At 49.9% G+C, this 227,589-nt stretch overlaps 1 protein-coding gene and 1 long non-coding RNA gene across 2 annotated transcripts; both read left to right on the plus strand.

The window, feature by feature from the left end:
• The first annotated feature begins 4,748 nt into the window (after window positions 1–4,748).
• LOC147095678 (uncharacterized) lies at window positions 4,749–7,452 on the plus strand. Its single transcript, XR_015074814.1, has 4 exons — window positions 4,749–4,881; window positions 5,294–5,326; window positions 5,954–5,998; window positions 7,253–7,452. It is a non-coding gene; the product is annotated as an uncharacterized LOC147095678 (long non-coding RNA).
• Window positions 7,453–58,235: 50,783 nt separating this feature from the next.
• On the plus strand, window positions 58,236–216,371 carry LOC147095679 (major histocompatibility complex class I-related protein 1-like). The gene is made up of 3 exons (XM_085974721.1): window positions 58,236–58,556; window positions 80,809–81,069; window positions 216,070–216,371. The coding sequence occupies exons 1-3, from the start codon at window positions 58,508–58,510 to the stop codon at window positions 216,348–216,350; spliced, it is 591 nt and encodes a 196-aa protein (XP_085830847.1). The 5' UTR covers window positions 58,236–58,507; the 3' UTR covers window positions 216,351–216,371.
• The last annotated feature ends 11,218 nt before the right edge of the window (window positions 216,372–227,589 follow it).

The raw sequence follows: 227,589 nt of genomic DNA on the forward strand, positions 1-227,589 counted from the left end.
GACTCTCCCTGTTCCCCGCTCGGCTCGGGCGGGGGGGGGCGGGGCTCTCAGGAGTGCGGATCTCAGGCGGGGCTTGGAGAGCGGGAAGGGTTACCCCGGCAACCGGGCCCGCCGGCCGTCTCTCACAGCCGCAATCGACGGTCTTGAAGCCAGCTCGGGAGGGTGGGGCGCGGCGTCTCTCTCTGTTCCCCGCTCGGCTCGGGCGGGGGGGGGCGGGGCTCTCGGGAGTGCGGATCTCGGGCGGGGCTTGGTGAGCGGGAAGGGTTACCCCGGCAACCGGGCCCGCCGGCCGTCTCTCACAGCCGCAATCGGCGGTCTTGAAGCCAGCTCGGGAGGGCGGGCCTCCGGAGTTCGGTGCTTGGTTGGGGGGGCGGGGATCAGGGGGCTCGGGGGCTCTCCCCCCTCCCCTCCTCTCCCTCCCTCCCCCTTCCCCCTCCCCTTTTCCCCCTCCCCTTTTCCCCCTCCCCTTCCCCCCCTCCCCTTCCCCTCTTCCCCTTCCCCTTTTCCCCTTCCCCCCTCCCCTTCCCCTTCCCCTCCCCCTTCCCTTCCCCCCCTTCCCCTCCCCTCCCCCCTTCCCCCCAGTCGCTCTCTCTATTCCCCCAGTCGCTCTCTCTTTCTCTTCCCCCCAGTCGCTCTCTCTCTCTCTTCCCCCGTCGCTCTCTCTCTCTCTTCCCCCCCAGTCGCTCTCTCTCTCTCTTCGCCCCCCAGTCGCTCTCTCTCTTCCCCCTGAGTTGCTCTCTCTCTCTCTCTTCCCCCGTCGCTCTCTCTCTCTTCCCCCCCAGTCGCTCTCTCTCTCTCTTCCCCCAGTCGCTCTCTCTCTCTCTTCCCCCCAGTCGCTCTCTCTCTTCCCCACCAGTCGCTCTCTATCTTCCCCCCAGTCGCTCTCTCTCTTCCCCCCCGTCGCTCTCTCTCTTCCCCCCCAGTCGCTCTCTCTCTTCCCCCGTCGCTCTCTCTCTTCCCCCCCAGTCGCTCTCTCTCTTCCCCCCCAGTCGCTCTCTCTCTTCCCCCCCAGTCGCTCTCTCTCTTCCCCCCCAGTCGCTCTCTCTCTTCCCCCCAGTCGCTCTCTCTTCCCCCCAGTCGCTCTCTCTCTTCCCCCCAGTCGCTCTCTCTCTTCCCCCCCCAGTCACTCTCTCTCTTCCCCCCCAGTCGCTCTCTCTCTCTCTTCCCCCCAGTCGCTCTCTCTCTCTCTTCCCCCCAGTCGCTCTCTCTCTCTCTTCCCCCCCAGTCGCTCTCTCTCTCTCTTCCCCCCAGTCGCTCTCTCTCTCTCTTCCCCCCCAGTCGCTCTCTCTCTCTCTTCCCCCCAGTCGCTCTCTCTCTTCCCCCCCAGTCGCTCTCTCTCTCTCTTCCCCCCAGTCGCTCTCTCTCTCTCTTCCCCCAGTCGCTCTCTCTCTCTCTTCCCCCCAGTCGCTCTCTCTCTCTTGCCCCCCATCGCTCTCTCTCTCTTCCCCCCAGTCGCTCTCTCTCTTCCCCCCGTCGCTCTCTCTCTCTCCCCCCCAGTCGCTCTCTCTCTTCCCCCCAGTCGCTCTCTCTCTTCCCCCCATCGCTCTCTTTATTCCCCCCCAGTCGCTCTCTCTATTCCCCCCCAGTCGCTCTCTCTATTCCCCCCAGTCGCTCTCTCTCTTCCACCCCAGTCGCTCTCTCTCTCTTCCCCCCAGTCGCTCTCTCTTCCCCCCCAGTCGCTCTCTCTTCCCCCCCAGTCGCTCTCTCTTCCCCCCCAGTCGCTCTCTCTCTTCCCCCCAGTCGCTCTCTCTCTTCCCCCCCAGTCGCTCTCTCTCTTCCCCCCCAGTCACTCTCTCTCTTCCCCCCAGTCGCTCTCTTTCTTCCCCCCAGTCGCTCTCTCTCTTCCCCCCAGTCGCTCTCTCTTCCCCCCCAGTCGCTATCTCTCTTCCCCCCCAGTCGCTCTCTCTCTTCCCCCCCAGTCGCTCTCTCTCTTCCCCCCCAGTCGCTCTCGCTCTTCCCCCCATCGCTCTCTCTATTCCCCCCCAGTCGCTCTCTCTCTTCCCCCCAGTCACTCTCTCTCTTCCCCCCGTCGCTCTCTCTCTTCCCCCCCAGTCGCTCTCTCTCTCTTCCCCCCAGTCGCTCTCTCTCTCTCTTCCCCCCCAGTTGCTCTCTCTCTCTCTTCCCCCCCGTCGCTCTCTCTCTCTCTTCCCCCCCAGTCGCTCTCTCTCTCTCTTCCCCCCCAGTCGCTCTCTCTCTCTCTCTTCCTCCCCAGTCGCTCTCTCTCTCTTGCCCCCCATCGCTCTCTCTCTCTTCCCCCCCAGTCGCTCTCTCTCTCTTCCCCCCAGTCGCTCGCTCTCTCTCTCTCTCTTCCAACAACAACATGCCCTCGAAAAAGCCTCAGCACCGCCGGGCACTCAGCTAGTATGTCATATGTCTATGCGAAAAAAATGGGCCAAAGCTCCTGCTGGGTGTGCGCCCATGTGCCCACCCATACGGGGGGAGGAATCCCATTAAGGCCTATCCCCTTTAAGGTAGAGGAGATGGTAGGGTGGTTATTATACTCTAATACCACCTGGAATAAGGAGGATACCATACAAACCCAAAATAGCTTGAATCCAGGTCAGCTGGAACATGAGTGGAAACAGGCAGGGTATAACCCCACGAACTTTAAAGGATGGTTTCATCCCCAGTACAATAATCGAAGGTATCCAAGAAGAAATAAAGAAGCTCCTTCGACCCACAAGCACAGGGGGATGGCTTGATTGGTTGCTAGGGAAGACCGGGTGGGGAGCGTGGATGATGCAAGGGATAATAATAATAGTTGTAATTTGTATGTTGATGTGTTGTGCGCTGAGCCTTATAAAGTTGTGTTGCCAAACTGCTATGAAAAGTGTGATGCCGATCGCCTCTATCGAGGAGGAACACACCAACCTGCTACCAAGGGGCGAAGAACACCAATACGACACTGTCGAAGGAACAACCGAACCCCCGGACATAAGCCAGTGGCTGTAAGCACCGACGAAAGGGGGGCCGAGGATGGTCATCTGGGAGCAAATGAATCGTGCTCCAGGACCAAGAGGAGGGACTGTTAGAATAAAATTTTGCTGGACAAGATTGCTGGACAAGATTTTGCTGGAAAAGACACAAACAACAAATTCGCTGACTGGGACTAATTGAATCACTGCACAGTGAGACATGCCACGCTTACGCATGGCTGGAACAAAGTTCATCTCGTGTCCTGACTGGGACTAATTGAACCACTGAGGACTAACAAGGTTCACTGGTATCCTATTATCAAACTAATCACTTGTATCCTATTATCAAACTAATCACATTCCGCCGGTGACGCGGACAGAACAAGACGGAACGAAGACCTGAAGAGGCAGAATTGGCAACACAAGTGTGTAAACTCCTGACTGGAGGAAAATAACGATATGCGCTAATAAACGAATTGATTGGATGAATGTAAATGATCTAAAACCAACTTCTTGGAATTGTATATAAGCTCGGCACGTACTACAATCGGGGAGAAGGTGCTCTCGCAGACCGCGTGGTTGCAGATGCTTCTCCCAGAGCTCTGTCATTTAATAGTTGTCTCTCTTACTCAAAGTCTAGTTTCCGAGGAATCATTTTTCCTACAACAAAGAGCCCGGTGTATCCTGGGATATTACTGTACGACAGGGCCCGGTGTATCCTGGGATATTACAGTACGACAGCCCCCGTTTTTCCTGGGATATTACAGTATGAGGGCCCGGTGTATCCTGGGATATTACAGTAGGACAGGGCCAGGTGTATCCTGGGATATTACAGTATGACAGGGCCCGGTGTATCCTGGGATATTACAGTACGACAGGGCCCGGTGTATCCTGGGATATTACAGTACGACGGCCCGGTGTATCCTGGGATATTACTGTATGACAGGGCCCAGTGTATCCTGGGATATTACAGTACGAGGGCCCGGTGTATCCTGGGATATTACAGTACGAGGGCCCGGTGTATCCTGGGATATTACAGTATGACAGGGCCCGGTGTATCCTGGGATATTACAGTACGAGGGCCCGGTGTATCCTGGGATATTACAGTACGACAGGGCCCGGAGTATCCTGGGATATTACAGTACACAGTGTATCCTGAGATATTACAGTACGACACGGCCCGGTGCATCCTGGGACATTACAGTACGACAGGGCCCGGTGTATCCTGGGATATTACAGTATGAGGGCCCGGTGTATCCTGGGATATTACAGTTTGAGGGCCCGGTGTATCCTGGGATATTACAGTATGAGGGCCCAGTGTATTCTGGGATATTACAGTACGAGGGCCCGGTGTATCCTGGGATATTACAGTACGACAGGGCCCGGTGTATCCTGAGCTATTACAGTACGAGGGCACGGTGTATCCTGGGATATTACAGTACAACATGGCCTGGTGTATCCTGGGATATTACAGTACGACAGGGCCCGGTGTATCCTGGGATATTACAGTACGACAGGCCCGGTGTATCCTGGGACATTACAGTACGACAGGGCCCGGTGTATCCTGGGATATTACAGTACGAGGGCCCGGTGTATCCTAGGATATTACAGTACGAGGGCCCGGTGTACCCTGGGTATTACAGTACGAGGGCCAGGTGTATCCTGGGATATTACAGTACGACAGGGCCCGGTGTATCTTGCGCTATTACAGTACAACAGGGCTCGGTGTATCCTGGGATATTACAGTACACAGTGTATCCTGGGATATTACAGTACGAGGGCCCGGTGTATCCTGGGATATTACAGTACACGGTGTATCCCTGTCCGTCGCTCTGATTTTCTCTCTGATTCTCTCTCATAGTACCGAAGTTTGATTCCCTTGTCCCTGCCCTTGTTGGTGTGATTGGGGCCTTCGGTCTGCTCATCGCTCTTACCATTGTGGCTGTTGTCATCTACAAAAAGAAAGGTAGGAAGTGGGGAGAAAATGGGCAGGTCCTTGCTGGTGGAGGGAGGGGCCTGGATTGGGAGGAGGGGCCAGGTTGGAGGTGGAGGGGTCCTGTAAGGGGGGGCACGGGACAGGGTTGGGGGGATGGCCTGATGGTGAGTGGAAGTGTACTGGGCTGGAGGGGGCAGGGCTCTGGCTGAGGTGCTTTGGGTGAGGGGGCGGGGCGCTGGGTGAGGGGGCAGGGTGCTGGGTGAAGGTCTCTGGGTGAGGGGGCAGGGCTCTGGGTGATGGAGCCAGGTTGGGGGCGGGTCTCTGGGAGGCGGAGCCAGGCTGGGGGAGGTGCTCAGGGTGGGGAGTGCCAGGTTGGGGGTGAGCCTCCTCTCTGACTGTCTGTCGGGGTCTCGTCACTCACTGAGCGTTCCTTGCTTTACAGGGGGAGGGAAGAGCAGCTACAATCCGACAACCAGTAAGCTGACCATCAAACATCCTCAGCATCTCCGTAACTGAATCGTCGCTCATTCTGTGTCTGATACACTGAACAGTTTATTGCTCTGTGTCTCCCTCTGTTTGTCTCTGTCTCTGTGTCTGGCTCTTTCTCTCTTTCTGTTGTCTGTCTCTGTGCCTGTCTCTCTCTCTGGCTCTGTCTCTTTCTGTCTCTCTCTCTATTTCTGGCTCTGTCTCTTTCTGTCTCTCTGTTTCTGGCTCTGTCTCTTTCTGTCTCTCTCTCTATTTCTGGCTCTGTCTCTTTCTGTCTCTCCGTTTCTGTCTCTGTCTCTTTCTGTCTCTGGCTCTGTCTCTCTCTCTCTGTTTCTGTCTGTCTCTTTCTGTTTCTGGCTCTGTCTCTTTCTGTCTCTCTTTCTGTCTCTGTCTCTCTCCTTTCTGTCTCTCTCTCTCTTTCTGTCTCTCTCTTTCTGTCTCTGTATCTTTCTGGCTCTCTGTTTCTGGCTCTGTCTCTTTCTGTCTATCTGTTTCTGGCTCTGTGTCTCTCTCCCTCTTTCTGTTTCTCTCTGTCTGTCTCTCTCTCTCTCTCTGTATCTGGCTCTGTCTCTGTGACAATGAACAGTTTTTTTAATGCCTGTCCTTCCATTAACAGCTTCTGATAAAGGGGAATCCTCCTGCTCCTCCGTCACTGCCTGAGGTATGAATAGTGTTGATCAATAGTGTGAGCAGATCTTTCCCTGGCCTTCTAACTGGGCTATTACAGCAGGTGTTTATTGTACAATCTCACGGGTGGAATCTGAGCACAGTGCATGTCTCTCCCTGTGTAGTCCCTAAAGACTGGGCCGAACAATCCAACACTGAGATTGGCCTTCTGGAGATGACTGGCCCTGTACGGTCTGAGGCTGGAGATATCTTGTGGGGGAGGGGATTGGGGTAAAGGTGTCCAGAAACCTCTCACCCTGGATGTGGCTTCCTGTCAGATAATCGATTTCCTCAGGTGAGTCGAATTTCCCAGTGGTGTTGCTCCCCCAGGATTCAGTATTGCTGGTGTTTGTGGGGTGGGTCTGATGGGTTTTGATGGTGTTTGGGTGTGGGTCTGATGGGTTTTGCTGGTGTTTGGGTGTGGGTCTGATGGGTTTTGCTGGTGTTTGGGTGTGGGTCTGATGGGTTTTGATGGTGTTTCGGGGTGGGTCTGATGGGTTTTGCTGGTGTTTGGATGTGGGTCTGATGGGTTTTGATGGTGTTTGTGGGTGGGTCTGATGGGTTTTTCTGGTGGTTGTGGGGTGGGACTGATGGGTTTTGATGGTGTTGGAGTGGGGGGTCTGCTGTTTTTGTTATTTTTTTATGGGGTGTGAGCATCGCTGGCAAGGCCAGCATTTACTGCCCATCTCTAATTGCCCTTGAGAAGGTGGTGGTGAGCCACCATCTTGAACCGCTGCAGTCTGTGTGGTGAAGGTACTCCCACAGTGCTATTAGGTAGGGAGTTCCAGGATTTTGACCCAGCGACAATGAAGGATCGGCGATATACTTCTAAGTCAGGATGGTGTGTGACTTGGAGGGGAACTTGGAGGTGGTGGTGTTCCCATGCGCCTGCTGCCCTTGTCCTTCTAGGTGGAAGAGGTCGCAGGTTTGGAAGGTGCTGCCGAAGAAGCCTTGGCGAGTTGCTGCAGTGCATCTTGTAGATGGTACACACTGCAGCCACGGTGGTGGAGGAAGTGAATGTTTAAGGTGGTGGATGGGGTGCCAATAAAGCGGGCTGCTTTGTCCTGGATGGTGTCGAGCTTTTTGAGTGTTGTTGGAGCTGCACTCATCCAGGCAAGAGCTGCTGGTGTTTGAGGGGTGGAGGGATCTGCTGGGTTTTGCTGCTGGAGTTTTGCTGCTGGTGTTTGCAGGGGTTTGCTGGGTCTGATGGGTTTTCCTTTCTCTGTAACAATCTATTTCTCTTCCCCAGTGGCCTCCCGTGTCCCAGCTGGTTCCCCGAGATCAGCAGCAGGAGTTGATGAGAGGATCGGGAAGGGTGTGATTTCATCGAGGTGACGGCGAGTGACTGATGGCAGCTCCACATCTGTGACTCTGTAATTTAAATTGTGCCAGTTGCAGATTATTAAATGTCTGGGATTTCTCTCTTTGGAGCCGGATGATTTGAGCTTTGCTCTGCTCTGTTTGCTCTGCTCTGTTTACTCTGCACATACTCCAGGATTACGATTTACTCACTGCCGATTCATTCACTGCGAGGTGGGCTGTGTAGAGCAGGGGTCTGCTCCCTCGGACAGTCCCCGGGTGTGGGTGTTGGGAAATGTTGCCCTGTCCCACGGGCTGAAATTGGAGGGCGTGGGGGAGGTTAGGGAACTTGTACATGAGTTTTTTTTGGGTGTGGGGGGCGGGGTGCTTGTGCTTTGCAAAAGGAGATCTGGTCCTGCTGATTGTCTTTCTTGCAATTTCTTCAATAAAGGAGGTCCATACTCCACTTACTGTCTCTGTCTGCACACTCCTCAGTTCAAAACTAATGAAGCTGTATTGGGGAAAATTGAGTGTTTTAAGGATGAAGTTACCAGGTATCTAGGGGAAGAGGAAATAATAACAGTCGATAAGTTGCAAGCACAGATTTCAAAAGGGAAGATCGTGCTTGCCAAAGCTCATAGCATTCTTTGGGGGAGGTGACAGACATGGTGATGGGGAAATGCAGTGAATGTGATGCACATGGACTTTAGGAAAGCCTTTGACAAGGTGTCACGCGGGGGATTATTGGAGAAGATTCAATGAGTACTTTGCATCTGTCGTCACAAAAGGCGGCTTTAGCCGGACCGCAATGTCCTTGCACCATGCCAGCCCGGAATTCCAGATTAGGACCTAGAATGCAGGAAGCTGACGACAATTAACCTTCAAGTCCCAGTCCAGCTCCACCTCCCCAAGCAGTAGCTCCTGCCTTTGATGGCCCACCACAGATCTGGGTGGGTGTGTCATTTCCAGTACTTCCATGTGGAAGTGACTCCGTCTGGATACTTGGTTGAGGGGAGGCATATATAAACTAAATGGTACCATTTTAAAGGAGGCGCAGGAACAGAGAGACCTGGGGGTGTATGTGCACAAATCTTTGAAGGTGGCAGGTCAATTTGAGAAGGCTGTTAAAAAAGCACATGGGCTCCTGGTTTTACAGCGTCAGCCACAGCTCAGTGGGCACCCTTGCCACTCAGTCAGAAGGCAGTGGGTTCAAGTCCCACTCTAGCACAAAAATCTAGGCTGACACTCCAGTGAGAAGGTGAGCCAGAGTTCAAAGAGTGTTCCATCTTTCTTGTATTTAATAACTGAGAAGCGAGAAAACTGATTGTTCCCACTGTGAAATCTGTATAGAATTAGAGTCTATATCACAGGAACAGGCCTTTCAGCCCAACTGGTCTATGTCGGCATTTGTACTCCACGCAAGCCTCCTCCCAGCACTCTTCATCTCACCCTATCAGCATATCCTTCTATTCCTTTCTCCCTCATGTGCTTATTGAGCCAACCCTTAACTGTCAGCTGTGGCTCAGTGGGTAGCACCCTCGCCGCTGAGTCAGAAGGTTGTGGGTTTAAGTCCTGCTCCAGAGACTTGAGCACAAAAATCAAGACTGACACTCCAGTGCAGTGCTGAGGGAGTGCTGCACTGTCGGAGGAGCCGTCCTTCGGATGAGACGTTAAATCAAGACTGACACTCCAGTGCAGTGCTGAGGGAGTGCTGCACTGTCGGAGGAGCCGTCCTTCGGATGAGACGTTAAATCGAGACTGACACTCCACTGCAGTGCTGAGGGAGTGCTGCACTGTTGTAGGAGCCGTCCTTCGGATGAGACGTTAAATCGAGACTGACACTCCACTGCAGTGCTGAGGGAGTGCTGCACTGTCGGAGGAGCTGTCCTTCGGATGAGACGTTAAATCGAGACTGACACTCCAATGCAGTGCTGAGGGAGTGCTGCACTGTCGGAGGAGCTGTCCTTCGGATGAGACGTTAAATCGAGACTGACACTCCACTGCAGTGCTGAGGGAGTGCTGCACTGTCGGAGGAGCTGTCCTTCGGGGGAGAGAAGGTCAGGAACCTGGGGGGGAGCGAAGGTCAGGAACTGGGGGGAGAGAAGGTCAGGAACTGGGGGGAGAGAAGGTCAGGAACTGGGGGGAGAGAAGGTCAGGAACTGGAAGGAGAGAAGGTCAGGAACTGGGGGGAGAGAAGGTCAGGAACTGGGGGGAGAGAAGGTCAGGAACTGGGGGGAGAGAAGGTCAGGAACTGGGGGGAGAGAAGGTCAGGGACTGGGGGGGAGAAGGTCAGGAACTGGGGGGAGAGAAGGTCAGGAACTGGGGGGAGCGAAGGTCAGGAACTGGGGGGAGAGAAGGTCAGGAACTGGGGGGGAGAGAAGGTCAGGAACTGGGGGGAGAGAAGGTCAGGAACTGGGGGAGAGAAGGTCAGGAACTGGGGGGGAGCGAAGGTCAGGGACTGGGGGGAGAGAAGGTCAGGAACTGGGGGGAGAGAAGGTCAGGAACTGGGGGGAGAGAAGGTCAGGAACTGGGGGGGGAGAATGTCAGGAACTGGGGGGAGAGAAGGTCAGGAACTGGGGGGAGCGAAGGTCAGGAACTGGGGGAGAGAAGGTCAGGAACTGGGGGGGAGAGAAGGTCAGGAACTGGGGGGAGAGAAGGTCAGGAACTGGGGGAGAGAAGGTCAGGAACCTGGGGGGGAGCGAAGGTCAGGGACTGGGGGGAGAGAAGGTCAGGAACTGGAGGGAGAGAAGGTCAGGAACTGGGGGTGAGAAGGTCAGGAACTGGGGTAGAGAAGGTCAGGAACTGGGGGTGAGAAGGTCAGGAACTGGGGGTGAGAAGGTCAGGAACTGGGGGTGAGAAGGTCAGGAACTGGGGGGGAGAAGGTCAGGAACTGGGGTAGAGAAGGTCAGGAACTGGGGGTGAGAAGGTCAGGAACTGAGGGTGAGAAGGTCAGGAACTGGGGGGGAGAGAAGGTCAGGAACTGGGGGGGAGAAGGTCAGGAACTGGGGGGAGAGAAGGTCAGGAACTGGGGGGGAGAGAAGGTCAGGAACTGAGGGGGAGAAGGTCAGGAACTGGGGGGAGAGAAGGTCAGGAACTGGGGGTGAGAAGGTCAGGAACTTGGGGGGGAGAAGGTCAGGAACTGGGGGGAAGAGAAGGTCAGGAACTGGGGGGGAGAGAAGGTCAGGGACTGGGGGGAAGAGAAGGTCAGGAACTGGGGGGAGAGAAGGTCAGGGACTGGGGGAGAGAAGGTCAGGGACTGGGGGGGAGAGAAGGTCAGGAACTGGGGGGAAGAGAGAAGGTCAGGAACTGGGGGTGAGAAGGTCAGGAACTGGGGGTAGAGAAGGTCAGGAACTGGGGGGGAGAGAAGGTCAGGAACTGGGGGGAAGAGAGAAGGTCAGGAACTGCGGAAGAGAAGGTCAGGGACTGGGGGAGAGAAGGTCAGGAACTGGGGGGGAGAGAAGGTCAGGAACTGGGGGAGAGAAGGTCAGGAACTGGGGGAGAGAAGGTCAGGAACTGGGGGAGAGAAGGTCAGGAACTGTGGGGAGAGAAGGTCAGGAACTGGGGGAGAGAAGATCAGGAACTGGGGGGAGTGAATGTCAGGAACTGGGGGGAGAGAAGGTCAGGAACTGGGGGGAGAGAAGGTCAGGAACTGGGGGAGAGAGAAGGTCAGGAACTGGGGGTGAGAAGGTCAGGAACTGGGGGGAGAGAAGGTCAGGAACTGGGGGTGAGAATGTCAGGAACTGGGGGGAGAGAAGGTCAGGAACTGGGGGGAGAGAAGGTCAGGAACTGGCGGGAGAGAAGGTCAGGAACTGGGGGGAGAGAAGGTCAGGAACTGGGGAGAGAAGGTCAGGAACTGGGGGGAGAGAAGGTCAGGAACTGGGGGGAGAGAAGGTCAGGAACTGGGGGAGAGAAGGTCAGGAACTGGGGGGGGGAGAAGGTCAGGAACTGGGGAGAGAGAAGGTCAGGAACTGGGGGGAGAGAAGGTCAGGAACTGGGGGGGGGAGAAGGTCAGGAACTGGGGAGAGAGAAGGTCAGGAACTGGGGGGAGAGAAGGTCAGGAACTGGGGGGGAGAGAAGGTCAGGAACTGGGGAGAGAGAAGGTCAGGAACTGGGGGGAGAGAAGGTCAGGAACTGGGGGGGGAGAAGGTCAGGAACTGGGGAGAGAGAAGGTCAGGAACTGGGGGGAGAGAAGGTCAGGAACTGGGGGGGAGAGAAGGTCAGGAACTGGGGGGAGAGAAGGTCAGGAACTGGGGGGAGAGAAGGTCAGGAACTGGGGGGAGAGAAGGTCAGGAACTGGGGGGAGAGAAGGTCAGGAACTGGGGGGAGAGAAGGTCAGGAACTGGGGGGAGAAGGTCAGGAACTGGGGGGAGAGAAGGTCAGGAACTGGGGGGGGAGAAGGTCAGGAACTGGGGAGAGAGAAGGTCAGGAACTGGGGGGAGAGAAGGTCAGCAACTGGGGAGAGAAGGTCAGGAACTGGGGGGAGAGAAGGTCAGGAACTGGGGAGAGAAGGTCAGGAACTGGGGGGAGAGAAGGTCAGCAACTGGGGAGAGAAGGTCAGGAACTGGGGGGAGAGAAGGTCAGGAACTGGGGGGAGAAGGTCAGGAACTGGGGGGAGAGAAGGTCAGGAACTGGGGGGGGAGAAGGTCAGGAACTGGGGAGAGAGAAGGTCAGGAACTGGGGGGAGAGAAGGTCAGGAACTGGGGGGGAGAGAAGGTCAGGAACTGGGGAGAGAGAAGGTCAGGAACTGGGGGGAGAGAAGGTCAGGAACTGGGGGGGAGAGAAGGTCAGGAACTGGGGGGGAGAAGGTCAGGAACTGGGGGGAGCGAAGGTCAGGAACTGGGGGGGAGAGAAGGTCAGGAACAGGGGGGAGAGAAGGTCAGGAACTGGGGGAGAGAAGGTCAGGAACTGGGGGGGAGAGAAGGTCAGGAACTGGGGGAGAGAAGGTCAGGAACTGTGGCGGGGAGATAAAGTCAGGAACTGGGGGGGAGAGAAGGTCAGGAACTGGGGGGGAGAGAAGGTCAGGAACTGGGGGGGAGAGAAGGTCAGGAACTGGGGGGAGAGAAGGTCAGGAACTGGGGGGAGAGAAGGTTAGGAACTGGGGGAGAGAAGGTCAGGAACTGGGGGGAGAGAAGGTCAGGATCTGGGGGGAGCGAAGGTCAGGAACTGGGGGGAGAGAAGGTCAGGAACTTGGGGGGAGAGAAGGTCAGGAACTGGGGGGGAGAGAAGGTCAGGAACTGGGGGGAGAGAAGGTCAGGAACTGGCGGGAGAGAAGGTCAGGAACTGGGGGGAGAGAAGGTCAGGGACTGGGGGGGAGAAGGTCAGGAACTGGGGGGAGAGAAGGTCAGGAACTGGGGGGAGCGAAGGTCAGGAACTGGGGGGAGAGAAGGTCAGGAACTGGGGGGGAGAGAAGGTCAGGAACTGGGGGGAGAGAAGGTCAGGAACTGGGGGAGAGAAGGTCAGGAACTGGGGGGGAGCGAAGGTCAGGGACTGGGGGGAGAGAAGGTCAGGAACTGGGGGGAGAGAAGGTCAGGAACTGGGGGGAGAGAAGGTCAGGAACTGGGGGGAGAAGGTCAGGAACTGGGGGGAGAGAAGGTCAGGAACTGGGGGGAGCGAAGGTCAGGAACTGGGGGGAGAGAAGGTCAGGAACTGGGGGGGAGAGAAGGTCAGGAACTGGGGGGAGAGAAGGTCAGGAACTGGGGGAGAGAAGGTCAGGAACCTGGGGGGGAGCGAAGGTCAGGGACTGGGGGGAGAGAAGGTCAGGAACTGGAGGGAGAGAAGGTCAGGAACTGGGGGTGAGAAGGTCAGGAACTGGGGTAGAGAAGGTCAGGAACTGGGGGTGAGAAGGTCAGGAACTGGGGGTGAGAAGGTCAGGAACTGGGGGGGAGAAGGTCAGGAACTGGGGGGAGAGAAGGTCAGGAACTGGGGTAGAGAAGGTCAGGAACTGGGGGTGAGAAGGTCAGGAACTGGGGGTGAGAAGGTCAGGAACTGGGGGGGAGAAGGTCAGGAACTGGGGTAGAGAAGGTCAGGAACTGGGGGTGAGAAGGTCAGGAACTGAGGGTGAGAAGGTCAGGAACTGGGGGGGAGAGAAGGTCAGGAACTGGGGGGGAGAAGGTCAGGAACTGGGGGGAGAGAAGGTCAGGAACTGGGGGGGAGAAGGTCAGGAACTGAGGGGGAGAAGGTCAGGAACTGGGGGGAGAGAAGGTCAGGAACTGGGGGGAAGAAAAGGTCAGGAACTGGGGGGGAGAGAAGGTCAGGGACTGGGGGGAAGAGAAGGTCAGGAACTGGGGGGAGAGAAGGTCAGGAACTTGGGGGGGGAGAAGGTCAGGAACTGGGGGGAAGAAAAGGTCAGGAACTGGGGGGGAGAGAAGGTCAGGGACTGGGGGGAAGAGAAGGTCAGGAACTGGGGGGAGAGAAGGTCAGGGACTGGGGGAGAGAAGGTCAGGGACTGGGGGGGAGAGAAGGTCAGCAACTGGGGGCAAGAGAGAAGGTCAGGAACTGGGGGTGAGAAGGTCAGGAACTGGGGGGAGAGAAGGTCAGGAACTGGGGGGGAGAGAAGGTCAGGAACTGGGGGGAAGAGAGAAGGTCAGGAACTGGGGAAGAGAAGGTCAGGAACTGGGGGGAGAGAAGGTCAGGAACTGGGGGGGAGAGAAGGTCAGGAACTGGGGGAGAGAAGGTCAGGAACTGGGGGAGAGAAGGTCAGGAACTGGGGGAGAGAAGGTCAGGAACTGTGGGGAGAGAAGGTCAGGAACTGGGGGAGAGAAGATCAGGAACTGGGGGGGAGTGAAGGTCAGGAACTGGGGGGAGAGAAGGTCAGGAACTGGGGGAGAGAAGGTCAGGAACCTGGGGGGGAGCGAAGGTCAGGGACTGGGGGGAGAGAAGGTCAGGAACTGGAGGGAGAGAAGGTCAGGAACTGGGGGTGAGAAGGTCAGGAACTGGGGTAGAGAAGGTCAGGAACTGGGGGTGAGAAGGTCAGGAACTGGGGGTGAGAAGGTCAGGAACTGGGGGGGAGAAGGTCAGGAACTTGGGTAGAGAAGGTCAGGAACTGGGGGTGAGAAGGTCAGGAACTGGGGGTGAGAAGGTCAGGAACGGGGGGGGAGAAGGTCAGGAACTGGGGTAGAGAAGGTCAGGAACTGGGGGTGAGAAGGTCAGGAACTGAGGGTGAGAAGGTCAGGAACTGGGGGGGAGAGAAGGTCAGGAACTGGGGGGGAGAAGGTCAGGAACTGGGGGGAGAGAAGGTCAGGAACTGGGGGGGAGAGAAGGTCAGGAACTGGGGGGAGAGAAGGTCAGGAACTGGGGGAGAGAAGGTCAGGAACCTGGGGGGGAGCGAAGGTCAGGAACTGGGGGGGAGAGAAGGTCAGGAACTGGGGGGAGAGAAGGTCAGGAACTGGGGGAGAGAAGGTCAGGAACTGGGGGGGAGCGAAGGTCAGGGACTGGGGGGAGAGAAGGTCAGGAACTGGGGGGAGAGAAGGTCAGGAACTGGGGGAGAGAAGGTCAGGAACTGGGGGGGGAGAAGGTCAGGAACTGGGGGGAGAGAAGGTCAGGAACTGGGGGGAGCGAAGGTCAGGAACTGGGGGGAGAGAAGGTCAGGAACTGGGGGTGAGAGAAGGTCAGGAACTGGGGGGAGAGAAGGTCAGGAACTGGGGGAGAGAAGGTCAGGAACCTGGGGGGGAGCGAAGGTCAGGGACTGGGGGGAGAGAAGGTCAGGAACTGGGGGGAGAGAAGGTCAGCAACTGGGGGGAGAGAAGGTCAGGAACTGGGGGGGGAGAAGGTCTGGAACTGGGGGAGAGAAGGTCAGGAACTGGGGGGGAGCGAAGGTCAGGAACTGGGGGGAGAGAAGGTCAGGAACTGGGGGGGAGAGAAGGTCAGGAACTGGGGGAGAGAAGGTCAGGATCTGGGGGGAGAGAAGGTCAGGAACTGGGGGGAGAGAAGGTCAGGAACTGGGGGAGAGCGAAGGTCAGGAACTGGGGGGAGAAGGTCAGGAACTGGGGGGGAGAAGGTCAGGAACTGGGGGATAGAAGGTCAGGAACTGGGGGGAGAGAAGGTCAGGAACTGAGGGGGAGAGAAGGTCAGGAACTGGGGGAGAGCGAAGGTCAGGAACTGGGGGGAGAGAAGGTCAGGAACTGCGGGGAGAGAAGGTCAGGAACTGGGGGGAGAGAAGGTCAGGAACTGGGGGAGAGCGAAGGTCAGGAACTGGGGGGAGAGAAGGTCAGGACCTGGGGGGAGAGAAGGTCAGGAACTGGGGGGAGAGAAGGTCAGGAACTGAGGGGGAGAGAAGGTCAGGAACTGGGGGGGAGAGAAGGTCAGGAACTGCGGGGGAGAAGGTCAGGAACTGAGGGGGAGAGAAGGTCAGGAACTGGGGGGAGAGAAGGTCAGGAACTGGGGGAGAGAGAAGGTCAGGAACTGGGGGTGAGAAGGTCAGGAACTGGGGGGAGAGAAGGTCAGGAACTGGGGGAGAGAGAAGGTCAGGAACTGGGGGTGAGAATGTCAGGAACTGGGGGGAGAGAAGGTCAGGAACTGGGGGGAGAGAAGGTCAGGAACTGGCGGGAGAGAAGGTCAGGAACTGGGGGGAGAGAAGGTCAGGAACTGGGGAGAGAAGGTCAGGAACTGGGGGGAGAGAAGGTCAGGAACTGGGGGGAGAAGGTCAGGAACTGGGGGGAGAGAAGGTCAGGAACTGGGGGGGGGAGAAGGTCAGGAACTGGGGAGAGAGAAGGTCAGGAACTGGGGGGAGAGAAGGTCAGGAACTGGGGGGGAGAGAAGGTCAGGAACTGGGGGGGAGAAGGTCAGGAACTGGGGGGAGCGAAGGTCAGGAACTGGGGGGGAGAGAAGGTCAGGAACAGGGGGGAGAGAAGGTCAGGAACTGGGGGAGAGAAGGTCAGGAACTGGGGGGGAGAGAAGGTCAGGAACTGGGGGAGAGAAGGTCAGGAACTGTGGCGGGGAGATAAAGTCAGGAACTGGGGGGGAGAGAAGGTCAGGAACTGGGGGGGAGAGAAGGTCAGGAACTGGGGGGGAGAGAAGGTCAGGAACTGGGGGGGAGAGAAGGTCAGGAACTGGGGGGAGAGAAGGTCAGGAACTGGGGGGAGAGAAGGTTAGGAACTGGGGGAGAGAAGGTCAGGAACTGGGGGGAGAGAAGGTCAGGATCTGGGGGGAGCGAAGGTCAGGAACTGGGGGGAGAGAAGGTCAGGAACTTGGGGGGAGAGAAGGTCAGGAACTGGGGGGGAGAGAAGGTCAGGAACTGGGGGGAGAGAAGGTCAGGAACTGGGGGGAGAGAAGGTCAGGAACTGGGGGGAGAGAAGGTCAGGGACTGGGGGGGAGAAGGTCAGGAACTGGGGGGAGAGAAGGTCAGGAACTGGGGGGAGCGAAGGTCAGGAACTGGGGGGAGAGAAGGTCAGGAACTGGGGGGGAGAGAAGGTCAGGAACTGGGGGGAGAGAAGGTCAGGAACTGGGGGAGAGAAGGTCAGGAACTGGGGGGGAGCGAAGGTCAGGGACTGGGGGGAGAGAAGGTCAGGAACTGGGGGGAGAGAATGTCAGGAACTGGGGGGAGAGAAGGTCAGGAACTGGGGGGGAGAAGGTCAGGAACTGGGGGGAGAGAAGGTCAGGAACTGGGGGGAGCGAAGGTCAGGAACTGGGGGGAGAGAAGGTCAGGAACTGGGGGGGAGAGAAGGTCAGGAACTGGGGGGAGAGAAGGTCAGGAACTGGGGGAGAGAAGGTCAGGAACCTGGGGGGGAGCGAAGGTCAGGGACTGGGGGGAGAGAAGGTCAGGAACTGGAGGGAGAGAAGGTCAGGAACTGGGGGTGAGAAGGTCAGGAACTGGGGTAGAGAAGGTCAGGAACTGGGGGTGAGAAGGTCAGGAACTGGGGGTGAGAAGGTCAGGAACTGGGGGGGAGAAGGTCAGGAACTGGGGGGAGAGAAGGTCAGGAACTGGGGTAGAGAAGGTCAGGAACTGGGGGTGAGAAGGTCAGGAACTGGGGGTGAGAAGGTCAGGAACTGGGGGGGAGAAGGTCAGGAACTGGGGTAGAGAAGGTCAGGAACTGGGGGTGAGAAGGTCAGGAACTGAGGGTGAGAAGGTCAGGAACTGGGGGGGAGAGAAGGTCAGGAACTGGGGGGGAGAAGGTCAGGAACTGGGGGGAGAGAAGGTCAGGAACTGGGGGGGGAGAAGGTCAGGAACTGAGGGGGAGAAGGTCAGGAACTGGGGGGAGAGAAGGTCAGGAACTGGGGGTGAGAAGGTCAGGAACTTGGGGGGGGAGAAGGTCAGGAACTGGGGGGAAGAAAAGGTCAGGAACTGGGGGGGAGAGAAGGTCAGGGACTGGGGGGAAGAGAAGGTCAGGAACTGGGGGGAGAGAAGGTCAGGGACTGGGGGAGAGAAGGTCAGGGACTGGGGGGGAGAGAAGGTCAGCAACTGGGGGCAAGAGAGAAGGTCAGGAACTGGGGGTGAGAAGGTCAGGAACTGGGGGGAGAGAAGGTCAGGAACTGGGGGGGAGAGAAGGTCAGGAACTGGGGGGAAGAGAGAAGGTCAGGAACTGGGGAAGAGAAGGTCAGGAACTGGGGGGAGAGAAGGTCAGGAACTGGGGGGGAGAGAAGGTCAGGAACTGGGGGAGAGAAGGTCAGGAACTGGGGGAGAGAAGGTCAGGAACTGGGGGAGAGAAGGTCAGGAACTGTGGGGAGAGAAGGTCAGGAACTGGGGGAGAGAAGATCAGGAACTGGGGGGGAGTGAAGGTCAGGAACTGGGGGGAGAGAAGGTCAGGAACTGGGGGAGAGAAGGTCAGGAACCTGGGGGGGAGCGAAGGTCAGGGACTGGGGGGAGAGAAGGTCAGGAACTGGAGGGAGAGAAGGTCAGGAACTGGGGGTGAGAAGGTCAGGAACTGGGGTAGAGAAGGTCAGGAACTGGGGGTGAGAAGGTCAGGAACTGGGGGTGAGAAGGTCAGGAACTGGGGGGGAGAAGGTCAGGAACTGGGGTAGAGAAGGTCAGGAACTGGGGGTGAGAAGGTCAGGAACTGGGGGTGAGAAGGTCAGGAACGGGGGGGGAAAAGGTCAGGAACTGGGGTAGAGAAGGTCAGGAACTGGGGGTGAGAAGGTCAGGAACTGAGGGTGAGAAGGTCAGGAACTGGGGGGGAGAAGGTCAGGAACTGGGGGGAGAGAAGGTCAGGAACTGGGGGGAGAGAAGGTCAGGAACTGGGGGGGAGAAGGTCAGGAACTGGGGGGAGAGAAGGTCAGGAACTGGGGGGAGAGAAGGTCAGGAACTGGGGGGAGAGAAGGTCAGGAACTGGGGGGAGAGAAGGTCAGGAACTGGGGGGGAGAGAAGGTCAGGAACTGGGGGGAGAGAAGGTCAGGAACTGGGGGGAGAGAAGGTCAGGAACTGGGGGAGAGAAGGTCAGGAACCTGGGGGGGGAGCGAAGGTCAGGGACTGGGGGGAGAGAAGGTCAGGAACTGGGGGGAGAGAAGGTCAGGAACTGGGGGGAGAGAAGGTCAGGAACTGGGGGGGAGAGAAGGTCAGGAACTGGGGGGAGAGAAGGTCAGGAACTGGGGGAGAGAAGGTCAGGAACCTGGGGGGGAGCGAAGGTCAGGAACTGGGGGGGAGAGAAGGTCAGGAACTGGGGGGAGAGAAGGTCAGGAACTGGGGGAGAGAAGGTCAGGAACTGGGGGGGAGCGAAGGTCCGGGACTGGGGGGAGAGAAGGTCAGGAACTGGGGGGAGAGAAGGTCAGGAACTGGGGGAGAGAAGGTCAGGAACTGGGGGGGGAGAAGGTCAGGAACTGGGGGGAGAGAAGGTCAGGAACTGGGGGGAGCGAAGGTCAGGAACTGGGGGGACAGAAGGTCAGGAACTGGGGGTGAGAGAAGGTCAGGAACTGGGGGGAGAGAAGGTCAGGAACTGGGGGAGAGAAGGTCAGGAACCTGGGGGGGAGCGAAGGTCAGGGACTGGGGGGAGAGAAGGTCAGGAACTGGGGGGAGAGAAGGTCAGCAACTGGGGGGAGAGAAGGTCAGGAACTGGGGGGGGAGAAGGTCTGGAACTGGGGGAGAGAAGGTCAGGAACTGGGGGGGAGCGAAGGTCAGGAACTGGGGGGAGAGAAGGTCAGGAACTGGGGGGGAGAGAAGGTCAGGAACTGGGGGAGAGAAGGTCAGGATCTGGGGGGAGAGAAGGTCAGGAACTGGGGGGAGAGAAGGTCAGGAACTGGGGGAGAGCGAAGGTCAGGAACTGGGGGGAGAAGGTCAGGAACTGGGGGGGAGAAGGTCAGGAACTGGGGGAGAGAAGGTCAGGAACTGGGGGGAGAGAAGGTCAGGAACTGAGGGGGAGAGAAGGTCAGGAACTGGGGGAGAGCGAAGGTCAGGAACTGGGGGGAGAGAAGGTCAGGAACTGCGGGGAGAGAAGGTCAGGAACTGGGGGGAGAGAAGGTCAGGAACTGGGGGGAGAGCGAAGGTCAGGAACTGGGGGGAGAGAAGGTCAGGACCTGGGGGGAGTGAAGGTCAGGAACTGGGGGGAGAGAAGGTCAGGAACTGAGGGGGAGAGAAGGTCAGGAACTGGGGGGGAGAGAAGGTCAGGAACTGCGGGGGAGAAGGTCAGGAACTGAGGGGGAGAGAAGGTCAGGAACTGGGGGGGAGAGGAGGTCAGGAACTGGGGGGGGAGAAGGTCAGGAACTGGAGGGAGAGAAGGTCAGGAACTGTGGGGGGGAGAAGGTCAGGAACTGGAGGGAGAGAAGGTCAGGAACTGGGGGTGAGAAGGTCAGGAACTGGGGGTGAGGAGGTCAGGAACTGGGGGTGAGAAGGTCAGGAACTGGGGGGGAGAAGGTCAGGAACTGGGGGGGAGAAGGTCAGGAACTGGGGGTGAGAAGGTCAGGAACTTGGGGGGAGAAGGTCAGGAACTGGGGGGGAGAAGGTCAGGAACTGGGGGGGAGAAGGTCAGGAACTGGGGGTGAGGAGGTCGGGAACTGGGGGTGAGAAGGTCAGGAACTGGGGGTGAGAAGGTCAGGAACTGGGGGAGAGAAGGTCAGGAACTGTGGGTGAGAAGGTCAGGAACTGGGGGTGAGAAGGTCAGGAACTGGGGGGGAGAAGGTCAGGAACTGGGGGGGAGAAGGTCAGGAACTGGGGGTGAGGAGGTCAGGAACTGGGGGTGAGAAGGTCAGGAACTGGGGGGGAGAAGGTCAGGAACTGGGGGTGAGAAGGTCAGGAACTGGGGGGGAGAAGGTCAGGAACTGGGGGGGAGAAGGTCAGGAACTGGGGGGAGAAGGTCAGGAACTGGGGGGAGAAGGTCAGGAACTGGGGGAGAGAAGGTCAGGAACTGGGGGGGAGAAGGTCAGGAACTGGGGGGGAGAAGGTCAGGAACTGGGGGTGAGGAGGTCAGGAACTGGGGGAGAGAAGGTCAGGAACTGGGGGGAGAGAAGGTCAGGAACTGGGGGAGAGAAGGTCAGGAACTGGGGGGGAGAAGGTCAGGAACTGGGGGGGAGAAGGTCAGGAACTGGGGGTGAGGAGGGTCAGGAACTGGGGGAGAGAAGGTCAGGAACTGGGGGGAGAAGGTCAGGAACTGGGGGGAGAGAAGGTCAGGAACTGGGGGGAGAGAAGGTCAGGATCTGAGGGGGAGAAGGTCAGGAACTGGGGGGAGAGAAGGTCAGGAACTGGGGGAGAGAAGGTCAGGAACTGGGGGGAGAGAAGGTCAGGAACTGGGGGGAGAGAAGGTCAGGATCTGAGGGGGAGAAGGTCAGGAACTGGGGGGAAGAGAGAAGATCAGGAACTGGGGGGTGAGAAGGTCAGGAACTTGGGGGGGAGAAGGTCAGGAACTGGGGGGAGAAGGTCAGGAACTGAGGGGGAGAAGGTCAGGAACTGGGGGGAGAGAAGGTCAGGAACTGGGGGTGAGAAGGTCAGGAACTGGGGGGAGAGAAGGTCAGGATCTGAGGGGAGAGAAGGTCAGGAACTGGGGGGAAGAGAGAAGGTCAGGAACTGGGGGTGAGAAGGTCAGGAACTGGGGGGGAGAAGGTCAGGAACTGGGGGGAGAGAAGGTCAGGAACTGGGGGAGAGAAGGTCAGGAACTGGGGGTGAGAAGGTCAGGAACTGGGGGGAGAGAAGGTCAGGATCTGAGGGGGAGAAGGTCAGGAACTGGGGGGAAGAGAGAAGGTCAGGAACTGGGGGTGAGAAGGTCAGGAACTGGGGGGGAGAAGGTCAGGAACTGGGGGGAGAGAAGGTCAGGAACTGGGGGAGAGAAGGTCAGGAACTGGGGGGAGAGAAGGTCAGGAACTGGGGGGGAGAAGGTCAGGAACTGGGGGGAGAGAAGGTCAGGAACTGGGGGGAGAAGGTCAGGAACTGGGGGAGAGAAGGTCAGGAACTGGGGGGGAGAAGGTCAGGAACTGGGGGGGAGAAGGTCAGGAACTGGGGGGAGAAGGTCAGGAACTGGGGGTGAGGAGGTCAGGAACTGGGGGGAGAGAAGGTCAGGAACTGGGGGAGAGAAGGTCAGGATCTGAGGGGGAGAGAAGGTCAGGAACTGGGGGAGAGAAGGTCAGGAACTGGGGGGAGAGAAGGTCAGGAACTGGGGGGTGAAGGTCAGGAACTGAGGGGGAGAAGGTCAGGAACTGGGGGGAGGAGAGAAGGTCAGGAACTGGGGGTGAGAAGGTCAGGAACTGGGGGGAAGAGAGAAGGTCAGGAACTGGGGGAGAGAAGGTCAGGAACTGGGGGGAGAGAAGGTCAGGAACTGGGGGGGAGAAGGTCAGGAACTGGGGGGAGAGAAGGTCAGGAACTGCGGGGAGAGAAGGTCAGGAACTGGGGGAGAGAAGGTCAGGAACTGGGGGTGAGAAGGTCAGGAACTTGGGGGGAGAAGGTCAGGAACTGGGAGGGAGAAGGTCAGGAACTGGGGGAGAGAAGGTCAGGAACTGGCGGAGAGAAGGTCAGGAACTGGGGGGGAGAGAAGGTCAGGAACTGGGGGAGAGAAGGTCAGGAACTGGGGGAGAGAAGGTCAGGAACTGGGGGGGAGAAGGTCAGGAACTGGGGGGAAGAGAGAAGGTCAGGAACTGGGGGAGAGAAGGTCAGGAACTGGGGGGAGAGAAGGTCAGGAACTGGGGGGGAGAGAAGGCCAGGAACTGGGGGGAGAGAAGGTCAGGAACTGGGGGGGAGAAGGTCAGGAACTAGGGGAGAGAAGGTCAGGAACTGGGAGGGAGAAGGTCAGGAACTGGGGGAGAGAAGGTCAGGAACTGGGGGGAGAGAAGGTCAGGAACTGAGGGGGAGAAGGTCAGGAACTGGCGGAGAGAAGGTCAGGAACTGGGGGGGAGAAGGTCAGGAACTGGGGGGGAGAAGGTCAGGAACTGGGGGGAAGAGAGAAGGTCAGGAACTGGGGGAGAGAAGGTCAGGAACTTGTGGGTGGGGGGAGTGAAGGTCAGCAACTGTGCGGGGGAGAGAAGTTCAGGAAGTGGGGGAGAGAAGGTCAGGAACTGGCGCGGGGGGAGGAGAGAAGGTCAGGAACTGGGGGAGAGAGAAGGTCATTGATCTGCCTTCAATAACCACAAAACTAGAAGTTATAAACTTTAACAAGTTGGCTTTTAATCACTAAGATCAGAGCTAACATCTCAACACACTGACTGGCTCGCAGGAATGAGTCATAAAGATCCTGGGATCTTTATGTAAGAGAAGTCAGGGGCGGAGCCAACAGCCAAGACCTGGAACATTCCAGGTTACTCAGGAAAGAGGAAGTGAAACTATACACCGTGTGGGGGAGGGTAATATACATGAGTGCAAAACGAATACAGGCAAGCCAAACACATTTCATCACATTCACCCCTTCTTTAGATTTATTCCATCAGGGTGATGTTTCTTAAAAGTTGGTATAAGTGAGTCTGTCAGGAGGTTTTGCGGTTCTCAGTGATCGGCGCAAAGCCGGTTGGGGTGCCTCTAGGGGAGTGGATTCTGGTTCCTCCGCTGTCCGGGCCTCCGCAGTGTCTTCCAGGTTATCTGCAGTGTCCTCCAGGTTAAAGTTGGGTATTGATACCTCTGGGCGTCCTGTCTCTTTTTGGTGTAGGTCTTCCTCGGGTAGTCTCTCATCGTTCTCTCCGCTCCCCAAGGGAGCGAGGTCTTTTATGGAAACAGTGTCCTCTCGCCCGTCAGAGTATTCGATATAGGCGTACTGAGGGTTTGCATGGAGGAGCTGTACCTTTTCCACAAGGGGGTCCGTTTTATGGCCTCTCACGTGCTTCCGCAATAGTACTGTCCCCGGAGACGTCAGCCACGCGGGTAGAGATATGCCCGAGGTAGATTTCCGGGGGAAAACGAACATCTTTTCGTGAGGGGTAGCGTTAGTGGCTGTACATAACAGAGACCTTATGGAGTGGAGCACATCTGGGAGGACTTCCTGCCAGCGGGAGGTCGGAAGGCCTTTTGACTTTAAGGCTAACGTGACAGCCTTCCAAACAGTAGCATTCTCCCTTTCCACTTGCCCATTACCCCGGGGGTTGTAGCTAGTGGTTCTGCTAGCGGCTATCCCCTTTGAGAGCAAGAACTGGCGCAGTTCGTCACTCATAAATGACGTCCCCCTATCGCTGTGTATGTAGTTCGGCATGCCAAACATGCAGAATAGATTACAGAGACACTTGATGACCGTGGCACTGGTCATGTCTGGGCAGGGAATGGCGAAGGGGAAGCGGGAATATTCATCGATGATATTGAGGAAGTATACGTTACGGTCGGCAGAGGGAAGGGGTCCCTTGAAGTCCAGACTTAGGCGCTCGAATGGCCGTGTGGCTTTGATAAGGTGTGCACGGTCAGGCCTGTAGAAACGAGGCTTGCATTCCGCACAGATGCGGCAGGCTCTGGTCATTGCCCTGACCTCCTCGATGGAGTGGGGCAGATTGCGGGACTTTATAAAATGGTCTAGTTGGGTGACCCCTGGGTGACAGAGGTCGTTGTGGAGACCCTGTAATTTGTCCGTATGAATGCTGGCACACATTCCCCGCGATAGGGCGTCTGGGGGTTCATTAAGGGCTCCCGGCCTGTACATAATATCATAGTCGAACGTGGATAGTTCGATCCTCCACCTGAGTATTTTGTCATTCTTGATTTTCCCCCTTTGTTTTTTATTAAACATGAAAGCCGCCGACCGCTGGTCGGTGAGCAGGGTGAAACGTTTGCCGGCTAAGTAGTGTCTCCAGTGCCGCACTGCCTCCACTATAGCCTGTGCCTCCTTCTCGACAGAAGAGTGCCTGATTTCAGGTCCCTGAAGGGTTCGGGAGAAGAAGGCCACAGGTCTCCTAGCCTGATTGAGGGTCGCAGCTAAAGCAAAGTCTGACGCATCGCTTTCGACTTGAAAGGGAATGCTTTCGTCCACTGCACACAGTGCAGCCCTTTCAATGTCCTGTTTGATACTGGTGAAAGCCTCCCGAGCTTCAGCTGATAGTGGGAAGGACATCGATTTAATGAGGGGTCGGGCCTCATCAGAGTAATTGGGCACCCATTGGGCATAATACGAAAAAAATCCCAGGCACCTTTTTAAAGCTTTGGGATTGTGTGGCAGGGGCAGTTCCTTTAGGGGGCGTAATCGGTCAGGGTCCGGTCCAATTACCCCATCTTCCACCACACAGCCGAGGATACAGAGACGGGTTGTGTTGAAGACACATTTGTCTTCGTTGTAGGTTAGATTCAGCTTTAGGGCAGTTTTTAAAAATCTCGCAAGATTTAGATCGTGGTCTTGCTGGTTGTGCCCGCAGATAGTGACATTGCCCAGATAGGGGTAGGTAGCTTGTGTGGAAGTACAGTTTCTCACTTAGACACAAAATGGCTTCCTAGGCATAGAATAAAAACTCAAATGGCTGACAGCATGATTCACTAAAGGCAAGGGGATGAGACATACATACTCCTTATCTGTGACAAGCTTAACAAGGAGCCTCAGTTACCAAACAGCCAAGGACATGATAAGGTAAATATCGGCCCACGGGTCCAGTTGGTACAGTGAGAGAACAGAGGGAACAGAGAGATCCCATAATAAAGGATTAGTTAATCTTATCCCAAGGTATTTCCGTTCGTTATTCTAACGTATTATTCTAATACGTTGTTTCAATAATTCGCAAGGTCTGTGCCTTTGTAATCAGTTATGATTCAATACTATGTCATGTGGCATAGAAAGCCTGTTTTGCTTTTTACTGTATAAATATGTTACAATTTCTGTATTACTTTGAAGAGGTCTGATGTAGCCCTTGTCTACACAACTCTTCCCTTGCAAGCAAATAAAGCCTGTCTTTAACGATACTTTGTGTTTAAGAGTCTTACTAGGGAGTCGAGACTTCGACAGTTACTTGGAGGTTCCACCGAGATCGCTTGCTGCCTTTCGGTAAGTCACGGACAAGGGCATCGTGAATCTCTAATGACAGATCCTGAATGGCCACAGTGATGCTTTATACATAAAAGGATTTCTCATTAGATATTAAGTTGGTGTGGTCTGTTTCTTCCGACGGGAGTACTGCGATCTAGTTAAGACTCATGTTTTAGACTTGAGTTGAATCCTGTAACTTTTACTTCTTTTATTGTTGACCACTGAAAGGAGGAGAATACTGACAACTCAAGTCTTTATAGAAAAAGTATCGGGCAAAGAAGGCAAGAGGAAAGTTGACAGGGCTGAGTCCCAGACAGATAAGGTACCAAGTTAAAACTGCAGTATCAAGGGTGGGTCCCTTGATCAAGGGTGGGTCCCTTGAGCCGGGGCTGAGTCCCGCGGCAGAAAGTATCGTTTGAGAATTGTCACTGTAATTTTTTAAGATCTGTATTATCAGGTTCAGGATTTTTCTCCGTTGAGATACCTTCTACGAGGGTTCAAGCCCCTCGCATTAAAGCATAAGGATTCTATTGTTTTCCATTTTTTTTGTTGACTATTGACAGCATTAAGACAGAAAACTCTCACATAAAGTATAAGTTAAACGTTAAGGACTCAGTTTGTAGTGGCGTATAACGCAAACTGAGAATTGACTATTTGTTTAGTTTAAAGTATAAGATAAATGTCTGTATATTTGGTCTGTTTGCCTGTTTGGGCAGCTGCATTGCTTATCATTTCTTTGACTGTTGTTATTACTTGTTATTTTTCATCACTTGTGGTCCTTTGGACAGTCAGTAATAATCGTAAGGGGGCAAGGGGTGAAACTTGCGATCTAGAAGAAGAGAGCCTAGTTTAAAAAAAAAACAACACCAAACAGACTAAGATGGGAGCTGCACAGAGCAAGATCCCAGAAAAGGGAACTCCCGCTTCTTATGTCTTTACCTACTATGGTCAGATATCTACAAATGATTTACCTAAGTGGGCTAAATGGACAAAGAAAGACAGACACCCTTTCCCCTTGGATGGTACATTCAATCTAGATAGAATCACGTGTCTAGAAAACTGCCTACATAGAAGGGGTGCAAAATCAGTAAATTGGTCCTTCTCAGACTGGAAAAGGGAAGCAGAAAAACGTAAGGAACACAGCATATTAACTAGCAAAATTGAGAACAAAAATAAGAAAAAAAGATCTAATGAATAAATTGATTAAACAAGAAAAGGTTACACTAATGCCTTTAAGACAAAACCCGAAGCCTACAGCCCCTCCTTGTGAATATCCTCCCATTCCCACGACTCATTCCAGTAATGACGAGGATGAGGGATGGTTCAGAAGACCAGCCCCGCCTCCTGACTACGAAGCACAACAACCAGCCGCAGCAGCTGGTGAATCACCCGACCCCAGTGCTGTAAGTCAGGAGATATAATCAACACTAGATAAGATAATTGAGACAACTCAGAAAAGGGATGAAGACGTTGAGGATTATATAGAAAGAATAGAAGCAGTTATGGGACAAGCATTCGGGTATGACAAAATTATTAAAATTACCAAATCCCTTTAATTAACGCCCTTGTAAACAGCCTCAGAACAGAACTTAAGGAACCGTTGACTTTAGTTTGCCTTGACTGGAGACATAAAACCATTCCTGAATTGACACAAATCTTGAAAGGAATACAGGAAAGGAATAAAGATCAGAGTAAAATTTCTTTGTTAATGGAGCAGGCAGCTTCTCCAGCCCCGACCGCCCAGACTACTATTTACTACCAGGGTCAGAACAGGGGACGAGGTAGAGGATATAACAGAGGCAGATTTAGAGGAAATAGTAGAGGAGGGACTGGCAGAGGCCAGTGGAACGGAAGAGACACAAACTCTCCGTGTTTTAACTGTGGTCAGATCGGACACTGGAAGTCCAATTGCCCGTTCCCCAAACAGCAAAATCAAGGCTGGGGAGGTGCCCCAGTAAATACAAATACCCAAGCCCAGGTTCACACTCGTCCACAAGCAGGCTTTACAACAGGGGATCCTTGGGGAGGTCAGATTACGGAAGAACAATCCGGAATGCCAGTGCAAAATTATTCAGCATGACGCAGAGACGCAGCCTCAGACGTTACCCACCTCCTGCAGTTACCCTTCGTATCACTAAATTCTAGAGATGAGCCATATCTATCCATAAATATGCAAGGCAAGAAAGTCCCTTTTCTCGTCGACACAGGAGCCACAACCTCACTATTGACAAAACAATACGCTACAGGAATTCCATGCACTGACAAGGATGTTACCTGCATAGGACTTTCTGGTGTCTCACAGACTCTGACATGGTCACAACCGTTACAAATACGAGCAGATAATTTTTCTGGCCAACATGCTTTTTTGTTATCAGACGACGCCCCCATGAACCTTTTAGGGAGAGACTTGTTGTGCAAAATGCAGGCAACAATAATTTGTTCAGAAAAGGGACTGCAGATACACGTTCCGACCGATAGATGTACTATGTGCCTTTTACAAGAACAGCTGGCACATGAATCTGCATTGCACTGCTTTTTTATGAAGGCACGGGAAAAGACACGACTATAAAAGACAGTTACTCAATTGGATCCCGTTGCATGCGGCCTGCCTGGATGCCTGCCAATTCTAACTGCTGCCTATTACGCTGTACAACAGGCTCAAGGCATCACGCTTAATCACCGAACTGTTTTGTTTGTACCACATTCAGTGGAAGTTCTGTTATCAAAATACGCCACTCAGCATCTAACGTCAGCCCATAGCAGTAAATATGAGGTTGAGTTATTATCCAACTCTAATCTCCTAATTCAAAGATGTTCGGCCTTGAATCCAGCCACGCTGCTACCCACAGAAGAAGACGGAACTCCACATTGCTGCGAAACGATCACCCAATTGGTGACTAAGCCCCGAACAAATTTATCAGAAACTCCTATCTCCAATAGTGACTTAGCATACTACGTAGACGGGTCAGCCCTTAGGGATGACAAGGGATCACCTAGGGCTGGATATGCCATATCAGATGATCACTCGATTGTGGAGGCACTCTCACTACCTCAATCCTTTTCAGCGCAACAAGCAGAACTCTTTGCTCTTACCAGAGCTTGTATATTGGCTACTGATCAAACTGTTAACATTTATACCGACTCCAGGTATGCTTTTGGAGTTGCTCACGATTATGGACAGATCTGGAAATTAAGGGGGTTTCTAACTTCCTCAGGATCAACTATTGAGAATGCTGAACAAATCAATAATCTTTTAAAGGCTCTAGTGTGTCCCACTAAGATTTCAGTTATTAAATGTCAGGCTCATACAGACAGTCAGGATCAGATATCCCTGGGTAACGAGCGGTCAGATAGAGCTGCTAAATCAGCCGCTCTGTCAGATACAGGGCCAATGGTCTCAGCCTTTGTTTTGCGTCAACAAAAATCAGACAATGACCCACCTTCTATTAATGATGTTTTAGCCTTTCAGTCACAGGCTAACTCGGACAAAGTGTTAAGTTGGGCAAGGGATTCTTGCTTTAAAACGCCTGAAGGGGTATGGGTTCACCATGACGGCCGCACGGTGGCGCCTAAATCTTTACTCCCATGGATTGCCCGATGTGTTCATGTGTTCACGCATGCGGGCAAAGGGGGGATGGCAGACTATATTAATCAAACATGGTATGCACCAGGTATTTCGGCAATTGCAAAACAAATTAGTGAAAGGTGCACCACATGCCAGGAAATGAATCCAGGCAAGACAGAAAAAGTACAGGCTGCCTCCCACCCAAATCCATCAGGCCCTTTCGTACATTTACAAATGGGTTTTATTGAATTACCTCCATGTTTAGGATTTAAGTATGTGTTAGTAATTATAGATATGTTTTCAAGATGGGTCGAAGCCTTTCCATGTAAAAAGAACGATGCGGTAACAGTAGCAAAGTGCTTGTTAAAAGAAGTCATACCAAGGTTTGGAATACCTATGCAGCTTTCAAGCGATAGGTGATCGCACTTCACTGGAACAATTATAAAAGAACTATGTAAAGCTTTGTAGATTAACCAGCATTTTCACTGCAGTCATCATCCGCAATCCTCAGGACTGGTAGAAAGACATAATGGAGTGCTGAAGAATAAACTTTCTAAACTTTGCAATGAAACTGGACTTAAATGGGTCAAACTATTACCCTTAGCATTGATGATAATGCGAGCAGCAACTAACAGGACAAATGGACTGTCGCCACATGAGGTTGTCGTGGGACGACCCCTAAGAGTGCCATTCTCAGCACCATTTACGGTGAAACAAATGGACATTCATAAAATGGATGAGAATATGCTAAACTATTGCATCGCATTAACTAAATGTATTTCCAGCTTTCACCAACAGGTAAAGGAAGCTCAAACGGAACCAGCAGAAGGAAAGTGCCACAACTTGGAACCTGGAGATAACGTCTATGTAAAAGTTTTCAAAAGAAAGAACGGCCTGCAGCCACGCTTCGAAGGACCGTATCAAGTGCTCTTAACAACAAACACAGCCATAAAAGTCAAGGAAAGATCTTCCTGGATACACGCAGCCCACTGCAAGAAGGCACCGAATAGAGACAATTGAATTTTGAAAGACTCTAATAATGAAGACGTTACTTATATTTTGTATACTAATCGGACTACTGAGTCTAATATGCCAGGGAGATGGGGAAAGATCCCGAAAGAAACGAGAATTACACGTGAATACTTTTTGTACATGTCTTACGAATGTGCTAGACGCAGTAAGTCAGTATGAAAACCCAAAGAACCAAGGCTGGGCTGACTGGATATTGGGAGGATGGCTGGGATCAGTAGGACAAATATTATTGCATGGACTGGTAGTAGTAATAGCCCTGATTGTATGCATTGCTCTGTTTGTCACAACGATTAAGTGTTGTTGCAATAGGTTGGGCAAGGCAGTCTTGCCTACGATGAATATGATGATACAGAGAGAAGTAAGGTCAGTAGAGGAAAAGAATGGTCCCCTGGATGAGGAACTGAAACGATTGAATAAAATACAATTATAGGGATTAGAAAACTTAGACAAATATATACATATTCCACATGCTCTCCTCTTTCTGCAAAACACATTTTCCATTTCAAATGGGAACTGCAGGCTAGGAAAAAGAGAGAGGACTCCCTTCAACAACAAGCCAGTGTCGTCGACTTTGTATATCACTTGGTCCGCACTTTGGGGGCTTACATAGAAGCACTTGTGCTTAGGAGAACCCCACAGGTTAGTTATAAACTGTGTGGGCCATGAATTAGTCCTCCTCTATAAGCTGCTGTTCCCTGTCTTTTAGAAAGTGCATAGTGGCACCCGCACTGCAGGCTAATATAAGCTGCAGGGAAATTAGAACACTGCAGGCTAATATAAGCTGCAGAAATACAAAGACATAAACCTGAAATCAAATCAAACATAATTAAACCCTACAAAAACACACGCCCAAACACTAAGAATAGACAGAGAAGAAAGACGATCTTAAACAAGGTCAACCATCAATACAGGTAAATCCCAGGGATGGTTCCAAACGGAAAAGAAGTCGGTATCCTTGGCAAAAATCTAAATTTAGTACGAGGACCGATAAGAAGAGGTTAATTTCAGTTACGTTGTCCTAGTAAGGACAAAAGGGAACAATGTGGAAGTACAGTTTCTCACTTAGACACAAAATGGCTTCCTAGGCATAGAATAAAAACTCAAATGGCCGACAGCATGATTCACTAAAGGCAAGGGGATGAGACATACATACTCCTTATCTGTGACAAGCTTAACAAGGAGCCTCAGTTACCAAACAAACAGCCAAGGACATGATAAGGTAAACATTGGCCCACAGGTCCAGTTGGTACAGTGAGAGAACAGAGGGAACAGAGAGATCCCATAATAAAGGATTAGTTAATCTTATCCCAAGGTATTTCCGTTCGTTATTCTAACGCAGCCCGGAATACGTTGTTTCAATAATTCGCAAGGTCTGTGCCTTTGTAATCAGTTATGATTCAATACTATGTCATGTGGCATAGAAAGCCTGTTTTGCTTTTTACTGTATAAATATGTTACAATTTCTGTATTACTTTGAAGAGGTCTGATGTAGCCCTTGTCTACACAACTCTTCCCTTGCAAGCAAATAAAGCCTGTCTTTAACGATACTTTGTGTTTAAGAGTCTTACTAGGGAGTCGAGACTTCGACACTTGTAGTTTATTCTCGTCAACCATGTGGTCCATCTCACGTTGGAAGACCGAGACCCCATTTGTTACCCCGAAGGGCACTCTGAGAAAATGGTAGAGGCGTCCGTTCGCCTCAAAGGCGGTGTATGGGCGGTCCTCCGTTCTAATGGGGAGCTGGTGATACGCGGATTTGAGGTCGATAGTCGAGAAGACTCGGTATTGCGCGATCTGGTTGACCATTTCTGATATGCGGGGTAAAGGGTAGGCGTCCAGCTGGGTATAAATATTAACAGTCTGGCTGTAGTCAATTACCATCCGTTTCTTTTCGCTATTTTTAACTATGACTACTTGGGCACGCCACGGACTGGTACTGCATTCAATAATGCCTTCCCGCAGGAGTCTGTCCACTTCCGCCTTGATAAAGTGTCTGTCTTCCAGACTGTACCGTCTACTTTTGGTCGCTATGGGCCTACAGTTCGGAGCGAGATTAGCGAATAAAGAGGGCAGGCTGATTTTTAAGGTTGATAGGCCACAGACTGAGAGTGGCGGCTGGGACCTGCCATATGCTAGCGTGACACTTTCGTGGTGGCACTGGAAGTCCAGGCCCAAGATTACATTAACACAGAGTTCTGGCATCACGAGGAGTTTAAAATCCTTGTACTCCGTGCCTTTTACAGTCAGTGTTACCACACAGTAGCCCAAAATGTCCAAAGTGTGGGGCTTAGCAGCCATAGCAATTCTGCTCCGTGTAGGGGTTACCGTTAATGAGTGCTGCAGTACCAGGCTAGGGTGGATAAAACTCTCGGTACTCCCACAGTCAATTAAACATTTCGTTAAATTCCCGTTTACCTGTATGTCCATCATGGATTTTGTCAGCGGGTGTGGCCTGGATTGATCCACCGTGATCGAAGCCACTGTTGGGCCCTGGGTGGCCGTTGAGTCGGGAAAAGATGGCGGATCCCAAGATGGCGGCCTGCACGGCACGCATGAGGCGGTGACAGAGTTGGAAATCAGATTCCTCCTGCAGACTTTGCTAAAATGCCCCTTTTTCTTACATTTGAAGCATGTAGCGTCCTTCGCTGGGCATCGTTGTCTGGGGTGCTTGGCCTGGCCGCAGAAGTAGCATTTCAGGCCTCGAGACATTGCCGCTGTAGTAGGACTCCTGGGTGAACGTCTGTGTGGGGACTCCGGCGGTGTAGAGCTGGTCTGAGACCTGGATGGGGAAGATGGCTGATACCAAGATGGCGGCCCGCTCGGCGCGCACGAGGCGGTGAGGGCCGCATGGCCAGAAGAATAAGAGTCAGAGTTTTTCTGGGCCACGTCCAGTGATCGCGCAGTGGCCACTGCCTTTTTTAAGTCCAGGGCCTCCTTCTCCAGCAGTCTCTGCCGGATATAATTCAATTTGAGGCCCGTGATGAAGGAATCGCGGACCAATTCGTCAGAGTACGCGTTGGCCGTCACAGCCTTGCAGTTACAGTCCCGGACCAAGTCCTTTAGGCCCTGTAAGAAATCGTCCATTGATTCCTCAGGTCGCTGCCTGCGTGTAGCCAGCAGATGTCTGGCGTACACTTCGTTTACTGGCCTCTGGTATTGGGCCTTCAGGATAGTGATGGCCTCCGTGTAAGAGGTGGTGTCCTGGATGAACGAATAAATCCGATGATTAACGCGAGTAGTTAGTAGACTCAGTTTATCTACCTCGCTGGCGGATGAGGCCCTCGCGAAGAGTTCGAAGCATTTGAGCCAGTGTCCAAATTGATTTGATGCTTCAGCAGAATGTGGATCCAAGTCCAGACGCTGTGGTTTTAGGAGTCGATCCATCCTAATATTCTTTAGTGATTAAAATTGATGTGCCTTCAATAACCACAAAACTAGAAGTTATAAACTTTAACAAGTTGGCTTTTAATCACTAAGATCAGAGCTAACATCTCAACACACTGACTGGCTCGCAGGAATGAGTCATAAAGATCCTGGGATCTTTATGTAAGAGAAGTCAGGGGTGGAGCCAAGAGCCAAGACCTGGAACATTCCAGGTTAGTCAGGAAAGAGGAAGTGAAACTATACACAGTGTGGGGGACGGTAATATACATGAGTGCAAAACGAATACAGTCAAGCCAAACACATTTCATTACAGTCATGAACTGGGGGAGAGAGAAGGTCATGAACTGGGGGGGAGAGAGAAGGTCATGAACTGGGGGAGAGAGAAGGTCATGAACTGGGGGAGAGAGAAGGTCATGAACTGGGGAGAGAGAAGGTCATGAACTGGGGGGGAGAGAGAAGGTCATGAACTGGGGGAGAGAGAAGGTCAGGAACCGGGGGGGGAAGGAGAAGGTCATGAACTGGGGGGGAAGGAGAAGGTCAGGAACTGGGGGGGAAGGAGAAGGTCAGGAACTGGGGGGGGAAGGAGAAGGTCAGGAACTGGGGGGGAGTGAAGGTCATGAACTGGGGGGGAGAGAGAAGGTCATGAACTGGGGGGGAAGGAGAAGGTCAGGAACTGGGGGGAAGGAGAAGGTCAGGAACTGGGGGGGAAGGAGAAGGTCAGGAACTGGGGGGGGAAGGAGAAGGTCAGGAACTGGGGGGGAAGGAGAAGGTCAGGAACTGCGGGGAAGGAGAAGGTCAGGAACTGGGGGGGAAGGAGAAGGTCAGGAACTGGGGGGGAGAGAAGGCCAGGAACTTGTGGGTGGGGGTAGAGAAGGTCAGGAACTGCGGGGGAGAGAAGGTCAGGAAGTGGCGCGGGGGGGGGAGAGAAGGTCAGGAACTGGGGGGAGAGAAGGTCATGAACTGGGGGGGAGAGAGAAGGTCATGAACTGGGGGGGCGAGAGAAGGTCATGAACTGGGGGGGAGAGAGAAGGTCATGAACTGGGGAGAGAGAAGGTCATGAACTGGGGAGAGAGGTCATGAACTGGGGGAGAGAGAAGGTCATGAACTGGGGGGGAGTGAGAGGTCATGAACTGGGGGGGAGAGAAGGTCATGAACTGGGGGGGAGAGAGAAGGTCATGAACTGGGGAGAGAGAAGGTCATGAACTGGGGGGAGAGAAGGTCAGGAACTGGGGGAGAGAGAAGGTCATGAACTGGGGGAGAGAGAAGGTCATGAACTGGGGGAGAGAGAAGGTCATGAACTGGGGGGGAGAGAGAGGTCATGAACTGGAGGGGAGAGAAGGTCATGAACTGGGGGAGAGAGAAGGTCATGAACTGGGGGAGAGAGAAGGTCATGAACTGGGGGAGAGAGAAGGTCATGAACTGGGGGGGAGAGAGAGGTCATGAACTGGAGGGGAGAGAAGGTCATGAACTGGGGGAGAGAGAAGGTCATGAACTGGGGGAGAGAGAAGGTCATGAACTCGGGGAGAGAGAAGGTCATGAACTGGGGGAGAGAGAATGTCAGGAACCGGGGGGGAAGGAGAAGGTCAGGAACTGCGGGGGAAGGAGAAGGTCAGGAACTGGGGGGGGAAGGAGAAGGTCAGGAACTGGGGGGGAAGGAGAAGGTCAGGAACTGGGGGGGAAGGAGAAGGTCAGGAACTGGGGGGAGAGGTGGTCAGGAACTGGGGGAGAGAGAAGGTCATGAACTGGGGGAGAGAGAAGGTCAGGAACCGGGGGGGGAAGGAGAAGGTCAGGAACTGGGGGGGAAGGAGAAGGTCAGAAACTGAGGGGGGCGAAGGAGAAGGTCAGGAACTGGGGGGGAGAGAAGGTCAGGAACTGTGGGGGGGGAAGGAGAAGGTCAGGAACTGGGGGGGAAGGAGAAGGTCAGGAACTGGGGGGGAAGGAGAAGGTCAGAAACTGAGGGGGGGAAGGAGAAGGTCAGGAACTGGGGGGGATGGAGAAGGTCAGGAACTGGGGGGGAAGGAGAAGGTCAGGAACTGGGGGGAAGGAGAAGGTCAGGAACTGGGGGGAAGGAGAAGGTCATGAACTGGGGGGGAAGGAGAAGGTCAGGAACCGGGGGGAAGGAGAAGGTCAGGAACTTGGGCAGTGGGTGGGAGAATGCCTTTACCCGCAAAGGTGAGCCCTGTCTGTTCTCAGTGAGCTTTGTTCTGACTGGAGTCGGCAGTCAGAATGGCCCAAGTTACACTTTGCAAAGTAACTGATTTCCGTGGGCAGGGAGGATCTAATTACACATTCCAGAGAAACTGCTGGGTGTGTCTTGTCCTCCAAGAGGACCAATCAGAGCGTTGGTGCTGTGAATAGACACATCATTATTTGCAATCTGTTGTTCTTCTCTGTAAAGTGCCTTGAACTTGTAACACTTTAACAGTGAAACCTGTTAGCTACTGTTAATATCTCGGCCAATTTCAGTGGCTGTTAATGTAATACCTTGACCGGTGTCACCGATCTCCTCACCTTTTTATCTTCTTTTTCCACCGTACTCCATTCACGTCCCCACTTTCTTGGTTTCCTTCAACACCTGCCTCAGTTTCACAGCCTCACTGTCCTTGGCTATCCCATCCTCCAGCTCTGAACCCTGATGATTGGCTCTCGGGGTTTAAGAACATAAGAAATAAGAGGAGTAAGCCAAACGGCCCCTCTAAGATCGTGGCTGATCATCGACCTTAGCTCCACTTTCCCGCATCATCTCCGTATCCCTTGATACCCCCATAGTGCCAGCCCGGCCACTTCACTGACCTCTGATGTCTCACTGACCGCGCCCCATCCTCACTGACCCCGCACTGACCCCGAGCCCTGCCCTCACTGACCCCCGAGCCCCGCCCTCACTGACCGTACCTCGCCCTCAATAACCCCTCACCCCGCCCTCACTGACCTCTCACCCTGACCTCACTGACCCGAGCCCCGCCCTCACTGACCCGAGCCCCGCACTCACTGACCCCTCACCCCGCCCTCACTGACCCCGAGCCCCGACCTCACTGACCCCTCACCCTGCCCTCACTGACCTCTCACCCCGCCCTCACTGACCTCTCACTCCGCCCTCACTGACCCCTCACCCCGCCCTCACTGACCTCACTCCACCCTCACTGACCCCTCACCCCGCCCTCACTGACCCCTCACCCCGACCTCACTGATCCCGAGCCCCGACCTCACTGACCTCTCACCCTGCCCTCACTGACCTCTCACTGACCCCGAGCCTCGCCCTCACTGACCCCAGACCCGCCCTCACTGACCCCAGCCCCGCCCTCACTGACCTCTCACTGACCCCGAGCCCCGCCCTCACTGACCCTGAGCCCCGCCCTCACTGACCCCTCGCCCCGACCTCAGTGACCACCCACTTCCCTTGTGACCAGACAATTTCCCCGTTCTCTCACACCGGGCTCTGGGGGTGGAATCCTCGCCCCTCCCCCAGTCCCGCCTCAGCAGCGCCTGCGCGCTCTGCCCCTTTAAACCCGCGCCTGCGGCTCCCACTCTCACCCCGCGCCGCCCTTTGAAGGGAGTAGAGGCCCCGCCCCGAAGCCGCTCAGCGTCCCCCGCCGCCATCTGCCCCGGCTCCTTCACCAAGATGGCGGCGGGCACGTGGCAGCCGTTGATTGGTAGGAGGGGCATGGCCCGGGTTTGAGGCATCATCAGAGCCTGGAGTGGGCGGGGCCTGTAGCGTCACAGGGCCTGTGTAGGCGGGGCCTGCAGCATCACAGAGCCTGGAGTAGGCGGGGCCTGAAGCGTCACAACATAGAAACATAGAAACGTAGAAGATAGGAGCAGGAGTAGGCCATTCGGCCCCTCGAGCCTGCTCCGCCATTCAATGAGATCATGGCTGATCATCCAAATTCAGTACCCTGTCCCTGCTTTCTCCCCATATCCCTTGATCCCTTTAGCCTTAAGAAATATATCCAACTCGTTCTTGAATATATTTAATGAATTGGCCTCAACTGCCTTCTGTGGTAGAGAATTCCACAGGTTCACCACTCTCTGGGTGAAGAAAGTCTTCCTCATCTCTGTCCTAAATGGCTAACCCCTTATCCTTAGACTGTGACCCCTGGTTCTGTATTTATGCAGCACCTTTAATGTAGTAAAATGTCCCAAGGTGTTCCACAGAAACGATTATCAAACAAAATTTGACACTGAGCCACAGAAAGAGTTATTAAGACAGGTGACCAAAGGCTTGGTGAAAGAGGTAGGTTTTAAGGAGCATCTTAAAGGAGGAGAGAGGCAGAGAGGGTTAGGAGAGAATTCCAGAGCTCAGGGCCTCGGCAGCTGAAGGCACGGCCGCCAATGTTGGAGCGATTAAAGTCGGGGAATCTCCAGAGGCCGCAATTGGCGAAGCACAGATATATTGGCAATGTTCCCTTTCATTTTGTTTTGGCTGCGGGGCCCATTGAAAATACCACACAAGCACAGTTTTCCTATTTAACAGCCGGTGAGCCGGCTGTGCAGGAACATTGGTTGTGGGGCTGGAGGACATTACAGAGTTAGGGAGGGCTGAGGCCATGGAGGGATTTGAAAACAAGAAAGAGAATTTTAAAATCGAGGGATTGCTGGACCGGGAGCCAATGTAGGTCAGCGAACACAAGGGTGATGGGTGAACGGGACTTGGTGTGAGTTAGGACACTAGGAGCAGTGTTTTGGATGACCTCAAGTTTACGGAGGGTAGAATGTGAGAGGCCGGCCAGGAGAGCAATGGAATAGTCAAGTCTAGAGGTAACAAAGGCATGGATGAGGGTTTCAGCAGCAGATTAGCTGAGGCAGGGGCGGAGTCGGACGATGTTACAAAGGTGGAAATAGGTGGTCTTGGCACAGATATGTGGTCGGTAGCTCATGTCAGGGTCAAATATAACACCAAGGTTGTGAACAGTCTGGTTCAGCCACAGACAGTTGCCAGGGAGAGGGATAGAGTCGGTGGTTAGGGAAAGGAGTTTGTGGCAGGGACTGAAGACAGTGGCTTCGGTCTTCCCAATATTTAGTTGAAGGACTGGAGGTCGGACAGGCAGTCTGACATTTTAGAGCCAGTGGAGGGGTCGAGAGAGGTGGTGGTGAGGTAGAGCTGGGTGTCGTCAGCGTACATGTGGAAACTGACGCTGTGTTTCCGGATGATGTTGCCGAGGGGAAGCATGTAGATGAAAAATGGGAGGATGCCAAGCATAGATCCTTCAGGGACACCAGAGGTAACGGAGAGGGAGCGGGAACATTGCAGGTGATTCTCAGTCTATGGTTGGATAGATAAGAATGGAACCAGGATGGAGGAACTGGAAAAAGTTAGAGATAAAACAGGTTTTAAGCAAATACAGAAGCAGCGAAAGTCAGGGGAGGAAAGAACAAAAGGGAAGGTCTGTGTTGGCAGGAGAGATGAAATGACAAGGGGATGATGGTGCAAGGCAAAAACAGGTGGTAATGGGATAGTAAAAGAAACAAAAGATGGGTCTAGAGGAGCTGAAAATGACAAACAGAATCATTACCAACAGCTGCTATCCAAAAAATGCGAGCAGTGGTTATGACCTGAAATTGTTGAACTCGAGGTTGAGTCCGGAAGGCTGTAAAGTGCCTAATGGAAAGATGAGGTGCTGTTCCTCGTGCTTACGTTGAGCTTCATTAGAACAGAGTAGGAGGTCAAGGTCAGAGTTGGAGTAGGGCGGAGAATTAAAGTGACAAGCAACTAGAAGCTCAGTGTCACGCTTGCAGACTGAACAGAGGTGTTCTGCAAAGCTATCATCCAATCTGCATTTGGTCTCGCAAAAGTAGAGGAGACCACATCATGAACAGCAAATACAGTATACTAAATAGAAAGAAGTACAAATGAATTGCTGCTTCACCTGGAAGGAGTGTTTGGGGCCCGGGACAATGGGAAGGGAGGGAGTAAAAGTGCAGGTGTTGCATCTCCTGCACTTGCATGGGAAGGTGCCGTGGGATGGGAAGCGGGTGTTGGGGGTGATTGAGGAGTGGACCAGGATGTCATGGAGGGAACGGTCCCCGGAATGCTGAAAGGGGCGGAAAGGGGAACATGTGTTTAGTGGTGGCATCAAGTTGGAGGTGGCGGAATTGGTGGAGGGTGATCCGTTGAATGTGGAGGCTGGTGGGGTGGTAGGTGTGGACAGGGGGAATGCTATTGTGGTTCTGGGAGGGACGGGAAGGGGTGAGAGCAGAAGTGCGGGAAATGGGATGGACACGGTCGAGGGACCTGTCAACCAGGGTGAATGGGAATCCTCGATTGAGGAAAACGGAAGAAATATCGGAAGCACTAGTTTGGAAGGTGGCATCGTCTCAACAGATGCGACGGAGAAACTGGAAGAATCGAATAGAGACCTTACAGGAAGCGGGGTGGGAGGAATGTAACACTGTAGCTGTGGGAATCAGTGGGTTTATAGTAGAATATTGGTCAACAGCCTGTCCCCAGAAACTGAGATAGAGAAGTCGAGGAAGGGAAGGGAAGAGTCGGCGATGGACCATGTGAAGGCGATGGAGGGGTGGAAATTGGAAGCAGACTTGATGACGTTTTCCAGTTCTGGGCGAGAGCAGGAAGATACACTGATACAGCCATCAATTTCCAGTTCTGGGCGAGAGCAGGAAGATACACTGATACAGCCATCAATGTAGGAAAAGAAGGTGAGGGAGGGGACGTGAGTAGGCACATATGGGTTCCCATAGCAACACCTTTTAAGAGAATAAGAACATAAGAATTAGGAGCAGGAGCAGGCCATATGGCCCTTCGAGCCTGCTCTGCCATTCAGTATGAACATGGCTGATCATTGACCTTAACTCCACTTTCCCACCCGATCCCCATATCCCTCAATTCCCCAGGAGTCCAGAAATCTACCTACCTCAGCATTGAATATACCCATTGACTCAGCATCCACCACAGCCCTTTGGGGTAGAGAATTCCAAAGATTCACACCCCTCTGAGTGAAGAAATTCCTCCTCCTCTCAGTCTTAACCCCCTTGCAATAAATACCAACATGCCATTTCCCTTATCCTGAGACGATGCCCCCGTGTCCTTGACTCTCCAGCCAGGGGAAACAGCCTCTCCGCATCTACCCTGTCAATCCCCCTCAGAATCTGAGATATTTCAATGAGATCACCTCTCATTCTTCTAAACTCCAGAGAGCATAGGCCCAATCTACGTAATCTCTGCTCATAGGACAACCCTCTCATCCCAGGGATCAATCTAGTGAACCTTCATTGCACTGCCTCCAAGGCAAGTATATCCTTCCTTAGATAAGGAGACCAGAACTGTGCACAGCACTCCAGGTGTGATCTCACCAAAGCCCTGCACAATTGTAGCAAGACTTCCCTACTCTTGTATTCCATCCCCCTTACAATAAAGGCCAACATGCCATTTGCCTTCCTATTTGCTTGCTGTTCCTGCATGTTAACGTTGTGTTTCCTGTACGAGGATACCTAAATCTCTCTGAATACCAACATTAAATAGTTCCTCGCCATTTAAAAAATATTCTGTTTTTCTATTCTTCCTACCAAAGTGAACAACCTCACATTTCCCCACATTATACTCCATCTGCCACCTTATTGCCCACTCACTTAACCTGTTTAGATCCCTTTGCAGACCCCTTGTGTCCTCCTCACAGCTTACTGTCCCAACTAGCTTTGTATCATCAGCAAACTTGGATACATTCCACTCGGTCCCTTCATCTAAGTCATTAATATAGATTGTAAATAGCTGGGGCCCCAGCACTGATCCTAGCGACACCCCACTAGTTGCAGCCTGCCAACTGGAAAATGACCCGTTTATCCCTGCTCTCCATTTTCTGCCCATTAACCAATCCTCTATCCATGCTAATATATTACTCCCAACCCCATGAGCCCTTATCTTGTGCAGCAACCTTTTATGTGGCACCTTATCGAATGCCTTTTGGAAATCCAAATATACGACATCCCCTGATTCTCCTTTATCTACCCTGCTAGTTATATCCTCAAAAAGTCTCTAATCAATTTGTTAATCAGGATTTCCCTTTCATAAAACCACGTGGACTCTGTCTAATCATATGATGATTTTCCAAGTGCCCTGTTCCAACTTCCTCAGTAATGGATTCCAGCATTTCCCCGATGACTGATGTCAGGCTAACTGGCCTGCAGTTCCCCGTTTCCTCTCTCCCTTCATTCTTGAATAGCGGGGTTACATTTGCTACCTTCCAATCCGCTGGGATCTAGAATATAGGGAATTTTGAAAGATAATTTGTTTGGAGGAAGTGAGTGGAATTTTGAAAGATCTTTTATTTGGAGGAAGTGAGTGGAATTTTGAAAGATAATTTGTTTGGAGGAAGTGAGTGGAGTCAAAGGAGAGGCTGTTCAATGTTAGAACAAGTTCAGCCAGGTGGAGGAGGGTGCTGTTGGATGTGAACTGATTGGGCCACCGTTCAAGGAATAAGCAGAGGACCCTCAAGCCATCCTGGTGGGGGCTGGAGGTGCAGAGGGACTGGGTGTTCATGGTGAAAAGGAGAGAGTTAGGGCGGGAAACTGAAAACTGTTAAAGTGGCGGAGGGTGTCAGAAGAGTCGCAGATGTAGGTGGGAAGAAAGTGGACAAGGGGAGAAAAAATAGAGTTGAGATAGGAAGAAATCAGTTCCGTGGGGCAAGAACAGGCTGAACCGATGGATCTACCAGGGCAGCCCTGTTTGTGAATCTTGGGAAGGAGGTAAAAGCGGGCTGTGCGGGGTTGGGGACTATGAGGTTGGAGGCCATGGAGGGAAGATCTCCAGAGGAGATGAGGTCAGTGACGGACTGGGAAACAATGACATTCAGCCTCCACAAGGTAAGGCCAGTTCGCCAAACAACATCAACGCCACCCTTGTCAGCAGGTTTAATGACAATGTTAGGGTTGGACCTGAGGGAACGGAGTGCTGCAAGTTCAGAGGGAGGTAGGTTCGAGTAGATTTGTGAGCGGCGTATTAAAATTGAGACAACTGATGTCACGCCGGCAGTTCCCAATTAAATATCTAGAGAGGGTAAGCGGCCAGTGGGAGGGGTCCAGGTGGAACGAAAATTTTGAAGCTGAGAGAGAGCTTCCGCTGTGGGGGAAGTCTCCTGGCCAAAGAAGTAGGGGCGGAGGTGAAGTCGATGGAAAAAGAACTCAGCATCGTGTTGACCTCGAAATTCATTGAGGTGGGAGCGTAAGTGGATGAAGCTGAGGCCTTTGCTGCAAACTGATTGTTCGGGATCAGAGAGGTGAAGGTCAGAGGCGACATAGTGTTGGACATCCTGGAGAGATGTATGTTGGACATCTTGGGGAGTTAAGGGTTAACAGTCAAACTTCTTTGTATCTTGGATTAACAGGCTTCCAGACTTTCCAAGATATAAGCAGGGTGACTTTGAAGTCAAAGAATGCATTGCTTGTTTTCTGAGATGTAAAGTTCTTGTGTAAGGGAAAAGGTGCAGGTTATAAAATGTAAACTTTAGTTTTAGGGTAATAAAACAGGGATAGCAATCCGTTAGATACAGAGAGCAGTTGGTACAGCTTTTAGTTCAAAGATGCTAACAGATGTTAAGTCAGGAAGTCTCGTGTAGGGGAAGTGGTTCTGAGGTTAACAATTGCAAACTGTTAACATAGGTATACTGTTTTCAAAGGATTTGGGAAATAGATACATCATACAGCCTTCTCCACGACATTATCCTTTGATGTAGTCAAAATATGGTGTATAAAGGAACATGGTTTTCAACAGTTTGTTACAGTGTGAGTGAAAGATAGAGAAACCGGGGAAAAAACGCTCTCTGTATACAGTTAAAGGCCAAGCACCTTTCTGTGTATCAATTTTCAATGACACTTTCAATTACCGCTCCATCAGTCCACTCTCAATCATCAGCAAAGTGATGGAAGGTGTTGTCGACAGTGCTATCAAGCAGCAATAACCTGCTCACTGATGGCCAATTTGGGTTCCGCCAGGACAAAGCAGCCCGTTTGATTGGCACCGCATCCACCACCTTAAACATTCACTCCCTCCACCACTGTGGCTGCAGTGTGTACCATCTACAAGATGCACTGCAGCAACTCGCCAAGGCTTCTTCGGCAGCACCTCCCAAACCCGCGACCTCTTCCACTTAGAAGGACAAGGGCAGCAGGCGCATGGGAACATCACCACCTCCAAGTTTCCCTCCAAGTCACACACCATCCTGACTTAGAAGTATATCGCCGTTCCTTCATCGTCACTGGGTCAAAATCCTGGAACTCCCTACCCAACAGTACTGTGGGAGCACGTTCACCACACGGACTGCAGCGCTTCAAGAAGGCGGCTCATCACCACCTTCTCGAGGGCAATTCGGGATGGGCAATAAATGCTGGCCTTGCCAGTGATGCCCAAATCCCATAAACTAATTAAAAAAAACTTGGCTCCAGACCTTATTACAGCCTTAGTCCAAACATGGACAAAAGAGCTGAATTCCAGATGTGAGGTGAGAGTGACTGCCCTTGACATCAAGACAGCATTTGACTGAGTGTGGCATCAAGGAGCCCAAGTAAAACTGAAGTCAATGGGAATCGGGGTGAAAACTCTCCACTGGCTGGACTCATACCTAGCACAAAGGAAGATGGTTGTGGTGGATGGAGGTCAGTCATCACAGCCCAAGGACATCGCTGCAGGAGTTCCGCAGGGCAGTGTCCTAGGCCCAACCATCTTCGGCTGCTTCACCAATGACCTTCCCTCCAACATAAGGTCAGACGTAGGGTTTTTCGCTGATGACTGCACAGTGTTCAGTGCTATTTGCAACTCCTCAGATAATGAAGCCATCCATGCCCGCATGCAGAAAGACCTGGACGACGTTCAGGCTTGGGCTGATAAGTGGCAGGTAACATTGGCACCACACAAGTGCCAGGCAATGATTACCTCCATCAAGCGAGAGTCTAACCACCGCCCCTTGACACTCAATGGCATTACCATCACCAAATCCCCCACCATAAACATCCTGGTGGTCACCATTGACCAGAAACTTAACTGGACCAGCCACATAAATACTGTGGCAACATGAGCAGGTCAGAGGCTGGGTATTCTGCGGCGAGTGTCTCAACTCCTGTCTCCCCAAAGCCTTTCCACCATCTACAAGGCACGTCAGGAGTTTGATGGAATACTCTCCACTTGCCTGGATGAGTGCAGCTCCAACAACACTCAAGAAGCTCGACACCATCCAAGTCAAAGCAGCCCGCTTGATTGGCTCCCCATCCACCACCTTAAACATTCACTCCCTCCACCACCGGCGTACCGTGGCTGCAGTGTGTACCATCTACAAGATGCACTGCAACAACTCACCAAGGCTTCTTCAGCAGCACCTCCCAAACCCGCAACCTCTTCCACCTAGAAGGACAAGGGCAGCAGGTGCATGGGAACACCACCACCTCCAAGTTCCCCTCCAAGTCACACAACATCCCGACTTGGAAACATATCGCCGTTCCTTCATCGTCGCTGGGTCAAAATCCAGGAACTCCTTCCAGGAGACAGGTTGTTCATTTAAATATTTTAACCTGCTTTATAGGTTTAACAACGGCCGCCCAGGTTTCCCAGGCTTGGGGAAACCCGGCAGCTGAAGGGGGGCGAGGTCAGCTTCGGGGAGGAGGTAAGTGCCTTTCCAGCACTGCTTGTGGGCCTGGAGGAGCAGGAGTGCATCCACCCCGAACCCCCCGGTCCCCCCAAGCTCACCCTGTTGCTTTGGATCGCACCCTCCCCACATCAGACCCTGCCCTATACAAAGACCCCTGGGATCAAACCCCCCCTGGGTCAGGGACTGGATCTACCTACTCCTGCTGCCTGCTCTGGAGTGCTCCACCCCGACTGGGAGCCAAGCCTGTCAAACAGGCCGACATCCGGGCGAGGACATTGGCAAAGAAAAAGTCGCACGGTATGAAGTCCAAACTTCACAGCATGAAGTTCCGGGTTTCCCGACCGAATCTCCGCTCCCCGCCTACGCAACCCGCCCCTGTCAAGATTGGGGCCATTACATCGATATTAGGTTCGAGAGGGAGAAGGGTGAGTCACGAACCAAGGTCTTAAAATGAGGTAAGGCTGACTTTGGAGGGATGAGTCAAGAATTGACCACAATATACTGGGCAGAACTGTTAACGGGTAAAACTACAGATGAACAATGAGTGGTGTTCAAAATAGTATTTGGTAGATTACAGAACCAGTAGGTAGCCTAAAGGACAAGAGCTCTACGTGTGTAAGTAAACAACCTTGGTCAACAAGGGAAGTGAGAGATAGTGTAAAATGAAAAGACAGGGCTTATACAAAAGCAAAGAACAGCAGAGATCCCGTGGACTGGGGTAGATATAAAGAACAGCAAAGAGATGCACAGAAAGTAGTAAGAGCCGCAATAAAGGAATATGAGAAAAAGCTTGCGAGGAACATCAAGAACGACACTAAAGGTTTTTACAAGGATATTATGAGAAAGAGGGTATGTAAGAGTAATATGGGTCGCATAAAGACAGATACTGGTGATATTGTAATTGGAAATAAGTAACTAGCAGAGTTACTAGCTGCCGACTTTGTATTGGTCTTCACAGCAGAGATTGAGGATAACGTACCTGAGATACAAGGACAACTAAAAATAAATCAAGGATAGGAACTAACTAGAAATCGCTCAATTCAGAGATTGTCCCCTTGGATTGGAAAATTGCCAATGTCACTGCATTATTTAAGAACAGTGGGAGAGAGAAACCAGGAAATGATGGGCCTATTAGTTTAACGTCAGTTGTGGGGAAGTTATTAGAATCGGTTATTAGGGACAGAGTGACTGAGCATTTGGGCTAATATAAGCTGATCAGAGAGTCAGCATTGATTTGTAAAGGGTAAGACATGTCTGACGAACCTAGTTGAATGTTTTGAGCAGGTAACTAAGGTGATAGATAAGGGTGTGTCTATTGGTGTGTACAGTTTATTACTGGGTGTATGGTTTATTTCTGGGTGTACGGTATATTTCTGGGTGTACGGTTTATGTCTGGGTGTACGGTTTATATCTGGGTGTACGGTATATTTCTGGGTGTACGGTTTATGTCTGGGTGTACGGTTTATTACTGGGTGTACGGTTTATTACTGGGTTTACGGTTTATTACTAGGTGGGGGCACAGGGCGATGGGTGAATGGGAAAGGGCTGGGAATGGGACTGAGCAGAGAGCTCTTTCAGAGATTTCATTGCCTACAGTCTACATGTTCTAACCCTCCTCCATTTCACTATGACTCTGCACACACTCTCCTCACTCTCCTTGGTTGCTGTGTCTAGTTGTGTCTGGACCCACCCATGTACTTGTCTGCTCGCTGCCCCATTCCTTGTGTTTATCTCTGTTGGAAAGTCACTGAAATAAGTTTTAGAAAGTTGTTGATCAAACCCGCATCTATACGGCACAGTTCATGTCCCCAGGACGCCCCACAGCCTGTGAATTATTTGAAGCGTAGTCACTGTTGTTATAACAGGTCGCTGAATATCAGGGCCTGAATCCTGCCCGCTGAGGTCAGCTCAATACTATTACACATTCCTGGCAATCCCCTGTCACAGTCCACAGTCCCTGCACTGGCTGCAGTCCAGCTTCTTCCGAGAATCTAATTTTTACTCATTCTGTAACCCTCGCATCGAGCACGGGACTCCCACTCAGTGTGTGAGTCACAACTGCATCGGACTCGGCCCAGAATCATCTCCCGATCCCAGCTTCTATATTCAGCCTCAATGTCACTCAAGGTATCACACCACAGAAAGTAACTCCTCAGAGTGTCACACCTCAGAGATGTGGGCGTCGCTGGCAAGGCCAGCATTTATTGCCCATCTCTGATTGCCCTTGAGAAGGTGGTGGTGAGCCACTTCTTGAATACAACTGAGTAGCTTGCTAGGCCATTTCAGAGGGCAGTTAAGAGTCAACCACATTGCTGTGGGGCTGGAGTCAATATAGGGCAGATCAAGTAAGGACGGCAGATTTCCTTCCCTAAAGGACATTAGTGAACCAAATGGGTTTTTATGACATGGTCACCATTATTGTCACAAACTTTTAATTCCAGATTTACTCAATTGAATGTAATTTGATTTGAATTAAAATTCCCCAACTGCCATGGTGGGATTAGAACTCATGTCTCCAGCTCATTAGTCCAGGCCTCTGGATTTCTAGTCCAGTAATATAAGCACTATGCTACCATACCCGGTGACGCGCTGGGAGCGGAGGTTTCCGATAGTGCGCGGCTAACCTGGAAGTAGCTGCATCATGTCTGTCAGTGGCTTTCCTACCCAGCCACTACATTTACATCTGACTTCTGAGTTTCCCAACCAGTTAGCACGAGCAGCCATAATGATGACACACATGGGTAGTTTATGACAATCCGATAGTTACATGGTTACTATTACTAGCTTTTTTTTTAAATTCCAGATTTATTACAAAAATTTTGAATCGAAATTCCCCAGCTGCCAACGTGGGATGTGAACTCCTATTTCCAGAACATTCATCCAGGCCACTGGAAGATTCATCCAGTGACATAACCACTATGCTACTCAAATATCTTGGCCCACAGTGGCGTAGGACCTTGGGTGCTTGGGCCGTAGGTAACCTTGACTGCGCTAAAGAATCCACGCACGTCATGGTTCTCGGCTAACATAGAAACATAGAAGATAGGAGCAGGAGTAGGCCATTCGGCCCTTTGAGCCTGCTCCACCATTCAATGAGATCATGGCTGATCATCCAAATTCAGTACCCTGTCCCTGCCTTCTCCCCATATCCCTTGATCCCTTTAGCCTCAAGAAATATATCCAACTCTTTCTTGAATATATTTAATGAACTGGCCTCCACCGCCCTCTGTGGCAGAGAATTCCACAGGTTCACCACTCTCTGGGTGAAGAAATTCCTCCTCATTTCAGTCCTAAATGGCTTACCCCTTATCCTTAGACTGTGACCCCTGGTTCTGGACTCCCCGGCCATCATAAACATCCTTCCTGCATCTAGTCTGTCCAGGCCTGACAGAATTTTATAGGTTTCGATGAGATCCCCTCTCAATCTTCTAAACTCCAGTGAGTATAAGCCCAATCGACACAATCTCTCCTCATACGTCATTCCTGCCATCCCAGGTATCAGCCTGGTGAATCTTCGCTGCACTCCTTCCATGGCAAGGCTAGCTGCTGGATCTCCTGCGCTTTCTCCACACACCATCTGTTCTTTAAGTCGCGAGTTTTTTGTTGGACTTCGGCCTTCAGGCATCTGTAGAGCTGCTTTCTTGCTCTCGAGTTCTGTTGCTGCTTCCAGATCAGGAATGCCTTTTCAACTTGCGACTTATTAGCTCCTGGATCTCCTGGTGGTTCTCGTCGAACCAGTCTTGGTGTTTCCTGGTCGAGTGACCGAACGTCTCTTCACAGGTGCTAATTATGGAGGCCTTGAGTGCAGACCAGGTGCTGTGGGCACTCTGTGTCTCTGAATCACTGGGAGTCACCAGGTTGGTTGTGAGGTGCAGGCTGAATAGGGCTTTCTTAGCGGGGTCTTTGAGTGCTCCAGCGCGTTAATTTTTCTGCAGCATTGTTTCTGTTGCCGCCGCTGATTTGGGGCTACATTGATGGAGATGACAGAATGGATTAGGCGGTGGTCTGTCCAGCAGTCATCAGCTCCTGTCATGGCGTGGGTGATGCGGACGTCCTTGCGGTCCTTCACTCAGATGGTGATGTAGTCCAGCAGAAGCCAGTGCTTGGAGCGAGGGTATTGCCATGAAGCCTTGTACTTGTCTCTCTGATGGAACAAGGTGTTGGTTATAACAAGGCCATGTTCTAAGCATTTCATCAGGAGGAGAGTACCATTGGAGTTGGCTTTCCCTACCCCCTCTCTGCCAATCACACCTCCCCACAGAGGTCTGTGTCCTTTCCAACTCTGGCGTTAAAATCGCCAAGGAGGGTCAGCTTGTCACCTGTTGGGACTTGGGACAGGGATTGTTCGAGGCTGGAGTAGAATTCCTCTTTGGTCTTGTCTGTGGGGTCGGCGTTCTTCTTCAGGCTTGCCTTTCCAGAAGAAGGTGTACCCACCGCCTTGTTCCTTGAGCTGGCCTTCCCCTGCCCGCTGGGTCTGGCTTAGGTCGACGATGTCTATGTCGAAATGTCTGAACTCCCAGGCAATGATATCAGTACGGCATTCCAGTCTGTCGCTGTTGGGGTTGTCCATGAGGGTCCTGATGTTCCAGGTCCCGAACTTAATTTTAAAGGGTGGAAGATGCCTGTGCATGAATTCTTTTAATGTGGGGTGGCTGTTGCACACCAGCTACCAGACGGGCTTGACAGAGCAAGGTCTTGGTCCAATGGCAAGGGGATCCAAGGTGATTGGAGACCAGGCTCTGCTACATCGGCCTAGCACACACACACAAACATACTCCTACAGTCCTCCTCCCTCCCTCCCATGGGCCAAGAATGGAGAGGTACTCATCAAGACAGTGAGTGAACAAGATGGCTCCTGGGCTGGCAGCTCCCTAGGGAATTCCTTTGCCATCCTTGGCCATCCTTTGCTGTTCCCCCCCCCGCCCCCCCCAGTCTTCGTAGCGAGAGGATTCGAGTACAGGAACAAGGATGTCTTGCTGCAGTTGTACAGGGCCTTGGTGAGACCACATCTTGAGTATTGTGTGCAGTTTTGTTCGCCTTATCTGAGGAAGGATGTTCTTGCCATGGAAGGAGTTCAGCGAAGATTCACCAGGCTGACACCTGGGATGGCAGGAATGACGTATGAAGAGAGATTGGGTCGATTGGGCTTGTACTCGCTGGAGTTTAGAAGAATGAGAGGGGATCTCATTGAAACTTATAAAATTCTGTCAGGACTGGACAGACTAGATGCAGGAAGGATGTTCCCGATGGTCAGGGAGTCCAGAACCAGGGGTCAAAGTCTAAGGATAAAGGGTATGCCATTTAGGACAGAAATGAGGAGGAATTTCTTCACCCAGAGAGTGGTGAACTTGTGGAATTCTCTACCACAGAAGGCAGTAGAGGCCAATTCATTAAATATATTCAAGAAGGAGTTGGATATATTTCTTAAGGCTGAAGGGATCAAGGGGTATGGGGAGAAAACAGGGACCGGGTACTGAATTTGGATGATCAGCCATGATCGCATTGAATGGCGGAGCAGGCTCGAGGGGCTGAATGGCCTACTCCTGCTCCTATCTTCTATGTTTCTGCTCTCTTCTGCTGTTTAAGTTCCCCTGGCTCTAATAGCGGGGGCATTTTATCCCTAACTGCAAGTTCAAGCTGCAAGGTTAAAGTTACCCGAGCCCACTGCCCATCCCCCGACCATGCCTGTTCTTTGTTCTCAGTGAGCACTGGCTCTTCACTTAAACTTAGCTCCCAAATTCCCAGACCTCTCTGCCATCAAGACTATCCACTGGACTAGTTGTAGGATTCTTAAAATTTGGATTTTGTATTAATAAGGGTCAATAGGCAGAAGAGGCCATGATTTTAAAGACTGTTTTAAAAGAAGCCCAGAAAAAGGGGCATACAAAATGGCCGCCATACCATGTGACCAGCTTATTGGGACACTTTAAAATGGTTCCTGCGCAACCTCAGACAGCTATGTGGCTTCAGCAGAACATAGTAAGTTCTGGAAGCCGTTTCTGAGAGAACGAAACCAGACCTACACATATGCATATAGATTGGATGCAGATCCAGTGGAGATCGGCCTGGAGACAGAGGCCATCTAAATGTTGACCCAGACAAAAGGGGACAATCTCGTATTCATGAGAACAACACTAAGGACTCGATAACAAGATCAGCAGGACATTAAAAACAATGAGGGCTATTTCAAACCAGAGATGAGCCTTTACCGGTCATTGAAAATGATTAAAAAATATAATAACTGCCCCGTTGTGCTCCTAGCCCGCCAAAATTAAAACAAAGACTAACCTGATTTTGGGCGGGAAGTGGAAGCTGCTGGAAGAAAGTATATCTGGAAGACTTTTTCGGCAGTTGGGGCAGGCTGAAGCTTAAGCTTGAACTCGGAAGAAGCTTGAATCGGAACACCCAGAAGAAGACACGGGCTCCCAGAGACACAGCTTGGCGGTTGGTAGTGAACTTCACCAGCAGCTTCGGGGAGAGAACTTCTGGGCGGCGGCAGTTGGAGGCGGTTGGTAGTGAACTTCACCCACAGCTTTGGAGAAAGAGCTGCTCACAGGTTGCAGTTGGACAGTCGTTGCAGCCTCAGCAGCCGGTCCAGCTTTTGAGCTGGGCAAAGAGGAGCTGGTTTGGGGAAAGATCAGCGGACTCCTCTCCACCGTCGGAGGAGGAAGAAGAATTAAGCCAACATCAAGAAAGTCGTTCGAAGCCAGCGTCCCACCCCGGGGAAAACCATCGGGAGATCATCGACCATCCCCGGGCCGTAGCCGAAAGCAAGGGGCCATCGAACCAACTTGGGAGAAGAGACCAAAAAAATAAAACCCCAAGGGAAGAGACCTTCCAGCCGTTCCGGCTCGGGTAAAGACATAAAACACTACAGAAACCTATATGAAGACCAGCCCAAGGCTCCTCTGACCAGGGTCGAGCCGACGATCCTCGACCCCGCCGACATCCAGGCCCGCCGGTGTCCAGCCGCCCCCGACCCCCACCTCAGGAGAGAGGTGTGGCGCAGCACACAGGGGTTCCACGATCCACGAGGAGACGGAGTGCCTGAAGGGATCAAAAGACAGACTTGACTTCAAAACCTTGCACTTCCTAGTGGGATTGGTGAGCATGTTTCTGGCCCTTCACAATCAGATCTAGATAGGTTTAATAAGGGGGTGGATTTAAGGGTACAATTAACATGAGTTGTTGTCCCTCGATGTTCCGTGTGTTTCCTTATTTCATGATGATCTTTGTAGAGTGTAGGATGCCTGTATTTGCCTTAGTTAGTAGAATGTCGTTATGATTTGTTTGTATTAGTTTTTCCCTCCCATGTACCGTACTCTTATCTGGTTTGCATTTGATTTGATATTTTTCCTTAGGCAATAATATTTCATTTTGATTCATCAAACTTGGTCTACAAGAGTCTTCTCTACATTGTAGCTCCTGCCCCAATGTCCAGAGTATAGAATCTAAGGGGCGAGTGGGTCGAACCACTCAAGGTTTTACTGTGCAAAGAGAGAGAGGCCTCTAGAGAGAGAAACCTCAGGGACACCTCTCACCGGACGAGATAGCAAAAACCCCTTACAAGTGATCTAGTGACTAGTGGATTGCGAATGGAGCTCGGGGCCAGGGATCGCGAGAATATCAGTGCTAATTTAATCCTGTGAGAGACAACATCATTCATGTCTGAGGCCGGGACCCAGGAGCGAGGTAACGGCCCAGGAGTGGCACAGTGTGGACCAGCAGCAGGGTCGGGGCCCAGGGAAGGTGCGGCATGGGCCAACAGCGAGGTCGGGAGGACCGCACTGCAGCCTACAAAACCCAGGCAGAGAGGACCTGCGGGAAGGAGGAAGGAGGACAGTAGGAGTATGTTTATGTGTGTGTGCTAGGCCGATGTAGCAGAGCCTGGACTCCAATCGTCTTGGATCCCCTTGCCATTGGACCAAGACCTTACTCTGTCAAGCCCGTCTGGTAGCTGGTGTGCATTGGCCACCCCACATTAAAAGAATTCACGCACAGGCATCTTCCACCCTTTTAAAATTAAGTTCGGGACCTGGAACATCAGGACCCTCATGGACAACCCCAACAGTGACAGACCGGAATGCCGTACTGCTTTCGTTGCCCGGGAGCTCAGACGTTTCGACATAGACATCGTCGCCCTAAGTGAGACCCGGCGGGCAGGGGAAGGCCAGAACAAGGAGCAAATCGGTGGCTACACCTTCTATTGGAAAGGCAAACCTGAAGAAGAACACCGCCTCCATGGGGTAGGCTGCGCCATAAAAAATGAACTAGTTGGGCATCTCAGAGACTCTCCTAGCAGTATAAGCGAGCGCCTCATGTCTCTTCGGCTCATCCTAGCCCAGAACCAGTGCGCTACGGTCATCAGTGCGTATGCCCCAACACTGGAAGCCACAGACGAGATCAAAGAGGAATTCTACTCCAGCCTCGAACAATCCCTGTCCCGAGTCCCAACGGGGACAAGCTGATCCTCCTTGGCGACTTTAACGCCAGAGTTGGAAAGGACACAGACCTGTGGGGAGGTGTGATCGGCAGAGAGGGGGTAGGGAAAGCCAACTCCAACGGTACTCTCCTCCTGATGAAATGCTTAGAACATGGCCTTGTCATAACCAACACCTTGTTCCATCAGAGAGACAAGTACAAGGCTTCATGGCAGCACCCTCGCTCCAAGCACTGGCATCTGCTGGACTACATCATCATCCGAGCGAGGGACCGCAAATATGTCCGCATCACCCTCGCCATAACAGGAGCTGACGACTGCTGGACCGACCACCGCCCAATCCATTCTGTCATCTCCATCAATGTAGCCCCAAAACAGCGGCGACAACAGGAACAATGCTGCAGGAAAATCCACGCTGGAGCACTCAAAGACCCCGCTAAGAAGGCCCTATTCAGCCTGCGACTCACAAACAACCTGACGACTCCCAGTGATGCAGAATCACAGAGTGCCCACAGCACCTGGTCTGCACTCAAGGCCTCCATAGTCAGCACCTGTGAAGGCACGCTCAGTCACTCAACCAGGAAACACCAAGACTGGTTCGACGAGAATGACCAGGTGATCCAGGAGCTAATAAGTCGCAAGCGCAAGGAATTCCTGATCTGGAAACAGCAACAGAACTCTAGAGCAAGAAAGCCGCTCTATAGATGCCTGAAGGCCGAGGTCCAACAACAAGCTCACGACCTAAAGAAAAGATGGTGGGTGGAGAAAGTGCAGGAGATCCAGCAACTAGCCGACAACCACGACGTGCGTGGATTCTTTAGCGCAGTCAAGACCATCTACGGCCCAAGCACCCAAGCTCCTACACCACTGCGGGCCAAGAACAGAGAGGTACTCATCAAGGACAGAGAGGCAGTCAGTGCCCGCTGGAAGGAGCACTTCGAAGATCTCCTTAACCGAGACACTGTCTTCGACGCGAGTGTCCTCAACTCCATCCCGCAGCATGTTACCCGCCACCATCTCAGCACAACACCAGCCCGGCATGAGGTTAAAAAGGCCATCCGACAACTGAAGAACAACAAGGCCTCAGGTGCAGATGGAATCCCTGCTGAGGCATGAAAGCATGGCGGAGAAGCACTACTGGTGCGAATTCATGAACTCATTTCTCTTATCTGGAAGCAGGAGAGCATGCCAGGGGATCTCAGAGACGCCGTAATTGTGACCATCTTCAAGAAAGGTGACAAGTCCGATTGTGGTAATTACAGAGGAGTTTCCCTGCTGTCTGCCACAGGGAAAGTCATCGCAAGAATCCTCCTCAATCGCCTTCTCCCAGTGGCCAAAGAGCTCCTCCCAGAGTCGCAATGCGGATTCCGCCCACTAAGGGGCACAATGGACATGATCTTCACCGCACGTCAATTACAAGAGAAATGCAGGGAACAGCACCAACCGCTGTACATGGCCTTCTTTGATCTCACGAAGGCCTTCGACACTGTCAACCATGAGGGATTATGGAGTGTCCTCCTCAAATTTGGCTGCCCTCAAAAGTTTGTCACTATCCTTCACCTGCTTCACGACGACATGCAAGCCATGATCCTGACCAACGGATTCACCACAGACCGAATTCATGTACGAACTGGGGTCAACAAGGCTGTGTCATCGCACCAACGTTCTTCTCAATCTTCCTGGCTGCAATGCTCCATCTGACCCTCAGTAAGTTCCCCGCTTGAGTGGAGCTAATCTACAGAACAAACGGGAAACTGTTCAACCTCTGTCGCCTCCAGTCCAAATCCAAGGTCGTCCCATCCTCTGTCATCGAATTATAGTACGCAGATGACTCTTGCATCTGCGTACACTCTGAGGTCGAACTCCAACCATCGTCAACACCTTCACTGAAGCATACAAGAACATGGGCCTTAGACTAAACATCCGTAAGGCAAAGGTCCTCTACCAACCTGCCCTCGCCACACAGTACTGCCCCCCCGATTATCAAAATCCACGACAAGGCCTTGGACAACGTGGACCACATTCCATACCTCGGGAGCCTACTGTCAACAAGGGCAGACGTCGATGACTAAGTCCAACACTGCCTTCAGTTTGCCAGTGCAGCCTTTGGTTGCCTGAGGAAGAGTGTTGGAAGACCAGGACCTCAAACCCAGACCAAGCTCATGGTCTACAGAGCAGTAGATACCCGCCCTCCTGTATGCTTCAGAGTCATGGACCATGTACAGCAGGCACCTCAAAGCACTGGAGAGGTACCACCAATGCTGCCTCCGCAAGATCCTGCAAATCCATTGGCAGGACGGGCGTACCAACGTCAATGTTCTTGCTCAGGCCAACATCCCCAGCATCGAAGCTTTGAACACACTCGATCAGCTCCGATGGATGGGTCACATCGTCCGCATGCCCGATACGAGACTCCCAAAAGAAGCGCTCTACTCAGAGCTCTGACATGGCAAGAGAGCCCCAGGTGGGCAGAGGAAACGCTTCAAGGACACCCTCAAAGCCTCCTTGAAAAGGTGCAACATCTCCACCGACACCTGGGAATCCCTGGCCCAAGACCGCACAAAGTGGAGGAGAAGCATCCGGGAAGGCGTCGAATACCTCGAGTCTCTTCACCAGGAGCAAGCGGAAGCCAAGCGCAAGGAGCGCACGTCAACCCAAGCACCCCACCCACCCGCCCCTTCAACCACCATCTGCTCCACCTGTGACAGAGACTGTAGGTCCCGCATTGGACTCATCAGTCACCTGAGAACTCATTCTTAATGTGGAAGCAAGTCATCCTCGGTTCTGAGGGACTGCCTAAGAAGAAGAAAAGAAATAAATCACACACATCTGAAAAAAGCACCCACACAACTTGGCCACTGGATAATCTCTTCACGTAACTGAAATCCCTCATCCCTGGTACCATTCGAGTAAATCTCCTGTGCTCCCTCTCCAAGGCCTTGACATCCTTCCTAAAGTGTGGCCCAGAATTGGACACAATGCTCCAGCTGGGGCCTAATCAGTGATTTATAAACGTTTAGCATAACTTCCTTGCTTTGTCTCTATTTATAAAGCTAAGGATCCCAAATGTCTTTTTTAACAGCCTTACCAACTTGTCCTGCCATCTTCAAAGATCGGTGTACGTTGTTAGATTCGAATTTTGGAGAAACTCTCGATGGAGACGGAATTGAGGACAAATACAGAATTTATTAAACAACTAAGAGAATACGTGTGCACACGGGAGAGTCATCCTGCTTCCTCAAACAAGAGATGCACTCACAGGAATAAACAGTGATTCATTCAAGTTATACAGTTCTATAAGCAACGCCCACTTACTATAGAATGGGGCGTATACGTACAGTGTCATAACAGTTGCTCTTTATTGGTTTATGTGGTTAGTCACTCAACTGTTGGGGTCCACCCTTCAACTGTTGGACCCACCCCCCTTGAACTCAGGTACCCCCTGACCATGCTAGCCACAGATGTGGATCGTAATTCTACTCCCGCTTTCCTGTTGTTATCTTTCCCTCGCTACAGGCCTTGTTTATAGTTTGCGAAACATGTCTTATTCTTCTCTGTCGAACAGGCCGGGTAATTGCAAGGCCACATTGATTCATGTGTTCTGAAACTTGGTACAATGTTGGTTTTTAATTTGTACCCTTATCTCCTGGGAAACAGGGCAGTGTTCAGACACTGCTCTACTGAAGTGCTGTGAATCACACACATTCCCATTGCCCTTATCACTTCTATGTGTCATTGATGTTTAATATTTGACCTTGCTGCATCCCTGCTATCTGTTCCCAGCTGTATTTTGTCAGTCTCTGGTCTGAGAATTAAAAAAAAAATCTTTGTCTTAAACAGCTAACATAGTCAAGTATCCCAGAGTTCATTGGGAACAAGCTGGATCCTTCAACGTTCACTCCCAGGTGTCTCTGTTCCTGCACCACCTTTACAATTGTACCATTTAGTTTATATTGACTCTCCTCATTCTTCCTTCCAAAATGCAGCAATTAAACACTTCGCTGCATTGCATTTCATCTACCGTGTGTCCGCCCATTTCACCAGTCTGTCTAATGGGATAATGGCCTTTATCTCCAGGGGGCTGGAATACCAAGTGGAGGAAGCGATGCTTCAGGTGTACAGAGCCTTGGTCAGACCCCATCTGGAGTAACTGTGTTCAGTTCTGGGCACCAAACCTCAGGAAGGATAAATTGACCTTGGAGGGGGAGCAGCGCAGATTGACCGGAATTATACCAGGGCTTAAAGAGCGGTTGTGTAAACTTGTCTTGTATTCCCTTGAGTATCGAAGGTTGAGGGGCGATCTAATCTATTTCCTGTGATGGGGGAATCAAGAACAAGGGGACTTAATTTTAAAATTAGAGCTGGGCTGTTTCGGAGGGAAATCAGGAAGCACATTTTCACAAAGGATAGTAAACATTTGGAACTCTCTCCCCAAAGGCTGTGGGTGTTGGTCCCACTGAACCGTTTAAGACTAATGACGTATCTAGCAGTATTTCTCTGATTGGATAGTTCACGATGTTTGGGAAGTTTGTTTCTGACTATAACTCAAACTCACTGGGACTCTTCTACCCGGAGCCTGCTGACTCACAGCCTGTGTTTATTCTGGTTGGACACAAACATATGTCGAACCAATCAGTATGGGGGTGTGCGAACACCCAGGAACATCTGCTGGTTTAATACAGTCAGTCCAGGGCCCTGCTCACAGGTTCAGAGCGCAGGGCTCAGGAATCACAGACCCAGGATACAGGCTAGACCCAGGATACAGGCTGAGGCACAGCCTCAGTCCAGGGCATTGCTCAGACTCTGAGCGCAGGGCTCAGGAATCACACGGTCTGCACTGGACACAGTTCACGGTCTGAGAAGAGCTGCTCGCTTGGAAAAGGATTGTCCGCAAACTGCTCCTCCCAGCCTGTCGAGGGAAACAACAATGATTGGACTGATAGTGCTGGCCCTTCTGTGTGGAGGGGTCTCTGCAGGTGAGTAATGGGGTGTGAGAGTGTCTCAGTGCCAGGCTGGGTACTGGGCATTAATCCTCGGTCAGTGAGTAATGGGGTGTAAGAGGGGCAGTGCCAGGCTGGGTACTGGGCATTAATTTCAATTTCAATTCAATTTCAATCGCTTTATTGGCATGATGACAAGGTACATCTTATGTTGCCAAAGCATCGAAAAACATTTATGGTTGAACGCATAAACACAGATCTATCCATACAGTGTATAAACAGATATATCCCTGAGTGTATAAATATACATTCATATAATTTGTATATACTCTTTTCTTAGATTTACTGGTTATCCCTCTGTTTATGGCAAGCTGTAACATAGTGTGCCGCTAAGGTTACACAATTTCTCTCTTCCCCTAGTAGGTATGGGAGTTTTTGGTCGTCATTCAAATTTCTGAATTCTGGGCATATTTTTGTGAATTTTGGGTAGAAATTCTCCCTTATGCCCTGATATTTTCTACAAGCTGTGAGGAAGTGCATCTCTGTCTCCACCATTCCCTGGCTGCAGTGAGAGCATATCCTGTCCTCTCTTGGAAGCCGGGTCTGCCTGTGTCTACCTTTTTCGATGGCCAGGCTATGTTCACTAAGTCTGTACATTGTCAAGGTTTTTCTCAGTTTGCTATCCTTTACCATGGTCAGTGAGTAATGGGGTGTGAGAGGGGCAGTGCCAGACTGTGTACTGGGCATTAACCCTCGGTCAGTGGGCAATGGGGTTTGAGAGGGGCAGTGCCAGACTGTACTGGGCATTAACCCTCAGTCAGTGGGTAATGGGGTGTGAGAGGGGCAGTGCCAGGCTGGGTACTGGGCATTAACCCTCGGTCAGTGGGTAATGGGGTCTGGGAGAGTTTCAGTGCTAGACTGTGTACTGGGCCTGGAGAGAGAGAGACCATGGCGGGGAGTGAGGGACAGGGGCAGTGAGTTGGAGAGTGGAGAGAGTGGACCACAGGAACAGCAGTAGGGCATTCAGCCCCTCGAGCCTGTTCCACCATTCAATTAGATCCTGGTTGATTTGTATCTTATCTACATTTCCCTGCCTTTGCTCCATATTCCTGATATCCTTACCTAACATAAATCCGTTGAGCCCCAGCATGCACAGCCTTTTGGGGCAGACAGTTCCAGATTTCCACTACCCTTTGTGTGTAACTGATTCCTGATTTCGCTCCTGAGCGGTCTGGCTCTAATTTTAAGATTCCGTCCCCTCGTTCTTGATTCACCCACCACAGACACTAGTTTCCCCGTATTGATTCTATCAGATCTTTGTAACACTTTAAACACCTCGATTAGATCCCCCCTCAATCTTCTATACTCAAGGAAATACAAGCCTAGCCTATTCAACCTGTCCTCATAATTGAACCCTCTAAGCCCCGGTATCATTCTGGTGAATCTGCGCTGGGTGCCTCCAAGGCCAGTTTCTCTTTCCTGAGCTGCGATGCCCAGAACTGAACACAGTACTCCAGATGGGGTTTAACCAGGGCTCAGTCCAGCTGTAACAGAACGTCCACCCCTTGTACTCCAGCCCTCGAGATAAAGTCCAACATTCCATGAGCTTTTCCCGATCCTTCTTGTACTCGTCCACTGGCTTTTAATGATTTCTCCATGTGCTCCGAGTTTCCCACCATGTGGAATATATTCAGATTGATCTTTCTTAGCTCCAAAGTGGATGAGCTCTCACTGCCCACATTGAAGTCCATCTACCACAGTTTTGCCCGCTCACTTACTCTGTCAATGACCCTTTGCAACTTGCTGCCCCTGTCTACACAATTTACTGGGCCGCCTGACTTAGATATACACGTGTCTGGGGGTTAACTTCGGGAGCCCCCGCCCCAACACTGTGTTAACAACCCGCGATCAAATGCTGAGGTCTGAGAAGCCCGCGGATTCTTGGTCTCAGACCCCTGTGTGTTAGGTCCGTGAATGATTGAGACACGGACTAGCAGGAGTGAAAACAAACAGATCTTTACTGGTGGAAGGCAATAACGAAACTAAACAACAGAGGCTCTCTAGCACCTTTTATACAGGGGTGGTCACTGCCGGTACTGCAGTCTGAGACCAGTTATTCTCTTAAAGGTACATACACAACAATTCCTCCCCTTTTAGATAAACAATACATAACATTCATTTAACAAATAATGATAACGAATTACAATCACAATTACTGTTGCTAGATACATTGGTTAAGTTTAAGCAATTATAAGTTCAGTCTTTGAGGAGGCTTCCTGATTCTGTCTGGATAACGCCTCTTTGGGGTATCAGGTTCTTCTGGCAATGTTGAGTCGGAATCAATGTCGTTGTTTGGTTCATCTGCTTCCAATATTACCGGGTCTGCGGTAGCTGCAATTGGAACGTCGATTTCATTACCAGGTGTATCAGATCGTGGTGTGGAGTTGACGTTTTCCAGTGACTCTAGAATCTGGTCAGCATGGCGTCTTCCAATGCTCTCTCCAACGTCCACGGTATACATGAGAGGTCCTTGTTGTGTACAAATCGTTCCTGGCTGCCATTTCTCAGTGCGGTAGTCCCGGGCCAAAACTGGTTGACCTATCTTAAAACTCCTGGTCGGCCTTTCATTCAAATTCTGAAACTGCCTGTTCTCCACATCTCTTCGGACGTTTGGCGTAACCAAATCCAAGCGGCATCGTAGTCTTCGATTGAAGAACATCATGGCTGGAGTTTGGTTGGTAACCGCATGTGTCGCATTCCGGTAGGCAAACAAGAAGTTGTCCACCTTGTGTTGTAGGGGTATATCTTCATTACACATTGCCTTGATAGCCTTCTTGAATGTTTGGACAAACCTCTCGGCCAATCCATTAGTGGCTGGATGATATGGGGCAGATGTGTAATGCTTAACACCATTGTTCTTTAAGAACCTCCGGAACTCTTCAGACACAAATTGTGGTCCATTGTCAGAGCAAATCTGTTCAGGCAGCCCATTCCTGGCGAATATGGTTCGTAAAACTGTGATAGTTTTTTCCGTGGTGGTTGAGGACATTTTTATTACCTCTGGCCACTTTGAATGTGCATCCACCGCAATTAAAAACATCGAGTCCATGAAGGGACCAGCAAAATCAATGTGCACCCATTGCCATGGAGATGAGGGCCACTCCCATGGATGCAGAGTAGCTTGTGGTGGGGCGTTTTGGACCTTCTGGCATCCTGCACAGCTCTTGGTCATCTCTTCGATTTCTCTATCGATTCCCGGCCACCACACAAACGCTCTGGCTAAGCTCTTCATTTTTACCCCACCCAGATGACTTTCATGAAGCTCATTGAGCACTCTATCCGTCAACTTAGGTGGAATTACTACTCTGGATCCACACATCAAGGTTCCTCTGCACACTGACAGCTGTTCTCTTCTCGGCGAGAATGCTGGCAGCAGTGGTTCGCCATGTGCTGGCCATCCCTTCACCGTTAAATCATAGACCCGTGATAGTGTCGGGTCATTCCGTGTTTCCTTTTCTATGTTTGCATTCGTCACAGGGAGACATTCGACTATGGTCGAGTGGAATAACTCCATTGGATCCACTGCAAGGTCTTCTTCTTCCACCGTCGGCAACGGTAGACGTGACAATCCATCAGCATTTCCATGCTGTTTAGTTCCTTTGTACTCGATGTCATATTGGTGTGCCCCTAGGAAGAGGGACCATCTCTGCAGCCGTTGTGCTGTCATTATCGGTACGCCCTTCTGAGGGTTGAAAATGGAGACAAGAGGTTGATGATCGGTTAGTAGAGTAAATTTTTGACCGTGCAGATAGTGATTGAACTTCTTCACCCCCCACACTAGGCTGAGGGCCTCTCTGTCAATCTGGGCGTAGTTACGCTCGGCAGAAGTTAACGAGCGTGACGCAAAAGCTATCGGCCTCTCCAAACCATCAAGGAATTTATGTGACAGTACCGCCCCAATGCCGTAGGGAGACGCATCACACGCCAGCCTGATTGGCAGTGCTGGGTTGTAGTGAGCCAATACTTCCTTTGAAGTGATTAAGTCCTTACTCTTCTGAAAAGCACGCTTACAATCATCGCTCCATTTCCATGCTACCCCCGTTCGTAGCAGGGCGTTCAGTGGGTGCAGAATTGTCGACAAATTCGGCAAAAACTTATAGTAATTCACCAATCCGAGGAATGACCTCAGTTGCGACACATTTTCAGGCGCTGGGGCCTTAACAACCGCTTCAATTTTGTCAGGGGACTTATGTAACCCCTCTTCATCAATCACGTGGCCACAATACGATATCTGTTTCTTAAAAAATTCGCACTTGGGGCGGTTGGCTCGCAGCCCATGTTCCCGTAGTCTAGTGAGCACCTGTTCTAGGTTGTTAAGGTGTTCACTGTCATCTTCACCTGTTACAAGGATGTTGTCCAAGTAACACTGAGTCCCCGGAATCCCTTGCAGGACTTGTTCCATCGCCCTTTGCCATATCGCCGGAGCTGATGCTACTCCGAATACCAATCGATGATACTGGTAAAGACCTTTGTGAGTGTTTATCGTGAGATACTTCCTAGAGGACTCTTCAACCTCCATCTGCAAATATGCTTGTGCTAGGTCAATTTTTGTAAAACGCTTCCCTCCAGACAGCGAGGCGAAGATGTCTTCTATCCTTGGAAGAGGATATTGTACTGTGCGAAGGACAGGGTTCACCGTCACCTTGAAATCCCCACAGATGCGAATCTTCCTTGGCTCTCCGGACTTATTGCTTAACGTTTTCTTCATGACAGGAACGATGGGTGTCGCCCACTCGCTCCAGTCGACCTTAGACAACACGCCTGCCTTCTCCAGATTCTCCAGCTCTGCCTCGACGGCTGGGCGAATTGCATATGGTACCGGTCTCGCTTTGAAAAACTTGGGAACTGCATTCTCTTCTATTTTTATCGAGGCGGTTACGCCTTTAAGCGTGCCCAGTTCTTGTTGAAATACCTCTTTGGCGTTAGCTAAGATTGTTGACAATCGTCCAGGAGTGACGTCTTCATCTTTTTTACCGTCCACCGTCATTGCATGAATGGAATGCCAATCTAAGTTTATCTTCCTGATCCATTCCCGTCCCAATAACAGTGGTCCACCATTTGGCAGTATGTAGAGATACAATTTCCGTATTTTCTTGCCATTGTATTCGACAGGCACCCTTATTTTTCCTCTGGGGTATACTTTTTGCCCCGTATACGTCGTCAAGACGATGGATGTCTCTCTCAAGGGTATGTGTGGAAAATAGCCGCTCGTAGTCTCGTCGATTCATGACGGTTAGCGCTGATCCTGTATCCAATTCCATTTTAACTTGGGACCCTGCTATCGTGAGAGTGACCCAAATGGCTCGGTGATCCTCTTTTGCGATTACATTGTGAAGTTTGAGACAGCTTAGTCTCCTGTTTTCGGATTCACTATCGCTCATCTGGTCTTTGGAACTACTGTCCGTCATCTTTTGTACTTTCTTGTACGGTTCCTTAGTAGCCTTTTTGTTGTCGCTGGTCTTCTTCCCAGACCTACAAACTCGTGCAATGTGTCCAATCTTCCCGCATTGTCTGCATATTTTGTCTTTGGACCAGCAGTCCTTCTGGTCATGGTTAGTTCTGCCGCAGCGATAACATTTTGCAAATCCCCGTGTCATTCCGTGGGTGCCGTATTCCTGTGGTTTTTGTTGAATTTCTGCAGCTCCCCTGGCTGCTGCTTCATACGATACTGCCACGCTGAAAGCCTTATCTAGCGTCAGCTCTTTTTCTGAGAGTAACTTCTTCTGTGTTCCTTCACTCAGGAGTCCACAGACAAATTTGTCCTGTAGGGTATCTGCCAGTCCTGCTCCGAACTGGCAGTGCTTTGATAGCTTGCGTAGTTCCGTAAGATACTCAGCATTGCTCTCATCTTTGTGCTGAGTACTCCTGTGGAATTTAAATCTTTCTGCTATCAACAGCGGTGCAGGGTTTAAGTGTTCCTGTAGAACAGCAACAATTTCGTTAAAACTCTTCGCCTTCGGTTTGGCTGGAGTAATCAGATCCCGCAATAGGCCGTACGTTCTAGCGCCGATTAAGTTTAGCAATATCGATGCCTTTTTCCCCTCCGCTATTTCGTTTGCCTCGAAATATACCTCGACTCTTTCCACATTCGTGGTCCAGTCCTCTAATGTATTATCAAAAGCAGTGATACAGCCAGTCTTCGGCATCTTGCAAATCTAAAATGGCGCCTCCCGCGCTTTGCCTTCTTCCCTGATTTAACAAAATGGCGCCTCCCGCGCTTTGTCTTCTTCCCCGCTGTTGTTAGCGCTGCTTTCCACGGTTTCCTGCGCGTTAAATATTGATTCGTTTTCTTTTATTATATTCCCGTCGTGGAGCGGACCCTCTGGGACACTTCCCTCCCTCTTCTTAGGTCCGAACGCTGCCCGGCTTCGAAGCACTGGCCGCGCCCTGTGTGCTCCACCTTCTGTCTCTCTCTTTGCTTCCCGACTCGCTGCCCGGCCCTGTTGAAAAGCCACCCGATCGAGCTTCAACCCGCCGCAGCCCAGGAAGGATCAGAGCACTACCTGCCACCAGCCCGATTAGCTGGGAAACCACGGACCGAGGAACCCAGCCTGGCTCTGGAAAGTCGCTCCTGCAAGTTTTTAACCCAATGATTGACGGTCGACGCCCGTTTCTCGAGTTTCAATGGACTCTTTTTTTTTCTGGCTCCGACCTTCAACAACGTCGTCTGAGCTGCTGCCGAGTTGCAGGTAAGTACGTTTCTTACTCGTCGCCAGTGTTAGGTCCGTGAATGATTGAGACACGGACTAGCAGGAGTGAAAACAAACAGATCTTTACTGGTGGAAGGCAATAACGAAACTAAACAACAGAGGCTCTCTAGCGCCTTTTATACAGGGGTGGTCACTGCCGGTACTGCAGTCTGAGACCAGTTATTCTCTTAAAGGTACATACACACTGTGCACTGTAGATGGCACCTCAGGAGGAGGCCGCGCAGGTCTGTGCTCCAAGTTACACGGAATGGATGGGGCTGGATCGCAGGGGTCTGGAGGAGGAACAGCTGGACCTCGGAGTCCCTGATCAGGGATCGGGGAAGGAGATTGCAGGACACGGGACGCGTCAGGAGTACTGTTGGGGGGCTGGGACTGCTGTCGGGGGAGGGAAGAAAGATCAGGGGCCCTGGATGTCTCTCCCTCTCTGTCTGTTGGGTTGGGTGTGTGTGGCTGCTGTTTTGGGGTTCATGCCCTGATATCTGTGTGTGTCTATGGGGGGTTGGTGTTTTCGGTTCATGCCCTGATGTCTCGGGGTGTGTGTGTGTGGGGTTGGTGTTTTGGGGTTCATGCTCTGATGGCTGTGAGGTGTTGGTGTTTTGGGGTTCATGCCCTGATGTCTGTGTGTGTGTGTTTGTGTGGGTGGGGTTGGTGTTTTGGGGGTTCATGCCCTGATGTCTGTGTGTGTGTGTGTTTGTGTGGGTGGGGTTGGTGTTTTGGGGGTTCATGTCCTGATGTGTGTGTTTGTGGGGTTGGTGTATTGGGGTTCATGCCATGATGTCTGTGTGTGTACGGGGCTGGTGTTTTGGGGTTGGTGCCCTGATGTCTGTGTGTGTGTGTGTTGGGGGGTTGGTGTTTTGGGGGTCATGCCCTGATGTATCTGTGTTTGTGTGTGTTGGGGGGTTGGTGTTTTGGGTTCATGTCCTGATGCCTCTGTGTGTGTGTGTGTGTGTGTGTGTGTGTGGTTGGTGTTTTGGAGGTCATGTCCTGATGTGTGTGTGGGGTTGCTGTTTTGGGGTTCATGCCCTGATGTCTGTGTGTTTGTGGGATTGATGTTCTGGGGTTTCATGCCCTGATGTGTGTGTGTGTTGGAGAGTTGGTGTTTTGGGGTTCATGCACTGATGTCTGTGTGTGTGGGGGGGATTGGTGTTTTGGAGTTCATGTCCTGATGTCTGTGTGTTTCTGGGATTGATGTTTTGGGGTTCATGCCTTGATGTGTGTGGGTGGGGATGGTGTTTTGGGGGTTCATGCCCTGATGTGTGTGTGTGTGGTTGGTGTTTTGGGGGTCATGCACTGATGTCTGTGTGTGTGTGTGTCGGGGGGTTGTGTTTTGGGGTTCATGTCCTGATGTCTGTCTGTGTGTGTGGGATTGGTGTTTTGGGGGTTCATGTCCTGATGTCTGTGTATGTGTGTGTCGGGGGTTCATGTTTTGAGTTTCATGCCCTGATATCTGTGTGTGTGAGGTTGGTGTTTTGGGGTTCATGCCCTGATGCCTCGGTGTGTGTGTGGGTTTGATGTTTTGGGGTTCATGCTCCGATGGCTGTGTGGTGTTGGTGTTTGGGGTTCATGCCCTGATGTCAGTGTGTGTGTGTGTGTGGTTGGTGTTTTGGGGTTCATTCTCTGATGTCTGTGTGTGTTGGGGGGGTTGGTGTTTTGGGGGTCACGTCTTGATGTGTGTGTGGGGTTTGTGTTTTGGGGTTCACGCCCTGATGTCTGTGTGTGTGGTGTTGGTGTTGGTGTTTTGGGATTCATGCCCTGATGTCTCGGTGTGTGTGTGGGGTTGGTGTTTTGGGTTCATGTCCTGATGTCTGTGTGTGTGTGTGGTTGGTGTTTTGGGGTTCATGCCCTGATGTCTGTGTGTGTGTGTGGTTGGTGTTTTGGGGTTCATGCCCGGATGCCTCGGTGTGTGTGCGGGGTTGGCATTTTGGGGTCCATGCCCTGATGTCAGTGTGTGTGTGTGTGTGGTTGGTGTTTCGGGGTTCATGTCCTGATGTGTGGGGGGTTGGTCTTTTGGGGTTCATGCCCTGATGGCTGTGGGTTGGTGGTTTTGGGGTTCATGTCCTGATATCTGTTTGTGTGTGGGGTTGGTGTTTTGAGTGTCATGCCTTGATGTCTGTGTGTGTGTGTCAGGTATTCCTGTTTTGAGTTTCATGTCCTGATGTCTGTGTGTGTGGGGTTGGTGTTTTGGGGTTCATGCCCTGATGTCTCGGTGTGTGTGTGGGGTTGGTGTTTTGGGGTTCATGTCCTGATGTATGTGTGGTTGTGTGCGGGGTTGGTGTTTTGGGGCTCATGCCCTGATGTATCGGTGTGTGTGGGGGTTGGTGTTTTGGGTTTGATGCCCTGATGTCTGTGTGGGGGGTTGGTGTTTTGGGGGTCATTTCCTGATGTTGATGTGTGTGTGGGGGTTTGTGTTTTGGGGTTCATGTCCTGATGTGTGTGGGGGTTGGTGTTTTGGGGTTTCATGTCCTGATGTGTATGTGTGTGGGGTTGGTGTTTTGGGGTTCATGTCCTGATGTGTGTGGGGGTTGGTGTTTTGGGGTTTGATGCACTATCAATAACTCAAAAGACTGAGATTAAGCGAGTAACTAACAGGCTTTTATTAACAAGAGAATGAAGGTGTGCCTCGAGTGGTCGACCGGTCCAGAATACAGAGGGACTGTGGAGCAGTCACCTTTATACCTGGACTCGTGGGAGGAGTCAGCCGAGACATGTACAGGCATGTACACAGTGGAATACAAACAGTGGTTTACCACATTCACCCCTTGTTTAAAAATGAGTCCGGCGGGGTGAAGTGTATTAAAAGTTAGTGTATTGGAGTCTCTCCGGAGGTCTTGTCTGCCGCTGTGATCGACGTGGCGATGGCAGGGGTAGTGAAGCTTCCGGCGTCGAGTCCCGCGTAGGCTGGGGCACTGGTGTGTAGTCCTCGTAGGTGTCGAGCGGGTCGCGGGACCCAGGCCTGCCGTCTGCTGGGGCTGGATATTGGGTCGTGGGGGGGGGTGGTAGTGGGTAGTGGGTTACTGCGGCCCCCGAGGGTGCGAGGTCTCGTATGGAGACTGTGTCCTCCCGCCCGTCCGGGTACGCAATGTAAGCATACTGGGGGTTGGCGTGGAGGAGGTCGACCCTCTCGACCAGGGGGTCCATTTTATGGGTCCTCACGTGTCTTCTCAGTAGGACCGGCCCTGGGGACGTCAGCCATGGCGGTAGCGATGTCCCCGATGTGGACTTCCTTGGGAAGACAAACATTTTCTCATGAGGGGTGGCGTTAGTGGCAGTGCAGAGCAGTGACCGAATAGAGTGGAGCGCATCGGGGAGCACATCCTGCCAGCGGGAGGCCGGAAGGCCCCTAGCCTTTAAGGCTAGCAGGGCGGCCTTCCAAACTGTCACATTCTCTCTTTCCACCTGTCCGTTCCCCCGGGGGTTGTAACTGGTGGTCCTGCTTGTGGCAATACCCCTAGCGAGCAGGTACTGACGGAGTTCGTCGCTCATAAACGATGAGCCCCGGTCGCTATGGATATAGCTGGGGAAACCGAACAGGGTGAAGAGGTCGTTCAGACATTTAATGACCGTGGCACTGGTCATGTCTGGGCAGGGGATGGCGAACGGGAAACGGGAGTACTCATCAATAATGTTGAGGAAGTACACATTGTGGTCGGAGGAGGGGAGAGGCCCTTTAAAATCAACGCTCAGGCGCTCGAAGGGGCGAGTGGCTTTTATCAGGTGAGCCCTGTCTGGTCTATAAAAGTGCGGTATGCACTCAGCGCAGACTTGGCAGTTCCTGGTCATGGTCCTGACCTCCTCAATGGAGTAAGGCAGGTTGCGGGCCTTGATGAAGTGGAAGAACCTGGTGACCCCCGGGTGGCAGAGGTCGTTGTGGAGGGCCCGCAGTCTATCGATCTGCGCGCTGGCGCATGTGCCACGCGATAGAGCATCCGGGGGTTCATTGAGCTTCCCGGGCCGGTACAAGATCTCGTAATTGTAGGTGGAAAGTTTGATTCTCCACCTGAAGATCTTGTCGTTTTTGATTTTGCCCCTCTGCTTGTTGTTAAACATAAAAGCAACTGAACGCTGGTCAGTGAGCAGGGTAAATCGTTTTCCGGCCAGGTAGTGCCCCCAATGATGCACAGCCTCCACAATAGCCTGGGCCTCCTTCTCAACAGCGGAGTGTCTGGTCTCCGGGCCCCGGAGGGTTCGTGAAAAGAAGGCCACGGGTCTCCCCGCCTGATTAAGGGTAGCGGCCAGGGCAAAGTCGGGCACGTCGCTTTCCACCTGGAAGGGGATGGATTCGTCCACTGCGTGCATGGTGGCTTTGGCAATGTCTTCCTTGATACGGTGGAAGGCTAAGCAGGCCTCTGCCATCACGGGAAAAGAGGTGGACTTGATCAGCGGACGGGCCTTGTCTGCATAGTAGGGGACCCACTGGGCGTAATAGGAGAAAAACCCTAGGCACCTCTTCAGGGCCTTGAGGCAGTGGGGCAGTGGGAGTTCCATAAGGGGACGCATCCGGTTGGGGTCAGGACCGATGACTCCGTGTTCCACAACACAGCTGAGGATGGCGAGGCGGGTTGTGCGGAATATGCATTTCTCCTTGTTATACGTCAGGTTCAGGAGTTGGGCGGTGCAGAGGAATTTTTCGAGGTTTGCGTCATGGTCCTGCAAGTCATGGCCGCAGATGGTCACATTGTCCAGATATGGGAAAGTGGCCTGCAACGCATTTTGATCGACCATCCGGTCCATCTCCCTTTGGAAGACGGAGACCCCGTTGGTGACGCCAAAGGGAACCCTAAGGAAGTGATAGAGGCGGCCGTTTGCCTCAAAGGCAGTATACTGGCGGTCCTCAGGGCGGATAGGGAGCTGGTGGTACGCTGATTTCAGGTCAATGGTCGAGAAGACGCGGTACTGCGCGATCTGGTTGACCATATCAGCTATGCGGGGGAGTGGGTAAGCGTCCAGCAGGGTGTAGCGATTTATTGTCTGGCTGTAGTCGATGACCAGGCGCTGCTTCTCGCCGGTCTTAACGACCACAACCTGGGCTCGCCAGGGGCTGGTGCTCCCCTCAATAATCCCCTCCTTCAGGAGCCGCTCCACTTCGGTTTTAATGAAAACCCTGTCCCCGGCACTGTATCGCCTGCTCTTTGTGGCGATGGGCTTACAGTCGGGGGTGAGGTTAGCAAACAGTTGGGGGGGGTGACTCTGAGTGTGGAGAGGTTGCACCTGGTGCGCGGCGGGCAATTTTGAAGCTGCTGGCTGCGGACTGTGAGTGGGGGGAGGGGTCCACCGTACGCCATCGTAACACTTTTAAGGTGGCACTGAAAATCTAACCCCAGTAGAACGGCAGCGCAGAGGCCGGGCAGGACCAGAAGTTTAAAATTATCGTACACAGTCCCGTCTACTAAGAGTGTCACCACGCAGTAGCCGCCAATGTCTGCCGACTGGGACTCGGAGGCCATAGAAATCCGCTGGTGCACAGGCAGGACTGGGAGAGAGCAACGCCGCACCGTGTTGGGGTGGATGAAGCTCTCCGTGCTCCCAGAGTCAAAAAGGCAGATTGTTTCGTGACCATTTACCTTAATGTCCATTGTGGACCGGGCCAGTTGGTGCGGTCTCGCTTGGTCCAGCGTAACGGAGGCCAGCGTAGGGGTCGGTGTGTCGCTGCGGGTATCAGATGAGGCGGTGTTGGGGGCCTGTTGTGTCCCGGCTGTCGTCCAAGATGGTGGCGTCCATGATCCCCATGTGGCTGGAGGCGTCCAAAATGGCTGCTGTTCCGGTGGTTCGCACATGGCTGGGGAGGCCCAAGATGGCGGCCCGCACGGTCCACACACGGTGCTGCTGGGGTTCGGGGTGGCTTTAGCTCTGCAGACGCTGGCGTAGTGTCCCTTCTTCCCGCAGCCCGAGCAGGTCGCATTTTTCGCCGGACAGCGCGCTCTGGGGTGTTTGGCCTGGCCACAGAAGTAGCATTTCTGGCCTTGGGGCACTGCTGTCTGGCCTTGGGGCACTGCTGCGGTAGTTGGGCCATTGCTGGGATGTGGCTGGGGTGGCACGGCACTATGAGACGGTCCTACCGTGTCCCAGGCTGTCGTTCCCCGCGGCGTCCACGGTGCAGAGGAGTAGGCATCCATGCCCCGGTAGGCTGCGTCCAATGATAGTGCGAGTTCAGAGGCCTTGTTGAGATCGAGGTCACTCTGCTCCAGCAGTCGCTGTCGGGTGTAATTGGACCTGTGGCCCGCTACAAAAGCGTCCCGGATAAGTTCCTCTGTGTACACGGCGGCCTTTACATTCTTACAACCACAGGCCCGGTCAAGCACAGACAGTGCCTGAAGGTATTCCTCGGTCGATTCCCCAGGTTGTTGTTTACAACTCCCCAGGAGGTGCCTAGCGTACACCTCGTTCACTGGGCGCGTGTACTGGTCCTTGAGGAGCTTGATAGCATCCGCATACGAGGTCGCGTCCTGGATGACCGAGTACACTCGGTGGTTCACTATGGAGGTCAGGACATCCAGTTTGTCCTCGTCCGATTTGACCGTTGCAGCGGAGGCGATCAGGAATTTTTCAAAACACCTAAGCCAGTGAGTAAACTTGGTGGATGAGTCCGCCTCCCGATGATCTAAGTCCAGGCATGCTGGTGTGAGGATCTTCTGCATTATAAAAAATCTTGTTAATAAAATTGATGCGCTATCAATAACTCAAAAGACTGAGATTAAGCGAGTAACTAACAGGCTTTTATTAACAAGAGAATGAAGGTGTGCCTCGAGTGGTCGACCGGTCCAGAATACAGAGGGACTGTGGAGCAGTCACCTTTATACCTGGACTCGTGGGAGGAGTCAGCCGAGACATGTACAGGCATGTACACAGTGGAATACAAACAGAGGTTTACCACAGGGTTTCATGCCCTGATCTGTGTGTGTGTGGGGTTGGTGTTTTGGGGGTGCATGCCCTGATGTCGATGTGTGTGTTGGGTTGGTGTTTTGGGTTCATGCCCTGATGTCTGTGTGTGTGGGGTTTGTGTTTTGTGGTTCATGCCCTGATATCTGTGTGTGTGTGTGTGTCAGTGGTTCCTGTTTTGAGTTTCATGCCCTGATGTCTCTGTGGGCGGGGTTGGTGTTTTGGGGTTCATGCCCTGATGTCTGGGTGTGTGTGGGGTTGGTGTTTTGATGTTTCATGCCCTGATGTGTATGTGTGTGTGGTGTTTGTGTTTTGGGGTTCATGCCCTGATGTCTGTGTGTGTGTGGTTAGTGTTTTGTGGTTCAGGCCCTGATGTCTGTGTGTGTGTGGGGTTCGTGTTTTGGTGTTCATGCCCTGATATCTGTGTGTGTGTGTGTGTGTGTGTGTGTGGTTGGTGTTTTGGGGTACATGCCCTGAAGTCTGTGTGTGTGTGGAGTTGGTGTTTTGGGGTTCATGCTCTGATGGCTGTCAGGTGTTGGTGTTTTGGGGTTCATGCCCTGATGTCTGTGTGTGTGTGTGGTTGGTGTTTCAGGGTTCATGTCCTGATGTGTGGGGTTTTGTCTTTTGGGGTTCATGCCCTGATGGCTGTGGGTTTGGTGGTTTTGTGGATCATGTCCTGATATCTGTTTGTGTGGGGGGTTGGTGTTTTGAGCGTCATGCCTTGATGTCTATGTGTGTGTGTCAGTGGTTCCTGTTTTGAGTTTCATGCCCTGATGTCTCGGTGTGTGTGTGGGGTTGGTGTTTCATGCCCTGATGTGTATGTGTGTGTGAGTTGGTGTTTTGGGGTTCAGGCCCTGATGTCTGTGCTTGTGTAGGGTTGGTGTTTTGGGGTTCAGGCCCTGATGTGTGTGTGTGTGGGGGGGGGTGTTGGTGTTTTGAGGTTGATGCCCTGATGTCTGTGTGGGTGATTGGTGTTTTGGGGTTCATGTCCTGTTGTCGATGTGTGTGAGGTGTTGGTGTTTTGGGGTTCATGCCCTGATGCCTGTGTGAGTGTGTGTGGGGTTGGTGTTTTGGGGTTCATGCCCTGATTTCTTGGTGTGTGTGTGGGGTTGGTGTTTTGGGGTTCATGTCCTGATGTCTCTGTGTGTGGTGTTGGTGTTTTGGGGTTCATGCCCTGATGTCTGTGTGTGTGGCAGGTTAGTGTTTTGGGGTTCATGCCCTGATGTCTGTGTGTGTGTGGAGGGTTCGTGTTTTGGGGTACGTGCCCTGATGTCTGTGCGTATGGGTGTGTGGGGTTGGTGTTTTGGAGTTCATGTCCTGGTGTCTGTGTGTGTGTGTGTCGGGGATTGGTGTTTTGATTTCATGTCCTGCTGTCTCTGTGTGTGGTGTTGATGTTTTGGGGTTTGTAAAGTCTGTGGGTTGTTTAGTTAATTAATACACAGACTACCAGAGTAACTTAAAACAGGACTTTACTATTCGAAGGTCAGGGCGAATCTGCCAAATAAATCCTGACACAGCACTTATATACCGGTGTGGTCACCGTCGGTATTACAGTATACAGAAGCCAACAAAGTAGTGCCACACCTAAAATAGTTCTCTTAAAGGTGAACGGTCACATACAATGGTTTTCTTAAAGGTAGACGGATACATACACTACAATCCTCCCTTTTTAGCTTACAACATACTTAGTCCCCCATTAAACATAACATATATTCAACTTCATGTAAAACTATTCACAGGTATAATCTACGCGGGAAACAGTTTACAGATTCAGTCTCTGCGGGAACAGTTCACAGATTCAGTCTCTGGCCTTAACTCGGTCCGAACAATATCTCTGTGGTGTAGCCGGTTCACATTGCTAGCGTGACTCATCCAATAGTCTTTCCCTTGACTTAACAGCTTGAACTTCCGTCCTGCTGAACCAGCAGTGTTGACTTTTACAAACAGCTGGACTGCCTTGGTAATTTTTCCTACTTGCCAACTGATTTGGCTCCATTCGTAGGGCCCACGTACATGATCTGGTAGAAGTGATAATGATTTAGATGGTTATCACCTTCTGCTTCGTCTTTTTCTTTTCTGCTTCTTGGAGACTCTCGGGGCTCCCTTATCAGCTGCCAGCTGTAGTGCCACCATCTCCCTATGTTCCTTAGACTTTAAGTGCTTCATCCCGATTTCTGCACTTTGGGAGTTTTCATCACAAGCTGGGCAGACCAAGCCCTCGTAATATTCCGTGTCACTCAACAGGTCATGGTAATATTCGGTGTCGTCCTGAACTAGTCTAGTGAGAGGGCCTGCTACTTCTTCCTTACCCAACTGGACGTTAGCCGACTGTTGTTCCCTCCCTAGACGTCTTTCCTGAAGGGACTTCTTCATGCGTTCATATTCATCCCGCTCTTCCTGGGTTTCCTGCAAATCCTTCACTAATGACCTCATTTGTGATTTCAATACTTCCCCTTCCATCGGGGATTGATTGATCGGGCTATTCCATCCTTCTACTGGAGCAGCTGTTTCAACATTCTGTTGTTCACATAGACGTGATTCAGCGTACTTTTGGCGTCCCAGTAAAATCTGTGTTGCAACCTCAGCTATTTCCATAACTTTTGAGAGCTCCGAACTCCTTCCCTTTGAAGATTGAAGCTCATGTTCAGATTGTTCCCATTGCAGAGTCTTGTCCCTCATCATATGAAGGAGTTGGCTGACCGTTAACTCTTCCACGGGAACACTGTGGATCAGAGTCTTCTCCATTTCATCCACCTTTTCCTCCAATGCTTTCACCTTCTTTTCCTCTTGTACATTGGCTTTCAGCGCTCGGAGAAGTTGCGCCTTGATGCTCTCTAGCTCATGTTCAGGGGCCATTCTTACAGTCTCTGTGTTTCTTACAGTTTCCTTTTCTTCCACTGAAAGGATTCCCAGTTGAATCTGTTCTTCAAGTTGTTGAACCTCGGTCATTGCCGCCTCATATTTGTCTTGGGTTTCCTTCAATATTTTTATGAGTTCTTGGACATCTTGTCTTTCATGTTCTGCCATGTCTTTCACCTCTAATTTCTCATCTATGGATGGAACTTCTACCGATGAGTCTGTCTTGGCCTTGAGCTCATCAAGAATTTCCTGCAGCCTTTGGACTTCTTGCTCATGTTCAACCTTTAGTTGCTCATATGCTTCTACTGAAACTAGCTTTTCGGAGGTTGCCGAGTTAATCCCCTCCAGGATTGTAGCCTGGGCCTGTTCATACTGTTCCTTCAACTTCTCAAACTCTGCTTGTAAGGAGTCGTAGAGAAGAACGGGAATAAAATCCTGGCTTCCTGAAGATTCCTCTTCATTTGCTCCTTCCTGCAAATATTCTAACTCCTGAACAGCATAAGGGAGATGTGATCGGTAATTGGTCACAATGGCTCTATGGTCGCTCTCTGCTTGAGCTAGCTGCTTCTGTTGTCTTTCCAGATTCTCCCATTCGGTGTCATAGAACTTTTTCATTGTTTTCATCTCTTGTTCGAGACGGTAACTCACTTGTTCTACTTGCTGTCGTAATTTGAAATAAAGTTGAGTCCGAGCTCGGTGTTCGTCAGTCATGGATATGTCCGTAAACTGAACAGACTCAGAATTCTCTGTCAAACTATGTTGTCGTTGTTCGGTGGAGTTCTGTTCTGAAACTTTGTTCTTCTCTGGAGCATAAGCCTTTATGCATGCCTTCGTTCTTCCAACCTTAGTCGGCAAGTCCATTTTAGCCTTGTCTTTCATATTTGGGTTGGTCTTATCGTCATCCGTTTCAGAATCTGAGCTGATTGTCTGCACCGAGTCCTCACTCGTTATGGCTTTTAGATAGTGCCATTCCATGTCTATTTTCTTGATCCACTCCTGTCCCAGAAGTGGTGGTCCTCCCTCAGGTAGTACGTATAAGTTCATTCTTGGGTGTTCTTTACCCCCATCTCTCACCTTGACTCTTATCTTCCCCATGGGGTATACTTTATGCCCCGTGTATGTCTGCAATATGAACTTGGTATCTCTTAAGGGTATATGTGAGAATAGCCGGTGGTAATCCCTTCGATTTATGACTGATAGAGCTGATCCAGTGTCCAACTCCATTTTCACTTGGACTCCAGCTATTTTTAGCATGACCCAGATAGTTTGTAGGTCAGCTTCCTTACTCACATTGTGAATTCTCAGACTGCCCAGCTCCTGGCCGTTTGGGTCTGAGTCCAAATTCTGTTCGTCTGAACTCTTCTCAGCCACCTTGTGTACCTTGTTGTACTTTTCCTGTGATGGCTTCCTTTGGTTGTTGGTCTTCTTCCCTGACCGGCATACCTTAGCTATGTGACCCAGTTTGCCACATTTCCTACATTCCTGGTTCTTAAACCAGCATTGGTTCTGGTCGTGTGTTGTCTTCCCACAACGATAGCATTTTGTTGTACTCGAGGTAATTTGATCCACACTGAGTGCCGCTGCCTTTAGCTGCATTTCCGCAGTTCCCTTCGCTGCGGCTTCGTGCGATGCTGCAATAAGGACAGCCCTGTCAAGTGTAAGGTCGTTCTCTTCGAGTAGTCGCTTTTGCGTTCCTTCCTTTGACAACCCGCACACGAACTTGTCTCGCAATGCCTCTGTCAGATTCCCTCCAAACTGGCAGTGTTTCGCTAGTCTACGCAGTTCGACCAAGTATTCTGCGTTGCTTTCGTCTTTCCTTTGCGTTCTCGCATAGAATTTGAATCGTTCCGCCAACATCAACGGTATGGGGTTCAAGTGATCCTTCAGAACAGTCATAATATCATCGAAAGTCTGATCCGCTGGTTTAGCTGGTGCTAGTAGATGCTTCAAGAGCCCGTATGTCTTCGCGCCCATCGAGTTTAGCAAGGTTATAGCTTTGTCATCTTCTTCTATTTTATTGGCCTCACAATAGATCTCAATGCGTTCCACATACGTGGCCCAGTCTTCTACCTCGGAATTAAAATCGTTGATGTTACCACGCTTAGGCATCTTCCTCTCTTCCTGATAACACCACAGATTATTTCTTTAAATTTTCTTTTCTTTTTTTTTTCCAAGATGGCGGTTCCCGCGAAAATGGCTGTTTCCCGCGCTTATCTTCTCTCCCCGCCCACTTCAATGGCGGTTTCCCGCTTCTGTCTTCTTCCCCGCCTAATGGCGGCTTCCCGCGTTTCTTCCCTAGCGGGGGGGGGTACACTTTCCCCACGGGCGACGGCCGCTGGCTTTCAGGTTCACAGCCTGCGCGTCGGCTTCAGTGCTTTCCCTTTTCTCGGCAGGGCAACCGGCGCTGGGTAGACCCCGTTGACGGCGAACAGTTTCAGCCGCTGGGCTGGCTCTCGCTCAGTTCCCCTTGCTCGGGCTCTGTCTCTCTCCCGCTCGCTCGGCTCTACCGGCGCTGGGTACACCCCGTTGACGGCGAACAGTTTCAGCCGCTGGACTGGCTCTCGCTCAGTCTCCCTTGGTCGGCTCTGCCTCTCCCGCTCGCTCGGCTCCCAATCGCGCCTCCCAGCCCTCTCGCAGTCCGGTGCTTCCTTCCCTGGCTGCGGCTGAGTTTTTATATCTTCCCGCGCCTACGCTCCCGGTCGCAGCACTTCGTGGCTTCGGTCGCTGCCCGGCCTTTTCCGCCGGTCGCGGTCTAGCTGTCTCACGACGCCGTTGCGTCCCTAGCCTGTCTGTACCGCGGCTTCCTTGCTCCACGCTGCCCCAGTCTCAGCGCCTCTGGGCCCGACTTCTGTCCGGCTCCTTTCCCCCTCGACCGTGGTCGAGTGCACCGCCCTTATCCTTCGGTTATTCTTTTTACTTTTCCCTTACTCACAGTCACCGTGGCCGGCTTGCTTCTCGTGCTGATCGGCTCACTCCTCACCGTGGCAGAAGGGACAGTCAGTGCCTGTTGCTGATGGAAGTCTTTGGCCTAGAAATTCACTGGCCTTAGCGCCGCTTTTGAGGCGCTAGAGGGCCTAGCGCCGAAGTTATGGCCAGTTTAGAAATTGACAGGGGCCCTAAATCGGCGTTAGGCCGGTAGCGCTGCGCCGGCACCGATGACGTCATCGGTGTGCGCAGCATCCCGGTTGCCATGGTAACCCGCCCGAACTCGGAAATTGAGTTGCGGCCGCCTCGCCCGTGGCAGCCGCAAGCAACGTTCTGGCAGAGGTGCCTTACAGAACTTTGCGCCGGCGCATTAAAGGCCCCGCGGCGGCCGGCCGCTTTCCCGCCGGCCGCCTGGCCGCAGCTCCCTCCCCGGACTTCCCCCCGCCCCCCCCCGGAACAGAAGCAAGCCCGGCACTTGTCCGAGGTGCCGGGCTCATTTTTAAAAAGATTATCGCGGGCCGCGGCCGGGTGCAGGCAGCTCCTCCTTAACGGAAGGAGGAGGCCTGCACTTCCCGAGCCTGCCGCACCGCAGCGGGCACCGCAGCGCCGGAATAGCGCCGCAATGCGACGCGTGGCGCCAGTTTTGAGGCGATGAGACCCCTCAGTAGCGCCGGCAGCCGTTTGGGCGCGGCGCTACTGAATTTTTGGCGTGCGCAGGGGGACTTAGCGCCGGCACTAACTTCCGGCGCTAAAGCCCTCGCTGCGCCAAAACCAAATTTCTAGGCCTTTGTCTCTGAATTCTTCCTCCTTTCCAGCTCTGCAGACTCGAGTTTTCTCCCAGCAGAATGACAAGGGCGGTTGCCTCTTCTCGACGCTCGTTAACTGCTTCGGAAGTATTGTTGCCGCAGGGTACGATCGGACTCGTCGCCACTGTAAAGTCTGTGGGTTGTTTAGTTAATTAATACACAGACTACCAGAGTAACTTAAAACAGGACTTTACTATTCGAAGGTCAGGGCGAATCTGCCAAATAAATCCTGACACAGCACTTATATACCGGTGTGGTCACCGTCGGTATTACAGTATACAGAAGCCAACAAAGTAGTGCCACACCTAAAATAGTTCTCTTAAAGGTGAACGGTCACATACAATGGTTTTCTTAAAGGTAGACAGATACATACACTACAGGGTTCATGCCCTGATGTCTGTGTGTGTGTGGGTTTGATGTTTTGGGGTTCATGTTCTGATGTCTGTGTGTGTGTGTGGGTTTTATGTTTTGGGGTTCATGCCCTGATATCTCTGTGTGTAGGGTTGATGTTTTGGGGTTCCCGTCCTGATGTGTGTGTGTGTGTGGGGTTGGTGTTTTGGGGTTCATGCCCTGATGTCTGTCTGTGTGTGGGGTTGATGTTTTGGGGTTCATGCTCTGATGTCTGGGTGTGTAGGGTTGTTGTTTTGGGGTTCATGCCCTGATATCTGTGTGTGTGGGGTTCATGCCATGATGTCTGTGTGTGTGTAGGGTTGGTGTTTTGGGGTTCATGCCCTGATTCTGTGTGTCTGTGTACGGTGTGGCTGGTGTTTTGGGGTTCATGCCCTGATGTCTGTGTGTGTGTGGGGTTTGTGTTTTGGTGTTCATGTCCTGATGTCTGTGTGTGTGTGTGGGGTTGATGTTTTGGGGTTCATGCCCTGATGTCTGGGTGTGGGGGGTTGGTGTTTTGGGGTTCATGCCTTGATGTCACTGTGTGTGCGGTTGATGTTTTGGGGTTCCCGTCCTGATGTGTGTGTGTGTAGAGTTGGTGTTTTAGGGGTTCATGCCCTGATGTCTCTGTGTCTGTCTGTGGGGTTTGTGTTTTGTGTTTCATGCCCTAAAGTGTGTGTGTTTGTGGGGTTGGTGTTTTGGGGTTCATGCCCTGATGTCTGTGTGTGTGGGGTTGTTGTTTTGGGGTTCATGCCCTAAAGTGTGTGTGTGTGTGGGGTTGATGTTTTGGGGTTCATGCCCTGATGTCTGGGTGTGTGGGGTTGTTGTTTTGGGGTTCATGCCCTGATGTCTGGGTGTGGGGGGTTGATGTTTTGGGGTTCATGCCCTGATGTCTGGGTGTGGGGGGTTGATGTTTTGGGGTTCATGCCTTGATGTCACTGTGTGTGGGGTTGGTGCTATGGGGTTCATGCCCTCATGTCTGTGTGTGGCATTTTGTCGTTCATGCCCTGATTCTGTGTGTGTGGGGTTGGTGTTTTGGGATTTATGCCCTGATTCTGTGGGTGTTGTTTTGTGGTTGATGCCCTGATGTCTGTGTGTGTGTGTGTGGGGGGGGGGTGGTTGGTGTTTTGGGGTTCATGCCCTGATTCTGTGTGTGTGTGTGTGTGTAGGGTTGGTGTTTTGGGGTTCATGTCCTGGTGTCTGTGTGTGTCGGGTTTCGGTGTTTTGGGGTTCATGCCCTGATGTCTGTGTATGTGGGGTTGTTGTTTTGGGGTTCATGCCCTAAAGTGTGTGTGTGTGTGGGGTTGATGTTTTGGGGTTCATGCCCTGATGTCTGGGTGTGTGGGGTTGTTGTTTTGGGGTTCATGCCCTAAAGTGTGTGTGTGTGTGGGGTTGTTGTTTTGGGGTTCATGCCCTAAAGTGTGTGTGTGTGTGGGGTTGTTGTTTTGGGGTTCATGCCCTAAAGTGTGTGTGTGTGTGGGGTTGTTGTTTTGGGGTTCATGCCCTGATGTCTGTGTGAGGTTGGTGTTTTGAGGTTGATGCTCTGATGTCTGTGTGTGTGAGTGTGTGTGTGTGGGGTTGGTGGTTTGGGGCTCATGCCCTGATGTCTGTGTGAGGTTGGTGTTTTGAGGTTCATGCCCTGATGTGTCTCTCTCTCTGTTCCAGGCTCTCATTCTCTCCGTAGTTTCTTTACCACCACAACTCCAATTCTCGGTCTGCCGCAGTTTGTGTTCGTCAGTTTCGTGGATGATGTCCAGTTTTTTATGTACGACAGCGATCGGAAGGGGTTGATCCCTCGGGAGCAGTGGATGGTGGAGAGCGAGGGGCCCGAGTCCTGGGAGCAGAAATTTCAGCTCATGCGGGTGTTGGAGGTGCATCAGAAGACTATTATTCAGATGTTCTTATCCCGGACCAACCAGTCGGGTGGTGAGTCCTTGGGCTCTTTCCCTGGGTTGAGGGTGACCGGGTGGGAATGGGGAGCGAGCTGTGGAGTGGAGTGAGCTTTGGGAGCCTGGGAGCCAGGGACCCCGGGAAAAGTGGCACTCCATCTCCCAGACCAGGGGCAGCGACCAATGGGGAGCGGCCTCACATCAGTCCTTTAAATACACAGATCGGATTCCGATGGATCCTTTAAGACACAGATCGGGATCCAGGGATCCTTTCAATACACAGATTGGGTTCCGGGCTCCTTTCAATACACAGATCGGGTTCCGGGGTCCTTTGAATGCACAGATCGGGTTCCGGGCTCCTTTCAACATACAGATCGGGTTCCGGGGTCCTTTCAATACACAGGTCGGGTTCTGGGGTCCTTTCAATACACAGATCGGGTTCCGGGCTCCTTTCAACACACAGATCGGGTTCCGGGCTCCTTTCAATACACAGATCGGGTTCTGGGGTCCTTCCAATACACAGATCGGGTTCCGGGGTCCTTTCAATACACAGATTGGGTTCTGGGGTCCTTTCAATACACGGGTCCGGTTCCGGGGTCCTTTCAATACACAGTGTTAAGTCTGTGGGTTGTATTGCAAATAATACACAGACTCCAAGATTAACAAATAAAACAGGTCTTTACTATTCAGAGGTTCGGGCGAATCTGCCCTAGTTAACGTATCACAACCCTTATATACTGGTGTGGTCACTATCGGTATTACAGTATACATGAGCCAACAAATAGTGCCACACCTAAAGTAGTGCTCTTAAAGGCGAACGGTTACATTCTATAATTCCCTTAAAGGTAAACGGGTACATACACTACAATCCTCCCTTTTTAGCTTTTTACTTACAGAATCCCGTTAAACATACAATCTTCAACTTTATATAAACAGTTTGCAGATATACTCTCGATGGAGTCAACGTCATATAACAATTTACAGATATACTCTCGATGGAGTCAACGTCATATAACAGTTTACAAACATACTCTCAGTGGAAACAGTTTACAGGTTCAGTCTCTGTGGGAACAGTTCATAAATTCAGTCTCTGATCTTAATTCGTTCCAGACAGCATCTTTTTGGTGTAGCCGGTTCACATGGTAAACGTGACTCCTCCATAACCTTTTTAACAGCTTGTACTTTCGTCCTGTTACACCAGCAGTGCGGACTTATACAACCCACTGGCTGTCTTGATAATGTCCCCGGATTTTTATTTTACTAATTTAGCCCCTTTCGTAGTGTTCGGCCTGAGGTAGTAGAAGTAATAATATTTTAAACAGTTATTATTTTCTGCTTCTTCTTTTTCTTTTCTGCCTTTTTGAAACTCTCCGAGCTCTTTTCCCAGCTGCCATCTGTAGCGCCACTAACTCTCTATGTTCCTTAGACCTTAAGTGCTTCCTCAGGATTTCAGCACTTTGGGAGTTCCCATCACAATTTGGGCAGACCAGATCCTCATAATATTCGGTGTCACTCAACAGGTCAAAAACCTTCTTCAAGCAATCATATTCATCCTGCTCTTCCTCGAATGTCTGCCCTTCCTTCCCTCCTGGCCTCATTTGTGTGTTCAATCCTTTCTCTTCCTTCAGGGATTTCGTTATCAGGCTATTTAATCCTTCTACTGAAGTAGCTGTTTCCCCATTCTCCTGTTCCCCTGGACGTAATTCAGCGTACTCCTCCATTTCATCCATCATTTTCTCCAATGCTTTCATCTTCTCTTCCTCTTGTACTTTGGCTTCCAGTGCTTGGAGAAGTTGCGCCTCGATGCTCTCTAGCTCATGTTCAGGGCCCATTCCCAGTTGAAGCTGTTCTTCAAGTCGGTCAACCTCGGTAAATGCCACCTCATATTTGTCTTGGGCTTCCTTCCATATTTTTATGAGTTCTGCCATGTCTTTCACCTCTACATCCTCATCTATGTATGGAACTTCTACCGATGAGTCTGTCTTGGCCCTGAGCTCCTTGTGGTAAACCACGTTCACTATCGTATCACTGTTAGTAGTTAGCACTGTTCACCACTGTTCGTTATAACTGTATCACTGACCACTATTGTATCACGGTACGAGGTCGCCTCTTGCCACACTGCTATACCTGGGATGACCACTGCCGACTCCGCCTTGGCTCCACCCACCAGGCCAGGTATAAAGGTGAGCGACTGGCTGGTATTCCTCCTGCTTGGATCGGATCACCCACGAGAGTGGGCTCTGTTATTTAGTCAATAAAAACCTTTAGTCACCTTCGTAACTCTTCGCCTTTTATTGGAGGAATTGATAGGTATATCAATTTTATTGACTAAATTTAATGATGTCCGACAACGAGTCACAACCGGCGGAGGAGCCACCAGCGCAGCTCCCAGGAGCACAGCCACACCAGCCAGCTTGGCTGCGAGCCCTCAGACCGCCGTACCTGGACCTGAACCCACGAGCAGCAAACTCAGCCGCAGACTTTAAACACTGGCTGGTCTGCTTCGAATCATACCTGAGAGAATCCAGCGTCCCTCAGGCATCCAAACTAAGTGTCCTGCAGGCACAACTGAGCCCGAGAGTATACACTCTCATCGAGGACATGACTACCTACAAGACCGCCATCAACCTGCTGAAACAGAAGTACCGGACCCCGGTAAACTACATGTACGCTAGGCACCTCCTAAGATCACGGCCGCAACAGCCAGGAGAATCAGTAGCCGAATTCTCACAGGCGCTATATGCACTCGCCAGGAACTGTGACTTTAAATCGGTGTCGGCAGCCGAAAATACTGAAGATAATATCCGCGACGCATTCCTGAAAGGCCTACGGTCCGAGTACTCACGGCAAAGACTGCTGGAAGCTAAAGACCTCAGCATGGAAAAAGCTGAAGCCCTCGCTATCTCCCTGGAAGTGGCCCACCAAGATCAGGAAGCATTCACCAGGTACTGCTCGCGACCCTGGGACTCGGGCCCGACCCCTACCACAGCACCCTTCCCAGCGCCGCCCCCGGGACCTACCTCTGCGTCGGCGTCCCGGACCCGACCGGCCCCGCCACCCCCGGCACCGGCCCCGACATCGGGCATCCGCGATCGGGCCGCCGGCTGTTTTTTTTGTGGCCAGGAGAAGCACCCGAGGTCGCGCTGCCCAGCCAAGAACTCCATATGCAAAACCTGCCTGAAGAAAGGCCACTTCTCCAAGGCCTGCAGGAGCGGACCCTCAGAGGCCAGCAGTGCCGCATGCGAACTATGGGGGCGGCCATCTTCGTTTAGGGCAACTGAGGCCAGCATCCCCACACATGAGTCATGGGGGTGGCCATCTTTGTTTAGGGCAACTGAGGCCAGCATCCCCACACATGAGTCATGGGGGCGGCCATCTTTGATTAAGGCAACCGACCCCAATAGTGCCTCATGTGAGCTACGGGGGCAGCCATCTTCTCCGTCATTTTGCCCTACCTCGTGGGAGACGCCATTTTACTCACCACGCCCGACCGCCTCGCCCGCAGATGACAACGACTCGCTCAGCTACACACTAGCTTCCGTCACCCTGGACCAAGCCCGCCCGCACCATCTGTCCAAGTCAATGATGGACATCAAAGTGAACGGCCACGCCACGACCTGCCTGTTCGACAGCGGAAGCACGGAGAGCTTCATCCACCCAGACACGGTGAGCCACTACTCCCTCTCTGTCCTACCAACGCGCAGCCGAATCTCGATGGCATCGAGGTCCCACGCCACGGACATCAGCGGCTACTGTGTCGTGACCCTGTCGGTTAAGGGCATGGAGTATAAAAACTTTAAACTCCTCGTCCTCCCCCATCTCTGTGCTGCCGTCCTACTAGGGCTGGACTTCCAATCCCACCTCCAAAGCGTAACCCTAGCATACGGTGGACCCCTCCCCCCACTCACAGTCAACAACCAGCAAACGTTAAACCGCCCACCGCGTAACACCTGCAGCCTCTCCACCCTCAAGGTCCCGCCACCCTCTCTGTTTGCTAACCTTACCCCTGACTGCAAACCCGTCGCTACCAAGAGCAGGCGGTATAGCGCCGGGGACAGAGCCCTCATTAGCTCTGAGGTGCGGCGCCTCCTGAAAGAGGGCATTATCGAGGGGAGCAGCAGCCCCTGGCGTGCCCAGGTCGTAGTCGTAAAGACCGGCGATAAAAACCGCCTGGTCATCGACTACAGCCAGACCATAAACAGATATACCCAGCTGGACGCATACCCCCTCCCCCGCATATCTGACATGGTCAATCAGATTGCACAGTATAAAGTATTCTCGACCATCGACCTGAAGTCGGCCTACCACCAACTCCCTATCCACCCTGAGGACCGCCAGTATACCGCCTTCGAGGCGAATGGGCGCCTATACCACTTCCTTAGGGTCCCCTTCGGTGTCACTAATGGGGTCTCGGTCTTCCAAAGGGAGATGGACCAGATGGTTGACCAGAACGAACTGCAGGCTACATTCCCCTACCTAGATAACGTCACTATCTGCGGCCGCGACCGGCAGGAACATGACGCGAATCTGGAGAAATTCCTCCGTACGGCCCAACGGCTGAACCTCACCTACAATAAGGAGAAATGCGTGTTTAACACCACGCGCCTTGCCATCCTCGGCTGCGTAGTGGAGAACGGAATCATCGGCCCCGACCCAGAAAGAATGCGCCCCCTCATGGAGCTACCCCTCCCCCACTGCCCGAAAGCACTTAGGAGAACCCTGGGGCTTTTCGCCTACTGTGCCCAATGGGTACCCAATTACGCGGACAAAGCCAGACCCCTCCTGAAAGCCACTTCCTTCCCCCTCACGGAGGAGGCGTGCGCGGCCTTCTCCCTCATTAAGGGAGACATAGCCAAGGCCACGATGCACGCAGTGGACGAGTCCATCCCCTTCCAGGTGGAGAGCGACGCATCCGACTTCGCCTTAGCCGCCACCCTAAACCAGGAGGGGAGGCCAGTGGCCTTCTTCTCAAGGACCCTACAGGGCCCCGAGATCCGACATTCATCGGTCGAGAAAGAGGCCCAGGCGATCGTGGAGGCAGTACGGCGCTGGAGGCACTACCTGGCAGGCAAACAATTTACCATCCTCACCGACCAGCGTTCGGTGGCTTTCATGTTTAATAACAAGCTGAAGGGCAAAATCAAGAATGACAAGATTTTGAGATGGAGAATCGAGCTCTCCACCTACGATTATGAGATCTTGTACCGGCCAGGCAAGCTGAACGAATCCCCTGATGCCCTTTCACGAATGACATGCGCCAGCGCGCATATCGATAGGCTTCAGACCCTCCACGACCAGCTCTGCCACCCCGGAGTCACCAGACTCTACCATTTCATTAAGGCCCGCAACCTGACCTACTCCATCGAGGAGGTCAGGACCATGACCAGGAACTGCCAGACCTGTGCGGAGTGCAAACCGCACTTCTATAGGCCGGACCGAGCAAGCCTGATCAAGGCCACCCGCCCCTTCGAGCGCCTGAGCATCGACTTTAAGGGGCCCCTCCCGTCCTCTGACCGTAATGTGTACTTCCTCAACATCGTTGATGAGTACTCCCGTTTCCCCTTTGCCTTCCCCTGCCCCGACATGACCAGTAGCACGGTCATTAAGTGCCTGAATGCCCTCTTCGCCTTATTCGGGTTCCCGAACTATATACACAGCGACCGGGGCTCCTCCTTCATGAGCGAGGAACTCCGGCAATTCCTCCTAGAGAGAGGTATTGCAGCAAGCAGGACCACCAGCTACAACCCCAGAGGTAACGGTCAGGTGGAAAGAGAGAACGCGACGGTATGGAAGGCCGTCCTCTTAGCCTTAAAGTCTAAGGGCCTCCCAACCTCCCGCTGGCAAGAAGTCCTCCCGACAGCGCTGCACTCCATCCGGTCATTACTTTGCACGGCCACTAACACCACCCCCCATGAACGAATGTTCGTTTTCCCCAGGAAGTCGACTACGGGAACCACTCTACCAACCTGGCTGACCGCCCCGGGGCCGGTCTGGCTGCGGAAACACGTGAGGGCCCATAAAACGGACCCCCTGGTCGAGAGGGTGAACCTCCTGCACGCCAACCCCCAGTACGCCTACGTGGCGTACCCAGACGGGCGGGAGGACACTGTCTCCCTACGAGACCTCGCACCCTCAGCCGATCCGGAAACACCGCCACCACCCCCCCCAACCTCAGCCCAGGTAGACGACATGCCGGAACCCCATGAGCCCTCGCCGACCACGCAAACACCAGCATCAACACCGGATAAGGCACCAGCACCGGATAAGGCAACACCACCGCTGCGGCGATCGGAGAGGCTTACGAAGCCTCCGGACAGACTGACCTACCAGAATTGGTAGTACACTTCACCCCGCCGGACTTAATTCTAAACAAGGGGTGAATGTGGTAAACCACGTTCACTATCGTATCACTGTTAGTAGTTAGCACTGTTCACCACTGTTCGTTATAACTGTATCACTGACCACTATTGTATCACGGTACGAGGTCGCCTCTTGCCACACTGCTATACCTGGGATGACCACTGCCGACTCCGCCTTGGCTCCACCCACCAGGCCAGGTATAAAGGTGAGCGACTGGCTGGTATTCCTCCTGCTTGGATCGGATCACCCACGAGAGTGGGCTCTGTTATTTAGTCAATAAAAACCTTTAGTCACCTTCGTAACTCTTCGCCTTTTATTGGAGGAATTGATAGGTATATCACTCCTCAAGAATTTCCTGCAGCCTTTGGACTTCTTGCTCATGTTCAACCTTTAGTTGCTCATATACTTCGAACGAAAGTAGCTTTTCGGAGGTTGCCGAGTTAACCCCCTCCAGAATTGTAGTCTGGGCCTGTTCATACTGTTTTTTCAACTTCTCGCACTTTGCTTGTAAGGAGTCGTAGAGAAGAACTGGAATAAAATCCTGGCTTCCTGAAGATTCCTCTTCATTTGCTTCTTTCGCAATTTCCTGTTGGAGTTCAGCCAAGGCTGCTATGCTATCTGCCTCTCGAAGTCTCACTGCCATCAACTCTTCTTTATTCTTGCAGTCCATCTCAGCCATTTCCCGTTTACTTTCATTTAACTGAGTGAGTAGTCCCTTATTTTGGGCTGAGAGATATTGCACCTACTCATGTAGACCCTTGCACTCCTTCTCTGCTCGACATAGCTGATTACCGCTGATTTGGTTCTGCGTTTCAAGTTCCAACATCCTTTGCTTAGCTTCTTTCAGTTTCGCCCCTATAAGCTCCTCTTGCAACATGGCCACATTATTCTCATCAGGTAAAGAAGCGTTTCTCTTTTCTATGTCCAAGATTTTTTTCTGCATCTCCTTAAGTGCACACTGCGATTCAGCTTCTCTTAACCTTGCCTGCACTAGCTCCGTCTCCAATTGCAGAACAAGATCCTCAGTGTAGCGTGGTTTGCCTTTATGCGGTATCTCTAGACCATGCAAATATTCTAACTCCTGAACAGCATAAGGGAGATGTGATCGGTAATTGGTCACGATGGCTCTATGGTCGCTCTCTGCTTGAGCCAGCTGCCTCTGTTGTCTTTCCAGGTTCTCCCATTCGGTGTCCCAGAACTTTTCCATAATTTTCATCTCTTGTACGAGACGGGCACTCAACTGTTCTAATTGTCGTTGTACTTTGACATAAGTTTGGAACCGAGCTTGGTGTTCTTCCGTCGTGGATGAATCCTTAGCTTGAGCAGGCTCAGAATTCTCTGTCAACCTGGGGTTCTGCTCTACAGCTTGATTTTGCTTGGTAACATGGGCCTTCCTGCCTGTCTTCGTTTCCTTTCCCCTCATCAGCAATTCCCTTTTTGCCTTGTCTTCCATGTTTACATTGGTCGTCACGTCATCCATTTCAGAGTCTGAGCTGATAGCTTGCCCCGAGTCCTCCTTCCCTATGGCTTTTAGGTAGTGCCATTCTATGTTTATTTTCTGCATCCACTCCCGCCCTAGGAGTGGTGGTCCTCCCTCAGGTAATACGTACAGATTCATTCGTGGGTGTTCTTTGCCCCTATTTCTCACTTTGACTCGTATTTTTCCCATGGGGTATACATTATGCCCCGTGTATGTCTGTAATACGAATTTAGTATTTCTTAAGGGTATGTGAGAGAATAGCCGGTGGTAGTCCTTTTGGTTGATGACTGATACAGCTGATCCCGTGTCCAGCTCCATTCGTACTTGGACTCCAGCTATTTTTAGTGTGACCCAGATCGTCTGTAGATCAGTTACTTTACCCACATTGTGGATTCTCAGACTATCCAGCTCCTGGCTGTTTGGGTCTGAGTCTGAATTTTGTTCGTCTGAACTCTTTTCAGCCACCTGATGCACCTTGTTGTACTTTTCTTGTGGTGGTGGCTTCCTTTGCTTGTTGGTCTTCTTTCCGGACCTGCATACCTTCGCGATGTGACCCAGTTTGCCACATTTCCTGCACTCTTGGTTCTTAAACCAGCACTGATTCTGGTCGTGCGTTGTCTTTCCACAACGGTAGCATTTGGAAGTGCTTGCAGTAATTTGGTCCACCCCGAGTGCCGCCGCCTTTAGCTGCATTTCCGCCGTTCCTTTCACTGCAGCTTCGTGCGATGAAGCTATGAGGACAGCACTGTCCAGTGTGAGGTCGTTTTCTTCCAGAAGTCGCTTCTGCGTTCCTTCTTTGGCCAAGCCGCATACGAACTTGTCCCGCAGCGCCTCTGTCAAATTCCCTCCAAACTGGCAGTATTTCGCTAGCTTACGCAGTTCGACTAAGTATTCCGCATTGCTTTCATCTTTCCTCTGGGTTCTTGCGTAAAATTTAAATCGTTCAGCCAGCATCAACGGTGTGGGGTTCAAGTGATCCTTCAGCACTGCTACGATCTCTTCGAAGGTCTGGTCCACTGGTTTAACTGGTGCTATTAGATGTTTCAAAAGCCCGTATGTTTTTGCTCCCATCGAATTTAACAAAGTTATTGCCTTGTCGTCATCCTCAATTTCGTTGGCTACGCAATATATTTCTATGCGTTCCACATATGTGGCCCAGTCTTCTATTTCAGCATTAAAATCATTAATATTTCCTCGCTTAGGCATCTTCTCTTTTCGAGACCAGCACAAATGTTTCTTTACTTATTATTAATTTTCTTCTCTTCTTGAGAACAACACAAGTATTGCTTTACTTATTCTTATTTTTCCTCTCTTCTTGAGAGCACAACAGCATTTCTGAAAATTCTTATTAATTTTCTAAGATGGCGGTTTCGAGCTTCTGTCTTCTTCCCCAGCGGTTTCCCCGCGAAAAATGGCGGCTTTCCCGCGCTTCTCGCTCTCCCCGCCCACTTCAATGGCGGTTTTCCCGCACTAGGCAGTCTTCACCCGACCCCTGACGCTGTCTTTCAGCCCGAGTGCGGCCCTTATCTCCGCCACGATCGATGGCCCGCGCTGTTCACCGCGGCTCTCGCGCCTTCAGTGTCTGCCGACTCTGCCCTACCAGCCCGAGTGCGGCCCTTATCTCCCGATCGCGATCGATGGCCCGCGCTTTTCCCCGCGGCTCTCGCGCCTTCAGTGTCTGCCGACTCTGCCCTACCAGCCCGAGTGCGGCCCTTATCAAGGATTGCGATCGATGGCCCGGCTGCGCCTCGCACTCCAAAGCGGCCCTTATCTGCCGATCGCGATCGCCCTGTACCTCTGTTTTCCCCAGCCCTGTTTCTTCTGCACTCCAGTTTTCAGTCGCTGATGGAGGCTGCAGGGTCCTAATGCCTGTCGCTTCCAGTGGGGTGGTGAGGATTGAAACCTCTCTTCAACGTCCTGTCTTTGGACGAAGCCGCCGTGGAATAACTGCTGCAGGGTTCGAATCCGACTCGTCGCCAGTGTTAAGTCTGTGGGTTGTATTGCAAATAATACACAGACTCCAAGATTAACAAATAAAACAGGTCTTTACTATTCAGAGGTTCGGGCGAATCTGCCCTAGTTAACGTATCATAACCCTTATATACTGGTGTGGTCACTATCGGTATTACAGTATACATGAGCCAACAAATAGTGCCACACCTAAAGTAGTGCTCTTAAAGGCGAACGGTTACATTCTATAATTCCCTTAAAGGTAAACGGGTACATACACTACACACAGGTCCAGTTCCGGGCTCCTTTCAAAACACAGATCGGGTTCTGGGCTCCTTCCAATACACAGATTGTGTTCCGAGATCCCTTCAACGCACAGATCGGGTTCCGGGCTCCTTCCAATACACAGATCGGGTTCCGGGCTCCTTTCAATACACAGATCGGGTTCCGGGCTCCTTTCATTAAACAGATCGGGTTCCGGGCTTCTTTCAAATATACAGATCGGGTTCCGGGCTCTTTTCAATATACAGATCGGGTTCCGGGCTCCTTTCAATACACAGATCGGGTTCCGGGCTCCTTTCAATACACAGATTGGGTTCCGGGCTCCTTTCAATACACAGATTGGGTTCCGGGCTCCTTTCAATACACAGATCGGGTTCCAGCTACTTTCAATACACAGATCGGGTTCCGGGGTCCTTTCGATACACCTATTGGGTTCTGCGGCTGCTTTCATAGAAACATAGAAGAAAGAAGCAGGAGTAGGCCATTCGGCCCCTCGAGCCTGCTCCGCCATTCAATACGATCATGGCTGATCATCCAAACTCAGTACCCTGTCCCTGCTTTCTCCCCATACCCGTTGATCCCTTTAGCCTTAAGAAATATATCTAACTCCTTCTTGAATACATTTAATGAATTGGCCTCAACTGCCTTCTGTGGTAGAGAATTCCACAGGTTCACCACTCTCTGGGTGAAGAAATTCCTCCTCATCTCAGTCCTAAATGGCTTACCCCTTATCCTTAGACTGTGACCCCTGGTTCTGGACTCCCCGGCCATCGGGAACATCCTTCCTGCATCTAGTCTGTCCAGACCTGACAGAATTTTATAAGTTTCAATGAGATCCCCTCTCATTCTTCTAAACTCAAGCGAGTACAAGGCCAATCGATCCAATCTCTCCTCATACGTCATTCCTGCCATCCCAGGTATCAGCCTGGTGAATCTTCACTGCACTCCCTCCATGGCAAGAACATCCGTCCTCAGATAAGGCGACCAAATCTGCACACAATACTCAAGGTGTGCTTTCAATACACAGATCGGGTTCCGGGCTCCTTTCAATACACAGATCGGGTTCCGGGCTCCTTTCAATACACAGATCGGGTTCCGGGCTCCTTTCAATACACAGATCGGGTTCCGGGCTCCTTTCAATACACAGATCGGGTTCCGGGCTCCTTTCAATACACAGATCGGGTTCCAGGGTCCTTTCAATACACAGATCGGGTTCCGGGCTCCTTTCAATACACAGATCGGGTTCCGGGCTCCTTTCAATACACAGATCGGGTTCCGGGCTCCTTTCAATACACAGATCGGGTTCCGGGGCCCTTTCAATACACAGATCGGGTTCCGGGCTCCTTTCAATACACAGATCGGGTTCCGGGCTCCTTTCAATACACAGATCGGGTTCCGGGGTCCTTTCAATACACAGATCGGGTTCCGGGCTCCTTTCAATACACAGATCGGGTTCCGGGCTCCTTTCAATACACAGATCGGGTTCCGGGCTCCTTTCAATACACAGATCGGGTTCCGGGCTCCTTTCAATACACAGATCGGGTTCCGGGCTCCTTTCAATACACAGATCGGGTTCCGGGGTCCTTTCAATACACAGATCAGGTTCCGGGCTCCTTTCAATACACAGATCGGGTTCCGGGGTCCTTTCAATACACAGATCGGGTTCCGGGCTCCTTTCAATACACAGATCGGGTTCCGGGCTCCTTTCAATACACAGATCGGGTTCCGGGCTCCTTTCAATACACAGATCGGGTTCCGGGCTCCTTTCAATACACAGATCGGGTTCCGGGCTCCTTTCAATACACAGATCGGGTTCCGGGCTCCTTTCAACACACAGATCGGGTTCCGGGCTCCCTTCAACGCACAAATCGGGTTCCAGGGTCCTTTCAATACACAGATCGGGTTCCGGGGTCCTTTCTGTTGTGTCCGTGTATAATAAGACACAGACTGCAGGAGAACAGCACAACAGGTGTTTACTCAATGTGGCTCACTCTGGAACTGAACTATACAGATTACTTCTCAGTGCTATATACAGGTGTGGTCACTGCCGGTACTGCAGTATACATGAGCTGTAAAAGATAGTTCCCCCCTTAAAGTTATATACATTACAATTCCTCCCCTTTTAGATTAGAACATAAGAACATAAGAAATAGGAGCAGGAGTAGGCCAATCGGCCCCTCGAGCATGCTCCACCATTCAATAAGATCATGGCTGATCTGATCCTAACCTCAAATCACTCTCCATCCACCCGAACCCATGTGATCTCCTGGGAGAGGCGAAAAACCAGATAAAAAACCCAATGGCCAATTCGGGAGGAAAAATCTGGAAAATTCCTCTCCGACCCATCTAGGCGATCGAAACTCGTCCAGGAGATCACTCTGTCCCTATATTTTCTACAGTACTTACCTTCTGTAAAGGCGATTTCCACCCCAGCCAGGAACAGGAATAAAACCATCTCCTGAGATCTAACACAGAATTAGAACACAAGAAGAAGGAGCAGAACCAGGCTACACGGCCCCTGGGCCCGCTCCACTACCCACAGGGCCATGACCATTCCGAACCTAGACTCATGTCCAATTTCCTGCCCTCGCCCCGTAACCCTTAATTCCCTTTACTTCTAGGAAACTATCTATTTTTGTTTTAAATTTATTTAATGATGTAGCTTCCACAGCTTTCTGGGGCAGCAAATTCCACAAACCTACCACCCTCTGAGTGAAGAAGTTTCTCCTCATCTCAGTTTTGAAAGAGCAGCCCCTTATTCTAAGATTATGCCCCCTAGTTCTAGTTTCACCCATCATTGGGAACATCCTCACCGCATCCACCTGATCAAGCCCCTTCACAATCTTATATGTTTCAATAAGATCGCCTCTCATTCTTCTGAACTCCAATGAGTAGAGTCCCAATCTACTCAACCTCTCCTCATATGACCACCCCCTCATCCCCGGGATTAACCGAGTGAACCTTCTTTGTACTGACTCGAGAGCAAGTATGTCTTTTAAGTATGGACACCAAAACTGTATGCAATATTCCAGGTGCGGTCTCACCAATACCTTGTACAACTGCAGCAATACCTCCCTGTTTTTATATTCTATCCCCCTAGCAATAAAAGCCAACATTCCATTGGCCTTCTTGATCACTTGCTGCACCTGCATACTAACTTTTTGAGTTTCGTGCACCAGGACCCCCAGATCCCTTTGTACTACAGTACTTTCCAGTTTCTTGCCATTAAGATAATAACTTGCTCTATGATTTTTCCTGCCAAAGTGCATAACCTCACACTTTCCAGTATTGTATTCCATCTGCCAAATCTCTGCCCACTTACTTAGCCTGTCTATGTCCCTTTGCAGGTTTTTTATGTCCTCCTCACTCACTACTTTCCGTCCCATCTTTGTATCACCTGCAAACTTTGATATGTTACACTCGGTCCCCTCCTCCAAATCGTTAATATAGATTGTAAAGAGTTGGGGACCCAGCACTGACCCCTGCGGAACACCACTAGTTACTGATTGCCAGTCTGAGAACGAACCATTTATCCCAACTCTCTGCTTTCTGTTAGAGAGCCAATCCTCCACCCACGCCAGAATATTACCCCCAATCCCATGATTTTTTATCTTGAGCAATAATCTTTTGTGTGGCACCTTATCAAATGCCTTTTGGAAGTCTAAATACACTACGTCCACTGGTTCCCCTTTGTCTACCCTGTATGTTACTTCCTCAAAGAACTCAAGCAAATTTGTCAAACATGACTTCCCCTTCATGAAACCATGCTGAGTTTGTCCTATTAAATTATGTTTATCCAAATGTCCCGTTACTGTCTCCTTAATAATGGACTCTAACATTTTACCAACCACAGATGTTAGGCTAACAGGTCTATAGTTTCCAGCCTTCTGCCTACTACCCTTTTTAAATAAGGGTGTTACATTAGCAGTTTTCCAATCTGCCGGGACCTTTGCTGAGTCCAGGGAGTTTTGGAAAATTATTACCAATGCATCCACAATCCCTAACGCCACTTCCCTCAAGACCCTAGGATGTAAGCCATCAGGTCCAGGGGATTTATCCGCCTTGAGTCCCATTATTTTACCAAGTACCACTTCCTTAGTGATTTTAATCGTATTTAGCTCCTCCCCATCTAGAGCCCCCTGTTTGTCCAGTGTTGGGATATTCTTAGTGTCCTAACAGTACCATAACACTCATTTAACAATTAAATATCAAACTAATTACAATTAACACTTTTAACATGCAACGTTAGCTGAAAATAGTCCATTTATATATTCAGTCTTTTGGGAGGCTTTCTGATCCTTTCTGGATAGCGCCTTTCCCGAGTGTCTTGCTCTTGGTGCGGAGGCGATTCTGGCACCCTGTCATCGGTTGATTCATCAGCTTCCGATGCTCCTGTTTCTGGGGTAGATGCGACCTGTACGTCGGGTTCCTCACCAGGTACGTATGGGCGAGGCATGGGGTTGACTTGTTCCTGTGACTGTAGGATCTGGTCAGCATGGCGTCTCACAATGCTCTCCCCAACGTCCACTGTGTACATTAGTGGGCCCTGCCGTGTGAATATCGTTCCTGGCTGCCATTTTTCTGTTCGGTAGTCGCGGGCCAAGACTGGTTGCCCTACATTGAAGCTCCTTGTTGGCTTCTCATGGATGTGCTGGAATTGCTTACTCTCAACATCTCTTCGTACGTTTGGTCTGAGCAAATCCAGGCAAGATCTTAACCTTCAGTTAAAGAACATCATGGCCGGGGCCTGGTTGGTGACTGCATGTGTCGCATTCCAGTAGGCGAACAGGAAATTGGCCACCTTGTGCTGCAGCAGAATGTTGTCATTGTACATAGCCTTTATTGCCTTCTTAAAGGTTTGTACGAACCTCTCAGCCAATCCATTTGTGGCTGGATGATACGGGGCGGATGTGTAATGCCTTACCCCATTCTTTTTCAAAAACCTCCGGAACTCTTCGGACACAAACTGTGGTCCGTTGTCAGAGCAAATCTGTTCTGGCAAGCCGTTCCTGGCAAAAATGGTCCGTAGGACTGCAATAGTTTTCTCCGTGGTGGTGGAGGACATTTGGATAACCTCAGGCCATTTCGAGTGCGCATCCACGGCTATTAAAAACATTGAGTCCATGAATGGACCAGCAAAATCAATATGCACCCGTTGCCATGGAGATGAGGGCCACTCCCATGGGTGTAGAGGGGCCTGTGGTGGTGCATTTTGGACTGTCTGGCATCCTGAGCAGCTCTTGGTCAGGTCCTCGATTTGTTTATCGATTCCCGGCCACCACACATAAGCCCTGGCTAGGCTTTTCATTTTTACCCCTCCCAGATGACCCTCATGAAGCTCATTGAGCACTCTATCCCTTAACTTGGGTGGAATTACCACTCGGGATCCACACATCAAGGTCCCCCGGCACACTGACAGCTGTTCTCTCCTTGTCGAGAATGCTGGCAACAGTGAGTCGCCATGTGCTGGTCATCCCTTCACCATCAAATCATATACCCGAGACAGTGTCTGGTCATTTCGGGTCTCCTTTTCTATACAAGCGTTAGTTACCGGTAGGTATTCAACTATAGTCAAATGGAATAATTCGATAGGATCCACTGCTGGTGCTTCCTCCGCAGTAGGCAGTGGCAGGCGTGATAGCCCATCAGCATTTCCATGCTGTTTCGTGCCCTTATATTCAATCTCATAGTGGTGCGCCCCTAGAAAAAGTGACCATCTTTGTAGTCGTTGCGCAGTCATCACCGGAACGCCCTTCTTTGGATTAAAAATGGAGACAAGAGGCTGGTGGTCAGTCAGCATGGTGAATTTCTGCCCGTGCAGATAGTGATTGAACTTTTTCACTCCCCACACTAGGCTGAAGGCCCCCCTGTCAGTCTGGGCGTAGTTACGCTCGGCTGAGGTTAGTGACCGTGACGCAAAGGCTATTGGCCGCTCTGAGCCGTCCGAGAATTTGTGCGACAGCACCGCCCCAATGCCGTAGGGTGACGCATCACACGCCAACCGAATTGGTAATGTTGGGTTGTAATGGGCCAATACCTCTTTCGATGTGATTAGTGTTTTGCTCTTCTGGAAAGCTCATCTACATTCGTCACTCCACTTCCATGGCACCCCAGTTTGCAGTAGGGTGTTCAGTGGGTGTAGTATTGTAGACAAATTTCGCAAGAATTTATGGTAGTAGTTTACCAGCCTGAGGAACGACCTCAGTTGTGACACGTTTTCCGGTGCTGGAGCCTTGACTACTGCCTCAATCTTTTCTGGGGACTTATGTAACCCCTCTTTATCGATAACGTGGCCACAATACGAGATCTGTTTTCTAAAAAACTCGCATTTGGGGCGGTTAGCTCGGAGCCCATATTCCTGCAATCTAGTGAGCACCTGCTCCAGGTTGGCAAGGTGATCACTGTCATTTTCACCCGTGACCAGGATGTTGTCCAAATAACACTGGGTCCCTGGGATCCCTTGCAGGACTTGTTCCATTGCCCTCTGCCAAATAGCCGGGGCTGATGCTATCCCAAATACCAGCTGGTTGTATTGGTAGAGACCTTTATGGGTGTTGATTGTGAGGTATTTTTTTGATGCTTCTTCTACCTCCATTTGCAGATACGCCTGGGCCAGATCAATCTTAGTGAAGTGTTTCCCTCCAGATAGCGAGGCGAAAATATCTTCAATCCGCGGAAGTGGATATTGTACGGTGTGAAGGACCGGGTTCACTGTTACCTTAAAGTCCCCACAGATGTGAACCTTCCTTGGTTCCCCAGGCGTGCTGCTCAACGACTTTTTCATCACAGGGATGATGGGTGTAGCCCACTCGTTCCAGTCTACCTTGGACAGTACACCTGAACGTTCCAAACTCTCCAGCTCTGCTTCGACGGCTGGGCGGATCGCATAAGGTACCGGTCTGGCCTTAAAAAATTTTGGGCTTGTGTTTTCTTCAATTTTAATTGTTGCTGTCATGCCTTTTAGTGTTCCAAGTCCTTGCTGGAACACTTCTTTCGCGTCGGTTAGGATCTTTGACAGTCGCCCAGGTGTGACGTCATCACCCTTTTTGGCAGCCACAGTCAGTGCTTGTATGGAATGCCAATCCAGCTGTATTTTCCGGATCCATTCATGTCCCAGTAATGGTGGTCCTCCATCTTGCAATACATACAGGTCTAGTTTTGGTGTTTCCTTACTGTTATATATAACGGTCACCCTTATTTTTCCTTTGGGGAAGACTTTTTGCCCCGTGTACATCTTCAAAATAATTTTTGTGTCTCTCAAGGGTATGTGTGAGAATAGCCGCTCATAGTCCCGTCGGTTTATGACTGTTAGGGCTGATCCTGTGTCCAACTCCATTTTTACCTGGACTTCTGCTATCTTGAGAGTGACCCAAATGGTTCAGTGATCCTCCGTTGTGAACACATTATGTAGTTTCAGACAATTCAGTTCCCTGCTTTCGGAGTCGTTATCACTCTTTTGTTCGTCTGAACTATTCTCCGTCATCTTATGTACCTTCTTGTACTTTTCTTTTGGAGATTTCTTATTGCTGGTTTTCTTTCCCGGCCTGCAGACTCGTGCTATGTGTCCTACTTTTCCACACTGTCTGCACACTTTGTCTTTGAACCAGCAATCATTGTGGTCGTGTGTTGTTCTGCCGCAGCAATAGCACTTCTCTGTTCCATATGACATTTCGTTTGTGCCATATTCTTGCAGTCTCTGTTGTATCTCTGCAGCGCCCCGTGCTGCTGCTTCATATGATACCGCAATGCTGAAAGCCTTGTCCAGCGTAAGGTCCTTTTCAGATAAAAGCCGTTTCTGGGTTCCTTCACTTTGAAGCCCACACGCAAACTTGTCCCTTAAGGTATCTGCCAGTCCCGTTCCAAACTGTCAGTGTTTCGATAGTTTGCGCAGTTCTGTTAAATAATCAGCATTGCTTTCATCCTTATGCTGGTTCCGTTTGTGAAACTTGAATCTTTCTGCTATCAGCAGCGGTGTGGGGTTTAAATGTTCCTGTAGTATCATCACTATGTCTCCAAAACTCTCTTCCATTGGCTTCGTTGGGGTTACTAGGTTTCGTAATAACCCATACGTCTTTGCACCCATTAAATTTAACAATACCGACGCTTTCTTGTCATCTGACACCTCATTTGCCTTGCAGTATACCTCTATTCGTTCGACATATGTAGTCCAATCTTCGACTTCATTGTCAAATGCGGTGATACTGCCACTCTTCGGCATTTTTGGGTGTGGTTTAAAATGGCGTCTCCCAATGGCTTAAAATGGCGTCTCCCGCGCTTTCCTTCCTCCCCCGCTGCTGCCAACGCCGCTCCCGGCAGTTCTCGTGGCAATGGCGGCGCCCTGTAGGTTTCGCGCGCTTCTCCTGCGCTGCTGCCAACACCGCTCTCGGCGGTCCTCGTGGCAATGGCGGCGCCTCGCGGGTTTCTGCGGGTCTCTCTCTCCCTCTCCTCGACGCTGCTCGGCCCCTGAACACCGGCTGCGCCCTGTGCGCTCTGCCCTCTCTCTCTCCCCCGTCGATGCTGCTCGGCCCTTTGCTGTGCCGCTCAGTCGGGCTCTAGCCCGCCGCTGTCCGGGAAGGGTCTGCGCACTACCTGCTGCCAGCCCGTTTCGCTGGACCACCGCGACTGGAAAGCCAAGCCTGGCCCTTGACAGCCTCCCCCGCAATCCTCCTGGATGACTGGGCGGTTGCCCGTGGTCGACGCCCGTGTCTCTGGCCTTGACCTCCAATCCACTGATCTCCAGGAACGATCCCCGGGAGGTGATGCAGAGTTGCAGGTAGGTTCAAACTTGCCTTGTCGACAATGTTGTGTCCGTGTATAATAAGACACAGACTGCAGGAGAATGGTACAACAGGTGTTTACTCAATGTGGCTCACTCTGGAACTGAACTATACAGATTACTACTCAGTACTATATACAGGTGTGGTCACTGCCGGTACTGCAGTATACATGAGCTGTAAAAGATAGTTCCCCCCTTAAAGGTATATACATTACACTTTCAATACACAGTTCGGGTTCTGGGGTCCTTTCAATACACAGATAGGGTTCCGGGGTCCTTTCAATACACATTTTGGGTTCTGGGCTCCTTTCAATACACAGATCGGGTTCCGGGGTCCTTCCAATACACAGGTCCGGTTCCGGGGTCCTTCCAATACACAGATCGTGTTCCGAGCTCCCTTCTACGCACAAATCGGGTTCCAGTGTCCTTTCAATACACAGTTCGGGTTCCGCGGTCCTTTCAATACACAGTTCGGGTTCTGGGGTCCTTTCAATACACAGATAGGGTTCCGGGGTCCTTTCAATACACATTTTGGATTCTGGGCTCCTTTCAATACACAGATCGGGTTCCGGGGTCCTTCCAATACACAGGTCTGGTTTCGGGGACCTTCCAATACACAGATCGGGTTCCGGGGTCCTTTCAATACACAGATCGGGTTCCGGGGTCCTTCCAATACACAGATCGGGTTCCGGGGTCCTTTCAATACACAGATTGGGTTTCGGGGTCCTTTCAATACACAGGTCCGGATCCGGGGTCCTTTCAATACAGAGATCGTGTTCCGGGGTCCTTTCAAAACACAGATTGGGTTCCGGGCTCCTTTCAAAACACAGATCGGGTTCCGGGGTCCTTTCAATACACAGATTGGGTTCCAGGGTCCTTTCAATACACAGATTGGGTTTCGGGCTCCGTTCAATACACAGGTCCGGTTCCGTGGTCCTTTCAATACACAGGTCCGGTTCCGGGCTCCTTTCAAAACACAGATCGGGTTCCGGGCTTCTTTCACAACACAGATCGGGTTCCGGGGTCCTTCCAATACACAGATCGGGTTCCGGGGTCCTTTCAATACGCAGATCGGGTTCCGGGGTCCTTTCAATACACAGATCGGGTTCCGGGCTCCTTTCAACACACAGATCGGGTTCCGGGGTCCTTCCAATACAGAGATCGGGTTCCGGGGTCCTTTCAATACACAGATTGGGTTTCGGGGTCCTTTCAATACACAGGTCTGGTTCCGGGGTCCTTTCAATACACAGATCGGGTTCCGGGGTCCTTTCAATACACAGATCGGGTTCCGGGGTCCTTTCAATACACAGATCGGGTTCCGGGGTCCTTCCAATACACAGATTGGGTTCCGGGGTCCTTTCAATACACAGATTGGGTTTTGGGCTCCTTTCAATACACAGGTCCAGTTCCGGGGTCCTTTCAATACACAGGTCCGGCTCCGGGCTCCTTTCAAAACACAGATCGGGTTCCAGGGTCCTTTCAATACACAGATCGGGTTCCGGGCTCCTTTCAGTACACAGATCGGGTTCCGGGCTCCTTCCAATACACAGGTCCGGTTCCGGGGTCCTTCCAATACACAGACCGTGTTCCGAGCTCCCTTCTACGCACAAATCGGGTTCCAGGGTCCTTTCAATACACAGTTCGGGTTCTGGGGTCCTTTCAATACACAGATAGGGTTCCGGGGTCCTTTCAATACACATTTTGGATTCTGGGCTCCTTTCAATACACAGATCGGGTTCCGGGGTCCTTCCAATACACAGGTCTGGTTTCGGGGTCCTTCCAATACACAGATCGGGTTCCGGGGTCCTTTCAATACACAGATCGGGTTCCGGGGTCCTTTCAATACACAGATTGGGTTTCGGGGTCCTTTCAATACACAGGTCCGGATCCGGGGTCCTTTCAATACAGAGATCGTGTTCCGGGGTCCTTTCAAAACACAGATCGGGTTCCAGGGTCCTTTCAATACACAGATTGGGTTCCAGGGTCCTTTCAATACACAGATTGGGTTTCGGGCTCCTTTCAATACACAGGTCCGGTTCCGTGGTCCTTTCAATACACAGGTCCGGTTCCGGGCTCCTTTCAAAACACAGATCGGGTTCCGGGCTCCTTTCACAACACAGATCGGGTTCCGGGGTCCTTCCAATACACAGATCGGGTTCCGGGGTCCTTTCAATACGCAGATCGGGTTCCGGGGTCCTTTCAATACACAGATCGGGTTCCGGGCTCCTTTCAACACACAGATCGGGTTCCGGGGTCCTTCCAATACAGAGATCGGGTTCCGGGGTCCTTTCAATACACAGATTGGGTTTCGGGGTCCTTTCAATACACAGGTCTGGTTCCGGGGTCCTTTCAATACACAGATCGGGTTCCGTGGTCCTTTCAATACACAGATCGGATTCCGGGGTCCTTTCAATACACAGATCGGGTTCCGGGGTCCTTCCAATACACAGATCGGGTTCTGGGATCCTTTCAATACACAGATTGGGTTTCGGGGTCCTTTCAATACACAGATCGGGTTCCAGGGTCCTTCCAATACACAGATCGGGTTCGGGGGTCCTTTCAATACACAGATCGGGTTCCGGGGTCCTTTCAAAACACAGATCGGGTTCCGGGCTCCTTTCAAAACACAGATCGGGTTCCGGGGTCCTTTCAATACACAGATCGGGTTCCGGGGTCCTTCCAATACACAGATTGGGTTCCGGGGTCCTTTCAATACACAGATTGGGTTTTGGGCTCCTTTCAATACACAGGTCCAGTTCCGGGGTCCTTTCAATACACAGGTCCGGCTCCGGGCTCCTTTCAAAACACAGATCGGGTTCCAGGGTCCTTTCAATACACAGATCGGGTTCCGGGCTCCTTTCAGTACACAGATCGGGTTCTGGGCTCCTTCCAATACACAGGTCCGGTTCCGGGGTCCTTCCAATACACAGACCGTGTTCCGAGCTCCCTTCTACGCACAAATCGGGTTCCAGGGTCCTTTCAATACACAGTTCGGGTTCTGGGGTCCTTTCAATACACAGATAGGGTTCCGGGGTCCTTTCAATACACATTTTGGATTCTGGGCTCCTTTCAATACACAGATCGGGTTCCGGGGTCCTTCCAATACACAGGTCTGGTTTCGGGGTCCTTCCAATACACAGATCGGGTTCCGGGGTCCTTTCAATACACAGATCGGGTTCCGGGGTCCTTTCAATACACAGATCGGGTTCCGGGGTCCTTCCAATACACAGATTGGGTTCCGGGGTCCTTTCAATACACAGATTGGATTTTGGGCTCCTTTCAATACACAGGTCCAGTTCCGGGGTCCTTTCAATACACAGGTCCGGCTCCGGGCTCCTTTCAAAACACAGATCGGGTTCCAGGGTCCTTTCAATACACAGATCGGGTTCCGGGCTCCTTTCAGTACACAGATCGGGTTCCGGGCTCCTTTCAATACACAGATCGGGTTCCGGGCTCCTTTCAATACACAGATCGGGTTCCGGGCTCCTTTCAATACACAGATCGGGTTCCGGGCTCCTTTCATTAAACAGATCGGGTTCCGGGCTCCTTCCAATACACAGATCAGGTTCCGGGCTCCTTTCAATACACAGGTCCGGTTCCGGGCTCCTTTCAATCCACAGATCGGGTTCCGGTCTCCTTCCAATACACAGATCAAGTTCCGGGCTCCTTTCAAAACACAGATCATGTTCCGAGCTCCCTTCAACGCACAAATCGGGTTCCAGGGTCCTTTCAATACACAGATCGGGTTCCAGGGTCCTTTCAATGCACAGATTGGGTCTCAGGGTCCTTTCAATACACAGATCGGGTTCCAGGGTCCTTTCAATACACTGATCGGGTTCCTGGGTCCTTTCAATACACAGTTCGGGTTCTGGGGTCCTTTCAATACACAGATTGGGTTCCAGGCTCTTTTCAGTACACAGATCGGGTTCTGGGCTCCTTTCAATGCACAGATCGGGTTGCAGGCTCCTTCCAATACACAGGTCCGGTTCCGGGGTCCTTCCAATACAAAGATCGGGTTCCGGGGTCCTTTCAATACACAGATTGGGTTCTGGGCTCCTTTCAATACACAGATCGGGTTCCGGGGTCCTTTCAATGCACAGATGGGTTCTGGGGTCCTTTCAATGCACAGATCGGGTTCCGGGCTCCTTTCAATACACACATCGGGTTCCGGGGTCCTTTCAATACACAGATCGGGTTCTGGGGTCCTTTCAGTACACACATCGGGTTCCGGGTTCCTTTCAATACACAGGTCAGGTTCCGGGCTCCTTTCAATACACAGATCGGGTTCCGGGATCCGTTCAATACACCGATCGGGTTCCGGGTTCCTTTCAATCCGCAGATCGGGTTCCGTCTCCTTTCAAAACACAGATTGGTTTCCGGGCTCCTTTCGATACACCCATCGGATTCTTGGCTCCTTCCAATACACAGATCGTGTTCCGAGCTCCCTTCTACGCACAAATCGGGTTCCGGGGTCCTTTCAATACACAGTTCGGGTTCTGGGGTCCTTTCAATACACAGATTGGGTTCCGGGGTCATTTCAATGCACAGATCGGGTTCTGGGCTCCTTCCAATACACAGATCGGGTTCCGGGGTCCTTTCAATACACATTTCGGGTTCCGGGGTCCTTTCAATATGCAGATCGGGCTCTGGGCACCCTTCAAAACATAATTCCGGTTCCAGGTTCCTTTCAATACACAGATCGGATTCCGGTGCTGCTTTCGATACACAGTTTGGGTTCTGGGCTCCTTTCAATACGCAGATCGGGCTCTGGGCACCCTTCAAAACATAATTCCGGTTCCAGGTTCCTTTCAATACACAGATCGGGTTCCGGCGCTGCTTTCGATACACAGTTTGGGTTCCGGGATCCTTTCAATAAATAGATTGGGTTCCGCACTCCTTTCAATACACAGATCGGGTTCCCGGCTCTTTTCAATACACAGATCGGGTTCCGGGGTCCTTTCATTACACAGATCGGGTTCTGGGCTCCTTTCAATACACAGATTGGGTTCTGGGCTCCTTTCAATACACAGATCGGGTTCCAGGATCCTTTCAATACACAGATCGGTTTCCAGGGTCCTTTCAATACACAGATCGGTTTGCAGACTCCTTTCAATACACAGATCGGGTTCCGGGGTCCTTTCAATACACAGATCGAGTTCCGGGGCTACTTTTGACACAGATCGGGTTCCGAGCTCCTTTCAATACACAGATCATGTTCCTTGGTCCTTTCAATGCACAGACCGGGTTCCAGGTCCTTTCGATACACCCATTGGGTTCCGGGCTCCTTTCAATACACAGATCGGGTTCCGGGCTCCTTTCAAGTCACAGATCTTGTTCCAGCTACTTTCAGTACACAGATCTGGTTCCGGGCTCCTTTCAATACACAGATCAGGTTGCCGGCTCCTGTTATTACACAGATAGGGTTCCGGGCTCCTTTCAATACACAGATCGGGTTCCGGGGTCCTTCCAATACACAGATCAGGTTCCGGGGTCCTTTCAATACACAGATTGGGTTTTGGGCTCCTTTCAATACACAGGTCCGGTTCCGGTGTCCTTTCAATACACAGGTCCGGTTCCGGGCTCCTTTCAATACACAGATTGGGTTCCGGGGTCCTTTCAATCCACAGATCGGGTTCCGGTCTCCTTCCAATACACAGATCGAGTTCCGGGCTCCTTTCAAAACACAGATCGGGTTCTGGGGTCCTTTCAATACACAGATCGGGTTCCGGGGTCCTTTCAATACACAGATTGGGTTTCAGGCTCCTTTCAATACACAGATCGGGCTCTGGGCTCCTTCCAGTATACCGGTCCGGTTCCGGCGTCCTTCCAATACACAGATCGGGTTCTGGGGTCCTTTCAATACACAGATAGGGTTCCGGGCTCCTTTCAATACACACATCGGGTTCCGGGGTCCTTTCAATACACAGATCGGGTTCTGGGGTCCTTTCAATACACCCATCGGGTTCCGGGCTCCTTTCAATACACAGATCAGGTTGCCGGCTCCTGTTATTACACAGATAGGGTTCCGGGCTCCTTTCAATACACAGATCGGGTTCCGGGGTCCTTCCAATACACAGATCAGGTTCCGGGGTCCTTTCAATACACAGATTGGGTTTTGGGCTCCTTTCAATACACAGGTCCGGTTCCGGTGTCCTTTCAATACACAGGTCCGGTTCCGGGCTCCTTTCAATACACAGATTGGGTTCCGGGGTCCTTTCAATCCACAGATCGGGTTCCGGTCTCCTTCCAATACACAGATCGAGTTCCGGGCTCCTTTCAAAACACAGATCGGGTTCTGGGGTCCTTTCAATACACAGATCGGGTTCCGGGGTCCTTTCAATACACAGATTGGGTTTCAGGCTCCTTTCAATACACAGATCGGGCTCTGGGCTCCTTCCAGTATACCGGTCCGGTTCCGGCGTCCTTCCAATACACAGATCGGGTTCTGGGGTCCTTTCAATACACAGATAGGGTTCCGGGCTCCTTTCAATACACACATCGGGTTCCGGGGTCCTTTCAATACACAGATCGGGTTCTGGGGTCCTTTCAATACACCCATCGGGTTCCGGGCTCCTTTCAATACACAGGTCGGGTTCCAGGCTACTTTCAATACACAGATCGGGTTCCGGGATCCTTTCAATACACCGATCGGGTTCCGGGTTCCTTTAAATACACAGATCGGATTTCGGGCTCCTTTCAATCCACAGATCGGGTTCCGGGCTCCTTTAAAAACACTGATCGGGTTTCGGGCTCCTTTAAATCCACAGATCGGGTTCTGTCTCCTTTCAAAACACAGATCGGGTTCTGGGCACCTTTCGATACACCCATCGGGTTCTGGGCTCCTTCTAATACACAGATCGGGTTCCGGGTTCCTTTAAGTACACAGATCGTGTTCCGAGCTCCCTTCAACGCACAAACTGGGTTCCAGGGTCCTTTCAATACACAGATCGGGTTCCGGGGTCCTATCAATACACAGTTCGGGTTCCGCGGTCCTTTCAATACACAGTTCGTGTTCTGGGGTCCTTTCAATACACAGATCAGGTTCCGGGGTCCTTTTAATGCACAGATTGGGTTCCAGGGTCCTTTCAATACACAGATCGGGTTCCGGGGTCCTTTCAATACACAGATCGGGTTCCAGGGTCCTTTCGATACACAGACTGGGCTCTGGGCTCCTTTCAATACACAGTTCGGGTTCTGGGGTCCTTTCAATACGTAGATCGGGTTCCGGGGTCCTTTCAATACACATTTCGGGTTCCGGGGTCCTTTCAATACACAGATTGGGTTCCAGGCTCCTTTCAATACACAGATCGGGTTCCGGGGACCTTCCAATACACAGATCGGGTTCCGGGGACCTTCCAATACACAGATCGGGTTCCGGGGTCCTTTCAATACACAGATCGGATTCCAGGCTCCTTTCAATACACAGATCGGGTTCCGGCTCCTTTCAATACACATATCCATTTCCGAACTCCTTTCAATACACAGATCGGGCTCTGGGCACCCTTCAAAACATAATTCCGGTTCCAGGTTCCTTTCAATACACAGATCGGGTTCCGGTGCTGCATTCGATACACAGATTGAGTTCCGGGCTCCTTTCAATAAATAGATTGGGTTCCGCTCTCCTTTCAATACACAGATCGGGTTCTGGGCTCCTTTCAATACACAGATCGGGTTCTGGGCTCCTTTCAATACACAGATCGGGTTCTGGGCTCCTTTCAATACACAGATCGGGTTCTGGGCTCCTTTCAATACACAGATCATGTTGCAGGGTCCTTTCAATGCAGAGATTGGGTTCTGGGCCCCTTTCAATACACAGATTGGGTTCTGGGCTCCTTTCAGGACACAGATCGGGTTCCGGGCTCCTTTCAATGCACTCATTGGGTTCCGGGATCCTTTCAATACACAGATCATGTTCCTTGGTCCTTTCAATGCACAGATCGGGTTCCAGGTCCTTTCGATACACCCATTGGGTTCCGGGCTCCTTTCAATACACAGATCGGGTTCCGGGCTCCTTTCAATACACAGACAGGGTTCGGGGCTGCTTCCAAGTCACAGATCTTGTTCCAGCTACTTTCAATACACAGATAGGGTTCCGGGCTCCTTTCAATACACAGATCGGGTTCCGGGCTCCTTTAATTACACAGATAGGGTTCCGGGCTCCTTTCGATACACCCATTGGGTTCCGGGCTCCTTTTATTTCACAGATCTGGTTCCGGGCTCCTTTGATTACACAGATAGGGTTCCGGGCTCCTTTCAATACACAGATCGGGTTCTGGGCTCCTCTCAATACCCAGATTGTGTTCCAGGTCCTTTCGATACACACACTGGGTTTGGGGGCTCCTTCAATACGCAGATCGGGTTCCAGGTTCTGTTTAATACATAGATCCAGTTCCGGGGGTTCTTTCAATACATTGATCCAGTTCCGGGGCTCCTTTCAATACATTGATCCAGTTCCGGGGCTCCTTTCCATACATTGATCCAGTTTTGGGGGTCATTTCAATACATTGATCCAGTTCCGGGGGTTCTTTCAATACATTGATCCAGTTCCGGGGCTCCTTTCCATACATTGATCCAGTTCCGGGGGTTCTTTCAATACATTGATCCAGTTCCGGGGCTCCTTTCAATACATTGATCCAGTTCCGGGGGTCCTTTCAATACATCAATCCAGTTCCGGGGCTCCTTTCAATACATTGATCCAGTTCCGGGGGTTCTTTCAATACATTGATCCAGTTCCGGGGCTCATTTCAATACATTGATCCAGTTCTGGGGCTCCTTTCCATACATTGATCCAGTTCCGGGGTTCTTTCAATACATTGATCCAGTTCCGGGGCTCCTTTCAATACATTGATCCAGTTCCGGGGCTCCTTTCAATACATTGATCCAGTTCCGGGGGTTCTTTCAATACATTGATCCAGTTCCGGGGCTCCTTTCAATACATTGATCCAGTTCCGGGGCTCCTTTGAATACATTGATCCATTTCCGGGGGTTCTTTCAATACATTGATCCAGTTCCGGGGCTCCTTTCAATACGTTGATCCAGTTCCGGGGCTCTTTTCAATACATTGATCCAGTTCCGGGGGTCCTTTCAATACATTGATCCAGTTCCGGGGCTCCTTTCAATACATTGATCCAGTTCCGGGGGTCCTTTCAATACATTGATCCAGTTCCGGGGGTCCTTTCAATACATTGATCCAGTTCCGGGGGTTCTTTCAATACATTGATCCAGTTCAGGGGCTCCTTTCAATACGTTGATACAGTTCCGGGGGTCCTTTCAATACATTGATCCACTTCCGGGGTTCTTTCAATACGTTGATCCAGTTCCGGGGGTTGTTTCAATACATAGATCCAGTTCCGGGGCTCCTTTCAATACATTGATCCAGTTCCGGGGCTCCTTTCAATACATTGATCCAGTTCCGGGGCTCCTTTCAATACATTGATCCAGTTCCGGGGGTTCTTTCAATACATTGATCCAGTTCCGGGGATTCTTTCAATACATTGATCCAGTTCCGGGGCTCCTTTCAATACATTGATCCAGTTCCGGGGGTTCTTTCAATACATTGATCCAGTTCCGGGGCTCCTTTCAATACATTGATCCAGTTCCGGGGCTCCTTTCAATACATAGATCCGGTTCCGGGGCTCCTTTCAATACATTGATCCAGTTCCGGGGCTCCTTTCAATACATTGATCCAGTTCCGGGGCTCCTTTCAATACATTGATCCAGTTCCGGGGTTCTTTCAATACATTGATCCAGTTCCGGGGGTTCTTTCAATACATTGATCCAGTTCCGGGGGTTCTTTAAATACATTGATCCAGTTCCGGGGCTCCTTTCAATACATTGATCCAGTTCCGGGGGCCCTTCAATACATTGATCCAGTTCCAGGGCTGCTTTCAATACATTGATCCAGTTCCGGGGGTCCTTTCAATACATTGATCCAGTTCCGGGGCTTCTTTCAATACATTGATTCGGTTCCGGGGCTCCTTTCAATACATTGATCCACTTCCGGGGCTCCTTTCAATACATTGATCCAGTTCCGGGGGTTCTTTCAATATATTGATCCAGTTCCGGGGCTCATTTCAATACATTGATCCAGTTCCGGGGCTCCTTTCAATACATTGATCCAGTTCCGGGGCTTCTTTCAATACATTGATCCAGTTCCGGGGCTCCTATCAATACATTGATCCACTTCCGGGGCTCCTTTCAATACATTGATCCAGTTCCGGGGGTTCTTTCAATACATTGATCCAGTTCCGGGGCTCCTTTCAATACAGTGATCCAGTTCCGGGGCTCCTTTCAATACATTGATCCAGTTCCGGGGGTTCTTTCAATACATTGATCCAGTTCCGGGGGTTCTTTCAATACGTTGATCCAGTTCTGGGGGTTCTTTCAATACATTGATCCAGTTCCGGGGGTTCTTTCAATTCATTGATCCAGTTCCGGGGCTCCTTTCAATACATTGATCCAGTTCCGGGGCTCCTTTTGAGACATTGATCCAGTTCCGGGGGTTCTTTCAATACGTTGATCCAGTTCCGGGGGTTCTTTCAATACATTGATCCAGTTCTGGGGGTTCTTTCAATACATTGATCCAGTTCCGGGGGTTCTTTCAATTCATTGATCCAGTTCCGGGGCTCCTTACAATACATTGATCCAGTTCCGGGGGTTCTTTCAATACATTGATCCAGTTCCGGGGCTCCTTTCAATACATTGATCCAGTTCCGGAGGTTCTTTCAAAACATTGATCCAGTTCCGGGGCTCCTTTCAATACATTGATCCAGTTCCGGGGCTCCTTTCAATACATTGATCCAGTTCCGGGGGTCCTTTCAATACATTGACCAAGTTCCGGGGGGTCTTTCAATACATTGATCCAGTTCCGCGGGTTCTTTCAATACATTGATCCAGTTCCGGGGCTCCTTTCAATACATTGATCCAGTTCCGGGGGTTCTTTAAATACGTTGATCCAATTCCGGGGGTCCTTTCAATACATTGATCCAGTTCCGCGGGTCCTTTCAATACATTGATCCAGTTCCGGGGCTCCTTTCAATACATTGATCCAGTTCCGGGGGTTCTTTCAATACGTTGATCCAGTTCCGGGGGTTCTTTCAATTCATTGATCCAGTTCCGGGGCTCCTTTCAATACATTGATCCAGTTCCGGGGCTCCTTTCAATACATTGATCCAGTTCCGGGGGTTCTTTCAATACGTTGATCCAGTTCCGGGGGTTCTTTCAATTCATTGATCCAGTTCTGGGGGTTCTTTCAATACATTGATCCAGTTCCGGGGCTCCTTTCAATACATTGATCCAGTTCCGGGGGTTCTTTCAATACATTGATCCAGTTCCGGGGGTTCTTTCAATACGTTGATCCAGTTCCGGGGCTCCTTTCAATACATTGATCCAGTTCCGGGGCTCCTTTCAATACATTGATCCAGTTCCGGGGGTTCTTTCAATACATTGATCCAGTTCCGGGGCTCCTTTCAATACATTGATCCAGTTCCGGGGGTCCTTTCAATACATTGACCAAGTTCCGGGGGGTCTTTCAATACATTGATCCAGTTCCGCGGGTTCTTTCAATACATTGATCCAGTTCCGGGGCTCCTTTCAATACATTGATCCAGTTCCGGGGGTTCTTTAAATAAGTTGATCCAATTCCGGGGGTCCTTTCAATACATTGATCCAGTTCCGCGGGTCCTTTCAATACATTGATCCAGTTCCGGGGCTCCTTTCAATACATTGATCCAGTTCCGGGGGTTCTTTCAATATGTTGATCCAGTTCCGGGGGTTCTTTCAATACATTGATCCAGTTCCGGGGCTCCTTTCAATACATTGATCCAGTTCCGGGGCTCCTTTCAATACATTGATCCAGTTCCGGGGCTCCTTTCAATACATTGATCCAGTTCCGGAGGTTCTTTCAATACATTGATCCAGTTCCGGGGGTTCTTTCAATACATTGATCCAGTTCCGGGGCTCCTTTCAATATATTGATCCAGTTCCGGGGGTCCTTTCAAAACCTTGATCCAGTTCCGGGGGTTCTTTCAATACATTGATCCAGTGTCGGGGGTTCTTTCAATACATTGATCCAGTTCCGGGGGTTCTTTCAATACATTGATCCAGTTCCAGGGCTCTTTTCAATACATTGATCCAGTTCCGGGGCTCCTTTCAATACATTGATCCAGTTCTGGGGCTCCTTTCAATACATTGATCCAGTTCCGGGGCTCCTTTCAATACATTGATCCAGTTCCGGGGGTTCTTTCAATATATTGATCCAGTTCCGGGGGTTCTTCCAATACATTGATCCAGTTCCGGGGCTCCTTTCAATACATTGATCCAGTTCCGGGGGTTCTTTCAATACATTGATCCAGCTCCGGGGCTCCTTTCAATACATTGATCCAGTTCCGGGGGTTCTTCCAATACATTGATCCAGTTCCGGGGCTCCTTTCAATACATTGATCCAGTTCCGGGGGTTCTTTCAATACATTGATCCAGTTCCGGGGCTCCTTTCAATACATTGATCCAGTTCCGGGGCTCCTTTCAATACATTGATCCAGTTCCGGGGGTTCTTTCAATACATTGATCCAGTTCCGGGGGTTCTTTCAATACATTGATCCAGTTCCGGGGCTCCTTTCAATACATTGATCCAGTTCCGGGGCTCCTTTCAATACATTGATCCAGGTCCGGGGCTCCTTTCAATACATTGATCCAGTTCCAGGGGTTCTTTCAATACATTGATCCAGTTCCGGGGGTTCTTTCAATACATTGATCCAGTTCCGGGGCTCCTTTCAATACATTGATCCAGTTCCGGGGGTTCTTTCAATACATTGATCCAGTTCCGGGGGTTCTTTCAATACATTGATCCAGTTCCGGGGGTTCTTTCAATACATTGATCCAGTTCCGGGGCTCCTTTCAATACATTGATCCAGTTCCGGGGGTTCTTTCAATACATTGATCCAGTTCCGGGGCTCCTTTCAATACATTGATCCAGTTCCGGGGCTCCTTTCAATACATTGATCCAGTTCCGGGGCTCCTTTCAATACATTGATCCAGTTCCGGGGCTCCTTTCAATACGTTGATCCAGTTCCGGGGGTTCTTTCAATACATTGATCCAGTTCCGGGGGTCCTTTCAATACATTGATCCAGTTCCGGGGATTCTTTCAATACATTGATCCAGTTCCGGGGCTCCTTTCAATACATTGATCCAGTTCCGGGGCTCCTTTCAATACATTGATCCAGTTCCGGGGCTCCTTTCAATACATTGATCCAGTTCTGGGGGCTCTTTAAATACATTGATCCAGTTCCGGGGCTCCTTTCAATACATTGATCCAGTTCTGGGGGTTCTTTAAATACATTGATCCAATTCCGGGGCTCCTTTCAATACATTGATCCAGTTCTGGGGGTTCTTTAAATACATTGTTCCAGTTCCGGGGCTCCTTTCAATACATTGATCCAGTTCCGGGGCTCCTTTCAATACATTGATCCAGTTCCGGGGGTTCTTTCAATACGTTGATCCAGTTCCGGGGCTCCTTTCAATACATTGATCCAGTTCCGGGGGTCCTTTCAATACATTGATCCAGTTCCGGGGGTTCTTTCAATACATTGATCCAGTTCCGGGGCTCCTTTCAATACATTGATCCAGTTCCAGGGGTCCTTTCAATACATTGATCCAGTTCCGGGGGTTCTTTCAATATGTTGACCCAGTTCCGGGGCTCCTTTCAATACATTGATCCAGTTCCGGGGCTCCTTTCAATACGTTGGTCCAGTTCCGGGGGTTCTTTCAATACATTAATCCAGTTCCGGGGCTCCTTTCAATACGTTGATCCAGTTCCGGGGGTTCTTTCAATACATTGATCCAGTTCTGGGGGTTCTTTCAATACATTGATCCAGTTCCGGGGGTTCTTTCAATACATTGATCCAGTTCCGGGGCTCATTTCAATACATTGATCCAGTTCCGGGGCTCCTTTCAATACATTGATCCAGTTCCGGGGCTCCTTTCAATACATTGATCCAGTTCCGGGAGTTCATTCAATACATTGATCCAGTTCCGGGGCTCCTTTCAATACATTGATCCAGTTCCGGGGGTTCTTCCAATACATTGATCCAGTTCCGGGGCTCCTTTCAATACATTGATCCAGTTCCGGGGGTTCTTTCAATACATTGATCCAGTTGCGGGCCTCCTTTCAATACATTGATCCAGTTCCGGGGGTTCTTCCAATACATTGATCCAGTTCCGGGGCTCCTTTCAATACATTGATCCAGTTCCGGGGGTTCTTTCATTACATTGATCCAGTTCCGGGGCTCTTTTCAATACATTGATCCAGTTCCGGGGCTCCTTTCAATACATTGATCCAGTTCCGGGGGTTCTTTCAATACATTGATCCAGTTCCGGGGGTTCTTTCAATACATTGATCCAGTTCCGGGGCTCCTTTCAATACATTGATCCAGTTCCGGGGCTCCTTTCAATACATTGATCCAGTTCCGGGGGTTCTTTCCATACATTGATCCAGTTCCGGGGGTTCTTTCAATACATTGATCCAGTTCCGGGGGTTCTTTCAATACATTGATCCAGTTCCGGGGCTCCTTTCAATACATTGATCCAGTTCCGGAGGTTCTTTCAATACATTGATCCAGTTCCGGGGGTTCTTTCAATACATTGATCCAGTTCCGGGGCTCCTTTCAATACATTGATCCAGTTCCGGGGCTCCTTTCAATACATTGATCCAGTTCCGGGGCTCCTTTCAATACATTGATCCAGTTCCGGGGGTTCTTTCAATACGTTGATCCAGTTCCGGGGCTCCTTTCAGTACATTGATCCAGTTCCGGGGGTCCTTTCAATACATTGATCCAGTTCCGGGGGTTCTTTCAATACATTGATCCAGTTCCGGGGCTCCTTTCAATACATTGATCCAGTTCCGGGGGTTCTTTCAATACATTGATCCAGTTCCGGGGGTTCTTTCAATACATTGATCCAGTTCCGGGGCTCCTTTCAATACATTGATCCAGTTCCGGGGCTCCTTTCAATACATTGATCCAGTTCCGGGGGTTCTTTCCATACATTGATCCAGTTCCGGGGGTTCTTTCAATACATTGATCCAGTTCCGGGGGTTCTTTCAATACATTGATCCAGTTCCGGGGCTCCTTTCAATACATTGATCCAGTTCCGGAGGTTCTTTCAATACATTGATCCAGTTCCGGGGGTTCTTTCAATACATTGATCCAGTTCCGGGGCTCCTTTCAATACATTGATCCAGTTCCGGGGCTCCTTTCAATACATTGATCCAGTTCCGGGGCTCCTTTCAATACATTGATCCAGTTCCGGGGGTTCTTTCAATACGTTGATCCAGTTCCGGGGCTCCTTTCAATACATTGATCCAGTTCCGGGGGTCCTTTCAATACATTGATCCAGTTCCGGGGGTTCTTTCAATACATTGATCCAGTTCCGGGGCTCCTTTCAATACATTGATCCAGTTCCGGGGCTCCTTTCAATACATTGATCTAGTTCCGGGGCCCCTTTAAATACATTGATCCAGTTCCGGGGCTCCTTTCAATACATTGATCCAGTTCCGGGGGTTCTTTCAATACATTGATCCAGTTCCGGGGGTTCTTTCAATACATTGATCCAGTTCCGGGGCTCCTTTCAATACATTGATCCAGTTCCGGGGGTTCTTTCAATATATTGATCCAGTTCCGGGGGTTCTTCCAATACATTGATCCAGTTCCGGGGCTCCTTTCAATACATTGATCCAGTTCCGGGGGTTCTTTCAATACATTGATCCAGCTCCGGGGCTCCTTTCAATACATTGATCCAGTTCCGGGGGTTCTTCCAATACATTGATCCAGTTCCGGGGCTCCTTTCAATACATTGATCCAGTTCCGGGGGTTCTTTCAATACATTGATCCAGTTCCGGGGCTCCTTTCAATACATTGATCCAGTTCCGGGGCTCCTTTCAATACATTGATCCAGTTCCGGGGGTTCATTCAATACATTGATCCAGTTCCGGGGGTTCTTTCAATACATTGATCCAGTTCCGGGGCTCCTTTCAATACATTGATCCAGTTCCGGGGCTCCTTTCAATACATTGATCCAGGTCCGGGGCTCCTTTCAATACATTGATCCAGTTCCAGGGGTTCTTTCAATACATTGATCCAGTTCCGGGGGTTCTTTCAATACATTGATCCAGTTCCGGGGCTCCTTTCAATACATTGATCCAGTTCCGGGGGTTCTTTCAATACATTGATCCAGTTCCGGGGGTTCTTTCAATACATTGATCCAGTTCCGGGGGTTCTTTCAATACATTGATCCAGTTCCGGGGCTCCTTTCAATACATTGATCCAGTTCCGGGGGTTCTTTCAATACATTGATCCAGTTCCGGGGCTCCTTTCAATACATTGATCCAGTTCCGGGGCTCCTTTCAATACATTGATCCAGTTCCGGGGCTCCTTTCAATACATTGATCCAGTTCCGGGGCTCCTTTCAATACGTTGATCCAGTTCCGGGGGTTCTTTCAATACATTGATCCAGTTCCGGGGGTCCTTTCAATACATTGATCCAGTTCCGGGGATTCTTTCAATACATTGATCCAGTTCCGGGGCTCCTTTCAATACATTGATCCAGTTCCGGGGCTCCTTTCAATACATTGATCCAGTTCCGGGGCTCCTTTCAATACATTGATCCAGTTCTGGGGGCTCTTTAAATACATTGATCCAGTTCCGGGGCTCCTTTCAATACATTGATCCAGTTCTGGGGGTTCTTTAAATACATTGATCCAATTCCGGGGCTCCTTTCAATACATTGATCCAGTTCTGGGGGTTCTTTAAATACATTGATCCAGTTCCGGGGCTCCTTTCAATACATTGATCCAGTTCCGGGGCTCCTTTCAATACATTGATCCAGTTCCGGGGGTTCTTTCAATACGTTGATCCAGTTCCGGGGCTCCTTTCAATACATTGATCCAGTTCCGGGGGTCCTTTCAATACATTGATCCAGTTCCGGGGGTTCTTTCAATACATTGATCCAGTTCCGGGGCTCCTTTCAATACATTGATCCAGTTCCAGGGGTCCTTTCAATACATTGATCCAGTTCCGGGGGTTCTTTCAATATGTTGACCCAGTTCCGGGGCTCCTTTCAATACATTGATCCAGTTCCGGGGCTCCTTTCAATACGTTGGTCCAGTTCCGGGGGTTCTTTCAATACATTAATCCAGTTCCGGGGCTCCTTTCAATACGTTGATCCAGTTCCGGGGGTTCTTTCAATACATTGATCCAGTTCTGGGGGTTCTTTCAATACATTGATCCAGTTCCGGGGGTTCTTTCAATACATTGATCCAGTTCCGGGGCTCATTTCAATACATTGATCCAGTTCCGGGGCTCCTTTCAATACATTGATCCAGTTCCGGGGCTCCTTTCAATACATTGATCCAGTTCTGGGAGTTCATTCAATACATTGATCCAGTTCCGGGGCTCCTTTCAATACATTGATCCAGTTCCGGGGGTTCTTCCAATACATTGATCCAGTTCCGGGGCTCCTTTCAATACATTGATCCAGTTCCGGGGGTTCTTTCAATACATTGATCCAGTTGCGGGCCTCCTTTCAATACATTGATCCAGTTCCGGGGGTTCTTCCAATACATTGATCCAGTTCCGGGGCTCCTTTCAATACATTGATCCAGTTCCGGGGGTTCTTTCATTACATTGATCCAGTTCCGGGGCTCTTTTCAATACATTGATCCAGTTCCGGGGCTCCTTTCAATACATTGATCCAGTTCCGGGGGTTCTTTCAATACATTGATCCAGTTCCGGGGGTTCTTTCAATACATTGATCCAGTTCCGGGGCTCCTTTCAATACATTGATCCAGTTCCGGGGCTCCTTTCAATACATTGATCCAGTTCCGGGGGTTCTTTCCATACATTGATCCAGTTCCGGGGGTTCTTTCAATACATTGATCCAGTTCCGGGGGTTCTTTCAATACATTGATCCAGTTCCGGGGCTCCTTTCAATACATTGATCCAGTTCCGGAGGTTCTTTCAATACATTGATCCAGTTCCGGGGCTCCTTTCAATACATTGATCCAGTTCCGGGGCTCCTTTCAATACATTGATCCAGTTCCGGGGCTCCTTTCAATACATTGATCCAGTTCCGGGGGTTCTTTCAATACGTTGATCCAGTTCCGGGGCTCCTTTCAGTACATTGATCCAGTTCCGGGGGTCCTTTCAATACATTGATCCAGTTCCGGGGGTTCTTTCAATACATTGATCCAGTTCCGGGGCTCCTTTCAATACATTGATCCAGTTCCGGGGGTTCTTTCAATACATTGATCCAGTTCCGGGGGTTCTTTCAATACATTGATCCAGTTCCGGGGCTCCTTTCAATACATTGATCCAGTTCCGGGGCTCCTTTCAATACATTGATCCAGTTCCGGGGGTTCTTTCCATACATTGATCCAGTTCCGGGGGTTCTTTCAATACATTGATCCAGTTCCGGGGGTTCTTTCAATACATTGATCCAGTTCCGGGGCTCCTTTCAATACATTGATCCAGTTCCGGAGGTTCTTTCAATACATTGATCCAGTTCCGGGGGTTCTTTCAATACATTGATCCAGTTCCGGGGCTCCTTTCAATACATTGATCCAGTTCCGGGGCTCCTTTCAATACATTGATCCAGTTCCGGGGCTCCTTTCAATACATTGATCCAGTTCCGGGGGTTCTTTCAATACGTTGATCCAGTTCCGGGGCTCCTTTCAATACATTGATCCAGTTCCGGGGGTCCTTTCAATACATTGATCCAGTTCCGGGGGTTCTTTCAATACATTGATCCAGTTCCGGGGCTCCTTTCAATACATTGATCCAGTTCCGGGGCTCCTTTCAATACATTGATCTAGTTCCGGGGCCCCTTTAAATACATTGATCCAGTTCCGGGGCTCCTTTCAATACATTGATCCAGTTCCGGGGGTTCTTTCAATACATTGATCCAGTTCCGGGGGTTCTTTCAATACATTGATCCAGTTCCGGGGCTCCTTTCAATACATTGATCCAGTTCCGGGGGTTCTTTCAATATATTGATCCAGTTCCGGGGGTTCTTCCAATACATTGATCCAGTTCCGGGGCTCCTTTCAATACATTGATCCAGTTCCGGGGGTTCTTTCAATACATTGATCCAGCTCCGGGGCTCCTTTCAATACATTGATCCAGTTCCGGGGGTTCTTCCAATACATTGATCCAGTTCCGGGGCTCCTTTCAATACATTGATCCAGTTCCGGGGGTTCTTTCAATACATTGATCCAGTTCCGGGGCTCCTTTCAATACATTGATCCAGTTCCGGGGCTCCTTTCAATACATTGATCCAGTTCCGGGGGTTCTTTCAATACATTGATCCAGTTCCGGGGGTTCTTTCAATACATTGATCCAGTTCCGGGGCTCCTTTCAATACATTGATCCAGTTCCGGGGCTCCTTTCAATACATTGATCCAGGTCCGGGGCTCCTTTCAATACATTGATCCAGTTCCAGGGGTTCTTTCAATACATTGATCCAGTTCCGGGGGTTCTTTCAATACATTGATCCAGTTCCGGGGCTCCTTTCAATACATTGATCCAGTTCCGGGGGTTCTTTCAATACATTGATCCAGTTCCGGGGGTTCTTTCAATACATTGATCCAGTTCCGGGGGTTCTTTCAATACATTGATCCAGTTCCGGGGCTCCTTTCAATACATTGATCCAGTTCCGGGGGTTCTTTCAATACATTGATCCAGTTCCGGGGCTCCTTTCAATACATTGATCCAGTTCCGGGGCTCCTTTCAATACATTGATCCAGTTCCGGGGCTCCTTTCAATACATTGATCCAGTTCCGGGGCTCCTTTCAATACGTTGATCCAGTTCCGGGGGTTCTTTCAATACATTGATCCAGTTCCGGGGGTCCTTTAAATACATTGATCCTGTTCCGGGGATTCTTTCAATACATTGATCCAGTTCCGGGGCTCCTTTCAATACATTGATCCAGTTCCGGGGCTCCTTTCAATACATTGATCCAGTTCCGGGGCTCCTTTCAATACATTGATCCAGTTCTGGGGGCTCTTTAAATACATTGATCCAGTTCCGGGGCTCCTTTCAATACATTGATCCAGTTCTGGGGGTTCTTTAAATACATTGATCCAATTCCGGGGCTCCTTTCAATACATTGATCCAGTTCTGGGGGTTCTTTAAATACATTGATCCAGTTCCGGGGCTCCTTTCAATACATTGATCCAGTTCCGGGGCTCCTTTCAATACATTGATCCAGTTCCGGGGGTTCTTTCAATACGTTGATCCAGTTCCGGGGCTCCTTTCAATACATTGATCCAGTTCCGGGGGTCCTTTCAATACATTGATCCAGTTCCGGGGGTTCTTTCAATACATTGATCCAGTTCCGGGGCTCCTTTCAATACATTGATCCAGTTCCAGGGGTCCTTTCAATACATTGATCCAGTTCCGGGGGTTCTTTCAATATGTTGACCCAGTTCCGGGGCTCCTTTCAATACATTGATCCAGTTCCGGGGCTCCTTTCAATACGTTGGTCCAGTTCCGGGGGTTCTTTCAATACATTAATCCAGTTCCGGGGCTCCTTTCAATACGTTGATCCAGTTCCGGGGGTTCTTTCAATACATTGATCCAGTTCTGGGGGTTCTTTCAATACATTGATCCAGTTCCGGGGGTTCTTTCAATATATTGATCCAGTTCCGGGGCTCATTTCAATACATTGATCCAGTTCCGGGGCTCCTTTCAATACATTGATCCAGTTCCGGGGCTCCTTTCAATACATTGATCCAGTTCCGGGAGTTCATTCAATACATTGATCCAGTTCCGGGGCTCCTTTCAATACATTGATCCAGTTCCGGGGGTTCTTCCAATACATTGATCCAGTTCCGGGGCTCCTTTCAATACATTGATCCAGTTCCGGGGGTTCTTTCAATACATTGATCCAGTTGCGGGCCTCCTTTCAATACATTGATCCAGTTCCGGGGGTTCTTCCAATACATTGATCCAGTTCCGGGGCTCCTTTCAATACATTGATCCAGTTCCGGGGGTTCTTTCATTACATTGATCCAGTTCCGGGGCTCTTTTCAATACATTGATCCAGTTCCGGGGCTCCTTTCAATACATTGATCCAGTTCCGGGGGTTCTTTCAATACATTGATCCAGTTCCGGGGGTTCTTTCAATACATTGATCCAGTTCCGGGGCTCCTTTCAATACATTGATCCAGTTCCGGGGCTCCTTTCAATACATTGATCCAGTTCCGGGGGTTCTTTCCATACATTGATCCAGTTCCGGGGGTTCTTTCAATACATTGATCCAGTTCCGGGGGTTCTTTCAATACATTGATCCAGTTCCGGGGCTCCTTTCAATACATTGATCCAGTTCCGGAGGTTCTTTCAATACATTGATCCAGTTCCGGGGGTTCTTTCAATACATTGATCCAGTTCCGGGGCTCCTTTCAATACATTGATCCAGTTCCGGGGCTCCTTTCAATACATTGATCCAGTTCCGGGGCTCCTTTCAATACATTGATCCAGTTCCGGGGGTTCTTTCAATACGTTGATCCAGTTCCGGGGCTCCTTTCAGTACATTGATCCAGTTCCGGGGGTCCTTTCAATACATTGATCCAGTTCCGGGGGTTCTTTCAATACATTGATCCAGTTCCGGGGCTCCTTTCAATACATTGATCCAGTTCCGGGGGTTCTTTCAATACATTGATCCAGTTCCGGGGGTTCTTTCAATACATTGATCCAGTTCCGGGGCTCCTTTCAATACATTGATCCAGTTCCGGGGGTTCTTTCCATACATTGATCCAGTTCCGGGGGTTCTTTCAATACATTGATCCAGTTCCGGGGGTTCTTTCAATACATTGATCCAGTTCCGGGGCTCCTTTCAATACATTGATCCAGTTCCGGAGGTTCTTTCAATACATTGATCCAGTTCCGGGGGTTCTTTCAATACATTGATCCAGTTCCGGGGCTCCTTTCAATACATTGATCCAGTTCCGGGGCTCCTTTCAATACATTGATCCAGTTCCGGGGCTCCTTTCAATACATTGATCCAGTTCCGGGGGTTCTTTCAATACGTTGATCCAGTTCCGGGGCTCCTTTCAGTACATTGATCCAGTTCCGGGGGTCCTTTCAATACATTGATCCAGTTCCGGGGGTTCTTTCAATACATTGATCCAGTTCCGGGGCTCCTTTCAATACATTGATCCAGTTCCGGGGGTTCTTTCAATACATTGATCCAGTTCCGGGGGTTCTTTCAATACATTGATCCAGTTCCGGGGCTCCTTTCAATACATTGATCCAGTTCCGGGGCTCCTTTCAATACATTGATCCAGTTCCGGGGGTTCTTTCCATACATTGATCCAGTTCCGGGGGTTCTTTCAATACATTGATCCAGTTCCGGGGGTTCTTTCAATACATTGATCCAGTTCCGGAGGTTCTTTCAATACATTGATCCAGTTCCGGGGGTTCTTTCAATACATTGATCCAGTTCCGGGGCACCTTTCAATACATTGATCCAGTTCCGGGGCTCCTTTCAATACATTGATCCAGTTCCGGGGCTCCTTTCAATACATTGATCCAGTTCCGGGGGTTCTTTCAATACGTTGATCCAGTTCCGGGGCTCCTTTCAATACATTGATCCAGTTCCGGGGGTCCTTTCAATACATTGATCCAGTTCCGGGGGTTCTTTCAATACATTGATCCAGTTCCGGGGCTCCTTTCAATACATTGATCCAGTTCCGGGGCTCCTTTCAATACATTGATCTAGTTCCGGGGCCCCTTTAAATACATTGATCCAGTTCCGGGGCTCCTTTCAATACATTGATCCAGTTCCGGGGGTTCTTTCAATACATTGATCCAGTTCCGGGGGTTCTTTCAATACATTGATCCAGTTCCGGGGCTCCTTTCAATACATTGATCCAGTTCCGGGGGTTCTTTCAATATATTGATCCAGTTCCGGGGGTTCTTCCAATACATTGATCCAGTTCCGGGGCTCCTTTCAATACATTGATCCAGTTCCGGGGGTTCTTTCAATACATTGATCCAGCTCCGGGGCTCCTTTCAATACATTGATCCAGTTCCGGGGGTTCTTCCAATACATTGATCCAGTTCCGGGGCTCCTTTCAATACATTGATCCAGTTCCGGGGGTTCTTTCAATACATTGATCCAGTTCCGGGGCTCCTTTCAATACATTGATCCAGTTCCGGGGCTCCTTTCAATACATTGATCCAGTTCCGGGGGTTCTTTCAATACATTGATCCAGTTCCGGGGGTTCTTTCAATACATTGATCCAGTTCCGGGGCTCCTTTCAATACATTGATCCAGTTCCGGGGCTCCTTTCAATACATTGATCCAGGTCCGGGGCTCCTTTCAATACATTGATCCAGTTCCAGGGGTTCTTTCAATACATTGATCCAGTTCCGGGGGTTCTTTCAATACATTGATCCAGTTCCGGGGCTCCTTTCAATACATTGATCCAGTTCCGGGGGTTCTTTCAATACATTGATCCAGTTCCGGGGGTTCTTTCAATACATTGATCCAGTTCCGGGGGTTCTTTCAATACATTGATCCAGTTCCGGGGCTCCTTTCAATACATTGATCCAGTTCCGGGGGTTCTTTCAATACATTGATCCAGTTCCGGGGCTCCTTTCAATACATTGATCAAGTTCCGGGGCTCCTTTCAATACATTGATCCAGTTCCGGGGCTCCTTTCAATACATTGATCCAGTTCCGGGGCTCCTTTCAATACGTTGATCCAGTTCCGGGGGTTCTTTCAATACATTGATCCAGTTCCGGGGGTCCTTTAAATACATTGATCCTGTTCCGGGGATTCTTTCAATACATTGATCCAGTTCCGGGGCTCCTTTCAATACATTGATCCAGTTCCGGGGCTCCTTTCAATACATTGATCCAGTTCTGGGGGCTCTTTAAATACATTGATCCAGTTCCGGGGCTCCTTTCAATACATTGATCCAGTTCTGGGGGTTCTTTAAATACATTGATCCAATTCCGGGGCTCCTTTCAATACATTGATCCAGTTCTGGGGGTTCTTTAAATACATTGATCCAGTTCCGGGGCTCCTTTCAATACATTGATCCAGTTCCGGGGCTCCTTTCAATACATTGATCCAGTTCCGGGGGTTCTTTCAATACGTTGATCCAGTTCCGGGGCTCCTTTCAATACATTGATCCAGTTCCGGGGGTCCTTTCAATACATTGATCCAGTTCCGGGGGTTCTTTCAATACATTGATCCAGTTCCGGGGCTCCTTTCAATACATTGATCCAGTTCCAGGGGTCCTTTCAATACATTGATCCAGTTCCGGGGGTTCTTTCAATATGTTGACCCAGTTCCGGGGCTCCTTTCAATACATTGATCCAGTTCCGGGGCTCCTTTCAATACGTTGGTCCAGTTCCGGGGGTTCTTTCAATACATTAATCCAGTTCCGGGGCTCCTTTCAATACGTTGATCCAGTTCCGGGGGTTCTTTCAATACATTGATCCAGTTCTGGGGGTTCTTTCAATACATTGATCCAGTTCCGGGGGTTCTTTCAATATATTGATCCAGTTCCGGGGCTCATTTCAATACATTGATCCAGTTCCGGGGCTCCTTTCAATACATTGATCCAGTTCCGGGGCTCCTTTCAATACATTGATCCAGTTCCGGGAGTTCATTCAATACATTGATCCAGTTCCGGGGCTCCTTTCAATACATTGATCCAGTTCCGGGGGTTCTTCCAATACATTGATCCAGTTCCGGGGCTCCTTTCAATACATTGATCCAGTTCCGGGGGTTCTTTCAATACATTGATCCAGTTGCGGGCCTCCTTTCAATACATTGATCCAGTTCCGGGGGTTCTTCCAATACATTGATCCAGTTCCGGGGCTCCTTTCAATACATTGATCCAGTTCCGGGGGTTCTTTCATTACATTGATCCAGTTCCGGGGCTCTTTTCAATACATTGATCCAGTTCCGGGGCTCCTTTCAATACATTGATCCAGTTCCGGGGGTTCTTTCAATACATTGATCCAGTTCCGGGGGTTCTTTCAATACATTGATCCAGTTCCGGGGCTCCTTTCAATACATTGATCCAGTTCCGGAGGTTCTTTCAATACATTGATCCAGTTCCGGGGGTTCTTTCAATACATTGATCCAGTTCCGGGGCTCCTTTCAATACATTGATCCAGTTCCGGGGCTCCTTTCAATACATTGATCCAGTTCCGGGGCTCCTTTCAATACATTGATCCAGTTCCGGGTGTTCTTTCAATACATTGATCCAGTTCCGGGGGTTCTTTCAATACATTGATCCAGTTCCGGGGGTTCTTTCAATACATTGATCCAGTTCCGGGGCTCCTTTCAATACATTGATCCAGTTCCGGGGGTTCTTTCAATACATTGATCCAGTTCCGGGGCTCCTTTCAATACATTGATCAAGTTCCGGGGCTCCTTTCAATACATTGATCCAGTTCCGGGGCTCCTTTCAATACATTGATCCAGTTCCGGGGCTCCTTTCAATACGTTGATCCAGTTCCGGGGGTTCTTTCAATACATTGATCCAGTTCCGGGGGTCCTTTAAATACATTGATCCTGTTCCGGGGATTCTTTCAATACATTGATCCAGTTCCGGGGCTCCTTTCAATACATTGATCCAGTTCCGGGGCTCCTTTCAATACATTGATCCAGTTCTGGGGGCTCTTTAAATACATTGATCCAGTTCCGGGGCTCCTTTCAATACATTGATCCAGTTCTGGGGGTTCTTTAAATACATTGATCCAATTCCGGGGCTCCTTTCAATACATTGATCCAGTTCTGGGGGTTCTTTAAATACATTGATCCAGTTCCGGGGCTCCTTTCAATACATTGATCCAGTTCCGGGGCTCCTTTCAATACATTGATCCAGTTCCGGGGGTTCTTTCAATACGTTGATCCAGTTCCGGGGCTCCTTTCAATACATTGATCCAGTTCCGGGGGTCCTTTCAATACATTGATCCAGTTCCGGGGGTTCTTTCAATACATTGATCCAGTTCCGGGGCTCCTTTCAATACATTGATCCAGTTCCAGGGGTCCTTTCAATACATTGATCCAGTTCCGGGGGTTCTTTCAATATGTTGACCCAGTTCCGGGGCTCCTTTCAATACATTGATCCAGTTCCGGGGCTCCTTTCAATACGTTGGTCCAGTTCCGGGGGTTCTTTCAATACATTAATCCAGTTCCGGGGCTCCTTTCAATACGTTGATCCAGTTCCGGGGGTTCTTTCAATACATTGATCCAGTTCTGGGGGTTCTTTCAATACATTGATCCAGTTCCGGGGGTTCTTTCAATATATTGATCCAGTTCCGGGGCTCATTTCAATACATTGATCCAGTTCCGGGGCTCCTTTCAATACATTGATCCAGTTCCGGGGCTCCTTTCAATACATTGATCCAGTTCCGGGAGTTCATTCAATACATTGATCCAGTTCCGGGGCTCCTTTCAATACATTGATCCAGTTCCGGGGGTTCTTCCAATACATTGATCCAGTTCCGGGGCTCCTTTCAATACATTGATCCAGTTCCGGGGGTTCTTTCAATACATTGATCCAGTTGCGGGCCTCCTTTCAATACATTGATCCAGTTCCGGGGGTTCTTCCAATACATTGATCCAGTTCCGGGGCTCCTTTCAATACATTGATCCAGTTCCGGGGGTTCTTTCATTACATTGATCCAGTTCCGGGGCTCTTTTCAATACATTGATCCAGTTCCGGGGCTCCTTTCAATACATTGATCCAGTTCCGGGGGTTCTTTCAATACATTGATCCAGTTCCGGGGGTTCTTTCAATACATTGATCCAGTTCCGGGGCTCCTTTCAATACATTGATCCAGTTCCGGAGGTTCTTTCAATACATTGATCCAGTTCCGGGGGTTCTTTCAATACATTGATCCAGTTCCGGGGCTCCTTTCAATACATTGATCCAGTTCCGGGGCTCCTTTCAATACATTGATCCAGTTCCGGGGCTCCTTTCAATACATTGATCCAGTTCCGGGGGTTCTTTCAATACGTTGATCCAGTTCCGGGGCTCCTTTCAATACGTTGATCCAGTTCCGGGGGTCCTTTCAATACATTGATCCAGTTCCGGGGCTCCTTTCAATACATTGATCCAGTTCCGGGGGTTCTTTCAATACATTGATCCAGTTCCGGGGGTTCTTTCAATACATTGATCCAGTTCCGGGGCTCCTTTCAATACATTGATCCAGTTCCGGGGCTCCTTTCAATACATTGATCCAGTTCCGGGGGTTCTTTCCATACATTGATCCAGTTCCGGGGGTTCTTTCAATACATTGGTCCAGTTCCGGGGGTTCTTTCAATACATTGATCCAGTTCCGGGGCTCCTTTCAATACATTGATCCAGTTCCGGAGGTTCTTTCAATACATTGATCCAGTACCGGGGGTTCTTTCAATATGTTGACCCAGTTCCGGGGCTCCTTTCAATACATTGATCCAGTTCTGGGGGTTCTTTCAATACATTGATCCAGTTCTGAGGCTCCTTTCAATACATTGATCCAGTTCCGGGGCTCCTTTCAATACATTGATCCAGTTCCGGGGGTTCTTTCAATACGTTGATCCAGTTCCGGGGCTCCTTTCAGTACATTGATCCAGTTCCGGGGGTCCTTTCAATACATTGATCCAGTTCCGGGGGTTCTTTCAATACATTGATCCAGTTCCGGGGCTCCTTTCAATACATTGATCCAGTTCCGGGGGTTCTTTCAATACATTGATCCAGTTCCGGGGGTTCTTTCAATACATTGATCCAGTTCCGGGGCTCCTTTCAATACATTGATCCAGTTCCGGGGGTTCTTTCCATACATTGATCCAGTTCCGGGGGTTCTTTCAATACATTGATCCAGTTCCGGGGGTTCTTTCAATACATTGATCCAGTTCCGGGGCTCCTTTCAATACATTGATCCAGTTCCGGAGGTTCTTTCAATACATTGATCCAGTTCCGGGGGTTCTTTCAATACATTGATCCAGTTCCGGGGCTCCTTTCAATACATTGATCCAGTTCCGGGGCTCCTTTCAATACATTGATCCAGTTCCGGGGCTCCTTTCAATACATTGATCCAGTTCCGGGGGTTCTTTCAATACGTTGATCCAGTTCCGGGGCTCCTTTCAGTACATTGATCCAGTTCCGGGGGTCCTTTCAATACATTGATCCAGTTCCGGGGGTTCTTTCAATACATTGATCCAGTTCCGGGGCTCCTTTCAATACATTGATCCAGTTCCGGGGGTTCTTTCAATACATTGATCCAGTTCCGGGGGTTCTTTCAATACATTGATCCAGTTCCGGGGCTCCTTTCAATACATTGATCCAGTTCCGGGGCTCCTTTCAATACATTGATCCAGTTCCGGGGGTTCTTTCCATACATTGATCCAGTTCCGGGGGTTCTTTCAATACATTGATCCAGTTCCGGGGGTTCTTTCAATACATTGATCCAGTTCCGGAGGTTCTTTCAATACATTGATCCAGTTCCGGGGGTTCTTTCAATACATTGATCCAGTTCCGGGGCACCTTTCAATACATTGATCCAGTTCCGGGGCTCCTTTCAATACATTGATCCAGTTCCGGGGCTCCTTTCAATACATTGATCCAGTTCCGGGGGTTCTTTCAATACGTTGATCCAGTTCCGGGGCTCCTTTCAATACATTGATCCAGTTCCGGGGGTCCTTTCAATACATTGATCCAGTTCCGGGGGTTCTTTCAATACATTGATCCAGTTCCGGGGCTCCTTTCAATACATTGATCCAGTTCCGGGGCTCCTTTCAATACATTGATCTAGTTCCGGGGCCCCTTTAAATACATTGATCCAGTTCCGGGGCTCCTTTCAATACATTGATCCAGTTCCGGGGGTTCTTTCAATACATTGATCCAGTTCCGGGGGTTCTTTCAATACATTGATCCAGTTCCGGGGCTCCTTTCAATACATTGATCCAGTTCCGGGGGTTCTTTCAATATATTGATCCAGTTCCGGGGGTTCTTCCAATACATTGATCCAGTTCCGGGGCTCCTTTCAATACATTGATCCAGTTCCGGGGGTTCTTTCAATACATTGATCCAGCTCCGGGGCTCCTTTCAATACATTGATCCAGTTCCGGGGGTTCTTCCAATACATTGATCCAGTTCCGGGGCTCCTTTCAATACATTGATCCAGTTCCGGGGGTTCTTTCAATACATTGATCCAGTTCCGGGGCTCCTTTCAATACATTGATCCAGTTCCGGGGCTCCTTTCAATACATTGATCCAGTTCCGGGGGTTCTTTCAATACATTGATCCAGTTCCGGGGGTTCTTTCAATACATTGATCCAGTTCCGGGGCTCCTTTCAATACATTGATCCAGTTCCGGGGCTCCTTTCAATACATTGATCCAGGTCCGGGGCTCCTTTCAATACATTGATCCAGTTCCAGGGGTTCTTTCAATACATTGATCCAGTTCCGGGGGTTCTTTCAATACATTGATCCAGTTCCGGGGCTCCTTTCAATACATTGATCCAGTTCCGGGGGTTCTTTCAATACATTGATCCAGTTCCGGGGGTTCTTTCAATACATTGATCCAGTTCCGGGGGTTCTTTCAATACATTGATCCAGTTCCGGGGCTCCTTTCAATACATTGATCCAGTTCCGGGGGTTCTTTCAATACATTGATCCAGTTCCGGGGCTCCTTTCAATACATTGATCAAGTTCCGGGGCTCCTTTCAATACATTGATCCAGTTCCGGGGCTCCTTTCAATACATTGATCCAGTTCCGGGGCTCCTTTCAATACGTTGATCCAGTTCCGGGGGTTCTTTCAATACATTGATCCAGTTCCGGGGGTCCTTTAAATACATTGATCCTGTTCCGGGGATTCTTTCAATACATTGATCCAGTTCCGGGGCTCCTTTCAATACATTGATCCAGTTCCGGGGCTCCTTTCAATACATTGATCCAGTTCTGGGGGCTCTTTAAATACATTGATCCAGTTCCGGGGCTCCTTTCAATACATTGATCCAGTTCTGGGGGTTCTTTAAATACATTGATCCAATTCCGGGGCTCCTTTCAATACATTGATCCAGTTCTGGGGGTTCTTTAAATACATTGATCCAGTTCCGGGGCTCCTTTCAATACATTGATCCAGTTCCGGGGCTCCTTTCAATACATTGATCCAGTTCCGGGGGTTCTTTCAATACGTTGATCCAGTTCCGGGGCTCCTTTCAATACATTGATCCAGTTCCGGGGGTCCTTTCAATACATTGATCCAGTTCCGGGGGTTCTTTCAATACATTGATCCAGTTCCGGGGCTCCTTTCAATACATTGATCCAGTTCCAGGGGTCCTTTCAATACATTGATCCAGTTCCGGGGGTTCTTTCAATATGTTGACCCAGTTCCGGGGCTCCTTTCAATACATTGATCCAGTTCCGGGGCTCCTTTCAATACGTTGGTCCAGTTCCGGGGGTTCTTTCAATACATTAATCCAGTTCCGGGGCTCCTTTCAATACGTTGATCCAGTTCCGGGGGTTCTTTCAATACATTGATCCAGTTCTGGGGGTTCTTTCAATACATTGATCCAGTTCCGGGGGTTCTTTCAATATATTGATCCAGTTCCGGGGCTCATTTCAATACATTGATCCAGTTCCGGGGCTCCTTTCAATACATTGATCCAGTTCCGGGGCTCCTTTCAATACATTGATCCAGTTCCGGGAGTTCATTCAATACATTGATCCAGTTCCGGGGCTCCTTTCAATACATTGATCCAGTTCCGGGGGTTCTTCCAATACATTGATCCAGTTCCGGGGCTCCTTTCAATACATTGATCCAGTTCCGGGGGTTCTTTCAATACATTGATCCAGTTGCGGGCCTCCTTTCAATACATTGATCCAGTTCCGGGGGTTCTTCCAATACATTGATCCAGTTCCGGGGCTCCTTTCAATACATTGATCCAGTTCCGGGGGTTCTTTCATTACATTGATCCAGTTCCGGGGCTCTTTTCAATACATTGATCCAGTTCCGGGGCTCCTTTCAATACATTGATCCAGTTCCGGGGGTTCTTTCAATACATTGATCCAGTTCCGGGGGTTCTTTCAATACATTGATCCAGTTCCGGGGCTCCTTTCAATACATTGATCCAGTTCCGGAGGTTCTTTCAATACATTGATCCAGTTCCGGGGGTTCTTTCAATACATTGATCCAGTTCCGGGGCTCCTTTCAATACATTGATCCAGTTCCGGGGCTCCTTTCAATACATTGATCCAGTTCCGGGGCTCCTTTCAATACATTGATCCAGTTCCGGGTGTTCTTTCAATACATTGATCCAGTTCCGGGGGTTCTTTCAATACATTGATCCAGTTCCGGGGGTTCTTTCAATACATTGATCCAGTTCCGGGGCTCCTTTCAATACATTGATCCAGTTCCGGGGGTTCTTTCAATACATTGATCCAGTTCCGGGGCTCCTTTCAATACATTGATCAAGTTCCGGGGCTCCTTTCAATACATTGATCCAGTTCCGGGGCTCCTTTCAATACATTGATCCAGTTCCGGGGCTCCTTTCAATACGTTGATCCAGTTCCGGGGGTTCTTTCAATACATTGATCCAGTTCCGGGGGTCCTTTAAATACATTGATCCTGTTCCGGGGATTCTTTCAATACATTGATCCAGTTCCGGGGCTCCTTTCAATACATTGATCCAGTTCCGGGGCTCCTTTCAATACATTGATCCAGTTCTGGGGGCTCTTTAAATACATTGATCCAGTTCCGGGGCTCCTTTCAATACATTGATCCAGTTCTGGGGGTTCTTTAAATACATTGATCCAATTCCGGGGCTCCTTTCAATACATTGATCCAGTTCTGGGGGTTCTTTAAATACATTGATCCAGTTCCGGGGCTCCTTTCAATACATTGATCCAGTTCCGGGGCTCCTTTCAATACATTGATCCAGTTCCGGGGGTTCTTTCAATACGTTGATCCAGTTCCGGGGCTCCTTTCAATACATTGATCCAGTTCCGGGGGTCCTTTCAATACATTGATCCAGTTCCGGGGGTTCTTTCAATACATTGATCCAGTTCCGGGGCTCCTTTCAATACATTGATCCAGTTCCAGGGGTCCTTTCAATACATTGATCCAGTTCCGGGGGTTCTTTCAATATGTTGACCCAGTTCCGGGGCTCCTTTCAATACATTGATCCAGTTCCGGGGCTCCTTTCAATACGTTGGTCCAGTTCCGGGGGTTCTTTCAATACATTAATCCAGTTCCGGGGCTCCTTTCAATACGTTGATCCAGTTCCGGGGGTTCTTTCAATACATTGATCCAGTTCTGGGGGTTCTTTCAATACATTGATCCAGTTCCGGGGGTTCTTTCAATATATTGATCCAGTTCCGGGGCTCATTTCAATACATTGATCCAGTTCCGGGGCTCCTTTCAATACATTGATCCAGTTCCGGGGCTCCTTTCAATACATTGATCCAGTTCCGGGAGTTCATTCAATACATTGATCCAGTTCCGGGGCTCCTTTCAATACATTGATCCAGTTCCGGGGGTTCTTCCAATACATTGATCCAGTTCCGGGGCTCCTTTCAATACATTGATCCAGTTCCGGGGGTTCTTTCAATACATTGATCCAGTTGCGGGCCTCCTTTCAATACATTGATCCAGTTCCGGGGGTTCTTCCAATACATTGATCCAGTTCCGGGGCTCCTTTCAATACATTGATCCAGTTCCGGGGGTTCTTTCATTACATTGATCCAGTTCCGGGGCTCTTTTCAATACATTGATCCAGTTCCGGGGCTCCTTTCAATACATTGATCCAGTTCCGGGGGTTCTTTCAATACATTGATCCAGTTCCGGGGGTTCTTTCAATACATTGATCCAGTTCCGGGGCTCCTTTCAATACATTGATCCAGTTCCGGAGGTTCTTTCAATACATTGATCCAGTTCCGGGGGTTCTTTCAATACATTGATCCAGTTCCGGGGCTCCTTTCAATACATTGATCCAGTTCCGGGGCTCCTTTCAATACATTGATCCAGTTCCGGGGCTCCTTTCAATACATTGATCCAGTTCCGGGGGTTCTTTCAATACGTTGATCCAGTTCCGGGGCTCCTTTCAATACGTTGATCCAGTTCCGGGGGTCCTTTCAATACATTGATCCAGTTCCGGGGCTCCTTTCAATACATTGATCCAGTTCCGGGGGTTCTTTCAATACATTGATCCAGTTCCGGGGGTTCTTTCAATACATTGATCCAGTTCCGGGGCTCCTTTCAATACATTGATCCAGTTCCGGGGCTCCTTTCAATACATTGATCCAGTTCCGGGGGTTCTTTCCATACATTGATCCAGTTCCGGGGGTTCTTTCAATACATTGGTCCAGTTCCGGGGGTTCTTTCAATACATTGATCCAGTTCCGGGGCTCCTTTCAATACATTGATCCAGTTCCGGAGGTTCTTTCAATACATTGATCCAGTACCGGGGGTTCTTTCAATATGTTGACCCAGTTCCGGGGCTCCTTTCAATACATTGATCCAGTTCCGGGGGTCCTTTCAATACATTGATCCAGTTCCGGGGGTTCTTTCAATACATTGATCCAGTTCCGGGGCTCCTTTCAATACATTGATCCAGTTCCAGGGGTCCTTTCAATACATTGATCCAGTTCCGGGGGTTCTTTCAATATGTTGACCCAGTTCCGGGGCTCCTTTCAATACATTGATCCAGTTCCGGGGCTCCTTTCAATACGTTGGTCCAGTTCCGGGGGTTCTTTCAATACATTAATCCAGTTCCGGGGCTCCTTTCAATACGTTGATCCAGTTCCGGGGGTTCTTTCAATACATTGATCCAGTTCTGGGGGTTCTTTCAATACATTGATCCAGTTCCGGGGGTTCTTTCAATATATTGATCCAGTTCCGGGGCTCATTTCAATACATTGATCCAGTTCCGGGGCTCCTTTCAATACATTGATCCAGTTCCGGGGCTCCTTTCAATACGTTGATCCAGTTCCGGGGGTCCTTTCAATACATTGATCCAGTTCCGGGGCTCCTTTCAATACATTGATCCAGTTCCGGGGGTTCTTTCAATACATTGATCCAGTTCCGGGGGTTCTTTCAATACATTGATCCAGTTCCGGGGCTCCTTTCAATACATTGATCCAGTTCCGGGGCTCCTTTCAATACATTGATCCAGTTCCGGGGGTTCTTTCCATACATTGATCCAGTTCCGGGGGTTCTTTCAATACATTGGTCCAGTTCCGGGGGTTCTTTCAATACATTGATCCAGTTCCGGGGCTCCTTTCAATACATTGATCCAGTTCCGGAGGTTCTTTCAATACATTGATCCAGTTCCGGGGGTTCTTTCAATACATTGATCCAGTTCCGGGGCTCCTTTCAATACATTGATCCAGTTCCGGGGCTCCTTTCAATACATTGATCCAGTTCCGGGGCTCCTTTCAATACATTGATCCAGTTCCGGGGGTTCTTTCAATACATTGATCCAGTTCCGGGGCTCCTTTCAATACATTGATCCAGTTCCGGGGGTTCTTTCAATACATTGATCCAGTTCCGGGGGTTCTTTCAATACATTGATCCAGTTCCGGGGCTCCTTTCAATACATTGATCCAGTTCCGGGGCTCCTTTCAATACATTGATCCAGTTCCGGGGGTTCTTTCCATACATTGATCCAGTTCCGGGGGTTCTTTCAATACATTGATCCAGTTCCGGGGGTTCTTTCAATACATTGATCCAGTTCCGGAGGTTCTTTCAATACATTGATCCAGTTCCGGGGGTTCTTTCAATACATTGATCCAGTTCCGGGGCACCTTTCAATACATTGATCCAGTTCCGGGGCTCCTTTCAATACATTGATCCAGTTCCGGGGCTCCTTTCAATACATTGATCCAGTTCCGGGGGTTCTTTCAATACGTTGATCCAGTTCCGGGGCTCCTTTCAATACATTGATCCAGTTCCGGGGGTCCTTTCAATACATTGATCCAGTTCCGGGGGTTCTTTCAATACATTGATCCAGTTCCGGGGCTCCTTTCAATACATTGATCCAGTTCCGGGGCTCCTTTCAATACATTGATCTAGTTCCGGGGCCCCTTTAAATACATTGATCCAGTTCCGGGGCTCCTTTCAATACATTGATCCAGTTCCGGGGGTTCTTTCAATACATTGATCCAGTTCCGGGGGTTCTTTCAATACATTGATCCAGTTCCGGGGCTCCTTTCAATACATTGATCCAGTTCCGGGGGTTCTTTCAATATATTGATCCAGTTCCGGGGGTTCTTCCAATACATTGATCCAGTTCCGGGGCTCCTTTCAATACATTGATCCAGTTCCGGGGGTTCTTTCAATACATTGATCCAGCTCCGGGGCTCCTTTCAATACATTGATCCAGTTCCGGGGGTTCTTCCAATACATTGATCCAGTTCCGGGGCTCCTTTCAATACATTGATCCAGTTCCGGGGGTTCTTTCAATACATTGATCCAGTTCCGGGGCTCCTTTCAATACATTGATCCAGTTCCGGGGCTCCTTTCAATACATTGATCCAGTTCCGGGGGTTCTTTCAATACATTGATCCAGTTCCGGGGGTTCTTTCAATACATTGATCCAGTTCCGGGGCTCCTTTCAATACATTGATCCAGTTCCGGGGCTCCTTTCAATACATTGATCCAGGTCCGGGGCTCCTTTCAATACATTGATCCAGTTCCAGGGGTTCTTTCAATACATTGATCCAGTTCCGGGGGTTCTTTCAATACATTGATCCAGTTCCGGGGCTCCTTTCAATACATTGATCCAGTTCCGGGGGTTCTTTCAATACATTGATCCAGTTCCGGGGGTTCTTTCAATACATTGATCCAGTTCCGGGGGTTCTTTCAATACATTGATCCAGTTCCGGGGCTCCTTTCAATACATTGATCCAGTTCCGGGGGTTCTTTCAATACATTGATCCAGTTCCGGGGCTCCTTTCAATACATTGATCAAGTTCCGGGGCTCCTTTCAATACATTGATCCAGTTCCGGGGCTCCTTTCAATACATTGATCCAGTTCCGGGGCTCCTTTCAATACGTTGATCCAGTTCCGGGGGTTCTTTCAATACATTGATCCAGTTCCGGGGGTCCTTTAAATACATTGATCCTGTTCCGGGGATTCTTTCAATACATTGATCCAGTTCCGGGGCTCCTTTCAATACATTGATCCAGTTCCGGGGCTCCTTTCAATACATTGATCCAGTTCCGGGGCTCCTTTCAATACATTGATCCAGTTCTGGGGGCTCTTTAAATACATTGATCCAGTTCCGGGGCTCCTTTCAATACATTGATCCAGTTCTGGGGGTTCTTTAAATACATTGATCCAATTCCGGGGCTCCTTTCAATACATTGATCCAGTTCTGGGGGTTCTTTAAATACATTGATCCAGTTCCGGGGCTCCTTTCAATACATTGATCCAGTTCCGGGGCTCCTTTCAATACATTGATCCAGTTCCGGGGGTTCTTTCAATACGTTGATCCAGTTCCGGGGCTCCTTTCAATACATTGATCCAGTTCCGGGGGTCCTTTCAATACATTGATCCAGTTCCGGGGGTTCTTTCAATACATTGATCCAGTTCCGGGGCTCCTTTCAATACATTGATCCAGTTCCAGGGGTCCTTTCAATACATTGATCCAGTTCCGGGGGTTCTTTCAATATGTTGACCCAGTTCCGGGGCTCCTTTCAATACATTGATCCAGTTCCGGGGCTCCTTTCAATACGTTGGTCCAGTTCCGGGGGTTCTTTCAATACATTAATCCAGTTCCGGGGCTCCTTTCAATACGTTGATCCAGTTCCGGGGGTTCTTTCAATACATTGATCCAGTTCTGGGGGTTCTTTCAATACATTGATCCAGTTCCGGGGGTTCTTTCAATATATTGATCCAGTTCCGGGGCTCATTTCAATACATTGATCCAGTTCCGGGGCTCCTTTCAATACATTGATCCAGTTCCGGGGCTCCTTTCAATACATTGATCCAGTTCCGGGAGTTCATTCAATACATTGATCCAGTTCCGGGGCTCCTTTCAATACATTGATCCAGTTCCGGGGGTTCTTCCAATACATTGATCCAGTTCCGGGGCTCCTTTCAATACATTGATCCAGTTCCGGGGGTTCTTTCAATACATTGATCCAGTTGCGGGCCTCCTTTCAATACATTGATCCAGTTCCGGGGGTTCTTCCAATACATTGATCCAGTTCCGGGGCTCCTTTCAATACATTGATCCAGTTCCGGGGGTTCTTTCATTACATTGATCCAGTTCCGGGGCTCTTTTCAATACATTGATCCAGTTCCGGGGCTCCTTTCAATACATTGATCCAGTTCCGGGGGTTCTTTCAATACATTGATCCAGTTCCGGGGGTTCTTTCAATACATTGATCCAGTTCCGGGGCTCCTTTCAATACATTGATCCAGTTCCGGGGCTCCTTTCAATACATTGATCCAGTTCCGGGGGTTCTTTCCATACATTGATCCAGTTCCGGGGGTTCTTTCAATACATTGATCCAGTTCCGGGGGTTCTTTCAATACATTGATCCAGTTCCGGGGCTCCTTTCAATACATTGATCCAGTTCCGGAGGTTCTTTCAATACATTGATCCAGTTCCGGGGGTTCTTTCAATACATTGATCCAGTTCCGGGGCTCCTTTCAATACATTGATCCAGTTCCGGGGCTCCTTTCAATACATTGATCCAGTTCCGGGGCTCCTTTCAATACATTGATCCAGTTCCGGGGGTTCTTTCAATACGTTGATCCAGTTCCGGGGCTCCTTTCAGTACATTGATCCAGTTCCGGGGGTCCTTTCAATACATTGATCCAGTTCCGGGGGTTCTTTCAATACATTGATCCAGTTCCGGGGCTCCTTTCAATACATTGATCCAGTTCCGGGGGTTCTTTCAATACATTGATCCAGTTCCGGGGGTTCTTTCAATACATTGATCCAGTTCCGGGGCTCCTTTCAATACATTGATCCAGTTCCGGGGCTCCTTTCAATACATTGATCCAGTTCCGGGGGTTCTTTCCATACATTGATCCAGTTCCGGGGGTTCTTTCAATACATTGATCCAGTTCCGGGGGTTCTTTCAATACATTGATCCAGTTCCGGGGCTCCTTTCAATACATTGATCCAGTTCCGGAGGTTCTTTCAATACATTGATCCAGTTCCGGGGGTTCTTTCAATACATTGATCCAGTTCCGGGGCTCCTTTCAATACATTGATCCAGTTCCGGGGCTCCTTTCAATACATTGATCCAGTTCCGGGGCTCCTTTCAATACATTGATCCAGTTCCGGGGGTTCTTTCAATACGTTGATCCAGTTCCGGGGCTCCTTTCAATACGTTGATCCAGTTCCGGGGGTCCTTTCAATACATTGATCCAGTTCCGGGGCTCCTTTCAATACATTGATCCAGTTCCGGGGGTTCTTTCAATACATTGATCCAGTTCCGGGGGTTCTTTCAATACATTGATCCAGTTCCGGGGCTCCTTTCAATACATTGATCCAGTTCCGGGGCTCCTTTCAATACATTGATCCAGTTCCGGGGGTTCTTTCCATACATTGATCCAGTTCCGGGGGTTCTTTCAATACATTGGTCCAGTTCCGGGGGTTCTTTCAATACATTGATCCAGTTCCGGGGCTCCTTTCAATACATTGATCCAGTTCCGGAGGTTCTTTCAATACATTGATCCAGTTCCGGGGGTTCTTTCAATACATTGATCCAGTTCCGGGGCTCCTTTCAATACATTGATCCAGTTCCGGGGCTCCTTTCAATACATTGATCCAGTTCCGGGGCTCCTTTCAATACATTGATCCAGTTCCGGGGGTTCTTTCAATACATTGATCCAGTTCCGGGGCTCCTTTCAATACATTGATCCAGTTCCGGGGGTTCTTTCAATACATTGATCCAGTTCCGGGGGTTCTTTCAATACATTGATCCAGTTCCGGGGCTCCTTTCAATACATTGATCCAGTTCCGGGGCTCCTTTCAATACATTGATCCAGTTCCGGGGGTTCTTTCCATACATTGATCCAGTTCCGGGGGTTCTTTCAATACATTGATCCAGTTCCGGGGGTTCTTTCAATACATTGATCCAGTTCCGGAGGTTCTTTCAATACATTGATCCAGTTCCGGGGGTTCTTTCAATACATTGATCCAGTTCCGGGGCACCTTTCAATACATTGATCCAGTTCCGGGGCTCCTTTCAATACATTGATCCAGTTCCGGGGCTCCTTTCAATACATTGATCCAGTTCCGGGGGTTCTTTCAATACGTTGATCCAGTTCCGGGGCTCCTTTCAATACATTGATCCAGTTCCGGGGGTCCTTTCAATACATTGATCCAGTTCCGGGGGTTCTTTCAATACATTGATCCAGTTCCGGGGCTCCTTTCAATACATTGATCCAGTTCCGGGGCTCCTTTCAATACATTGATCTAGTTCCGGGGCCCCTTTAAATACATTGATCCAGTTCCGGGGCTCCTTTCAATACATTGATCCAGTTCCGGGGGTTCTTTCAATACATTGATCCAGTTCCGGGGGTTCTTTCAATACATTGATCCAGTTCCGGGGCTCCTTTCAATACATTGATCCAGTTCCGGGGGTTCTTTCAATACATTGATCCAGTTCTGGGGGTTCTTTAAATACATTGATCCAGTTCCGGGGCTCCTTTCAATACATTGATCCAGTTCCGGGGCTCCTTTCAATACATTGATCCAGTTCCGGGGGTTCTTTCAATACGTTGATCCAGTTCCGGGGCTCCTTTCAATACATTGATCCAGTTCCGGGGGTCCTTTCAATACATTGATCCAGTTCCGGGGGTTCTTTCAATACATTGATCCAGTTCCGGGGCTCCTTTCAATACATTGATCCAGTTCCAGGGGTCCTTTCAATACATTGATCCAGTTCCGGGGGTTCTTTCAATATGTTGACCCAGTTCCGGGGCTCCTTTCAATACATTGATCCAGTTCCGGGGCTCCTTTCAATACGTTGGTCCAGTTCCGGGGGTTCTTTCAATACATTAATCCAGTTCCGGGGCTCCTTTCAATACGTTGATCCAGTTCCGGGGGTTCTTTCAATACATTGATCCAGTTCTGGGGGTTCTTTCAATACATTGATCCAGTTCCGGGGGTTCTTTCAATATATTGATCCAGTTCCGGGGCTCATTTCAATACATTGATCCAGTTCCGGGGCTCCTTTCAATACATTGATCCAGTTCCGGGGCTCCTTTCAATACATTGATCCAGTTCCGGGAGTTCATTCAATACATTGATCCAGTTCCGGGGCTCCTTTCAATACATTGATCCAGTTCCGGGGGTTCTTCCAATACATTGATCCAGTTCCGGGGCTCCTTTCAATACATTGATCCAGTTCCGGGGGTTCTTTCAATACATTGATCCAGTTGCGGGCCTCCTTTCAATACATTGATCCAGTTCCGGGGGTTCTTCCAATACATTGATCCAGTTCCGGGGCTCCTTTCAATACATTGATCCAGTTCCGGGGGTTCTTTCATTACATTGATCCAGTTCCGGGGCTCTTTTCAATACATTGATCCAGTTCCGGGGCTCCTTTCAATACATTGATCCAGTTCCGGGGGTTCTTTCAATACATTGATCCAGTTCCGGGGGTTCTTTCAATACATTGATCCAGTTCCGGGGCTCCTTTCAATACATTGATCCAGTTCCGGGGCTCCTTTCAATACATTGATCCAGTTCCGGGGGTTCTTTCCATACATTGATCCAGTTCCGGGGGTTCTTTCAATACATTGATCCAGTTCCGGGGGTTCTTTCAATACATTGATCCAGTTCCGGGGCTCCTTTCAATACATTGATCCAGTTCCGGAGGTTCTTTCAATACATTGATCCAGTTCCGGGGGTTCTTTCAATACATTGATCCAGTTCCGGGGCTCCTTTCAATACATTGATCCAGTTCCGGGGCTCCTTTCAATACATTGATCCAGTTCCGGGGCTCCTTTCAATACATTGATCCAGTTCCGGGGGTTCTTTCAATACGTTGATCCAGTTCCGGGGCTCCTTTCAGTACATTGATCCAGTTCCGGGGGTCCTTTCAATACATTGATCCAGTTCCGGGGGTTCTTTCAATACATTGATCCAGTTCCGGGGCTCCTTTCAATACATTGATCCAGTTCCGGGGGTTCTTTCAATACATTGATCCAGTTCCGGGGGTTCTTTCAATACATTGATCCAGTTCCGGGGCTCCTTTCAATACATTGATCCAGTTCCGGGGCTCCTTTCAATACATTGATCCAGTTCCGGGGGTTCTTTCCATACATTGATCCAGTTCCGGGGGTTCTTTCAATACATTGATCCAGTTCCGGGGGTTCTTTCAATACATTGATCCAGTTCCGGGGCTCCTTTCAATACATTGATCCAGTTCCGGAGGTTCTTTCAATACATTGATCCAGTTCCGGGGGTTCTTTCAATACATTGATCCAGTTCCGGGGCTCCTTTCAATACATTGATCCAGTTCCGGGGCTCCTTTCAATACATTGATCCAGTTCCGGGGCTCCTTTCAATACATTGATCCAGTTCCGGGGGTTCTTTCAATACGTTGATCCAGTTCCGGGGCTCCTTTCAATACGTTGATCCAGTTCCGGGGGTCCTTTCAATACATTGATCCAGTTCCGGGGCTCCTTTCAATACATTGATCCAGTTCCGGGGGTTCTTTCAATACATTGATCCAGTTCCGGGGGTTCTTTCAATACATTGATCCAGTTCCGGGGCTCCTTTCAATACATTGATCCAGTTCCGGGGCTCCTTTCAATACATTGATCCAGTTCCGGGGGTTCTTTCCATACATTGATCCAGTTCCGGGGGTTCTTTCAATACATTGGTCCAGTTCCGGGGGTTCTTTCAATACATTGATCCAGTTCCGGGGCTCCTTTCAATACATTGATCCAGTTCCGGAGGTTCTTTCAATACATTGATCCAGTTCCGGGGGTTCTTTCAATACATTGATCCAGTTCCGGGGCTCCTTTCAATACATTGATCCAGTTCCGGGGCTCCTTTCAATACATTGATCCAGTTCCGGGGCTCCTTTCAATACATTGATCCAGTTCCGGGGGTTCTTTCAATACGTTGATCCAGTTCCGGGGCTCCTTTCAATACATTGATCCAGTTCCGGGGGTCCTTTCAATACATTGATCCAGTTCCGGGGGTTCTTTCAATACATTGATCCAGTTCCGGGGCTCCTTTCAATACATTGATCCAGTTCCGGGGCTCCTTTCAATACATTGATCTAGTTCCGGGGCCCCTTTAAATACATTGATCCAGTTCCGGGGCTCCTTTCAATACATTGATCCAGTTCCGGGGGTTCTTTCAATACATTGATCCAGTTCCGGGGGTTCTTTCAATACATTGATCCAGTTCCGGGGGTCCTTTCAATACCTTGATCCTGTTCCGGGGGTTCTTTCAATACATTGATCCAGTTCCGGGGGTTCTTTCAATACATTGATCCAGTTCCGGGGCTCCTTTCAATACATTGATCCAGTTCCGGGGCTCCTTTCAATACATTGATCCAGTTCCGGGGGTTCTTTCAATACATTGATCCAGTTCCAGGGGTCCTTTCAATACATTGATCCAGTTCTGGGGGTTCTTTAAATACATTGATCCAGTTCTGGGGCTCCTTTCAATACATTGATCCAGTCCCGGGGGTTCTTTCAATACATTGATCCAGTTCCGGGGGTCCTTTAAATACATTGATCCAGTTCCGGGGCTCCTTTCAATACATTGATCCAGTTCTGGGGGTTCTTTCAATACGTTGATCCAGTTCTGGCGGTTCTTTCAATACATTGATCCAGTTCCGGGGGTTCTTTCAATACATTGATCCAGTTCCGGGGGTTCTTTCAATACATTGATCCAGTTCCGGGGGTTCTTTCAATACATTGATCCAGTTCCGGGGGTTCTTTCAATACGTTGATCCAGTTCCGGGGGTTCTTTCAATACATTGATCCAGTTCCGGGGGTCCTTTCAATACATTGATCCAGTTCCGGGGCTCCTTTCAATACATTGATCCAGTTCTGGGGGTTCTTTCAATACATTGATCCAGTTCTGAGGCTCCTTTCAATACATTGATCCAGTTCTGGGGCTCCTTTCAATACATTGATCCAGTTCCGGGGTTCTTTCAATACATTGATCCAGTTCCGGGGGTTCTTTCAATACATTGATCCAGTTCCGGGGCGCCTTTCAATACGTTGATCCAGTTCTGGGGCTCCTTTCAATACATTGATCCAGTTCCGGGGCTCCTTTTAAGACATTGATCCAGTTCCGGGGGTCCTTTCAATACATTGATCCAGTTCCGGGGCTCCTTTCAATACATTGATCCAGTTCCGGGGGTCCTTTCAATACATTGATCCAGTTCCGGGGCTCCTTTCAATACATTGATCCAGTTCCGGAGGTTCTTTCAATACATTGATCCAGTTCCGGGGGTTCTTTCAATACATTGATCCAGTTCCGGGGCTCCTTTCAATACATTGATCCAGTTCCGGGGCTCCTTTCAATACATTGATCCAGTTCCGGGGCTGCTTTCAATACATTGATCCAGTTCCGGGGGTTCTATCAATACATTGATCCAGTTCCGGGGCTCCTTTCAATACATTGATCCAGTTCCGGGGCTCCTTTCAATACATTGATCCAGTTCCGGGGGTTCTTTCAATACATTGATCCAGTTCCGGGGCTCCTTTCAATACATTGATCCAGTTCCGGGGCTCCTTTCAATACATTGATCCAGTTCCGGGTGTTCTTTCAATACATTGATCCAGTTCCGGGGCTCCTTTCAATACATTGATCCAGTTCTGGGGGTCCTTTCCATATATTGATCTAGTTCCGGGGGTTCTTTAAATACATTGATCCAGTTCCGGGGGTTCTTTCAATACATTGATCCAGTTCCGCGGGTTCTTTCAATACCTTGATCCAGTTCCGGGGGTCCTTTCAATACATTGATCCAGTTCCGGGGGTTCTTTCAATACATTGATCCAGTTCCGGGGGTTCTTTCAATACATTGATCCAGTTCCGGGGGTTCTTTCAATACATTGATCCAGTTCCGGGGGTTCTTTCAATACATTGATCCAGTTCCGGGGCTCCTTTCAATACATTGATTCAGTTCCGGGGCTCCTTTCAATACATTGATCCAGTTCCGGGGGTTCTTTCAATACATTGATCCAGTTCCGGGGGTCCTTTCAATACATTGATCCAGTTCCGGGGGTCTTTTCAATACATTGATCCAGTTCCGGGGGTTCTTTCAATACATTGATCCAGTTCCGGGGCTCCTTTCAATACATTGATCCAGTTCCGGGGCTCCTTTCAATACATTGATCCAGTTCCGGGGCTACTTTACATACATTGATCCAGTTCCGGGGGTTCTTTCAATACATTGATCCAGTTCCGGGGGTAGTTTCAATACATTGATCCAGTTCTGGGGGTTCTTTCAATACATTGATCCAGTTCCGGGGCTCCTTTCAATACATTGATCCAGTTCCGGGGGATCTTTCAATACATTGATCCAGTTCCGTGGCTCCTTTCAATACATTGATCCAGTTCCGGGGGTCCTTTCAACACATTGATCCAGTTCTGGGGGTCCTTTCAATACATTGATCCAGTTCCGGGGCTCCTTTCAATACATTGATCCAGTTCCGGGGGTTCTTTCAATACGTTGATCCAGTTCTGGGGGTTCTTTCAATACATTGATCCAGTTCCGGGGGTTCTTTCAATGCGTTGATAGAGTTCCGGGGCACCTTTCAATACATTGATCCAGTTCCGGGGCTCCTTTCAATACATTGATCCAGTTCTGGGGGCCCTTTCAATACATTGATCCAGTTCCGGGGGTTCTTTCAATACATTGATCCAGTTCTGGAGCTCCTTTCAATACTTTGATCCAGTTCCGGGGATCCTTTCAATATGTTGATCCAGTTCCGGGGGTTCTTTCAATACATTGATCCAGTTCCGGGGGTTCTTTCAATACGTTGATCCAGTTCCGGGGGTTCTTTCCATACATTGATCCAGTTCCGGGGCTCCTTTCAATACGTTGATCCAGTTCCGGGAGTTCTTTCCATACATTGATCCAGTTCCGGGGCTCCTTTCAATACATTGATCCAGTTCCGGGGCTCCTTTCAATACATTGATCCAGTTCCGGGGCTCCTTTCAATACATTGATCCAGTTCCGTGGGTTCTTTCAATACATTGATCCAGTTCCGGGGATCCTTTCAATACATTGATCCAGTTCCGGGGCTCCTTTCAATACATTGATCCAGTTCCGGGGGTTCTTTCAATACATTGATCCAGTTCCGGGGGTCTTTTCAATACGTTGATCCAGTTCCGGGGGTTCTTTCAATACATTGATCCAGTTCCGGGCTCCTTTCAATACATTGGTCCAGTTCCGGGGGTTCTTTCAATACATTGATCCAGTTCCGGGGCTCCTTCCAACACATTGATCCAGTTCCGGGGGTTCTTTCAATACATTGATCCTGTTCCGGGGGTCCTTTCAATACATTGATCCAGTTCTGGGGGTTCTTTAAATACATTGATCCAGTTCCGGGGCTCCTTTCAATACATTGATCCAGTTCCGGGGGTTCTTTCAATACATTGATCCAGTTCCGTGGGTCCTTTAAATACATTGATCCAATTCCGGGGCTCCTTTCAATACATTGATCGAGTTCTGGGGGTTCTTTAAATACGTTGATCCAGTTCTGGGGGTTCTTTCAATACATTGATCCAGTTCCGGGGGTTCTTTCAATACATTGATCCAGTTCCGGGGGTTCTTTCAATACATTGATCCAGTTCCGGGGCTCCTTTCAATACATTGATCCAGTTCCGGGGCTCCTTTCAATACATTGATCCAGTTCCGGGGGTTCTTTCAATACATTGATCCAGTTCCGGGGCTCCTTTCAATACATTGATCCAGTTCCGGGGGTCCTTTCAATACATTGATCCAGTTCCGGGGCTCCTTTCAAAACATTGATCCAGTTCTGGGGGTTCTTTCAATACTTTGATCCAGTTCTGAGGCTCCTTTCAATACATTGATCCAGTTCCGGGGCTCCTTTCAATACATTGATCCAGTTCCGGGGTTCTTTCAATACATTGATCCAGTTCCGGGGGTTCTTTCAATACATTGATCCAGTTCCGGGGCTCCTTTCAATATGTTGATCCAGTTCCGGGGCTCCGTTCAATACATTGATCCAGTTCCGGGGCTCCTTTCAATACATTGATCCAGTTCCGGGGCTTCTTTCAATACATTGATCCAGTTCCGGGGGTTCTTTCAATACATTGATCCAGTTCCGGGGCTCCTTTCAATACATTGATCCAGTTCTGGGGGTCCTTTCCATACATTGATCCAGTTCCGGGGGTTCTTTAAATACATTGATCCAGTTCCGGGGGTTCTTTCAATACATTGATCCAGTTCCGGGGGTTCTTTCAATACATTGATCCAATTCCGGGGGTCCTTTCAATACATTGATCCAGTTCCGGGGGTTCTTTCAATACATTGATCCAGTTCCGGGGGTTCTTTCAATACATTGATCCAGTTCCGGGGGTTCTTTCAATACATTGATCCAGTTCCGGGGGTTCTTTCAATACATTGATCCAGTTCCGGGGCTCCTTTCAATACATTGATCCAGTTCCGGGGCTCCTTTCAATACATTGATCCAGTTCCGGGGGTTCTTCCAATACATTGATCCAGTTCCGGGGGTCCTTTCAATACATTGATCCAGTTCCGGGGGTCCTTTCAATACATTGATCCAGTTCCGGGGCTCCTTTCAATGCATTGATCCAGTTCCGGGGGTCCTTTCAATACATTGTTCCAGTTCCGGGGCTCCTTTCAATACATTGATCCAGTTCCGGGGGTTCTTTCAATACATTGATCCAGTTCCGGGGCTCCTTTCAATACATTGATCTAGTTCCGGGGCTCCTTTCAATACATTGATCCAGTTCCGGGGGTTCCTTCAATACATTGATCCAGTTCCGGGGCTACTTTCCATACATTGATCCAGTTCCGGGGGTTCTTTCAATACATTGATCCAGCTCCGGGGGTCCTTTCAATACATTGATCCAGTTCTGGGGGTTCTTTCAATACATTGATCCAGTTCCGGGGCTCCTTTCAAGACATTGATCCAGTTCCGGGGGATCTTTCAATACATTGATCCAGTTCCGTGGCTCCTTTCAATACATTGATCCAGTTCCAGGGGTCCTTTCAATACATTGATCCAGTTCTGGGGGTCCTTTCAGTACATTGATCCAGTTCCGGGGCTCCTTTCAATACATTGATCCAGTTCTGGGGGTTCTTTCAATACGTTGATCCAGTTCTGGGGGTTCTTTCAATACATTGATCCAGTTCTGGGGGTTCTTTCAATACATTGATCCAGTTCCGGGGATTCTTTCAATACATTGATCCAGTTCCGGGGCTCCTTTCAATACATTGATCCAGTTCCGGGGCTCCTTTCAATACATTGATCCAGTTCCGGGGCTCCCTTCAATACGTTGATGCAGTTCCGGGGGTTCTTTCAATACATTGATCCAGTTCCGGGGCTGCTTTCAATACATTGATCCAGTTCCGGGGGTTCTTTCAATACATTGATCCAGTTCCGGGGCTCCTTTCAATACATTGATCCAGTTCCGGGGCTCCTTTCAATACATTGATCCAGTTCCGGGGCTCCTTTCAATACATTGATCCAGTTCCGGGGGTTCTTTCAATACATTGATCCAGTTCCGGGGCTCCTTTCAATACATTGATCCAGTTCCGGGGGTTCTTTCAATACATTGATCCAGTTCCGGGGCTCCTTTCAATACATTGATCCAGTTCCGGGGGTTCTTTCCATACATTGATCCAGTTCCGGGGCTCCTTTCAATACATTGATCCAGTTCCGGGGCTCCTTTCAATACATTGATCCAGTTCCGGGGGTTCGTTCAATACATTGATCCAGTTCCGGGGCTCCTTTCAATACATTGATCCAGTTCTGGGGGTTCTTTCAATACGTTGATCCAGTTCTGGGGATTCTTTCAATACGTTGATCCAGTTCTGGGGGTTCTTTCAATACATTGATCCAGTTCCGGGGGTTCTTTAAATACGTTGATCCAATTCCGGGGGTCCTTTCAATACATTGATCCAGTTCCGCGGGTCCTTTCAATACATTGATCCAGTTCCGGGGCTCCTTTCAATACATTGATCCAGTTCCGGAGGTTCTTTCAATACATTGATCCAGTTCCGGGGGTCCTTTCAATACATTGATCCAGTTCCGGGGCTCCTTTCAATACATTGATCCAGTTCCGGGTGTCCGTTCAATACCTTGATCCAGTTCCGGGGGTTCTTTCAATACATTGATCCAGTTCCGGGGGTTCTTTCAATACATTGATTCAGTTCCGGGGGTTCTTTCAATACATTGATCCAGTTCCGGGGCTCTTTTCAATACATTGATCCAGTTCCGGGGCTCCTTTCAATACATTGATCCAGTTCCGGGGCTCCTTTCAATACATTGATCCAGTTCCGGGGCTCCTTTCAATACATTGATCCAGTTCCGGGGGTTCTTTCAATACATTGATCCAGTTCCGGGGCTCCTTTCAATACATTGATCCAGTTCCGGGGCTCCTTTGAATACATTGATCCAGTTCCGGGGGTTCTTTCAATACATTGATCCAGTTCCGGGGCTCCTTTCAATACATTGATCCAGTTCCGGGGCTCCTTTCAATACATTGATCCAGTTCCGGGGCTCCTTTCAATACATTGATCCAGTTCCGGGGCTTCTTTCAATACATTGATCCAGTTCCGGGGGTTCTTTCAATACATTGATCCAGTTCCGGGGCTCCTTTCAATACATTGATCCAGTTCTGGGGGTCCTTTCCATACATTGATCCAGTTCCGGGGGTTCTTTAAATACATTGATCCAGTTCCGGGGGTTCTTTCAATACATTGATCCAGTTCCGGGGGTTCTTTCAATACATTGATCCAATTCCGGGGGTCCTTTCAATACATTGATCCAGTTCCGGGGGTTCTTTCAATACATTGATCCAGTTCCGGGGGTTCTTTCAATACATTGATCCAGTTCCGGGGGTTATTTCAATACATTGATCCAGTTCCGGGGGTTCTTTCAATACATTGATCCAGTTCCGGGGCTCCTTTCAATACATTGATCCAGTTCCGGGGCTCCTTTCAATACATTGATCCAGTTCCGGGGTTTCTTCCAATGCATTGATCCAGTTCCGGGGGTCCTTTCAATACATTGATCCAGTTCCGGGGGTCCTTTCAATACATTGATCCAGTTCCGGGGCTCCTTTCAATGCATTGATCCAGTTCCGGGGGTCCTTTCAATACATTGTTCCAGTTCCGGGGCTCCTTTCAATACATTGATCCAGTTCCGGGGGTTCTTTCAATACATTGATCCAGTTCCGGGGCTCCTTTCAATACATTGATCCAGTTCCGGGGCTCCTTTCAATACATTGATCCAGTTCCGGGGGTTCCTTCAATACATTGATCCAGTTCCGGGGCTACTTTCCATACATTGATCCAGTTCCGGGGGTTCTTTCAATACATTGATCCAGTTCCGGGGGTCCTTTCAATACATTGATCCAGTTCCGGGGGTTCTTTCAATACATTGATCCAGTTCCGGCGCTCCTTTCAAGACATTGATCCAGTTCCGGGGGATCTTTCAATACATTGATCCAGTTCCGTGGCTCCTTTCAATACATTGATCCAGTTCCAGGGGTCCTTTCAATACATTGATCCAGTTCTGGGGGTCCTTTCAGTACATTGATCCAGTTCTGGGGCTCCTTTCAATACATTGATCCAGTTCCGGGGGTTCTTTCAATACATTGATCCAGTTCCGGGGGTTATTTCAATACATTGATCCAGTTCCGGGGGTTCTTTCAATACATTGATCCAGTTCCGGGGTTTCTTCCAATGCATTGATCCAGTTCCGGGGGTCCTTTCAATACATTGATCCAGTTCCGGGGGTCCTTTCAATACATTGATCCAGTTCCGGGGCTCCTTTCAATGCATTGATCCAGTTCCGGGGGTCCTTTCAATACATTGTTCCAGTTCCGGGGCTCCTTTCAATACATTGATCCAGTTCCGGGGGTTCTTTCAATACATTGATCCAGTTCCGGGGCTCCTTTCAATACATTGATCCAGTTCCGGGGCTCCTTTCAATACATTGATCCAGTTCCGGGGGTTCCTTCAATACATTGATCCAGTTCCGGGGCTACTTTCCATACATTGATCCAGTTCCGGGGGTTCTTTCAATACATTGATCCAGTTCCGGGGGTCCTTTCAATACATTGATCCAGTTCCGGGGGTTCTTTCAATACATTGATCCAGTTCCGGCGCTCCTTTCAAGACATTGATCCAGTTCCGGGGGATCTTTCAATACATTGATCCAGTTCCGTGGCTCCTTTCAATACATTGATCCAGTTCCAGGGGTCCTTTCAATACATTGATCCAGTTCTGGGGGTCCTTTCAGTACATTGATCCAGTTCTGGGGCTCCTTTCAATACATTGATCCAGTTCTGGGGGTTCTTTCAATACGTTGATCCAGTTCTGGGGGTTCTTTCAATACATTGATCCAGTTCTGGGGGTTCTTTCAATACATTGATCCAGTTCCGGGGATTCTTTCAATACATTGATCCAGTTCCGGGGCTCCTTTCAATACATTGATCCAGTTCCGGGGCTCCTTTCAATACATTGATCCAGTTCCGGGGCTCCCTTCAATACGTTGATGCAGTTCCGGGGGTTCTTTCAATACATTGATCCAGTTCCGGGGCTGCTTTCAATACATTGATCCAGTTCCGGGGGTTCTTTCAATACATTGATCCAGTTCCGGGGCTCCTTTCAATACATTGATCCAGTTCCGGGGCTCCTTTCAATACATTGATCCAGTTCCGTGGCTCCTTTCAATACATTGATCCAGTTCCGGGGGTTCTTTCAATACATTGATCCAGTTCCGGGGCTCCTTTCAATACATTGATCCAGTTCCGGGGGTTCTTTCAATACATTGATCCAGTTCCGGGGCTCCTTTCAATACATTGATCCAGTTCCGGGGGTTCTTTCCATACATTGATCCAGTTCCGGGGCTCCTTTCAATACATTGATCCAGTTCCGGGGCTCCTTTCAATACATTGATCCAGTTCCGGGGGTTCGTTCAATACATTGATCCAGTTCCGGGGCTCCTTTCAATACATTGATCCAGTTCTGGGGGTTCTTTCAATACGTTGATCCAGTTCTGGGGGTTCTTTCAATACGTTGATCCAGTTCTGGGGGTTCTTTCAATACATTGATCCAGTTCCGGGGGTTCTTTAAATACGTTGATCCAATTCCGGGGGTCCTTTCAATACATTGATCCAGTTCCGCGGGTCCTTTCAATACATTGATCCAGTTCCGGGGCTCCTTTCAATACATTGATCCAGTTCCGGGGGTTCTTTCAATACGTTGATCCAGTTCCGGGGGTTCTTTCAATACATTGATCCAGTTCCGGGGCTCCTTTCAATACATTGATCCAGTTCCGGGGCTCCTTTCAATACATTGATCCAGTTCCGGGGCTCCTTTCAATACATTGATCCAGTTCCGGAGGTTCTTTCAATACATTGATCCAGTTCCGGGGGTTCTTTCAATACATTGATCCAGTTCCGGGGCTCCTTTCAATACATTGATCCAGTTCCGGGGGTCCGTTCAATACCTTGATCCAGTTCCGGGGGTTCTTTCAATACATTGATCCAGTTCCGGGGGTTCTTTCAATACATTGATCCAGTTCCGGGGGTTCTTTCAATACATTGATCCAGTTCCGGGGCTCTTTTCAATACATTGATCCAGTTCCGGGGCTCCTTTCAATACATTGATCCAGTTCCGGGGCTCCTTTCAATACATTGATCCAGTTCCGGGGCTCCTTTCAATACATTGATCCAGTTCCGGGGGTTCTTTCAATACATTGATCCAGTTCCGGGGCTCCTTTCAATATATTGATCCAGTTCCGGGGGTTCGTCCAATACATTGATCCAGTTCCGGGGCTCCTTTCAATACATTGATCCAGTTCCGGGGGTTCTTTCAATACATTGATGCAGTTCCGGGGCTCCTTTCAATACATTGATCCAGTTCCGGGGGTTCTTCCAATACATTGATCCAGTTCCGGGGCTCCTTTCAATACATTGATCCAGTTCCGGGGGTTCTTTCAATACATTGATCCAGTTCCGGGGCTCCTTTCAATACATTGATCCTGTTCCGGGGCTCCTTTCAATACATTGATCCAGTTCCGGGGGTTCTTTGAATACATTGATCCAGTTCCGGGGGTTCTTTCAATACATTGATCCAGTTCCGGGGCTCCTTTCAATACATTGATCCAGTTCCGGGGCTCCTTTCAATACATTGATCCAGGTCCGGGGCTCCTTTCAATACATTGATCCAGTTCCAGGGGTTCTTTCAATACATTGATCCAGTTCCGGGGGTTCTTTCAATACATTGATCCAGTTCCGGGGCTCCTTTCAATACATTGATCCAGTTCCGGGGGTTCTTTCAATACATTGATCCAGTTCCGGGGGTTCTTTCAATACATTGATCCAGTTCCGGGGGTTCTTTCAATACATTGATCCAGTTCCGGGGCTCCTTTCAATACATTGATCCTGTTCCGGGGGTTCTTTCAATACATTGATCCAGTTCCGGGGCTCCTTTCAATACATTGATCCAGTTCCGGGGCTCCATTCAATACATTGATCCAGTTCCGGGGCTCCTTTCAATACATTGATCCAGTTCCGGGGCTCCTTTCAATACGTTGATCCAGTTCCGGGGGTTCTTTCAATACATTGATCCAGTTCCGGGGGTCCTTTCAATACATTGATCCAGTTCCGGGGGTTCTTTCAATACTTTGATCCAGTTCCGGGGCTCCTTTCAATACATTGATCCAGTTCCGGGGCTCCTTTCAATGCATTGATCCAGTTCCGGGGCTGCTCTCAATACATTGATCCAGTTCTGGGGGTTCTTTAAATACATTGATCCAGTTCCGGGGCTCCTTTCAATACATTGATCCAGTTCTGGGGCTCCTTTCAATACATTGATCCAGTTCCGGGGGTTCTTTCAATACGTTGATCCAGTTCCGGGGCTCCTTTCAATACATTGATCCAGTTCCGGGGGTCCTTTCAATACATTGATCCAGTTCCGGGGGTTCTTTCAATACGTTGATCCAGTTCCGGGGCTCCTTTCAATACATTGATCCAGTTCCAGGGGTCCTTTCAATACATTGATCCAGTTCCGGGGGTTCTTTCAATATGTTGATCCAGTTCCGGGGGTCCTTTCAATACGTTGACCCAGTTCCGGGGCTGCTTTCAATACATTGATCCAGTTCCGGGGCTCCTTTCAATACGTTGATCCAGTTCCGGGGGTTCTTTCAATACATTAATCCAGTTCCGGGGCTCCTTTCAATACGTTGATCCAGTTCCGGGGGTTCTTTCAATACATTGATCCAGTTCTGGGGGTTCTTTCAATACATTGATCCAGTTCCGGGGGTTCTTTCAATACATTGATCCAGTTCCGGGGCTCATTTCAATACATTGATCCAGTTCCGGTGCTCCTTTCAATACATTGATCCAGTTCCGGGGCTCCTTTCAATACATTGATCCAGTTCCGGGGGTTCTTCCAATACATTGATCCAGTTCCGGGGCTCCTTTCAATACATTGATCCAGTTCCGGGGGTTCTTTCAATACATTGATCCAGTTGCTGGCCTCCTTTCAATACATTGATCCAGTTCCGGGGGTTCTTCCAATACATTGATCCAGTTCTGGGGCTCCTTTCAATACATTGATCCAGTTCCGGGACTCTTTTCAATACATTGATCCAGTTCCGGGGCTCCTTTCAATACATTGATCCAGTTCCGGGGGTTCTTTCAATACATTGATCCAGTTCCGGGGGTTCTTTCAATACATTGATCCAGTTCCGGGGCTCCTTTCAATACATTGATCCAGTTCCGGGGCTCCTTTCAATGCATTGATCCAGTTCCGGGGCTGCTCTCAATACATTGATCCAGTTCTGGGGGTTCTTTAAATACATTGATCCAGTTCCGGGGCTCCTTTCAATACATTGATCCAGTTCTGGGGGTTCTTTAAATACATTGATCCAGTTCCGGGGCTCCTTTCAATACATTGATCCAGTTCTGGGGGTTCTTTAAATACATTGATCCAGTTCCGGGGCTCCTTTCAATACATTGATCCAGTTCCGGGGCTCCTTTCAATACATTGATCCAGTTCCGGGGGTTCTTTCAATACGTTGATCCAGTTCCGGGGCTCCTTTCAATACATTGATCCAGTTCCGGGGGTCCTTTCAATACATTGATCCAGTTCCGGGGGTTCTTTCAATACGTTGATCCAGTTCCGGGGCTCCTTTCAATACATTGATCCAGTTCCAGGGGTCCTTTCAATACATTGATCCAGTTCCGGGGGTTCTTTCAATATGTTGATCCAGTTCCGGGGGTCCTTTCAATACGTTGACCCAGTTCCGGGGCTGCTTTCAATACATTGATCCAGTTCCGGGGCTCCTTTCAATACGTTGATCCAGTTCCGGGGGTTCTTTCAATACATTAATCCAGTTCCGGGGCTCCTTTCAATACGTTGATCCAGTTCCGGGGGTTCTTTCAATACATTGATCCAGTTCTGGGGGTTCTTTCAATACATTGATCCAGTTCCGGGGGTTCTTTCAATACATTGATCCAGTTCCGGGGCTCATTTCAATACATTGATCCAGTTCCGGTGCTCCTTTCAATACATTGATCCAGTTCCGGGGCTCCTTTCAATACATTGATCCAGTTCCGGGAGTTCATTCAATACATTGATCCAGTTCCGGGGCTCCTTTCAATACATTGATCCAGTTCCGGGGGTTCTTCCAATACATTGATCCAGTTCCGGGGCTCCTTTCAATACATTGATCCAGTTCCGGGGGTTCTTTCTATACATTGATCCAGTTGCTGGCCTCCTTTCAATACATTGATCCAGTTCCGGGGGTTCTTCCAATACATTGATCCAGTTCTGGGGCTCCTTTCAATACATTGATCCAGTTCCGGGACTCTTTTCAATACATTGATCCAGTTCCGGGGGTTCTTTCAATACATTGATCCAGTTCCGGGGCTCATTTCAATACATTGATCCAGTTCCGGTGCTCCTTTCAATACATTGATCCAGTTCCGGGGCTCCTTTCAATACATTGATCCAGTTCCGGGGGTTCTTCCAATACATTGATCCAGTTCCGGGGCTCCTTTCAATACATTGATCCAGTTCCGGGGGTTCTTTCAATACATTGATCCAGTTGCTGGCCTCCTTTCAATACATTGATCCAGTTCCGGGGGTTCTTCCAATACATTGATCCAGTTCTGGGGCTCCTTTCAATACATTGATCCAGTTCCGGGACTCTTTTCAATACATTGATCCAGTTCCGGGGCTCCTTTCAATACATTGATCCAGTTCCGGGGGTTCTTTCAATACATTGATCCAGTTCCGGGGGTTCTTTCAATACATTGATCCAGTTCCGGGGCTCCTTTCAATACATTGATCCAGTTCCGGGGCTCCTTTCAATGCATTGATCCAGTTCCGGGGCTGCTCTCAATACATTGATCCAGTTCTGGGGGTTCTTTAAATACATTGATCCAGTTCCGGGGCTCCTTTCAATACATTGATCCAGTTCTGGGGGTTCTTTAAATACATTGATCCAGTTCCGGGGCTCCTTTCAATACATTGATCCAGTTCTGGGGGTTCTTTAAATACATTGATCCAGTTCCGGGGCTCCTTTCAATACATTGATCCAGTTCCGGGGCTCCTTTCAATACATTGATCCAGTTCCGGGGGTTCTTTCAATACGTTGATCCAGTTCCGGGGCTCCTTTCAATACATTGATCCAGTTCCGGGGGTCCTTTCAATACATTGATCCAGTTCCGGGGGTTCTTTCAATACGTTGATCCAGTTCCGGGGCTCCTTTCAATACATTGATCCAGTTCCAGGGGTCCTTTCAATACATTGATCCAGTTCCGGGGGTTCTTTCAATATGTTGATCCAGTTCCGGGGGTCCTTTCAATACGTTGACCCAGTTCCGGGGCTGCTTTCAATACATTGATCCAGTTCCGGGGCTCCTTTCAATACGTTGATCCAGTTCCGGGGGTTCTTTCAATACATTAATCCAGTTCCGGGGCTCCTTTCAATACGTTGATCCAGTTCCGGGGGTTCTTTCAATACATTGATCCAGTTCTGGGGGTTCTTTCAATACATTGATCCAGTTCCGGGGGTTCTTTCAATACATTGATCCAGTTCCGGGGCTCATTTCAATACATTGATCCAGTTCCGGTGCTCCTTTCAATACATTGATCCAGTTCCGGGGCTCCTTTCAATACATTGATCCAGTTCCGGGAGTTCATTCAATACATTGATCCAGTTCCGGGGCTCCTTTCAATACATTGATCCAGTTCCGGGGGTTCTTCCAATACATTGATCCAGTTCCGGGGCTCCTTTCAATACATTGATCCAGTTCCGGGGGTTCTTTCTATACATTGATCCAGTTGCTGGCCTCCTTTCAATACATTGATCCAGTTCCGGGGGTTCTTCCAATACATTGATCCAGTTCTGGGGCTCCTTTCAATACATTGATCCAGTTCCGGGACTCTTTTCAATACATTGATCCAGTTCCGGGGCTCCTTTCAATACATTGATCCAGTTCCGGGGGTTCTTTCAATACATTGATCCAGTTCCGGGGGTTCTTTCAATACATTGATCCAGTTCCGGGGCTCCTTTCAATACATTGATCCAGTTCCGGGGCTCCTTTCAATACATTGATCCAGTTCCGGGGGTTCTTTCCATACATTGATCCAGTTCCGGGGGTTCTTTCAATACATTCATCCAGTTCCGGGGGTTCTTTCAATACATTGATCCAGTTCCGGGGCTCCTTTCAATACATTGATCCAGCTCCGGAGGTTCTTTCAATACATTGATCCAGTTCCGGGGGTTCTTTCAATACATTGATCCAGTTCCGGGGCTCCTTTCAATACATTGATCCAGTTCCGGGGCTCGTTTCAATACATTGATCCAGTTCCGGGGCTCCTTTCAATACATTGATCCAGTTCCGGGGGTTCTTTCAATTCGTTGATCCAGTTCCGGGGCTCCTTTCAATACATTGATCCAGTTCCGGGGCTCCTTTTAATACATTGATCCAGTTCCGGGGCTCCTTTCAATACATTGATCCAGTTCCGGGGCTCCTTTAAATACATTGATCCAGTTCCGGGGCTCCTTTCAATACATGGATCCAGTTCCGGGGGTTCTTTCAATACATTGATCCAGTTCCGGGGGTTCTTTCAATACATTGATCCAGTTCCGGGGGTCCTTTCAATACGTTGATCCTGTTCCGGGGGTTCTTTCAATACATTGATCCAGTTCCGGGGGTTCTTTCAATACATTGATCCAGTTCCGGGGCTCCTTTCAATACATTGATCCAGTTCCGGGGCTCCTTTCAATACATTGATCCAGTTCCGGGGGTTCTTTCAATACATTGATCCAGTTCCAGGGGTCCTTTCAATACATTGATCCAGTTCTGGGGGTTCTTTAAATACATTGATCCAGTTCTGGGGCTCCTTTCAATACATTGATCCAGTCCCGGGGGTTCTTTCAATACATTGATCCAGTTCCGGGGGTCCTTTAAATACATTGATCCAGTTCCGGGGCTCCTTTCAATACATTGATCCAGTTCTGGGGGTTCTTTCAATACGTTGATCCAGTTCTGGCGGTTCTTTCAATACATTGATCCAGTTCCGGGGGTTCTTTCAGTACATTGATCCAGTTCCGGGGGTTCTTTCAATACATTGATCCAGTTCCGGGGGTTCTTTCAATACATTGATCCAGTTCCGGGGGTTCTTTCAATACGTTGATCCAGTTCCAGGGGTTCTTTCAATACATTGATCCAGTTCCGGGGGTCCTTTCAATACATTGATCCAGTTCCGGGGCTCCTTTCAATACATTGATCCAGTTCTGGGGGTTCTTTCAATACATTGATCCAGTTCTGAGGCTCCTTTCAATACATTGATCCAGTTCCGGGTCTCCTTTCAATACATTGATCCAGTTCTGAGGCTCCTTTCAATACATTGATCCAGTTCCGGGGGTCCTTTCAATACATTGATCCAGTTCCGGGGCTCCTTTCAATACATTGATCCAGTTCCGGGGCTCCTTTCAATACATTGATCCAGTTCCGGGGCTCCTTTCAATACATTGATCCAGTTCCGGGGCTCCTTTCAATACATTGATCCAGTTCCGGGGCTCCTTTCAATACATTGATCCAGTTCCGGGGGTTCTATCAATATATTGATCCAGTTCCGGTGCTCCTTTCAATACATTGATCCAGTTCCGGGGCTCCTTTCAATACATTGATCCAGTTCCGGGGGTTCTTTCAATACATTGATCCAGTTCCGGGGCTCCTTTCAATACATTGATCCAGTTCCGGGGCTCCTTTCAATACATTGATCCAGTTCCGGGTGTTCTTTCAATACATTGATCCAGTTCCGGGGCTCCTTTCAATACATTGATCCAGTTCTGGGGGTCCTTTCCATACATTGATCTAGTTCCGGGGGTTCTTTAAATACATTGATCCAGTTCCGGGGGCTCTTTCAATACATTGATCCAGTTCCGCGGGTTCTTTCAATACCTTGATCCAGTTCCGGGGGTCCTTTCAATACATTGATCCAGTTCCGGGGGTTCTTTCAATACATTGATCCAGTTCCGGGGGTTCTTTCAATACATTGATCCAGTTCCGGGGGTTCTTTCAATACATTGATCCAGTTCCGGGGGTTCTTTCAATACATTGATCCAGTTCCGGGGCTCCTTTCAATACATTGATCCAGTTCCGGGGCTCCTTTCAATACATTGATCCAGTTCCGGGGGTTCTTTCAATACATTGATCCAGCTCCGGGGGTCCTTTCAATACATTGATCCAGTTCCGGGGGTCCTTTCAATACATTGATCCAGTTCCGGGGGTTCTTTCAATACATTGATCCAGTTCCGGGGCTCCTTTCAATACATTGATCCAGTTCCGGGGCTCCTTTCAATACATTGATCCAGTTCCGGGGGTTCTTTCAATACATTGATCCAGTTCCGGGGCTACTTTCCATACATTGATCCAGTTCCGGGGGTTCTTTCAATACATTGATCCAGTTCCGGGGGTTCTTTCAATACATTGATCCAGTTCCGGGGGTTCTTTCAATACATTGATCCAGTTCCGGGGGTTCTTTCAATACATTGATCCAGTTCCGGGGCTCCTTTCAATACATTGATCCAGTTCCGGGGGTTCTTTCAATACGTTGATCCAGTTCTGGGGGTTCTTTCAATACATTGAACCAGTTCCGGGGGTTCTTTCAATACGTTGATACAGTTCCGGGGCTCCTTTCAATACATTGATCCAGTTCCGGGGCTCCTTTCAATACATTGATCCAGTTCTTGGGGCCCTTTCAATACATTGATCCAGTTCCGGGGGTTCTTTCAATACATTGATCCAGTTCTGGAGCTCCTTTCAATACTTTGATCCAGTTCCGGGGGTCCTTTCAATATGTTGATCCAGTTCCGGGGGTTCTTTCAATACATTGATCCAGTTCCGGGGGTTCTTTCAATACGTTGATCCAGTTCCGGTGGTTCTTTCCATACATTGATCCAGTTCCGGGGCTCCTTTCAATACGTTGATCCAGTTCCGGGGGTTCTTTCCATACATTGATCCAGTTCCGGGGCTCCTTTCAATACATTGATCCAGTTCCGGGGCTCCTTTCAATACATTGATCCAGTTCCGGGGCTCCTTTCAATACATTGATCCAGTTCCGTGGGTTCTTTCAATACATTGATCCAGTTCCGGGGCTCCTTTCAATACATTGATCCAGTTCCGGGGCTCCTTTCAATACATTGATCCAGTTCCGGGGGTTCTTTCAATACATTGATCCAGTTCCGGGGGTCTTTTCAATACGTTGATCCAGTTCCGGGGGTTCTTTCAATACATTGATCCAGTTCCGGGGCTCCTTTCAATACATTGATCCAGTTCCGGGGGTTCTTTCAATACATTGATCCAGTTCCGGGGCTCCTTCCAACACATTGATCCAGTTCCGGGGGTTCTTTCAATACATTGATCCAGTTCCGGGGGTCCTTTCAATACATTGATCCAGTTCTGGGGGTTCTTTAAATACATTGATCCAGTTCCGGGGCTCCTTTCAATACATTGATCCAGTTCCGGGGGTTCTTTCAATACATTGATCCAGTTCCGTGGTCCTTTAAATACATTGATCCAGTTCCGGGGCTCCTTTCAATACATTGATCCAGTTCTGGGGGTTCTTTAAATACGTTGATCCAGTCCTGGGGGTTCTTTCAATACATTGATCCAGTTCCGGGGGTTCTTTCAATACATTGATCCAGTTCCGGGGGTTCTTTCAATACATTGATCCAGTTCCGGGGGTTCTTTCAATACATTGATCCAGTTCCGGGGGTTCTTTCAATACGTTGATCCAGTTCCGGGGTTTCTTTCAATACATTGATCCAGTTCCGGGGGTCCTTTCAATACATTGATCCAGTTCCGGGGCTCCTTTCAATACATTGATCCAGTTCTGGGGGTTCTTTCAATACATTGATCCAGTTCTGAGGCTCCTTTCAATACATTGATCCAGTTCCGGGGCTCCTTTCAATACATTGATCCAGTTCCGGGGTTCTTTCAATACATTGATCCAGTTCCGGGGGTTCTTTCAATACATTGATCCAGTTCCGGGGCTCCTTTCAATACGTTGATCCAGTTCCGGGGCTCCGTTCAATACATTGATCCAGTTCCGGGGCTCCTTTCAATACATTGATCCAGTTCCGGGGCTCCTTTCAATACATTGATCCAGTTCCGGGGCTCCTTTGAATACATTGATCCAGTTCCGGGGGTTCTTTCAATACATTGATCCAGTTCCGGGGCTCCTTTCAATACATTGATCCAGTTCCGGGGCTCCTTTGAATACATTGATCCAGTTCCGGGGGTTCTTTCAATACATTGATCCAGTTCCGGGGCTCCTTTCAATACATTGATCCAGTTCCGGGGCTCCTTTCAATACATTGATCCAGTTCCGGGGCTCCTTTCAATACATTGATCCAGTTCCGGGGCTTCTTTCAATACATTGATCCAGTTCCGGGGGTTCTTTCAATACATTGATCCAGTTCCGGGGCTCCTTTCAATACATTGATCCAGTTCTGGGGGTCCTTTCCATATATTGATCCAGTTCCGGGGGTTCTTTAAATACATTGATCCAGTTCCGGGGGTTCTTTCAATACATTGATCGAGTTCCGGGGGTTCTTTCAATACATTGATCCAGTTCCGGGGGTCCTTTCAATACATTGATCCAGTTCCGGGGGTTCTTTCAATACATTGATCCAGTTCCGGGGGTTCTTTCAATACATTGATCCAGTTCCGGGGGTTCTTTCAATACATTGATCCAGTTCCGGGGGTTCTTTCAATACATTGATCCAGTTCCGGGGCTCCTTTCAATACATTGATCCAGTTCCGGGGCTCCTTTCAATACATTGATCCAGTTCCGGGGGTTCTTCCAATACATTGATCCAGTTCCGGGGGTCCTTTCAATACATTGATCCAGTTCCGGGGGTCCTTTCAATACATTGATCCAGTTCCGGGGCTCCTTTCAATACATTGATCCAGTTCCGGGGGTCCTTTCAATACATTGTTCCAGTTCCGGGGCTCCTTTCAATACATTGATCCAGTTCCGGGGGTTCTTTCAATACATTGATCCAGTTCCGGGGCTCCTTTCAATACATTGATCCAGTTCCGGGGCTCCTTTCAATACATTGATCCAGTTCCGGGGGTTCTTCCAATACATTGATCCAGTTCCGGGGGTCCTTTCAATACATTGATCCAGTTCCGGGGGTCCTTTCAATACATTGATCCAGTTCCGGGGCTCCTTTCAATACATTGATCCAGTTCCGCGGGTCCTTTCAATACATTGATCCAGTTCCGGGGCTCCTTTCAATACATTGATCCAGTTCCGGGGGTTCTTTCAATACGTTGATCCAGTTCCGGGGGTTCTTTCAATACATTGATCCAGTTCCGGGGCTCCTTTCAATACATTGATCCAGTTCCGGGGCTCCTTTCAATACATTGATCCAGTTCCGGGGCTCCTTTCAATACATTGATCCAGTTCCGGAGGTTCTTTCAATACATTGATCCAGTTCCGGGGGTTCTTTCAATACATTGATCCAGTTCCGGGGCTCCTTTCAATACATTGATCCAGTTCCGGGGGTCCGTTCAATACCTTGATCCAGTTCCGGGGGTTCTTTCAATACATTGATCCAGTTCCGGGGGTTCTTTCAATACATTGATCCAGTTCCGGGGGTTCTTTCAATACATTGATCCAGTTCCGGGGCTCTTTTCAATACATTGATCCAGTTCCGGGGCTCCTTTCAATACATTGATCCAGTTCCGGGGCTCCTTTCAATACATTGATCCAGTTCCGGGGCTCCTTTCAATACATTGATCCAGTTCCGGGGGTTCTTTCAATACATTGATCCAGTTCCGGGGCTCCTTTCAATATATTGATCCAGTTCCGGGGGTTCGTCCAATACATTGATCCAGTTCCGGGGCTCCTTTCAATACATTGATCCAGTTCCGGGGGTTCTTTCAATACATTGATCCAGTTCCGGGGCTCCTTTCAATACATTGATCCAGTTCCGGGGGTTCTTCCAATACATTGATCCAGTTCCGGGGCTCCTTTCAATACATTGATCCAGTTCCGGGGGTTCTTTCAATACATTGATCCAGTTCCGGGGCTCCTTTCAATACATTGATCCTGTTCCGGGGCTCCTTTCAATACATTGATCCAGTTCCGGGGGTTCTTTGAATACATTGATCCAGTTCCGGGGGTTCTTTCAATACATTGATCCAGTTCCGGGGCTCCTTTCAATACATTGATCCAGTTCCGGGGCTCCTTTCAATACATTGATCCAGGTCCGGTGCTCCTTTCAATACATTGATCCAGTTCCAGGGGTTCTTTCAATACATTGATCCAGTTCCGGGGGTTTTTTCAATACATTGATCCAGTTCCGGGGCTCCTTTCAATACATTGATCCAGTTCCGGGGGTTCTTTCAATACATTGATCCAGTTCCGGGGGTTCTTTCAATACATTGATCCAGTTCCGGGGGTTCTTTCAATACATTGATCCAGTTCCGGGGCTCCTTTCAATACATTGATCCTGTTCCGGGGGTTCTTTCAATACATTGATCCAGTTCCGGGGCTCCTTTCAATACATTGATCCAGTTCCGGGGCTCCATTCAATACATTGATCCAGTTCCGGGGCTCCTTTCAATACATTGATCCAGTTCCGGGGCACCTTTCAATACGTTGATCCAGTTCCGGGGGTTCTTTCAATACATTGATCCAGTTCCGGGGGTCCTTTCAATACATTGATCCAGTTCCGGGGGTTCTTTCAATACTTTGATCCAGTTCCGGGGCTCCTTTCAATACATTGATCCAGTTCCGGGGCTCCTTTCAATGCATTGATCCAGTTCCGGGGCTGCTCTCAATACATTGATCCAGTTCTGGGGGTTCTTTAAATACATTGATCCAGTTCCGGGGCTCCTTTCAATACATTGATCCAGTTCTGGGGCTCCTTTCAATACATTGATCCTGTTCCGGGGGTTCTTTCAATACGTTGATCCAGTTCCGGGGCTCCTTTCAATACATTGATCCAGTTCCGGGGGTCCTTTCAATACATTGATCCAGTTCCGGGGGTTCTTTCAATACGTTGATCCAGTTCCGGGGCTCCTTTCAATACATTGATCCAGTTCCAGGGGTCCTTTCAATACATTGATCCAGTTCCGGGGGTTCTTTCAATATGTTGATCCAGTTCCGGGGGTCCTTTCAATACGTTGACCCAGTTCCGGGGCTGCTTTCAATACATTGATCCAGTTCCGGGGCTCCTTTCAATACGTTGATCCAGTTCCGGGGGTTCTTTCAATACATTAATCCAGTTCCGGGGCTCCTTTCAATACGTTGATCCAGTTCCGGGGGTTCTTTCAATACATTGATCCAGTTCTGGGGGTTCTTTCAATACATTGATCCAGTTCCGGGGGTTCTTTCAATACATTGATCCAGTTCCGGGGCTCATTTCAATACATTGATCCAGTTCCGGTGCTCCTTTCAATACATTGATCCAGTTCCGGGGCTCCTTTCAATACATTGATCCAGTTCCGGGGGTTCTTCCAATACATTGATCCAGTTCCGGGGCTCCTTTCAATACATTGATCCAGTTCCGGGGGTTCTTTCAATACATTGATCCAGTTGCTGGCCTCCTTTCAATACATTGATCCAGTTCCGGGGGTTCTTCCAATACATTGATCCAGTTCTGGGGCTCCTTTCAATACATTGATCCAGTTCCGGGACTCTTTTCAATACATTGATCCAGTTCCGGGGCTCCTTTCAATACATTGATCCAGTTCCGGGGGTTCTTTCAATACATTGATCCAGTTCCGGGGGTTCTTTCAATACATTGATCCAGTTCCGGGGCTCCTTTCAATACATTGATCCAGTTCCGGGGCTCCTTTCAATGCATTGATCCAGTTCCGGGGCTGCTCTCAATACATTGATCCAGTTCTGGGGGTTCTTTAAATACATTGATCCAGTTCCGGGGCTCCTTTCAATACATTGATCCAGTTCTGGGGGTTCTTTAAATACATTGATCCAGTTCCGGGGCTCCTTTCAATACATTGATCCAGTTCTGGGGGTTCTTTAAATACATTGATCCAGTTCCGGGGCTCCTTTCAATACATTGATCCAGTTCCGGGGCTCCTTTCAATACATTGATCCAGTTCCGGGGGTTCTTTCAATACGTTGATCCAGTTCCGGGGCTCCTTTCAATACATTGATCCAGTTCCGGGGGTCCTTTCAATACATTGATCCAGTTCCGGGGGTTCTTTCAATACGTTGATCCAGTTCCGGGGCTCCTTTCAATACATTGATCCAGTTCCAGGGGTCCTTTCAATACATTGATCCAGTTCCGGGGGTTCTTTCAATATGTTGATCCAGTTCCGGGGGTCCTTTCAATACGTTGACCCAGTTCCGGGGCTGCTTTCAATACATTGATCCAGTTCCGGGGCTCCTTTCAATACGTTGATCCAGTTCCGGGGGTTCTTTCAATACATTAATCCAGTTCCGGGGCTCCTTTCAATACGTTGATCCAGTTCCGGGGGTTCTTTCAATACATTGATCCAGTTCTGGGGGTTCTTTCAATACATTGATCCAGTTCCGGGGGTTCTTTCAATACATTGATCCAGTTCCGGGGCTCATTTCAATACATTGATCCAGTTCCGGTGCTCCTTTCAATACATTGATCCAGTTCCGGGGCTCCTTTCAATACATTGATCCAGTTCCGGGAGTTCATTCAATACATTGATCCAGTTCCGGGGCTCCTTTCAATACATTGATCCAGTTCCGGGGGTTCTTCCAATACATTGATCCAGTTCCGGGGCTCCTTTCAATACATTGATCCAGTTCCGGGGGTTCTTTCTATACATTGATCCAGTTGCTGGCCTCCTTTCAATACATTGATCCAGTTCCGGGGGTTCTTCCAATACATTGATCCAGTTCTGGGGCTCCTTTCAATACATTGATCCAGTTCCGGGACTCTTTTCAATACATTGATCCAGTTCCGGGGCTCCTTTCAATACATTGATCCAGTTCCGGGGGTTCTTTCAATACATTGATCCAGTTCCGGGGGTTCTTTCAATACATTGATCCAGTTCCGGGGCTCCTTTCAATACATTGATCCAGTTCCGGGGCTCCTTTCAATACATTGATCCAGTTCCGGGGGTTCTTTCCATACATTGATCCAGTTCCGGGGGTTCTTTCAATACATTGATCCAGTTCCGGGGGTTCTTTCAATACATTGATCCAGTTCCGGGGCTCCTTTCAATACATTGATCCAGCTCCGGAGGTTCTTTCAATACATTGATCCAGTTCCGGGGGTTCTTTCAATACATTGATCCAGTTCCGGGGCTCCTTTCAATACATTGATCCAGTTCCGGGGCTCGTTTCAATACATTGATCCAGTTCCGGGGCTCCTTTCAATACATTGATCCAGTTCCGGGGGTTCTTTCAATTCGTTGATCCAGTTCCGGGGCTCCTTTCAATATCTTGATCCAGTTCCGGGGCTCCTTTCAATACATTGATCCAGTTCCGGGGGTTCTTTCAATACATTGATCCAGTTCCGGGGCTCCTTTTAATACATTGATCCAGTTCCGGGGCTCCTTTCAATACATTGATCCAGTTCCGGGGCTCCTTTAAATACATTGATCCAGTTCCGGGGCTCCTTTCAATACATGGATCCAGTTCCGGGGGTTCTTTCAATACATTGATCCAGTTCCGGGGGTTCTTTCAATACATTGATCCAGTTCCGGGGGTCCTTTCAATACGTTGATCCTGTTCCGGGGGTTCTTTCAATACATTGATCCAGTTCCGGGGGTTCTTTCAATACATTGATCCAGTTCCGGGGCTCCTTTCAATACATTGATCCAGTTCCGGGGCTCCTTTCAATACATTGATCCAGTTCCGGGGGTTCTTTCAATACATTGATCCAGTTCCAGGGGTCCTTTCAATACATTGATCCAGTTCTGGGGGTTCTTTAAATACATTGATCCAGTTCTGGGGCTCCTTTCAATACATTGATCCAGTCCCGGGGGTTCTTTCAATACATTGATCCAGTTCCGGGGGTCCTTTAAATACATTGATCCAGTTCCGGGGCTCCTTTCAATACATTGATCCAGTTCTGGGGGTTCTTTCAATACGTTGATCCAGTTCTGGCGGTTCTTTCAATACATTGATCCAGTTCCGGGGGTTCTTTCAGTACATTGATCCAGTTCCGGGGGTTCTTTCAATACATTGATCCAGTTCCGGGGGTTCTTTCAATACATTGATCCAGTTCCGGGGGTTCTTTCAATACGTTGATCCAGTTCCAGGGGTTCTTTCAATACATTGATCCAGTTCCGGGGGTCCTTTCAATACATTGATCCAGTTCCGGGGCTCCTTTCAATACATTGATCCAGTTCTGGGGGTTCTTTCAATACATTGATCCAGTTCTGAGGCTCCTTTCAATACATTGATCCAGTTCCGGGTCTCCTTTCAATACATTGATCCAGTTCTGAGGCTCCTTTCAATACATTGATCCAGTTCCGGGGCTCCTTTCAATACATTGATCCAGTTCCGGGGGTTCTTTCAATACATTGATCCAGTTCCGGGGCTCCTTTCAATACATTGATCCAGTTCTGGGGGTTCTTTCAATACATTGATCCAGTTCTGAGGCTCCTTTCAATACATTGATCCAGTTCCGGGTCTCCTTTCAATACATTGATCCAGTTCTGAGGCTCCTTTCAATACATTGATCCAGTTCCGGGGCTCCTTTCAATACATTGATCCAGTTCCGGGGGTCCTTTCAATACATTGATCCAGTTCCGGGGCTCCTTTCAATACATTGATCCAGTTCCGGGGCTCCTTTCAATACATTGATCCAGTTCCGGGGCTCCTTTCAATACATTGATCCAGTTCCGGGGCTCCTTTCAATACATTGATCCAGTTCCGGGGCTCCTTTCAATACATTGATCCAGTTCCGGGGGTTCTATCAATATATTGATCCAGTTCCGGTGCTCCTTTCAATACATTGATCCAGTTCCGGGGCTCCTTTCAATACATTGATCCAGTTCCGGGGGTTCTTTCAATACATTGATCCAGTTCCGGGGCTCCTTTCAATACATTGATCCAGTTCCGGGGCTCCTTTCAATACATTGATCCAGTTCCGGGTGTTCTTTCAATACATTGATCCAGTTCCGGGGCTCCTTTCAATACATTGATCCAGTTCTGGGGGTCCTTTCCATACATTGATCTAGTTCCGGGGGTTCTTTAAATACATTGATCCAGTTCCGGGGGTTCTTTCAATACATTGATCCAGTTCCGCGGGTTCTTTCAATACCTTGATCCAGTTCCGGGGGTCCTTTCAATACATTGATCCAGTTCCGGGGGTTCTTTCAATACATTGATCCAGTTCCGGGGGTTCTTTCAATACATTGATCCAGTTCCGGGGGTTCTTTCAATACATTGATCCAGTTCCGGGGGTTCTTTCAATACATTGATCCAGTTCCGGGGCTCCTTTCAATACATTGATCCAGTTCCGGGGCTCCTTTCAATACATTGATCCAGTTCCGGGGGTTCTTTCAATACATTGATCCAGCTCCGGGGGTCCTTTCAATACATTGATCCAGTTCCGGGGGTCCTTTCAAAACATTGATCCAGTTCCGGGGGTTCTTTCAATACATTGATCCAGTTCCGGGGCTCCTTTCAATACATTGATCCAGTTCCGGGGCTCCTTTCAATACATTGATCCAGTTCCGGGGGTTCTTTCAATACATTGATCCAGTTCCGGGGCTACTTTCCATACATTGATCCAGTTCCGGTGGTTCTTTCAATACATTGATCCAGTTCCGGGGGTTCTTTCAAGACATTGATCCAGTTCCGGGGGTTCTTTCAATACATTGATCCAGTTCCGGGGGTTCTTTCAATACATTGATCCAGTTCCGGGGCTCCTTTCAATACATTGATCCAGTTCCGGGGGTTCTTTCAATACATTGATCCAGTTCTGGGGGTTCTTTCAATACATTGAACCAGTTCCGGGGGTTCTTTCAATACGTTGATACAGTTCCGGGGCTCCTTTCAATACATTGATCCAGTTCCGGGGCTCCTTTCAATACATTGATCCAGTTCTTGGGGCCCTTTCAATACATTGATCCAGTTCCGGGGGTTCTTTCAATACATTGATCCAGTTCTGGAGCTCCTTTCAATACTTTGATCCAGTTCCGGGGGTCCTTTCAATATGTTGATCCAGTTCCGGGGGTTCTTTCAATACATTGATCCAGTTCCGGGGGTTCTTTCAATACGTTGATCCAGTTCCGGTGGTTCTTTCCATACATTGATCCAGTTCCGGGGCTCCTTTCAATACGTTGATCCAGTTCCGGGGGTTCTTTCCATACATTGATCCAGTTCCGGGGCTCCTTTCAATACATTGATCCAGTTCCGGGGCTCCTTTCAATACATTGATCCAGTTCCGGGGCTCCTTTCAATACATTGATCCAGTTCCGTGGGTTCTTTCAATACATTGATCCAGTTCCGGGGCTCCTTTCAATACATTGATCCAGTTCCGGGGCTCCTTTCAATACATTGATCCAGTTCCGGGGGTTCTTTCAATACATTGATCCAGTTCCGGGGGTCTTTTCAATACGTTGATCCAGTTCCGGGGGTTCTTTCAATACATTGATCCAGTTCCGGGGCTCCTTTCAATACATTGATCCAGTTCCGGGGGTTCTTTCAATACATTGATCCAGTTCCGGGGCTCCTTCCAACACATTGATCCAGTTCCGGGGGTTCTTTCAATACATTGATCCAGTTCCGGGGGTCCTTTCAATACATTGATCCAGTTCTGGGGGTTCTTTAAATACATTGATCCAGTTCCGGGGCTCCTTTCAATACATTGATCCAGTTCCGGGGGTTCTTTCAATACATTGATCCAGTTCCGTGGGTCCTTTAAATACATTGATCCAGTTCCGGGGCTCCTTTCAATACATTGATCCAGTTCTGGGGGTTCTTTAAATACGTTGATCCAGTCCTGGGGGTTCTTTCAATACATTGATCCAGTTCCGGGGGTTCTTTCAATACATTGATCCAGTTCCGGGGGTTCTTTCAATACATTGATCCAGTTCCGGGGGTTCTTTCAATACATTGATCCAGTTCCGGGGGTTCTTTCAATACGTTGATCCAGTTCCGGGGTTTCTTTCAATACATTGATCCAGTTCCGGGGGTCCTTTCAATACATTGATCCAGTTCCGGGGCTCCTTTCAATACATTGATCCAGTTCTGGGGGTTCTTTCAATACATTGATCCAGTTCTGAGGCTCCTTTCAATACATTGATCCAGTTCCGGGGCTCCTTTCAATACATTGATCCAGTTCCGGGGTTCTTTCAATACATTGATCCAGTTCCGGGGGTTCTTTCAATACATTGATCCAGTTCCGGGGCTCCTTTCAATACGTTGATCCAGTTCCGGGGCTCCGTTCAATACATTGATCCAGTTCCGGGGCTCCTTTCAATACATTGATCCAGTTCCGGGGCTCCTTTCAATACATTGATCCAGTTCCGGGGCTCCTTTGAATACATTGATCCAGTTCCGGGGGTTCTTTCAATACATTGATCCAGTTCCGGGGCTCCTTTCAATACATTGATCCAGTTCCGGGGCTCCTTTGAATACATTGATCCAGTTCCGGGGCTCCTTTCAATACATTGATCCAGTTCCGGGGGTTCTTTCCATACATTGATCCAGTTCCGGGGCTCCTTTCAATACATTGATCCAGTTCCGGGGCTCCTTTCAATACATTGATCCAGTTCCGGGGGTTCGTTCAATACATTGATCCAGTTCCGGGGCTCCTTTCAATACATTGATCCAGTTCTGGGGGTTCTTTCAATACGTTGATCCAGTTCTGGGGATTCTTTCAATACGTTGATCCAGTTCTGGGGGTTCTTTCAATACATTGATCCAGTTCCGGGTGTTCTTTAAATACGTTGATCCAATTCCGGGGGTCCTTTCAATACATTGATCCAGTTCCGCGGGTCCTTTCAATACATTGATCCAGTTCCGGGGCTCCTTTCAATACATTGATCCAGTTCCGGAGGTTCTTTCAATACATTGATCCAGTTCCGGGGGTCCTTTCAATACATTGATCCAGTTCCGGGGCTCCTTTCAATACATTGATCCAGTTCCGGGTGTCCGTTCAATACCTTGATCCAGTTCCGGGGGTTCTTTCAATACATTGATCCAGTTCCGGGGGTTCTTTCAATACATTGATTCAGTTCCGGGGGTTCTTTCAATACATTGATCCAGTTCCAGGGCTCTTTTCAATACATTGATCCAGTTCCGGGGCTCCTTTCAATACATTGATCCAGTTCCGGGGCTCCTTTCAATACATTGATCCAGTTCCGGGGCTCCTTTCAATACATTGATCCAGTTCCGGGGGTTCTTTCAATACATTGATCCAGTTCCGGGGCTCCTTTCAATACATTGATCCAGTTCCGGGGCTCCTTTGAATACATTGATCCAGTTCCGGGGGTTCTTTCAATACATTGATCCAGTTCCGGGGCTCCTTTCAATACATTGATCCAGTTCCGGGGCTCCTTTCAATACATTGATCCAGTTCCGGGGCTCCTTTCAATACATTGATCCAGTTCCGGGGCTTCTTTCAATACATTGATCCAGTTCCGGGGGTTCTTTCAATACATTGATCCAGTTCCGGGGCTCCTTTCAATACATTGATCCAGTTCTGGGGGTCCTTTCCATACATTGATCCAGTTCCGGGGGTTCTTTAAATACATTGATCCAGTTCCAGGGGTTCTTTCAATACATTGATCCAGTTCCGGGGGTTCTTTCAATACATTGATCCAATTCCGGGGGTCCTTTCAATACATTGATCCAGTTCCGGGGGTTCTTTCAATACATTGATCCAGTTCCGGGGGTTCTTTCAATACATTGATCCAGTTCCGGGGGTTATTTCAATACATTGATCCAGTTCCGGGGGTTCTTTCAATACATTGATCCAGTTCCGGGGCTCCTTTCAATACATTGATCCAGTTCCGGGGCTCCTTTCAATACATTGATCCAGTTCCGGTGTTTCTTCCAATGCATTGATCCAGTTCCGGGGGTCCTTTCAATACATTGATCCAGTTCCGGGGGTCCTTTCAATACATTGATCCAGTTCCGGGGCTCCTTTCAATGCATTGATCCAGTTCCGGGGGTCCTTTCAATACATTGTTCCAGTTCCGGGGCTCCTTTCAATACATTGATCCAGTTCCGGGGGTTCTTTCAATACATTGATCCAGTTCCGGGGCTCCTTTCAATACATTGATCCAGTTCCGGGGCTCCTTTCAATACATTGATCCAGTTCCGGGGGTTCCTTCAATACATTGATCCAGTTCCGGGGCTACTTTCCATACATTGATCCAGTTCCGGGGGTTCTTTCAATACATTGATCCAGTTCCGGGGGTCCTTTCAAAACATTGATCCAGTTCCGGGGGTTCTTTCAATACATTGATCCAGTTCCGGCGCTCCTTTCAAGACATTGATCCAGTTCCGGGGGATCTTTCAATACATTGATCCAGTTCCGTGGCTCCTTTCAATACATTGATCCAGTTCCAGGGGTCCTTTCAATACATTGATCCAGTTCTGGGGGTCCTTTCAGTACATTGATCCAGTTCTGGGGCTCCTTTCAATACATTGATCCAGTTCCGGGGGTTCTTTCAATACATTGATCCAGTTCCGGGGGTTATTTCAATACATTGATCCAGTTCCGGGGGTTCTTTCAATACATTGATCCAGTTCCGGGGTTTCTTCCAATGCATTGATCCAGTTCCGGGGGTCCTTTCAATACATTGATCCAGTTCCGGGGGTCCTTTCAATACATTGATCCAGTTCCGGGGCTCCTTTCAATGCATTGATCCAGTTCCGGGGGTCCTTTCAATACATTGTTCCAGTTCCGGGGCTCCTTTCAATACATTGATCCAGTCCCGGGGGTTCTTTCAATACATTGATCCAGTTCCGGGGCTCCTTTCAATACATTGATCCAGTTCCGGGGCTCCTTTCAATACATTGATCCAGTTCCGGGGGTTCCTTCAATACATTGATCCAGTTCCGGGGCTACTTTCCATACATTGATCCAGTTCCGGGGGTTCTTTCAATACATTGATCCAGTTCCGGGGGTCCTTTCAATACATTGATCCAGTTCCGGGGGTTCTTTCAATACATTGATCCAGTTCCGGCGCTCCTTTCAAGACATTGATCCAGTTCCGGGGGATCTTTCAATACATTGATCCAGTTCCGTGGCTCCTTTCAATACATTGATCCAGTTCCAGGGGTCCTTTCAATACATTGATCCAGTTCTGGGGGTCCTTTCAGTACATTGATCCAGTTCTGGGGCTCCTTTCAATACATTGATCCAGTTCTGGGGGTTCTTTCAATACGTTGATCCAGTTCTGGGGGTTCTTTCAATACATTGATCCAGTTCTGGGGGTTCTTTCAATACATTGATCCAGTTCCGGGGATTCTTTCAATACATTGATCCAGTTCCGGGGCTCCTTTCAATACATTGATCCAATTCCGGGGCTCCTTTCAATACATTGATCCAGTTCCGGGGCTCCCTTCAATACGTTGATGCAGTTCCGGGGGTTCTTTCAATACATTGATCCAGTTCCGGGGCTGCTTTCAATACATTGATCCAGTTCCGGGGGTTCTTTCAATACATTGATCCAGTTCCGGGGCTCCTTTCAATACATTGATCCAGTTCCGGGGCTCCTTTCAATACATTGATCCAGTTCCGGGGCTCCTTTCAATACATTGATCCAGTTCCGGGGGTTCTTTCAATACATTGATCCAGTTCCGGGGCTCCTTTCAATACATTGATCCAGTTCCGGGGGTTCTTTCAATACATTGATCCAGTTCCGGGGCTCCTTTCAATACATTGATCCAGTTCCGGGGGTTCTTTCCATACATTGATCCAGTTCCGGGGCTCCTTTCAATACATTGATCCAGTTCCGGGGCTCCTTTCAATACATTGATCCAGTTCCGGGGGTTCGTTCAATACATTGATCCAGTTCCGGGGCTCCTTTCAATACATTGATCCAGTTCTGGGGGTTCTTTCAATACGTTGATCCAGTTCTGGGGGTTCTTTCAATACGTTGATCCAGTTCTGGGGGTTCTTTCAATACATTGATCCAGTTCCGGGGGTTCTTTAAATACGTTGATCCAATTCCGGGGGTCCTTTCAATACATTGATCCAGTTCCGCGGGTCCTTTCAATACATTGATCCAGTTCCGGGGCTCCTTTCAATACATTGATCCAGTTCCGGGGGTTCTTTCAATACGTTGATCCAGTTCCGGGGGTTCTTTCAATACATTGATCCAGTTCCGGGGCTCCTTTCAATACATTGATCCAGTTCCGGGGCTCCTTTCAATACATTGATCCAGTTCCGGGGCTCCTTTCAATACATTGATCCAGTTCCGGAGGTTCTTTCAATACATTGATCCAGTTCCGGGGGTTCTTTCAATACATTGATCCAGTTCCGGGGCTCCTTTCAATACATTGATCCAGTTCCGGGGGTCCGTTCAATACCTTGATCCAGTTCCGGGGGTTCTTTCAATACATTGATCCAGTTCCGGGGGTTCTTTCAATACATTGATCCAGTTCCGGGGGTTCTTTCAATACATTGATCCAGTTCCGGGGCTCTTTTCAATACATTGATCCAGTTCCGGGGCTCCTTTCAATACATTGATCCAGTTCCGGGGCTCCTTTCAATACATTGATCCAGTTCCGGGGCTCCTTTCAATACATTGATCCAGTTCCGGGGGTTCTTTCAATACATTGATCCAGTTCCGGGGCTCCTTTCAATATATTGATCCAGTTCCGGGGGTTCGTCCAATACATTGATCCAGTTCCGGGGCTCCTTTCAATACATTGATCCAGTTCCGGGGGTTCTTTCAATACATTGATCCAGTTCCGGGGCTCCTTTCAATACATTGATCCAGTTCCGGGGGTTCTTCCAATACATTGATCCAGTTCCGGGGCTCCTTTCAATACATTGATCCAGTTCCGGGGGTTCTTTCAATACATTGATCCAGTTCCGGGGCTCCTTTCAATACATTGATCCTGTTCCGGGGCTCCTTTCAATACATTGATCCAGTTCCGGGGGTTCTTTGAATACATTGATCCAGTTCCGGGGGTTCTTTCAATACATTGATCCAGTTCCGGGGCTCCTTTCAATACATTGATCCAGTTCCGGGGCTCCTTTCAATACATTGATCCAGGTCCGGTGCTCCTTTCAATACATTGATCCAGTTCCAGGGGTTCTTTCAATACATTGATCCAGTTCCGGGGGTTTTTTCAATACATTGATCCAGTTCCGGGGCTCCTTTCAATACATTGATCCAGTTCCGGGGGTTCTTTCAATACATTGATCCAGTTCCGGGGGTTCTTTCAATACATTGATCCAGTTCCGGGGGTTCTTTCAATACATTGATCCAGTTCCGGGGCTCCTTTCAATACATTGATCCTGTTCCGGGGGTTCTTTCAATACATTGATCCAGTTCCGGGGCTCCTTTCAATACATTGATCCAGTTCCGGGGCTCCATTCAATACATTGATCCAGTTCCGGGGCTCCTTTCAATACATTGATCCAGTTCCGGGGCACCTTTCAATACGTTGATCCAGTTCCGGGGGTTCTTTCAATACATTGATCCAGTTCCGGGGGTCCTTTCAATACATTGATCCAGTTCCGGGGGTTCTTTCAATACTTTGATCCAGTTCCGGGGCTCCTTTCAATACATTGATCCAGTTCCGGGGCTCCTTTCAATGCATTGATCCAGTTCCGGGGCTGCTCTCAATACATTGATCCAGTTCTGGGGGTTCTTTAAATACATTGATCCAGTTCCGGGGCTCCTTTCAATACATTGATCCAGTTCTGGGGCTCCTTTCAATACATTGATCCAGTTCCGGGGGTTCTTTCAATACGTTGATCCAGTTCCGGGGCTCCTTTCAATACATTGATCCAGTTCCGGGGGTCCTTTCAATACATTGATCCAGTTCCGGGGGTTCTTTCAATACGTTGATCCAGTTCCGGGGCTCCTTTCAATACATTGATCCAGTTCCAGGGGTCCTTTCAATACATTGATCCAGTTCCGGGGGTTCTTTCAATATGTTGATCCAGTTCCGGGGGTCCTTTCAATACGTTGACCCAGTTCCGGGGCTGCTTTCAATACATTGATCCAGTTCCGGGGCTCCTTTCAATACGTTGATCCAGTTCCGGGGGTTCTTTCAATACATTAATCCAGTTCCGGGGCTCCTTTCAATACGTTGATCCAGTTCCGGGGGTTCTTTCAATACATTGATCCAGTTCTGGGGGTTCTTTCAATACATTGATCCAGTTCCGGGGGTTCTTTCAATACATTGATCCAGTTCCGGGGCTCATTTCAATACATTGATCCAGTTCCGGTGCTCCTTTCAATACATTGATCCAGTTCCGGGGCTCCTTTCAATACATTGATCCAGTTCCGGGGGTTCTTCCAATACATTGATCCAGTTCCGGGGCTCCTTTCAATACATTGATCCAGTTCCGGGGGTTCTTTCAATACATTGATCCAGTTGCTGGCCTCCTTTCAATACATTGATCCAGTTCCGGGGGTTCTTCCAATACATTGATCCAGTTCTGGGGCTCCTTTCAATACATTGATCCAGTTCCGGGACTCTTTTCAATACATTGATCCAGTTCCGGGGCTCCTTTCAATACATTGATCCAGTTCCGGGGGTTCTTTCAATACATTGATCCAGTTCCGGGGGTTCTTTCAATACATTGATCCAGTTCCGGGGCTCCTTTCAATACATTGATCCAGTTCCGGGGCTCCTTTCAATGCATTGATCCAGTTCCGGGGCTGCTCTCAATACATTGATCCAGTTCTGGGGGTTCTTTAAATACATTGATCCAGTTCCGGGGCTCCTTTCAATACATTGATCCAGTTCTGGGGGTTCTTTAAATACATTGATCCAGTTCCGGGGCTCCTTTCAATACATTGATCCAGTTCTGGGGGTTCTTTAAATACATTGATCCAGTTCCGGGGCTCCTTTCAATACATTGATCCAGTTCCGGGGCTCCTTTCAATACATTGATCCAGTTCCGGGGGTTCTTTCAATACGTTGATCCAGTTCCGGGGCTCCTTTCAATACATTGATCCAGTTCCGGGGGTCCTTTCAATACATTGATCCAGTTCCGGGGGTTCTTTCAATACGTTGATCCAGTTCCGGGGCTCCTTTCAATACATTGATCCAGTTCCAGGGGTCCTTTCAATACATTGATCCAGTTCCGGGGGTTCTTTCAATATGTTGATCCAGTTCCGGGGGTCCTTTCAATACGTTGACCCAGTTCCGGGGCTGCTTTCAATACATTGATCCAGTTCCGGGGCTCCTTTCAATACGTTGATCCAGTTCCGGGGGTTCTTTCAATACATTAATCCAGTTCCGGGGCTCCTTTCAATACGTTGATCCAGTTCCGGGGGTTCTTTCAATACATTGATCCAGTTCTGGGGGTTCTTTCAATACATTGATCCAGTTCCGGGGGTTCTTTCAATACATTGATCCAGTTCCGGGGCTCATTTCAATACATTGATCCAGTTCCGGTGCTCCTTTCAATACATTGATCCAGTTCCGGGGCTCCTTTCAATACATTGATCCAGTTCCGGGAGTTCATTCAATACATTGATCCAGTTCCGGGGCTCCTTTCAATACATTGATCCAGTTCCGGGGGTTCTTCCAATACATTGATCCAGTTCCGGGGCTCCTTTCAATACATTGATCCAGTTCCGGGGGTTCTTTCTATACATTGATCCAGTTGCTGGCCTCCTTTCAATACATTGATCCAGTTCCGGGGGTTCTTCCAATACATTGATCCAGTTCTGGGGCTCCTTTCAATACATTGATCCAGTTCCGGGACTCTTTTCAATACATTGATCCAGTTCCGGGGCTCCTTTCAATACATTGATCCAGTTCCGGGGGTTCTTTCAATACATTGATCCAGTTCCGGGGGTTCTTTCAATACATTGATCCAGTTCCGGGGCTCCTTTCAATACATTGATCCAGTTCCGGGGCTCCTTTCAATACATTGATCCAGTTCCGGGGGTTCTTTCAATACGTTGATCCAGTTCCGGGGGTTCTTTCAATACATTGATCCAGTTCCGGGGCTCCTTTCAATACATTGATCCAGTTCCGGGGCTCCTTTCAATACATTGATCCAGTTCCGGGGCTCCTTTCAATACATTGATCCAGTTCCGGAGGTTCTTTCAATACATTGATCCAGTTCCGGGGGTTCTTTCAATACATTGATCCAGTTCCGGGGCTCCTTTCAATACATTGATCCAGTTCCGGGGGTCCGTTCAATACCTTGATCCAGTTCCGGGGGTTCTTTCAATACATTGATCCAGTTCCGGGGGTTCTTTCAATACATTGATCCAGTTCCGGGGGTTCTTTCAATACATTGATCCAGTTCCGGGGCTCTTTTCAATACATTGATCCAGTTCCGGGGCTCCTTTCAATACATTGATCCAGTTCCGGGGCTCCTTTCAATACATTGATCCAGTTCCGGGGCTCCTTTCAATACATTGATCCAGTTCCGGGGGTTCTTTCAATACATTGATCCAGTTCCGGGGCTCCTTTCAATATATTGATCCAGTTCCGGGGGTTCGTCCAATACATTGATCCAGTTCCGGGGCTCCTTTCAATACATTGATCCAGTTCCGGGGGTTCTTTCAATACATTGATCCAGTTCCGGGGCTCCTTTCAATACATTGATCCAGTTCCGGGGGTTCTTCCAATACATTGATCCAGTTCCGGGGCTCCTTTCAATACATTGATCCAGTTCCGGGGGTTCTTTCAATACATTGATCCAGTTCCGGGGCTCCTTTCAATACATTGATCCTGTTCCGGGGCTCCTTTCAATACATTGATCCAGTTCCGGGGGTTCTTTGAATACATTGATCCAGTTCCGGGGGTTCTTTCAATACATTGATCCAGTTCCGGGGCTCCTTTCAATACATTGATCCAGTTCCGGGGCTCCTTTCAATACATTGATCCAGGTCCGGTGCTCCTTTCAATACATTGATCCAGTTCCAGGGGTTCTTTCAATACATTGATCCAGTTCCGGGGGTTTTTTCAATACATTGATCCAGTTCCGGGGCTCCTTTCAATACATTGATCCAGTTCCGGGGGTTCTTTCAATACATTGATCCAGTTCCGGGGGTTCTTTCAATACATTGATCCAGTTCCGGGGGTTCTTTCAATACATTGATCCAGTTCCGGGGCTCCTTTCAATACATTGATCCTGTTCCGGGGGTTCTTTCAATACATTGATCCAGTTCCGGGGCTCCTTTCAATACATTGATCCAGTTCCGGGGCTCCATTCAATACATTGATCCAGTTCCGGGGCTCCTTTCAATACATTGATCCAGTTCCGGGGCACCTTTCAATACGTTGATCCAGTTCCGGGGGTTCTTTCAATACATTGATCCAGTTCCGGGGGTCCTTTCAATACATTGATCCAGTTCCGGGGGTTCTTTCAATACTTTGATCCAGTTCCGGGGCTCCTTTCAATACATTGATCCAGTTCCGGGGCTCCTTTCAATGCATTGATCCAGTTCCGGGGCTGCTCTCAATACATTGATCCAGTTCTGGGGGTTCTTTAAATACATTGATCCAGTTCCGGGGCTCCTTTCAATACATTGATCCAGTTCTGGGGCTCCTTTCAATACATTGATCCAGTTCCGGGGGTTCTTTCAATACGTTGATCCAGTTCCGGGGCTCCTTTCAATACATTGATCCAGTTCCGGGGGTCCTTTCAATACATTGATCCAGTTCCGGGGGTTCTTTCAATACGTTGATCCAGTTCCGGGGCTCCTTTCAATACATTGATCCAGTTCCAGGGGTCCTTTCAATACATTGATCCAGTTCCGGGGGTTCTTTCAATATGTTGATCCAGTTCCGGGGGTCCTTTCAATACGTTGACCCAGTTCCGGGGCTGCTTTCAATACATTGATCCAGTTCCGGGGCTCCTTTCAATACGTTGATCCAGTTCCGGGGGTTCTTTCAATACATTAATCCAGTTCCGGGGCTCCTTTCAATACGTTGATCCAGTTCCGGGGGTTCTTTCAATACATTGATCCAGTTCTGGGGGTTCTTTCAATACATTGATCCAGTTCCGGGGGTTCTTTCAATACATTGATCCAGTTCCGGGGCTCATTTCAATACATTGATCCAGTTCCGGTGCTCCTTTCAATACATTGATCCAGTTCCGGGGCTCCTTTCAATACATTGATCCAGTTCCGGGGGTTCTTCCAATACATTGATCCAGTTCCGGGGCTCCTTTCAATACATTGATCCAGTTCCGGGGGTTCTTTCAATACATTGATCCAGTTGCTGGCCTCCTTTCAATACATTGATCCAGTTCCGGGGGTTCTTCCAATACATTGATCCAGTTCTGGGGCTCCTTTCAATACATTGATCCAGTTCCGGGACTCTTTTCAATACATTGATCCAGTTCCGGGGCTCCTTTCAATACATTGATCCAGTTCCGGGGGTTCTTTCAATACATTGATCCAGTTCCGGGGGTTCTTTCAATACATTGATCCAGTTCCGGGGCTCCTTTCAATACATTGATCCAGTTCCGGGGCTCCTTTCAATGCATTGATCCAGTTCCGGGGCTGCTCTCAATACATTGATCCAGTTCTGGGGGTTCTTTAAATACATTGATCCAGTTCCGGGGCTCCTTTCAATACATTGATCCAGTTCTGGGGGTTCTTTAAATACATTGATCCAGTTCCGGGGCTCCTTTCAATACATTGATCCAGTTCTGGGGGTTCTTTAAATACATTGATCCAGTTCCGGGGCTCCTTTCAATACATTGATCCAGTTCCGGGGCTCCTTTCAATACATTGATCCAGTTCCGGGGGTTCTTTCAATACGTTGATCCAGTTCCGGGGCTCCTTTCAATACATTGATCCAGTTCCGGGGGTCCTTTCAATACATTGATCCAGTTCCGGGGGTTCTTTCAATACGTTGATCCAGTTCCGGGGCTCCTTTCAATACATTGATCCAGTTCCAGGGGTCCTTTCAATACATTGATCCAGTTCCGGGGGTTCTTTCAATATGTTGATCCAGTTCCGGGGGTCCTTTCAATACGTTGACCCAGTTCCGGGGCTGCTTTCAATACATTGATCCAGTTCCGGGGCTCCTTTCAATACGTTGATCCAGTTCCGGGGGTTCTTTCAATACATTAATCCAGTTCCGGGGCTCCTTTCAATACGTTGATCCAGTTCCGGGGGTTCTTTCAATACATTGATCCAGTTCTGGGGGTTCTTTCAATACATTGATCCAGTTCCGGGGGTTCTTTCAATACATTGATCCAGTTCCGGGGCTCATTTCAATACATTGATCCAGTTCCGGTGCTCCTTTCAATACATTGATCCAGTTCCGGGGCTCCTTTCAATACATTGATCCAGTTCCGGGAGTTCATTCAATACATTGATCCAGTTCCGGGGCTCCTTTCAATACATTGATCCAGTTCCGGGGGTTCTTCCAATACATTGATCCAGTTCCGGGGCTCCTTTCAATACATTGATCCAGTTCCGGGGGTTCTTTCTATACATTGATCCAGTTGCTGGCCTCCTTTCAATACATTGATCCAGTTCCGGGGGTTCTTCCAATACATTGATCCAGTTCTGGGGCTCCTTTCAATACATTGATCCAGTTCCGGGACTCTTTTCAATACATTGATCCAGTTCCGGGGCTCCTTTCAATACATTGATCCAGTTCCGGGGGTTCTTTCAATACATTGATCCAGTTCCGGGGGTTCTTTCAATACATTGATCCAGTTCCGGGGCTCCTTTCAATACATTGATCCAGTTCCGGGGCTCCTTTCAATACATTGATCCAGTTCCGGGGGTTCTTTCCATACATTGATCCAGTTCCGGGGGTTCTTTCAATACATTGATCCAGTTCCGGGGGTTCTTTCAATACATTGATCCAGTTCCGGGGCTCCTTTCAATACATTGATCCAGCTCCGGAGGTTCTTTCAATACATTGATCCAGTTCCGGGGGTTCTTTCAATACATTGATCCAGTTCCGGGGCTCCTTTCAATACATTGATCCAGTTCCGGGGCTCGTTTCAATACATTGATCCAGTTCCGGGGCTCCTTTCAATACATTGATCCAGTTCCGGGGGTTCTTTCAATTCGTTGATCCAGTTCCGGGGCTCCTTTCAATATCTTGATCCAGTTCCGGGGCTCCTTTCAATACATTGATCCAGTTCCGGGGGTTCTTTCAATACATTGATCCAGTTCCGGGGCTCCTTTTAATACATTGATCCAGTTCCGGGGCTCCTTTCAATACATTGATCCAGTTCCGGGGCTCCTTTAAATACATTGATCCAGTTCCGGGGCTCCTTTCAATACATGGATCCAGTTCCGGGGGTTCTTTCAATACATTGATCCAGTTCCGGGGGTTCTTTCAATACATTGATCCAGTTCCGGGGGTCCTTTCAATACGTTGATCCTGTTCCGGGGGTTCTTTCAATACATTGATCCAGTTCCGGGGGTTCTTTCAATACATTGATCCAGTTCCGGGGCTCCTTTCAATACATTGATCCAGTTCCGGGGCTCCTTTCAATACATTGATCCAGTTCCGGGGGTTCTTTCAATACATTGATCCAGTTCCAGGGGTCCTTTCAATACATTGATCCAGTTCTGGGGGTTCTTTAAATACATTGATCCAGTTCTGGGGCTCCTTTCAATACATTGATCCAGTCCCGGGGGTTCTTTCAATACATTGATCCAGTTCCGGGGGTCCTTTAAATACATTGATCCAGTTCCGGGGCTCCTTTCAATACATTGATCCAGTTCTGGGGGTTCTTTCAATACGTTGATCCAGTTCTGGCGGTTCTTTCAATACATTGATCCAGTTCCGGGGGTTCTTTCAGTACATTGATCCAGTTCCGGGGGTTCTTTCAATACATTGATCCAGTTCCGGGGGTTCTTTCAATACATTGATCCAGTTCCGGGGGTTCTTTCAATACGTTGATCCAGTTCCAGGGGTTCTTTCAATACATTGATCCAGTTCCGGGGGTCCTTTCAATACATTGATCCAGTTCCGGGGCTCCTTTCAATACATTGATCCAGTTCTGGGGGTTCTTTCAATACATTGATCCAGTTCTGAGGCTCCTTTCAATACATTGATCCAGTTCCGGGTCTCCTTTCAATACATTGATCCAGTTCTGAGGCTCCTTTCAATACATTGATCCAGTTCCGGGGCTCCTTTCAATACATTGATCCAGTTCCGGGGGTTCTTTCAATACATTGATCCAGTTCCGGGGCTCCTTTCAATACATTGATCCAGTTCTGGGGGTTCTTTCAATACATTGATCCAGTTCTGAGGCTCCTTTCAATACATTGATCCAGTTCCGGGTCTCCTTTCAATACATTGATCCAGTTCTGAGGCTCCTTTCAATACATTGATCCAGTTCCGGGGCTCCTTTCAATACATTGATCCAGTTCCGGGGGTCCTTTCAATACATTGATCCAGTTCCGGGGCTCCTTTCAATACATTGATCCAGTTCCGGGGCTCCTTTCAATACATTGATCCAGTTCCGGGGCTCCTTTCAATACATTGATCCAGTTCCGGGGCTCCTTTCAATACATTGATCCAGTTCCGGGGCTCCTTTCAATACATTGATCCAGTTCCGGGGGTTCTATCAATATATTGATCCAGTTCCGGTGCTCCTTTCAATACATTGATCCAGTTCCGGGGCTCCTTTCAATACATTGATCCAGTTCCGGGGGTTCTTTCAATACATTGATCCAGTTCCGGGGCTCCTTTCAATACATTGATCCAGTTCCGGGGCTCCTTTCAATACATTGATCCAGTTCCGGGTGTTCTTTCAATACATTGATCCAGTTCCGGGGCTCCTTTCAATACATTGATCCAGTTCTGGGGGTCCTTTCCATACATTGATCTAGTTCCGGGGGTTCTTTAAATACATTGATCCAGTTCCGGGGGTTCTTTCAATACATTGATCCAGTTCCGCGGGTTCTTTCAATACCTTGATCCAGTTCCGGGGGTCCTTTCAATACATTGATCCAGTTCCGGGGGTTCTTTCAATACATTGATCCAGTTCCGGGGGTTCTTTCAATACATTGATCCAGTTCCGGGGGTTCTTTCAATACATTGATCCAGTTCCGGGGGTTCTTTCAATACATTGATCCAGTTCCGGGGCTCCTTTCAATACATTGATCCAGTTCCGGGGCTCCTTTCAATACATTGATCCAGTTCCGGGGGTTCTTTCAATACATTGATCCAGCTCCGGGGGTCCTTTCAATACATTGATCCAGTTCCGGGGGTCCTTTCAATACATTGATCCAGTTCCGGGGGTTCTTTCAATACATTGATCCAGTTCCGGGGCTCCTTTCAATACATTGATCCAGTTCCGGGGCTCCTTTCAATACATTGATCCAGTTCCGGGGGTTCTTTCAATACATTGATCCAGTTCCGGGGCTACTTTCCATACATTGATCCAGTTCCGGTGGTTCTTTCAATACATTGATCCAGTTCCGGGGGTTCTTTCAAGACATTGATCCAGTTCCGGGGGTTCTTTCAATACATTGATCCAGTTCCGGGGGTTCTTTCAATACATTGATCCAGTTCCGGGGCTCCTTTCAATACATTGATCCAGTTCCGGGGGTTCTTTCAATACATTGATCCAGTTCTGGGGGTTCTTTCAATACATTGAACCAGTTCCGGGGGTTCTTTCAATACGTTGATACAGTTCCGGGGCTCCTTTCAATACATTGATCCAGTTCCGGGGCTCCTTTCAATACATTGATCCAGTTCTTGGGGCCCTTTCAATACATTGATCCAGTTCCGGGGGTTCTTTCAATACATTGATCCAGTTCTGGAGCTCCTTTCAATACTTTGATCCAGTTCCGGGGGTCCTTTCAATATGTTGATCCAGTTCCGGGGGTTCTTTCAATACATTGATCCAGTTCCGGGGGTTCTTTCAATACGTTGATCCAGTTCCGGTGGTTCTTTCCATACATTGATCCAGTTCCGGGGCTCCTTTCAATACGTTGATCCAGTTCCGGGGGTTCTTTCCATACATTGATCCAGTTCCGGGGCTCCTTTCAATACATTGATCCAGTTCCGGGGCTCCTTTCAATACATTGATCCAGTTCCGGGGCTCCTTTCAATACATTGATCCAGTTCCGTGGGTTCTTTCAATGCATTGATCCAGTTCCGGGGCTCCTTTCAATACATTGATCCAGTTCCGGGGCTCCTTTCAATACATTGATCCAGTTCCGGGGGTTCTTTCAATACATTGATCCAGTTCCGGGGGTCTTTTCAATACGTTGATCCAGTTCCGGGGGTTCTTTCAATACATTGATCCAGTTCCGGGGCTCCTTTCAATACATTGATCCAGTTCCGGGGGTTCTTTCAATACATTGATCCAGTTCCGGGGCTCCTTCCAACACATTGATCCAGTTCCGGGGGTTCTTTCAATACATTGATCCAGTTCCGGGGGTCCTTTCAATACATTGATCCAGTTCTGGGGGTTCTTTAAATACATTGATCCAGTTCCGGGGCTCCTTTCAATACATTGATCCAGTTCCGGGGGTTCTTTCAATACATTGATCCAGTTCCGTGGGTCCTTTAAATACATTGATCCAGTTCCGGGGCTCCTTTCAATACATTGATCCAGTTCTGGGGGTTCTTTAAATACGTTGATCCAGTCCTGGGGGTTCTTTCAATACATTGATCCAGTTCCGGGGGTTCTTTCAATACATTGATCCAGTTCCGGGGGTTCTTTCAATACATTGATCCAGTTCCGGGGGTTCTTTCAATACATTGATCCAGTTCCGAGGGTTCTTTCAATACGTTGATCCAGTTCCGGGGTTTCTTTCAATACATTGATCCAGTTCCGGGGGTCCTTTCAATACATTGATCCAGTTCCGGGGCTCCTTTCAATACATTGATCCAGTTCTGGGGGTTCTTTCAATACATTGATCCAGTTCTGAGGCTCCTTTCAATACATTGATCCAGTTCCGGGGCTCCTTTCAATACATTGATCCAGTTCCGGGGTTCTTTCAATACATTGATCCAGTTCCGGGGGTTCTTTCAATACATTGATCCAGTTCCGGGGCTCCTTTCAATACGTTGATCCAGTTCCGGGGCTCCGTTCAATACATTGATCCAGTTCCGGGGCTCCTTTCAATACATTGATCCAGTTCCGGGGCTCCTTTCAATACATTGATCCAGTTCCGGGGCTCCTTTGAATACATTGATCCAGTTCCGGGGGTTCTTTCAATACATTGATCCAGTTCCGGGGCTCCTTTCAATACATTGATCCAGTTCCGGGGCTCCTTTGAATACATTGATCCAGTTCCGGGGGTTCTTTCAATACATTGATCCAGTTCCGGGGCTCCTTTCAATACATTGATCCAGATCCGGGGCTCCTTTCAATACATTGATCCAGTTCCGGGGCTCCTTTCAATACATTGATCCAGTTCCGGGGCTTCTTTCAATACATTGATCCAGTTCCGGGGGTTCTTTCAATACATTGATCCAGTTCCGGGGCTCCTTTCAATACATTGATCCAGTTCTGGGGGTCCTTTCCATATATTGATCCAGTTCCGGGGGTTCTTTAAATACATTGATCCAGTTCCGGGGGTTCTTTCAATACATTGATCGAGTTCCGGGGGTTCTTTCAATACATTGATCCATTTCCGGGGGTCCTTTCAATACATTGATCCAGTTCCGGGGGTTCTTTCAATACATTGATCCAGTTCCGGGGGTTCTTTCAATACATTGATCCAGTTCCGGGGGTTCTTTCAATACATTGATCCAGTTCCGGGGGTTCTTTCAATACATTGATCCAGTTCCGGGGATCCTTTCAATACATTGATCCAGTTCCGGGGCTCCTTTCAATACATTGATCCAGTTCCGGGGGTTCTTCCAATACATTGATCCAGTTCCGGGGGTCCTTTCAATACATTGATCCAGTTCCGGGGGTCCTTTCAATACATTGATCCAGTTCCGGGGCTCCTTTCAATACATTGATCCAGTTCCGGGGGTCCTTTCAATACATTGTTCCAGTTCCGGGCTCCTTTCAATACATTGATCCAGTTCCGGGGGTTCTTTCAATACATTGATCCAGTTCCGGGGCTCCTTTCAATACATTGATCCAGTTCCGGGGCTCCTTTCAATACATTGATCCAGTTCCGGGGGTTCCTTCAATACATTGATCCAGTTCCGGGGCTACTTTCCATACATTGATCCAGTTCCGGGGGTTCTTTCAATACATTGATCCAGTTCCGGGGGTCCTTTCAATACATTGATCCAGTTCTGGGGGTTCTTTCAATACATTGATCCAGTTCCGGGGCTCCTTTCAAGACATTGATCCAGTTCCGGGGGATCTTTCAATACATTGATCCAGTTCCGTGGCTCCTTTCAATACATTGATGCAGTTCCGGGGGTCCTTTCAATACATTCTTCCAGTTCTGGGGGTCCTTTCAGTACATTGATCCAGTTCCGGGGCTCCTTTCAATACATTGATCCAGTTCTGGGGGTTCTTTCAATACGTTGATCCAGTTCTGGGGGTTCTTTCAATACATTGATCCAGTTCTGGGGGTTCTTTCAATACATTGATCCAGTTCCGGGGGTTCTTTCAATACATTGATCCAGTTCCGGGGCTCCTTTCAATACATTGATCCAGTTCCGGGCCTCCTTTCAATACATTGATCCAGTTCCGGGGCTCCCTTCAATACGTTGATGCAGTTCCGGGGGTTCTTTCAATACATTGATCCAGTTCCGGGGCTGCTTTCAATACATTGATCCAGTTCCGGGGGTTCTTTCAATACATTGATCCAGTTCCGGGGCTCCTTTCAATACATTGATCCAGTTCTGGGGCTCCTTTCAATACATTGATCCAGTTCCGGGGCTCCTTTCAATACATTGATCCAGTTCCGGGGGTTCTTTCAATACATTGATCCAGTTCCGGGGCTCCTTTCAATACATTGATCCAGTTCCGGGGGTTCTTTCAATACATTGATCCAGTTCCGGGGCTCCTTTCAATACATTGATCCAGTTCCGGGGGTTCTTTCCATACATTGATCCAGTTCCGGGGCTCCTTTCAATACATTGATCCAGTTCCGGGGCTCCTTTCAATACATTGATCCAGTTCCGGGGGTTCGTTCAATACATTGATCCAGTTCCGGGGCTCCTTTCAATACATTGATCCAGTTCTGGGGGTTCTTTCAATACGTTGATCCAGTTCTGGGGGTTCTTTCAATACGTTGATCCAGTTCTGGGGGTTCTTTCAATACATTGATCCAGTTCCGGGGGTTCTTTAAATACGTTGATCCAATTCCGGGGGTCCTTTCAATACATTGATCCAGTTCCGCGGGTCCTTTCAATACATTGATCCAGTTCCGGGGCTCCTTTCAATACATTGATCCAGTTCCGGGGGTTCTTTCAATACGTTGATCCAGTTCCGGGGGTTCTTTCAATACATTGATGCAGTTCCGGGGCTCCTTTCAATACATTGATCCAGTTCCGGGGCTCCGTTCAATACATTGATCCAGTTCCGGGGCTCCTTTCAATACATTGATCCAGTTCCGTAGGTTCTTTCAATACATTGATCCAGTTCCGGGGGTTCTTTCAATACATTGATCCAGTTCCGGGCTGCTTTCAATACATTGATCCAGTTCCGGGGGTCCGTTCAATACCTTGATCCAGTTCCGGGGGTTCTTTCAATACATTGATCCAGTTCCGGGGGTTCTTTCAATACATTGATCCAGTTCCGGGGGTTCTTTCAATACATTGATCCAGCTCCGGGGCTCTTTTCAATACATTGATCCAGTTCCGGGGCTCCTTTCAATACATTGATCCAGTTCCGGGGCTCCTGTCAATACATTGATCCAGTTCCGAGGCTCCTTTCAATACATTGATCCAGTTCCGGGGGTTCTTTCAATACATTGATCCAGTTCCGGGGCTCCTTTCAATATATTGATCCAGTTCCGGGGGTTCTTCCAATACATTGATCCAGTTCCGGGGCTCCTTTCAATACATTGATCCAGTTCCGGGGGTTCTTTCAATACATTGATCCAGTTCCGGGGCTCCTTTCAATACATTGATCCAGTTCCGGGGGTTCTTCCAATACATTGATCCAGTTCGGGGCTCCTTTCAATACATTGATCCAGTTCCGGGGGTTCTTTCAATACATTGATCCAGTTCCGGGGCTCCTTTCAATACATTGATCCAGTTCCGGGGCTCCTTTCAATACATTGATCCAGTTCCGGGGGTTCTTTCAATACATTGATCCAGTTCCGGGGGTTCTTTCAATACATTGATCCAGTTCCGGGGCTCCTTTCAATACATTGATCCAGTTCCGGGGCTCCTTTCAATACATTGATCCAGGTCCGGGGCTCCTTTCAATACATTGATCCAGTTCCAGGGGTTCTTTCAATACATTGATCCCGTTCCGGGGGTTCTTTCAATACATTGATCCAGTTCCGGGGCTCCTTTCAATACATTGATCCAGTTCCGGGGGTTCTTTCAATACATTGATCCAGTTCCGGGGGTTCTTTCAATACATTGATCCAGTTCCGGGGGTTCTTTCAATACATTGATCCAGTTCCGGGGCTCCTTTCAATACATTGATCCAGTTCCGGGGGTTCTTTCAATACATTGATCCAGTTCCGGGGCTCCTTTCAATACATTGATCCAGTTCCGGGGCTCCTTTCAATACATTGATCCAGTTCCGGGGCTCCTTTCAATACATTGATCCAGTTCCGGGGCTCCTTTCAATACGTTGATCCAGTTCCGGGGGTTCTTTCAATACATTGATCCAGTTCCGGGGGTCCTTTCAATACTTTGATCCAGTTCCGGGGCTCCTTTCAATACATTGATCCAGTTCCGGGGCTCCTTTCAATACATTGATCCAGTTCCGGGGCTCCTCTCAATACATTGATCCAGTTCTGGGGGTTCTTTAAATACATTGATCCAGTTCCGGTGCTCCTTTCAATACATTGATCCAGTTCTGGGGGTTCTTTAAATACATTGATCCAGTTCCGGGGCTCCTTTCAATACATTGATCCAGTTCTGGGGGTTCTTTAAATACATTGATCCAGTTCCGGGGCTCCTTTCAATACATTGATCCAGTTCCGGGGCTCCTTTCAATACATTGATCCAGTTCCGGGGGTTCTTTCAATACGTTGATCCAGTTCCGGGGCTCCTTTCAATAAATTGATCCAGTTCCGGGGGTTCTTTCAATACATTGATCCAGTTCCGGGGCTCCTTTCAATACATTGATCCAGTTCCAGGGGTCCTTTCAATACATTGATCCAGTTCCGGGGGTTCTTTCAATATGTTGATCCAGTTCCGGGGGTCCTTTCAATACGTTGACCCAGTTCCGGGGCTGCTTTCAATACATTGATCCAGTTCCGGGGCTCCTTTCAATACGTTGATCCAGTTCCGGGGGTTCTTTCAATACATTAATCCAGTTCCGGGGCTCCTTTCAATACGTTGATCCAGTTCCGGGGGTTCTTTCAATACATTGATCCAGTTCTGGGGGTTCTTTCAATACATTGATCCAGTTCCGGGGGTTCTTTCAATACATTGATCCAGTTCCGGGGCTCATTTCAATACATTGATCCAGTTCCGGGGCTCCTTTCAATACATTGATCCAGTTCCGGGGCGCCTTTCAATACATTGATCCAGTTCCGGGAGTTCATTCAATACATTGATCCAGTTCCGGGGCTCCTTTCAATACATTGATCCAGTTCCGGGGGTTCTTCCAATACATTGATCCAGTTCCGGGGCTCCTTTCAATACATTGATCCAGTTCCGGGGGTTCTTTCAATACATTGATCCAGTTGCTGGCCTCCTTTCAATACATTGATCAAGTTCCGGGGGTTCTTCCAATACATTGATCCAGTTCTGGGGCTCCTTTCAATACATTGATCCAGTTCCGGGGGTTCTTTCAATACATTGATCCAGTTCCGGGGCTCTTTTCAATACATTGATCCAGTTCCGGGGCTCCTTTCAATACATTGATCCAGTTCCGGGGGTTCTTTCAATACATTGATCCAGTTCCGGGGGTTCTTTCAATACATTGATCCAGTTCCGGGGCTCCTTTCAATACATTGATCCAGTTCCGGGGCTCCTTTCAATACATTGATCCAGTTCCGGGGGTTCTTTCCATACATTGATCCAGTTCTGGGAGTTCTTTCAATACATTGATCCAGTTCCGGGGGTTCTTTCAATTCATTGATCCAGTTCCGGGGCTCCTTTCAATACATTGATCCAGTTCCGGAGGTTCTTTCAATACATTGATCCAGTTCCGGGGGTTCTTTCAATACATTGATCCAGTTCCGGGGCCCCTTTCAATACATTGATCCAGTTCCGGGGCTCCTTTCAATACATTGATCCAGTTCCGGGGCTCCTTTCAATACATTGATCCAGTTCCGGGGGTTCTTTCAATATGTTGATCCAGTTCCGGGGCTCCTTTCAATACCTTGATCCAGTTCCGGGGCTCCTTTCAATACATTGATCCAGTTCCGGGGGTTCTTTCAATACATTGATCCAGTTCCGGGGCTCCTTTTAATACATTGATCCAGTTCCGGGGCTCCTTTCAATACATTGATCCAGTTCCGGGGCTCCTTTCAATACATTGATCCAGTTCCGGGGGTTCTTTCAATACATTGATCCAGTTCCGGGGGTTCTTTCAATACATTGATCCAGTTCCGGGGGTCCTTTCAATACGTTGATCCTGTTCCGGGGGTTCTTTCAATACATTGATCCAGTTCCGGGGGTTCTTTCAATACATTGATCCAGTTCCGGGGCTCCTTTCAATACATTGATCCAGTTCCGGGGCTCCTTTCAATACATTGATCCAGTTCCGGGGGTTCTTTCAATACATTGATCCAGTTCCAGGGGTCCTTTCAATACATTGATCCAGTTCTGGGGGTTCTTTAAATACATTGATCCAGTTCTGGGGCTCCTTTCAATACATTGATCCAGTCCCGGGGGTTCTTTCAATACATTGATCCAGTTCCGGGGGTCCTTTAAATACATTGATCCAGTTCCGGGGCTCCTTTCAATACATTGATACAGTTCTGGGGGTTCTTTCAATACGTTGATCCAGTTCTGGCGGTTCTTTCAATACATTGATCCAGTTCCGGGGGTTCTTTCAATACATTGATCCAGCTCCGGGGGTTCTTTCAATACATTGATCCAGTTCCGGGGGTTCTTTCAATACATTGATCCAGTTCCAGGGGTTCTTTCAATACGTTGATCCAGTTCTGAGGCTCCTTTCAATACATTGATCCAGTTCCGGGGCTCCTTTCAATACATTGATCCAGTTCCGGGGGTCCTTTCAATACATTGATCCAGTTCCGGGGCTCCTTTCAATACATTGACCCACTTCCGGGGCTCCTTTCAATACATTGATCCAGTTCCGGGGCTCCTTTCAATACATTGATCCAGTTCCGGGGCTCCTTTCAATACATTGATCCAGTTCCGGGGGTTCTATCAATATATTGATCCAGTTCCGGGGCTCCTTTCAATACATTGATCCAGTTCCGGGGCTCCTTTCAATACATTGATCCAGTTCCGGGGGTTCTTTCAATACATTGATCCAGTTCCGGGGCTCCTTTCAATACATTGATCCAGTTCCGGGGCTCCTTTCAATACATTGATCCAGTTCCGGGTGTTCTTTCAATACATTGATCCAGTTCCGAGGCTCCTTTCAATACATTGATCCAGTTCTGGGGGTCCTTTCCATACATTGATCTAGTTCCGGGGGTTCTTTAAATACATTGATCCAGTTCCGGGGGTTCTTTCAATACATTGATCCAGTTCCGCGGGTTCTTTCAATACCTTGATCCAGTTCCGGGGGTCCTTTCAATACATTGATCCAGTTCCGGGGGTTCTTTCAATACATTGATCCAGTTCCGGGGGTTCTTTCAATACATTGATCCAGTTCTGGGGGTTCTTTCAATACATTGATCCAGTTCCGGGGGTTCTTTCAATACATTGATCCAGTTCCGGGGCTCCTTTCAATACATTGATCCAGTTCCGGGGCTCCTTTCAATACATTGATCCAGTTCCGGGGCTCCCTTCAATACGTTGATGCAGTTCCGGGGGTTCTTTCAATAAATTGATCCAGTTCCGGGGCTGCTTTCAATACATTGATCCAGTTCCGGGGGTTCTTTCAATACCTTGATCCAGTTCCGGGGCTCCTTTCAATACATTGATCCAGTTCTGGGGCTCCTTTCAATACATTGATCCAGTTCCGGGGCTCCTTTCAATACATTGATCCAGTTCCGGGGGTTCTTTCAATACATTGATCCAGTTCCGGGGCTCCTTTCAATACATTGATCCAGTTCCGGGGGTTCTTTCAATACATTGATCCAGTTCCGGGGCTCCTTTCAATACATTGATGCAGTTCCGGGGGTTCTTTCCATACATTGATCCAGTTCCGGGGCTCCTTTCAATACATTGATCCAGTTCCGGGGCTCCTTTCAATACATTGATCCAGTTCCGGGGGTTCGTTCAATACATTGATCCAGTTCCGGGGCTCCTTTCAATACATTGATCCAGTTCTGGGGGTTCTTTCAATACGTTGATCCAGTTCTGGGGGTTCTTTCAATACGTTGATCCAGTTCTGGGTGTTCTTTCAATACATTGATCCAGTTCCGGGGGTTCTTTAAATACGTTGATCCAATTCCGGGGGTCCTTTCAATACATTGATCCAGTTCCGCGGGTCCTTTCAATACATTGATCCAGTTCCGGGGCTCCTTTCAATACATTGATCCAGTTCCGGGGGTTCTTTCAATACGTTGATCCAGTTCCGGGGGTTCTTTCAATACATTGATGCAGTTCCGGGGCTCCTTTCAATACATTGATCCAGTTCCGGGGCTCCGTTCAATACATTGATCCAGTTCCGGGGCTCCTTTCAATACATTGATCCAGTTCCGGAGGTTCTTTCAATACATTGATCCAGTTCCGGGAGTTCTTTCAATACATTGATCCAGTTCCGGGGCTGCTTTCAATACATTGATCCAGTTCCGGGGGTCCGTTCAATACCTTGATCCAGTTCCGGGGGTTCTTTCAATACATTGATCCAGTTCCGGGGGTTCTTTCAATACATTGATCCAGTTCCGGGGGTTCTTTCAATACATTGATCCAGCTCCGGGGCTCTTTTCAATACATTGATCCAGTTCCGGGGCTCCTTTCAATACATTGATCCAGTTCCGGGGCTCCTTTCAATACATTGATCCAGTTCCGAGGCTCCTTTCAATACATTGATCCAGTTCCGGGGGTTCTTTCAATACATTGATCCAGTTCCGGGGCTCCTTTCAATATATTGATCCAGTTCCGGGGGTTCTTCCAATACATTGATCCAGTTCCGGGGCTCCTTTCAATACATTGATCCAGTTCCGGGGGTTCTTTCAATACATTGATCCAGTTCCGGGGCTCCTTTCAATACATTGATCCAGTTCCGGGGGTTCTTCCAATACATTGATCCAGTTCCGGGGCTCCTTTCAATACATTGATCCAGTTCCGGGGCTTCTTTCAATACATTGATCCAGTTCCGGGGCTCCTTTCAATACATTGATCCAGTTCCGGGGCTCCTTTCAATACATTGATCCAGTTCCGGGGGTTCTTTCAATACATTGATCCAGTTCCGGGGGTTCTTTCAATACATTGATCCAGTTCCGGGGCTCCTTTCAATACATTGATCCAGTTCCGGGGCTCCTTTCAATACATTGATCCAGGTCCGGGGCTCCTTTCAATACATTGATCCAGTTCCAGGGGTTCTTTCAATACATTGATCCAGTTCCGGGGGTTCTTTCAATACATTGATCCAGTTCCGGGGCTCCTTTCAATACATTGATCCAGTTCCGGGGGTTCTTTCAATACATTGATCCAGTTCCGGGGGTTCTTTCAATACATTGATCCAGTTCCGGGGGTTCTTTCAATACATTGATCCAGTTCCGGGGCTCCTTTCAATACATTGATCCAGTTCCGGGGGTTCTTTCAATACATTGATCCAGTTCCGGGGCTCCTTTCAATACATTGATCCAGTTCCGGGGCTCCTTTCAATACATTGATCCAGTTCCGGGGCTCCTTTCAATACATTGATCCAGTTCCGGGGCTCCTTTCAATACGTTGATCCAGTTCCGGGGGTTCTTTCAATACATTGATCCAGTTCCGGGGGTCCTTTCAATACATTGATTCAGTTCCGGGGGTTCTTTCAATACTTTGATCCAGTTCCGGGGCTCCTTTCAATACATTGATCCAGTTCCGGGCTCCTTTCAATACATTGATCCAGTTCCGGGGCTCCTCTCAATACATTGATCCAGTTCTGGGGGTTCTTTAAATACATTGATCCAGTTCCGGTGCTCCTTTCAATACATTGATCCAGTTCTGGGGGTTCTTTAAATACATTGATCCAGTTCCGGGGCTCCTTTCAATACATTGATCCAGTTCTGGGGGTTCTTTAAATACATTGATCCAGTTCCGGGGCTCCTTTCAATACATTGATCCAGTTCCGGGGCTCCTTTCAATACATTGATCCAGTTCCGGGGGTTCTTTCAATACGTTGATCCAGTTCCGGGGCTCCTTTCAATACATTGATCCAGTTCCGGGGGTCCTTTCAATACATTGATCCAGTTCCGGGGGTTCTTTCAATACATTGATCCAGTTCCGGGGCTCCTTTCAATACATTGATCCAGTTCCAGGGGTCCTTTCAATACATTGATCCAGTTCCGGGGGTTCTTTCAATATGTTGATCCAGTTCCGGGGGTCCTTTCAATACGTTGACCCAGTTCCGGGGCTGCTTTCAATACATTGATCCAGTTCCGGGGCTCCTTTCAATACGTTGATCCAGTTCCGGGGGTTCTTTCAATACATTAATCCAGTTCCGGGGCTCCTTTCAATACGTTGATCCAGTTCCGGGGGTTCTTTCAATACATTGATCCAGTTCTGGGGGTTCTTTCAATACATTGATCCAGTTCCGGGGGTTCTTTCAATACATTGATCCAGTTCCGGGGCTCATTTCAATACATTGATCCAGTTCCGGGGCTCCTTTCAATACATTGATCCAGTTCCGGGGCGCCTTTCAATACATTGATCCAGTTCCGGGAGTTCATTCAATACATTGATCCAGTTCCGGGGCTCCTTTCAATACATTGATCCAGTTCCGGGGGTTCTTCCAATACATTGATCCAGTTCCGGGGCTCCTTTCAATACATTGATCCAGTTCCGGGGGTTCTTTCAATACATTGATCCAGTTGCTGGCCTCCTTTCAATACATTGATCAAGTTCCGGGGGTTCTTCCAATACATTGATCCAGTTCTGGGGCTCCTTTCAATACATTGATCCAGTTCCGGGGGTTCTTTCAATACATTGATCCAGTTCCGGGGCTCTTTTCAATACATTGATCCAGTTCCGGGGCTCCTTTCAATACATTGATCCAGTTCCGGGGGTTCTTTCAATACATTGATCCAGTTCCGGGGGTTCTTTCAATACATTGATCCAGTTCCGGGGCTCCTTTCAATACATTGATCCAGTTCCGGGGCTCCTTTCAATACATTGATCCAGTTCCGGGGGTTCTTTCCATACATTGATCCAGTTCTGGGGGTTCTTTCAATACATTGATCCAGTTCCGGGGGTTCTTTCAATTCATTGATCCAGTTCCGGGGCTCCTTTCAATACATTGATCCAGTTCCGGAGGTTCTTTCAATACATTGATCCAGTTCCGGGGGTTCTTTCAATACATTGATCCAGTTCCGGGGCTCCTTTCAATACATTGATCCAGTTCCGGGGCTCCTTTCAATACATTGATCCAGTTCCGGGGCTCCTTTCAATACATTGATCCAGTTCCGGGGGTTCTTTCAATACGTTGATCCAGTTCCGGGGCTCCTTTCAATACCTTGATCCAGTTCCGGGGCTCCTTTCAATACATTGATCCAGTTCCGGGGGTTCTTTCAATACATTGATCCAGTTCCGGGGCTCCTTTTAATACATTGATCCAGTTCCGGGGCTCCTTTCAATACATTGATCCAGTTCCGGGGCTCCTATCAATACATTGATCCAGTTCCGGGGGTTCTTTCAATACATTGATCCAGTTCCGGGGGTTCTTTCAATACATTGATCCAGTTCCGGGGGTCCTTTCAATACGTTGATCCTGTTCCGGGGGTTCTTTCAATACATTGATCCAGTTCCGGGGGTTCTTTCAATACATTGATCCAGTTCCGGGGCTCCTTTCAATACATTGATCCAGTTCCGGGGCTCCTTTCAATACATTGATCCAGTTCCGGGGGTTCTTTCAATACATTGATCCAGTTCCAGGGGTCCTTTCAATACATTGATCCAGTTCTGGGGGTTCTTTAAATACATTGATCCAGTTCTGGGGCTCCTTTCAATACATTGATCCAGTCCCGGGGGTTCTTTCAATACATTGATCCAGTTCCGGGGGTCCTTTAAATACATTGATCCAGTTCCGGGGCTCCTTTCAATACATTGATCCAATTCTGGGGGTTCTTTCAATACGTTGATCCAGTTCTGGCGGTTCTTTCAATACATTGATCCAGTTCCGGGGGTTCTTTCAATACATTGATCCAGTTCCGGGGGTTCTTTCAATACATTGATCCAGTTCCGGGGGTTCTTTCAATACATTGATCCAGTTCCGGGGGTTCTTTCAATACGTTGATCCAGTTCTGAGGCTCCTTTCAATACATTGATCCAGTTCCGGGGCTCCTTTCAATACATTGATCCAGTTCCGGGGGTCCTTTCAATACATTGATCCAGTTCCGGGGCTCCTTTCAATACATTGACCCAGTTCCGGGGCTCCTTTCAATACATTGATCCAGTTCCGGGGCTCCTTTCAATACATTGATCCAGTTCCGGGGCTCCTTTCAATACATTGATCCAGTTCCGGGGGTTCTATCAATATATTGATCCAGTTCCGGGGCTCCTTTCAATACATTGATCCAGTTCCGGGGCTCCTTTCAATACATTGATCCAGTTCCGGGGGTTCTTTCAATACATTGATCCAGTTCCGGGGCTCCTTTCAATACATTGATCCAGTTCCGGGGCTCCTTTCAATACATTGATCCAGTTCCGGGTGTTCTTTCAATACATTGATCCAGTTCCGGGGCTCCTTTCAATACATTGATCCAGTTCTGGGGGTCCTTTCCATACATTGATCTAGTTCCGGGGGTTCTTTAAATACATTGATCCAGTTCCGGGGGTTCTTTCAATACATTGATCCAGTTCCGCGGGTTCTTTCAATACCTTGATCCAGTTCCGGGGGTCCTTTCAATACATTGATCCAGTTCCGGGGGTTCTTTCAATACATTGATCCAGTTCCGGGGGTTCTTTCAATACATTGATCCAGTTCCGGGGGTTCTTTCAATACATTGATCCAGTTCCGGGGGTTCTTTCAATACATTGATCCAGCTCCGGGGCTCCTTTCAATACATTGATCCAGTTCCGGGGCTCCTTTCAATACATTGATCCAGTTCCGGGGGTTCTTTCAATACATTGATCCAGTTCCGGGGGTCCTTTCAATACATTGATCCAGTTCCGGGGGTCCTTTCAATACATTGATCCAGTTCCGGGGGTTCTTTCAATACATTGATCCAGTTCCGGGGCTCCTTTCAATACATTGATCCAGTTCCGGGGCTCCTTTCAATACATTGATCCAGTTCCGGGGGTTCTTTCAATACATTGATCCAGTTCCGGGGCTACTTTCCATACATTGATCCAGTTCCGGGGGTTCTTTCAATACATTGATCCAGTTCCGGGGGTAGTTTCAATACATTGATCGAGTTCTGGGGGACCTTTCAATACATTGATCCAGTTCCGTGGCTCCTTTCAATACATTGATCCAGTTCCGGGGGTCCTTTCAATACATTGATCCAGTTCTGGGGGTCCTTTCAATACATTGATCCAGTTCCGGGGCTCCTTTCAATACATTGATCCAGTTCCGGGGGTTCTTTCAATACGTTGATCCAGTTCCGGGGGTTCTTTCAATACGTTGATACAGTTCCGGGGCTCCTTTCAATACATTGATCCAGTTCCGGGGCTCCTTTCAATACATTGATCCAGTTCTGGGGGCCCTTTCAATACATTGATCCAGTTCCGGGGGTTCTTTCAATACATTGATCCAGTTCCGGTGCTCCTTTCAATACATTGATCCAGTTCCGGGGGTCCTTTCAATATGTTGATCCAGTTCCGGGGGTTCTTTCAATACATTGATCCAGTTCCGGGGGTTCTTTCAATACGTTGATCCAGTTCCGGGGGTTCTTTTCATACATTGATCCAGTTCCGGGGCTCCTTTCAATACGTTGATCCAGTTCCGGGGGTTCTTTCCATACATTGATCCAGTTCCGGGGCTCCTTTCAATACATTGATCCAGTTCCGGGGCTCCTTGCAATACATTGATCCAGTTCCGGGGCTCCTTGCAATACATTGTCCAGTTCCGGGGCTCCTTTCAATACATTGATCCAGTTCTGGGGGTTCTTTCAATACATTGATCCAGTTCTGAGGCTAGTTTCAATACATTGATCCAGTTCCGGGGCTCCTTTCAATACATTGATCCAGTTCCGGGGGTCCTTTCAATACATTGATCCAGTTCTGGGGGTCCTTTCAATACATTGATCCAGTTCCGGGGCTCCTTTCAATACATTGATCCAGTTCCGGGGGTTCTTTCAATACGTTGATCCAGTTCCGGGGGTTCTTTCAATACGTTGATACAGTTCCGGGGCTCCTTTCAATACATTGATCCAGTTCCGGGGCTCCTTTCAATACATTGATCCAGTTCTGGGGGCCCTTTCAATACATTGATCCAGTTCCGGGGGTTCTTTCAATACATTGATCCAGTTCCGGTGCTCCTTTCAATACATTGATCCAGTTCCGGGGGTCCTTTCAATATGTTGATCCAGTTCCGGGGGTTCTTTCAATACATTGATCCAGTTCCGGGGGTTCTTTCAATACGTTGATCCAGTTCCGGGGGTTCTTTTCATACATTGATCCAGTTCCGGGGCTCCTTTCAATACGTTGATCCAGTTCCGGGGGTTCTTTCCATACATTGATCCAGTTCCGGGGCTCCTTTCAATACATTGATCCAGTTCCGGGGCTCCTTGCAATACATTGATCCAGTTCCGGGGCTCCTTGCAATACATTGTCCAGTTCCGGGGCTCCTTTCAATACATTGATCCAGTTCTGGGGGTTCTTTCAATACATTGATCCAGTTCTGAGGCTAGTTTCAATACATTGATCCAGTTCCGGGGCTCCTTTCAATACATTGATCCAGTTCCGGGGTTCTTTCAATACATTGATCCAGTTCCGGGGGTTCTTTCAATACATTGATCCAGTTCCGGGGCTCCTTTCAATACGTTGATCCAGTTCCGGGGCTCCGTTCAATACATTGATCCAGTTCCGGGGCTCCTTTCAATACATTGATCCAGTTCCGGGGCTCCTTTCAATACATTGATCCAGTTCCGGGGCTCCTTTCAATACATTGATCCAGTTCCGGGGGTTCTTTCAATACATTGATCCAGTTCCGGGGCTCCTTTCAATACATTGATCCAGTTCTGGGGCTCCTTTGAATACATTGATCCAGTTCCGGGGGTTCTTTCAATACATTGATCCAGTTCCGGGGCTCCTTTCAATACATTGATCCAGTTCCGGGGCTCCTTTCAATACATTGATCCAGTTCCGGGGCTCCTTTCAATACATTGATCCAGTTCCGGGGGTTCTTTCAGTACATTGATCCAGTTCCGGGGCTCCTTTCAATACATTGATCCAGTTCTGGGGGTCCTTTCCATACATTGATCCAGTTCCGGGGGTTCTTTTAATACATTGATCCAGTTCCGGGGGTTCTTTCAATACATTGATCCAGTTCCGGGGGTTCTTTCAATACATTGATCCAGTTCCGGGGGTCCTTTCAATACATTGATCCAGTTCCGGGGGTTCTTTCAATACATTGATCCAGTTCCGGGGGTTCTTTCAATACATTGATCCAGTTCCGGGGGTTCTTTCAATACATTGATGCAGTTCTGGGGGTTCTTTCAATACATTGATCCAGTTCCGGGGCTCCTTTCAATACATTGATCCAGTTCCGGGGCTCCTTTCAATACATTGATCCAGTTCCGGGGGTTCTTTCAATACATTGATCCAGTTCCGGGGGTCCTTTCAATACATTGATCCAGTTCCGGGGGTCCTTTCAATACATTGATCCAGTTCCGGGGCTCCTTTCAATACATTGATCCAGTTCCGGGGGTCCTTTCAATACATTGTTCCAGTTCCGGGGCTCCTTTCAATACATTGATCCTGTTCCGGGGGTTCTTTCAATACATTGATCCAGTTCCGGGGCTCCTTTCAATACATTGATCCAGTTCCGGGGCTCCATTCAATACATTGATCCAGTTCCGGGGGTTCCTTCAATACATTGATCCAGTTCCAGGGCTACTTTCCATACATTGATCCAGTTCCGGGGGTTCTTTCAATACATTGATCCAGTTCCGGGGGTCCTTTCAATACATTGATCCAGTTCTGGGGGTTCTTTCAATACATTGATCCAGTTCCGGGGCTCCTTTCAAGACATTGATCCAGTTCCGGGGGATCTTTCAATACATTGATCCAGTTCCGTGGCTCCTTTCAATACATTGATCCAGTTCCGGGGGTCCTTTCAATACATTGATCCAGTTCTGGGTGTCCTTTCAGTACATTGATCCAGTTCCGGGGCTCCTTTCAATACATTGATCCAGTTCTGGGGGTTCTTTCAATACGTTGATCCAGTTCTGGGGGTTCTTTCAATACATTGATCCAGTTCCGGGGGTTCTTTCAATACATTGATCCAGTTCCGGGGGTTCTTTCAATACATTGATCCAGTTCCGGGGCTTCTTTCAATACATTGTTCCAGTTCCGGGGCTCCTTTCAATACATTGATCCAGTTCCGGGGCTCCCTTCAATACGTTGATGCAGTTCCGGGGGTTCTTTCAATACATTGATCCAGTTCCGGGGCTGCTTTCAATACATTGATCCAGTTCCGGGGGTTCTTTCAATACATTGATCCAGTTCCGGGGCTCCTTTCAATACATTGATCCAGTTCCGGGGCTCCTTTCAATACATTGATCCAGTTCCGGGGCTCCTTTCAATACATTGATCCAGTTCCGGGGGTTCTTTCAATACATTGATCCAGTTCCGGGGCTCCTTTCAATACATTGATCCAGTTCCGGGGGTTCTTTCAATACATTGATCCAGTTCCGGGGCTCCTTTCAATACATTGATCCAGTTCCGGGGGTTCTTTCCATACATTGATTCAGTTCCGGGGCTCCTTTCAATACATTGATCCAGTTCCGGGGCTCCTTTCAATACATTGATCCAGTTCCGGGGGTTCGTTCAATACATTGATCCAGTTCCGGGGCTCCTTTCAATACATTGATTCAGTTCTGGGGGTTCTTTCAATACGTTGATCCAGTTCTGGGGGGTCTTTCAATACATTGATCCAGTTCCGGGGGTTCTATCAATACATTGATCCAGTTCCGGGGGTTCTTTCAATACATTGATCCAGTTCCGGGGCTCCTTTCAATACATTGATCCAGTTCCGGGGGTTCTTTCCATACATTGATTCAGTTCCGGGGCTCCTTTCAATACATTGATCCAGTTCCGGGGCTCCTTTCAATACATTGATCCAGTTCCGGGGGTTCGTTCAATACATTGATCCAGTTCCGGGGCTCCTTTCAATACATTGATTCAGTTCTGGGGGTTCTTTCAATACGTTGATCCAGTTCTGGGGGTTCTATCAATACATTGATCCAGTTCCGGGGGTTCTATCAATACATTGATCCAGTTCCGGGGGTTCTTTCAATACATTGATCCAGTTCCGGGGGTTCTTTCAATACATTGATCCAGTTCCGGGGCTCCTTTCAATACGTTGATCCAGTTCCGGGGCTCCTTTCAATACGTTGATCCAGTTCCGGGGCTCCTTTCAATACATTGATCCAGTTCCGGGGGTCCTTTCAATACATTTTTCCAGTTCCGGGGCTCCTTTCAATACATTGATCCAGTTCCGGGGCTCCTTTCAATACATTGATCCAGTTCCGGGGCTCCTTTCAATACATTGATCCAGTTCCGGGGGTTCTTTTAATACGTTGATCCAGTTCCGGGGCTCCTTTCAATACATTGATCCAGTTCCGGGGGTCCTTTCAATACATTGATCCAGTTCCGGGGGTTCTTTCAATACATTGATCCAGTTCCGAGGCTCCTTTCAATACATTGATCCAGTTCCGGGGGTCCTTTCAATACATTGATCCAGTTCCGGGGGTCCTTTCAATACATTGATCCAGTTCCGGGGGTTCTTTCAATACATTGATCCAGTTCCGGGGCTCCTTTCAATACATTGATCCAGTTCCGGGGGTCCTTTCAATACGTTGATCCAGTTCCGGGGGTTCTTTCAATACATTGATCCAGTTCCGGGGGTTCTTTCAATACGTTGATCCAGTTCCGGGGGTTCTTTCCATACATTGATCCAGTTCCGGGGCTCCTTTCAAAACGTTGATCCAGTTCCGGGGGTTCTTTCCATACATTAATCCAGTTCCGGGGCTCCTTTCAATACATTGATCCAGTTCCGGGGCTCCTTTCAATACATTGATCCAGTTCCGGGGGTTCTTTCAATACATTGATCCAGTTCCGGGGCTCCTTTCAATACATTGATCCAGTTCCGGGGCTCCTTTCAATACATAGATCCAGTTCCGGGGGTTCTTTCAATACATTGATCCAGTTCCGGGGCTCCTTTCAATACATTGATCCAGTTCCGGGGGTTCTTTCAAAACATTGATCCAGTTCCGGGGGTCCTTTCAATACATTGATCCAGTTCTGGGGGTTCTTCAAATACATTGATCCAGTTCCGGGGCTACTTTCAATACATTGATCCAGTTCCGGGGGTTCTTTCAATACATTGATCCAGTTCTGGGGGTTCTTCAAATACATTGATCCAGTTCCGGGGCTACTTTCAATACATTGATCCAGTTCTGGGGGTTCTTTCAATACATTGATCCAGTTCCGGGGGTTCTTTCAATACATTGATCCAGTTCCGGGGGTTCTTTCAATACATTGATCCAGTTCTGAGGCTCCTTTCAATACATTGATCCAGTTCCGGGGCTCCTTTCAATACATTGATCCAGTTCCGGGGGTTCTTTCAATACATTGATCCAGTTCCGGGGCTCCTTTCAATACATTGATCCAGTTCCGGGGGCTCTTTCAATACATTGATCCAGTTCCGGGGCTCCTTTCAATACATTGATCCAGTTCCGGGGCTCCTTTCAATACATTCATCCAGTTCCGGGGCTCCTTTCAATACATTGATCCAGTTCCGGGGGTTATTTCAATACATTGATCCAGTTCCGGGGGTTCTTTCAATACATTGATCCAGTTCCGGGGCTCCTTTCAATACATTGATCCAGTTCTGTGGGTCCTTTCCATACATTGATCCAGTTCCGGGGGTTCTTTAAACACATTGATCCAGTTCCGGGGGTTCTTTCAATACATTGATCCAGTTCCGGGGGTTCTTTCAATACATTGATCCAGTTCCGGGGGTCCTTTCAATACATTGATCCAGTTCCGGTGGTTCTTTCAATACATTGATCCAGTTCCGGGGGTTCTTTCAATGCATTGATCCAGTTGCGGGGGTTCTTTCAATACATTGATCCAGTTCCGGGGCTCCTTTCAATATATTGATCCAGTTCCGGGGGTTCTTTCAATACATTGATCCAGTTCCGGGGGTCCTTTCAATACATTGATCCAGTTCCGGGGCTCCTTTCAAGACATTGATCCAGTTCCGGGGCTCCTTTCAATACATTGATCCAGTTCCGGGGCTCCTTTCAATACATTGATCCAGTTCCGGGGCTCCCTTCAATACGTTGATCCAGTTCCGGGGGTTCTTTCAATACATTGATCCAGTTCCGGGGCTCCTTTCAATACATTGATCCAGTTCCGGGGTTCTTTCAATACATTGATCCAGTTCCGGGGCTCCTTTCAATACAGTGATCCAGTTCCGGGGTTCCTTTCAATACATTGATCCAGTTCCGGGGCTCCTTTCAATACATTGATCCAGTTCCGGGGGTTCTTTCAATACATTGATCCAGTTCCGGGGCTCCTTTCAATACATTGATCCAGTTCCGGGGGTTCTTTCAATACATTGATCCAGTTCCGGGGCTCCTTTCAATACATTGATCCAGTTCCGGGGGTTCTTTCCATACATTGATTCAGTTCCGGGGCTCCTTTCAATACACTGATCCAGTTCCGGGGCTCCTTTCAATACATTGATCCAGTTCCGGGGGTTCTTTCAATACATTGATCCAGTTCCGGGGCTCCTTTCAATACATTGATCCAGTTCTAGGGGTTCTTTCAATACGTTGATCCAGTTCTGGGGGTTCTTTCAATACATTGATCCAGTTCCGGGGGTTCTTTCAATACATTGATCCAGTTCCGGGGGTTCTTTCAATACATTGATCCAGTTCCGGGGGTTCTTTCAATACGTTGATCCAGTTCCGGGGGTTCTTTCAATACATTGATCCTGTTCCGGGGGTCCTTTCAATACATTGATCCAGTTCCTGGGCTCCTTTCAATCCATTGATCCAGTTCTGGGGGTTCTTTCAATACATTGATCCAGTTCTGAGGCTCCTTTCAATACATTGATCCAGTTCCGGGGCTCCTTTCAATACATTGATCCAGTTCCGGGGGTTCTTTCAATACATTGATCCAGTTCCGGGGGTTCTTTCAATACATTGATCCAGTTCCGGGGCTCCTTTCAATACGTTGATCCAGTTCTGGGGCTCCTTTCAATACGTTGATCCAGTTCCGGGGCTCCTTTCAATACATTGATACAGTTCCGGGGCTCCTTTCAATACATTGATCCAGTTCCGGGGGTCCTTTCAATACATTGATTCAGTTCTGGGGGTTCTTTCAATACATTGATCCAGTTCCGGGGCTCCTTTCAATACATTGATCCAGTTCCGGGGGTTCTTTCAATACATTGATCCAGTTCCGGGGCTCCTTTCAATACATTGATCCAGTTCCGGGGCTCCTTTCAATACATTGATCCAGTTCCGGGGGTCCTTTCAATACATTGATCCAGTTCCGGGGCTCCTTTCAATACATTGATCCAGTTCCGGGGCTCCTTTCAATACATTGTTCCAGTTCTGGGGCTCCTTTCAATACATTGATCCAGTTCCGGGGGTTCTATCAATACATTGATCCAGTTCCGGGGGTCCTTTCCATACATTGATCCAGTTCCGGGGCTCCTTTCAATACATTGATCCAGTTCCGGGGGTTCTTTCAATACATTGATCCAGTTCCGGGGGTTCTTTCAATACATTGATCCAGTTCCGGGGGTCCTTTCAATACATTGATCCAGTTCCGGGGCTCCTTTCAATACATTGATCCAGTTCCGGGGGTTCTTTCAATACATTGATCCAGTTCCGGGGCTCCTTTCAATACATTGATCCAGTTCCGGGGCTCCTTTCAATACATTGATCCAGTTCCGGGGCTCCTTTCAATACATTGATCCAGTTCTGGGGGTTCTTTCAATACAGTGATCCAGTTCCGGGGCTCCTTTCAATACATTGATCCAGTTCCGAGGGATCTTTCAATACATTGATCCAGTTCCGGGGGTCCTTTCAAGACATTGATCCAGTTCTGGGGGTCCTTTCAATACATTGATCCAGTTCCGGGGCTCCTTTCAATACATTGATCCAGTTCCGGGGGTTCTTTCAATACATTGATCCAGTTCCGGGGCTCCTTTCAATACATTGATCCAGTTCCGGGGCTCCTTTCAATACATTGATCCAGTTCCGGGTGTTCTTTCAATACATTGATCCAGTTCCGGGGCTCCTTTCAATACATTGATCCAGTTCTGGGGGTCCTTTCCATACATTGATCTAGTTCCGGGGGTTCTTTAAATACATTGATCCAGTTCCGGGGGTTCTTTCAATACATTGATCCAGTTCCGCGGGTTCTTTCAATACCTTGATCCAGTTCCGGGGGTCCTTTCAATACATTGATCCAGTTCCGGGGGTTCTTTCAATACATTGATCCAGTTCCGGGGGTTCTTTCAATACATTGATCCAGTTCCGGGGGTTCTTTCAATACATTGATCCAGATCCGGGGGTTCTTTCAATACATTGATCCAGCTCCGGGCTCCTTTCAATACATTGATCCAGTTCCGGGGCTCCTTTCAATACATTGATCCAGTTCCGGGGGTTCTTTCAATACATTGATCCAGTTCCGGGGGTCCTTTCAATACATTGATCCAGTTCCGGGGGTCCTTTCAATACATTGATCCAGTTCCGGGGGTTCTTTCAATACATTGATCCAGTTCCGGGGCTCCTTTCAATACATTGATCCAGTTCCGGGGCTCCTTTCAATACATTGATCCAGTTCCGGGGGTTCTTTCAATACATTGATCCAGTTCCGGGGCTACTTTCCATACATTGATCCAGTTCCGGGGGTTCTTTCAATACATTGATCCAGTTCCGGGGGTAGTTTCAATACATTGATCCAGTTCCGGTGCTCCTTTCAATACATTGATCCAGTTACGGGGGTTCTTTCCATACATTGATTCAGTTCCGGGGCTCCTTTCAATACACTGATCCAGTTCCGGGGCTCCTTTCAATACATTGATCCAGTTCCGGGGGTTCTTTCAATACATTGATCCAGTTCCGGGGCTCCTTTCAATACATTGATCCAGTTCTAGGGGTTCTTTCAATACGTTGATCCAGTTCTGGGGGTTCTTTCAATACATTGATCCAGTTCCGGGGGTTCTTTCAATACATTGATCCAGTTCCGGGGGTTCTTTCAATACATTGATCCAGTTCCGGGGGTTCTTTCAATACGTTGATCCAGTTCCGGGGGTTCTTTCAATACATTGATCCTGTTCCGGGGGTCCTTTCAATACATTGATCCAGTTCCTGGGCTCCTTTCAATCCATTGATCCAGTTCTGGGGGTTCTTTCAATACATTGATCCAGTTCTGAGGCTCCTTTCAATACATTGATCCAGTTCCGGGGCTCCTTTCAATACATTGATCCAGTTCCGGGGGTTCTTTCAATACATTGATCCAGTTCCGGGGGTTCTTTCAATACATTGATCCAGTTCCGGGGCTCCTTTCAATACGTTGATCCAGTTCTGGGGCTCCTTTCAATACGTTGATCCAGTTCCGGGGCTCCTTTCAATACATTGATACAGTTCCGGGGCTCCTTTCAATACATTGATCCAGTTCCGGGGGTCCTTTCAATACATTGATCCAGTTCCGGGGGTTCTTTCAATACATTGATCCAGTTCCGGGGCTCCTTTCAATACATTGATCCAGTTCCGGGGGTTCTTTCAATACATTGATCCAGTTCCGGGGCTCCTTTCAATACATTGATCCAGTTCCGGGGCTCCTTTCAATACATTGATCCAGTTCCGGGGGTCCTTTCAATACATTGATCCAGTTCCGGGGCTCCTTTCAATACATTGATCCAGTTCCGGGGCTCCTTTCAATACATTGTTCCAGTTCTGGGGCTCCTTTCAATACATTGATCCAGTTCCGGGGGTTCTATCAATACATTGATCCAGTTCCGGGGGTCCTTTCCATACATTGATCCAGTTCCGGGGCTCCTTTCAATACATTGATCCAGTTCCGGGGGTTCTTTCAATACATTGATCCAGTTCCGGGGGTTCTTTCAATACATTGATCCAGTTCCGGGGGTCCTTTCAATACATTGATCCAGTTCCGGGGCTCCTTTCAATACATTGATCCAGTTCCGGGGGTTCTTTCAATACATTGATCCAGTTCCGGGGCTCCTTTCAATACATTGATCCAGTTCCGGGGCTCCTTTCAATACATTGATCCAGTTCCGGGGCTCCTTTCAATACATTGATCCAGTTCTGGGGGTTCTTTCAATACATTGATCCAGTTCCGGGGCTCCTTTCAATACATTGATCCAGTTCCGAGGGATCTTTCAATACATTGATCCAGTTCCGGGGGTCCTTTCAAGACATTGATCCAGTTCTGGGGGTCCTTTCAATACATTGATCCAGTTCCGGGGCTCCTTTCAATACATTGATCCAGTTCCGGGGGTTCTTTCAATACATTGATCCAGTTCCGGGGCTCCTTTCAATACATTGATCCAGTTCCGGGGCTCCTTTCAATACATTGATCCAGTTCCGGGTGTTCTTTCAATACATTGATCCAGTTCCGGGGCTCCTTTCAATACATTGATCCAGTTCTGGGGGTCCTTTCCATACATTGATCTAGTTCCGGGGGTTCTTTAAATACATTGATCCAGTTCCGGGGGTTCTTTCAATACATTGATCCAGTTCCGCGGGTTCTTTCAATACCTTGATCCAGTTCCGGGGGTCCTTTCAATACATTGATCCAGTTCCGGGGGTTCTTTCAATACATTGATCCAGTTCCGGGGGTTCTTTCAATACATTGATCCAGTTCCGGGGGTTCTTTCAATACATTGATCCAGTTCCGGGGGTTCTTTCAATACATTGATCCAGCTCCGGGGCTCCTTTCAATACATTGATCCAGTTCCGGGGCTCCTTTCAATACATTGATCCAGTTCCGGGGGTTCTTTCAATACATTGATCCAGTTCCGGGGGTCCTTTCAATACATTGATCCAGTTCCGGGGGTCCTTTCAATACATTGATCCAGTTCCGGGGGTTCTTTCAATACATTGATCCAGTTCCGGGGCTCCTTTCAATACATTGATCCAGTTCCGGGGCTCCTTTCAATACATTGATCCAGTTCCGGGGGTTCTTTCAATACATTGATCCAGTTCCGGGGCTACTTTCCATACATTGATCCAGTTCCGGGGGTTCTTTCAATACATTGATCCAGTTCCGGGGGTAGTTTCAATACATTGATCGAGTTCTGGGGGATCTTTCAATACATTGATCCAGTTCCGTGGCTCCTTTCAATACATTGATCCAGTTCCGGGGGTCCTTTCAATACATTGATCCAGTTCTGGGGGTCCTTTCAATACATTGATCCAGTTCCGGGGCTCCTTTCAATACATTGATCCAGTTCCGGGGGTTCTTTCAATACGTTGATCCAGTTCTGGGGGTTCTTTCAATACATTGATCCAGTTCCGGGGGTTCTTTCAATACGTTGATACAGTTCCGGGGCTCCTTTCAATACATTGATCCAGTTCCGGGGCTCCTTTCAATACATTGATCCAGTTCTGGGGGCCCTTTCAATACATTGATCCAGTTCCGGGGGTTCTTTCAATACATTGATCCAGTTCCGGTGCTCCTTTCAATACATTGATCCAGTTCCGGGGGACCTTTCAATATGTTGATCCAGTTCCGGGGGTTCTTTCAATACATTGATCCAGTTCCGGGGGTTCTTTCAATACGTTGATCCAGTTCCGGGGGTTCTTTTCATACATTGATCCAGTTCCGGGGCTCCTTTCAATACGTTAATCCAGTTCCGGGGGTTCTTTCCATACATTGATCCAGTTCCGGGGCTCCTTTCAATACATTGATCCAGTTCCGGGGCTCCTTGCAATACATTGTCCAGTTCCGGGGCTCCTTTCAATACATTGATCCAGTTCTGGGGGTTCTTTCAATACATTGATCCAGTTCTGAGGCTAGTTTCAATACATTGATCCAGTTCCGGGGCTCCTTTCAATACATTGATCCAGTTCCGGGGTTCTTTCAATACATTGATCCAGTTCCGGGGGTTCTTTCAATACATTGATCCAGTTCCGGGGCTCCTTTCAATACGTTGATCCAGTTCCGGGGCTCCGTTCAATACATTGATCCAGTTCCGGGGCTCCTTTCAATACATTGATCCAGTTCCGGGGCTCCTTTCAATACATTGATCCAGTTCCGGGGCTCCTTTCAATACATTGATCCAGTTCCGGGGGTTCTTTCAATACATTGATCCAGTTCCGGGGCTCCTTTCAATACATTGATCCAGTTCTGGGGCTCCTTTGAATACATTGATCCAGTTCCGGGGGTTCTTTCAATACATTGATCCAGTTCCGGGGCTCCTTTCAATACATTGATCCAGTTCCGGGGCTCCTTTCAATACATTGATCCAGTTCCGGGGCTCCTTTCAATACATTGATCCAGTTCCGGGGGTTCTTTCAGTACATTGATCCAGTTCCGGGGCTCCTTTCAATACATTGATCCAGTTCTGGGGGTCCTTTCCATACATTGATCCAGTTCCGGGGGTTCTTTAAATACATTGATCCAGTTCCGGGGGTTCTTTCAATACATTGATCCAGTTCCGGGGGTTCTTTCAATACATTGATCCAGTTCCGGGGGTCCTTTCAATACATTGATCCAGTTCCGGGGGTTCTTTCAATACATTGATCCAGTTCCGGGGGTTCTTTCAATACATTGATCCAGTTCCGGGGGTTCTTTCAATACATTGATGCAGTTCCGGGGGTTCTTTCAATACATTGATCCAGTTCCGGGGCTCCTTTCAATACATTGATCCAGTTCCGGGGCTCCTTTCAATACATTGATCCAGTTCCGGGGGTTCTTTCAATACATTGATCCAGTTCCGGGGGTCCTTTCAATACATTGATCCAGTTCCGGGGGTCCTTTCAATACATTGATCCAGTTCCGGGGCTCCTTTCAATACATTGATCCAGTTCCGGGGGTCCTTTCAATACATTGTTCCAGTTCCGGGGCTCCTTTCAATACATTGATCCAGTTCCGGGGCTCCATTCAATACATTGATCCAGTTCCGGGGGTTCCTTCAATACATTGATCCAGTTCCAGGGCTACTTTCCATACATTGATCCAGTTCCGGGGGTTCTTTCAATACATTGATCCAGTTCCGGGGGTCCTTTCAATACATTGATCCAGTTCTGGGGGTTCTTTCAATACATTGATCCAGTTCCGGGGCTCCTTTCAAGACATTGATCCAGTTCCGGGGGATCTTTCAATACATTGATCCAGTTCCGTGGCTCCTTTCAATACATTGATCCAGTTCCGGGGGTCCTTTCAATACATTGATCCAGTTCTGGGTGTCCTTTCAGTACATTGATCCAGTTCCGGGGCTCCTTTCAATACATTGATCCAGTTCTGGGGGTTCTTTCAATACGTTGATCCAGTTCTGGGGGTTCTTTCAATACATTGATCCAGTTCCGGGGGTTCTTTCAATACATTGATCCAGTTCCGGGGGTTCTTTCAATACATTGATCCAGTTCCGGGGCTCCTTTCAATACATTGTTCCAGTTCCGAGGCTCCTTTCAATACATTGATCCAGTTCCGGGGCTCCCTTCAATACGTTGATGCAGTTCCGGGGGTTCTTTCAATACATTGATCCAGTTCCGGGGCTGCTTTCTATACATTGATCCAGTTCCGGGGGTTCTTTCAATACATTGATCCAGTTCCGGGGCTCCTTTCAATACATTGATCCAGTTCCGGGGCTCCTTTCAATACATTGATCCAGTTCCGGGGCTCCTTTCAATACATTGATCCAGTTCCGGGGGTTCTTTCAATACATTGATCCAGTTCCGGGGCTCCTTTCAATACATTGATCCAGTTCCGGGGGTTCTTTCAATACATTGATCCAGTTCCGGGGGTTCTTTCAATACATTGATCCAGTTCCGGGGGTCCTTTCAATACATTGATCCAGTTCCGGGGCTCCTTTCAATACATTGATCCAGTTCCGGGGGTTCTTTCAATACATTGATCCAGTTCCGGGGCTCCTTTCAATACATTGATCCAGTTCCGGGGCTCCTTTCAATACATTGATCCAGTTCCGGGGCTCCTTTCAATACATTGATCCAGTTCTGGGGGTTCTTTCAATACATTGATCCAGTTCCGGGGCTCCTTTCAATACATTGATCCAGTTCCGAGGGATCTTTCAATACATTGATCCAGTTCCGGGGGTCCTTTCAAGACATTGATCCAGTTCTGGGGGTCCTTTCAATACATTGATCCAGTTCCGGGGCTCCTTTCAATACATTGATCCAGTTCTGGGAGTTCTTTCAATACGTTGATCCAGTTCCGGGGGTTCTTTCAATACATTGATCCAGTTCCGGGGGTTCTTTCAATACATTGATCCAGTTCCGGGGCTCCTTTCAATACATTGATCCAGTTCCGGGGCTCCTTTCAATACATTGATCCAGTTCCGGGGCTCCCTTCAATACGTTGATCCAGTTCCGGGGGTTCTTTCAATACATTGATCCAGTTCCGGGGCTCCTTTCAATACATTGATCCAGTTCCGGGGGTTCTTTCAATACATTGATCCAGTTCCGGGGCTCCTTTCAATACATTGATCCAGTTCCGGGGCTCCTTTCAATACATTGATCCAGTTCCGGGGCTCCTTTCAATACATTGATCCAGTTCCGGGGCTCCTTTCAATACATTGATCCAGTTCCGGGGGTTCTTTCCATACATTGATCCAGTTCCGGGGCTCCTTTCAATACATTGATCCAGTTCCTGGGCTCCTTTCAATAAATTGATCCAGTTCCGGGGGTTCTTTCAATACATTGATCCAGTTCCGGGGCTCCTTTCAATACATTGATCCAGTTCCGGGGCTCCTTTCAATACATTGATCCAGTTCCGGGGGTCCTTTCAATACATTGATCCAGTTCTGGGGCTCCTTTCAATACATTGATCCAGTTCCGGGGCTCCTTTCAATACATTGATCCTGTTCCGGGGGTCCTTTCAATACATTGATCCAGTTCCTGGGCTCCTTTCAATACATTGATCCAGTTCTGGGGGTTCTTTCAATACATTGATCCAGTTCTGAGGCTCCTTTCAATACATTGATCCAGTTCCGGGGCTCCTTTCAATACATTGATCCAGTTCCGGGGGTTCTTTCAATACATTGATCCAGTTCCGGGGGTTCTTTCAATACATTGATCCAGTTCCGGGGTTCCTTTCAATACGTTGATCCAGTTCTGGGGCTCCTTTCAATACGTTGATCCAGTTCCGGGGCTCCTTTCAATACATTGATACAGTTCCGGGGCTCCTTTCAATACATTGATCCAGTTCCGGGGGTCCTTTCAATACATTGATCCAGTTCCGGGGGTTCTTTCAATACATTGATCCAGTTCCAGGGCTCCTTTCAATATATTGATCCAGTTCCGGGGGTTCTTTCAATACATTGATCCAGTTCCGGGGCTCCTTTCAATACATTGATCGAGTTCCGGGGCTCCTTTCAATACATTGATCCAGTTCCGGGGGTCCTTTCAATACATTGATCCAGTTCCGGGGCTCCTTTCAATACATTGATCCAGTTCCGGGGCTCCTTTCAATACATTGTTCCAGTTCTGGGGCTCCTTTCAATACATTGATCCAGTTCCGGGGGTTCTATCAATACATTGATGCAGTTCCGGGGGTCCTTTCCATACATTGATCCAGTTCCGGGGCTCCTTTCAATACATTGATCCAGTTCCGGGGGTTCTTTCAATACATTGATCCAGTTCCGGGGGTCCTTTCAATACATTGATCCAGTTCCGGGGCTCCTTTCAATACATTGATCCAGTTCCGGGGGTTCTTTCAATACATTGATCCAGTTCCGGGGCTCCTTTCAATACATTGATCCAGTTCCGGGGCTCCTTTCAATACATTGATCCAGTTCTGGGGGTTCTTTCAATACATTGATCCAGTTCCGGGGCTCCTTTCAATACATTGATCCAGTTCCGAGGGATCTTTCAATACATTGATCCAGTTCCGGGGGTCCTTTCAAGACATTGATCCAGTTCTGGGGGTCCTTTCAATACATTGATGCAGTTCCGGGGCTCCTTTCAATACATTGATCCAGTTCTGGGGGTTCTTTCAATACGTTGATCCAGTTCCGGGGGTTCTTTCAATACATTGATCCAGTTCCGGGGGTTCTTTCAATACATTGATCCAGTTCCGGGGCTCCTTTCAATACATTGATCCAGTTCCGGGGCTCCTTTCAATACATTGATCCAGTTCCGGGGCTCCCTTCAATACGTTGATCCAGTTCCGGGGGTTCTTTCAATACATTGATCCAGTTCCGGGGCTCCTTTCAATACATTGATCCAGTTCCGGGGGTTCTTTCAATACATTGATCCAGTTCCGGGGCTCCTTTCAATACATTGATCCAGTTCCGGGGCTCCTTTCAATACATTGATCCAGTTCCGGGGCTCCTTTCAATACATTGACCCAGTTCCGGGGCTCCTTTCAATACATTGATCCAGTTCCGGGGGTTCTTTCCATACATTGATCCAGTTCCGGGGCTCCTTTCAATACATTGATCCAGTTCCTGGGCTCCTTTCAATACATTGATCCAGTTCCGGGGGTTCTTTCAATACATTGATCCAGTTCCGGGGCTCCTTTCAATACATTGATCCAGTTCCGGGGCTCCTTTCAATACATTGATCCAATTCCGGGGGTCCTTTCAATACATTGATCCAGTTCTGGGGCTCCTTTCAATACATTGATCCAGTTCCGGGGCTCCTTTCAATACATTGATCCAGTTCCGGGGGTTCTTTCAATACATTGATCCAGTTCCGGGGCTCCTTTCAATACATTGATCCAGTTCCGGGGGTCCTTTCCGTACATTGATCCAGTTCCGGGGGTTCTTTCAATACATTGATCCAGTACAGGGGGTCCTTTCAATACATTGATCCAGTTCCGGGGGTCCTTTCCATACATTGATCCAGTTCCGGGGGTTCTTTCAATACATTGATCCAGTTCCGGGGCTCCTTTCAATACATTGATCCAGTTCCGGGGCTCCTTTCAATACATTGATCCAGTTCCGGGGGTCCTTTCAATACATTGATCCAGTTCCGGGGGTTCTTTCAATACATTGATCCAGTTCCGGGGGTTCTTTCAATACATTGACCCAGTTCCGGGGGTCCTTTCAATACATTGATCCAGTTCCGGGGGTTCTTTCAATACATTGATCCAGTTCCGGGGGTCCTTTCAATACATTGATCCAGTTCCGGGGCTCCTTTCAATACATTGATCCATTTCCGGGGCTCCTTTCAATCCATTGATCCAGTTCCGGGGGTTCTTTCAATACATTGATCCAGTTCCGGGGGTTCTTTCAATACATTGATCCAGTTCCGGGGGTTCTTTAAATACATTGATCCAGTTCCAGGGGTTCTTTCAATACATTGATCCAGTTCCGGGGGTTCTTTAAATACGTTGATCCAGTTCCGGGGGTTCTTTCAATACATTGATCCAGTTCCGGGGGTTCTTTCAATACATTGATCCAGTTCTGGGGGTTCTTCAAATACATTGATCCAGTTCTGGGGGTTCTTTCAATACATTGATCCAGTTCTGGGGGTTCTTTCAATACATTGATCCAGTTCCGGGGGTCCTTTCAATACATTGATCCAGTTCCAGGGGTTGTTTCAATACACAAATCGGGAACCCAGAAAGGGGTCCTTTTAAATACCGCTTTTCCCAGGAGCTGTATGAGCAGCTATGAGCTGAGGGATGGTGGGACGGTCTCCCATTGGGAATGGGTCTGATTGGCGGCGTCTGTTTTATTGACAGGAATCCACGCCTTGCAGCTGATGACTGGCTGTGAGCTGAGGGACGATGGGACCACAAGCAGCTTCGCCCAGTATGGCTGGGACAGGGGAGACGTCATCAGCTTCGACAAGGATGACATGGTGTGGACCACGCCGGTACCATGGGCACAGAGCATCAAGAGCAGCTGGGACAAGGACACAGCCAACAATCTGCAGTGTAAGAATCACCTGGAGCAGGTGTGTATCGAGTGGCTGAAAAAATACTTGCAGTACGGAAAGCAGTTACTGAGACCCGGTGAGTGAGGGGGACTGAGAGTGGGTGAGTGAGGGGGTACTGAGAGTGGGTGAGTGAGGGGGGACTGAGAGTCGGTGAGTGAGGGGGGACTGAGAGTCGGTGAGTGAGGGGGGACTGAGAGTGGGTGAGTGAGGGGGACTGAGAGTGGGTGAGTGAGGGGGGACTGAGAGTGGGTGAGTGAGGGGGGACTGACAGTCGGTGAGTGAGGGGGGACTGAGAGTCGGTGAGTGAGGGGGGACTGAGAGTGGGTGAGTGAGGGGGCCTGAGAGTCGGTGAGTGAGGGGGGACTGAGAGTCGGTGAGTGAGGGGGGACTGAGAGTCGGTGAGTGAGGGGGGACTGAGAGTCGGTGAGTGAGGGGGGACTGAGATTCGGTGAGTGAGGGGGACTGAGAGTCGGTGAGTGAGGGGGGTCTGAGAGTCGGTGAGTGAGGGGGAACTGAGAGTCGGTGAGTGAGGGGGGACTGAGAGTCGGTGAGTGGGGGGGGACTGAGGGTCAGTGAGTGAGGGGGGCTGAGTTTCGGTGAGTGAGGGGGGACTGAGAGTGGGTGAGTGAGGGGGACTGAGAGTCGGTGAGTGAGGGGGGACTGAGAGTCGGTGAGTGAGGGGGGACTGAGAGTCGGTGAGTGAGGGGGGACTGAGAGTCGGTGAGTGAGGGGGTACTGAGAGTGGGTGAGTGAGGCGGGACTGAGAGTGGGTGAGTGAGGGGGGACTGAGAGTCGGTGAGTGGGGGGGACTGAGAGTCGGTGAGTGAGGGGGGACTGAGAGATCGGTGAGTGAGGGGGGACTGAGAGTCAGTGAGTGAGGGGGGACTGAGAGTCGGTGAGTGAGGGGGACTGAGAGTGGGTGAGTGAGGGGGGACTGAGAGTCGGTAAGTGAGGGGGGGATAGAGAGTCGGTAAGTGAGGGGGGGGTGAGAGTCAGTGAGTGAGGGGGGACTGAGAGTCGGTGAGTGAGGGGGGACTGAGAGTCGGTGAGTGAGGGGGGACTGAGAGTCGGTGAGTGAGGGGGGACTGAGAGTCGGTGAGTGAGGGGGGACTGAGAGTCGGTGAGTGAGGGGGGACTGAGAGTGGGTGAGTGAGGGGGGACTGAGGAGTGAGTGAGTGAGGGGGGACTGAGAGTCGGTGAGTGAGGGGTGACTGAGAGTCGGTGAGTGAGGGGGGACTGAGTCGGTGAGTGAGGGGGGACTGAGAGTCGGTGAGTGAGGGGGGACTGAGAGTGGGTGAGTGAGGGGGGACTGAGAGTGAGTGAGTGAGGGGGGACTGAGAGTGAGTGAGTGAGGGGGGACTGAGAGTCGGTGAGTGAGGGGTGACTGAGAGTCGGTGAGTGAGGGGGGACTGAGTCGGTGAGTGAGGGGGGACTGAGTCGGTGAGTGAGGGGGGACTGAGAGTGGGTGAGTGAGGGGGGACTGAGAGTGGGTGAGTGAGGGGGGACTGAGAGTCGGTGAGTGAGGGGGGACTGAGAGTCGGTGAGTGAGGGGGACTGAGAGTCGTGAGTGAGTGAGTGGACTGAGAGTCGGTGAGTGAGGGGGGACTGAGAGTCGGTGAGTGAGGGGGACTGAGAGTCGGTGAGTGAGGGGGACTGAGAGTCGGTGAGTGAGGGGGACTGAGAGTCGGTGAGTGAGGGGGACTGAGAGTCGGTGAGTGAGTGAGTGGACTGAGAGTCGGTGAGTGAGGGGGGACTGAGAGTCGGTGAGTGAGGGGGGACTGAGAGTGGGTGAGTGAGGGGGTCTGAGAGTCGGTGAGTGAGGAGGGACTGAGAGTCGGTGAGTGAGGAGGGACTGACAGTCGGTGAGTGAGGGGGGACTGAGAGTCGGTGAGTGAGGGGGGACTGAGAGTCGGTGAGTGAGGGGGGACTGAGAGTCGGTGAATGAGGAGGGTCTGAGAGTCGGTGAGTGAGGAGGGACTGACAGTCGGTGAGTGAGGGGGGACTGAGAGTCGGTGAGTGAGGGGGGACTGAGAGTCGGTGAGTGAGGGGGGACTGAGAGTCGGTGAGTGAGGGGGACTGAGAGTCGGTGAGTGAGGGGGACTGAGAGTCGGTGAGTGAGGGGGGACTGAGAGTCGGGGAGTGAGGGGGGACTGAGAGTCGGTGAGTGAGGGGGGACTGAGAGTCGGTGAGTGAGGGGGGACTGAGAGTCGCTGAGTGAGGGGGGACTGAGAGTCGGTGAGTGTGGGGGTACTGAGAGTGGGTGAGTGAGGGGGGACTGAGAGTCGCTGAGTGAGGGGGGACTGAGAGTCGCTGAGTGAGGGGGGACTGAGAGTCGGTGAGTGAGGGGGGACTGAGAGTGGATGAGTGAGGGGGGACTGAGAGTCGCTGAGTGAGGGGGACAGAGAGTCGCTGAGTGAGGGGGGACTGAGAGTCGGTGAGTGAGGGGGGACTGAGAGTCGCTGAGTGAGGGGGGACTGAGAGTCTGTGAGTGAGGTGGGACTGAGAGTCGGTGAGTGAGGGGGGACTGAGAGTCGGTGAGTGAGGGGGGACTGAGAGTCGGTGAGTGAGGGGGGACTGAGAGTCGGTGAGTGAGGGGGGACTGAGAGTCGGTGAGTGAGGGGGGACTGAGAGTCGGTGAGTGAGGGGGGACTGAGAGTCGGTGAGTGAGGGGGGACTGAGAGTCGGTGAGTGAGGGGGGACTGAGAGTCGGTGAGTGAGGGGGGACTGAGAGTCGGTGAGTGAGGGGGGACTGAGGGTCGGTGAGTGAGGGGGGACTGAGAGTCGGTGAGTGAGGGGGGAATGAGAGTCGGTGAGTGAGGGGGACTGAGAGTCGGTGAGTGAGGGGGGAATGAGAGTCGGTGAGTGAGGGGGGACTGAGAGTCGGTGAGTGAGGGGGGACTGAGAGTCGGTGAGTGAGGGGCGACTGAGAGCCGGTGAGTGAGGGGGGAATGAGAGTCGGTGAGTGAGGGGGGACTGAGATTCGGTGAGTGAGGGGGACTGAGAGTGTGTGAGTGAGGGGGGACTGAGAGTCGCTGAGTGAGGGGGGGACTGAGAGTCGCTGAGTGTGGGGGGACTGAGAGTCGGTGAGTGAGGGGGACTGAGAGTCGGTGAGTGAGGGGGGATTGAGAGTCGGTGAGTGAGGGGGGACTGAGAGTCGGTGAGTGAGGGGGGAGTGAGAGTCGGTGAGTGAGAGGGGACTGAGAGTCGGTGAGTGAGGGGGGAGTGAGAGTCGGTGAGTGAGGGGACTAAGAGTGTGTGAGTGAGGAGGGACTGAGTCAGTGAGTGAGGGGGGAATGACAGTCAGTGAGTGAGGGGGACTGAGAGTCAGTGTGTGAGGAGGGACTGAGAGTCAGTGAGTGAGGGGGGACTGAGAGTCGGTGAGTGAGGGGGGACTGAGAGTCTGTGAGTGAGGGGGGACTGAGAGTCAGTGAGTGAGGGGGGACTGAGAGTCGGTGAGTGAGGAGGGACTGAGAGTCAGTGAGTGAGGGGGGTACTGAGAGTCGGTGAGTGAGGGGGGACTGAGAGTCGGTGAGTGAGGGGGGACTGAGAGTGGGTGAGTGAGGGGGGACTGAGAGTGGGTGAGTGAGGGGGGACTGAGAGTGGGTGAGTGAGGGGGGACTGAGAGTCGGTGAGTGAGGGGGGACTGAGAGTCGGTGAGTGAGGGGGACTGAGAGTCGGTGAGTGAGTGAGTGGACTGAGAGTCGGTGAGTGAGGGGGGACTGAGAGTCGGTGAGTGAGGGGGGACTGAGAGACGGTGAGTGAGGGGGGACTGAGAGTCGGTGAGTGAGGGGGGAGTGAGGGGGGACTGAGAGTCGGAGAGTGGGGGGGACTGAGAGTCGGTGAGTGAGGGGGGACTGAGAGATCGGTGAGTGAGGGGGGACTGAGAGTCAGTGAGTGAGGGGGGACTGAGAGTCGGTGAGTGAGGGGGACTGAGAGTGGGTGAGTGAGGGGGGACTGAGAGTCGGTAAGTGAGGGGGGACTGAGAGTCGGTAAGTGAGGGGGGACTGAGAGTCGGTGAGTGAGGGGGGACTGAGAGTCGGTGAGTGAGGGGGGACTGAGAGTTGGTGAGTGAGGGCGGACTGAGAGTCGGTGAGTGAGGGGGGACTGAGAGTCGGTGAGTGAGGGGGGACTGAGAGTCGGTGAGTGAGGGGGGGCTGAGAGTGGGTGAGTGAGGGGGGACTGAGAGTGAGTGAGTGAGGGGGGACTGAGAGTCGGTGAGTGAGGGGTGACTGAGAGTCGGTGAGTGAGGGGGGACTGAGAGTCGGTGAGTGAGGGGGGACTGAGAGTCGTGAGTGAGGGGGGACTGAGATTCGGTGAGTGAGGGGGACTGAGAGTCGGTGAGTGAGGGGGGTCTGAGAGTCGGTGAGTGAGGGGGAACTGAGAGTCGGTGAGTGAGGGGGGACTGAGAGTCGGTGAGTGGGGGGGGACTGAGGGTCAGTGAGTGAGGGGGGCTGAGTTTCGGTGAGTGAGGGGGGACTGAGAGTGGGTGAGTGAGGGGGACTGAGAGTCGGTGAGTGAGGGGGGACTGAGAGTCGGTGAGTGAGGGGGGACTGAGAGTCGGTGAGTGAGGGGGGACTGAGAGTCGGTGAGTGAGGGGGTACTGAGAGTCGGTGAGTGAGGGGGGACTGAGAGTGGGTGAGTGAGGGGGGACTGAGAGTCGGTGAGTGGGGGGGACTGAGAGTCGGGGAGTGAGGGGGGACTGAGAGATCGGTGAGTGAGGGGGGACTGAGAGTCAGTGAGTGAGGGGGGGACTGAGAGTCGGTGAGTGAGGGGGACTGAGAGTGGGTGAGTGAGGGGGGACTGAGAGTCGGTAAGTGAGGGGGGGACAGAGAGTCGGTAAGTGAGGGGGGAGTGAGAGTCAGTGAGTGAGGGGGGACTGAGAGTCGGTGAGTGAGGGGGGACTGAGAGTCGGTGAGTGAGGGGGGACTGAGAGTCGGTGAGTGAGGGGGGACTGAGAGTCGGTGAGTGAGGGGGGACTGAGAGTCGGTGAGTGAGGGGGGACTGAGAGTGGGTGAGTGAGGGGGGACTGAGGAGTGAGTGAGTGAGGGGGGACTGAGAGTCGGTGAGTGAGGGGTGACTGAGAGTCGGTGAGTGAGGGGGGACTGAGTCGGTGAGTGAGGGGGGACTGAGAGTCGGTGAGTGAGGGGGGACTGAGAGTGGGTGAGTGAGGGGGGACTGAGAGTGAGTGAGTGAGGGGGGACTGAGAGTGAGTGAGTGAGGGGGGACTGAGAGTCGGTGAGTGAGGGGTGACTGAGAGTCGGTGAGTGAGGGGGGACTGAGTCGGTGAGTGAGGGGGGACTGAGTCGGTGAGTGAGGGGGGACTGAGAGTGGGTGAGTGAGGGGGGACTGAGAGTGGGTGAGTGAGGGGGGACTGAGAGTCGGTGAGTGAGGGGGGACTGAGAGTCGGTGAGTGAGGGGGACTGAGAGTCGTGAGTGAGTGAGTGGACTGAGAGTCGGTGAGTGAGGGGGGACTGAGAGTCGGTGAGTGAGGGGGACTGAGAGTCGGTGAGTGAGGGGGACTGAGAGTCGGTGAGTGAGGGGGACTGAGAGTCGGTGAGTGAGGGGGACTGAGAGTCAGTGAGTGAGTGAGTGGACTGAGAGTCGGTGAGTGAGGGGGGACTGAGAGTCGGTGAGTGAGGGGGGACTGAGAGTGGGTGAGTGAGGGGGTCTGAGAGTCGGTGAGTGAGGAGGGACTGAGAGTCGGTGAGTGAGGAGGGACTGACAGTCGGTGAGTGAGGGGGGACTGAGAGTCGGTGAGTGAGGGGGGACTGAGAGTCGGTGAGTGAGGGGGGACTGAGAGTCGGTGAATGAGGAGGGTCTGAGAGTCGGTGAGTGAGGAGGGACTGACAGTCGGTGAGTGAGGGGGGACTGAGAGTCGGTGAGTGAGGGGGGACTGAGAGTCGGTGAGTGAGGGGGGACTGAGAGTCGGTGAGTGAGGGGGACTGAGAGTCGGTGAGTGAGGGGGACTGAGAGTCGGTGAGTGAGGGGGGACTGAGAGTCGGGGAGTGAGGGGGGACTGAGAGTCGGTGAGTGAGGGGGGACTGAGAGTCGGTGAGTGAGGGGGGACTGAGAGTCGCTGAGTGAGGGGGGACTGAGAGTCGGTGAGTGTGGGGGGTACTGAGAGTGGGTGAGTGAGGGGGGACTGAGAGTCGCTGAGTGAGGGGGGACTGAGAGTCGCTGAGTGAGGGGGGACTGAGAGTCGGTGAGTGAGGGGGGACTGAGAGTGGATGAGTGAGGGGGGACTGAGAGTCGCTGAGTGAGGGGGGACTGAGAGTCGCTGAGTGAGGGGGGACTGAGAGTCGGTGAGTGAGGGGGGACTGAGAGTCGCTGAGTGAGGGGGGACTGAGAGTCTGTGAGTGAGGTGGGACTGAGAGTCGGTGAGTGAGGGGGGACTGAGAGTCGGTGAGTGAGGGGGACTGAGAGTCGGTGAGTGAGGGGGGACTGAGAGTCGGGGAGTGAGGGGGGACTGAGAGTCGGTGAGTGAGGGGGGACTGAGAGTCGGTGAGTGAGGGGGGGCTGAGAGTGGGTGAGTGAGGGGGGACTGAGAGTGAGTGAGTGAGGGGGGACTGAGAGTCGGTGAGTGAGGGGGGACTGAGTCGGTGAGTGAGGGGGGACTGAGAGTCGGTGAGTGAGGGGGGACTGAGAGTCGGTGAGTGAGGGGGGACTGAGAGTCGGTGAGTGAGGGGGGACTGAGAGTCGGTGAGTGAGGGGGGACTGAGAGTCGGTGAGTGAGGGGGGACTGAGAGTCGGTGAGTGAGGGGGGACTGAGAGTCGGTGAGTGAGGGGGGACTGAGAGTCGGTGAGTGAGGGGGGACTGAGAGTCGGTGAGTGAGGGGGGACTGAGGGTCGTTGAGTGAGGGGGGACTGAGAGTCGGTGAGTGAGGGGGACTGAGAGTGGGTGAGTGAGGGGGGACTGAGAGTCGGTAAGTGAGGGGGGACTGAGAGTCGGTAAGTGAGGGGGGACTGAGAGTCGGTGAGTGAGGGGGGACTGAGAGTCGGTGAGTGAGGGGGGACTGAGAGTTGGTGAGTGAGGGCGGACTGAGAGTCGGTGAGTGAGGGGGGACTGAGAGTCGGTGAGTGAGGGGGGACTGAGAGTCGGTGAGTGAGGGGGGGCTGAGAGTGGGTGAGTGAGGGGGGACTGAGAGTGAGTGAGTGAGGGGGGACTGAGAGTCGGTGAGTGAGGGGTGACTGAGAGTCGGTGAGTGAGGGGGGACTGAGTCGGTGAGTGAGGGGGCACTGAGAGTCGGTAAGTGAGGGGGGACTGAGAGTGGGTGAGTGAGGGGGGACTGAGAGTGAGTGAGTGAGGGGGGACTGAGAGTCGGTGAGTGAGGGGGGACTGAGAGTCGGTGAGTGAGGGGTGACTGAGAGTCGGTGAGTGAGGGGGGACTGAGAGTGGGTGAATGAGGGGGGACTGAGAGTCGGTGAGTGAGGGGGGACTGAGAGTCGGTGAGTGAGGGGGGACTGAGAGTCGGTGAGTGAGTGAGTGGACTGAGAGTCGGTGAGTGAGGGGGGACTGAGAGTCGGTGAGTGAGGGGGGACTGAGAGTCGGTGAGTGAGGGGGGACTGAGAGTCGGTGAGTGAGGGGGGACTGAGAGTCGGTGAGTGAGGGGACTGAGAGTCGGTGAGTGGGGGGGACTGAGAGTCGGTGAGTGAGGGGGGACTGAGAGATCGGTGAGTGAGGGGGGACTGAGAGCCAGTGAGTGAGGGGGGACTGAGAGTCGGTGAGTGAGGGGGACTGAGAGTGGGTGAGTGAGGGGGGACTGAGAGTCGGTGAGTGAGGGGGGACTGAGAGTCGGTGAGTGAGCGGGGACTGAGAGTCGGTGTGTGAGGGGGGACTGAGAGTAGGTGAGTGAGGGGGGACTGAGAGTCGGTGAGTGAGGGGGGGACTGAGAGTCAGTGAGTGAGGAGGGACTGAGAGTCAGCGAGTGAGGGGGGACTGAGAGTCGGTGAGTGAGGGGGGACTGAGAGTCTGTGAGTGAGGGGGGACTGAGAGTCAGTGAGTGAGGGGGGACTGAGAGTCGGTGAGTGAGGAGGGACTGAGAGTCAGTGAGTGAGGGGGGTACTGAGAGTCGGTGAGTGAGGGGGGACTGAGAGTCGGTGAGTGAGGGGGGACTGAGAGTCGGTGAGTGAGGGGGGACTGAGAGTGGGTGAGTGAGGGGGGACTGAGAGTGGGTGAGTGAGGGGGGACTGAGAGTCGGTGAGTGAGGGGGGACTGAGAGTCGGTGAGTGAGGGGGGACTGAGAGTCGGTGAGTGAGGGGGGACTGAGAGTCGGTGAGTGAGGGGGGACTGAGAGTCGGTGAGTGAGGGGGGGCTGAGAGTGGGTGAGTGAGGGGGGACTGAGAGTGAGTGAGTGAGGGGGGACTGAGAGTCGGTGAGTGAGGGGGGACTGAGTCGGTGAGTGAGGGGGGACTGAGAGTCGGTAAGTGAGGGGGGACTGAGAGTGGGTGAGTGAGGGGGGGACTGAGAGTGAGTGAGTGAGGGGGGACTGAGAGTGAGTGAGTGAGGGGGGACTGAGAGTCGGTGAGTGAGGGGTGACTGAGAGTCGGTGAGTGAGGGGGGACTGAGAGTCGGTGAGTGAGGGGGGACTGAGAGTCGGTGAGTGAGGGGGACTGAGAGTTGGTGAGTGAGGGGGACTGAGAGTCGGTGAGTGAGGGGGGACTGAGAGTCGGTGAGTGAGGAGGGTCTGAGAGTCGGTGAGTGAGGAGGGACTCACAGTCGGTGAGTGAGGGGGGACTGAGAGTGAGTGAGTGAGGGGGGACTGAGAGTGAGTGAGTGAGGGGGGACTGAGAGTCGGTGAGTGAGGGGGGACTGAGAGTCGGTGAGTGAGGGGGACTGAGAGTCGGTGAGTGAGGGGGACTGAGAGTCGGTGAGTGAGGGGGGGACTGAGAGTCGGTGAGTGAGGGGGGACTGAGAGTCGGTGAGTGAGGGGGGGACTGAGAGTCCATGAGTGAGGGGGGGACTGAGAGTCGCTGAGTGAGGGGGGGACTGAGAGTCGGTGAGTGAGGGGGGACTGAGAGTGGGTGAGTGAGGGGGGGACTGAGAGTGACTGAGGGGGGACTGAGAGTCGCTGAGTGAGGGGGGACTGAGAGTCGCTGAGTGAGGGGGGGACTGAGAGTCGGTGAGTGAGGGGGGGACTGAGAGTCAGTGAGTGAGGGGGGACTGAGAGTCGGTAAGTGAGGGGGGGGACAGAGAGTCGGTAAGTGAGGGGGGAGTGAGAGTCAGTGAGTGAGGGGGGACTGAGAGTCGGTGAGTGAGGGGGGGACTGAGAGTCGGTGAGTGAGGGGGGACTGAGAGTCGGTGAGTGAGGGGGGACTGAGAGTCGGTGAGTGAGGGGGGGACTGAGAGTCGGTGAGTGAGGGGGGACTGAGAGTGGGTGAGTGAGGGGGGACTGAGGAGTGAGTGAGTGAGGGGGGGACTGAGAGTCGGTGAGTGAGGGGGTGACTGAGAGTCGGTGAGTGAGGGGGGACTGAGTCGGTGAGTGAGGGGGGACTGAGAGTCGGTGAGTGAGGGGGGACTGAGAGTGGGTGAGTGAGGGGGGACTGAGAGTGAGTGAGTGAGGGGGGGACTGAGAGTGAGTGAGTGAGGGGGGACCTGAGAGTCGGTGAGTGAGGGGTGACTGAGAGTCGGTGAGTGAGGGGGGGACTGAGTCGGTGAGTGAGGGGGGACTGAGTCGGTGAGTGAGGGGGACTGAGAGTGGGTGAGTGAGGGGGGACTGAGAGTGGGTGAGTGAGGGGGGGACTGAGAGTCGGTGAGTGAGGGGGGACTGAGAGTCGGTGAGTGAGGGGGGACTGAGAGTCGTGAGTGAGTGAGTGGACTGAGAGTCGGTGAGTGAGGGGGGACTGAGAGTCGGTGAGTGAGGGGGACTGAGAGTCGGTGAGTGAGGGGGACTGAGAGTCGGTGAGTGAGGGGGGACTGAGAGTCGGTGAGTGAGGGGGACTGAGAGTCAGTGAGTGAGTGAGTGGACTGAGAGTCGGTGAGTGAGGGGGAGTGAGTGAGGGGGACTGAGAGTGGGTGAGTGAGGGGGTCTGAGAGTCGGTGAGTGAGGAGGGACTGAGAGTCGGTGAGTGAGGAGGGACTGACAGTCGGTGAGTGAGGGGGGACTGAGAGTCGGTGAGTGAGGGGGGACTGAGAGTCGGTGAGTGAGGGGGGACTGAGAGTCGGTGAATGAGGAGGGTCTGAGAGTCGGTGAGTGAGGAGGGACTGACAGTCGGTGAGTGAGGGGGGACTGAGAGTCGGTGAGTGAGGGGGGACTGAGAGTCGGTGAGTGAGGGGGGACTGAGAGTCGTTGAGTGAGGGGGACTGAGAGTCGGTGAGTGAGGGGGACTGAGAGTCGGTGAGTGAGGGGGGACTGAGAGTCGGGGAGTGAGGGGGGACTGAGAGTCGGTGAGTGAGGGGGGACTGAGAGTCGGTGAGTGAGGGGGGACTGTGAGTCGCTGAGTGAGGGGGGGACTGAGAGTCGGTGAGTGTGGGGGTACTGAGAGTGGGTGAGTGAGGGGGGACTGAGAGTCGCTGAGTGAGGGGGGACTGAGAGTCGCTGAGTGAGGGGGGACTGAGAGTCGGTGAGTGAGGGGGGACTGAGAGTGGATGAGTGAGGGGGGACTGAGAGTCGCTGAGTGTGAGGGGGGACTGAGAGTCGCTGAGTGAGGGGGGACTGAGAGTCGGTGAGTGAGGGGGGACTGAGAGTCGCTGAGTGAGGGGGGACTGAGAGTCTGTGAGTGAGGTGGGACTGAGAGTCGGTGAGTGAGGGGGGACTGAGAGTCGGTGAGTGAGGGGGACTGAGAGTCGGTGAGTGAGGGGGGACTGAGAGTCGGGGAGTGAGGGGGGACTGAGAGTCGGTGAGTGAGGGGTGACTGAGAGTCGGTGAGTGAGGGGGGACTGAGAGTCGGTGAGTGAGGGGGGGACTGAGAGTCGGTGAGTGAGGGGGGACTGAGAGTGAGTGAGTGAGGGGGGACTGAGAGTCGGTGAGTGAGGGGGGACTGAGTCGGTGAGTGAGGGGGGACTGAGAGTCGGTGAGTGAGGGGGGACTGAGAGTCGGTGAGTGAGGGGGGACTGAGAGTCGGTGAGTGAGGGGGGACTGAGAGTCGGTGAGTGAGGGGGGACTGAGAGTCGGTGAGTGAGGGGGGACTGAGAGTCGGTGAGTGAGGGGGACTGAGAGTCGGTGAGTGAGGGGGGACTGAGAGTCGGTGAGTGAGGGGGGACTGAGAGTCGGTGAGTGAGTGGGGGGGACTGAGGGTCGTTGAGTGAGGGGGGACTGAGAGTCGGTGAGTGAGGGGGACTGAGAGTGGGTGAGTGAGGGGGGACTGAGAGTCGGTAAGTGAGGGG

Source organism: Somniosus microcephalus, unplaced genomic scaffold (assembly GCF_052327205.1).
Source record: "Somniosus microcephalus isolate GS21.2 unplaced genomic scaffold, FLI_Smic_1.0 unresolved_chr1, whole genome shotgun sequence".
Taxonomy (NCBI): Eukaryota; Metazoa; Chordata; class Chondrichthyes; order Squaliformes; family Somniosidae; genus Somniosus; species Somniosus microcephalus.

Excerpts from the sequence above, each read along its gene's own strand:
- LOC147095679 (XM_085974721.1), top strand. The coding sequence starts at position 58,508 with ATGATTGGACTGATAGTGCTGGCCCTTCTGTGTGGAGGGGTCTCTGCA. Across the intron at positions 58,557-80,808 it reads GTGTGGAGGGGTCTCTGCAG|GCTCTCATTCTCTCCGTAGT; the intron begins GTGAGTAATGGG and ends TCTCTGTTCCAG. Across the intron at positions 81,070-216,069 it reads CCGGACCAACCAGTCGGGTG|GAATCCACGCCTTGCAGCTG; the intron begins GTGAGTCCTTGG and ends TTTTATTGACAG.